The sequence below is a fragment of the Salmo salar genome, chromosome ssa05 (assembly GCF_905237065.1).
Source record: "Salmo salar chromosome ssa05, Ssal_v3.1, whole genome shotgun sequence".
In the NCBI taxonomy this organism is placed as follows: Eukaryota; Metazoa; Chordata; class Actinopteri; order Salmoniformes; family Salmonidae; genus Salmo; species Salmo salar.
Window position 1 is genome coordinate 50,633,272 of NC_059446.1, and position 277,432 is coordinate 50,910,703.

At 42.9% G+C, this 277,432-nt stretch overlaps 4 protein-coding genes across 7 annotated transcripts in view; 2 read left to right on the forward strand and 2 right to left on the reverse strand.

Annotated features, from left to right (window-relative positions):
• The first annotated feature begins 2,459 nt into the window (after nt 1-2,459).
• Nucleotides 2,460-241,602, forward strand: LOC106605061 (plectin). Its single transcript, XM_045717727.1, has 74 exons — nt 2,460-2,719; nt 3,115-3,334; nt 142,190-142,251; nt 147,105-147,194; nt 148,965-149,042; nt 149,260-149,352; nt 151,915-152,081; nt 159,546-159,661; nt 160,174-160,274; nt 160,988-161,107; nt 163,333-163,428; nt 163,655-163,782; nt 166,165-166,258; nt 166,794-166,948; nt 167,219-167,519; nt 167,770-167,847; nt 168,004-168,165; nt 168,376-168,480; nt 168,718-168,813; nt 168,959-169,084; nt 169,413-169,565; nt 169,788-169,945; nt 170,197-170,323; nt 171,112-171,295; nt 172,456-172,613; nt 175,027-175,208; nt 175,385-175,523; nt 175,906-176,262; nt 176,520-176,603; nt 176,725-176,826; nt 176,968-177,066; nt 178,708-182,052; nt 182,557-188,907; nt 190,090-190,169; nt 195,606-195,717; nt 208,350-209,051; nt 209,321-209,377; nt 209,561-209,731; nt 212,010-212,176; nt 212,373-212,532; nt 213,956-214,040; nt 214,532-214,776; nt 215,006-215,125; nt 215,361-215,468; nt 215,584-215,802; nt 216,365-216,568; nt 216,859-217,090; nt 217,457-217,683; nt 217,914-218,036; nt 218,137-218,238; nt 220,337-220,438; nt 220,637-220,801; nt 221,063-221,218; nt 221,413-221,610; nt 222,045-222,173; nt 231,975-232,145; nt 232,406-232,561; nt 232,744-232,950; nt 233,161-233,280; nt 233,439-233,608; nt 233,931-234,090; nt 234,243-234,437; nt 234,714-234,839; nt 235,494-235,637; nt 236,147-236,335; nt 236,749-236,863; nt 237,508-237,677; nt 237,955-238,117; nt 238,400-238,554; nt 238,691-238,765; nt 238,919-239,036; nt 239,437-239,591; nt 239,829-239,949; nt 240,073-241,602. The coding sequence occupies exons 1-74, from the start codon at nt 2,624-2,626 to the stop codon at nt 240,096-240,098; spliced, it is 20,523 nt and encodes a 6,840-aa protein (XP_045573683.1). The 5' UTR covers nt 2,460-2,623; the 3' UTR covers nt 240,099-241,602.
• LOC106605064 (nuclear factor 7, brain) lies at nt 226,231-229,991 on the reverse strand. The gene is made up of 6 exons (XM_014200325.2): nt 229,536-229,991; nt 228,361-228,456; nt 228,040-228,270; nt 227,913-227,935; nt 227,705-227,832; nt 226,231-227,604 (listed from the first exon to the last, which is right to left on the reverse strand). The coding sequence occupies exons 1-6, from the start codon at nt 229,929-229,931 to the stop codon at nt 227,075-227,077; spliced, it is 1,404 nt and encodes a 467-aa protein (XP_014055800.1). The 5' UTR covers nt 229,932-229,991; the 3' UTR covers nt 226,231-227,074.
• A 5,474-nt stretch (nt 241,603-247,076) lies between the features above and the next one.
• LOC106605066 (riboflavin transporter 2-like) lies at nt 247,077-254,073 on the forward strand. Of its 3 annotated transcripts, XM_045718332.1 has the most exons (5): nt 249,682-249,974; nt 250,223-250,270; nt 251,155-252,239; nt 252,560-252,683; nt 252,984-254,073. In XM_045718332.1, the coding sequence occupies exons 3-5, from the start codon at nt 251,200-251,202 to the stop codon at nt 253,194-253,196; spliced, it is 1,377 nt and encodes a 458-aa protein (XP_045574288.1). In that variant the 5' UTR covers nt 249,682-249,974; nt 250,223-250,270; nt 251,155-251,199; the 3' UTR covers nt 253,197-254,073. The 3 variants fall into 3 exon arrangements, with proteins under 3 accessions (XP_014055803.1, XP_045574288.1, XP_014055802.1); XM_014200328.2 differs by lacking the exons at nt 249,682-249,974; nt 250,223-250,270 and adding an exon at nt 247,077-247,292; XM_014200327.2 differs by lacking the exon at nt 250,223-250,270 and having other exon boundaries at nt 249,692-249,974.
• Nucleotides 254,074-264,004: 9,931 nt separating this feature from the next.
• Nucleotides 264,005-277,432, reverse strand: part of LOC106605067 (nuclear factor of activated T-cells, cytoplasmic 1) — a 62,059-nt gene continuing 48,631 nt past the window's right edge. For both annotated transcript variants that reach the window (XM_045718333.1, XM_045718334.1), the window contains exon 10: nt 264,005-265,620. In XM_045718333.1, the coding sequence (XP_045574289.1) occupies nt 265,565-265,620 (56 nt within the window). In that variant the 3' untranslated portion in view covers nt 264,005-265,564. The remainder of the gene's footprint in view (nt 265,621-277,432) is intronic.

Genomic DNA, 277,432 nt, shown 5'->3' on the forward strand with positions numbered 1-277,432 from the left:
CAAGACCATACAAGCGCTGAGGCGACCCAAAAAATGTATTCAGCCTATTGCTTGCCTTCAACATAAAATAAAACAATTTATAAAAAAAGGACATTTCCCTAATGAAAATACATCTCCCCCTACAATTATGTCAATGTATTACAATGTACATAAGTATTCACACGAAACACACTGTAGCCTGCACGTAGCCTACATAAGGTAGCCTACAATGTAGGTACGGTACTGCATGGTATACAAACACCGCTTCCAGCTGCCCTCCTGGCGGTGATTCTAAATATTTATTCAGATATTAAAATCCTCCTGCTGCAGGATTATTTTTCTCCTGTGACGAAAGGGGTCAAATTAAAATCCAACATCTGTACAGTACATTGTCCATGCTCATTTCCAGGTGTCAAAGGTACAGTAAGAAGGTGACAGTAAAGTACATATTTTCAAGGAAACCTAGACATACTGGCTGAATGGACTAGAACAGAAGAATAGAATTGTACTTTATTAGTCCATCAGAAATTGGCATTATTCTACTCTGCTCCCAACTGCCCACCAGACAACACACAACACACGTTGAATGGAGCACAGGGCATCCGCAGTGCAGTGCCCCAGGAGCTATGTAGGGGTTAAGTTCCTTTCTCAACGGCATAACGTCCGGAGATGCTACAAAGGAACTTAAACCAGCAACGTTCCAGCTACTGGTCTGTGTTTCTAACACCTGGGCTATCTACTGCCACCAGATGCACTGTGTCTCTATAAAGGACTCATTTGCACTCAGTCCAGGTTGACACTTCACAGTAGCATGTCTCTGGGATAGTGCTTCACTATCTAGGACAATCATTTGCAACTCAAATATGCAATATGCATGTCTATTAAGATAACATGGTTCTTCTCTACATCAGCTACAGTTGGTCTTTGTTTTGGCATTGACTTCACACCACCTTGCTGATTGCCACGTTTCATGAGGTGACAGGGAGACACTAGTTATCTTATCATCCTATCCATCTCGTTAGTAACTCTTTCAGGAAACACAGTTAAATAAACAGAAACAACTCTCGCTCCATTGGCTATAATGAGGCCTGACCCACATCCTCATAGCTGAGACTAATTTCACTGTACCCCGATATATTTTACTCGCTTCACTGTATCGCCTGTGTACCCACTTTTCCAGAAGTCGGGAGGACTTCGAGTTTGGTATCAGCCAGACCTACATTCCACTGCCAGAGAGCCTTTCTGTCTGTCACCATGCCAACCAAGGATTACATGGGAAGCAAGTAAATATGTTAGTAGTTCCCGAGTCAGGAGGGGTTGAAATCTGAACAAGTTGATAAAATTATGCACTGAAGGTGATTAGTAAAGATATAGGTAGTTTCAGTTTCAGAATACTAGAGCAAAGTTTCCAATTTCATGCACTGTGGGTTCAACACATGACTTCTTGGTGTGGCAGTTTGCCTTACGGCTAGCTTCAAAATGCTAATTGGAATGTACAGCCTAACGACTTTGCGTCTATGTGGCTGTTTTCTTTGTTCTGCGTTTCTCCATTTACGTATAGATTTTGGAACTGCAACTCCTCCAGGTCGCTTTAATTTTTGATTTACGGCATTTCCAAAAGTACCATATGGGAAGCAAATGCCGTAGTCTCTCATGAAAGATGTGAGATTTGGTTTTGGGAGCTGAGATTATGGCCATTATCTTATGCTAGACAATGTATTAGACATAACAAATAAAGTTGACTTTAGTCCCTTGTCCACCAAAATAAACACACCCAACACAACAGGAAATCGTAAACAAACCCTTACCATGCACAGGGAAGAACAAGGCTAATGAAATTATGTAATCGGAGGCAGAGATCGTTAATTCATGATGTTTTCCTATAAACATCATAAAATGCAAAACGTGCTCCCACGTGGCCTGGTTGTCATAGCAACATAACTTCAAGATGAGAGAATACGTCACGCTAGTTTCTTATTTACTTTACAACAAATACATGTATTGGTGACACTTTATTTGGATAGTCCATTTCTAGACGCTCTACAGACTGTCAGTAACATTTCAACTAACTAACTATCTACTAACACTAACCCTAACATTAACCCTTGCCTTATTCTAAACCTAACCCTAATCATAACCTTATCAACAGATAGTTTGCTGATAGTATGACTATCTGTAAAAATCGATGCAGAAATGCCTTATGCTTTTGTCTTCATCTTGTTACAGTATAATCAAATAATTTGATTACAAATATTAACAGATTTGGTATAGCTTACATGTTTTAACCCCCAAAAACAAAGACATTAGTGCATTGTAATTGTGTAACATTAGCAGAGTGGGTTTTTGCATCCCGAGCAGAGGTTAAGGTCCGTCACCTACCGATAGTGGCCACTTAGTCAGACTTTATCCAGGAAGCTCAATAGTTCATAGTCAGCCTCTTCTCGTTTTCCTATCAAGTGCCCAAGTAAGGAATGCAAATGGGAATTTGCACTTTGTTCCACTGTATGACTGTAATATGGAAATATTTTTCTTAACATTTATCTTGGCTGCATATTTTCATGGTGGTTAATCATCAACTGGGAGTTGGGCACACAGCGAAAGTCTCCCTCCTTTTAACACGTGAAAGTTGCCTGGCTGACCCTAAATGAGCTACAAATGCTGGGTGTTTTTTAGACACCTTGACTGGCAGCAGCTGGTTGATATCCTGGTGTGTTGGCTAAGGCTTGCCGTTTATCCAGTGGTAAGTAGATCATAGAATGTTGTAGTCATTATCCTACTGATATCTGGAAATCTTTTTAGCTAACATGGATGCATGCTCTGTCATTGGTGGGACACGTTTTTTGGATGCAACATGACATGCTAGGGGATCCCAGAGAGTCATACTGTAAACCACAATAGTTCCAGTGTATCCACTTGACCCATGTTAGGAAAGGCTTCCAACTCAACCTGTTATAGACATTGCCAGTGTGTCTACCTGTGTCTGTGTATATTTGTATAATGTGGACTGTATGCGGTGTTCAATTGTGGATCTCAAAGTATTCAAATATGAACTATGTATGCTTCTAATATGCATAGGTCTATACACGTGCAATGTCTCACTGCTGCTCTCCTCCATGTCATTCTACTGTACTGTAGGTGATGGCGTCGGGGCGTAAGGACAGACAGAAGGACAGGGACCGGGAGAGGGAGAGAGCCCTGCTAGAAAGATATGGAGAGAGGAGCTTCCCTCCCCCCTGCCCTGGGGACACACTCCCCTGGAACCTGGACAAACACCAGAGGGTCAAACGCTCTAAGTCTGCCTCGGGCTCCGGGGACGTCCTGGACCCAGCTGAGAGGGCCGTCATCCGCATCGCAGGTAGGCAGTCTGCTGTCTGCAGCCCCACGACACTCCTCCTGCCAAATCTCACACATGCTGCTTTGCTATGCTACTGTTCCCACCAGGCCTCATACTAGAAAATTGGGTCTGCACTAGCTTTGTCTGAATGGGGCTAATGACACATTCTGTGTATGAGTGTGTTTAGCATACCAGCCATTGAAGTAGTTGATTTCTGTAGAATTCTGTTGACTGTTTTCATTGGCAGTAGCCTACTATGTGTATGTGTGTGTGTGTACGAGTACTGTGTTGGGTAGGTGTCTTTGGACTAAGTTTCACCAACTGAACAGGTTGTGTGGGTCCACAGAGTGTGGGGCCATAGCCAAGTATTAGGTGTGGTTGTCCATACAGGGCTCAATCAATAGAGAGGTATCTAATTCACATTGTTTATTTAGATAGTGGGAGCACATAACGTTGATGTTGCCTTCTTATTAGCTGCTCCTCCCATATACTGTAATTCGTTGGGTGGTTGTGCAGTGAGAAAACAGAACAGTTTCAGAGACATTAAGTCATCTATTTACATATTTGTCACAACTGCATCTCTCAAATGGTAGCCGAGAATATCTTATAATGGGGACGGTTGTAGATTCTCTACAGCAGTGGTTCCCAAACTTTTTATAGTCCTGTACCCCTTCAAACATTCAACCTCCAGCTACGTACCCCCTCTAGCACCAGGGTCAGCGCACTCTCAAATGTTGTTTTTTGCCGTCATTGTAAGCCTGGCAACACACACACACTATATGATACATTTAGAACCCGGCTCCTGGAAAGTGACAAAGAGCTCTTATAGGACCAGGGCACAAAATAATAATCAAGCATTTTGCTCTTTATTTCGCCATCCTACATATAAAACCTTATTTGTTCATCAAAAATGGTGAATAACTCACCACAGGTTAAGGAGAAGGGTGTGCTTGAAAGGATGCACATAACTCTGCAATGTTGGGTTGTATTGGAGAGAGTCTCAGTCTTAAATCATTTTCCACACACAGTATGTTCCTGTATTTAGTTTTCATGCTAGTGAAGGCCGAGAATCCACACTTACATAGGTACGTGGTTGCAAAGGGCATCAGTGTCTTAACAGCGCGATTTGCCAAAGCAGGATACTCTGAGCGCAGCCCAATCCAGAAATCTGGTAGTGGCTTCTGATTAAATAAAATTTTCACAGAACCGCTTGTTGGTTCTTGTTCAGATATTGGTAAGTGGACTGGAGGCAGGGCATGAGAGCGATAACGAATCCAGTTGTTTGTGTCATCCGTTTCGGGAAAGTACCTGCGTAATTGTGCACCCAACTCACTCAGGTGCTTCGCTATATCACATTTGACATTGTTCGTAAGATTGAGTTCATTTGCACACAAAAAAATTATACAACTATGGAAAGACCTGTGTGTTGTCCTTGTTAATGCAGACAGAGAAGACCTCCAACTTCATAATCATAGCCTCAATTTTGTCCCACACATTGAATATAGTTGTGGAGAGTCCCAGTAATCCTAGATTCAGATCATTCAGGCGAGAAAAAACATCAACCAGATAGGCCAGTCATGTGAGAAACTCGTTGTCATGCAAGCGGTCAGACAAGTGAAAATAATGGTCAGTAAAGAAAACTTTAAGCTCATCTCTCAATTAAAAAAAAATGTGTCAATACTTTGCCCCTTGATAACCAGCGCACTTCTTTATGTTGTAAAAGCGTTACATGGTTGCTTCCCATATCATTGCATAGTGCAGAAAATACACGAGAGTTCAGGGGCCTTTCTTTAACAAAGTTAACCATTTTCACTATAGTGTCCAAAATGTCTTTCAAGCTGTCAGGCATTCCCTTGGTGTCACGTTCCTCGTATTCTCCCTCATCGGAAGATATGTCGAAATCACTCGATGACCAATACGCAGCAGGTTGACTGTTCCACATCATCTTTATTTTAGATGGAAACGACAAAACAAAATAAACACTCAGAGGAGAAAGGTGACAGTTTCACAGGTGAAACGAAACACAGTGCAAAATTACAATTACCCACAAAAATCAAACACAAACACACCCCACTATATGGGACTCTCAATCAAAGGCAGATAGACAACACCTGCCTTCAACTGAGAGTCCCAACCCCAATTAACCCAACAGACATACACTCACCAAACTCCACATAGAAATACCTAACCTAGAACCTACCCCAACACTCACAACCCCACTATACCATAACCAAACATAACTGCCACGTCCTGACCAAATATAATACAAAAAAACCTAAGTATATGGTCAGGACGTGACATTACCCCCCCCTAAAGGTGCATACACTGAATGCACAAAACCAACAGAAAAAAAAAAAAAAAAACACACAATTAACCTCCTAACTAAAGGGAGGGAAGGGAGGGTGGCTGCCGTCAACGACGGCACAGTGCTACACCCCCCCTCCCCAACCCACCTATATTGGAGGTGGCTCCGGTTCTGGCCTACTGTCCAACAGACCGTAGACAGACCTGTTGGGCTTAGGACAGTAGGCAGACTTCTTTGGTTCTGGTTCGTGGGCCGACTCCGTCGGTCCCAGGCTGTAAGCAGACTCCTTCGGTCCTGGGAGGTGGCACAGGACTCACCAGGCTGGGGAGACCCACTGAAGGCCTGGTCCTGGGAGGTGGCACAGGATGAACCAGGATGGGGAGACCCACTGGAGGCCTGGTCCGAGGAGGTGGCACAGGACGGACCAGGATGGGGAGACCCACTGAAGGCCTGGTCCTGGGAGGTGGCACAGGACTCACCAGGCTGGGGAGACCCACTGAAGGCCTGGTCCTGGGAGGTGGCACAGGACGGACCAGGATGGGGAGACCCACTGGAGGCCTGGTCCTGGGAGGTGGCACAGGATGAACCAGGATGGGGAGACCCACTGAAGGCCTGGTCCTGGGAGGTGGCACAGGATGAACCAGGATGGGGAGACCCACTGGAGGCCTGGTCCGAGGAGGAGGCACAGGATAAACCGGGCTGTGGGGGAGCACTGGAGTTCTGGTACGGACACTCTTTACCCACACTCCAGGCTGAATGCCCACTTTGGCCCGGCACGGGCGGAGAGCAGGCATTGGGCGAACTGGACCCTCCCAGCGCTCTGGAGACACAGTGCGCAACGCCGGCGCAGGATAACCTGGACCGAGGAGGCGCACTGGAGACCAGACGCGCTGAGCTGGCACCATCCGCCCTGGCTCGATGCCTGCACTCGCATGGCACTTGCGGGGGGCTGGTATGTAGCGCACCGGGCTTTGAACGCGCACTGGGGACACCGTGCGCTCCACAGCATAACACGGTGTCTTACCAGTACCACGCTGCTTCCGGTAAGCACGGGGAGTTGGCTTAGGTCTACCACCTGACTCCGCCAATCTCCCCGTGTGCCCCCCCCCAAAAAAATTGTGGGGCTGCCTCCCGTGTCCGTTGCGCTCCCTCTCCTCATACCAGCGCCTCTCAGCTCTCGCCGCCTCGATCTCCCACTGTGGGCGGCGATAATCCCCAGCTTGAGCCCATGGACCTTTCCCGTCCAGGATTTCCTCCCAAGTCCATGACTCCAGATAGCTTTTCTCCTGGTGCCTCTCCTTGTGCTGCTCCTTCCTCTGCTGCTTGGTCCGTTGTTGGTGGGTAATTCTGTCACGTTCCTCGTATTCTCCCTCATCGGAAGATATGTCGAAATCACTCGATGACCAATACGCAGCAGGTTGACTGTTCCACATCATCTTTATTTTAGATGGAAACGACAAAACAAAATAAACACTCAGAGGAGAAAGGTGACAGTTTCACAGGTGAAACGAAACACAGTGCAAAATTACAATTACCCACAAAAATCAAACACAAACACACCCCACTATATGGGACTCTCAATCAAAGGCAGATAGACAACACCTGCCTTCAACTGAGAGTCCCAACCCCAATTAACCCAACAGACATACACTCACCAAACTCCACATAGAAATACCTAACCTAGAACCTACCCCAACACTCACAACCCCACTATACCATAACCAAACATAACTGCCACGTCCTGACCAAATATAATACAAAAAAACCTAAGTATATGGTCAGGACGTGACACTTGGCAGCAAGAGCCTCTCGGTGGATGCTGCAGTGTACCCAAATGGCGTCAGGAGCAACTACTTGGACGCGCTTTACCGCTCCACAATGTCTCCCTGTCATGACTTTTGCGCCAACAGTACAGATACCAACACATCTTGACCACCAAAGTTCATTTGATGTCACAAAGCTGTCCAGTACTTTAAAAATATCCTCCCCTGTTGTCTTGGTTTCCAGTGGTTTGCAGAAGAGGATGTCTTCCTTAATTGACCCCCCCCATAAACATAACGGACATATACCAGGAGCTGTGCCAGGCCCGCCACATCTGTTGACTCATCCAGCTGTAACGAGTAGAATTCACTGCCTTGTATGCAAAGCAGTAATTGTTTCAAAGCAATCTCCTGCCATGTCACTGATGCGTCGTGGAACAGTGTTGTTTGATGAAGACATTGTCTGTGTAGTTTTTGGGCCTTTTCCCCCTGCATTGTCCCAGCCATATCCATGGCAGCAGGAAGAATTAAGTCCTCCACAATAGTATGGGGCTTGCCTGTCCTAGCCACTTGGTAGCTCACCATATAAGATGCTTCTAGAACCTTCTTATTAATGGTATCTGTTGCTTTATTACATGTCTTACTACTCTAAAGTCGGATTAATTCTCGCTCAAAAAACTCCTGTGGCTTATTTTTCAAATTGGTATGTTTTGTTTCTAAATATCTGCACAAGAGTGAAGGTTTCATCGAGTTGTGAGATAGTACTTTTGCACATATAACACACTGTGGCTGAGGAAAGGCACTACTCCCAATATAAGTGAACCCCAAATCAATGTAGTTGTCATCATATTTGCGCCTCTTCGATGGTCCAACGTCCCTGTCTGTTGTTCGGTGCGTTCCCGGGTAAGGGGGCAGTAGCTCTTCGGCTGCATCAGATTCACAACTGTCAGTGTCCATGCTAGCTGGGCTAACAACAAATGTAGAATTACTGATGCTAGCATTGGATGTGCTCGTGGAAGCAGAACAACTTGTGTCGTCGACAGGTGCAGGTGTAGTACTGCTGGTAGTAGCAGTACTACCAGTAGAGGTGGTATGTGTGTCTATGTACGCGGGCCATACTTTTTTTTAACCCTTTATCCATTTTCGAGCAAACGGAATGAGCAGCAGCTACTTTTGGCTACATTCGGACCGTTAGTGGATTTCCTGCGAGAGAGTAACAGTTAATGTGATTGGATGTTATTTATGTGACTAGGGTACCTGTATTTGACATCGTGTTGTTATTTCGCTGAACACTAGATGGTTTCATTTTATTGTTGGCAGTGTAACGAGGCCACTCAGGCAAGAAAAAAAACTCACCAAAATGTATAGCCCCATCGGAAAATAGAAATGGACTGTTTGAAAATCTAAAAAATATATATCTAAAAAATTAAAAAATTAAATTCTTTTGTTATTTTTATTTATTTTTTAAATGTGAATCACATTTTTATTTGGCGTACCCCCGAAGGCATTGCGTGTACGTACCCCAATTTGGGAATACCTGCCCTACAGTATACTGACACCATATTCACTCAGTCTATCTGTACTATTGATGTCCCTGATTGGGTGTATTGGGCACACGTGTAAGTAAGTAAGTTGGCCTGGCGTCAAGAGCCCAATAAGATTACATTTCACCATTGTATTGCCATGGCAACATGGAGTGTGAGTTTATGACCTCAGGTGCACGTTGGAGTGAACACATTCCCCTGAGTCCCATATCTGGTTGCAGTTAACAGTGCTAAAAACACCCCTCCTCATTACAAATAGTCTTCATTAGAAGCTTGGAGGAAATTGATGTTCCTTCCCCTCATTCTGTAGCATAATTAGAATAAGAACAACGTCATTGTCCACACACCATGTGAAAATGTGCCTTTGCTTCACTATACCATTTTTGACATCAAACACAAACAACATTAATACATCATTATCGACATCTATCTAATTTCAATGAAACTATTCAGTGTTTTGCTTTTCTCCTCTCTGGTTAAAGTAAGGTTAAATCTACCAAGTGTTTTCTGATGAAGGCTTTGAGGCCTAAACGCATCCATTGCAACTGCTGAGATTGAAAATAAGTCTAAGAAATAGCCTACTCTTTTTCATTATATACTGTATGATTTTTTTCTTTGGGGAGGGGGGGGGGGGATGTCTCCTTTCCCCTGTCTCCTATGCTCTTCCTCTGTCATAGGACCTGGTGGGGCTGTGTCAGCACGCATGGGGCAGCCTTTGTTCTATTCTCTGCTGACATGCTGCCCAACGTAGGCTATAAACCCTGACAGTAAGGGGAATCATGCATATATCTCAGCCGCTAGCTCTCCGACAGCCAGCCAGGGGCATTAAGCTAAGTCTGGGGGGGGTGCACATTTCAAATGGCAAGTGTACTGCCTCTGCTGCTGCATCTGTGTGTGCACTGCACAGGTACTTGGATGTGTATACATTACAGTGGGGCAAAAAAGTATTTAGTCAGCCACCAATTGTGCAAGTTCTCCCACTTAAAAAGATGAGAGAGGCCTGTCATTTTCATCATAGGTACACGTCAACTATGACAGACAAAATGAGAAAAAAAATCCACAAAATCACATTGTAGGATTTTTTATGAATTTATTTGCAAATGATGGTGGAAAATAAGTATTTGGTCACCTACAAACAAGCAAGATTTCTGGCTCTCACAGACCTGTAACTTCTTCTTTAAGAGGCTCCTCTGTCCTTCACTCGTTACCTGTATTAATGGCACCTGTTTGAACTTGTTATCAGTATAAAAGACACCTGTCCACAACCTCAAACAGTCACACTCCAAACTCCACTATGGCCAAGACCAAAGAGCTGTCAAAGGACACCAGAAACAAAATTGTAGACCTGCACCAGGCTGGGAAGACTGAATCTGCAATAGGTAAGCAGCTTGGTTTGAAGAAATCAACTGTGGGAGCAATTATTAGGAAATGGAAGACATACAAGACCACTGATAATCTCCCTCGATCTGGGGCTCCACGCAAGATCTCACCCCGTGGGGTCAAAATGATCACAAGAACGGTGAGCAAAAATCCCAGAACCACACGGTGGGACCTAGTGAATGACCTGCAGAGAGCTGGGACCAAAGTAACAAAGCCTACCATCAGTAACACACTACGCCGCCAGGGACTCAAATCCAGCAGTGCCAGACGTGTCCCCCTGCTTAAGCCAGTACATGTCCAGGCCCGTCTGAAGTTTGCTAGAGAGCATTTGGATGATCCAGAAGAGGATTGGGAGAATGTCATATGGTCAGATGAAACCAAAATATAACTTTTTGGTAAAAACTAAACTCGTCGTGTTTGGAGGACAAAGAATGCTGAGTTGCATCCAAAGAACACCATACCTACTGTGAAGCATGGGGGTGGAAACATCATGCTTTGGGGCTGTTTTTCTGCAAAGGGACCAGGACGACTGATCCGTGTAAAGGAAAGAATGAATGGGGCCATGTATCGTGAGATTTTGAGTGAAAACCTCCTTCCATCAGCAAGGGCATTGAAGATGAAACGTGGCTGGGTCTTTCAGCATGACAATGATCCCAAACACACCGCCCGGGCAACGAAGGAGTGGCTTCGTAAGAAGCATTTCAAGGTCCTGGAGTGGCCTAGCCAATCTCCAGATCTCAACCCCATAGAAAATCTTTGGAGGGAGTTGAAAGTCCGTGTTGCCCAGCGACAGCCCCAAAACATCACTGCTCTAGAGGAGATCTGCATGGAGGAATGGGCCAAAAATACCAGCAACAGTGTGTGAAAACCTTGTGAAAACTTACAGAAAACGTTTGACCTGTGTCATTGCCAACAAAGGGTATATAACAAAGTATTGAGAAACTTTTGTTATTGACCAAATACTTATTTTCCACCATAATTTGCAAATAAATTCATTAAAAATTCTAAAATATGATTTTCTGGATTTTTCTTTCTCATTTTGTCTGTCAAAGTTGAAGTGTACCTATGATGAAAATTACTGGCCTCTCTCATCTTTTTAAGTGGGAGAACTTGCACAATTGGTGGCTGACTAAATACTTTTTTGCCCCACTGTATGTGGGAAGCCTTTGCCGAGATGCATCCGCATTTTCTATACTTCTCCCAATGTGTGCACTTGCACATTCCACATCATGGATTTAACGACGGTAGAAAGTGTTAATGCTCACTTTGGGAAAAGTGTGGAGAATTGGGACCCACGTCGGTCATGTTTGTCAGTCGCAGGTGTATGGCACCAATTAAAGCCATGCATGTGTTGCACAGGAGGCTGCTGAAGGGAGAACGGCTCATAATAATGTCCGGAACGGAGCAATTGGAATGGCATCAAACACATGGAAAACATGTGTTTGATGTATTTGATACCATTCCACCCATTCTGCTCCAGTCATTAACACAAGCAAGTTTCCCCCAATGAGGTGCCACCAACCTCCTGTGCATTATGGGAGTAGGCTTTGCTCTGGGTGCAGTAGTGTTCGCTAGAGGCAGGTGTGTATGTGCAGGCTGGCAGGAACCGGAGAACTGTGCCTACTGCAGATAGTTCGCTCTTAAACACATGTATGCACTAACCTCTCCCTCGTGTGGCGAGTCTTAGACAGACAGGTTTTCAAATGTACTACTATGTATCTAATTACTTCATAGAGGCTGATTTGAATCCCTTATGGGAGCTCTCTGGCTCAGAGGAAGGAGCTGGAGAGTTGTTGGGCTCCTCTATCATGTGTTAAGGTTATAAATGAAATGGCATGAAGCTGCATCACACCTAGCAGTGACATGTGGAGTATGGCTATTTATCATATAACACTCTCCTTTGGCACACTTGGAACGTGTACGCGCCAGGGCAGAAGATTGTGTGGCATCCTTAATGTGTCCCCTGGGACCTGAACTCCAGAGCAGTGTCCCCACTTTTCAGTCACTCACACCAATGGTCAAGGGAGAGGAAGAGACTCAGGACAGCCACCCAGTGGTTGAGTGAAGGTTGGTTGAGTGAAGGTTCACCATTCACAGTGTACAGCCTTGGTAGGACTAGTGTATACCCCGACCAGAGAATTCACCGTGGATTACAATACAATACACGTTTTGAACGCCAACACCACTAGATATACTAGCCTTGATTTTGGAGGGCTGAAGAAAATCATTCAATGATTTCATCTTAGACAGGAGTAATGAAGAAATATGTTGACACTGTTGACGCATATTCATGACAGGTGAAAAAAATGCTACAATGTATTACAACATCTGGTGCCGTGCTAGTTGGACACTTTGACGGCCTTGTTGTGCTCGGAGCTGTAATGTGTGTGAACGGTGTCTGCTTCTGACAGGGTCCTCCTGGGGTAAGGCTTTACTTAACCGGCTAACATCCCTACTGAGTGGCCGTCTATTATTCATAACAGAGCTGCTATGATCTGAAGCTGTCAAAGTCACGGCGCCGTGCATGAATGCACGCACGCATGCGCACATACACACACACACACACACACACACAGAGCAGATTTTAATGTGGAAAAGAGCCATTTGATGAATAGGTCCGTGTGATTCTGCACTGACTGTAATATCGATGACTGGATGAGTCAAAAGTCCTCTCTGTTCCTCTCAGAGTGTGTTTCCTGTGCTGTAAACAGAGTGAAAGAGAGTCTCTTCAGTCAGTGTAATAAATAATCCACCATTCACACGCATTGGTACTGTCTCAGTCACTGAGGGACTTTGGGTTGAAGCCATGCCTGAGGCCTGCCATCAGTAGAATCACTAAAAAGAACAGGCTGTCTGTCATTACACACTGTGGTACAGCATGTGACTTATTTTGCCTCTCGCAGATCTCCAAACACCTCAGGCATTTGCTAGACAGGGGCACTGTAGTGTGTCAGTGGAACCTTTTCTCCATCCCTCCAAAAGCCTCCAGACTGCAGTAGCTGTATTCACCACCAGGTGTCAGTCTGCATGGGAAAGCTTTCGACCCGGTCCATTTGAGCCTCTGGAAAATGTGCCTCATTCATTCTCTGTCGTTTTAAATAGAATGCATTACATAGAATATTCCATTGTGGCTGATCTTATTGGCACAATGGCTCTCCTTTCATTTCATAGAGGATACGTTTCATACTTATTGAAAAGTCAGTCAGAGGGGTTCAATTTCCTTTTTATGTGTGGAAATGACTTTGGACGCAGCATAAAATGGCTCACTGACAAAGCTCCATTGCATGCTCACGCAAATGAATGACTAAAACACGTTACTAGTATGTCACCAAGATAGAATGTCAGACTGAATGACTTGTCAGTAACCAGAGGGTGGCACCAGCCTGTTTCCCTGGCATTCTCCTGTACTGTCACTGTCAACATCATTACACAGTCCTTACAGAGTCATTAGACATGTAGTACACTGCTCATAAAACTCCATATAAGCTGGAGGCTACCTAAGCAATAGGGATTCTATATGTAATTATATATGAACCTAAGCCATGTTTTGAGACTCCTGTCCTGGCTGTAACTGATTAGCATAGAGATATGTTGTCAGAGGTAGGAGTGAGAGAGGGAGCGATCGATCGATAAACTGAGAGATGGGCTTTAGGAGGCCTCTGTCAGACACTTTGTAGCTCTCTCTCTCTCTCTCTCTCTCTCTCTCTCTCTCTCTCTCTCTCTCTCTCTCTCTCTCTCTCTCTCTCTCTCTCTCTCTCTCTCTCTCTCTCTCTCCACTAAGGGACAGCTGGCAGGAAGGTCACTTTGAAACACACACAGACCAGTGACACATTTATGTAATATTCTTAGTGTCAGCCATCTTGGTCATCACATAGATGTTGGTCTGTGACACAGATTTGATTTGTTACAGATAAATCTAATTAGAAACAAGCAGAGTGCCCAGCCCAAGGCAAACGCAAGGCCAAAAAAGCTGATATTGTTTCAGTAGAACATTGGAATAATAGTCCTGATAGACAGTATCTCTCTACGACCTTCAAATCCAGATTAATTTATCACTTGCCATATTAATTTCCTTCCCCATTGCAAAGGACTATAAATCATAGCGTGCATAAATAACGACCCACACACACGCAGTTGTAACCAGTGTGAAATGGCTAGCTAGTTAGTGGGGTGCGCGCTAATAGTGTTTGAATCGGTGACGTCACTCGCTCTTAGACCTTGAAGTAGTGTAGTTGTTCCCCTTGCTCTGCAAGGGCCGTGGCTTTTGTGGAGCGATGGGTAACGATGCTTCGTGGGAGGGAGTTGTTCACGTGTGCAGAGGGTCCCTGGTTCGAGCCCAGGTAGCGGCGAGGAGAGGGATGGAAGTTATACTGTTACACAGTTGTAGTTATGGCTTTAGAATTACAGCTCAGGAGTCTGTTATCTCCCCTGAGATAGGCTTTCTGACAAAATTTGTTTTGTGTGTGTTTGTGCTTAACTGTGTGTACGTGTGTATGTGCACGCACATCTGTGTGTACATGTGTGTATGTGCGTGCATACTGTATCTTTGTGTGTGTGTGCCTTTGCCTGCAATCTGCAGCTTCCCTGTATCCGTTCTGCTTACAATAAATGCGCTCATCGCCACCATCCTCCAGCAGAGTATTCATTAATCCCTCAGACATACATTTATAAAAGCTGCTGAGATTTGTGTGGGCCCTCTGGTTAATGACACTTCACTCTCAGGATGTACAAGGCTGAGAGAAACATTAATGAACGCTGATGGATGCTTACAGCAAACTGGCTGTTTGAGCCAGCCATACATTCTTAAAAAAACGAACGGTTCATAAAGGGTTCTACGGCTGTCAACTTTCCTTGTTAGAGAACACTTTTTTGGTTCCATGTAGAACCCTTTCACCCAATCAAGATAATCAAATAAAAGGTTATACTTGGAACCAAAAGAGTTTTACCTAGAACCAAAAAGGGCTCTCCCTACAAGGAAAGTCCAAGAACCCTTTATGGTTTTAGGAAGCACCTTTTTTTCTAAGAATAGGCCTACTTGAATATCAAACCATCTCTGTGCTTCCTGCAGAAGAAAGGAGAGTACAGAGACCTATAGGTGTGAGGTTACTGAGGTGGCATGTTTCAAGCCTGAGTGCCTTCATCAATGGCATTACACACATGGGAAAGCTATGAAGGACTCCCAAGCCACCTGGGTCAAAGCAAATGGCACAGGTCAAAGTTGGGCATGTTTAATTCCGTGTTTGTGCCATCTGTGTTTACATGTTAAACATGTTCATGCAGTGTCACTCACCTCAAAGGCCGAAGTGGACATGTTGAATTTCACGCCCATGTCAGTTGTATTTGTGCAAGGTCATACATCCCCAGGTGCTGTCAGCACGCACAGTATCATACATCACACACTCAGTGTCACACACATGCACACTAGGGATGTGACAAATGTAAAAAATATATTTTGAAACGACAAGAAAAAAAATCCAAAATTACATGTGAATTCACAATGCAGATATGGTCAGGCATATGACCGCTAGGGAGCCATTCAGTCTTGGCTACCATACGGAGCTCACCTTATTACTGTCCCCAACCCACTCAGCAACGAGGGTAGTAAATTACGTTTTTTAGGTTCTCTGCCGTGTGCCTCTCCTCCATTTTCTCAGTCCCATTCCCTCAGTCTCAGTTCTCTTCAATGGCTCGTTGCAGTGATGCATGACAGGACTTCGCCTTCCCTGTGGCTCAGTTGGTAGAGCATGGTGTTTGCAACGCCAGCATGGTGTGTGCAACGCCAGGGTTGTGGGTTCGATTCACACAGGGGGCCAGTACAAAAAAAGAAAAAAACAATGCATGAAATGTATGTATTCACTACTGTAAGTTGCTCTGGATAAGAGTGTCTGCTAAATGACTAAAATGTAAATGTGTTCATAGATGTCCAACAATCTGTTGTTAACGCCGTGTATGGGGTGTTTGAGAGCTTGCGCTTTTGTACTTGCAGAGTAAGCATTATACAATTTCTCCATCCGGGCCGTCACTGTTTTTCGACTTGGCGTGCTTGTAGTCTGGTTCTAGATATGCCATTAGGGTATTGAAGGTGACAACCTCTACCGTTGACAATGGCTGCATATCAACTGCAATCATTTCTGTAATCAGCGCTGTGATTTTGTCACTCCGTCTCTTATTGCACTTATTTTGTGTGAAGAGCCTGTCTGTCTGTTGTCAGGGGGCCTGCGCAGCTGCCAGCAACGGTTTGGGTCTCACGGTGCCTCCCTTTCAAGCATTGCACCTGTACTGCCACTGTAGCTCAATTCCACTTCGCAAAGTTTTGCATTTCACAACCTTTTCATTGAACTTCTCAAAGTATTGCCATACAGGACTTCGCTGCTGTCACTTCCCTGTCTCACTCTCTGCCATTTTCCCAAGTGTTAACGTGGCAAATCATTTTCAAGATGCATATCTCCTCCTACTAGCGTTAGGCAATATACAGATTCTCATACCGTCATAACGTTTCTGTACCATACCGGGGCATATGGTATAACTGAAAGTGCACACAAGGGGCGCTATTTAAAAAAATATATATCCAGGAGGGGATTGAACTATAAGAAATCTAAGATGTTAACAAGAAGCTTGATCTTGACATTTAGCCACGTAGCTAGCAAGTTAGCAAACCAAATGCATAGCTGGAGCCCTGAGCTGGATACAGTGCATTTGGAAAGTATTCAGACCCCTTGAATTGTCCAAATTTTGTTACGGTACATCTTTATTCTAAAATGGTTTCAATTATTTTCTTTCCTCATCAATCTACACACAATACCCCATAACAACAAAGCAAAAACAGTTTATTTGAACATTTTTGCAAATGTATTTAAAAAAATGATATCACATTTTCATAAGTATTCAGACCCTTTACTCAGTACTCTGTTGAAGCACCGTTGGCAGCGATTACAGCCTCGAGTCTTTTGGGGTATGACGCTACAAGCTTGGCACACCTGTATTTGGAGAGTTTATCCCATTCTTCTCTGCAGATCCTCTCAAGCTCTGTCAGGTTGGATGGAGTGCGTCGCTGCACAGCTATTTTCAGGTCTCTCCAGAGATGTTCGATAGGGTTCAAGTCCAGCTGGGCCACTCAAGGACATTCAGAGACTTGTCCCGAAGCCACTCTTGCGTTGTCTTGGCTGTGTGCTTAGTCGTTGTCCTGTTGGAAGGTGAACCTTCGCCCCGTCTGAGGTCCTGAGCGCTCTGGAGCAGGTTTTCATCAAGGATCTCTCTGTACTTTGCTCCATTCATCTTTCCCTCAATCCTGACAAGTCTCCCAGTCCCTGCCGCTGAAAAACATCCCCACCGCATGATGCTGCCACCATGCGTAGGGATGGTGCCAGGTTTCCTCCAAACATGACGCTTGGCATTCACGCCAATAAGTCCAATCTTGGTTTCATCAGACCAGAGAATCTTGTTTTTCATGGTCTGAGAGTCTGTAGGTGGCTTTTGGCAAACTCCAAATGGGCTGTCATGTGCCTTTTACTGGGGAGTGGCTTCTGTCTGGCCAGAAGCCACTAAAAAGGTCTGATTGGTGGAGTTCTGCATAGATGGTTGTCCTTCTGGAAGGTTCTCCCATCTCCACAGAGGAACTGTCAGAATGACCATCGGGTTCTTGGTCACCTCCCTGACCAAGGCCCTTCTCCCTCGATTGCTCAGTTTGGCTGGACGGCCAGCTCTAGGAAGAGTCTTGGTGGTTCCAAACTGTATACTGTAATTTATTTGACACATCTTAGATTTCTTACACCTCAATCACACCGAAGTACATTCATTTCCAATGGAACGCTGCATTTGCCCTGCAACATTGCGTTGCAGAGGCAGTTGCATCTCGTTCTGTGTGGTGCATACTTTGGATTTGTTGAAGGTATGCATCAGATTGTATCCGTAGACTTGACAGAAAGTAGCAAAATGTGAATGTTGAACTTTTGTTGCACACATATCCAGTAAAACTATGGTGGGATTACATAATAAAGTGACTGCAGAATTTCTTAGAATATTTTATTCATTCATTTGCCAAGTAGCATACATATGATTTATTATAAATATGTCACGTGTGTATGTGTAGGAACGGACCAAGGCGCAGCGTGCGTATCGTTCCACATCTTTATTATATTGTGAAACTTAGCCAAACAAACAATAAACTATAAACAAAACATAAACCGTGACGACAGAGGTGCAACATGCACTAACTCAAAATAATCTCCCACAAACACAGGTGGGAAAACAACTACTTAAATATGATCCCCAATTAGAGACAACGTGACCTCTAATTGGGAATCATACAAAAAAAACAATATAGAAAAAAGAACCTAGAACACAACATAGAACAAATAAACTAGATAAACCCCCCAGTCATGCCCTGACCTACTCTACCATAGAAAATAAGAGCACTCTATGTTCAGGACGTGACAAAATAGTCGAGAGAATGATTTATTTCAGCTTTTATTTCTTTCATCACATTCCCAGTGGGTCAGACGTTTACATACACTCAATTAGTATTTGGTAGCATTGCCTTTAAATTGTTTAACCTGGGTCAAACATTTTGGGTAGCCATCCACAAGCTTCCCACAATAAGTTGCGTGAATTTTGGACCATTCCTCTTAACAGAGCTGGTGTAATTGAGCCAGGTTTGTAGGCCTCCTTGCTCGCACACGCTTTTTCAGTTCTGCCCACAAATTTTCAATAGGATTGAGGTCAGGACTTTGTGATGGCCAATCCAATACCTTGACTTTGTTGTCCTTAAGCCATTTTGCCACAACTTTGGAAGTATGCTTGGGGTCATTGCCCATTTGAAAGACCCATTTGCGACCAAGCTTTAACTTCCTGACTGATGTCTTGAGATGTTGCTTCAATATATCCACATAATTTTCTGTCCTCATGATGCCATCTATTTTGTGAAGTGCACCAGTCTCTCCTGCAGCAAAGCATCCCCACAACATGATGCTGCCTCCCCCGTGCTTCACGGTTGGGATGGTGTTCTTCGACTTGCAAGCGTCACCCCTTTTTTCCTCTAAACATAACGATGGTCATTATGGCCAAACAGTTCTATTTTTGTTTCATCAGACCAGAGGACATTGTCCCCATGTGCAGTTGCAAACCGTAGTCTGGCTTTTTTATGGTGGTTTTGGAGCAGTGGCTTCTTCCTTGCTGAGCGGCCTTTCAGGTTATGTCGATATAGGACTCGTTTTACTGTGGATATAGATTCTTTTGTACCTGTTTCCTCCAGCAAGGTCCTTTGCTGTTGTTCTGGGATTGATTTGCACTTTTCGCACCAAAGTACATTCACCTCTAGGAGACAGAACGTGTCTCCTTCCTGAGCGGCATGACGGCTGCGTGGTCCCATGGTGTTTATACTTGCGTACTATTGTTTGTACAGATGAACGTGGTACCTTCAGGTGTTTGGAAATTGCTCCCAAGGATGAACCAGACTTGTGGAGGTCTACAATTTTTTTTCCTGAGGTTTTGGCTGATTTATTTTGATTTTCCCATGATGTCAAGCAAAGAGGCACAGAGTTTGAAGGTAGGTCTTGAAATACATCCACAGGTACACCTCCAATTGACTCAAATTATGTCAATTAGCCTATCAGAAGCTTCTAAAGCCATGACATCATTTTCTGGAATTTTCCAAGCTGTTTAAAGGCACAGTCAACTTAGTGTATGTAAACTTCTGACCCACTGGAATTGTGATACAGTGAATTATAAGTGAAATAATCTTTCTGTAAACATTTGTTGGAAAAATGACTTGTGTCATGCACAAATTAGATGTCCTAACTGACTTGCCAAAACTATAGTTTGTTAACAAGAAATGTTAATGACTCCAAACTACGTGTATGTAAACTTCTGACTTCAACTGTACCTTATGTCACCAGGGCAGGTGCCAACAACGCCACACACTTCTCATCGGCAGCAGGTGAAATCCCATGGCAGTATGCCGTGGAGTGAAATGGCTATTTTTAAGAGCTCCCTAACAGAAAGGTTATTTTAAGAGCCACCCACCGTTGTCCATAAAATAGCATATTTTCCTCTGCTTGTTTTATGTCTCATTGCCCTTCTTCATTTGGAAGTTATAGTAAGGGAAATTTGGGAGTAAAGTCCACACCTTAATCCCTTCCCTCTCCCATTAACATCAGTATTATACACACCTGGCATTAGTTATACAACATACAGTTAGTATGATAACAATTGGTAACCTACAAATAGTAGAGTTTTCCACCATCTTCACTGGTCAGACAAAATGCAAGTTGGAAAAAAACAAATTAGGAAGAGAATGGATTTTTACTTTCATCTTGTCTTTTATCTGCAAAGGTATGGGAGGAAATTAAGATTAAATCTAAATGAGATACTAATAAACAAATGAAACTGACTATGAAAAAAATTGAATTTAATAAGTATTCAAGTACAGGAAAGAACATGACACGTATGTGTGTTATAAAAATGTTACAAAAAACAAAACAAATCTTGAAAGAGGTGTGTGTGTGTGTGTGTATGTGCACACATCAGCTGTAATCTATAAGAGAACAACAACTGCAGATGTGTACAGGGACTACTAATAAAGCCTAGAGCTAGTAGGGGGACTTCAGACATTGCCATAAAGAGAGAGAGGGCAGGGCACTGGAGATCTGAGGTGGAGAGAAGAGTGGAGGAGAGCTGTGTCTGTAGCCACAATACAGGTAAACACAAATTTCAACTTTAGTCTTGTAAAAGAACAACAAGAGCATCTGAATTCTCCCGCGTGTGAGTTTCAATCCAGTCAATTTTCATGCAATCTATGGACAACTAACAATGAATGCTATCCTAAGTAATGAGTAACTACTTACTTTATGAATTCCATGACTTTATACTATAAAAGCCTACTAACAAGGACATAGTAAGTTGGAAAATCTCAATTGAGGACAGTTGCATAATCTCAGTTGCATTTCCTTGATTCCTTGCGTCCTCTCCCCTCACCTCCCACTCAAAACCCATTGGAGTAGAAGGTCAGCGTGAAGGCACCGGACATTCCCTCTCTCTGACCTTCTCCTTCAATGGGCTTTGATAAGGAGGCGAGGAGAGAGGATGTGAGGAGTCAAAGGAAATAGAGTTTACATTCTCCTATGGAGAGAGAGAGAGAGAGTAATACAGATAGTCCACCCACCCCCTCACCAGTATGCCTTCCTTCTCCACTCTGCTCCATCCCTATGGTTAGTGTCACAGGCCGGCTCATAGCCTGTGGCAAAAATGAGGGGACATGAACAACAGGTATAGGCCAATCAAAAGGTTCTTTATTGTAAACCAAAAACGATTAACTTTAAACAACCTATGATGAAAATTACAGGCCTCTCATCTTTTTAAGTGGGAGAACTTGCACAATTGGTGGCTGACTAAATACTTTTTTGCCCCACTGTATACATGTGCCTCATATTAATCTGAAATACCAATTAGCCTACATGAGTATACTTAAAAAATAACCCACTTTACTTCACTATCGCAATACTTGTGACACTACCTGTGTTGTGGAAAAAAAACGTACCATTGACCTCGGCTTCGAAAAGCAGCTGATGAATTTTAACCTTGACCGCTGCTTTTCTTTGCTGAGGCAGCCTCTTCAGTGTTGGCACCAGGCTCATGGCAAAGAGGTTCTCTTCATCCTCCTTCCTGTGAGCATCAGGTTGGGCTGCATCCTTCTCGACGGCTGGGAGGAGCCTCTGCTGAAATGAGTTGAGTGGATCTGGGGGCTGGTACTTCCGATGATGCCTGGTGTGATGTTGTTCCTCTTCATTTCTCTCCCTGTTCCTCTCCTCGTTTGTCTCCGTGGCCACATCCTGTTCAACGAGGTCCTCTGCGGTCACGTCCGTGAGGGTCATAATAATCTCACCGGCTCCCAGATATAGAGGTGCTTCCTCCATTTCAGTATCTTCCATCGCTGCACTGGTGAAAGCGGTGGTCACACTTGTGGATGATGTAGAGGATATGTAAAATTGTAAAACTGTAAAATTGCCACTTGTTGTCCTAGGCACAATAAATGGATCCAGAAAAGAAAGGGTGTGGCAGAAGCGCCAAGGCCGCTGGCCTGAAGCTGCTGGCCCAGACCTCTTCTTCTCTTTCTCTGCCCTTCTCTCTCGATCTCTCTCTCTCTGATACCTGTCCCTGAGTCCTCTCCACTTCCTTCTACATTTTTCTTCTACATAGACATGAACATGATAAGCCAAACCATCACCAAGCATAACTATAGTTATTAGATAGCTGACATGGCCATCTCACCTACTGTACGCACAGACACACACAGGGTTGGGGAGTAACGGATTGCATGTAAGGGATTACAACAACAAAAAACGGTAACTGTAATCTGTTACGTTACTAGCAAAAATATTGTAATGGGATTACAGATACCTTTGAAAAACTAGATGATTACTTTCAGGATTACTTTTCAATTCAGAAAAAAATTACTTGACACTTCTCTGTTTTCTCAGACATTCAAATCAGCATTGAAAAAACGTTAAAGTTTATTCCACCTGAGCGAGTCTGACCACAAATCAGAGAACACTATGATGACATAGAAAATGTGTTTGATGGATTGCGGGAAAAGAGCAGGAATAGGCTTTTGTAGGCTACAGTCCAAGCTATGTCTTCCAATGGTACGAGTGCTGTCGGCATCCAAAGATTATCCAACTTGAATCAACACTTGGAGGTAAGGATGACAGTAGTGGTGTAGTCTATGGTGATACGGATATCACTTACTATTGATATCTACATAGCGCATTGATGTGAATCACACTGCTACTCTCTCATTTAGCTATTTGTGCCTTATGGATTGTGGTTGTTGTGGATGACTGTTAAAAAATCTAAATGTTTATTTGAACCCAATAATGGTTGAATTCAAGAAGTTTAAGCTGCCTATCAATCATTGTTTTTGAAACCAGTGGACAGCCAGTGAAAAATGTGCTCTTGCAACAGCTGCATAGTGCGGATCCCAGCCTATGGAATAAAAGTGGGGCTTTTATTGCTCAATCTCATTCATGCTGATAAAAAAAAATGTAATCCATATGCCTAATGGACACATGCTCAAACTCGCACACTTTTGATAGACTTAAAGGGGCAATCTGTAGTTGCTACATCCTTTTTTGGACTTATAAATGATATATATATATATATATATCCATTGCTTCTTGAAGAATAGAACTTATAAATGCCTCATGAGCTTAGTTCAACTGTCACACTCCACGAGAACCCCAAATATAAGCTTGTTTTTCTCCAATGTACGTAAACATTGTAAATGTAAACAAACACTGTATAGCCTCATAACATGGTTAAAACAATAATGCTGATATCATGATTGGTCAGTCCTTGCATCCATAGCTCTGTCTATTAATCTGAGAGTGATTACATTTCTCCAGGCCCATCCCTCAGCTTTTTACCAAAGCAGAGACCAGGCGACCATTTTGTTATTGTTTCATCTGTGGATTTGTCCTTTAAACAGCTGCATATTATCAAGTTATCAAAGTTTAAACAATAGGCCTATAGCAAATGCAGCATATGACATTCATTTTTCACATTTAAATAGCACTTTTCAGTAGTGCTCAAAGCATGCCATTCCATGAGTGCAGCATTTATTTTTCAACTCAAATCAATGAGCCCAATCAGTCCTCCATGGTAACAAAATAAACAACAGAGTAGGGCTGGCTAATAAATCCTTTGTTTGGGGTTATGTTCAGGTAAAACAGTTTGCTTAATCTATATTTCCAAGTCCTATTCGTGAAGATCAAGGGGTATAACATTTAGTGGAATGACTGGAATTCTGATAGACTTTGGTTTTTAATGTAAAGATATAATTTAATTGTATTATTATATGTAGTAGAAAGCAATGGTTTAGAAGAAGCCCACATAACCAACCCATAAAGTAAAATGTAACATCCATATGTGGCCAGCTATGTAAACTTCAACATTGATTTATCCTGCAATAGATGTGATTCAATTGGTAACATACATTTTTGTCTTCTTCTAATGCCTCTTAAGGGGAAAGTAATCTAAAAGTAAATGAATGTAATCAGATTACGTTACTGAGGTTGGGTAATCCAAAAGTTACGTTACTGATTACAATTTTGGACAGGTAACTAGTGACTGTAACGGATTACATTTAGAAAGTAATCTACCCAACTGTGCATGCACGGTTATCTGACCAAATGATCAGGGGTAGTATCTACCATCATTTCTATTACTATTTATCTCACACATACACACTCTCTCACATACACACTCACACTCTTTCACATAAACACACACAGGGTTATTTGGCCAAATTATCAGGGGTAGTAACTGGCATAATTTATATTACTATCTCTCTCTCTCACCACACACACACTTCACAAGCTAGCTAGCCACATCTAGAACAAGCTCACAACTAAACTGACCTGGCAATCCTTCTATCGTGGACACGTTGTGTTTATGTGTCAAAAAGACAGGATTCTGCTAAAATACTTAAGCAGTGAAGTTCTTATAGTTGTAAGCAGTGGCATAGCACACACACCCTCCCCCTTCGGCCCCCAACCACAAATAACCAAAAAATCATACCTTTGGTATTTCGAAGTACCCCACACACACACACACACACACACACACACTTAATACCACCACCCAACGCCATCACTACTACACACTACACCCCCAACCCTACAAAAAACAGAAACTTGCACTTGACTTTTCCAATTAGACTTTGCTGATCATTTCTTTATTGAGGAAAATGTACTTACTATGACTGTGATATGTGGTTGTGTCACCTAGCGATCTTAAGAAGAATGCACTAACTATAAGTCGCTCTGGATAACAGCGTCTGCTAAATGACTACAATGTAAATGTAATACACATGCACACCCACACACACAAACCCAAACCTTCTCGAACCCTCTCATGTGAACAACGTGTGTGAGTAACTTAAGCCCCATGCAAATTGCCACATGCCTACGCACACAGCATAGCACACGTGTTGTCTGCACGTATTGTAACAGGCCCACAGTGTGGTTACTTAGGTCCTATTTGGATATATTTGGCTGTTTTCGCTGCATAACATTTAGAAGTTGTCCCTTTTCTGTCCCTTTTCAGGTTTAGAAGAAGTGACTGCTAGATGCTAACTCCTGTTCGTATAAGATGGTTAGCATAGCTAGCATACAGAAATCGGTAGTTAAAAGTCGTTTTTAACTGTAATGAAGTTGATTGGTGACAATGACATGAACATGTGTTGGGGTTGGTCCATACAAGCATTATACTCAGATTTCTACCTCAACATAGTGTGAAATACACATATAAACAATAGCCTAAATGTAGGCTAATTTTGCTGAGGGGGCAATGAGGAGACTCAGTTATTTTCCCCATGGCCCTTTCCCCCACGCTTTTCCATGGCAATTTCATTATTTTGATCGAGTTCAATTGCCCTCTTTACCGCATCTACAGTGTGATGAAGCCTACTCTAGTTTTCTATTGTTAAGGCACATGGCAACAATAGAAAACTAGAGTTAGCTTCAGCACAGTACATACAGTACAAACAGCACATACAGCACAGTACATACAGCACAGTACATACAGTACAGTAAAGTATGGATGCAAGCTTGGTCTCATATCTGTTTGTGCCGTCTTGCCAACTCCTATGACCATTGTCACGCCAATGTTTGGCTTGACAATAATAATAATAATTTAGCTAATATATATTTTGTGCTTTCATAACAATCTGAAAGTGCTTCAAAAGCAAAAAAATAAATAAAAAAGCAATACATCATTATGAGTAGAATAGCTATAGTTAGGTAAATCAATAGAGGCCAAGTCTTTGAGTGTGTGCATCCTGCAAAGATGGAAAGGGACAGTTCATGGCTTGATTAGAGGAATAACCAACAATGGCCATAGGAGTTGGAAATACAGTATAAACAGATCTGGGACCAGGCTAGATGAAAATGTGGTGAATCAACAGGTGTGTGTAGTCCTGTCATGTGCCAGTAGTGAAACAGTTTCCATTTCCTGTCGAAGTGTGGATGTTTGTCTGGAACGGCAAAAACGGCTCCTTTTCCAGTGGCGAGTGAGGCGTTTGGACTTATCCTGTTTCCTCCCAGGAAAGCCTCCTGGCTGATGTCAGGGACTGGGCTTGGTCATGAGAAACTCGCTGATAGAACGGCCAGGACGGAAATGAAACAACGAGGGGAGATTTTCCTACGGTACTGTCTCTACTCCCTGCCAGTGTGCTGCTGAGGGGATCTGACATTTAAAGACACAGAAATATAACAGACTATACTTGGAGGAGTTAACACTAGAACCCTTGGGCCTCGACGGACCCACATTCAAGCTAATGAGCAGTCATTCTGACTGCAACATTCTAACATTGTAATTAATACATTTCATATATGCTATTGCAAAAATAATAATTTGGTAGTGTTTATGAAGGCCGTGGGTAACATTTATTCAATATTTTATAACACAATAGCATTTTTATTAGTTTATGTTACTGTAGGCTATAAGTAAAAAAAATATATAATTCAAGTGTTCAATCAATTTTATTTGTGTTTGTTACAACTATGAAACAGAAAGCATATGTGTTGGAACACGGTAAAAGCTTCTTTTTATAACGACAAAATAAAATGAAAATACACCAACCACCAAAACGCACGGTCAAGACGCACGGTCAAATGATGAAAACATCGTTATAAGCGCCAAGTGGCCTTGATAAATAGTGAAACTCAGCACAAACGAAATAATGACATAATGAATATAACAGCAGTCCAATATGACAGCAGTCCAAAATAGTCAATTATTGTCAGCTTGTGTGCGTCTTCACGCAATGGCGTGAATTTGATTTAATTTAGCAGTTATCCCTTGTCTTAACAATTTTCGTAACTTTCACTTGCTTGACACACTTTGACATACCTTTATTTGTTTGTAGTGCGTAATAGTCTCCGGTTTTCTCTTTATAGATGCCTTATTGTGCACAGAGGGAGGGAGCTCCAGTCTCACTTTGTTCATGGTGCCGGCCAGACTTGTTTTCTTTGCAAGCGACTTGTTCGGCAATGACGGTGTCGAATTTGGCCATAGTGACATTTCTCCCCTTGCCAACATAAGGTTCCACAAGCCTGATCACCACATTCTCCATCACTCGCTCACCTGCTGCCCATTGTGGATATTTTCTCAGATGTTGAAAGCCGTTCAGCGTGTACAATTACACGTGCTCTCACTGTGTAGCTTACTTCAAGTGAGCCAGAGTAGACTGATAGGACTGCTTTGATTTGGTGGACTGATGTTGGTTACATACCATTTTAAGACTAGAATTAGAATGGATCAATACAATAGAATGAGCCGCCCTGTTCTTCATTCACAGTGGCTGATTACATAATTAAGCATCGTTCACTTCCCCTCGCTCGTCAACTCACCCATTCTCCCCGTCATACTTTACTTCATTTATTTAATCTGTTGTTCTATGTGTGAAATTCGTTTTGGTATAACTCCAGTTCTGTTTGTGATATTAAGATTCTAACACTGACATTGTGTTACATAGACTTACAGTATTTAGGAAAGGTCAGGGACGGAGGGGGCATGACCTTCAAAATGGCAGAGTAATAATAATAAAACAAATCATGAGCAGTCAAAATGGCTGCTTTAGCGGTTCTAGTGTTAATGCATGGAATGGATACTTTATTCTTTTGATGTGACTCTTCACTATGAAATAAACACCGTTTTATGTTAATGTCGCCTGTATGGCTGGATGGATGCTTTCAGTACAATGTCAGCAATATTAGTTTTATTGCTTTCCCACCCCTATAGATGATTCGCCAACACTTCACGAAACGTCGGCTTGTATGGGTGCTGTAATGAGGCCGCTAAATCAGGTGCGATATTAAATTGTCATGACATAAAATATCTATATATAATTGTCTGGACTGTCAAGTAGAGGAGCTGCTGAATATTCAGTGTTGCTTGCTCTCGGCGTGTTCTCCTGAGGATGTCAAGGTCATATCTGCACTGTAACTCGTTTTTAAACGTATTCATCAATTGAGAGACAAAACATTTACTTCCACTGCCTGGTGAATGACCCGGACACGCCAGCTAGGCAGCAACAGCATAGTGCATTGGCATAATCTGGGGAAAGGAGGGAAAAATATCCTTGATCATTAGATTTAGTTGCTTTTATTTGGTTTCTGTGATTAGGATCGCAAATACTGTACATTAGAGTATTATTATTTTTCTTCAAAACTGTGTTTGGGTCTTGCATCTAATAATGAGAATGTTTTTCTTTTTTTCTTTTTTAACCGTGAGTCAGATGGGAATTGGGCCAGCAGTAGAAATGCGGTAGCAGCTTGTTTGTGTGTGTCTTACTTGTGTAGAGGTTGCTACTGGGTATGACTGAGTTTTGTTTGGAAAGTATATGCTAAATATGTTTTTTTTTACCCAATAAATAACTAGGAGGTTATACATAGGGAGTGTGCGACTCTCTTTGTTTTCATAGCTTTACTGCTGTGCAATAGTTTAATGGTGTGCCTGCCTGATAAGTCCTGCTGGAGTGCCCAATGCTGCTCTCTCACACGTTCTCGCCTCTCTCTCTCTCTCTTTCTACGTGCTTCCCCTGCCATGTGTCTTTAAGAGGAGGGACCTGGTATTTATATTGAGTATTTATCTGCTACGTGAGGGGGGAGGGGGGGGCGGGTGCTGACCACTGGAATGAAGTTGAGAGCTGTGGAGAGCTCATACACAACTGTGAGAACTACAGAGAGGACAGACAGACAGACAGCAGAGGTTTCCAACAGGGAAAGAGAGAGAGGAGCCACTGACCTCAAAAGAAGAAGAAGGAAAAGGAGAAGGACAATAAAAAGAGGAGAAGAGGGTGACGGTCTCCATTGACAGCCATGGCCATGTATGAACCCGCATGCCTGCCCCCCAATGCAGAGGAGCAGGACTTCATCCAGGCATACGAGAACGTCAGGGAGAAGTACAAAGGTACATGCCAGCTAGGGCCCACACACTCACATAGAGGAGTGACTGCTGCTACTTCCAGTTATGACAGGATAGAGTCTGTGTGTGTGACTGAGGACGTGTGGGGGAGAGGGAGAGTGTGTGTGATATTAGTAGCTCTGCACAGGGGTGTTAACAGTATATGTGTTTGTATGAGCCTGTGTCTCTTCATCTGTCTTCCTGCACGTCTTCTACACCCTTGTGTGTGTGTGTGTGTGTGTGTGTGTGTGTGTGTGTGTGTGTGTGTGTGTGTGTGTGTGCGTGCGCGCAACAGGGAGTGCAGCCAGCCAGCCACAAGCTGCTCCTCCAGAGTGCTGAGGGATGTATTGATTGGATCACATGTTTGCTGTCACTCTGCCGGTCTCTCTCTGTGGCTCTCTGTGGCTCTCTGTGGCAGTTGTCAAAGTTCAATGTGTAGATTTACTCCACTGCTTTATCTTGATATGTGAACATAGCCAACTAGGTCTACCATTCTAACCTTTGACCTTAATGAAATGGAGAGGAGAGGGGCTTACATGTACAGTAAGTGCACATCTGATTGTGTTATCTTTTGCCCAGCTACAGTTTATGGGACGTGGACAGGTGTTGCTTCTCTACAATGACGTATACTGTCCATCAATTTACCGGAGCATATTATCACATTATGTGTAATCGACCACAATGAATATAAATGTTCTCTTTAATTGTCTCTTTTGAGCCACTTGGCTAATGTTCCTGGGAAAGAATGTTCTGTCATTCATAGTCTGTCACATCCATTGGTTGACGTGTCAAGATCTTCTTTTTGTTCATGATGTTCATATTGTATATAGGCTGGAATTCAATGTACAGTCTTTGTTTAAAGCGATCACCCTGCTTCCACACATCTGAAGGCATACCTGTGAGGGGAGTTTACCTGATAGTTTGTATAGGGCTGTACCCAAGACCAGTCTGTGATTTTATATCACCATGGGGAAAAAAAGCTAATGTGTAAATACATACTGCAATGTGGACTTGATTGAATTGAGCCCACAGTCAGAATATAGTGGGTTGGGGATGCACAGGTGATTATGCACTATCTCAGTCATAGACTATCATTCTTCATCCATTGACGATCAGGCCTCATCCACTATCCTCATCCACAGAAAACCCCATCCACACCCCGAAACCCCTCCATTGCTATTTCACATCTGCGTTAGTGTGCCTTTGTACCCTTAACTCCTTCTCTCCATATTCCCATCTCTCTCCATGTCATTCCTTATCCCCTTACTGTTCTGTACATCAAAGCTTTAACTCCCTCCATTTCTCTCATCCTGGTGTTCCTTCTCTCTCCTTCTCCCTACATCTTGCTCCCCTTTATGTATCCCCATTCTGCTTTCCCCTAGTACGTAGTCCTTCCAGCTGATCTTTCCTTCAGAAAACAGAGAGCTCCTCTATAAATATCGCCCCAGTTTTTTGTCTCAGAGAGAATCTGGAGAATGAGCCCCTGTGCTGAATCAATTTAGCTGTTTCTGGGTGGATCTGCACATTTGTGGGTTTCTGTTTGTGCACTATATGGGTGTGCGTGTGTGTGTGTGTGTGTGGGCACATGCATGCACGTGTGTTTTTGTTTTATTTCAAGATTAGTTCACTGTGTGTGTGTGTGTGTGTGTGTGTGTGTGTGTGTGTGTGTGTGTGTGTGTGTGTGTGTGTGTGTGTGTGTGTGTGTGTGTGTGTGTGTGTGTGTGTGTGTGTGTGTGTGTGCCAAGAACGGTGGCAGCCAGGCAGGTGTTTGTATTTAAGACGTTCCTCTGTGTTCTCTATTCAGTCTCTGTCCTACAGGCAAGGAACGTAAAACAGGCAGACTGTCCTGCTCTGCTCCCATTATCCTTATTAAGGCACATGAGTCAGGGAGGCAATGAGCTGCTCATCTGTCTCTCTCCATCTCTCCCAGTTTCTCTCTGTCTCAGCCCCCCCCCCCCTTCTCTCTCCATCCATCTCTGTCTGTCGCTCTCTCTCTCTCTCTCTCTCTCTCCATCCCTCCGTCTCTGTCTCTCTCTGTCTCAACCCCCTCTCTGTCTCTCGCCATCCCTCCCTGTATCCCCGTCTCTCTCACCTCTCTTTCTCTCACCTCTTATCTCTCTTTCTCTTTCCGTCTCTCCATCTCTCCCAGTATGTCTCATTCGCTGTCTCTCGCCTCTCACCTCTCTCTCCTTCCTGGTTGCTTGAGTTCATTATTTTAGTCTGTGAACCTGTGTTATTTTCTGTGATGTCATGGTGGTGTTTACTCAATACCATGCACAGGTGAATCTGAGGTCATGACTCATCAGACTTCTTGAAGGCAAGACCCCTTGCCGTCAACTCTTGTTCTTCTCTGCGTATCTCTGTATATAGTAGGATGTGTGTGTTTTAGTGTACCTACTGATGTCCGATAATAGAAAGTATTTAGTCTGTAAACATTGCTAGGTGGCTCGCAGTTCACATGTCTAGTTGTTCTTCCGCTAGGCGTCTTTAGCCATAGCAGCATACCGTGACAGTATTGGAGTTTCACTGGGAGATTTTATTTCATTGTCCACACTCACCACTCACCAGAGAATTCCCCGTTAGTTTTCTCGCCTCACTGTTAGAAGTAGGAACGGTTGCCATAGAAGTGCTGAATTATGGAACACTTGAATGACTGCGCTCGGGAATCTGGGGTGGAGTTGTCAGCCGATGATTCAGAAATGATTATATTCAATGAGAGAAGAAAGTTGGTGATGCATATTATGAGATATGTATATCTGTATAGAATGCTGAGTCATTGCTCTGGTAGTTTGTACTGATTGCCCTCCATTACATTAGTCAGAGTTTATATACGGTAGAAGACGTATCCCCCTGGGTGATGAAACAACTATTTGAGAATTCTCACTGTTCCTCCCATTCTGTCATACAGCAAGATGGACAACATGACACTACAGTCTTACATTCATCACAGTACGTACAGTATATAGAATGTGTCCCTCTCTTAGGAGTCACTCAGCCTGTGCTCCTTGATCCACTGTCATATCTTGAAGACGGACAGCATTAATGGATAACAATACTGTCACACGTTTCTAAGTGTGTATATAAGACGTACCCCTCTGTAGGAGTTAGTCAAACATTTCTCTTTGGTTCATTCGCAGATCGGGAGGCAACATGACGCTACTGTCTTACATTCGTCAGAGTTTGTGTATAGGACATATCCCTCTTTGGAAGTTAGTCAGCCTGTGCTCTACATATTTCATTCTCTTGTGCTGTCTCATCCCAGCATGGCGGAGGGAGGGAGGGAGGGAGGCAGGCTGGCTAGCTGGCTGACTGTCTTCCCAGCGTCCTCTAATTCACTTTGTGACGGCAGGTGATGTGGGCGGGTTGTCACTGGGCAGCCGGTGAGGAGGATTGCCCCGGTCTGGATGGACGTGCCGGGTGGACGGGCGGACTACGGTTGGCATCCACGCTCTCTCCCACCGCCAACTTCCATGGCGCCCTCTTACGCCCTGCGGGGGCTTAAAATAACCCCCAAATATAGCCCAGCCTTGTTCGGCCGGCCAATTAAATAGTTATTTTTGGCCCGGGGGCAGACTTTGATTGTACTATCTTTTTCTGGGGTATTAAACAAATATATGGACTGTGGTTAATAATTTGATTTGATCTAAATGTGCTTATGTTTTGGAACGATGGAATCATTACTCATGCCACTCAAAAAAAATTATGAATCTCTATAGCTCAATTAAGAATCTATCAGTGGATGACTTCAGTTATATTTAGGTGTCTTGTGTAAAGTCCTTTGGGAAGTGGTCAGTTACCCAGCTTTATGAATGAACAAACTATTTAAAACCAGTGGTGTCTATTCTAGCTGTGTAGTGTGCGAGTGTAGTGTGTTTGCCGCTTTAAAGCGGTGAGTGAGTGTGTATACTGAACAAATAGAAATGTAAATCAAATCAAATTTTATTTGTCACATGTGCCGAATACAAAAAGGTGTAGACCTTAGTGAAACGCTTACTAAACAAGCCCTTAACCAACAATGCAGTTAAGAAAATACCACTCCCACCCCCCCAAAAAAAACAGAATAACAAATCATTATCGAGCAACAGTAAATAACAGGGCTATATACAGGGTGTACCGGTTCAGAGTCAATGTGCGGGGGCACCAGTGTCGAGGTAATATGTACATGTAGAGTTATTAAAGTGACTATGCATAGATAATAAGAGAGTTGCAGCAGCGTAGCCATTTGATTAGCTGTTCAGGAGTCTTATGGCTTGGGGGTAGAAGCGGTTTAGAAGCCTCTTGGACCTAGACTTGGCACATTGGTACCGCTTGCCGTGCGGTAGCAGAGAGAACAGTCTATGACATAGGTGGCTGGAGTTGAGGGAGCGTGCAATGCTGACTGCTGGAATGTCCAAACAGGAGAAAAGGGGCAGTAAGACACGGTTTTAACTCTAGACACAAAAAAAGTAGGAAAAATACAGAGGGTACGGGGCAACAGAGGACGAACAGCAGAGGGGCTAATCATCTTGAAGCGGGGGGAAAGGTCTTGGTTTCCGGGGCTGTAACCGCGGCCCTATAGCGGCGTGGCATTGCCTCAGGCTTGACCTTCTTGGATACCTGTCGGTGCTGCGGAAGCGAAGTGGCCCGGGCCTTACTGAACCCCTCCTAGAGGTCCTGGTACTCTGCGGGGCTGGCGGAGAGGTGTGGGGGCAATTTTCAAGCCCCCAGGAAGATGTTCCGGGGCAGGCACAACTGACTTCAGGCAATGAGTGTGGCAAGACGGGCTGGGCCAGTTCGTACTATCACGTTTCAGGTAAGACCCAAATGCAGACTGTTGAAGTAACAATGTTTATTACAGCAACAGGCAAACGACAGGTGAAGGCAGGCAGGGGTTGATAATCCAGAGTAGTGAGGCAAAAGTACAGGACGGCAGGCAGGCTCAGGGCGGGCAGAAAAGGTCAAAACCGAGAAAACCAGGAACAATCACTAGACAGGAACAGAGGGAAAACCGCTGGTAGGCTTGACGAAACAAATCGAACTGGCAACAGACAAACAAAGAACACAGGTATAAGTACCCAGGGGATAATGGGGAAAATGGGCGACACCTGGAGGGGGGTGGAGACAAACACAAGGACAGGTGAAACAGATCAGGGCGTGACACCCTGCCCTAATCTATGGATTAGGAGGAGTGGGAGGCCATGTTGCCTAGAAGGCCTGCATCCCGGAGTCGCCTCTTCACTGTTGACGTTGAGACTGGTGTTTTGTGGGTACTATTTAATGAAGCTGCCGGTTGAGGACTTGTGAGGCATCTGTTTCTCAAACTAGACTCTCTGATGTACTTGCCCTCTTGCTCAGTTGTGCACCGGGGCCTCCCACTCTTTCTATTCTGGTTAGAGCCAGTTTGCGCTGTTCTGTGAAGAGAGTAGTACACAGCGTTGTATGAGATCTTCAGTTTCTTGGCAATTTGTCGCATGGAATAGCCTTCATTTCTCAGAACGTATAGACTGACGAGTTTCAGAAGAAAGTACTTTGTTTTTGGCAATTTTGAGCCTGTAATCGAATGCTACAGATACTCAACTATTCTAAAGAAGGCTAGTTTTATTGCTTCTTTAATCAGAACAACAGTTTTCAGCTGTGCTAACATAATTGCAAAAGTGTTTTTGAATGATCAATTTGCCTTTTAAAATGATAAACTTGGATTAGCTAACACAACGTGCCATTGGAACACAGGAGTCATTGGTTGCTGATAATGGGCCTCTGTACGCCTATGTACACTGTATTTCTGATCAATTTGATGTTATTTTACTGGGCAATTTTTTGTATTTTCTTTAAAAAACAAGGACATTTCTAAGTGACCAGTTTTGGACATACAAAACTGTAGAAACACCAGGAAATCAGCTCCAAGTGATTCTAATTCAGGAACTCTGTTCCCAAGTATTTCCATGCATAATAGAGAGAGACATGATCGTATACAAATGTAAGCAAGGTTTAAAATGAATATGTTTTAGTCAAATATTATATCTGTTTGGGCTTCTTGCGGTCAATTTGTAGTCTACAAATGATTTGTAATTATGTTCAGGCCCCCCAACACATCCTCTCAAGAAAAATCGTCCCGCAGCTGAATGCAGTTGATGATCCCTGAATTAGGGCCTACTGAATTTATTTCAATTGACTGATTTCCTGTAACTCAGTAAAATCGTTGAAATTGTTGCATGTTGCGTTTATTTTATTGTTCACTTTATATATGAGATGGCAGATCAGGTTTCCCGCAGTGGACAGGCCAGTGAGTGATGGGTGTGTGGTGGGCCTAAGGAGCTTTTTGTGGCTGATAGGGATTTTAAGGATCAGACTCAGTGATACATCAGATCTCCATGAATCACTGCTCTCTCTCTCTCTCTCTCTCTCTCTCTCTCTCTCTCTCTCTCACACACTCTCTGTCTCTCACTCATACACACTGTCCACTCCCTCATTCTTCTTTCTTTAAAAAAATGTAATCATTTTCACTCCCTCGTTCTTTCTCTCTCTGTCTCTCTGTTCTCTAAGACTCTGCATGCATCTCAGTCTCCTGTCGACAGGCTGAATTAAGGACTCCCAAAATGTTTTTTTGTGTGTTTTTATACCTTTAATTTACTAGGCACATCAGTTAAGAACAAATTCTTATTTTCAATGATGGCCTAGGAACAGTGGGCTAACTGCCTTGTTCAGGGGCAGAACAACAGATTTGTACCTTGTCAGCTCAGGGATTCGATCTTGCAACCTTTCGGTTACTTGTCCAATGCTCTAACCACTAGGCTACGCTGCCGCCCCAAAGTGTAACCACTTGAAATGGAAATCCATACATATACAGTATGTATGGATCTATTCATATACCACTTGCTTTTACCTTGCTACAGAAGTACTGAATTTGAATAATACATATATTTGAGAACCATGTAACCATGCTAATCACATGTGTTTCTGTCTGTCTTGTGTTCTGTCTCATAGGTAAGCATTGTCCCTCTCCTCATTGACTCCAACACAGGAGAGGGTCACTCTTTATGACTTGGTCAATGGGTGCATTGGAATCAGGTGTTGTAGCCTACTGTACTGTCTTAAATTGCTTTGCTGACAACATACCTGTGATTTTCCAGTAGTACCCTCAGTGCATGTGTCTACTTGTAAATCACCCCTCACCCTCTGCGGGAATTGTCCTACTGTGGCCCCTATGGCTATAGCTCTGTGAATCACACACACACACACACACACACACACACACACACACACACAGTGAACTGATGCGGAGGTCAACACAAATGCTATGTGAATGCTAAATGAAGTCATGAACAATTGAGCCTAGGTAAAAAATCTAAGTGTGTGCTGTCTACTGTGTAAAATGTGTAACATTATAAGGACATTTTCCTTAATTGAGTCGCTGCCAACAAGTTCCCTTTCAAAGAGCTTAAGTTGGCCGTTTTCCGGAGCAGACATTTAGAAGGAAAATCTCAGTAATGGAAATTTTCTGTACAGTATGTCTGTGAAATCGTTGCAGCAGAAATGCAGCGGGCTCAGAGAGTGTGAGAGTGAAAAAAATAGAGCAAGCGAGGGAGAGTATGTTAGAGTTGGAGAGAGAGAGCGGGAGAGAGAGATGGGTAAAGTATGAGTGTGAGAGTGAGTCCTTTTTTCCGTCGGACTGAACTCTGAGAGGTGTCAGAACCATGCTAAGGGAAAGACCCCGGGTTATTCCGGGTCTTTTCCCAGCCTCTATGTGTTTCTGTATTCTTGTCATTTCAGAATTCTTAGGGCCGGTGGCAGGAGCCTGGGATAGATCAGCACTCAGGTGAGAGGTCACTTCAGGGCCAGGAGGATCATGGCTAGACGGGATCCAGCTTTTGTCAAATTAACGTCAGATTTGACTTTTCGTAGCAGGTTAGGAGAACTTATGCAGCACCTTAGGATAATTAACCTATCAGGTTAGGATAATTAGGTTAAGGTTAGGAAAAGGGTTAGGGTTAGCTAAAATGCAACAAAAAAAATCAACTTTGGACTCTAATTTGACAAAAGCTTGAATACCTCCTGGCCGGTCATGGCTAGACCCTTCTAGCCATATCCGACCAGGGGGGATGATAATAGATGCTTTGCAGAGATTCCTCTGGCCTTATATGGGCTTAGGAGGGTCCGCTAGGAGGCTTTCCAATTATTTACTGTCCGTTTCCTGTCAGAGAGGCATAGCTGTGCAGAAGCTACTGTTCTGTTTGATTGGATTACTGCAAGTGCAGAATCACATCGGCTTATTCATCAAATTGCTTTTTTCTACAGTAAAATCTTCAGTGTCTCTGTGTGCGCGCACTCCCTCACGCATAATGTCTGTTGAAACTCCGTTTTTAACAATGTTGTCAAACATTACACTTGAGGGAGCAGTCTGCTGATAAAGTTGGTGAAATGCTGAGCCGTCTCATTCGCGTACGGGCATGGTTTTGTCCACCTCATCTCCTCTCTTCTCAAGCTACATGACTTAACATCTTGTTTGATGTTTCTCAGCCATCTTTGTTTGAAAGCGGCATGATTGACAGTTTAGTTGAGTGACAGGTGTCAGCGTTTGATGGAGTGACAGCTCTGCATACCGCGAAAAACCTTTCAGATCTCCTTCACCCCTGCTTTAGTTTCAATCTCACGGGTCGATTATAAGCAGGAGTCACCGCATCATTTTTGCAAGAGTTCCTTTTTATGGAGACATGACTTTCATTCAACTGTTGTTGGGAATTATGTGGAAAACAACGTTTGCACCTGGACTGGGTTTGACACAATGCCTCTCTTTCTTCCTCCATCTCTCTGTGTGCCTCTGCCTCTGCCTAGGGCTACTAGGGTTAGGCTCTGGCACTTTATTAACTGCACTATGTGTCTGGGACGGCTGCCCCAAGGCGTCAGTAAGCAATGAACACATATAGGAGTAATCGTATTGCTCCTGCAGATGCACACACAGATGCATGCAACCACATGCACTCGCACCCACGCATGCACTCACACAGGCACACACACATGCAGGCATGTAGCGACAGTTACATATCGCAGTATTATATCGACACTTTGACTCACGAGTATCGATTTGATCAAAAATGTAATAAATTGTTAGGTAGAATTAGCTAGTGCTAGTCTGCTGTGCCTGCGCAAAAACTCTGATATTGTTCATCCTATAGCTTGTTCTCCAGCTTCTTTTGAAATCATAGGCCAACATCTGTTCAGCACTTTTATTTCCATGACTGATCAAAACAAATGTTCTCATGCCCTCTCTTGTTTCTCTGCAGCAGACATATAGTGAGCAATAGGTTCTCAGATAGCACACATGCGTCTGCCCAACGTAGGCGCGATGTATACAGGATAAAGCAAGAAGATGCCATTTGGACATTTGCTCTTGGCCAAGATGTCTTGCAGATGCATTTAGAGTTCTACATCGTTTATACATTGGCCAGACATCAACATTCCTATTCTGATGTCTCGCCGACATCTTCCCAATGTGCAAACGCTCTCAAAACTACACATCCCCCCCCCCCCACGCAATTTGATACGTCGGCCAATGGTGTGCGTGTTATCAAGGGTTTGAAACATCAAATCACAATAAAAGCTCAGTATCGAATCACAATACATGTAGAATCATAAGAATCGCAATACATATCATATTGGCACTTCCCAGCTCTACATGCACATGGGCAAGCAGGCGCACATGGACACACGCACACACAGTAGGTACGCACTCATGCACGTATTTGCATGCGTACTTGTATGCACACACACACACACACACACACACACACACACACACACACACACACACACACACACACACACACACACACACACACACACACACACACACACACGAACACACACACACACACACTCACCCGGGGATTGGGACATGGAAGGAATGGGCCGTTAAAGAGGCATTTGGTGTCATCTCCAATCATTGCTCTAGAATCTTCCTTCCACCTCGTTTCCCAACCCTCCCTTCTCACATGCTCATTATAACCATAGCGAGGATGGTTTGTGTGTGTGTGTGTGTGTGTGTGTGTGTGTGTGTGTGTGTGTGTGTGTGTGTGTGTGTGTGTGTGTGTGTGTGTGTGTGTGTGTGTCTGAAAGGACTAATAGGTGTGTGTGTTTGAACATTGACATCTATGTCAAGGTGCGTGTCAACGTATCAGGATGGATTGGATTTAGTGTGAATGGCCGTAGTGTGAATTATTTTCCATGGGCCTTATTGAACCTCTTCTCTGGTGTGGAGTCTGTGTTCGTGCTGGGATGAGTTTTTAAATGGAAGTGTCTGTCTGTATGCTCTGTGAAGGAGAACGTGCTCTGTTTGATTGGCTGATGTCAATCCGTACCCTCCAGAGAGAGGGTACGGATTGAAATAGACATGAAACAGTTGAGCATTCTTCTAGCGGGTAACAGTGCACAAACAAGTCCCTAAAAGGTCATATGTTTATTAGTGATACTGTGAGCAATCAGTGAGAGATGTGGGTGCTTTCCGTGTGGAAGAGATTTAGATCTGTGTGTGTGTGTGTGTGTGTGTGTGTGTGTGTGTGTGTGTGTGTGTGTTTAGTGGTCTGCCTTGTCATTCTCTAGCACATTGCTGCTTCCAGACACGCTGCGCAATGACGAGCCGGCATGACAGATTCACCACGAGGCCCAGGGATGCCACAGCAGGTCATCCTGCACAGCTGCCGCACACACAAGAATGCGTGCACGCATGCATGCACGTGAGTGCACACACACACACACACACACACACACACACACACACACACACACACACACACACACACACACACACGTAGAAAACCCTGGGGTAATACAGACTGCCCTTGAGGTATCACTTGCTACATTCTCCTCTGGTAGCAGGCTGCTTGGTTTGCCGCACATAGGCATGCTAAAGACTTTTGAGAAGTGTTACCTGGTGGCAGAGACAAATACCTAGCAAGCCATAATTCCCCAGCCTCAACAATACCAAACAAAACACTGAGCTTACACACTGTAACTTTTACCTCAGTCTGAGTGACAGAAGTTGCCGTTACCCAAACTTCTTGTATAGATAAGGAGTACCAACTTCTCTATCAGATGTGTGAACAAGGTCTCGGATACGGTTGTGGTAACTGCTTTTGATTGCTATTGATTGCATTTTGTATTACAATTTTTTTGGGGGGGTATTCTCATTTGAAAAGGAGACCTGGGTCTCAATATGACTCCCTGCAGAAAGAAAGGTTAAATAAAATGTAACGTTGGTCTCTAACCTCTCCAGCCCAGAGGGGTGTACCTCTTCTCCTGTGGGGAAGAATGGCCACACTGGAAATCAGATTGTTTTTATTTTCTTATCAAAGCGCTAAGAGAACAGCTAATTTTGGGCTTCCTGTTGTAGCCGCACTTTGGCACAGAGCAGTGTTGTCTCACAGAAACAAGGGATTGTGGGGCTTCCAGAGAAGGAAATGGCACTCTCCCCTCTTCCCCTCCTGTAGACATTTTTAATCAGTCAGAGCAAACTGGGGTCAAGGTCGTTCAGTGTTTTTCAGCATTTCTCAACCGTAGCAAAGCAAGGTCCTATCTGAGCTCTGTTATTAGCGCTCTCAAAAGCAGCGCGAATAATCAAATATGAAAAGATATTCAGCAACTCTTGGTAGGACAATGGAAGTTAGCTTTGACATTGTCCTACCAAGAGTTGATGAATATCTTTCGGCTTCAGTCTGCTCCAATGTTCACTGTTCACCTTGGTCTGAAAGGGAGTTGGCTTCAGCATTTCACCTCTGTAGGAGCCTGTGCTCTATCCACGACAAAGACTGACCAGATGAATCCAGGTGAAAGCTTTGATCCCTTATTGATGTCACTTGTTAAATCCACTTAATTCAGTGTAGATGAAGTTGAGGAGATCGGTTAAAGAAGGACTTTTAAGCCCTGAGACAGTTGAAACTTGGATTGTGTATGTGTGCCATTCAGAGGGCGAATGGGCAAGACAAAAGATTGAAATGCTTTTGAAAAGGTTATGGTTGTAGGTGTCAACTGCAACGCTGCTGAGTTTTTCACGCTCAACAGTTTCCCGTGTGTATTAAAATGGTCCACCACGCAAAGGACATCCAGCCAAATTGACACAACTGTGGGAAGCGTTGGAGTTAACATGGGCCCAGCATCCCTGTGGAACGCTTTCGACACCTTGTAGAGTCCATGCCCCGACGAATTGAGGCTGATCTGAGGGCAAAAATGGGGGGGGGACGACTCAATATTAGGAAGGTGTTCTTAATGTTTTGTACACTCAGTTTATAGTGTAAATGTCATGTCTTCTGGCTGACATCTTCACTGTGCAGTTCTAGTGTCATGTTAGGAATCTGTAGCTCAATGACAGGGTTTGTGTACATGGATATTTCCGTGACAACTATTTGTTGTGTCACTGCCAGTGCACATGTCTTTGTGTGAGTGTGTTTCTTTTAAAGGGCTTGTTTCTGTTTTTACTGAACTGATAGTACTTGACCTGAATTGTTGCGCAATAATCCTTAATAATCTCATATGTACATACTCTATTCTATTCTACTGTGTTTTAGTCAATGCCACTCCGACATTGCCCGTCCTAATATTTATATATTTCTTAATTCCATTTTTGTACTTTTCGATGAATGTGTATTGTTGTGAATTGTTAGATACTACTGCACTGTTGGAGCTAGGATGTGTATTTGACCAATAAATGTGATTCGATTTGAATAAAGCATAATCCCAATGCATTGTAGTGTATGTGAATGGATTATTTGTGAAATTCTAGTGGTGACCGTTTCAGATGTCACATAAAGGAACGTTGTTAGCCTAGATAAACCAGTGTGAATGCTGCTCTCACTAATTGAGCACAGCATTCGGTCTGGCTTTACCAAGCTAGTAAAGCTGTGGTCATTTTAATGTATTTCACCTGGTTGCAGACGATAGATTCCCCCAGGGCCTGCTGGATGTGGTCCTTATGTGGCAGCAGTTAGAGGAGAGAGACGTATGTTTATTCTGGAGATGCTGAGGCTACTGTAACAGAATCAATACAACAGTGGCCAGTTCCAGACAGAGGCAGACATCTTGGATGAGTCTGGCCAGGCTCCCGGGGAACACGAAGGAGCCAAGCCGGCGCCTTCAATGAAAAACTCCTTGCATCATTACATATACCAGGTATATAGAGGGAGAGAGGGAGAGAGAGAGAGAGAGAGAGAGACAGGAGGGAGAGAGAGGGGCTCTTACAGTCTTCCTCTCAGTGCTACTGTATTGATCAGCTGTGAGGTTGGCTTCCACTCAGCAGTTTGTTTAGATTATTAGACATGTGTAAGGTGACAGTAAAGCCCTGTCACTGTGGGCCTCATGTTCAGCCCTGAAACGGCTGTCTGTTTCTGCTGATTCGCTGCAATGATATCTTGGCAAGCGATAAGAGATGCACTCCCCCCCCCAAGGAGACAGCCTCTTGGCAAGGGCAACATTTTGAGCCATATGTGAGCCATTACAGCTCCCATGGCAACCTGCTATCCTCCCTGTGAAACTACAACATGCTGACTCAGCAGTTTTTTTTATCGATCTAGGAAATGCGTGTAACCTATTAGAAATGCGTGTTACTGTGGGTGGCATCCATAATGAATATGCTGTTTCATATAGGTTTTATGTAAGAAATATGGTAAAACTACTCCACTTCCCACATGCCCAAGCACATATATGATTGTGATTTGATCTGTTTGTGACTCATTTTCTTAAACAAACCAAAATAGCATTTTCTTGTCGTCTTGACAGTAACTGCTGTCTTGTTCCCTGTAAAGTTTTCTATATAAAAAAAAAAGTGTTCTCTTTTCACCCTTTTCCCACTGAGAGTCCTACTCAGAGAGTTGGGGATAGTTTGGCTGTACAGTGTAAGCACAGCCCCTAGTGGAACGTAGTCCACATAACAACATCTACAAACTCTTGGATCCACTGTTCAATTATTTGAAAGAGCAGAATGTGTCAGGCTTTGGATAAAAAGTACCTCTGGAATACTATAGCCAAATAATGAACAGGGACAGCGAATGAGTACTGTGATTATTAACTTTCAAATATTGCAATGGATACTCTATTTTTGAATTGAGTTTGAATTTGAACATGGATTTTTACAGAAGGACATGCATGTTTCGATCATCTGAAACTCACAGAATTAGGTATGCCTTCAGCTGGTGGTTACAGCATGTCTACATAAAGCTGCTGAGATGACAGCGTCTCTCCAGTGTCCAGCTCCAGCCCTCTGACCTTGACTTCTGTGGCCATTCCCTTCGAGCATGGGTGTGTGCTTTAAACCCTGGGGCCTGGTCTGGTCCCTGGTCTGGGACAGAACATAGAGGAAACCTGGCTGCAGTCATCACATTCTGTGCTCCATTACCCTCCAGCCCCATTCCATGCATTCCTGCACCAGGCCAACGCACACCATCCCACCAGACGCCCAGCCTTTTGGGTCGGAAAACCAGCTCCCTGGGCAGAGTTAGGGCAGCTGCATGCTGTATGCCTGTCAACATTCTGTAGGCAAGCAGACATAGTGAAGCAGATCCACAGTGACAGTACCCACTCATTCTCTCACCACACACCACAGTTTATAGACAGAACTCCACATCAAGATTGTAATGTCAATAAAATGTCATGGTGTAAATAATGACTTAAGTAATAGCTGTTTGAAATACATATTCAGTTCTTATTAGAGACTTTTTGAATATTGAATGAAAGTTATGGAAGTTGATAAGCTCCAATTATTGCATGGATGATTTGGCCTTTCGGGAAGTGTATTCAGCAATATCCTCCTGGGGGCATAAGGTTGAAACTCAGGGTTCTCTTACAGTGTGTTAACATTATCTTCTTCTTATATTGAGAAGTGAATATCCGGTGAGGTGGAAGATAAGGCACTATGATCCTGTAGTGGACAGCCTTTAGTAGCAGGAAACAATGGGGGAGGTGTGTCGGGCAGAATGTGTGCCAAAGCACCCTGCCCTCTCAGCACACTCTTACAGGGGATTATATCTCGTGTGTGTGTGTGTGTGCATTTTATGCAGCTGATGTGTTTATCACTCTATGTGGGGTATTTAGCCTCTAGATTACTCAAGTGCATCTGCAAGAGGTCCTCAATTACCATCACCAGTGAGTGACCTGTGCTGAGGATCACTTTAATGAAGTAGACAGTGAGTGATGTTTCACAGGGATATTTGCTAAGTGTGTGAGTGTATGTGTCCTCTTTGTAGTGTGTGATCCAGAGACTGGGACCTGTTGTGTTTGGCTTGTGCCCGTCCATTGACTAATAGTTTTATCACCAGATACTGGCTCTGTGCAAGGCTTTTCTCTCAGTGCTGGGGGAAAGCTGTCCGGCCTAGCCGCTGCCCTGCGCTCTAAGCTGTCACATTGGACTGGAGATTTGTGTGGCTGTGTGACCTCAGAGAGATGGAATGTTTTGTCTGGACGTTCACAGCGGTGCTACCGGCGTAAACTGGCCAGAGTCTGCGAACACATTCATGGCCCCAACATTCAGGGGCGAAAGAATAGGGCTCTGAAATGGACAGGGCTCTGAAATGGACTGGGCTCTGAAATGGACAGGACTGTGAGGGAGTGTCCACTCCGATACTAGGTGCTACACTATCCCACACAGCCTTTCTGTGGTAGATTGAAAGAAAGAGAGCACTGGAAAAAGTTCTATCCTACATCCCACATTCAATCCACATCCACATGCTAGCACAATCTACAGTACTTTTTCTCTCTGCAAATGTAGAGTCCTGCTCTTCCCCTTAACCCTCCACAGAAAGCCAGTAATATCTTGACTCAAGCTACGTGTGAAAAGCATCACTGGGAGAGTGAAACGGGCTATTGGATTCATCATGGTTTTGAGAGGAGAAAAGAGTTAACACTTTAACCGGGACCACGAATAAACAGCTGTGCGGATTGACATGTTCCCCGTAAGTCTGCACTCTGCATATAAACTGCAGACAAGCACATAGCTCCAACACAGGCCCTACTGTTACAACAAAAGGCCTCTCTGCCTCACAACTTCATTCCACTGAGACTCATTGTCAGTAACAAATGCCCGCTACTGCTAATGATACAAAGTTCCATCTCTGTATCCTTGACCATATGTGACCAAGATTACTATTACTGGAACAACCCCCTTCAAAAACCCTTGTGGTCACAACTGTTTGTTATCTCGAATACACCCATCCATACTGTAGCTCAGACTTGTTTTTAAATAGCATTTGAAATCATTCAAATAGTTTGGACATGTGCTGGGGCCTTGCTGGAGTCCAAGATGGGCAGGGTTTGCACTTTTGGGAATATCAAGCTCAATCAATCACAGCTGAAGTATTTGAAAGATGACAAATGCTATGTAAACCAGGTCTGATGTGCCTAAATCTCAGTCAGTCAGTAAGGCTCTATCAAACATGAAGTGATGCTGGTGAAATATGTCTGGGAAATACCATTAAACCTCCCTCTGGCCAAACTTCAGACGTTTGCTGACTCATACAGTAGGCTGTAGTTACAATAGCAGAGGATGAATTCGATTTCCATTCATGCCGCCAAACTAGGAGTTCCTTAATTGATAGCCAGCAGCCCTGTTTGAATTTGCTCAGTGCTTATTCAAGCACACAACCAAATAAGATCATGACTGAACACAAGCAGTCAACACACTAATCAAGCATGCGAATAAATAGACTTATGGGCTCTATCTGGTCTTTATTCAGGAAGACAGAACATATCATTTTTCGTAGGGATTCATTAGAATGCACATTTGGATGTATTTCATCTAGGATGCAATGTTTACTGTGTGAAAACAAATACATTCAATGGGGTGTTAGGCTTATTCAAACACGCACAAATCTCTATGGGTGGAATGCTGTTTTGTCATATCCTTATCCTTAAAACTCCTGCTACTAGTATCAGTAGTTTATCTATCGTATCTATTGGATAAGGACTAGGGACTCCCGCTGACGTGTGCCCATCATCACTAGCATGACATCTGATCTAAGTTGGGTAGAGTAGAGGGAATACAGTATATCTCTGCTATTATCTTCTCAAACTCATTAACACATGCTGAAGAGATTCTCATGATGAATAATGAGGCACTTCTTTGGGTCCGGGGTGGAAAAATGCATTCAGCATTTAATCACATGCATGCAATACCACAAATTAAATTGGCCAGACGTATTCATCTCTCCACACCTTCTATCCTGTTTCACCCTGTTGCACCTGTGAGTGACATGTGAGCAGTCCAGTTCAAAGCAGTCCAGTTTTAAATTGGATCCACTTCTCTCTTAGTCAGCTCACCCATCTCAATGTTATTTGAGAGTTTTGTTGCTATTGTCACATCTAATTCATTACAGTTTTTGCCTATTACCTTCTGTTGGTTACAGGCTGGTTAGTCTGTCACACTGACAAATTGGGAGGTACAGGAAGAGAGGGAGGCACAGGTCCAAAGGGATGCTGGTGTGAGCCAATCCAAACAACAGTCACCCCATACACAGCTGTGCCATCTCTCTGTGTCTTTCTTTAGCTGTTTAGTCTCTCTGGTACTGTGGCATGCTGGGATAGCAGGGAACACATCCATAAGGAAATAGTCAGGGATCCCAGCCATGGACACACACACACACACACTGTTTTGTGTATGTATTTTTCCTTGACATTACATAATGGTTAGACTACCAGTTCCTTTGCTGCCAACAATATGTCACTCGTTTCCTCCCCCCTTCCTTTATTATATGAGAGAGAGAAAGCGATACTGATTGTGACTCAAATAATAGCAGAGGGTTGTGTACTCTGAATCAGACTGATGCTTCAGAATATATGGTCATTTCCATGTACAGTGCATTCGGAAAGTATTCAGACCCCTTGACTTTTTTCACATTTTGTCACATTACAGTCTTATTCTAAAATGGGTTAAATATATATTTTTCCTCATAAATCTACACACAATACCCCAAAATATATATATATATTTTTTTAACTGAAATATCACATTTACATAAGTATTCAGACCCTTTACTTAGTATTTTGTTGAAACAACTTTAGCAGTGATTACAGCCTGGAGTCTTTTTGGGTAGGACGCTACAAGTTTGACACACCTATATTTGGGGAGTTTCTCCAATTCTTCTCTGCAGATCCTCTCAAGCTCTGTCAGGTTGGACGGGGAGTGTCGCTGCACAGCTATTTTCAGGTCTCTCCAGAGATATTAGATCGGGTTCAAGTCCGGGCTCTGGATGGGCCACTCAAGGACATTGAGAGGCTTGTCCCGAAGCCACATCTGCGTTGTCCTGGCTGTGTGCATAGGGTTGTTGTCCTGTCGGAAGGTGAACAGTCACACCAGTTTGATGTCCTGAGCGCTCCGGGGCAGGTTATCATCAAGGATCTCTCTGTACTTTTCTTTGTTCATCTTTCCCTTGATCCTGACTAGTCTCCCATTCCTTGTCGATGAAAAACATCCCCACAGCATGATGCTGCCACCACCCTGCTTCACCGTAGGGATGGTGCCAGGTTTCCTCCAGACGTGATGCTTGACATTCAGGCCAAAGAGTTCAATCTTGGTTTCATCAGGCCAGAGAATCTTGTTTCTCATGGTCTGAGACCTTTAGGTGCCTTTTAGAAAATGTATGTGCCTTTTACTGAGGAGTGGCTTTCGTCTGGCCACTCTACCATAAAGACCTGATTGGTGGAGGGCTGCAGAGATGGTTGTTCTTCTGGAAGGTTCTTCCATCTCCACAGTGGAACTCTGGAGCTCTGTCAGAGTGACCATCGGGCTCTTGGTCACCTCCCTGACCAAGGCCCTTCTCCCCCGATTGTTCAGTTTGGCCGGGCGGCCAGCTCTAGGAAGAGTCTTGGTGGTTCCAAACTTCTTCCATTTAAGAATGAGGGAGGCCACTGTGTTCTTGGGGACATTTAATGCTGCAGATATTTTTTGGTACCCTTCCCCAGATCTGTGCCTCGACACAATCCTGTCTCGGAGCTCTACGGACAATTTCTTCAACCTCATGACTTGGTTTTTGCTCTGACATGCACTGTCAACTCTGGGAGCTCAATTTAGAGTCTCATAGCAAAGGCATACTTATGTAAATAATGTATCTTTTTTACTTAATAAATTAGCAAAAATGTCTAAAAACCTGTTTTCGCTTTGTCATTATGGGGTGTTGTATGTAGATTGAGGGAAAAATAAGAATTTAATACTTTTTAGATTAAGGCTGTAACGTAACAAAATGTGGAAAAAGTAAATGGGTCTGAATACTTTCTGAATGCACTGTAAAATGACCCATGAGTACCAACTTGTGAAGTTCTTAGGAGCACATCAAATTTGGTGTCAAATGAAAGTGAAGAGCCTTTTTTTATTCTTATAAAAGAAGGCCTATATACATTTTGTCAGCTATTTTCCATCCTAAAATTAGGAATTAGCAAAGGCTTTGATTTCTGGTCAAACAGATGGAAAAGAGGTCTTAGAAAACATATACTAGAAAAAGTCTTAAAAGGTATTATAAATACATTAAAACGTCAATAATGTTGAAGTTAAGTCCCTTGTGAACTAATATCAAAATTCATATTTAATTTTGCATAAATTATTTGCCCTCTGTTTGAGACATATTGCCTAGTATCTTGAAATTGTTAGAAAAACCCCACATACTGTATCTTTAAGATACTGTACAATATTTTCATTCGTTTTTTTCTCATGAGGAGGGAGGATAATGAAAGTTCACAGAAGTAACAAATAAAGGTAGAGCTACCAATTAGTGTTTTTACATTAAAAAAAATAATTGATTAAGTTATTAAAAGTGAGCTCCCGAGTGGCGCAGCGGTCTAAGGCACTGCATCTCAGTGCTAGAGGGGACACTACAGACACCCTGGTTTGAATCCATGCTGTATCACAACCGGCCATGATTGAGAGTCACATAGGGCGGTGCACAATTGGCACAGCGTCATCCGGTATAGGCTGTCATTGTAAATAAGAATTTGTTCTTAACTGACTTGCCTAGTTAAATTTTAAAAACCATGTCTTTCTGTAACAGAATGACTGAAAATCTTTAACAGAATGACTGCAATTGAATTGGCTAAAATAGGTAATTATAGTAGTCACAAACCACAGTTGGTTCACATGCTACTGTCCTTCCACTGGCATACTGTTATGTTCAGCTCATAATTGTGAAAACAGTCTGGACAACCGCTCGCTCTCTGTCTCTCTTTTCTCTGTCATTCTCTTCTCTCTGTCTCGCTCTCGCACTCCTCTCCTCTCCAGTTAATGTCACCTCTTCCGGCTCTTACTGAATAGTTGAGTAGAGTATAGGTCAGTACAGTACTGTAGAGTTTAGTACAGTAGAGCACACTACAGAGTACAGCGTAATTTACTGTACTGAACTCTGCTGTGCTGTACTGTACTCTATTGTGATCTACTGTGATGTCTAAACTTGTGTAACATAGACGTCTATGATTGGTTCAGATTTGGTCTGGTCCGTACCAACCAAATCTGGTCTTTTTTGGGGGTGGGGAGCGCATTAGAATAATAGTCAATGTGTAGAATAATACCCAAACAATCAGGTGTTAATCCACTTCACTTACTGTAGTTCAATAAGCAAAATGTTTTTTTTTCCCAACTCAAGGTGTCATCATATTTGACACCCCATTATTTTTGCAAACATCTTTGAATGTTACTTCAGAGTAGATATTTAAGAGAGATTTTGGAAAACTGAGGGAGATTTTCCCGTCATTCTGTTATGAAACTCTACATCTGCACTGTTCTTCAAGTATACGTGTTTTAGTAAAATGTTCAGTGGACATTTTTGAAAGTAGCCCTTGTGCATAGAGTTGTATAGTTTGTTTTCGTTTGGCATACATTTTACCTTCATATATGGATCATATGGACGCTAGCGTCCCATCTCGACAACTTCCGGTGAAATTGCAGAGTGCCAAATTCAAATTAAATTACTATAAATATTTAACTTTCATGAAATCACAAGTGCAATACATCAAAATAAAGCTTAACTTGTTGTTAATCCAACCGTCATGTCAGATTTCAAAAAGGCTTTACAGCGAAAGCAAACCATGCGATTATCTGAGGACAGCGCTCAGCAAACAAAACATTACAAACAGTTAGCAGCCAAGTAGATTAGTCACGAAAGTCAGAAATAGCAATAAAATGAATCACTTACATTTGATGATCTTTGTATGGTTGCACTCACAAGACTTCCAGTTACACAATAAATGTTCGTTTTGTTCGATAAAGTCCCTCTTTATATCCAAAAACCTACATTTTGTTGGCGCGTTTGTTCAGTAATCCAATGGCTCAAATGCGGTCACAACGGGCAGACGAAAATTCCAAATAGTATCCGTAAAGTTCGTAGAAACATGTGAAACGATGTTTATAATCAACCCTCAGGTTGTTTTTGCCTAAATAATCGCTAATATTTCAACCGGACAATAGCGTCGTCAATATAAAAGAAAAACAAGAAAGGCGAACTCTCGGTCGTGCACAGTAACCAGCTCTGAGGACATCCCAGCATCCACTCACTCAATGTGGCCATTCTCCCTCATTTTTCAGAATAAAAGCCTGAAACAATGTCTAAAGACTGTTCACAACTATTGGAAGCCATAGGGAACGGAATCTGGGTCCTATCCCTTTAAATGGTGGATAGGCTTTCATTGAAAAAAGCAATTTCAAAATAATGGCACTTCCTGGATGGATTTTCCTCAGGTTTTTGCCTACCATATCAGTTCTGTTATACTCGCAGATATTATTTTAACAGTTTGGAAACTTTAGAGTGTTTTCTATCCAAATCTACCAATTATATGCATATCCTAGCTTCTGGGCCTGAGTAGCAGGCAGTATACTTTGGGCACGCTTTTCATCCAAAATTCTGAATGCTGCCCCATATCCTAAAAAAGTTAAAGTGAGTCTCAGCATCATTATTTTACCATGGAATTGTCCATAGTCAATCATTTACATGAGGATCTCACTACTATCATTAGTTATTGTGTGGTTTTAGGGAGAGTTGTCTCCGTCCATGAGAGTGGAGCAGAGGTTGCGGTGAAATATGCTCAGATTTTGTGCCTCTCTGTCTTCAGTGTAGCCGGGGCGCTCTGTGTAATATTGAAGGAACTCAGGGGACTCTAAAGATGGGATGGGGTGGGTTATGTTGAAATTGAACATGGACCGTAACTGGAACATTTGACACAGTCCAAAGACTGGCAGTTTTTCCAGTGGCATTCCAATGTCAGATCAGCAGCTAAACAGTGATATTTGAGTATTGGTTAGTTGCCACTGTGGACAGTTACTGTAAGCATTAGAGTAGATGGTGAAAGTAAAGTCATGTTGATGTGTTCTTCATTAACCTCTATGGGCTAGGTGGGACGCTCAACAGCCAGTGTAATCCCGTGGCGCGATATTCAAATACCTCAAAAATGCAAAAACTTCAATTTTTCAAACATATGACTATTTTACACCATTTTAAAGACAAGACTCTCGTTAATCTAACCACACTGTCCGATTTCAAAAAGGCTTTACAACGAAAGCAAAACATTAGATTATGTCAGCAGAGTACCCAGCCAGAAATAATCAGACACCCATTTTCAAGCTAGCATATAATGTCACATAAACCCAAACCACAGCTAAATGCAGCACTAACCTTTGATGATCTTCATCAGATGACAACCCTAGGACATTATGTTATACAATACATGCATGTTTTGTTCAATCAAGTTCATATTTATATCAAAAAACAGCTTTTTACATTAGCATGTGACTAGCATGTGACTAGCATTCCGACTGAACACTGCCGGTGAATTTACTAAATTACTCACGATAAACGTTCACAAAAAACAACAATTATTTTAAGAATTATAGATACAGAACTCCTCTATGCACTCGATATGTCCGATTTTAAAATAGCTTTTCGGTGAAAGCACATTTTGCAATATTCTAAGTAGATAGCCCGGCATCACAGGGCTAGCTATTTAGACACCCAGCAAGTTTAGCACTCACCAAAGTCAGATTTACTATAAGAAAAATGTTATTACCTTTGCTGTTCTTCGTCAGAATGCACTCCCAGGACTTCTACTTCAATAACAAATGTTGGTTTGGTCCCAAATAATCCATTGTTATATCCAAATAGCGGCGTTTTGTTCGTGCGTTCAAGACACTATCCGAAAGGGTAAATAAGGGTGACGAGCATGGCGCATTTCGTGACAAAAAATGTCTAAATATTCCATTACCGTACTTCGAAGCATGTCAACCGCTGTTTAAAATCAATTGTTATGCCATTTTTCTCGTAAAAAAAGCGATAATATTCCGACCGGGAAAGCATGTATACGTACAAAGAGAGAGAAAATAAAAACATCTCGTGCCCTCGCGCACGAGCCTGAGTCTCAGAGTACTCTGACCAGCCACTATCCAAACACGATAATGTGTTTCAGCCTGGGGCTGCCTCGATATCATTCAGCTTTTTCCCGGGCTCTGAGAGCCTATGGGAAGTTACTTTTCCTGGGTCAATAGTTCTGCAGTGATCATGGTTTTGTAATGCAGATGTCAAGCAGTGCCTGACGATTTGAAATATGATACCACCAGGTTTAACACAGTACACCTGTGCTGCTGCAGGTGAAATTAGGTTTTATTAATGGGAGTGGTTCTGATTGTACCTATTCACCTTGTTGCGGTATAGCGTAAACTAACACTGAAAGACAAGGTTGTCGTCTCCAATGTTAAAGGCCAGATTTAGAGTGGGGTTACTGTTTGCGTATCCTCTCACTGTTTCCCCCAAGCCTGACCGGGGATTGCTCTCATACGGGTATGTGAGATGGCGTCTAGCCTGTGTGTTGATAAGGGATCTTCCTTCCTTAGTTTTATCTTCCATTTCCACATGACTTGGGATTTCTGGTCTGTCTGGTTCGGAACTGGGTGTGGCACGGGGATTTTATTCCTCCCCAGCTTCACTTTCCATCCTTCCCACCCATCTCTCTGTATGTCTATTACTCTATCATTCCCCTTTCCCCCTCTCCCCCCCTCTCTCTTTCTCTCTTTCTAGCTCTCTCTCTCTGCCGCCGTCTCTACTTTAAAACTCACCATCACTCTAACTCTACTTGTTACAGGAATGAGTCTGAATGGCAGAGTTACACTGTGATTGGTTGAGCTATAATGAAACGGATGCCAGTGCCCTGCAACCATTGGCTGAGTCATGGTGAACGAGAGGACTGTGCTGTGCAGTGATTTGCAGAGGCACAGCCCTCAGTCAAAAGCCGGCTTTAGGCGGAGGGAGGAAGGGAGGAGCTTCCTGCAGTGTATATTCCTGTACACACAGGGTGTGTGTGTGTGTGCATGTGTATTTGAGAGGGACCCAAACACAGCAGCCTCTCCCGGCAAGCAGCACTACAGAGACCGAAAGAAAGAGAGCAAAAAGAGGGAGACAGAGATTGGGCAGTTCCTAAGCCTGTAGAGGAGTAGCCAGGACTCACAGACGCTTGCAAAGTCAACTTGAGGCAGAGGTACACAGTAGGAGCTGCACCGAGAACTGGCGTCAACATCATCACTGTCATCAACATCACAGAGAACTGTCATCAACCATCAACAGGAGGCCAGAGAGTCATAATGGATGGCCACAGGTCCATTCAGCAGGAGATCACTTCTCTCAAAGGTACTTTCTGTCTGGACCGTGGGCAGACTTTACTTTGTACTGTCACTGCAGAGTTACAGTATACTTGTATCGGGAGAGTTTACAGAGGAACTCTCTGTGCGTGCATCATTGTACTTAACCAGGGACAGAGACAAAGACTGTACAGACACAGACAGACAGACGAACAGACAGAGAGAGAGAGAGAGAGAGAGAGAGAGAGAGAGAGAGAGAGAGAGAGAGAGAGACACAGCGGGAGGGCAAAGGGCAATGCCATGGTGACATTGAGACTCAGATTTTTCACTTTAAAATGTATGTCGAACAAAAACCAATGATTGCAAAGTTAAACAAACCGTACAAATCTATGCAGAATTTCCACTGAAAGTTTTACAAAACACATTTACTATAAGTACATTCCAGATGCAAAGTTTGGTAACAGAATGACGGTACAAACGGCACAAACCGTCAATCTGTTACCAAACTTTGCATCTGCATTGTTCTTAACATTTTCTTAAGAGTAGTAGTACTTGTGCATAGAGATGTATGGTTTGTTTAACTTTACAATCATTGGTTTTTGTTTGACATACATTTTAAAGTGAAACATCTGTCTCAGTTGTCTCTCAGTTGTCACTCTGTTACTGTGGAATTGCCCCAAAGCAACATTGTTTTTGTTTTTTAGGCAGTCTGGGAGGGAGGGGCGTCCGGCAATGGCATTGTTTTCAGAGCAGTGGGGGAAGTTCTAGGAGAATATCTCCAAGGTCAGACATTTATTCTGAGGCCCTGCATGTGTGTTTCAGAGAGAGAAAGAGTGTGTGTGTGTGTGTGAGAGAGAGAAAAGATGGACTGCGAGAAGACATACAGGGAAGAGTGTCTGTTTGTGTCTCTTAAGTCTGCATTGTTTGTATAGAAATGCTACTATGTCTTTGCTTCGACTGACCTGTCACCTGACAGACACCTGCAGTCCGAGAGGAGTCAGTGTGTAGTAGTGTGCTGACGGGTGTCATGGTAGCGCTAGCATCTCAACCTCACATTTCCTATGCAAACCCATCAGGCAAATCTGACTTGCACCTTTCCAGCGGTTAGTACTACTATGGCTACTCAAACCCTATGAATGAACCATTTAGAGATTTGTATTGTCTTTTCTTTAGGTCTATGCAAACATGCTGGAGTAACCAGTCAGGTTTTGTCTTCTAAAGAATGCTTCCCCATTACAGTTTCTGTTGTCATGATGTGATGACGGACACGTGATTTCATCAGCAAAACAATGCTAAGTAGGTCGAACATGTAGACCTACAACTATCTGCCACCATTTATTTGTATTATTTTGAATAGGGACAACTGTGGGACAATTAGCATGACCATAGCCTAAATTATGAGTGTTTTGATGAGGATGACGACGATGAGGATGATGTTGTCCACGATACTTACTTGCTTGTTTGCCACGTGTGTGTGTGTGTGTGTGTGTGTGTGTGTGTGTGTGTGTGTGTGTGTGTGTGTGTGTGTGTGTGTGTGTGTGTGTGTGTGTGTGTGTGTGTGTGTGTGTGTGTGTGTGTGAAAAATGAAATCATTCAGTAATAATCCTGTGGAGCACCAGACAGTGGTGTGACCTAATGATGTCATGACGGGCACTCCTTGACCCTGCTACCCGGCCAGCAGAGCTGAGATGACATTTCACCAGGGGGTGTGAGAGCAAAAGGAAGGTGTTTGTGTGTGTGTGTGTGCGCACGTGCGTGTGATCTTAATGAATTGAGTGAGGATACAGCAAATTCACCAACCTCACGCTGACACAAATGCAGGTCTACCAGACCCATGGGACGACTGTTGCGAGGGGGTAATATAATTTGACTCCTGTCTTAGGCTGGCTTAAGTACTCCTCTCAGCCACTGTGTTCATCAGAAGTCCAGGATCAGTCGCTCTGTATAATTACAGACATGTCATTCGCACTCTCATGATTCCATATGTGTTATTTCATAGTTTTGATGTCTTCACTATTGTTCTACATTGTAGAAAATAGTAAAAAATAAAGCAAAACCCTTGAATGAGTAGGTGTGTCCAAACTTTTGACTGGTACTATATATATATATATATATATATATATATATATATATATATATATATATATTTTTTTTTTTTTTTTTTTTTTATTTGTTTTTTGCTATGTCTTTGTTGCAAATGCTTTGAGGCCAAACTGGTGGCAGTTGTGAAAAAAGACAATAGTTGGAAGAGCTGCAGAGTTAATTGAAAATAGTATTCATTATATTATTATTATATTTGATTTAGATGCTTTTTTTTATTAAGTAGGCTATTTTCTCTTGAACCATATGGTCTATTCACTATAAAGTCATGGACAGTATGGACACAGATTAAAACATATATACTATATATAAATACATTACTTTTTAAGGTATTCAAGTATAATTTACAAAAATTACCATGGATTGCCATAGATTACCTGTTAATTACCAAAATGATTGAAGATTCCGGCAGGGGCATTTCTAGAATTTGCAGATATTGGGGGCATAGCCCAAAGCCAGTAGAGGTTCTTGGGGCATCATTGAGAGATTAGAACATTGAGAGTTTTGATATTTTTCAAGTGACTTACACCTTCCCACCTGCCACAACAGACATTGCCAGTACTCAATTACAGTAGCTCCTGTGGGTCTCTACTCTGGAACATACACTGTAGATGTATTGCCATAAACCTCCATACCACTCAACAACTTCAAACATAGGCTCTGACCTGTCCAATGAGACAAACTGAGTAAAGAATCCTACTGAAATTAGAATCCATAGAGCAGCTTTAAGTGATAGTCTACTGGGTGCTCACCCCTCCTCTGCCTCTCTTCATCGCTTTCTCTGTTGTCTGTTGCTGTCTCTCGTCTGCCCTCTTTTCTCATCCTGTCCTGGTTGTAAAAAGTGTAAAAGTAAACAATTGTTTTAATAGTAATTTCAAAAGATTTTTCACCTGTCTATTTCACCTGTTATAATCTGTGCAAATAAATTGAACTAATTAGTCTATAGAGCAGCTTTCACTTTCTCTGTGTCTTGTCTGTTGCTGTCTCAGGTTCTTGTTTGTTACTGTCTTCTTTGTCTATCCTCTTCAGTTATAGCCTGTTCTGTTCTTCTGGTGTCTCTCTCCATCATATCATATTCTTCTGTTGCTGTCTCTGTGTCTCGTCTGGTGTGTCTCTTTAGTTTTGTAGTCTAAAACAGTCAAGGAGATACTGGGGTAGCTTAACTTGTTTTGAGCCTGTGTCTGGGTCACTGAAATCATCCTCTTCCCTACCAGTTGCCCCTGGCTGCTGCTGTTCTTAGTGTTCCACTAGCCTGCTGTTCTCATCTGTCCTCCTCCTTGCCTCATTTGCAAGGTAGCAAGGTAGAGGTGCAACATGTCATTAGTTATATTTAAAGGGTGACTGTACTTCCTGATTTGGCCTCGCTTTAGATTTGGTTAATTAGGTAATGCTAGTGGCCATTACTGAATTCAAATTAGTTGGTTTCAGGGTGTGGTTTGATGTGGGTGTCGTGTGTGTGTGTGTGTGTGTGTGTGTGTGTGTGTGTGTGTGTGTGTGTGTGTGTGTGTGTGTGTGTGTGTGTGTGTGTGTGTGTGTGTGTGTGTGTGTGTGTGTGTATGTTCGCAGGTGGGAATAGTTAGCCAAATTCAGCCAGCTGGTGTGCGACTTGACTTTTACTTTGGATGGCCTATCTCAGGGGCTAGTTAGGGACCGTCAATAAATGATGCAATGTAAATGAGACAATATTTTCATGTTGCGCACTTTTTTAGTTTTTCTCATTAAATGCTTTCAATATTTGTGTATTACTTGTGTGCTGCCAGCTGTGGGAATGTGGGCAGGGTTGAATCAAACCCAACCTTCATTTACGTTGTGATGCAGTCATGACCACAAGTCTCTTTTTTGACAAATTATCCTATTTACACTTTGTAGTCCATTTTGACAGTATAATAAATGTTTCTGACTCATATCGATGCCACATAGGCTATTTTTTAAAATGATAAGTTGTGTTTTAGGTGCAGTTGCATTTTAAAGTTACTGTATACTGACACGACCAGGGCAACTCAACTGTAAAGAAAATTTCAAGTGTCCGCATAACTGAGCAACACAACTCCAAACATGACAGATAAGAAGCTATATAGGCTATATCAATATAAAGAGACATGAGAACCAAAACATTTTACCTGTAGAATGGAATAATACCTTTATGATTTATTTTGTCTGTTCTACCAGCTAATATGAGATTTTAAAATTACATAACATTTGAAGACACATAACTATGTACAAGTAACTGTAACAATAATGGGAAAAAATGTAGTAAATTAGGGATACAAAGTATTTTGAAAGCAGGTGCTTCCACACAGGTGTGGTTCCTAAATTCATTAAGCAATTACCATCCCATAATGCTAAGGGTCATGTATAAAGTTGACCATTATTTTGACTACCTTGGCTAGAGCTCAGTGACTTTGAAAGAGGAGTCTCAAAGTAGCATAGTTGGTGTGTGTATGTCTCAGCCACCAGATCTCAACCCAGTTGAACACTTATTGGAGATTCTGGAGCGGAGTCTGAGATAGCGTTTTCCACCACCATCAACAAAACACCAAATTCTGGTATTTCTCAATGAAGAATAGTGTCGCATCCCTCCAATAGAGTGCCAGACACTTGTAAAATCTATGCCAAGGCGCATTGAAACTGTTCTGCCGGCTCTTGGTGACCCAACGCTCTATTAAGACACTGTGGTGTTTCCTTTATTTTGTCAGTTACCAGTATTTTCAATGTTTTGTTCACCTACAATCTAACCACAAAACTGGCCATATTTTCCCCTCTCTTTCTGGCTGCCCTCCCCTTTCCCTGATATACATGGAGTACACAGTGCAATCAAATGCTTACTTGCAGGTTAACCTCTCGACAATGCAACAAGTATAGTATAAGTAAGTACCCACTGGGCACAGATGTCAGTTCAATGTCTATTCCACATTGGTTCAAGGTAACTTAACTGAAATTATATGGAAACAACGTTGATTCAACCAGTTTGGGTCTAGAGTGTCACCCCCTTTGAAGAGGGGTTGACCGCAGCAGCTTTCCAATCTTTGGGAATCTCAGACGATACGAAAGAGAGGTTGAAAAGGCTAGAAATAGGGGTTGCAACAATTTCGGCAGATAGTTTTACAAAGAGAGGGTCCAGATTGTCTAGCCCGGCTGATTTGTAGGGGTCCAGATTTTGCAGCTCATTAAGAACATCAGCTATCTGGATTTGGATGAAGGAGAAATGGTGGGGGCTTTGGCGGGTTGCTGTGGAGGGTGCCGGGCAGTTGACCGGGGTAGGGGTAGCCAGGTGGAAAGCATGGCCAGCCGTAGAGAAATGCTTGTTGAAATTCTCAATTATAGTGGATTTATCGGTGGTAACAGTGTTTCCTAGCGTCAGAGCAGTGGTCAGCTGGGAGGAGGTGCTCTTATTCTCCATGGACTTTACAGTGTCCCAGAACCTTTTTGAGTTTGTACTACAGGATGCAAATTTCTGTTTGAAAAAGCTAGCCTTAGCTTTCCTAACTGCCTGTGTATATTTGTTCCTAACTTCCCTGAAAAGTTGCATATCACGGGTGCTATCCGATGCTAATGCAGAACGCCACAGGATGTTTTTGTGCTGGTAAAGGGCAGACAGGTCAGGAGTGAACCAAGGACTATATCTATTCCTAGTTTTAAAAAAATTGAATGGGGCATGCTTATTTAAGATGGTGAGGAAGGCACTTTTAAAGAATAACCAGACATCCTCTACTGACGGGATGAGGTCAATGTCATTGACCGGGGCAGAGGGGGGGGTCTATAGCAAGAGGCAACAGTGAGAGACTTGTTTCTGGAAAGGTGAATTTTTAGAAGTAGAAGCTCGAATTGTTTGGGTACAGACTTGGAAAGTAATACAGAACTCTGCAGGCTATCTTTGCAGTAGATTGCAACACCGCCCCCTTTGGCAGTTCTATATTGGCGGAAATTGTTATAGTTAGGGATGGAGATTTCAGGGTTTTTGGTGGTTTTCCTAAGCCAGGATTCAGACATGGCTAAGACACCATAATAATGATTAAACATGAAACTATTTGTGAAAAGATGTAATGTGATGTTAACCTTCTGAATGGATTTTCATAAAAAGATTAACTAGTCAGTGGCTACACCCCCATGAACCCAGACATCACATTAGGCGTCATGGACTGCCCTTTTCTCTGAAGTGTATAAAACCCACTCCTGATGAAATTCAAATTAGACTAGAAAACATGCAGCTGATGCTTCATGTGAAATGGTTTAAACTACATCTCTACCAAAGGACAAGTCAGAGAACGCCGTGACGTCGTCCCCACGTTGGAATGGCTACAATTCTATAGACCACGGAGACCATACAGCTGTAATTTTGGCTACATGGCTGGAAATGGTTAAACTCTGAGACTATCGATCACTACAGAATAAGAGCAAATCTTACTAGTCTGCAGCTAGAAATGATCTAAGTCTAGAACGAGGATACCGACATCCGCCGAAGCATCTATTCCATGAGAACATTTTTGAATGGTACTCTGAAGTATCCATTCTAACCACCTACAACCACGAAAGACATTGTGACTTCTGGGAAAGTTAACCAGAGACTCTGTTGAACTCTACAGGACAATCAAGTGTTTTCAACGGAGAGACAATACGAGCGTAAAATATACATTGCAATTCTTCTCGAACGAACAGCCGTTCATATGCAAAGGATTTGCATTTTAATGAATATAAGTATATACTGTGTGTAGTGAATCCATTTAGTCTTTCACGCTCTTTCTCAGTCCCCACCCCTTTCCGTTGTCTACCAAGCCGTCATATCTGTTTAGCCTACTAGTAACTTTTCTATCATTGTTAGTAACCAATATCTACTGTTTGTTAAGTAATTCTGTGTGATTATTTAGTTAGTTAGTAAATATATAATTAAGCCAATTTGTATATCGCTGATTCATGATTTTAACTAGGGGTCGTGCAGATTTCCAAGACTTTGCGACGTTCAGTAATGAGAACTGATGAGGCAATTAATAATCATTAATGGAAGACTAACTGATAAGATATTAAAATATCTGAAGAGTTAGTTATATTTGTGAAATTTTAACTCTAACGCTAAACCTTTTCCCGTGGTGCCCCGACTTCCTAGTTAATTCATGTTTACATTATTAGTTTAATCATGTAATAATTAAACCTAGAGAATTTATTTAATAATATACAGTCTTCACATTTATTGGGATGAAGTTTTGATGTTGGTGTGCTGTGCCTTTTTTTCTCCACACGTAGTGTTGTGTGTTCCTTCCAAACAACTCAACTTTAGTTTCATCTGTCCACAGAATATTTTGCCAGTAGTGCTGTGGAACATCCAGGTGCATTTTTGCAAACTTCAGACGTGCAGCAATGTTTTTTTGGGACAGCAGTGGATTCTTACGTGGTGTCCTCCCATGAACACCATTCTTGTTTAGTGTTTTATGTATCGTAGACTCGTCAACAGTAACGTTAGCATGTTCCAGAGATTTCTGTAAGTCTTTAGTTAACACTCTAGGATTCTCTTAACCTCATTGAGCATTCTGCGCTGTGCTCTTGCAGTCATCTTTGCAGGATGGCCACTCCTAGGGAGAGTAGCAACAGTGCTGAACTTTCTCAATTTATAGACAATTTGTCTTACCGTGGACTGATGAACATCAAGGCTTTTAGAGATACTTTTTAACCCTTTCCAGCTTTATGTAAGTCAACAATTCTTAATCTTAGGTCTTCTGAGATCTCTTTTGTTCCAGGCATGGTTCACATCAGGCAATGCTTCTTGTGAGTAGCAAACTCAAATTTTGTGAGTCATTGATTGGACTCCAGGTTAGCTGACTCCTGACTCCAATTAGCTTTTGGAGAAGTCATTAGCCTAGGGGTTCATATACTTTTTCCAACCTACACTGTGAATGTTTAAATTCTGTATTCAATATAGACAAGAAAAATACAATCATTTGTGTGTTATTAGTTTAAGCACACTATGTTTGTCTATTGTTGGGACTTAGATGAAGACCAGATCAAATGTGATGACCAATTTATGCAGAAATACAGGTAATTCCAAAGGGTTCACATATTTTTCCTTGCCACTGTAGGTCAACTTTTGTACTATGGGGATAGTAGATTGACATAGGCTAGTGCTTTTGCTGTTCGTTACTCATCTTGTTGGCTGATGAAAGTAAAAGTGGACAGTTCAATATGCGCCTTGAAATTTGATAAGGACACGTGCCGTTGCATCCCCAATGTGTCTGTCTTCACTTGTAGCCTACTTCAGAGCTGCGATACCTGTGAAAAGGACCCGATCACGTGACAGGCATTGGCTAATAACAATTGAGATATCTGAGAGAGTCACGTGAGTGAGAGGTGCTTTGGAGCGTGGTGATTGGCAGCTTGGAGAAGGGAATTAGAATTATTATATTCAGCCCAAGGGCACAACGGCTGCAAGGCCGTTTTTTTAGGGGGCATTACGGCAACACAAGGGGCCATGGCCGTCGATGCGGCCGGGAAATTCAAGGCCTGGTGAGTGATCCACTACATTCTGAAATCTCAACCAATTAGAGCAGGCACCGCGTCACACCAGGGGCTTCTAGCAGTGCCTGCTACTGCCTTGCGCAGTATATTGTATTGTTTATTTTTTGTCTGTTTATTTTTGTCAGTAAAACATTTGTTTTAAATACTGCATAGTGCAAGTGGTGTGGTTATGGAAACTCATATCAGACAAATATATATACCTTTCAAAAGTTTGGGGTCACTTAGAAATGTCCTTGTTTTTGAAAGAAAAGCTACTTTTTTTGTCCATTAAAATAACATCAAATTGATCAGAAATACAGTGTAGACATTGTTAATGTTGTAAATTACTATTGTAGCTGGAAACGGCTGATTTATTTTATTGAATATGTACATAGGCGTACAGAGGCCCATTATCAGCAACCATCACTCCTGTGTTCCAACGGCACGTTGTGTTAGCTAATCCAAGTTTATAATTTTAAAAGGCTAATTGAACATTACAAAAACCTTTTGCAATTATGTTTGCACAGCTGAAAACTGTAGTTCTGATTAAAGAACCAATAAAACTGGCCTTTAGAATAGTTGAGTATCTAGAGCATCAGCATTTGGGGGTTCGATTACAGGCTCAAAATGGCCAGAAACAAATAACTTTCTTCTGAATCTCGTCAGTCTATTCTTGTTCTGAGAAATGAAGGCTATTCCATGCGACAAATTTCCAAGAAACTGAACATCTCGTACAACACTGTGTACTACTCCCTTCACAGAACAGCGCAAACTGGCTCTAACCATAATAGAAAGAGGAGTGGGAGGCCCCGGTGGACAATTGAGCAAGCGTCTAGTTTGAGAAACAAACGCCTCACAAGTCCTCAACTGGCAGCTTCATTAAATAGTACCCGCAAAACACCAGTCTCAACGTCAACAGTGAAGAGGCGACTCAAGGATGCTGGCCTTTTAGGCAGAGCTGCAAAGAAAAAGCCATATCTCAGACTGGCCAATAAAAAAAAAGATTAAGATAGGCAAAAGAACAGACACTGGACAGAGGAAGATTGGAAAAATTGAGGATTCTTTGACGAAAGCAAAGTTTCAAGGACACAATTATTATTTCAATTAAAAATCATTATTTAAAACCTTGTCAACATCTTTACTACATTTCCTATTCATTTTGCAACTCATTTCATGTATGTTTTCATGGAAAACAAGTGAATTTCTAAGTGACCCCAAACTTTTGAACGGTAAATATATATATATATATTTTTTTTAAAGTACCATCAAAAGGTTTGGGGCTGGACCAAAAACAACCAGGACTGAAGCCCAGACCTAGTAATCCCAGACCTAGTAATCCCAGACCTAGTAATGCTGCAGGATTTTGGTAACTTTGGTCAATTACAGATAGCTTTGCAACCCTATGTAAGGGGGAATCCCTGGGTCTTGTGTGAGTGGCATGCAGGGAGGTACTCCACATCCTGTCTTCCTGAAGTTCCTGCACCCTAATTTCCTTGGAGCCGAGGACAGTCAGACCAAGAACTGCAATACTGAACTCCTGTTTCCTTTCCAGGAAAGGAAGGAAACATAAAAAACAACTGTGTTATTTTGCTTGTACTTACCTAGTGTATACAGTCGTGGCCAAAAGTTTTGAGAATGACACAAATATACATTTTCACAAAGTAAGCTGCATCAGTTTGTATGATGGCAATTTGCATATACTCCAGAATGTTATGAAGAGTGATCAGATGAATTGTAATTTATTGCACAGTCCCTCTTTGCCATGTAAATTAACTGAATCCCCCCAAAAACATTTCCACTGCATTTCAGCCCTGCCACAAAAGGACCAGCTGACATCATGTCAGTGATTCTCTCATTAACACAGGTGTGAGTGTTGACGAAGACAAGGCTGAAGATCACTCTGTCATGCTGACTGAGTTTGAATAACAGACTGGAAGCTTCAAAAGGAGGGTGGTGCTTGGAATCATTGTTCTTCCTCTGTCAACCATGGTTACCTGCAAGGAAACACGTGCCGTCCTCATTGCTTTGCACAAAAAGGGCTTCACAGGCAAGGATATTGCTGCCAGTAAGATTGCACCTAAATCAACCATTTATCAGATCATCAAGAACTTCAAGGAGAGCGGTTCAATTGTTGTGAAGAAGGCTTCAGGGTGCCCAAGAAAGTCCAGCATGCGCCAGGACCGTCTCCTAAAGTTGATTCAGCTGCGGGATCGGGGCACCACCAGTACAGAGCTTGCTCAGGAATGGCAGCAGGCAGGTGTGAGTGCATCTGCACGCACAGTGAGGCAAAGACTTTTGGAGGATAGCCTGGTGTCAAGAAGGGCAGCAAAGAAGCTACTTCTCTCCAGGAAAAACATCAGGGACAGACTGATATTCTGCAAAAGGTACAGGGATTGGACTGCTGAGGACTGGGGTAAAGTCATTTTCTCTGATGAATCCCCTTTCCGATTGTTTGGGGCACCGGAAAAAAGCTTGTCCGGAGATGACAAGGTGAGCGCTACCATCAGTCCTGTGTCATGCCAACAGTAAAGCATCCTGAGACCATTCATGTGTGGGGTTGCTTCTCAGCCAAGGGAGTGGGCTCACTCACAATTTTGCCTAAGAACACAGCCATTTTGCCTAAGAACACAGCCATGAATAAAGAATGGTACCAACACATCCTCCGAGAGCAACTTCTCCCAACCATCCAGGAACAGTTTGGTGACGAACAATGCCTTTTCCATCATAATGGAGCAACTTGCCATAAGGAAAAAGTGATAACTAAGTGGTCCGGGGAACAAAACATCAATATTTTGGATCCATGGCCAGGAAACTCTCCAGACCTTAATCCCATTGAGAATTTGTGGTCAATCCTCAAGAGGCGGGTGGACAAACAAAAACCCACAAATTCTGACAAACTCTGACAAGCATTGATTATGCAAGAATGGGCTGCCATCAGTCAGGATGTGGCCCAGAAGTTAATTGACAGCATGCCAGGGCGGATTGCAGAGGTCTTGAAAAAGAAGGGTCAACACTGCATCAACTCTTTGCATCAACTTCATGTAATTGTCAATAAAAGCCTTTGACACTTATGAAATGCTTGTAATTATACCTCAGTATTTCATAGTAACATCTGACAAAAATATCTAAAGACACTGAAGCAGCAAACGTTGTGGAAACTAATATTTGTGTCATTCTCAAAACTTTTGGCCACGACTGTACACTATCATGTAGTTAAAGTAGGTGTGCCCATGCCTGATAAGTCTGGATGCTATTGTTTATGATTTGATATATTATCTTTGTTGTAATTAAAAAGGTTAAGCTCTTTGATTAGCAAATATGAAATTATCTTTCTTCTTAGCCATAAAGCTCTAACTGCCCTCATCTGGCTGGGTAATAATATAATAATGTGTGCTATTTAGCAGACACTTTTGTCCAAAGTACAGTGCAGTGAGGCTGTACATGTTATGGTTCCAGTGGGTATTGAACTAACAACCCTGGTGTTGCTTGTGCCACACTATTACCAACTGAGCCACACAGGCCCACAGTCAGTAAGAGTACTGACCCCTGTTAGCTCCATGTGATTGTGTGGATTGTTTGCACTGGGTTGTGCCCTCACACTGTGCTGGGCTAGTCCCTGAATGGCAAGCAGGGTGGCATAAAATACCTCAGCCTCTTTCAGAATCGAAGTGCTGAGACTTGACCTAGTTTTGCTGAGAGATGTTGGTGTGCCTAACCCCCTCTCTCTATTGTATACGCCTAAAAAACTCCTAATGCCACATGACGAGACTTTTAAAATCAATCAAACACAAATTGGTACTTTACTGAGCATAGGCCTTGAAACTCAATGTAAATTGTATTTTCCGTAGGTGTTTGTTTGGTAAAGCCTCAACAAAATGTACAGACAAGTATCAATATGCAAGGAGTTTGGGATGGTTATTTTCTCCTCAGAGATGTTATTCAACTTCAGTAGTTTAGTGTAGCCTATGTTCTTTGATGTGTCAACCTGAAGCTACTCTACCATCATCAAGACCATGTGAACAGAGTGCCATGCCAATAACAAACTGACCCTGATCAAATTACCACCAGTCTGATGATGATGATGATTACAGAGCACTGTTAGACATCAGTTTGACAGTCAAATCTACCCCACTGTATTGCTACACTGCTTTTCAGTCAGACTTCAAGAAGCTCCACGGTAGGATGTATGATGAATGTTGGTTCATTTGACGACAGCGTGAGAGAGAGGGGTCTCCTGACCTATGGGTGTTTGCTTAACCCTTTTCCTGGCCCTTTGTGTGTGTGTGTGTGTGTGTGTGTGTGTGTGTGTGTGTGTGTGTGTGTGTGTGTGTGTGTGTGTGTGTGTGTGTGTGTGTGTGTGTGTGTGTGTGTGTGTGTGTGTGTGTGTGTGTGTGTGTGTGTGTGTGTGTGTGTGTGTGTGTGTGTGTGTGTGTGTGTGTGCGTGCGTGTGTGTGTGTGACCATGTTTGACAGTGTTATTTTACAGCTGACTGATCATCCCCAGCGCCTCCCCCACACACCTCCTGACTCATTAGGAAAGACACAAAGGTGTGAGGACAGACAGCTTCTCAGCAAGGCATGTTCTGGTTGGCCTTTGGCCTGGGGTCAGGGGGCTGGGGTTCACAGGACCTTACTGGTGGTCCACACTTACTGCACTGTTTATTTGTTTCTTCCAATTGCCTGCTATATCTCCCCAATAGGTCTTCTTTCTTGATTTCCCTCCATCTTCTTAAGTTTCATCAGTGTTGATGTGTTGTAGGATTCCTCCTGCACCATTTCTCATACTCAGGAATGCAAAGTACAGATTTACTTGTCGTCATTGATCTCACTTGTTACTAAAATTGTGGAATCAGCTGTTTTGACACATTTAGTGGAAGCCTATGGGAGCAGCTAGCTTGCTAAACATGGTGGGGATTTGTCTGTGTGTGTGCTGCTGTGAATACAGTACTATGCTGTGTGTACTGTGTGTGTGTGTGTATATACATGTAAATTACTTTCAGAAAGTATTCATACCCCTTGATCAGTTACATATTTTGTTGTTACAGCCTGAATTCATAATGGATTCAAATCAATGTTCTTTCTCATACACAATACCTCATAATGACGAAGTGAAAAAATGAAAATGAAATACAGAAATATCGAATTTACATAAGTATTCACACCCCTGAGTCAATATATGTTAGAATCTCCTTTGCAGCGATTACAGCTGTGACTCTTTCTTGGTAAGTCTACCCTGAGAGCTTTCCACACCTGGATTGTACAATATGTGCACATTATTCTTTTTTTAATTATTCAAGCTCTAGACAGCCATTTTCAAGTCTTGCCATAGATTTTCAAGCCGATTTAAGTCAAAACTGTAACTAGGCCACTCAGGCACATTCAATATCGTCTTGGTAAGCAACTCCAGTGTATATTTGGCCTTGTGTTTTAGGTTATTGTCCTACTGAAACGTGAATTTGTCTTCCAGTGTCTGTTGGAAAGCAGACTGAACAAGGTTTTCCTCTAGGATTTTTCCTGTGCTTAGCTCTATTCATTATTTTTTATCCCCCAAAAAACTCCCTAGTCCTTGCCAATGACAAGCATACCCATAACATGATCCAGCCACCACCATACTTGAAAATATGAAGAGCAGTACTCAGTGATGTGTTGTGTTGGATTTGCCCCAAACCTAACATTGTATTGAGAACATAAAGTTAATTTCTTTGCCACATTTTTTGCAATTTTACTTTAGTGCTTTATTGCAAACGGGATGCATGTTTTGGAATATGTTTTGTTCTGTACAGGCTTACTTCTTTTCACTGTTTTCTCATTTGTAAAAATGTCTTAAAACATAATTCCACTTTGATGTGTGCCAAACAGCTGTGCCAAACTTGTAGCGTCATACCCAAGAAGACTCCAAGCTGTAATCACTGCTAAAGGTGTTTCAACAAAATACTAAGTAAAGAGTCTGAATACTTATGTAAATGTGATATTTCAGTTAAAAAATATATATACATTTGCCAAAATGTCCTAAACCTGTTTTTGGGGTATTGTGTGTAGATTTATGAGGAAAAATATATATTTAACCCATTTTAGAATAAGACTGTAATGTAACAAAATGTGAAAAAAGTCAAGGGGTCTGAATACTTTCCAAATGCACTGTACATGGAAATTACCCTATATTCTGAAGCATCAGTCTGATTCAGAGTACACAACCCTCTGCTATTATTTGAGTCACAATCAGTATCGCTTTCTCTCTCTCATATAATAAAGGAAGGGGGGAGGAAACGAGTGACATATTGTTGGCAGCAAAGGAACTGGTAGTCTAACCATTCTGTAATGTCAAGGAAAAATACATACACAAAACAGTGTGTGTGTGTGTGTGTGTGTGTGTGTGTGTGTGTGTGTGTGTGTGTGTGTGTGTGTGTGTCTGTGTGTGTGTCTGTGTGTGTGGGCCAGTGACACAAAATATACATTTAATCCATTTTATACTCAGGGTTGTGAATACTTCCTGAAGGCACTCTGTATGTACATGTTCAGGGATTCAGTGAATCAGATTCTGGTGAGAGTTTAGAAGGAGGAGAGACAACAAAGACAGGAAGGAAACGCTGCAAGAGTTTTTTGAAGACTCAAGAAATTGTAGTTGCTTTTATGGGAATCTGATATCAGATGAAAGGGCAGTATTCTGTACATGGGAGCTACTGTAAAGCCATGACCCCTTGTGTGTGAAGTGGCTGTTTGCTTTTTTAGTTTGAGCCTGCCTCAGTCTGGGCAGAATGAAAGGAATTCTACAAGAAGACATGGATAGTGTGGAGCTTACTCCTTGAACTAGAGATTTACAGATGCTGTATCTTAATTTGATCATCCTGGTGTTGCAAGAAATGCCCATGTGTAGTGTATTCAAGGTTTAAAAAGCCTTCTAAAATCTATAATTTCCCCCAAAATGTTTTACTTGATTTTCCCAAATGAAAAATGTATCAACCCCCCCAACAATTCTCCAGTAATGATAATCCACATAACAATTCTCATTTCCTGTGGCTGCCGGACTATTTTCCTCCTGTGTGAAACTTGCTCAAATTAAGATACGACATCTGTACATCTATAATACTGTACCTGCACTGCTGTGGTGGGTCTAGTAGAAACACAGGTTATTTTCCGGGTGATGTTTCAATTGTCAAACCAAGTCAGCTGTTAATAGTGTTGTTTGCAAGCCAATAAACTGTGTCAGGGATGGGCAACTTTGATGGGGGTGGGGGCTACAAAAAATCTCATCATGAGGTGCCGCAGTTGCTCGTGGGTCATTTTAGAAAATTAACATTTTAGAGTTAATTTTGTGCAATTCTACACATTTTGCCATGGGGCGTATAGAAAATGTAGCAGTTTTAAAGAAAGTTTGCTGCAATTCTATACATTTTGATATGGGGTGGAGAGAGAATTTTGCTATTTTATGACTCATTTCATGCAATTCTACTCATTTTGCCATGGGCTGGAGAGGCAAATTTTCTGTTTTACACCTAATTTCCTGCAACTCTACACATTTTGTTGTAGGGTGGAGAGAAATGTTTGCAGTTTTTTATATGACATCTTAGTGAAACTGACTAACAAAATCAATGGGGGTAATTCGACCAATGTTTATATAGCTGGCCACTAGACTCATTTACCAATCTGAAAGATGTTAGTCACTCAGTTAGCCCATGTCAGCTATCAGTGTCTGAGAAAAACTGCTGATGCACAACCAAATTTTGAAATTGCACCTTGTTTATTCTACTATTCTAACCTGCAACAGTAAGTTGAGACCCCGACTGAAGGCCTTCAAAAGGGAGTCATGCGGGCCGCCAGTTGCCCACCCCTGAATAATGTTATGAAATCCAGAGGATTACTCTTCCATCTGTTCAGAGTGCAAGGATTCCCCAAAATAGGACAGAATTCCTAGGGAACAATGCAGATGTAGGATATGAGGCCAGCAGATGAGATATCTGGCTAGTGCTGAGTGATTTAACTTTTATTTTTAATTTTTATTTTTTACAGTTAATTTACCTGATGTTGGTTTAATTATTTGAATTCCCATTTTGTTTACATGTTCTTGTGAGCTGAGCGCACTGTTTCTTTAGAGAGAAATCAAATCATTCATGAGAGAAATCAAGTCAAGAACTATGTGGGACGCTGGGCAAATATTCAACCGAGTTCAGCGCAGAAACATGGTAATTAACTTCAATGATCATAATGCATTGCACTTGTTCTTCCCGGCTTGATAGTTGTAGTATGCATCTACTTTGAAGAACTAATCAAATCATTTTGTGAGACAGCTCTGCAGCATACTTAGTCAGCTACTAGCTAGCCAGCTAGTCACTAGCCTAGCTAAAATGATGTCTCAAAGACAGTACAGTATGGGGCACATAGAGAGAACGTTTGGATGTCTGGCTGGCTGGCTGGCTGGCTGCTTCTACCTGAGCAGAGATGAGATGATGATTTTAAGGAATGAAAAATTATATAGTCATCAAATAAAAACAAAGTAATATATATAATTTCCTCTTTTTCTATTGATGTCTACCCAATGTGGACCTGACAGGGACAATGAAATGTTTTCAATGTTTTGGCAATTGAATGTTCACTATATTGGGCTTTGGAATTTCCAATAAAAAGTTCAAAAATTATTTTAATGTCATTATTTGATCATGCATTTCATGTACATTTTTTTGGTTGATGTTGAAAACCGTGATTATTTTGTTATCATACCTAAATCGAACCGACCTCAAAATCCCTCCGCACTAGGCTATATCTGGCATACTTGTTATCACTCAGTCTGTAGCTTGTTCCATTTTTTCTGCCATCTACTGTTGACTTGAGGACATCCATTTCCTACTATGGTTTCAAACATAGACCGACATGTTTTTTGGGGTCCAATTCCTATTTATTGATTAGCAGTTACTATTAGCCAATACAGATTTCTCGGTAAAAGGCCAATATCGGCCAATAATATAGGTGAACCGATATATCGCTCTAAATAAATGGGGATTGGGGAAGAGTTGCATTGGAGAGGCAATTGGAAGGGAAGATTTGCCTAGGACTGGGTGGTCATGGTAGTACAGTATGAGGGGCCAAGTTTATTGTTTGAGCCAGGACATCGGGATTAACATCACATTTTTCTCTGTATACATCAATGATGTCATTCTTGCTGCGGGGCATTCTAAAATCCACCTCTAGATCCACTGCAGACGACACCATTCTGTATACATCTGGCCCTTCTTTGGACACTGTGTTAACAAACCTCCAAACGAGCTTCGACGCCATACAACACTTCTTCCGTGGTCTCCAACTGCTCTTAAATGCTAGGAAAACCAAATGCATGCTCTTCAACCGATCGCAACCCGCACCCGCCCGCCCGACTAGCATCACTACTCTGGACGGTTCTGACTTAGAATATGTGGACAATTATAAATACCTAGGTGTCTGACTAAACTGTAAACTCTCCTTCCAGACTCACATCAATCATCTCCAATCCAAAATTAAATCTAGAATCGGCTTCCTATTTCGCACAAAGGCTCCTTCACTCATGCTGCCAAACATAACCTCGTAAAACTGACTATCCTGCCGATCCTTGACTTCGGCGATGTCATTTACAAAATAGCCTCCAACACTCTACTCAGCAAATTGGATGCAGTCTATCACAGTGCCATCCGTTTTGTCACCAAAGCCCCATATAATACCCACCACTGCGACCTGTATGCCCTCGTTGGCTGGTCTTTGCTACATATTCGTCGCCAATCCCACTGGTCATCTATAAGACTTTGTTAGGTAAAGCTCCGCCTTATCTCAGCTCACTGGTCACGATAGCAACACCCACCCGTAGCACGCGCTCCAGCAGGTATATTTCACTGGTCACCCCCAAAGCCAACAACTCCTTTGGCTGCCTGTCCTTCCAGTTCTCTGCTGCCTATGACTGGAACGAATTGCAAAAATCACTGAAGTTGGAAACTTATATCTCCCTCACTAACTTCAAGCATCAGCTGTCAGAGCAGCTTACGATCGCTGCATCTGTAGATAGCCCATCTGTAAATAGCCCATCCAACCAACTACCAACCTCATCCCCATATTTGTTTTTGTTTTTCTACTCTTTTGCACACCAGTATTTCTACTTGCACATCCTCATCTGCACATATATCACTCCAGTGTAAATTGCTAAATTGTAATTACTTCGCCACTATGGCCTATTTATTGCCTTACCTCCTTACTTCATTTGCACACACTGTATACAGATTTTTCTATTGTGTTATTTACTGTAACGTTTGTTTATGTGTAACTCTGTGTTGTTGTTTTTGTCGCAGTGCTTTGCTTTATCTTGGCCAGGTCACAGTTGTAAATGAGAACTTGTTCTCAACTGGCCTACCTGGTTAAATAAAGGTGAAATAATAAAAAATAAATGAACATGACCTTGATCTACTGTAATGTTCTATCCGAAGGCAACACCCTTTGCAGGGCAGTGGCCCTGATTGACATCTCATTACTCTTTTGAAGTTATTTGCCCAAGTCTTAAAAGGAGTGTTTGGCTTTCCCATGGATCACTGGTGGTATGGTGGTTGGGGATGCGTCACTGCCTGCTCTATCAGGAAGAATCAGAACGCCCTGTTCAGTTTTATCTGACCCATTCGTCTGTCTAGTCTGAGAGTCCTGAAACAACAACAGTACACTTGGGATTTATCACTGATGCTCTAGTCAGCTGGCTACTGTATACTAGCGGAGGTGGCTACCGTGTTTTGGTGTGTAGAACAATGGCTGGGTGGCTGCTGGTCCCATTGTCGTCTGGTATTGTTTATGTCTGCTTGTTTTGGTGGGGCAGGGAATGGGATCTCCCATCCGACGGTTGTCCTTCCCAGTTTATCCCAATTACTTCATCTGGGAATCCCATCAAACACTCTGGCCTTGATCCTGAGGGAGATGTTGATGGATTGTGTTTGTGTGTGTGTGTGTGTGTGTGTGTGTGTGTGCGTACTTGCAAACATGTGTGTATGTTGGTGCGATATGGAAATACTGCCTTAGATATCATAACACTGTCCCTGGATAACCACTCAAGGATAGCTTCTATTGAATGATCTCTTATATATAGGGGGATTTTTAAAGCATTTCAGTTGGTAGGAACAGAAAAGGTTGAGAACCCTTGAACTAGTTAGTAATAACAACCTTTTAGTGAATATAGCCATTGTCAGCAGTGTCCTATTATTGTTGAACAAACAATGCTGAATCATACATTCATACAGCTGTATTAGTTAAACTTCAACAAGCTTGGCAGCACATCAACATTTCCAAAATGTCACCAGATGGGATTCAGACCTGCATTCCTGTGGTTTCACATCAATTCACAATTTCCCACAACCACTCTGCCACACCGGCACTACAAGCTTCCTGAAAGCAGGACATTCCTTTGACATGGTCATCACTGGTAGGAAATGCATCACAGGACTGTTTTCGGCCTCTGTTGTCCAGCTATTCACAGTGATTGTGAGGCCCAGGGGAGCAGTACACTAGATAAACATAAGGCATTTTCCTCCACAGCTGCAGGTTAGGGCTTTCTGGGTGAAGTGGGTGAAGTGTCCCTCTGCTGGTGGTTAATATGTGGTCAGGACAGAAGCAGAAACAGGGTGCAGCTGGGTTTTATTCACTAGTGCACACCGTAGCAAAATGTTTTGCAACGGAAAAGAAAGAGATTTTTTTTGGTATTTCGTAAAAAAATGTTTTATGAGAGATTACAATAAATGGCATTGGACAACAACGACAAACATTCTCCACGCTTTTCTTTTTAAACCGCCGACCAAACAGACAGTCGCGTCCCTCACCGCCGTAACAATCACATCCCTCGCCTCCGGTAACCCCCCGCCCCATCTAGTGTTGCTAAGATTTGAAAAAAGATTGTGTCCATTGTCTTGGTGCGGAGATACAGTTTCACTCAGCTCAATGGTCACAGTGGGGCCTCTTTTGAGGTCAGTGTTTGCGTACTGCTGCAGTCGTACTTAGCTTGTGTCGTGCTTACATACAGTATGCCATTAGGCCATGATAACTGTAAATGATTAACTGCATGCACATACAATCATCAGTCTCCAGCTGCTCAACACTGCACCTTTTTGAACTACACCACCGTGAAGCTACACGTGTAGTAACGCATGGCACACATACACCACACATGCTACACATTCTTTAGTGTTACAGTGACTTATCAAGTCTAATGTTGTACACTACACCTATTTGCTTTGTACTTACTCGGTATAAATGCTGCATAAAGGTCAAGAAACAACCTCTAGCCCCACCCCTTAGACTTCCATAGACTTGTATAGATCTTTAATAATTGGGTGGGCGCAAGCAATACAGTGTAAAGTATACATTTAGTCTACTAGAGGGCAAGGTGGAGCTATTACCATATTTCTTACACCTGTCTAATTCTTTCACATCTACATGCAGTGTTTAAGGGAAGGGGATAGTAGATTGTTTCTACATAGGGCACATTATGTATTCTACTGCATGCCCAAACAGACTGTACCAGCCCCCCCCCCCCTCAGAAGAAGGGTTGGCAGAGGGCCATGCCACTAAACCACTCTGTCACTGTGCCAGAATACTCAACCCCCCCCCCACTGCTGCTTTCATCAAGTCTGTTCGTCTGTCCGTCCATCTGTATCTCTGTCTGCATGTCTAGCTATCTGTCCGTCTGGCTGTCAGTCAGGATATATACTTCACTCAACCACAGGATCTCTCAGGAGGTGCAAACTGTTTTAACGCCGCTAGCTAAGCTATGAACCGGGCAATAGAGGATGGCAGCTGGGGATGTTATCAAAGTATTGCACTTGTCTCCCTTATAATGAATCACGAGCCTGCGTCTCACGTCTCAAGTGCGCAGTGTAAGTGGTTGGCTGGTTTGCATTTGTCACTGAATCGAATGCAGAATCATTTTCGGGATTCTTGTTCTGTTCTTTTGAAGTTTTTATTCCCGCTGGCCTTTGTTGCTGATCTGAATACCTCGCCTCTCTCAAAGCACTTGAGTGCTGCATTGACACACGCATACACACACACACACACACACACACACACACACACACACACACACACACACACACACACACACACACACACACACACACACACACACACACACACACACACACACACACAAGCGGTGCTTACATGGGCCTTATGAGTGAGGGCGGCTCTAACCTGTGAAGAGGGGGAGGGGGCCTCCTATTCTGTGGAACTATGAGGCGTGACATGTTAGAAAGGGAGAGGACGATAGACAGAGACCAGGCTGCACAAACTGAGATCAAGAGACGGGGAGAAAGAAAAAGAAAAGGTTTAGCAAGAACTCAAGAGACCCACCTCCTGCAGTTCCAAAGGTCTCAGTAGCTGCTAAGGCATGTCTTCTTCCTACTCCTCGACCAAAGGTAAGACAGCGGATTGTGTTAGCGGTACAAATGTGGACGCCGAAAGTGAAGAAATCCAAAGAATGGTGGAGGAAACAAATGCAGGTGCAGAGTATGCGTGACAGACCCTCTGGACTAGCCGGGGAGTATAGACTATAGCACCATAGACACCATAGACCATAGCAGACTAGAGCCAACACACAACAAGTGTCTGTCTGTCTGTCTGTCTGTCTGTCTGTCTGTCTGTCTGTCTGTCTGTCTGTCTGTCTGTCTGTCTGTCTGTCTGTCTGTCTGTCTGTCTGTCTGTCTGTCTGTCTGTCTGTATCTATCCAGGGGCTGCATATTGTAGGCCAGGGCGATTCAGATCCTTCTGCACCATATTTACTTCAAGGTTACAAAGGCATAATGTGTGTGTGTGTGTGGGAATGAAATATGGGGAGGTGCAGAGACCACACATGCATATCTACAGAGATTAGTGCATACAAGTTGATGACATAAACAAACATAATGTGTTGAGCCTGGTTCTTAACGTTCAGCCTGGCTGACTGCCAATGGGCTGTTTACGCTACAGTTCAGCTAGTTTACTGTGTGCTCCTTCTGTCTGTGCTTGCAGGGTAGACAAGACCGCAAGCTTGAGTGCTGGTAATGGTTGTGTATACCTTAGTCAATTTTTGCTCTTGGTTTTGTTGTCCTTATACCTCTGCCTTGGTCCTGTATGTGATTGATGTTCATTTCTAGACTGCCCCAACAACTGCCCCAACAATTGGTTATTTTAATGTCATAAGAATCCCAAGTCTAACTGTTGATGTGGGTGAATCTGTTTGCTGTTTTGCAGGATCAAGCAACTGTACCCACCTGACCTCTGTTCTACCTCTACTACATACTAATCTGTCTACCTCACACACACACACACACACACACACACACACACACACACACACACACACACACACACACACACACACACACACATATATACACTGCTCAAAAAAATCAAGGGAACACTTAAACAACACAATGTAACTCCAAGTCAATCACACTTCTGTGAAATCAAACTGTCCACTTAGGAAGCAACACTGATTGACAATAAATTTCACATGCTGTTGTGCAAATGGAATAGACAACAGGTGGAAATTATAGGCAATTAGCAAGACACCCCCAATAAAGGAGTGGTTCTGCAGGTGGGGACCACAGACCACTTCTCAGTTCCTATGCTTCCTGGCTGATGTTTTGGTCACTTTTGAATGCTGGCGGTGCTTTCACTCTAGTGGTAGCATGAGACGGAGTCTACAACCCACACAAGTGGCTCAGGTAGTGCAGCTCATCCAGGATGGCACATCAATGCGAGCTGTGGCAAGAAGGTTTGCTGTGTCTGTCAGCGTAGAGTCCAGAGCATGGAGGCGCTACCAGGAGACAGGCCAGTACATCAGGAGATGTGGAGGAGGCCGTAGGAGGGCAACAACCCAGCAGCAGGACCGCTACCTCCGCCTTTGTGCAAGGAGGAGCAGGAGAAGCACTGCCAGAGCCCTGCAAAATGACCTCCAGCAGGCCACAAATGTGCATGTGTCTGCTCAAACGGACTCCATGAGGGTGGTACGAGGGCCCGACGTCCACAGGTGGGGGTTGTGCTTTACAGCCCAACACTGTGCAGGACGTTTGGCATTTGCCAGAGAACACCAAGATTGGCAAATTCGCCCTGTGCTCTTCACAGATTAAAGCAGGTTCACACTGAGCACGTGACAGACGTGACAGAGTCTGGAGACGCCGTGGAGAACGTTCTGCTGCCTGCAACATCCTCCAGCATGACCGGTTTGGCGGTGGGTCAGTCATGGTGTGGGGTGGCATTTCTTTGGGGGGCCGCACAGCCCTCCATGTGCTCGCCAGAGGTAGCCTGACTGCCATTAGATACCGAGATGAGATCCTCAGACCCCTTGTGAGACCATATGCTGGTGCGGTTGGCCCTGGGTTCCTCCTAATGCAAGACAATGCTAGACCTCATGTGGCTGGAGTGTGTCAGCAGTTCCTGCAAGAGGAAGGCATTGATGCTATGGACCGGCCCGCCCGTTCCCCAGACCTGAATCCAATTGAGCACATCTGGGACATCATGTCTCGCTCCATCCACCAACGCCACGTTGCACCACAGACTGTCCAGGAGTTGGCGGATGCTTTAGTCCAGGTCTGGGAGGAGATCCCTCAGGAGACCATCCGCCACCTCATCAGGAGCATGCCCAGGCATTGTAGGGAGGTCATACAGGCACGTCGAGGCCACACACACTACTGAGCCTCATTTTGACTTGTTTTAAGGACATTACATCAAAGTTGGATCAGCCTGTAGTGTGGTTTTCCACTTTAATTTTGAGTGTGACTCCAAATCCAGACCTCCATGGGTTGATAAATTGGATTTCCATTGATTATTTTTGTGTGATTTTGTTGTCAGCACATTCAACTATGTAAAGAAAAAACTATTTAATAAGATTATTTCTTTCATTCAGATCTAGGATGTGTTGTTTAAGTGTTCCCTTTATTTTTCTGAGCAGTGTATATACGCACACAGAATGCAGCAAGGCCTATACAGACAGATGGATGCACTACACTGTGCACACACACACATCTGCTTGTCTGTCAAAGGTTCAATAAATTAAATTCACCCCCATCATTTAAACTCTTTCGTTGATAGCCCTCTTCCTGCCCCCCTCTCAACTCATTGTATGAAAAGGTCCTGGGGGGGGAGACGACGCAATGAATTGACGAAAGACTTGAGATTCACCTCAAACTAATCCAGACCAGACCAGTGCTTTATGGGAACAGCTGGCATCAGTTATGTACTGTAGAGGTTGAGCTCATTAGGCCTCCATTTCTGGCTCCTCTTCTAAACACTAAGCAGCACGGTGACCTCTCCAGATCAGCCCGTCTGTCTGTCTGTCCAACTGAATGTGAGGCTGCAGCTAATTTATAGTCTAGTGGCCACTGCCTAGGCTCCTTCTCATTAAGAGTATTTTAATGGAGAGTGTGTTTGTGTGCGTGTCCATGTGCGTCTGCGTCTGTCTCAGTGTGAAAGGTCCCTCTGTCTCCTTCGACCTCCCATGGAATGGAATGAGGAGCGTGTCTGGCTGTGATTTTTGTGGCCAGTTGAGTTTAGGAAAAGCATATTATGCAGAGTTTCTGATTGTCGTGTGTGTGTAGTGGGTTGGTGGATGTGTGGGTGGGTGGGTGCGTGGGTGGATGTGTGTGTGGGCACGTGCATGTGTATGTGGGCATGTGAATGTATATGTGTGTGTGTGTGTGTGTGTGTGTGTGTGTGTGTGTGTGTGTGTGTGTGTGTGTGTGTGTGTCCTCAGAGAAGAACATTTCTCAATAAAGTAGTGTATATTTAAGTCATGGTGTCAACCTTGAATATAACCGATTACAATGATAGAGTTACAATGCTTTTTTCTACTTTTTGACGCGCTCCCTTGAGGCTTGACAGGTTTGAGTCTTTCTGGCCCTTGTGCAGCTGGTTTGCGTCCTTCCAGGAAATGTGACTGTCCTGGAATGTTCCAGAGTAGGAGTCGTTATGAGTTCAGATTGTTTCCATCCCAGATTGTCATTGTGCTCTTTGATTGTTGTCCATTTCCAAAGTGCACAGAACAACTCGTACGTCACACAGAACGTTTTTTCCCCCCCCACCCACAATCATCACTCACTTGCCTGGTCCCAGATCTGTCTGTGCTGTCTTGTCAACTCCTATAGGAGCTGGCAAGACGGCACAAACAGATCTGGAACAAGGCTACGTCACTGTTAAACATCTTGAATCATGGAATCTTGGGTGTTAGTTCCTCTGAGGATACCACCCTCGTAGTAGATCATTGATGAGTAAATGATGCCGGCTGTTGTACACCATTGCCTCTTTTAGACAAGGCCTATTTTAAGGCTACTCTATAGAGGTCCTCTGGTTCAGAAATGTCACCAAGGTGGTGATTTAACGTAGTGTTGGTTATGCACTGGAAATAGCAGCAGGGCTTCGTGGGTGGTAAATGCACAGGGCAGGTTGGAGTGACCTCAGTTTCAGGCCAGCTGTAGTGGATGAAATGTCATAGTAGCCTAGTTTAAGTTGAAGTTGATAAAAAATGAAAAACGTCACTATCTCACATTGAGGAACACTCCGAAATAAACACATCACATAATGACAAGCTACAAAGGCGTTACTCTTTTAGGTTTAAAGGCTAAAGTAGGCAACAATAGGCTATAAAGTGAATGCACCAATTTGTAAGTCGCTCTGGATAAGAGCGTCTGCTAAATGACTTAAATGTAAATGTAAATGCTATATGGGTACTTGCTACATTTTAAAAAGGTAGATGCCCAGGTAAATTATACAGTGTCAGTATTTGACTTGATATTTGAAGTAGACCTACTAGCCTCTGTCTCTAGTAGGAAAGTTATATTGAACTTGTATTAGTAGATCATTTCTACATTGATATACAGTTAGTATTAGATTATACTAGTATAATTATACTTCCATTTGGGATGAATGGTCAAAACCCACAAGTGCCCCAAAGTAAGCTTATTGACTTATGGCAAAAGCTTAATATGACACATTTTGAACATATGGCTCTACTCTTTTATCCCAGCAGGTGGCAATGTTGGCAAGTCAACCAGGCCTTGCCATGGTGTTAGGTCTCTCGGTGCAAACTAGGTTGATGTGTCAGGAGGATTATATACAGTGCACACTTGTACAACGACCATAAATCTATCAGTGAAACATCCTACTACTAAGCTATCCCCTCTGAAAGCTCAATACTTGTGGCTTACTCTGCTATTCAATTGTTTTTGTTTGCAAAACTCCGATGTGAAAGAAACGTTGAAACAATTCAAGTTGTAGGCTGATCCCGTTGTTCTCTTTTAACTGAAGGCAATGTTTCGACCCTGTATCACAGACGAAGTGGGAAGAAGATTTGCCCTAGAGATTTACTCCTGCTAACCACGGGAAGTTGAATAGCCTCACATGAATGGGTTCTGAGACACGCAGCTGTTTAACTTAAGACTTTGAAAGAGTCTTGGGTTGTTAAATTGATATGTTTGTCTTGGTATGCTTTACTAATTGCGAACATATGGAAGATGCGCATTGTCTATACCTATTTAAAAGGTTTTATGTTCAAATAATATATGCAATGAACTAATGTCTTGTTTCTCTGTCTTTTTCAGGTGAGTTCTTCTTCCGTTGTTTGACTCATCAGCAGGAAGGGTAGGACACCAGGGTCTTCTGCCGTCTGTCTCAGTATAGGTACAACACTCTAATAACATGAGCATAACATTATAAGGGATAGAAGGAATCCACATAAAGGTAAATGTATGAGAAAATGTTGGACAGATAATGTTATTGTAATGGATGGAAATAATGTTTGCCATGAGTGTTCTCTGGCAGGTTTATTGGTGGTGCTGTTTTGCATTTGCCGGATACGGTATCTGTATGCAAGGCTGGGATTTGTATAAGAGATGACGGGACAATGTGTACAGATGTAGAAGTGCAGCCTTTCTATTTCTTTGCCAAGTCCATCACAATGATGCATCGAGTTTCAGGGCAGTGTAGTTGTGCAGGGAGCTGCCTTGTGTCCAATAGTTAGGGGATATTTGAGTGTTTCAAGGTGAACAGCAATGGACAGTGAGGTAATAGCAATTGTCTCCAAGGTGGCGTATTTGGGAAATGATTCATTGGCATGTAGATATGAAATTCCTTACATGTGCATGTAGAACACACACATATATATATATATATATATATATATATACACACACTCGCACACACATAATGCAACAAGGCCTATACAGACAGATGGATGCACTACACTGTGCACACAGACACATCTGCTTTTCTGTCAAAGGTACAATACAGATAGCCAACTGTTGTTTCAGTCTGTTTTTGATGGATCTAAAGTTTTTCTGAACATGGCCTAAAGCACAGTAACACACACACACACACACACACACACACACACACACACACACACACACACACACACACACACACACACACACACACACACACACACACAACATGTGTTAATCATACTGAAACATCACTGTAACAGGGTTGGTTTTGATGCTGTCTTGAAAGAGAGCCCCTCTAGTGAAGGAGAAGGGCTGGGCTGTGACTTGCCCTATTCCAGACCATCTATACTCACGTCTTAAAACTCTCTGGAATGCTCCACGCCCCTTTTGACCTGTGAAGGTGCTGTAACACCTAGATGAGAAACACCTGAGTCAGAGGGCTTGCCAAAAACTGGAGACTGGGAGAGGTCACCACCATGGTGCAGTTTTGGTAGAGGAGCGTGCTGTTGTTGTTTTTTTAGGATGGGTGGTGTAGATAAAGCAACACACGTGCTCTAACTTTCGACTTTGCATCCAGTTTTGTGAAATCAGTATGTGAAGAATGTGTGTGTGGGTGGGTCTGACACAGCTTGAAAGGACTTTTCAGTTCAGCAATTTACTTTCAAGTAGCTAGAGTCAACAGAGTCTTGACTGTACATGCGTTTACATGTCTTTTGCAGACCCTCAGAAAGCAGCAGGTGGTCTACAAAAACATGTAGAATGAAAGTACAGTTAGAGATAGCATGCTGATAAAGTAACAGTTGAGGTGCATGGTTGAGCAGGCCAAGGACTCTACAACCCTCTTGCTAGCTAGGCTAGAGTACACTCTTAGAAAAAAAGGTTCCACCCTCTGTGGAAAGGGTTCTACATGGAACCCAAAAGGATTCTACCTGGAACCAAAAAGGGTTCTTCAAAGGGTTCTGCTGTGGGAACAGTTGAAGAACCCTTTTAGGTTCTCGACAGCACCTGTCATTTCAGCACCTGAGGGCATGCAAAAAACCTGGCCACACCATGCATGTGTCCTCTTTCTGTTAGACAATCGAAGGGAGGTTATTTTGAAAGTAAATCCATCTGGTTGGCATTAAATTCCTCTCTAGGGAGGCTGGTATTACTTTCCATCCACCAGTGTCATTCAAGAATGTCCGCTCATCTTTATTCTTGCGAGCCATTATCAAATCTTAAGCTCGCTATGATTCTCTCTGTGAGAGACTACCTCCACCTTCCACCACAGGATAAAATTAACCCATATATTATACGTGTCTATGTGAATGCAGAGCCGTAGGATTATCTTACTGATTTAAGTCTGTTTCTAATCACAAACGAAATCCTCCATAAGATCAAAGTATGTTTGTTGACTTTCATGTATTGTCTCTAGTGGCCATAATAGGTTACTGTACTACTACTCTCTGGGGAGCTGCAAAGCGTAAATCTCAGATTTGTCAAGGGAGAAACATGATAGGCTGCTGGCCATAGATATACTATATACTATACTGTGCAGCTTTTTTCTCTCTCTCTCTCGCTCTCTTTCCTTCTCTTGCTCTCTCTCCCTCGCACTCTTTTTCTCTCACTCTCCCTCTCTCTGTCTCTCTCTCTCTCCCCCCACAAGTCCACACTCTCTGAAGGACAAACTGTGAACACGCTGTAACTCACACCGTAACTCACACTGTTGCCCTTAGCCCCTTCTGGGTGGGGTCTGAGAGGCCCACATACTGTAGGCTTTTTTATAACCAGAGGAATCTGTCCTCGGCATTGTTTAATTTAATGACCAGCGCTGAAATGAAGGACTGAAGAGCGAGTGTACTCTGCCTGTTGTTTGGATTGGCTCTTTTTCTGTAAGGAGTGTGTTTGCTTTGCTAGGTACTCATAGTGTAAAACAGGATAGGGGCGAGACCCAGTCCAGCCTTGTTAATAAGTGAAGGCAGCGATGGTGACTGGTGACATTAGCAAATGCTAGATATTAAGAGCCCAGAAAATGTCAGGTGCTGTATTAAAAAGAATTGACGCTTGAGTTGAGGCTAGATCATTTTGGTCATGATATGTTTGGCTCTAGATATAGCCTAATGCTGGAGGACTCAGAGAATGACCTTTTTTCTAGAGCAGTGAATCCTAATGCTATTGAGTTGATGTGGGCTTAAAGGCTTAGCATCTCAACCACCACTGAACAGCGCCCCTCTGCGATCATTCTCAACCTTAACCGCCGTGTGATATTTGAATTGCTCTGCTGCGCTGTAACTTTGGGGTGCGGTGGATTTGTGGATTTGTTGTTCTGCCCCTGTGGCCCTGCTGAACACATGGAGCCGGGCCAGAGGTGTCTCAAAGACACCGTGTGAAAAAAAGAAAAGAAAGCTTACGCTATGAGATTGTGCTCTTGGATTATTGCGTAACATTTAAGCAATATCCTCCCAATCATTTCCCTTGGTGTGGCATGTTTATCTTTGTGACAGATCCTTGACCTACAACAGCTATAGTGATGTTGACTTTATAAGCGTAATAAGAGTTCTAACAGTCACCTCTAGCTATTTGGCATGTTGTCTTGGGTTTATGCTGTGTAATGACTCAGAAGTTAGGACTGCTACATTTTATACACTGAACTATACATGTAGAGCTCCTACGAGCCTAAATGTAGTAGGAAATTTGTCCTACATGTAGTAGGAAATTAATCCTAAATGTAGTAGGAAATTGGTCCTAAATTTAGTAGGAAATTAGTCCTAAATGTAGTAGGAAATTAGTCCTAAATGTAGTAGTAAATCAGTCCTAAATGTAGGACTCCTACATTTAGGACTCCAACATTTATAGACTGCTAGTGGAGGTCTCACCTGTTCTACCCATAAGAGTAAACAAGCTGAGAAGGATCTGAACCATAGAAATATAATTCTAGTAATTCTGTTTCTATGGGCTCAACTTATATAAAAGCACAGTTAGGTCATGCGAAAGGTCTCGGAAGTTTCTTCATCTCTGCAAATACACAACATTACCAAATGTATGTGGACACCTGCTCGTCAAACATCTCATTCCAAAATCATGGGCAATAATATGAGGTTGGTCCCCCTTTGCTCCTATAACAGCCTCCACTCTTCAGGGAAGGCTTTCCACTAGATGTCCAGCCACAAGAGCATTAGTGAGGTCGGGACTGATGTTGGGCAATTAGGCCTGGCTCGCAGTTGGTGTTCCAATTCATCCCAAAGGTGATCGATGGGGTTGAGGTCAGGGCTCTGTGCAGGCCTGTCAAGTTCTTTCACACCGATCTCGACAAACCATTTCTGTATGGACCTCGCTTTGTGCATGGGGACATTGTCATGCTGAAACAGGAAAGGTCCCTCCCCAAACTGCTGTAGCGTTAAGATTTCCCTTCACTTGAGCTAACTGCCTAGCCTGAACCATGAAAAACTGCCCCAGACCAGTATTCATCTTCCACCAAACTTTACAGTTGGCAGTATGCATTGGGGCAAGTAGCGTTCTCTTGGCATCCGCCAAACCCAGATTCGTCCGTAGGACTGCTAGATGGTGAAGTGTGATTCATCACTCCAGAGAACGCGTTTCCACTGCTCCAGAGTCCAATGGTGTCACGGCTGTTATAAGGAACAGACCAAGATGCAGCGTTTTCGTAGTTCCACATAATTTATTTACTGTGAAACTAAAATGCACTTAACAAAACACTGAAGGGAAAAACAACAAACCGTGATGCAGGAGGAACACACACACTCACAAAATATAATCACCCACAAGGTCAGGTGGGACAAACATCAACTTAAATATGGCCTCCAATTAGAGACAACGACAACCAGCTGCCTCTAATTGGAGGTCATGCCAAACAACGACCAACATAGAAATACAAAAACTGGAACTGAACATAGACATACAAAAACAGATAAACACCCCCTGTCACGCCCTGACCACTCTACCATAGAAAATAACAACTTACTATGGTCAGGACGTGACAAATGGTGGTAAGCTTCACACCACTCCAGCCGACACTTGGCATTGCGCATGGTGATCTTAGGCTTGTGCGGCTGCTCGGCCGTGGAAACAAATTTCATGAATGTTCCAGACAAACATTTATTGTGCTGACGTTGCTTCCAGAGGCAGTTTGGAACTCGGTAGTGAGTGTTGCAACCGAGGACAGATTCGCGCTACGCGCTTCAGCACTTGGCGGCCCCGTTCTGTGAGGTTGTGTGGCCTACCACTTCGTGACTGGGCGGTTGTTGCTCCTAGACGTTTCCACTTCACAATAACAGTACCTTCAGTTGACTGGGGCAGCTCTAGCAGGGCAGAAATTTGACAAACTGACTTGTTGGAAAGGTGGTATCCTATAACGGTGCCATGTTTAAAGTCACTGAGCTCTTCAGTAAGGCCATTCTACTGGCAATGTTTGTCTATGGAGATTGCATGGCTGTGTGCTCGATTGTATACACCTGTCAGCAACTGGTGTGGCTGAAATAGCCGACTCCATTAATTTGAAGGGGTGTCCACATACTTTTGGATATATAGTGTATATATTGCTTCACTTCAGTTGCTGGGGATTTTTCTTGGCATTGTAACTTCCTGTAGTGCCCTTGCATTCAGCCTTAACATTCAGAAATGTACACGTTTACCATTAATTTCTCCCTCCAGCACCTCTGTATAGATGGTTTGACTTCACTTCATGGTTGACTTTATACCTGTCAGTCACTGCCGTTGGGGCGTCGCCTGTCTCTCTTCACCTCCATAACAATGGTATGGGAGGATTTCAGGAACTGTGTATTTTCCCTCCGAGCATACACTTAGAATAAACAATGTAGTCATTGTTTAAGGAATGCTCCTCTTTACTTTCCTCTAAAATAAAATTTGATAAATGTAAAAGTTGTACTGAAACATTGCACTCTTAGAGCAAAAATAATGTCCTCAAGTTTCCAGTTAAGAGATAAACAACTTCCAGTCGGATTATGGCTGGTCTATGCCTCTTTTAGCCTCCCTAAGTGGGTAAAATCTATTGATTAGTTCAGTAGATGTTGAACCAAGGTTGCTATAGTATTTTAACCAGAGGGTCTATTTTATTTGCCTGCTCACCTCACTTTTCAAAATGTTTAATCTCTTAACCTAACGCCATACACATTTTATTAAATGTTTATCTCATCTCTATTAGGCTGCTATTCACAAATCTGCTCAAACCTAACAACTTACGTTGACTGCTGAGAGAGATGTACTGTAGGTTATAGTAGGCCTGCACAGCCATTCTGCAGAACAGTTATCTGCCGAGTGTCATTAAGATGGGTACTACACACATGATAGTTGGTATAAGGATTCAGAAAGAGCGCTTAGGGATAGTTCCCTTTCTGGTTCTCCAGCTAATGCCTGTAGAATGAACACATCCTGCTATGTGGCTGTCTCTGACTACTGTATCCCTGTCCCTGGAATCCCAAAGAGCTCCCTTTGTGGAGAGATCAGCTCATAGACAGTCCATTTGATGATAGCTAGAGAGGAACGACAATGTTGGAAAGTTACTGCTGACATTGATGTCCAGAGCTGTTAGAGGAAGGACCCTTTTTTTCTCAGCAACAAACAAACTAAATAAATTACAGCAAGCTGCTTTTATAGTTCTGGCAGTTCTTCCAGTTATTTTTTTCCTCTCCTTTTCCGCTCAGAGGAAAGAATGAGACTGATTCATTCTCTCCAAATGGAGGGATTTTTATGGGCAAAATGTGGATAGTAAATCACCTTATTGTGTGTGTGTGTGTGTTTCATTTGTGTGGTGCCCGCTGTGCCCTGTGTGCATACTATGTGGGTGTGTTTGTTGGTTTAAATGTTGACGAAGTTGATTGTCAGGATGCCTGCCTAAAAATATAATACAGCCAAGCCTCTTCAGGTTGCAATGCAAATTCTCCCCCAGTCACTGCCAGTAAGGAAGGGTATCCTGTGTCAGTTTTGTTTCGGCGACGGTTGCTGGGACAACAGTCGCGTTCTTTCTGTCCGTGACCTCAGCCACGGACAGTTATTTACGTAGCCTGTGTCCCATTTACAGGCGGCGTTACTATGGAAACGCGTGGATCAGCATGACCACTCCCATGTGTGGTTTTGTAGTCGCTGAATGTCGCTGAGTCATAGCACAAACATTCCCAAGGTTTTAATTGTGCTTTTGCTCTCTCAACACTGACTTAACTGCTGCCCTTTGTTTTACTGTGGGACACTTTTGAGTGTGAGACTTTTTTTCTTTGTCACCCAGATCCTTCCTCTGCTGTGCCTTCCCCATGCTGTGTAGTTTAACTTCCTTAATCATATTAACACTGTGGAATGAATGCTTCCCTCTGGTCTGGAAGCAGCCGCCGGCTCTGGGTGGCGCAAATGGGCCGAGCCCAGTGTTGGCTGGCACTCCTGGCCCGACGGACATTTTCTCACTGCTCCTCCATCTTAGTTCCATTTCAAACTCGGACAGGAAGTACAGGAGAAAATTAATAACACTTATCACTCCACAAACGGCCTGGTTAATAGTGTAAGAAGAAGTTAATGATAGGGTATTGGTTGTAGTGTGTCTTATACAAACAATGTTGATGCAACTCTTATTGAAACAGTGTCCTTGTAGTGTTATCTTAATTCCACACTGCTCTTGTGATTAAAAACAGAAATAATGCCACAGGCGTTTCTACATGTTCAAATGACACCCCAAAATGAAAAACCTCATAAGAGAGTTATCACCAGTGCTGTCTAGCAAAGCAAGCACAGACAGGTCTGACGCCTGCAGGATTATTTTGTTGTTGAAATCTGTTGTCTTTTCTGCCTCGATCTTGTCCTTCAAAGTGCGTTGTTAAATCGACTAAGAAGGCATCCAGGCAAGAGAACTAATGTGCACTGACTCATATCTGTGTGTCCCAAATGTGTTGCGAATGTTGTCTTCCAGACCATGTCCTCTCCCAAAAGATGTACAATTTGTGTAATCCATCCCCAGCCACTCAAAACAAAGAGAGTATTGGTTATTAATACAGGCTTTAACTGTTATGGAGGCTTGAGTAAGGGAGGATATCTGGATCTCTTTTTCGATTTCTCCCACATTTCACCCTCCAACTGTCTGCAGAAGAACGGAATGTTTCTTTTAACAACCTGGACAAGGCCTAGTCACTCTCCTCCATGAATTCAGGGATGAGTGAGTAGGAGAGAGTAGAAGAGAGGCGAAGATTGACTGTGGGGTGAACTTGGGTAACATTGCAATACTGTATTGCTGCTTTTACTGAGTAAGACTGAGTATAAGCGAAGCAGGCCAGAATCACGTCTTGCTTTTGTCCCTTCTCTAGTTTTCTCTCTGCCTCTCTATTGCTCCATGGCAATGTCCGCCCTTCGTCTTAATCAGCAAGGCTGAAATTTGTGAGGCCTCCAGGGACAAGGCGCCATGTGTGTGTGTGTGTGTGTGTGTGTGTGTGTGTGTGTGTGTGTGTGTGTGTGTGTGTGTGTGTGTGTGTGTGTGTGTGTGTGTGTGTGTGTGTGTGTGTGTTTGTGTGTCTCGCCTGACCGAGTGTTTCTGGGACAATGTGTGGGTGCTCTTAGATGTAGGGTGTACGGGGTAGCGAGAGAGAGGGGCGGGCAGGAGCCCGGAGAAGGACACATTGGCTCCTGGGAAGGACTCAGATTTATGGTGTAGGCCTCCTCAGATGTTGCTTTGTCTTTATGGGCACATTGGACATAAGATGAAAAGAAGCCCTTGTTCCAGCCCCCCGGCACCTCTACCCCCCCCTCTTTCTTGTCACATCTTGCATGCAGTGTGGATCTGCAAGATGGGCAATAGGTTTCACATGGGGGAGAGGAGTGGTTTGATCCTGGCCTAAGGAAGTGGTGGAAGGTTTAGTATAGTCTAATGGGTCTGGGGCGTTGGAGAGGTTGGAGTGCATGGACCCAGGAGAATCTGAGGTGACACTGAGAGGTCAAAGCGCCGTGGACATGGCTGAGAGGTCAATGGGCGACCCTCTGGGAGACCGCTTCTGGCGCAGCCCTAAGAAAGGTAGGAGACAAACCAGACTGATATGTCATTCCTAAGAAAGGTAGGAGACAAACCAGACTGATACAACATTCCTAAGAAAGGTAGGAGACAAACCAGACTGATACGTCATTCCTAAGAAAGGTAGGAGACAAACCAGACTGATACGACATTCCTAAGAAAGGTATTTCCTTTGGACAGGTGGATGGTTGAGGTGCATGCCTTAAAGTGTTGTTCAGAGCACTCCTCCCTCTCCCACATTATTTTTTCCCAGTTGCTTTTCAGTTTCCCACATTTACAAACGTTTTAGACGGATATGTTCTGCAGGTACTGCCATCAGCCAAGTGTGTGACTGAGATGATTTATTTTGGTCTAATTATAAATACGATAGAGTTTGTGGCTACTTTCTTTTACGTTCTAAGCGTGGCTGTCCTGCTTTCCATTCTGCGTAGTCTGCCATCCAGAGGGGCTATAGCGGAGAGATTGATATGAGAGATTATTGGACCCCATAGTCTGCCTATCAATGGTTAATCCTGACTGGAGAAAAAATGAAATAATCATTCTGATGTTTTGGCTGCTGCAGAGCTGTGCTGTGTGGAAATCTATGGCTCTCACAGGGGATCTGTTTCACATTCCCTCCTGACCTCCGATCAGATCCCTATGTCTGCGGGAACTTGTTTACAGCACACAAAGCCTTGGTGTACAAAATGTACCACCAAACTCTCAAACCTGATTTTCATTATGAAATGTTACACGAAAATATGGGATTTTTGGCATACATCTTACTTTTTCTCTTCAGAATTGAAACATTGATGTGAAATGAAGCTTTGCTCGATAGTCTGACAGGTTTTACAATACCAATGATGTAGTTGATAAATATGGTACCATAATGTAATATACTGTAAATCTGCACGACTCCGCTACAGACCCGTGGTTTCAGCCCTTGCCCATAGTGAGTTCCATTGGGCTCCTCTGCCAGGGACTGCAGGGGGCGCAGTTACAGTTAGGTTGGTCAGCGTGCACACCACTGTCCTCCACCAAATGTCAGCTCATTAAATTAAGACAAGTAGCAACACTGGGAGAGGGAGAGGTGCTTATATTCATTGGGTGAGGGATCATCTCTGACTTTATATCCACTTTCCACTCTGGAAAAGGAGAAGTCGTTTTTTACCTCAAGCTCTGCACCCAATTTATAGGTTTTCCATGTGTGTTTTGTGCCTCTGAGAACTCGACAACAGCCAAGCTGCTCTCCCTGACACCAACGCTGCTGCTAAAATGATTATTAATACCACTACGCTACTGTTCATTGATTATTGATTGCCATTATTAGTATCTATCTATTTATCCTGCTACTGGTCACTTACTGCTGTTAACATTTATATTACCATTAGTATATTACCGTAAGTATTTGTACCTATATTCTTGCTACCAGTCACTTTTCAGCCCTGTTTACATGTATATCCACCTATCATGCCTACACTGACACTCTTGCACACTCTCACACTAACACCTATACACATATTTACCATCACGCACACACTCAGCCACCACGTATGCTGCTGCCATATTGTTTACTATTATTAATATTATTATTATTTTCTCCTGCTACCAGTCACTTTCTCCTAAGCCCTGCCTACATGTACAGTTGAAGTCGGAAGTTTACATACACTAAGGTTGGAGTCATTAAAACTCATTTTTCAACCACTCCACAAATTTCTTGTTAACAAACTACAGTTTTGGCAAGTCGGTTAGGACATCTACTTTGTGCATGACACAAGTAATTTTTCCAGATGATTTCACTTATAATTCACTGTATTACAATTCCAGTGGGTCAGAAGTTTACATACACTAAGTTGACTGTGCCTTTAAACAGCTTGGAAAATTCCAGAAAATTATGTCATGGCTTTAGAAGCTTCTGATAGGCTAATTGACATAATTTGAGTCAATTGGAGGTGTACCTAATGCCTACCTTCAAACTCAGTGCCTCTTTGCTTGACATCATGGGAAAATCAAAAGAAATCAGCCAAGACCTCAGAAAAAAATTGTAGACCTCCACAAGTCTGGTTCATCCTTGGGAGCAATTTCCAAACGCCTGAAGGTACCACGTTCATCTGTACAAACAATAGTACGCAAGTAGAAACACCATGGAACCACACAGCCATCATACCGCTCAGGAAGGAGACGCGTTCTGTCTCTTAGAGATGAACGTACTTTGGTGCAAAAAGTGCAAATCAATCACAGAACAACAGCAAAGGACCTTGTGAAGATGCTGGAGGAAACAGGTACAAAAGTATCTATATCCACAGTAAAACAAGTCATATATCGACATAACCTGAAAGGCCGCTCAGCAAGGAAGAAGCCACTGCTCCAAAACCACCATAAAAAAGCCAGACTACAGTTTGCAACAAAGATCGTACTTTTTGGAGAAATGTCCTCTGGTCTGATGAAACAAAAATAGAACTGTTTGGCCATAATGACCATCGTTATGTTTGGAGGAAAAAGGGGGATCCTTGCAAGCCAAAGAACACCATCCCAACCGTGAAGCACGGGGGTGGCAGCATCATGTTGTGGAGATGTTTTGCTGCAGGAGGGACTGGTGCACTTCACAAAATAGATGACATCATGAGGACAGAACATTATGTGGATATATTGAAGCAACATCTCAAAACATCAGTCAGGAAGTTAAAGCTTGGTCGCAAATGGGTCTTCCAAATGGACAATGACCCCAAGCATACTTCCAAAGTTGTGGCAAAATGGCTTAAGGACAACAAAGTTAAGGTATTGGAGTGACCATCACACCGCCCTGACCTTAATCCTATAGACAATTTGTGGGCAGAACTGAAAAAGAGTGTGCGAGCAAGGAGGCCTACAAACCTGACTCAGTTACACCAGCTCTGTCAGGTGGTTTGGGCCAAAATTCACCCAACATATTGTGGAAATCTTGTGGAAGGCTACCCGAAACGTTTGACCCAAGTTAAACAATTTAAAGGCAATGCTATCAAATACTAATTGAGTGTATGTAAACTTCTGACCCACTGGGAATGTGATGAAATAAATAAAATCTGAAATAAATCACTCTCTCTGCTATTATTCTGACATTTCACGTTCTTAAAATAAAGTGGTGATCCAAACTGACCTAAGACAGGGAATTGTTACTAGAATTAAATGTCAGGAATTGTGAAAAACTGAGTTTAAATGTATTTGGCTAAGGTGTATGTAAACCTCCGACTTCAACTGTACATATCTACCTCAACTACTCCAGTATCCCTGCACATTGTACATTTGGTACTGGTACTGACCCTGGATATAGCTTACATTCTCCTTTTTATTTTAATTTTATTGTTATACTAGTTTGATATTGAATACTGCACTGTTTGGAAGGGCTTGCAAGATAAGCATTTCACTGTAGTTTTGCATGTGACAAATAACACTTGAAACTTCCTCTTGTATAACACACAATAGGCTATTCTTCAGATGTGACATCAGCATAATTTTTATATAGGTGAACTCTGCCAATGACTGTCCAAGAGAAAAGTGCTTGGCACACCAACATCTTATGTAAACGCGTAGTTTTTACCACTTATCCATTCCGACTTGCCTTACTTGATTCCAAAACTATTTCATTTATTAGGCAGCGTCTGGAGACAGTTCTAGCTTGGCTGAGTTTGCAGAACAGCTCTTGGAGTCTGACATTGATCTCTGCACAATATGTGTGTTTCTCTCTCTCTGTTCACTTCTCATGGCCTCAACATCCTCTGTGTTAACATGCCATAACTTTCTCCCCTCACAGTCGAAGTAGATGTTTAATTTAAATTATCTGAGAACAGTCAACTTGTTTATTTTACTCACAATGTGTGGAATGCCAATGGCACCTCTTTTTCTCTCCTTCTCTCTCTCTCTTTTAGCCAGCTCATGAACAAAACACTGCTCCTTTGTCTGCAACAGTCCTCTGTGGTTTCCCAGTCTTTCCTTCTGGTGTTCTTTGATGGTTTACCGACAGAGGCTGTCCTTGCGATGCCAACTCACCCACCACACCTCTCTTCTCTGTTCCTCTGGTTTAGAACTTCATGCCAAGTCACACCAGTGCCCCTGAAGCCCTCCATTGTGGATCTTACTAGATCATCCCAATTTATTCGCCCGCTTCGTGCCAGGGGTTAATCTATGCTGCTCTGGCCCTCTTGTGTTTCAAAGGTGCCACTCAAGACTGGCCAAGTTGCTAATTGGCATGGCCCATGAGTGAAGCTGCCATGAACAAGACACACTGTAGATCAAGGTTACCTCAGTGAATGAGCTTTCTGGCCCTTAAGGTCGCTTGATGCTGCTCTGGTCATAAACCATGTTATAACAAGTGATCACTCAAGAGATATAGAATTATGGGTTTAAAACCTGCTGACCTTTGTTATTTTTTTAAGCTGTTAGTCACCTGGATGACACTTTTAACCATTACCGTACAGAGAAGGGGTTAAAAGGTGCTTTCTAAAACTAAGTATCAAATCAAATGTATTTATATAGCCCTTCTTACATCAGCTGATATCTCAAAGTGCTGTACAGAAACCCAGCCTAAAACCCCAAACAGCAAGCAATGCAGGTGTAGAAGCACGGTGGCTAGGAAAAACTCCCTAGAAAGGCCTAAACCTAGGAAGAAACCTAGAGAGGAACCAGGCTATGAGGGGTGGCCAGTCCTCTTCTGACTGTGCCGGGTGGAGATTATAACAGCACATGGCCAAGATGTTCAAATGTTCATAAATGACCAGCATGGTCAAATAATAATAATCATAGTAGTTGTCGAGGGTGCAACAAGTCAGTAACACAAGAGTAAGTGTCAGTTGGCTTTTTCATAGCCGATCTTTGAGAGTATCTCTACCGCTCCAGCTGTCTCTAGAGAGTTGAAAACAGCAGGTCTGGGACAGGTAGCACATCCGGTGAACAGGTCAGGGTTCCAGCAGGTCTGGGACAGCAGGTCTGGGAAAGGTAGCACGTCCAGTGAACAGGTCAGGGTTCCATAGCTGCACGCAGAACAGTTGGAACTGGAGCAGCAGCGCGGCCAGGTGAACTGGGGACAGCAAGGAGTCATCAAGCCAGGTAGTCCTGAGGCATGGTCCTAGGGCTCAGGTCCTCTGAGAGAGAGAAAGAAAGCAAGAACGAAAGAAAGAAAGAAAGAAAGAAAGAAAGAAAGAAAGAAAGAAAGAAAGAAAGAAAGAAAGAAAGAAAGAGAGAAAGAGAGAATTAGAGTGAACATATTTAAATTCACACAGGACACCGGAAAAGACAAGAGAAATACCCCAGATGTGACAGACTGACCCTAGCCCCCGACACAAACTACTGCAGCATAAATACTGGAGGCTGAGACAGGAGGGGTCAGGAGACACTGTGGCCCCATCCGATGAAACCCCCGGACAGGGCCAAACAGGTAGGATATAACCCCACCCACTTTGCCAAAGCACAGCCCCCACACCACTGGAGGGATATCTCCAACCACCAACATACCATCCCGGGACAAGGCCGAGTATAGCCCACAAAGATCTCCGCCACGGCACAACCCAAGGGGGGGCGCCAACCCAGACAGGAAGACCACGTCAGTGACTCAACCCACTCAAGTGACGCACCCCTCCCAGGGACGGCATGGAAGAACACCAGTAAGCCAGTGACTCAGCCCCTGTAATAGGGGTAGAGGCAGAGAATCCCAGTGGAAAGAGGGGAAACCGGCCAGGCAGAGACAGCAAGGGCGGTTCGTTGCTCCAGCCTTTCCGTTCACCTTCACACCCCTGGGCCAGACTACACTTAATCATAGGACCTACTGAAGAGATGTGTCTTCAGTAAAGACTTAAAGGTTGAGACTGAGTCTGCGTCTCTCACATGGGTAGGCAGACTATTCCATAAAAATGGAGCTCTATATGAGAAAGCCTTGCCTCCAGCTGTTTGCTTAGAAATTCTAGGAACAATTAGGAGGCCCGCGTCTTGTGACCGTAGCGTACGTGTAGGTATGTACGGCAGGACCAAATCGGAAAGATAGGTAGGAGCGAGCCCATGTAATGCTTTGTAGGTTAGCAGTAAAACCTGGAATCAGCCCTTGCCTTAACAGGAAGCCAGTGTAGGGAGGCTAGCACTGGAGTAATATGATCAATTTTTTATGGTTCTAGTCAGGATTCTAGCAGCCGTATTTAGCACTAACTGAAGTTTATTTAGTGCTTTATCCGGGTAGCCGGAAAGTAGAGCATTTCAGTAGTCCAACCTAGAAGTAACAAAGGCATGGATTAATTTTTCGGTGTCATTTTTGGACAGAAAGTTTCTTCAAAAGAGAGATCAGGGTCCAAAGTAACGTCGAGGTCCTTCACAGTGTCTGTCAAGTTGCTGAGGCTCCCAAAACCCTGTTACCCCAATTGGGATGGTGTTCTTCGGCTTGCAAGCCTCCCCCTTTTTCCTCCAAACATAATGATTGTCATTATGGCCAAACAGTTCTATTTTTGTTTAATCAGAGGACATTTCTCCAAGTGCAGTTGCAAACTGTAGTCTTGCTTTTTTATGGTGGTTTTGGAGCAGTAGCTTCTTCCTTGCTGAGCAGCCTTTTAGGTTATGTCAATATAGGACTTGTTTTACTGTGGATATAGATACTTTTGTACCTGTTTCCTCCAGCATCTTCACATGGTCCTTTGCTGTTGTTCTGTGAATGATTTGCACTTTTCGCACCAAAGTATGTTCATCTCTAAGAGACAGAACGCGTCTCCTTCCTGAGCGGTATGACGGCTGCATGGTCCCATGGTCTTTCTACTTGCATACTATTGTTTCTACAGATGAACATGTTACCTTCAAGCATTTGGAAATTGCTCCCAAGGATGAACCAGACTTGTGGAGGTCTACAATTTCTTTTTCTGAGGTCTTGGCTGTTTTCTTTTGATTTTCCCACAATGTCAAGCAAAGAGGCACTGCGTTTGAAGGTAGGCATTGAAATACATCCACAGGTACACCTCCAATTGACTCAAATTATGTCAATTAGCCTATCAGAAGCTTCTAAAGCCATGACATCATTTTCTGGAATTTTCCAAGCTCTTTAAAGACACAGTCAACTTAGCGTATGTAAACTTCTGACCCACTGGAATTGTGATACAGTGAATTATTAGTGAAATAATCTGTAAACAATTGTTGTAAAAATGACTTGTGTCATGCACAAAGTAGATGTCCTAACCAACTTGCCAAAACTGTAGTTTGTTAACAAGAAATTTGTGGAGTGGTTGAAAAACAAGTTTTAATGACTCCAACCTAAGTGTATGTAAACTTCTGACTTCAACTGTACATGGAGACTTAATCAAGTCATCTTGACTAGTCGTCTTGACTTAATAAGCTAGTCGTCTTGACTACTTTCTTGTCTCTTTCTCTCTTGCATCAAAGGTTAAACATTTTTTAATACGAGACAGAATGCGATCGGATCATCATCTAATTGGCCTTCACATAACTCTTATAGAATTTCCACGTGGAGGGGGATATTAGACATTTTATCAAGGTTTACTGGAGGACAACTTATTTTTAACTAAGACAAAATCATTTATAACTGGATTTTTCTAGTATAATATAGGTTAATTAAATCCCCTTATTGTTTGGGATACCTTTAAATGTACCTTCAGAGGTCATTCAAAATTCATTAATAATAAAAAAGCGGTTTCTGGCTAAAGAGACAAGACTAACAAGGGAAATACATTATCTAATAGTACAGGTAGAGAGCAATCACAACAATACTATAGAGATACAAAATAAGTTAGAGGAAAAACAAAAAGAACTTGAGGAACTTATTCAAGAATGATCTAATGTAATCTGTTACAAAAATAAAGCGAACTGGATGGAATATGGAGAAAAATGCACCAAATTCTTCCTGAATCTCCAATACAGGAACGCTAACAAAAAGAATTTGCAGAAACTCGTTACTGAAGATGGAGTCATCTATGATTCTCCGAATTATATTGTAAAAGAGGAAGCTAAATATTTTAGGCAGATGTTCTCTTTTCCGTCTCATCCTCTCCCACTAAAGGAAGATTACGGTAAGGAATTCTTTCCAAATAATATAAAAATGGAAAATTAACAAATGTACAGAAAGATCAGTGCGAAGGCCAAATTACAGAGGAATAACTTTTTGAGGCTATTAAATCCTTACACTCTGGAAAAACCCCAGGGCTTGATGGCATACCGGTCGAGGTATATCAAGCCTTTTTTGATATACTAAAAGCTCCATTGTTAGATTGTTTTAACTACTCCTATGGAAATGGTAGTCTGTCAGGTACTCAGCAAGAAGGTCTGATTTCACTATTATAAAAACAAGGCCCAGATGGCAAATATAAAGATCCAGTCTATCTAAAAAACTGGAGGCCTCTTTCACTTCAATGTTGTGATGCAAAAATACTAGTGAAATACATAGCACTCAGAATTAAAAGGGTTTTACCAGGTATTGTTCATCCTGATCAGACAGGTTTTTTACATGGGCGATACATTGGATATAATATACGACATCTACTAGAAATAATATAACATCATGAAACATCTAAGAAGCCAGGCCTGGTATTTATAGCGGATTTTGAAAAGGAATTTGATAAATTAAGACTGGATTTTATTTATAAAGGCCTGGATTTTTTCAATTTTGGGGATTATCTTAGTAAATAATGGCTATAGCTCAAAGAGTTTTGAATTGTCAAGAGGAGTTAAACAAGGGTGTCCGCTGTCACCATAACTATTCTTGATGGCCATAGAAATGCTAACTATTAAAATCAGATCCAATAACAACATTAGAGGATTAGAAATCCAAGGCTTAAAAACAAAGGTGTCCATGTATGCTGATGACTCAAGTTTTCTATTAAGTCCGCAAGCTGGATCCCTGTAATGTCTCATTGAAGATCTAGATAACTTTTCTGTACTCTGGACTAAAACCGAATTATGATAAGTATAAAATATTACGTATTGGATCTTTAAAAAATACAACTTTTACATTACAGTTTACCGATAACATGGGCTGATGGTGAAGTAGGCATACTTGGTATTGATATCACAAAAAATATAAATAAGCTCTCCACAATGAATTTCAATAGAAAACTTGTAAAAATAGACAAGATCCTGCAATCATGGAGAGGTAAATACCTGTCTATTTATGGAAAAATTGCCCTGATTAACTCCTTAGTCATATCTCAGTTTACTCACTTACTTACGGCGCTGCCTACTCCTGATGATTCATTTTTCAAATCATATGAGCAAAAAATATTTTGCTTTATCTGGGATGCTAAACCAGACAAAATAAAGCGTGTCTGTCTGTATAATGAATATGAATTGGGTGGTTGAGTTTATTAAATATAAAAGCACTAAACCTCTCTCTAAAAGCTTCACTTATTCAAAAGTTTTACTTGAACCCAAAAGGGTTCTCAGGTAGATCACTAAGAAAAGCTCATCCATTGTTTAAAAATTGCCTTTTTGCCTTTGTGCAGATTGCCATGTCTCATTTTCGATTATTTGAAAATTATACTTTTTTCAAAGTATCTCTCTTTTTCAAACAAGCATTGCACAGCTGGCTACAATTTCAATTTCATCCACCTGAAAAGTTAGAAGAAATATTACAACAAATATTAAGGCTGGACTCAAATGTGCTGGTTGATAAAATACCTGTATTTATGCGAAAGATGTTTGAAAATTGTATTTTGTTCTTAAGTGATATTGTAAATTGGAATGGTACAGTTATGTCCTTCATGGAGTTATCAGAATTATCGATTCCATGGTACAGGGTGTATGAGATGATATATAAAACAACGCAAGATTCAAGACTTTGTGCTTTTCAGCTAAAATGATTATATAGAATTCTTGCCATCAACAAAATGTTGAATATTTGGGGCATAAAATCCTCAATGCTCTGCAGATTTTGTTGTGAGGATACAGAATCAATAGACCATTTATTATGGTATTGCCCTCAGGTAGCCTGTTTCTGGTCTCAGCTTCAGGAATGGCTGAAAATGCATAGCATTGATCTAAAATTGACCCTAGAAATAGTACTGTTAGGAGATCTGGAGAGACTGGATCAGTTAATTAATAGAAATATACACTGCTTGCACAATTATTAGGCAAGTGAGTATTCTGATCTTATCATTGTTTCTATTCACATTTTCGAACTCCAAACCATATAAACTTGAATGCTTATTGGATTTAATAATTTTCAGGTGATATGTATTTGTGTAATGAGGGAGGGTGTGGCGAAAGTGAATTACACCTTATATCAAGGTGTGCATAATTATTAGGCAGCCTCATTACCTCAGGTAAAATGGGCCAAAAAAGAAATGTAACTGACGCTGAAAAACCAAAAATTTAAAATGCCTTTCAGACGGATGCGACACTCTTTAAATAGCTCAACTATTGAGCTGTGACCACCGGACATTCAAATGTTTTGTTGCGAATAGTCAACTGGGGCGCAAAAAACGCATGGGGAAGAAAAAGCGCAAATTAACTGCAAAAGACTTGAGAAGAATTAAACATCAAACTACCAAGAACCCATTATCCTCCAGTGCCACCGTATTCCAGAACTGCAACCGACCTGGAGTGTTCAGAAGTACAAGGTGTCAAGTGCTCAGAGACATGGCCAAGGTCAAGAAGACGGAAACAAGACCACCACTGAATAAGATTCACAAGTTGAAGCGTCAAGATTGGGAAAATAAATACCTGAAGACAGATTTTTCAAAGGTTTTATGGACAGATGAAATGAAAGTGACTCTTGATGGACCAAATGGATGGGCCCGTGGCTGGATCAGTAATGGACACAGGGCACCACTTTGAGTCAGGTGCTAGCAAGGTGAAGGAGGGGTACTGGTATGGGCTGCTATCATTGAGAATGAGGTAGTTGGACCTTTTCGGGTTGAAGATGGACTGAAACTCAATTCCCAAACCTACTGCCAGTTTCTGGAAGATTCTTTCGTCAAACAGTGGTACAGGAAGAAGTCCTCAGCATTCTAGATGGCCATGATCTTTATGCAGGACAATGCTCCATCACATGCATCCAAGTACTCCACTGCTTGGCTAGCCAGCAAGGGCCTCAAAGATGCCTGAATAATGACCTGGCCCCCTTCCTCACCTGACTTAAATCCTATTGAGAACTTGTGGGCCCTTCTCAAACGTGAGATTTACAGTGATGGAAGACAATACACCTTTTTGAACAGCATTTGGGAGGCTGTGGTTGCTGCTTCAGCGAAAATTGATCGGGAATGGAATTAATTGTATTTAAAAAAATATATATCTTCTTGGGGGGACTGTGGTAGGGGTCTCGAATGGTTGAGGGACAGCTATTGAGGACTGTGGGGGGATCTTGGAGGGTTCAGGTTCACTTTTTTGGCTTTGTGGGAGATCTGTCAACGTGTCCTTGAGCAGGGCATTGACCCTGGATGCTTCCGTGTGTCGCTCTGAATGGGAGTCTATTGGATGACTGGTGTGGTGTAGTTGTTGAGCAGCTTCACTGCAAGTATATTGTATGTTTCGGATATTAAAATTTTTAAAAAGAATCCTGTTGACTCGCTCTCCTTATTTCTCTCAAGTTGAGATCAGGTCAACTCCAGCCAATTTTTACATTCTTCCTCCCAGAGACAGAGGGTAGGAGTCTCAGTCATTTATTAGCAGCTGTAATTACATCTACCAGCCACATGAATTTCAGCTCCATTTGATTCCTGGACATATTACTCTCAATGCAACAGATATACACAACTGGTCTCTAAGAAATATCCTGATGACCTTTGTTTCCCCCTGGGAGTGGCTGGAATCGCTCGGGGTCTGATATCAGAGTGGGCAGGCAGTAGGCACGTGTCTTGGATGGGCCATTGAGCCCCAGAGCACAGACCGTTACAGTGGGCATGGAGCCCAGTCAGCGTCGCTGGTGTGGGTGCTGACATGTCTATTCTGGGCAGTGTGGGTTCTCTGACACGTCCTAGCAGACTTACCAGGAACAGGATCTGGCTGGAGTGGACTTTCCTACAATCACGCCTCTCTTTTGTTTCTGATGATCTCGTTCATCTCTCGATCTATTATCAATGTCTATTTCCACTGCCTGGACCGACGTTGTCCCATTGCCAACTTCAGCAGTCCAGAGATAACAGCTTATTCAATACAGTGGAAACTCTTCCCCCTCCGTTAGACATCTATTTCTGACCATTCATTTGTCTGATAATGCAAACATACAGTATTAGCAATCATAAAGCAATTGCAACCATTATGACATGTTGAAAGACTGAATTGATGGTCAGCTGTGTTAAAGAGAGTCATGTTTTTGAGGAAGGGGTTATAAATGGGTCTGGGCATTTAGCCAGTTCATAGGTCAATATGAGACATTGGGTGGTTCAGTTAGCACTGTGTGCACAAACGGTGGATGAAATCCCACTGATGGGCAGTTCTAAGAGGAGGGTTCAGGCATGTGGATGCAAATTATCCCTAATGAGGAGTGCTGGCATGGGTAGAGGGGCACAACTAGGGGACATGGCATGGCACAGTGAAATTGGGGCTAATGCCAGTTTATAGTTTTTAACCAGGAGCACATTTTCTTAAGAAAGTAATAGTGTAATCTCTGTTCATTATAACCTGATAGATCATGATGCAGTGCAGGAATGCAGTTATTCCTTTTGAAATGGATGATTAATTGGATACATTTCGTTTTTAAAGGAAAAATGAAATAGTGACTTATAGATCTGTCGTTATCATTGAAAACAAGTCTAAGAAGCGATAGATCTGTTCTATGTGCGCTATTTCTATGCTTCCCTTGCTTAAGTTTAGTTTTTGCTTCTTTTACTTTCGGTTTTGTACGCCAGTTTCAAACAGCTGAAAATACAATATTTTTGGTAATTGAAAATATATTTTACAGTGGTTTAGATGGTACAATGATTCTCTACAGTTGTTTTGTCACATCGCATTTTAGCAACCAGGAAATGGCAAAGGCATTTTTGCATATTGCAACTTTTAATAGGCTTACAAATGCATACCTGCACCACCTTCCTTTCTGTGGTTAGGCAGACTGTAGCATGTCAATGATCATCCATTCCATTTATTTTGTAATCGCAAGGAATGTGTTTGCAGTAGTTACCTTCAGCATTCCTTGTGGTTTTACGCTATTAACTGTGGCCACCGCCACTTCTTGTGAAAGAGTTGCTAGGCTTGAGTGTCTGTAAATACACGTTATGTTAAAAGGTTACGGTGTTTTATAATTTAGCTATCCATGTTGGCAATAGAATAAGCTTTCAAATGATGTCCACCTGACCCAGATTGCAATTTATAATGGAATGTTTTTGGATTATGTAAACAACAACAGTAATTGTGTGATGGTGGGAACACAAAGCTGTGTTCCAAACAAAACAACAAGTGTGCTTTCTTCAGTTCCTCAGCGGCAAAAAAAGCCCCTTACAGTTGAAAACTATTTTCTTGGGTCATAAAAGTGCATTGAAATTACCCAGTTTGGACAGGTGTGTGGCCAATTGGAGACACCAGTTAGACCTCTCACTCAAACCCTTGTAATCATGTTTTTCTTATCTTGCCCCTACTCCAAAACTACAGTGAATATTCTTATTATGTTGAATATATCCAGAGTATTTTCAGATTTTGTTATTGATTGACAAATGCTGTGAAAAGTACAGTAAATGTCAAAATGCACAAAAAAATCTACATTGTAATGTTTGGATTCAGTCTTGTGTCAGGTGAACAGTTGTGTCCTCACTTTTGGTCGGACAATTTCCAGTCTTTTCTTTCAATTGCTACCCTACTCATGCATATGCTTTTTATAGTTCCTTTTTTAGAAACATTTCAATTTGTCCCTATATAACGCATAAAAACAAGTCTTCAGTGTTCATGAAGTAGGCTATTATTGTGGCAGTAGGCACTTTTTTTAAATGAACGCCTTGGATCTAATTGCATGCAGTTAGGTTTAACGAGTTGTCTGTATTCCTAAAATACAGACCTAAAGAGCGCAATTACATCAGGTGATTATTTAGGATGACTTGATTGGTGATGGGAGGCTGACTTGCGCCTAATGGTTGTATAGTTTGACAGAGAGCGCAATGCTAACTGTTGCAGACAGCTGTCTGTGAAGTGACAATAGAGTCAAGCTGCCCTGAACAACATATTTATGGCCCACTGCAGCCCTGAAAGAGGATATAGAGAGAAATAGTAATGGTGTCTTTTTGTAGGCACTAACTCCACCATGGGTCCTTGGACAAAGCCTATGGGGAAATGGATGGTGTTTTTGGAGGGTTTTTGGATATACGCCAAAAGTAAGGTTTGTGGTATACGTTTTGTTCTATGAGATAATCTTCATCAGCTAACGTCACTTTTGAATTTTGAAGCATTTATGTAATCGTAAAAAATCATAATTCATAAAGGTCATGTTAACTGACTGATATTATCTCATAGAACAAAACGTATTTCCTAAGCCTGTGTTAACCTCTGACCTTATTTTGGGCGTTTATCCCAAAACCCTATTCTTTCCCCATTCATTTTCCCAATAGGAATGGCTGAACGAACCAGAGGTAACTCATTTCCGGGTTTTAGGACTACAAGCTGGCGAGCTCTATTTGTCTTACTCTGAACTGGAACACTGGCAATGGAACAAAAATATAAATAATTCAGTGTATGGATCTGGATCTGACTGCAACCCACTGTGGTTGGAAATAGTAGCCTATGAGTTTCCTCATGGCTCTTTTTCGTTGTCGCCGCAGGCGTTACTCACATACAGGCACTACTCAGTGAGTTTCTGTCCCAAGTTTTTCGTGTACCTGATAAATGGGTGAACAGAATCTAATTTAGACTAATGAAATGTTCAGCCTCGATCTCCTCCCCTAAGGGCACGGTGTCCAGTTTTTCTCTCTTACACACGTGCATGCACTAGAGACTCTCTCTGACACATCGATAGATGAGAGAGACAGATGCACTGAAGAGAGAGAAGTGATCTCGGGGGAAGGTAATCTGATATCATGTTACTGGGTGCTGTGAAAGGGCAGCTATAATGCACAGGCTCTTTATATAGTCGAGTCAGGAAATACAAGTTCACTGGCTATATCAGGGCATCAACCCTTCCATATGAGCCGTTTGGACAGTGGGAATAAGTGGTTCTTACAGCCTGTTGCATCACTTTAATGGGTTCCGTTGGGAGAAGTTGGTGGGACTCTTTTATTTCCTCTCCACCTGGTGCTGACTGTAATCGACCAACAAAACACTGACGTGAATGGAATTGAATTAAATCAATTGTTTGATTAGTTTTATGAGTGGGATCTGGCTATACCTCTTTGGCTCGTAAACAAGATTGATTAGTGAAATCATTTCAGTCTATAGGGCTATTTGTGTTTTCAACCGTGACTTGTCTAACTATCAAGTTACAGTAATCTAGTTTTAGTCGGTCACATCAAAGCTTATGTCCACATTACCGTAGCTGTAGCCTATCTCTCTTTTATCTCTCACACTATCTATATATGTCATACTACATTCAAGAAGAAAGTATTTCTGCTTTCTTAGGCATGGGGTCTGGAGACATGCGGTTCTCAGTCAGATCCTCTGTGTCTAGGGCAAAAGTCATGCAGTCAGTGATACTGGATCTGAAATGTGTAAACCAGGGTAGTTGACGGTGACAAGCTTCTCGTAAGTAAATGTCTAGTGTGTCTCTGCAGTGTAGGATGGTATGCCTAAAGGGTGTCTCCCTTTACTGTCGCTAGCTAATCTTTCCTGTTCCAACCCACTACAACAGCGAGTGACAACGTATGTGGGTGGGCGTCTTCTTTTAGTAACAGCCCTGCATATGCTCAAGTACTACAGAGGTGTGTTAGTAGCTTCCATTCATTTGACTTTTCTTTCACTCGCGTATCCTAATCTAATCTCGATTGCACACATGTATTTACCCCCTCATCAGTCATTTTCGGCCTTCTGTCATTGTTTAAGTTTGTTTACTGAGAAGGTTTTTTTTTCCATTCCAACTTTTCCTCAACTGTGGAGAGAAGGTAGGAGGAGCCGTTTGGAGTAGTGTGCCTCTCTCTCGTTCTCTCCCTCTCTCACACACACACATACACACACACACACACTCTCTCTCTCTCCTTCTGTCACTGCCGCTGCATGCATCAGACCGGAGTCTGTTCACTTCCAAGCAAGTCTGACTGAAGGGGGGAACAGTATTCTATTGACTTAGTTTCTGGATTCTTCACAACATTTTCTCAGAAAAACGTTCTCTGTTTCCTCACGCGCTCAAAGGCAACAAGAAGAGAGTGAAGAAGAAGCAATAAGAGAAAATAAGAGGATTTATTCATACTTTTTGTGATTGGATTGAAAAGCACGTGCAGACGGTTTTAGCCACTGGACCCTTTCAGAGACTGAGAAGTGAGGTCATCCTGTAATACATTCTCCCTTGGCGGAGTGGCTCCAGCTTTGCTGTTAGTCATACTTTGAAGAGACAAACACACACACACACACACACACAGAGCAACAATGGTGGCCGGAATGGTGATGCCCTTGGTGGACTTGAGGGCCATCTACGAGCTCCTGTTTCGCCATGGTGTCATGGTGGCCAAGAAAGACAAGCGGCCCCAGACCAAACACCCAGAGATCCCCAGCGTGGGAAACCTGCAGGTGATCCGCGCCATGGCCTCCCTCAAGTCCAGGGGCTACTTGAGGGAGACTTTCGCCTGGAGGCACTTCTATTGGTACCTGACCAACGAGGGCATTGTTTACCTGCGCGACTACCTCCGTCTGCCTGCTGAGATCGTCCCCTCTTCCCTGCAAAGGGTTCACCATCCAACAGCAACCTTGGCCAATGCCCAAAGGGCAGCGCGTGGGGTCCAGTCAGTGGACGGCCCCACATCTTATGTCCCCAAACCTGGCAGGGAAGAGAGTCAGGAGGCGATGGCTGAGCGCCAGGTCTACCGACACAGGAGGCTGGACGCAGCCGAGGAGGAAGGCCCCTCTGACAGGACGCCAAGGTTCAGAGGTCGCCCAATGGCCTCCGAGCCGGTCAGACCAAGAGCATCATGGGAATCTGAGTCCCAGGCCCAGCCTCCCCTGTGGAAGGGGCGGGGCTTCCGCACTGAGGCTTCAATGATGGAGGAAAGCCAGGGGAAGAGGGCCTCCACGGTTACCTTCTCTCAGACCACTGAGGCTAGTAGCAGTAAAGCAGTGGTGTCCTCCCAGGAGAAGATCATCACTAAGGTTCGTGCAGAAAGGTCCCAGGTGGTTCCGGTTCAGAAACATTCTACTTCAACACATGAATCACAGGTCAGCATCAAGTCAGTCTCCTCCAAAACAGCCCTCCCATTAGCTGTTACTGCAGTAGCTAGTGCTGCAGGAGCTGGGGCTGCAGCAGTGAAGGTCTCAACTGAATCCTCTTTCAATAAAGCAGGTAAAGAGAAGCCCAAGAAAGCTACAGCTGTTGAGGAGGCCCCCAAAGTCTCTGCTGAACCTGTACTCAGTAAGCCAGCCATCCCAGCACCCCTGCCCCCTACTAAAAAAACAGAAGTGAAGGTGATTCCAGAACCCAAGAAAGCATCAGAAATGACTGTCCCCCAAGAGACCCCCAAACTCTCAACCGAACCCACCAAATCATTCAAAGTTGATATCACTGATCCCTTATCAGTGGTCAATGGCAAAGACAGTGTTGTCACTGAAAAGGTTATTGAAAAGGTTATTGAAACTAAAAAAGGGATGATTGAAGATTGCTCCAAATCAAAGAAGAAGAAAAAATCTCCCAGAGAAATAACGAAGGCTGTGATGGCTGAATCACCTGTCACAAAGGTGTCCCCAGAAAAAGGACTGAAGACCCCTGAGGAAGAAACACAGGAGCCCCCCAAACCCCCACCAGCTTTTATATCATCAATAAAGCCCAAGGGACCAGAATCCACTAAAGAAACGAAGGCTGAGGTTCGAAGAGAAACTAAGGCTGAGGTTCAAAAATCAAATGAGGCTGATCATCAGACCCCCAAACCAGCAGTGGAACAGAGCAACACTAAGTCTATAGTATCACAAGCTGCACCCCACCCCATTGCAGCCCCTCAAGTGCAGGAGAAGGCTGAGACGACCAATAAAGTGACCTCAGGCTCATCTGGAAGATTTACCCACGGGTCAGAGATGAGTGTCACTAAAGTGGAAATGGTGAAAGTGCAGAAGACCATAAAGATGGAGATGACACAGGAAGCCCTCAAACCTGTGGAGATTACCTTTACACTGCCACCGCAACCACCACAACCTGCCATAGTGCCGGAGGCTAAAGCCCCTATAGAAACAGCTGTGGTTGATTCATCAAAGGCAAAAAAAGCGAAAAAGAAAAAGCAGGTTTGTTCCCCAGACTGTGAGACCACAACCACAAAATCATTATCCCCACCTGCAGCTAAAACATTATCACCAACAGAGAAGGTGTCGATGACCAGGGCCGCCGTTAAGATTGACCTCCCAAACACCCCTGGGGCAAAAGTAATGGACTGCTCTCCAAAGATGCCTCAGGAAAGAATGTGGTCTGAGGAAACCAGCATGGCAGCAGCTGTGCAGGCTGGGGCCCCTGCTTTAGACAAAGGAGAGGCGGAGCCTGCCCAGCTCTCTGCTGGAAAAAAACGGGAGGACTCGAAATCAAAAACCTCTGCAAGGGAAGCACCCGTTGCAGCCGGAGAGACAGCGTCAGCCAGAGCCGAGGCACGGGCCAGCCTACACACTGAGCAGGGGGAGCTTCCCAGAGTTGTTGCACAACACGCTCTAACAGCAGCACAGAGCACAGAGGAGAAGAAGAAAAGTCTATCTGTTCCTCCCAAGGCCTCGGAGCAGGAGAAGGAGAAGGACAAGGAACCCCCACAGATCCCTGCTACCACTGCAGCCACCACCCCTCTGCCAGCACAGCCTCACCTGGAGTACACCTGTGACCAGCCTGTAGACGAGGCCAACATGAGGAAGAAGATAGTAGTGGTGGAGGAGGTGATTGAGGTGCAGCGCATCACTAGCCCGGAGGCAGTGGCTGGAGGAGAGGTTCCTCCTGCTGTTGTACCTGAGATAACAGGGCAAGAACTGGACTTTGATGTCCTGCACGCACTGGCCGTTGAACGGGCTCTCCTGGCCGGAGGAGCGGTGGTCGAGTCCGCCCAGAGCACCATCTCCGACGATGACTGGGACCACTCTCTGGACGTACCCGAGGAGAAGACCTTCCCCAACTTCATAGAAGGTTTGAGAGAATTTGTTGTTTCCCCCTAGTTACTTCCTGTCCTGTGTGTTTGATGTGTGATGTCACTGCAGTTGCCAAGGTTTCCTCCCTTGTATGTACTGTGGGAAGTCGTAGGTGGGCGTTGTGGTGATGGCACTGCCATGTCTTTTACCATGTGCTATTATGTTCTATTTGCTTATGGAATAAACTGTGTTTTAGGTTATTATACTTCTCTTCACAGTATATCATTTGAAGTTGAACTTATGGTATTACGTTGGTGAGCAGAAATCTGTATTATAGTCCCAAACCCTAGTTTTCTGTGTTTGATCTATTCTATTATAGAGTCGGTTGCTCATTAGGGATAGTTTCAGTGAGATGACGAATGAGTACAAACCAATTACGATGAAGCTGTGATTTAGGCATCTGTGAGAGAGAGCATGCTACTTTAGTTTCACTGGCCGGGGAGATAACTCACACTACAAAGTGACAAATGTGATAGATGTCCATGCATAACTGCATATTGTAGCATACGAAGCATGTTGAAACACGTACTTTATTCTACAGACCTCAGTGCCACTTGACTTTGGTTTTAGACTTGAGCAATGCACACTCACTGTCTCCCTGCCAGAAATGATTCAGACCTGCAGTAATTCCCGCGGTGTGGCTATGCTCTACGCCTAGCTTACTCCCCTCCTGTCTTTTCTCCGTGGAGATGACCTGCGTGATAAAGGGAAGAAGAGAATGAATGAGAGAAGGGGGGTGTGGTGCTTTTGGACACTTTCTCTCTCTCTCTCTGTGTGTGTTTGTTTTAGTCAGGAAGGCTGTGTTCTTGGCACTGTGATTATTCTTTTTTTGGAACGCTGGTCTCCAGTTCCTGGTTTCCCCTCTCGGGTCAGATAATAGTATGCCGTCGTATGTGTTATCTAACAACAGGCTTCGTTAGGTGGGCTTTCTGAACAATATGTTATCACGCCTGCTGACAGCTCCCTGCCCCACCCCCCACCCCAGATTGGCTCATGAAAAGTGCTGGAATGTGCATAAAAATGTTGGCAATGCTATCCTGTGTTGTTGGCTTTGACTGAACTGAAAGTATAAATCGTTGTTTCTCTGCCGTTTGCTGTTATTAAAGCAAGATGCGTGTTGGTTGACACTGGTTTTTGAGATGTGTTATGTGGGTGTTAATGGGTGTATATTGTAGCATATAACCCTTGCACAGAGTGGCAAGAGACAGCAGTACACATGGGCGTTGTCTGTACTGTTGTGTGAGAGAGAGAACAGACATGAAATTGGAATAGTTTGCTCATACCATAGCTGTACTATTCTGGGTGTGTTTTCTCGGTTCCACACGTGACACTGCTTCTGCAGGTCTGGTGTAAATTAGCAGCATTGCTCATATGACAGGCAGTGGTCAAGCTGTGTTAGTCATCAGGAGAATGACTCCACTTTCAGAAATTTGAGGTTAGTGTGTGTTTACAGATCACCCAGTCAACAGCATTTAGAGCGTTTGAGATCTGGGTCAAATAACACGCCTGGATGCAAAATCTTCTTCAAAATGTCCAGTGGCATATTGTTATACTGTATGCTAGGGCATTACATTCCTTTTCTTTTGGCATCAGTGCAAAATGTAAAGAAAATAAGGTTCCTTGCTCTTTATGTGAATATCATGGGATAAAAAAAAAAGCTGTATAACTGATCGGGCAGGAAAGCCCATCATGCTTCAGAGTGCCATCCTAACCACCGATAATACCAATGTTTGCTAACTCACTGCTGCCACCTACAGTGGAGGATTCATAATAGCCATGTGTATACGCGAATTACCCCAGAAATACCACTGTGAAAGCGTAGTGCCTTTCTTTGGGCTATTTTTAGTCATTTTGGAATGCATGTCATGTGACCAATCATGGAGTTTGTCAATCATACCGTAAGATACATTAGGCACGGTATCTATTTGAAGGAATATATCCGGCAGGGATTGAAAATGCCGTCAAATGGAGATGTTTAGCAGACACCACATTGGTATGTGGGTGTCTCTTCACGTCTGATGATCCTAGAGCGTATTAGTATTGATAGTATTGATGGTATGAAGTCTAATTATATAGCTGTAAGATTCAGTAATACCCTCAGATTGTTCTGCACCATGCCTACTTTTATACAAAGTTGGGTAGCACTGTCTGAGACTCTCAGAACTCAGTCAACCTTTTCTCAGACTTCTGTCAATACGGCTTAGGTAGAAATCAAAACAGGGAACTTTAGATCTGGCATTGACAGGTTCGTACCTTGTCGCTTTAAAGCTCTTTATACATCAGGCCAAGCCAACCGTGACTCTTGATCTGGGAAATCCCAGGAAAACACTTACACTGTGTCTGTGACATTTGCAATCATGTGTGATGAATGAATAGCACTGCATGTTCAAACAAAAGCTACATTGTTTATGATAAATGGGGCTGCCTGCTGGCACCATGTAAAAGTGGGGCACAACAGGCCATTACCCTAACCCCAACGCATATTTCAGACATGTCATGTTGTTTTCCTAGGCTTCTCCCTACTCGGTGCACGGCATTCACACATATTTGTGTAATATATGAAATTACCAGCAGCTGAGGATTCTCCTCTGTCCCTTTTCATACTAATGGCTCACGATTGTGGCGGGGCGTATGTGAGTGTGTGAGCCTGACCTTTCGTGAGTGAAAAAACATGGGGGTCGAGCACTGTTAGCCGTCACGCTATCAGTAGCCTGTGTTGTGACATCGCAGCTATGAGCATGTTGAGTACAGTGTAAGGGTGTAAATCTGGGCTTTGCTGTTGTGCTCAAAACAAAGTTGGGTAGCTCAGCTGCTCCTATGTCTTTCCACTGACACCACCTGGCATGTCTCCTGGGTTGGGATGGCACCTGTGTGTTTACAGGCCGCCTGATGAGGAAAACACGCGTTGCTCCATATTTCCAAAATAACGAAATTAAATGAGATATCGTACTTCGTCTGCTTGCACAGAATTGTAAATTGCATCACATGCTTGATGTCACACGGGTCTGATCCACTTGTAGGAATGTTTATCAAACAATTAAACAATGTAGATACTAGTATAATGTTTCGCTGAAGTGTATAAATGTTGTGTAACATATACAAAGTCCTCTCACAGGAGCCTGCTGGGTATTGTCTTCCAGCGTAGGCAGGCAGAGTGGCTGCCAGTTGGAGCAGAGCTGGCTCACATGGAGGAAAAAGGCGGCTGGAACAACCAGCGTTAATTATAGTTTGTAATACAATGTAATGAGTGCAGACTGGCTGGCTCACGTCAGAGTGACTGGGAGATCTACTGCCTCCATATAACAGTTAATTCACTGTAGTCTAAACTATGGAACAAACACACAAATCAATAGCATATGTTCCTATAATGAGTACTAGTCCAAGATGAGCTGATGTTAGGTATTTTGTTGTGTTACAGCCTGAATTTAAAATAAGATTGTGTGTCACTGGCCTACACATAATACCCCATCATATCAAAGTAGAATTATGTTTTTTTGAAATTTTTACAAATGAATGAAAAGCTCGAATGTCTTGAGTCAATGAGTATTCAGTCCCTTTTTGGTTATGGCAAGCCTAAATACGTTTATGAGTAAAACATGTGCTTAACAAGTCACATTGTAAGTTGTATTTTTTAAGGACTAGCTTGTCTTTGTACCCCACACATATAATTATCTCTAAGGTCAAAACACAGATTCATCCACAAAGACCAGAGAGGTTTTCTAATGTTTCGCAAAGAAGGGCACCTATTGGTAGATGGGTAAATAAAAAATGCAGACATTGAATATCCCTTTGAGCATGGTGAAGTTATAACACTTTGGATGGTGTATCAATACACCCAGTCACTACAAAGATACAGGTGTCCTTCTTAACTCAGTTGTCGGAGAGGAAGGAAACCGCTCAGGGATTTTACCATGATGACAATGGTGACTTTAAAACAGTTAGAGTTTAATGGCTGTGATAGGAGAACTGAGAATGGATCAACAACATTGTAGTTAATCCACAATACTAACCTAATTTACAGAAGGAAGCCTGTACAAAATAAAAAATATTCCAAAACATTCATACTGTTTGCAATAAGGCACTAAAGTAAAACTGCAAAAAATGTTGCAAAGAAATGAACTTTTATGCGTTATGTTTGGGCAAATCCAACACAACACCTGACTAAATACCACTCTTCATATTTTCAAGCATGGGTGGTGGCTGCATTATGTTATGGTTGTCATTATGTTATGCTTGTCATCTGCAATGGAATAGAGCTAAGCACAGGCAAAATCCTAGAGGAAAACTTGGTTCAGTCTGCTTTCCAACAGACACTGGGATACAAATTCACCTTTCAGCAGGACAATAACCTAAAACACAAGGCCAAATATACACTGGAGTTGCTTACCAAGACAACATTGAATGTTCCTCAGTGGCGTAGTTGCAGTTTTGACTTAAATCGTCTTGAAAATCTATGGCAAGAGTTGAAAATGGCTGCCTAGCAATGATCAACAACCAACTTGACAGAGCTTGAAGAATTATTTTAATAATAATGGCCAAATATTAAACAATCCAGGTGTGCAAAGCTCTTAGACTTACCCAGAAAGACTGGGTGAGTCTAACATGTATTGACTCAGGGGTGTGAATACTTATGTAAATTAGATATTTCTGTATTTCATTTTCAATATATTTTCAAAAATATATAAAAACATCTTTTCACTTTGTCATTATGGGGTATTGTGTGTAGATAGTTGAGAAATCAATTTTGAATTCAGGCTGTAACACAACAAAATGTTGAATACTGTAAGTGAAGGGGTATGAATACTTTCTGAAGGCACTGTATGTGGCTCAGGTATGACTATCCTCCCCTGGGTGTTGAGAGGAGGGAAGGGAACAGATTCTAAAAAGTAAATGTTGATTTTGTGATGTGTACACACACATGTGCACGCTCACACAGACACACACACACACGTACAAACAAACTCCCACAACACCCACCCACATACAAAATACTATAGGGTTTTTCTACTCATTTCAAAGGAAACATTTCACCTTTAACACAAACCTACCAAACTGTAACAGTATGTTTTGTCAGCAGATACCCACCTGACGTTCTCTAAGTCAAGATGGAACATTAACTAGAGCAGAGAGGGACTCCATGGTTTAGAGAGAATATGTGAGCTTTCTTCATTAGACATATAGAACATGTCTATACATGGGGCCCTTTTATGGTTTGGTCGAAAATGGATGTGGTTTTATGGTCAGTTAAATGAACAATTCTGTATGTTCCAATTTTGTGCCTTTCTTGGACACTGTTCTTGTATTTGTTACATCCAGTCTTTCTGTTGAAAAAAAACTCCTTTATAAAAAATGTCTTTACAAAAGGTTTAAAGATAGCTGTATTTCTCAGGTCTTCAATGTTCAAAGCCTTTTTAGGCACTAACTCCTCATCACTCCAGAAATGTGAGTGATGTGTGTATGGGTACCACAAGGGTGAACTATAGGGGAAAGGGGATACCTAGTCAGTTGTACCGAATGCATTCAACTGAAATGTGTCTTCCGCATTTAACCAAACCCCTTTGAATCAGAGAGGTGCGGGGGCTGCCATAATCGACATCCACAACTTTGGCGCCCGGGAACTGCCTTGCTCAGGGGCAGAACAACAGATTTTTACCTCGTCCACTCGGGGATTTGATCCAGCAACCTTTCGGGTACTGGCCCAACGCTCTAACTATCTATCTGTTCACATATAGAAATGCCAATAGGAGGTCATGTCTTTGGACTACTCTATGAGCCCCCAAGGGGTGTGTCGTAATATAGCTCTATTTCAGAAATGACTGCACCTCTTTATTGGTTAATTTGGTGGAAATATTCCACGTCATTATCACTAGGAACTGTGTTTGGACCGTAGATAATCCTATAAGAACATTAGTTCCTAGCAGACAAAATATTGAAATCTTCAATATCTGTAACTGTATTTTCAGTTTTACAGAGCTCCGAATGACTAGGCCTAGTTAACGTTGAACACATAATAATGATTTTAGAAAGGCCCGTTTCATCCTCAAACATAGGGGACCAACGAAAATGTGTCTAAGAAAGTAAAGTTGTGAATGGAACATACATTGTCAATACTGCAATTCACAATGCCACATGCACACTTAGATGCATAGCCAGCAATTAAAAAAAAGCTATATTTAGCCAATGTTATACATTGCAGGGGTCCCCAAAGCATCAGGGGGTCATTAGTTAGAGAGGCTTGGATTAGGTCATGCCAATCTATCTCTCACTAAACTGGAGTGTGTTCACTGGCATCTCGACAGTTAAGTTTGACATTCCTAACCCAGTGCCAAAGAAGACCACCAAGCCAGCCTGAGCCGGAATAGTTCCAGTTCTGGATATGAGATATTGTCATTTTTGGGCGTTTTGTTTTGTGTTTTTCTGTTTTCACTTTTCCATCAGGTTTATGTTAGAGTACATTGTAATTGACACAGTGCTTCATTGAGAACCATTTGTCCTGCTTCACCTGTTGATGTTTCACTTGTGTCTTCATGTCACATAGATGATAGGCTTTTGGCAGAAAGCTCAACTGATCGTAATGGTATTAGATGATGGCTATATTATTATTTGCTGACAGTATTAGCTGATGGACATACTTCAGGTATGTAGGCACAGTATGTGCTCAGGCAAACTGTATACATCATCAGATTCCTCTTAAATGGGTCAGGTCTCTTTCCTGGCCCGGCTGAAACCTGTGACATAATCTCACTGAATAAAGATCTCCTCATCTGAGAAGAAAAGTAGCCTGGCGTAGTGAGCTACTGCAGCAAAAAATGGCCGCCAGAGTGGTTCCATCAGCTTCTAAACTGTGATGGTGTGATCATCTGTCCCTGTCTGGTATTTATAGGCCCACCGTAAGCTTCAATACCGCCCCTTGCCTCCCCCTCTCCTCCTTCCCCCTCCACAGCCCCCCCCTACCCCCTTGCCCCCCTTCTAATTGTGAGGCCACTAGAGAGCAGGCTGACAAATCCTAGCAGCAGGCACGGGGCTGTTAAAATTAAGAAGGTGGAGAAACGGGGCAGCGGAGAGCAAACAAACAGGAGTCCTCCTCTTTCCCCTCATTCCCGCTGATTCGGTTCTCTCTGTTCCTCCTGCTTCCTCTTCCTCTCTCTTTTCCTGACAACATAGATGAAGATCATACCTGGTAGGTCAACCGACTAGGGTGACTGTTGTTGTGGTCAGTGTCTCTCTGTTGGCTGTCCGTCTGTGTGTTTTTGGCAAATGCGGTGTGTGAAATGTTGTTGTGTTGCTGAGAGGGGGGGACACACACACAACCGTAATACACACAGACACACATTCCCCACTCACACACACACACACACACACGCACACACATAAACACCACGGCCGCTTAACCGCAACCTTCAGCTACCGAAGTAGGGATTCTATTCCATATTTAAACCTGTTGGCACTATGGCAGACTTGAATTGCGAATCATGTCTGCGTTTGATGGCTCTCTGTGTCTGTCCAGGCTATTTGTGAATAATGAATAGATAAAAAAATTAAAAAAGACAAATAAAGCCTACACCTGTTTTCCTGTCTTGCACAAGCCTTGCTCAAGCCACAAGTGTCGCCAGGCCATTTGGGATTGTTGTTGTGTGTAAGCAAGTTAACCGGTAGTCTATCTGTTTCTTTCATAGAGATTTCGAAGGCAGGATTATTTGGTGACACTTTAAATTGTCTGTGCTTAGTTCCCTCTTATTCTTGAAGGAAATGATTTGCAAGATAGAGGTGATACTGTACATAGGGCATGTGTGAAAGTGTAATCGATGGGCTAGTATGGTAAACATGCCGCTGCCCTCTCTATCTCGGAGACAGAGATTGAATAATGCATGTGAATGCCACAACGTTTGCGTAAAGACCTTTACCCTCGGATGATGGGCCTTACTATGATTATCATTCTTACTTCGGGCTGGGCTTTCTTCTTTTGAAATCACTCAGTGACAGGACCATTTAGGTAACACTTCCAGACCAACCAATCCTGCTTTAATTGACCTAACAGACATGCATCACCTGCTTCTTTGTGAAATACTGTAGAACTAGATCCTTGTTTAGTTGAACTACGATGTACTGTATGTGTAGAGGTTGAAAAAGAGGGGGGATCATTCATTGGGGAACATACTAGTGATTAGGCTGCAATGAGAGAGAGAACGGGGAACAAAAAGAACATTGATACTCTAGGATGGAATGAGTCAGAGAGGGGGTTCAATTCAATGTGGTTAAGAACACAGTACTTTCAATGTAAACTTCCACCTACTGTCAATGTTTACTTAAATTATAACCATATTATCAGATTGTTTTAGTGCTACTATTTCAAGAGGGAGAAGAGGATTTTGACATCATTTTACAGTGGTACAGTAGTTTTTTTTTTTAACTGTTCCTTCATTTGAAGTCTAACTTGCCTTTGTGACTCCGTGTGTGTCTCTGTATGTTTAATGAACAGAGTCTAGTAAAGTGCCCAGTGTGACTAGATACACTTTAGTTTAGACAGCCCTTTGCAGTGAAAGCAGATACTGTAAACACGGAGTGGGCTGGTTATTAAAGAACAGACACATACATTATAGAAATATACATTTAGAATGTAGAGAGAGGAAGACAAGAGAAAGGAAGAGAAAGACTGAGTTGTAAACACAGAGGACTAGATAAGGGACAGAAGAAGTGTTGAAAGAAGAGAGGGCATAGCAGCAAGTGAGAAAGCTAGGGGTTCACTGTTTTGGCCGGGAAAGGTTGAAACTGCCCATCTTTATTTTTTAAACCACCCTCCCACCTTCTCTTCTCCTCTGGCACACCCACACGGCCCTACTCCTCTCACTCCATGCCCTCCCACCTGTCTGTCAGCGCTGCCAAAGTTGTCCTGAGTTTTATCTCTGTCCTAATGCCAGCTGTGGCGAGCCCCCCCAGGACACATGTTCCCCGCGCTGGTGGTTTTTGGGCACATAGTGACCCTGATCGCAGTCTGGCGCTTGACGAGACTGAGGAGGCAAGGTAAGAGAACTTCAGGAGAGGGGAAAGGGCTTTTCAATGTTAATCTCTTCCAAGAATACACACTAACCTTAAATTGAAGAGAGTCAAGGTCAAGGTCTCCTTTTCCCTCTAGTTTTTTCTCACCAGCCCTCTCTCTTCCTACAGTCTCTGTCTCTCTCTCATTCTTGCTTTACTCTTTTCAGCCCTCTTGTGTTGGAGGTTAACCCTCTAAATGCTGGCTACTATCCTAGTCATGTTAGCAGTCATGGTATGTGGTATGAGAGGCATGAGGGAGTGTGGATGATCTGTTTACATCACGCTAGTTGTTATTCTTTGGATCTGAATCAGTGTCCAAGGTTTGAAAGGAAGTCATTACTTATATCACAAATATATGAATTGCAAATCTATCAAGACTCTCTGAACAAATAGTAGCGTTAGTATTTACAACATTTATTGTTTATTTATTGTTTAGATCCCCACCAACCATTTCCCACATCCTTTGTGAGAAATATTGTTTCAATGTCCTATATTTTGATGTTAAAGTCATTCCACTCTCAATACTGCAAAGGCAAGAGAGAGAAAGTTTACGACCGGCATTAAGGCCTCTATCCAAGACGTGTTTGTTTTTGTCCTGTTATTGTCCCGTGTAAATATTCTGCTTTTTTCTTTTTTTCTGTATACATTTCAAACTCTTTTTCCATTTTCAAATTAAATGTACCTTCCTGCAACCCGCCTCATCCAATGTGGTACGGATCTGCAATTTTTTTTAGACCTTGTAACCGGAACATCAGGAGCTAGCCTTCAGAAGCCAGCCAGCTAATTAGCTACAAGCTATTTAGTCATTGTTAGCCACTGCTAGCAGTCTTTACCTTTAGCACAGACACCAGCCGCTTTAGCCCGGATAGCCCGGATAATATCTGTCAGTCTGCACAGCGCGATAACATCCCCGAGCATATCAGAATGCTTTTTCCCCCACTACATCACCAGATTCCTGCCGCAAGCTCTAGACCATTACACCGGATCATCGCAGCTTGCTAGCTGCTAGCGAGTGGCTATCGTGACTAATGCCCTTGTCCAGAAGCAAGCACCAGTTAGCCTCGAGCTAGGCCCATTCCCTCGGCTAGCAAACGAAGAACACCAACTACAACACCTCTCTTGCCAATTGGCCTGGACCCTTTGTCGACACGGAGCCCCGCCGATCCATCATGACTGGTCTGTTGACGTATTTCGTTGATGTGCTCTCAACCGGCCTCTGCGTCGCTGATGTCGGTGAGGACCCAGCTACTAGCCCTGGCCTGCTAGCTCTGAGTGCCGTGTCTCCCGCTCGCCTAGCGTAGTGACGACTGCCAAGCGGCTCCCTGTTTTGTCCATTGCTGCTTATTAGACCCTATGATCACTCGGCTACACAGCTGATGTCTGCTGGACTGTTCATTAACACGGTACTTCATTTTGTTTATCTGTCGGCCCCTACCTTGAACTCAGGCCCTGTGTGTAGCTAACTGACCCTCTCTGCCCATTCATCGCCATTTACCCGTTGTTGTCTTAGCCCTCCCAATCAAACACCTGTGATTGCTTTATGCCCCCCTCTAATGTCAATATGCCTTGTATACTGTTGTTTAGGGTACCTCTCATTGTTTTGTTTTACTGCGGAGCCCCTAGTCCCGCTCTACATGTCTCGGTTAGCTCCCCTGCCCCACCTCCCACATATGCAGAGAACTCACCTAGCTTAACTGGCACTTCCAGAGATGCAGCCTCTCTCATCGTCACCCAATGCCTAGGTAGGCTGGACACATGACATTTTTAACAATGCTTTTTTCTAATAAAAAGTAGTTAATTGCATCAGCGGTGGAGCCCAGTTTTATAATATTACCATATATCCCAGCTGCCTGCCGTAGTTTTGAAGTAATCACGAAAAAACAGGCCTTATTTTAGGGCATTTTTCACCCTGCCAGCTCCTATTAGTTCTATTGAGCACTGCGGCACCAACTCGCCTTCCGAACGTTGTAATCCCATTTTGTTCTACTATGTCACAATGGCAGCTTCGCAATGGAGACCTGCTCACATTGTTTATAGTTCAAATTTAAAAATAAAAAAATTCCTCACGTTACTCTGAGGTCACCCCATTGTTTACTACAGGGAAATATAGGTATGTCTGTCTATTTTGCCAAATATCTCGCAATGTGTATATTTTGATGTTTTCAATTCGGACACCATGCTAATCATGAAAATCTCCTCTTTCGATTTATGTAAGCCTGGGCAGTGTATCTCGTTGTCATCAAACGCTAGACCAGAAATAGTCAGAAGTTGCCATTTTTTTCCTGCTTCCTCATTATGCAGACATAAGCACACTTGGCACCATTGAGGTGCGGATGTTTACTTTCTACACGAGTTGTTATTTTTCAGTTTCGTCCTAAGAACAGATTGTAGTGGTAAAATAAAAAGGGATACATTTTTTTGGTGCCATTTAATCTAAATGGAATTCTAAGCTTCACTCCAGTCAAAACAGGCTCTGCGAACGTTCGATTCCATTCATTTGCTATGGGCTCATGCTAGCGTTCCAGCTTAGCCAATGTTCTAAAGACGTTTTTCAGCATTGGGTGAATTTTGACTCGTTCTATTGTCCAGCCTAGCCTAGGTTAACCTCCATTGTACTCGCACCCTACCATGCCCTTGTCTGTGCATTATGCCCTGAATCTATCCTACCACGCCCAGAAGTCTGCTCTTTTTACTCTCTGTTCCGAACGCACTAGACGACCAGATCTTATAGCCTTTAGCCGTACCCTTATCCTACTCATCCTCTGTTCCTCTTGTGATGTAGAGGTTAACCCAGGTCCTGTGTGTCCCAGGTGCTCTTATTTGTTGACTTCTGTAGCTGGAAAAGCCTTGGGTTCATGCATGTTAACATCAGAAGCCTCCTCCCTAAGTTTGCTTTATTCACTGCTTTAGCACAGTCTGCCAGCACTGATTTCCTAGCCGTGTCTGAATCCTGGCTTGGAAGGCCACAAAAAATTCTGAAATTCCATACCCAATTACAACATTTTCTGTCAAGAAAGGGGGTGGAGTTCCAATCTACTGTAGAGATAGCCTGCAGAGTTCTGTCCTACTATCCAGGTCTATGCTCAAACAGTTAGAGCTACTACTTTTAAAAATCCATCTCTCCAGAAATAAGTCTCTCACTTTTACCGCTTGTTATAGACCCCCCTCAGCTCCCAGCTGTGCCCTGGACACCATATGTGAATTGATTGGCCCCCATCTATCATCAGTTCGTACTGTTAGGTGACCTAAACTGGGATATGCTTAACACCCCGGCCTCCTACAATCTAAGCTAGATGCCCTCAATCTCACACAAATTAACAAAGAGCCTACCAGGTACAACCCCAAATCCGTAAACATGGGCACCCTCATAGATATCATCCTGACCAACTTGCCCTCTAAATACACCTCTGCTGTTTTCAACCAGGATCTCAGCTATCACTGCCTCGATGCCTCCGTCCATTATGGGTCCGCGGTCAAACAACCACCCCTCATCACTGTCAAACGCTCCTTAAAACACTTCTGCGAGCAGGCCTTTCTAATTGACCTGGCCTGGGTATGCTGGAAGGATATTGACCTCATCCCGTCAGTAGAGGATGCCTGGTTGTTCTTCAAAAGTGTCTTCCTCACCATCTTAAATAACTCACTCCCCTTTCAAAAAATTCAGAACAAAGAACAGATATAGCCCTTGGTTCACTCCAGACTTGACTGCCCTTGACCAGCACAAAAACATCCTGTGGCGCACTGCACTAGCTTCGAATAGTTCCCGCGATATGCAACTTTTCAGGGAAGTCAGGAACCAATATACACAGTCAGTTAGGAAAGCAAAGGCTAGCTTTTCAAACAGAAATGTGCATCTTGCAACACTAATTCCAAAAAGTTTTGGTACACTGTCAAGTACATGGAGAATAAGAGCACCTCCTCTCAGCTGCCCACTGCACTGAGGCTAGGAAACACTGTCACCACTGATAAATCCACGGTTATTGAGAATTTCAACAAGCATTTCTCTACGACTGGCCACACTTTCCACCTGGCTACCCCAACCCCAGCCAACAGCTCTACACCCCCCGCAGCAACTGGCCCAAGCCCCCCCGCTTCTCCTTCACCCAAATCCAGACAGCTGATATCCTGGAAGAGCTGCAGAATCTGGATCCCTACAAATCAGCTGGGCTTGACAATCTGGACCCTGTTTCCTAAAATTATCCGCCGCCGTTGTCGCAACCCCTTTTACTAGTCTGTTTAACCTCTCTTTCGTATCGTCTGAGATTTGTAAAGATTGGAAAGCGGCCGCGGTCATCCCCGTCTTCAAAGGGGGAGACACTCTAGACCCAAACTGTTAAACTATATCTATCCTGCCCTTCTTTTCTAAAGTCTTCGAAAGCCAAGTGAACAAACAGATCACCGACCATCTCAAATCCCACCGTACCTTCTCTGCTATGCAATCCGGTTTCCGAGCTGTACCTCAGCCACGCTCAAGGTCCTAAACAATATCATAACCACCATCGATAAAAAACTGTACTGTGCAGCCGTCTTCATCGACCTGGCCAAGGCTTTCGACTCTGTCAATCACTGTATTCTTATCGGCAGACTCAACAGCCTTGGTTTCTCTAATGACTGCCTCGCCTGGTTCACTAACTACCTCTCAGATAGAGTTCAGTGTATCAAATCAGAGGGCCCGTTGTCCGGACCTCTGTCAGTCTCTATGGGGGTGCCACACGGTTCAATTCTCGGGCCGACTCGTTTCTCTGTATATATCAATGATGTCGCTCTTGCTGCGGGTGACTCTTTGATCCACCTCTACTCGGACGACACCATTCTGTATACATCTGGCCCTTCTTTGGACACTGTGTTAGCAAACCTCCAAACAAGCTTCGATGCCATACAACACTCCTTCCGTGGCCTCCAACTGCTCTTAACCTCTTGGGGCTAGGTGGGACGCTAGCGTGCCACCTGTGGTGCACTCCATCAACAGCAGGTGCATTTCAAGAGCGGCAAATTTGAATCCAAATAAATGTCAAAATTCAAATTTTTCAAAAATACAACTATGTTACACCATTTGAAAGATAAACATCTCCTTAATCTAACCACGTTTTACGATTTCAAAAAGGTTTTACGGCGAAAGCATAAATTTAGAGTATGTTAGGACAGTACATTTACAAGAGTTGTGTGTAATGTTTTGTCAAGTCAAAGACAGGGTCACCAAAACCATAAAACCAGCTAAAATGATACACTAACCTTTTACAATCTCCATCAGATGACACTCCTAGGACATTATGTTAGACAATGCATGCATTTTTAGTTCTATCAAGTTCATATTTATATACAAAAACAGCGTTTTACTATGGCATTGATGTTGAGGAAATCGTTTCCCTCCAATAACCGGCAGTCAAGTCAGCGTCACAAATTAAATAATTAAAATGAGAAAACATTGGTAAAATATTATATTGTCATTTAAAGAATTATAGATTTACATCTTTTGAACGCAATCAACTTGCCAGATTTAAAAATAACCTTACTGGGAAATCACACTTTGCAATAATCTGAGCACTGTGCCCAGAAAAATACGCGTTCGCGATACAGACTAGACGTCATGTTGGGGAGATCTAAAATCGAAAATACTATGTAAATAATCCATTACCTTTGATTCTCTTCATCAGATGTCACTTCCAGGTATCACAGGTCCATAACGAATGTAGTTTTGTTCAAAAAAGCTCATCATTTATGTCCAAAAATCTCCGTCTCGTTAGCACATGATGTAAGCCAGCCGGACTTCTCGTCATGAACGAGGGGAAAAAATATATTTCCGTTCGTTCAAACATGTCAAACGTTGTATAGCATAAATCATTAGGGCCTTTTTAACCAGAACATGAATAATATTCAAGGTGGACGAATGCATAGCCTTTTATAACGTATTGGAACGAGGGTACCCAACATGAAGTAGCGCCCAGGTGTCTAATGGGACATCACCGTTCCATGGCTCTTGTTCGGTCAGATCTCCCTCCAGAAGACTCAAAACACTTTGTAAAGGCTGGTGACATCTAGTGGAAGCAATAGGAAGTGCCAAAATATTCCTAAACCCCTGTGTGTTTCAATGGGATAGGTTTAAAGTCAATACAACACATCAGGTATCCACTTCCTGTCAGAAAATGTCTCAGGGTTTTGCCTGCCAAATGAGTTCTGTTATACTCACAGACACCATTCAAACAGTTTTGGAAACTTTAGAGTGTTTTCTATCCATATATAATAAGTATATGCATATTCTAGTTACTGGGTAGGATTAGTAACCAGATTAAATCGGGTACATTTTTTTTATCCAGACGTGCAAATGCTGCCCCCTAGACCCAACAGGTTAAACGCTAGTAAAACTAAATGCATGCTCTTCAACCGATCGCTGCCCGCACCCGCCCGCCCGACTAGCATCACTACTCTGGACGGTTCTGACTTAGAATATGTGGACAACTATAAATACCTAGGTGTCTGGCTAGACTGTAAACTCTCCTTACAGACTCATATTAAGCATCTCCAATCCAAAATTAAATCTAGAATCAGCTTCCTATTTTGCAACAAAGCCTCCTTCACTCATGCAGCTAAACATACCCTCGTAAAACTGACTATCCTGCCGATCCTTGACTTCGGCGATGTCATTTACAAAATAGCCTCCAACACTCTACTCAGAAAATTGGATCCAGTCTATCACAGTGACATCTGTTTTGTCACCAAAGTCCCATATACTACCCACCATTGCGACCTGTATGCTCTCGTTGGCTGGTCTTCGCTACATATTCGCCGCCAAACCCGCTGACTCCAGGTCATCTATAAGTCTTTGCTAGGTAAAGCTCCGCCTTATCTCCGCTCACTGGTCACCATAGCAACACCCACCCTTAACACGCGCTCCAGCAGGTATATTTCACTGGTCATCCCCAAAGCCAACATCTCCTTTGACCGCCTTTCCTTCCAGTTCTCTGCTGCCAATGACTGGAACGAATTGCAAACATAACTGAAGTTGGAGACTTATATCTCCCTCACTAACTTCAAGCATCGGCTGTCAGAGCAGCTTACCGATCGCTGCAGCTGTGCACAGCCCATCTGTAAATAGCCCATCCAACCAACTACCTTCCACATCCCCATATTTGTTCTTGTTTTCTGCTCTTTTGCACACCAGTATTTCTACTTGCACATCCTCATCTGCACATCTATCACTCCAGTGTTAATTGATAAATTGTAATTACTTCGCCACTATGGCCTATTTATTGCCTTCCCTCCTTACTTCATTTGCACCACTGTAAACAGATTTTCTATTGTGTTATTGACTGTATGTTTGTTTATCCCATGTGTAACTCTGTATTGTTGTTTTTGTCGCACTGCTTTTGCTTTATCTTGGCCAGGTCGCAGTTGTAAATGAGAACTTGTTCTCAACTAATCTACCTGGTTAAATAAAATGTTTTAATGAAAAATAAACCCAACTTCCCCCCTTCCTCTCTGGTGGGAGAGAGGGGGGGGTGGGGTGGGGGCGCTGCGCTGCGCTACCTTTGATCCCCACCCGGGAGCGAGAGTCATGACACAACCAATAATAACAAATCTGAACAAATACATATATATATATATATATATACACTGTATAATAAAGAAAACATAAGAAATAAGAGAGGAAGCTATATACCGGGTCAGTGTCATTGTAAGTGGGTGTGGCTAAGTTAAACCATTAAAACTCTTTCTCTCACGTACAATGTGCATCACCTTTCATTCCCTCTCTGAACTTTAAACTTTCCATTTGTGTTAACTATAGCCCCAGGCAACCACACCTAGCAAATTCTTCCTTTGGGGGTCATGCCAAATACAGTATTTCCACTGTTGTTCATGAGGGGTCTGCCTTTTTGAAGGATTTGTCTTTCTTTCTACACCTATTATCTATAGTGTGTATCTAGTAGGTGTGTGATATTCTGAGGCTGGTTAGAATTCAGAGGGTGTTTCCCAGACGGTTGATGGAACGGTTTGAAGTGTTTTGCATAATTGGTACATACTTCATCAGTCTAATTCTCAGGCTTAACATGTTTTACAGGTGGTTCACAGTTTAATCAAGGCTTATAGCAATCCTTTCTCATGTAGATAGATATAGCGATTGTAAATACAACATAGAGATTGTGCCGGGGGGGTTGTCACCCTACTTTTACAGTAACTCAAGAGTTGCAAAATTTTTATTAGAATTGATCTTTGCTTACATTTGAACACACACAAATCATTATCTGTTGTCCAAGAGATGACACAAACACTCATAATGCTGTAGTAGGCTGATGCTATAGAAGGACTGGGGTGAGTGGCTTGGCACTGAGTTTCTGGTGTGGAGGAAAGCTCCACGGTGTTTCCTGCAAACAATCACAACTCCCACACCTTCTACTCTGGAGGCTGCGACCGACATTCCGGGAGGAAGGGAGGGAGGGATTCAATTTGATTCACTTGTGTGCTTTTTATCATTCCAGGAACCATGAGTGTGTACAAAATAACACATATCCCCCCCAACACCAACACTGTCTGTAAAGCTGTGTTGGTGTGGGACAGTATTCATAACAGAAAGTTCCAGAATTTCAAGATAAACAGTGGACATATGCAACATGTGCACATGGAGAGCAGAGAGTTATAAATGAGACATGTAGTTTGGTTCAGATTGTTGACTTTGGATGCTGTTCAGTGTCCTCTGGGAGAAGGGGAGAGGGCAGAGCAATTGGCCCTGCCAAAACACAGAGGAACAACGTACAGACCTCATGTGGACCTCATGAGTGCCAGTCATTGAGGCTGTATTTTTGAGTTGCTCTGGGACCATGGAAACACATCCGGTCCTAGGCTAAGAGTTTATTTATACCTCTCAGCCCTCACCGGGGGATTTCTCAACAGCACACCCTCATTAGTATACATACGCATCATACTGTATATCCCGAGAAGTTCTTTCTAAGTGATATTTAATCTAGGAGAAGTATCTCCCATTATCTGTGAAGCCCTAAAACCCTTGACAAAGCTATGCGACTGCCCACTAAAGAGTACTGGTTATCCCCAGTGGACAATCTCCTGATGAAAGCTGAAAGACCTTAACACACAAGACAACTGTTCACCTGCAACAAGGTGCAAGAGATCCAATATAAGATTATGCAAGTATGTTCATTGGACTCCCATCATATGTAATAAATGAATGAAGAATTCTCTGACACCTGTTGAAGGAAAAGGCACTCATGGCCATCTGTTTTGGACTTTAATTACAACTTTCTGGAAAAATGTCAAAACGTCGTTGGAGGGCATGTTCACATGTCTTATAATAATGGATGGACCAATGGTTATTTCCACCAGTTGTCATCGTGAACAGGCCCTCACTTACCTTAGCACAGCTCAATCTTAAGAAATTACTCTTTGTGGCCTGCAAATGTGTTTTCCTTAACCGGATGAATAACAATAAATCAGTGGTACTGTGAGATCTTGTGTTACCAATGGAGTAAATTAGTGCTATATTTAGGAACAAGGAAGGCGATTTCTATGCAATATGGGATCCCTTTTTACTCTCCCTTCCTCCTAATCTTGCAGATACCCTAAGAAGTGTCAATATAAAAAGTATATGCATTTATTGGTCAACTGGACCTGGTCTCTTTCTTGTATACAGTACAATAAATATATTGTTGTATAGGCCTCTATACTCTTTTAGGGGTATTTACACACTACAGCCACACATTTCAGTCAAATGATTTAAGGTATGTAAGGAAAATACAAAATAATAATGTTATTGAAATTTATGAGAAAAAATATTAAAGTAATGAAAAATTAAGAGCAGAGAACTGAAAGGGAATGTATAATTGTTATTGCTTTTATATGCTTTTGTTTTGGTGTTTGTTGGTTATGTTATTTTGGAATTAAAATATATGTACAATTTGTGTATGATGACCTGAAACAAGGAAAATGATATAATAATGAAAATATATGTACACTTGAAGAGTACTGGTTACATTTGAATGTTCATGGCCATTGAAGAGTACAGGTTTGTTGTACTCAAACAACATGAAAGCCTATACTGGATAAAGCTATGCAACATTTAATGATACAGAAATGGAAGCTTGTCTGAGTGACAAGCTTCCATTTACAACATACAGTGCCTTCAGAAAGTATTCATACCCCTTGACTCCACATTTTGTTGTGTTACAGCCTGAATTCAAAGAGGATTAATACATATTTTTTCTCTCACCCATCTACACACAATACCCCATAATGACAATACATTTACAAATGTATTGAAAATGAAATACAGACATATCTCATTTACATAAGTGTTCACACCCCTGAGTCAATATACATGTTAGACTCGTATTTGGCAGCGATTACAGCTGTGAGTAATTCTGGGTAAGTCTCTAAGAGATTTGCACACCTGGATTGTTTAATATTTGCCAATTATTATTTTCAAAAAAACGATCACACGATCATGGGTGTGGGATTAAATAGGGATTTGTATTTAAACTGACCTATTCTAACAGCCCTTCACTTCACCCCTTAGGTTATCATCATCATTACTGTGTGCCTATGATGTTCAAAGCCCCCTCTCTGTCAAGCCTGATGCAAATCAAATACAAATTAGTCTTCTCTCTTGACAATGTGATATCCGTGTCTTTCTCATCCTTACCTTGGATGATCTGGTTGAGAAGAAAGACCTGATGAATTCCGATTGTACAGTACATTCACACTCAAACACCCACTTAACAGCTGCCATTTAGACACACACGCACACACACACCTCTTCATCTGTGTGAATAATAAAGCCATAGCCTTTTTAACAAATATCGGATTACTTGCTGAATAGATGTAACAATGTTATCAGTTGTTGTCTGGTTATTCATGACACAATGGGGATGTTTAGTATTACCATTTACATTTTAAGCAGACACTCTTATTTCCACGTAGTCGGCTCGGGGATTCAAACCAGCGACCTTTTTGATCCTGGCCCAATGCTCTTAACCGCTAGCCTACCTGCCGCCCAGAAATCTCTTAGTTTTTTGTTTGTACTGCGGGAAATTAATTGGTTGTTAGGATCAAAGAATTAGGAATTTAGAATTCGATTTGGATATGTGACCGACCACCTCGATTCGGTCTTATGATGCAACATTTGAAAATGTGTTTTTTTTTAAAGTAGAGACTCAGAGCTACAAAATGGTATATAATGTACTGCAGTTGGGGAACAATGGGGAAGTAATTCTACTTTGAAAGTTGATAAACTTGTAATCCCACTTTTAAGAAAATTTCCCTTGAATGTTTTGATACTGCGACTGGAGAGCTCTTCTTTGTCTATACCTATTCAGCATAGTTCACACCCTCTTAAGCCTTAGCCCCACCCATATCTTTAAGGATTCACATGAGGGCATGTGCTAAACAGAGTGAGTAAGGTTAAACAACCAAAGATTCCAAGATTAAAAGTGATGAAAGTATAGTAGCTTACAATAAGGAAAAACTCCAGGTAAAAATACACTTTATCTAGTCCTTGGCCTATATCTTAATCTGACTTTGGTGCAGGTCATGTTGTTAGTCTCTGGTAAACACACACAATATCAAATAAAATCTAAGTTTATTTGTCACATGCACAGGATATAGGTGTAAACGGTACATTGAAATGGTTACTTGCATATTTGCATAGCAGCAATATAAAAAATAAAGTGCCCGGATAAAAATATTGAATAAATATTTTCTAATTATTAGATGATGCTTACCTGGACACACTTGTATAAATTGATGGGTCATGTGAAAGAAAATGCAATAACTACCTCCCAGCCACATCTAGCTGTGGATGGGTCACTATTGTCTAGACATGTACACATGTTCATGTAATACAATAGATGGCCTTAATCATCCCCAGACACATTAAAATGCTAATCAATTTATAACATTTTTTACACGTGTTTTTCTGGATTTTTTGGTTGTTATTCTGTCTCTCACTGTTCAAATAAACCTACCATTAAAATTATAGACTGATCATTTCTTTGTCAGTGGGCAAACGTACAATATCAGCAGGGGATCAAATACTTTTTTCCCTCACTGTATATACTGTATATATCTATTGATATGGAACAGAGTACAAGTCCATATACCTTTGGGAAAAAGAAGGACCCAAATGAGATGGGCAGGGCTGTCTTGAAAGTGAAACATTCACCCATCCATTAGAAGAAAAAATTTCTCTCCTTTGACTGTTGCACCATGGCCAGTTCACTCTGAAAGCGAGTCTGTTTGCATTCTTGCGCTCTGGATTATCGGTGAGCGGATCTTGAGAAATCATGTCGCTTTTCACCTGTTGAAGTTATGGCGACGCAGGGGAGCCCCGAAGTTCCAACTGGAGCAATGTCATCTTTTCATCTGGGAATTGATCATGAACGGGAATATCACCTGCACGAGATGAGCTATGCAAAAAGAAGCAAATATTTGTACAGCAAAATGTGTTGTGTAGGTGAGTGGCAGAAGTATAAATACTGACATGGGGAAGGGTTAAGCAAAGTAGGCGTTCCCAACACTGGTTATAGTCCTACAGTAGTAAATATGATCACATGTAATACAATTGTATTCACAGGTAATAATTGAAGTTTATAATTGAATAATTGAAGTTTAATATATGGTATAGGGCCCTGTGTTTTGCGCAATCATTTGACACAGCAAGATTTGTTCCTATATTTTAAATCTAATCCAGAATTGAGAATTACACCAAAAATGTAAACAATTGTCTAAGGATGGTGCTGGACCACCATCCTCAGGCATGTAACACGATTGAGCAAAACACAGGGCCCTACAACATGATAATTAATATAGTATTATTTTCATTTAATGGTTTCCATTTCCAAGTGAAAATGAAAATGTCCTTTCAATTAATGACCATTTAAATCTTAGGCAACTGAATGTTTTCAGAATGTATGGTATAATTCTCAAATAAATACATTATACATATTAGTAGCATGTGAGATTTGTGAATGGGGGAGAAAGCGTAAGAGACTTGATTATCTGTCTCTTTTTAGTGTTACAGTTAAACTAGTCCTGGATTCCATTTATATAATGTCGGATGTTTTGCTGATTGCCTCCAGCTGTCTCATGTCCAACTCGCTTCCATATGTGTTTACAGTAGAACACTGAAGGAGCTCTTACTCCCCAGCTCTCACGCAAATCACAAATGACTACCATCATGGACTTTGGCAAGCCTTTCCAATGGGGTGGTCTTCTTGACTCACAATCCCACATGAATATACACATGAATTAGACTCCCAGCTATTTGTTCTCTATGCATGGGAACTGCCTACAGGTAAAACTGTTAACAGTTTAGTATTAGTCTATAGTAATGAATAACTACTCCAGTATATGCTACGTTTTAAATAATAATGCACTTATTCCTCTGTAATACAGTTCACAGGTTTTTTATTGCACTCTGGGTGTGACATGGCAGCTGGATAATCTGCAGAGTGACTGTGGGAGGGGAGGGGTTTTATTGGGTATGGATAGTACTCTGTGGATGACTCACCCTGACTGGATTAAGCAATGTCCTGACAGTTAGGATCAAGTGTGTCATTCAGCTAAGTGTCAAGTGTCTTAAGTAACACTTCCAGTTGCTTGTAACTATCTATAACCCAGTTTTAGAGTATTCAGTGGGTATTTTTTAATATTTTTTATTTCACCTTTATTTAACCAGGTAGGCAAGTTGAGAACAAGTTCTCATTTACAATTGCGACCTGGCCAAGATAAAGCAAAGCAGTTTGACACATACAACAACACAGAGTTACACATGGAGTAAAACAAACATACAGTCAATAATATAGTAGAAAAATAAGTCTATATACAAAGTGAGCAAATGAGGTGAGATAAGGGAGGTAAAGGCAAAAAAGGCCATTGTGGCGAGGTAAATACAATATAGCAAGTAAAACACTGGAATGGTAGATTTGCAGTGGAAGAAAGTGCAAAGTAGAAATAGAAATAATGGGGTGCAAAGGAGCAAAATAAATAAATAAATAAATACAGTAGGGGAAGAGGTAGTTGTTTGGGCTAAATTATAGATGGGCTATGTACAGGTGCAGTAATCTATGAGCTGCTCTGACAGCTGGTGGTTAAAGCTAGTGAGGAAAATAAGTGTTTCCAGTTTTAGAGATTTTTGTAGTTCGTTCCAGTCATTGGCAGCAGAGAACTGGAAGGAGAGGCGGCCGAAGGAGGAATTGGCTTTGGGGGTGACCAGAGAGAGATACACCTGCTGGAGCGCGTGCTACAGGTGGGTGCTGCTATGGTGACCAGCGAGCTGAGATAAGGGGGAACTTTACCTAGCAGGGTCTTGTAGATGACCTGGAGCCAGTGGGTTTGGCGACGAGTATGATGCGAGGGCCAGCCAACGAGAGCATACAGGTCGCAGTGGTGGGTAGTATATGGACCTTTGGTGACAAAACGGATGGCACTGTGATAGACTGCATCCAGTTTATTGAGTAGTATGAAGTCTAGTTGTGTGTCCCCTTCCATAAATGCACTCTGAGAGGGTCTGAATAGCACCATCATTATATTTGCTTTTTCATACATTACTTTTTGTGTGATTTGAAATGTCTAATGTATGCAGGATTGGCAAGTTTTCATCACTCTGTTTTTTTATTACTTGTTCATTTTTCATGAAAACTAGATCCAGGAGTTTTTCTTCCTACTATGTAACTTGACTATAACTGACTTATATGGAGCCCAGAGTTTATCCTGGTTAGGTCATTGCAACAGCAAAAAAAGTATCGCAACATAATAACAAGACCAGCAAAAGTCACCCTGTCCTCATTGTGCTTTGTTACCATCTAGTGATCACTCTGTGAACTTTCTATTATTTTCTCCCTCCCGAGGAGAACCACTGTTTTCCTTTCTCTATGAAGTTAGTCAATCATGGAAGACACAGCCCCCAGTCTAAAAATGCAGCCATGAGTAATATAACTAAAATAGCCCAGCCACTGGCGCAAAACGCTACCGTATGTTTGGAGATGTTGCCACAGCAACCCCTCTCAGGTTCCTCTTTTTCCACATTCAAATGTACTGTCGTTCAGATAATTCTCAATTCAGCCCTCCGCTAATGTTGGTCAAATATGAAAACCAGTAATAATGATTTTTGAAGGGATAGGGAATGAAGTGAGAGTGATGTTTTGACAGGTATTCTCAATAGCAATATGTAATTTCCATTTTTACATACTTTAAATAAAGCGTCTGTTGCCCTCAGTCGAAAACTATTGTACATAATGAGTACATAGGCTGGTGTAGTATGATACCATCTCCAAAAGAGGGAGACTGGGTGTTGTATTGCAAAAGTACTGTACCTACATCTTGATTAAACAGACACACTATAATCTCTGTGTAAGTTTACTAAAGGAAAGTTCACGAGAGTGAGCGCTAATTTACAGATGTGGGGCTTTCCACCATGGCTCTGGGAGCTGTAGACTAATTAGCCATTTTCAACCTCAGCTGTCAGGGGTAATCCATTCCTTGTTGAGTCGGAGTTAAATTGGGCTTACAGCTTCATCTTTTAATCTAATTCTGACTATGACGTTTCATCCTGTGAAGATAAAGTCGGACCGTGAGTGAGTCATTCCATAGCTATGGCAGAAATCCCCTCATGTCTTGTTATACAGACAGAAAAAGTGCATTGGAGACTGGACAATATGGCTCTTGAACTTCATGAATATCTCAAAGGTACACTGTGCTGATGACCACAGCTGACCCAAACTGGGTGTACACACACACACACACACACACACACACACACACACACACACACACACACAACACACACACGTCAGGAACAAGGTGTATCCCGCTTGTTCCTCTTGGTTTTATTTTATTAACATTCCGAGCACACGCTCCCACTTGCATTGGGCTGTGGGAGCGTGACAGGAGAATGGGAGGGAGAGAGTCAGTCAGGTGGATGTCCCTCTAAGGGAGAGCTGAGGCTGCTCCCTTCTCTGGAATGAAGGGCGTTAACCCTACCCTCCAATCCTCCCCTCTTCTCACCTTTCCTCGCTCCATGATCTTATGACTATCTAAACCATGATGGCGGATTTCTGTTCTGCTTTAATCTCTGTTTTCTGAATGGAATCATGTTCCCTGTGACTCCAATACCGATTTTCTGGGTCAAAATGCTTGACCGGATGATTTTTACAGATGAACTTGACATGAGCCATATACACATGCTCATATGGAGAGCATAATGGCTTTGACGTTCCAACTTTGAATGGTCAGGCAATAGCATTGCATTTATGTGACCTTTTACAGTTGTGAAAGAGTTTAAACAGATAGGGCGTGAATAGTGTTGTGATTATCTGATGTTATCTTCTGTTTACTTCGGATGGTTCTCCATTCCTCTCCCCTTGAACTCTGGGTTAGAATGTCTGCGGGGGACACTTTTCTATCTCTGCAGAAGTAGGCCTACCTCTCCGGAGGTTTTGCAATGGAAAACGGGAACAAACCTTTCTTATTGGACAAGTTTAGGAGGTCACTCCATGTTTCAGTCCGTTTTGTGGCTCATGAACACAATCTTGGTTTATTATGGCTGTGATGCTAATCTCTGCTGAGTTGAGATAGTGGAGTGAGTTGAGTGAGTAGGATTGAGTTGTAACGCCCTGGCCATAGAGAGGGGTTTTTTGTTCTTTATTTTGGTTAGGCCAGGGTGTTACATTGGGTGGGCGTTCTATGTGCATTTTTCTATGTTGGTTTGTTTCATTGATTTTGGCCGTGTGGCTTCCAATCAGGAACAGCTGTAGAGTGTTGTTGCTGATTGGGAGTCACACACTAGTGCCTGTTTTTCCGTTGGGGTTTTGTGGGTAATTGTTTCTGTTGTGTGGTTTGCACCGACAGAACTGTTGTCTTTCGTTTTCCCTGTTTGTTTTTTGAAGTGTATCATTAAAAATCATTATGACCACTTACCACGCTGCATCTTGGTCCCCTCTTCCAGACGATCGTTACATAAGTACAATGAGAAGCAATTTGAAATGGAACCTAGTTGTTTTCTATTTGAAATGGAAAACAACTACCACTGTTGATTTTGGAGAAAAATCACAATTTCCGTCAACCCAATTTGACAGATCTTTCAGAAACAAGGACGTAGTATTTTGGGAGCTGTGCAGAGGATTCGCAGTGATATATAGACGTGTTTGGTGTTTTCATCTGGGACTTTCTACAGATATATAGGCTTGCGGTATGTTATTTTCTATTTAGTTTGGAGATGAATACACAACTGATAGTGTGGGATGCTGACTCATTCTGACATCTGACAAACATCTGACAAAGTTCGGCTTTGTAGAGTCTCTAAGTTCTTTGAATATGCATGAGCCTTGAAATTAAACATTGGGCATACAAATTAGAGGGGTTGATCCAGGGGTTTTCCCCCTCTTCCCTCCACCAGAATGATCCATTCACATCATCCACAAAGAAACGCGTGAGCTGAGTTCCCACTTCTGGCTTGGTTGAATAGCTGTATCCCTGAAAACCGGATGCATCTGGTTGTTGGCAAATCCGCTAAGGGTGTCCACATATGACGCACAGTCAGTGTGGGAACACATGAGGAGAACCCCAAGACACTCTCATACTTTAATCTGCCCCGTTCTATGTAGCAATGAGAGAACCTCAAGCATGTCATTTAGAGAGAGAAAAAAAATCTCTTCATGTTTTCAACAGTCTTTATGTTCTTAAAAGGCCAAACGTTGCATCTGGTTTAGATGAGGGCAAATGAGGGAGCAGGGTTATAAGCATGTGTAGACCTTAATGATACATCCTTTCTTTGCAGCGTCTTTGGCGAAAACAGTTTCATGGGTAAGATTTTCCACGGTATCTCTGACGTTGGCTGCTCTTTTGAGTTTGGGCCTTCCTGTGACATTCCACATTTCCCATTGTTATGCCCCCCTGGGCTTGGTATTGTTATGTGTGAAGTACCTAACACCCTGGTGTTGGTACAGTGCCTTGGGAAAATATTCAGACCCCTTGACCTTTTCCACTTTTTGCTACGTTAGCCTTATTCTAAAATGGATTAAATAAAAAATGTGTCGCAATCTACACACAATAACCCATAATGATAAAGCGAAAACAGGTTTTTAGAAATCTTTGCAATTTATTAAAGATAAAAAACAGAAATACCTTATATACATACTGTAAGTATTCAGACCCTTTGCTATGAGACTCGAAATTGAGCTCAGGCGCATCCTGTTTCCATTGATCATCCTTGAGATGTTTCTACAACTTCATTGGAGTCCACCAGTGGTAAATTCCATTGATTGGATATGATTTGGAAAGGCAAACACCTGTCTATATAAGGTCCCACAGTTGACAGTGCATGTCAGAGCAAAAACCAAGCCATGAGGTCGAAGGAATTGTCCGTAGAGCTCCAAGATAGGATTGTGGCGGGGCACAGATCTGCGGAAGGGTACCAAAACATTTCTTCAGCATTGAAGGTCCCGAAGAACACAGTGGTCTCCATCATTCTTAAACGGAAGGAATTTGGAACCACAAAGACTCTTCCTAGAGCTTGCCGCCCGGCCAAACTGAGCAATCGGGGGAGAAGGGCCTTGGTCAGGGAGGTGACCATGAACCCAATGGTCACTCTGATAGAGCTCTAGAGTTCCTCTGTGGAGATGGGCACATGACAGCCTGCTTCGAGTTTGCCAAAAGGCACCTAAATACTCTCAGACCATGAGAAACTGGTCTGGTCTGATGAAACCAGGATTGAACTCTTTGGCCTGAATGCCAAGTGTCATGTCTGGAGGTAAACTGGCACCATCCCTACCGCGAAGCATGGTGGTGGCAGCATCATGCTGTGGGGATATTTTTCAGAGGCAGGGATTGGGAGACTAGTCAGGCCGGAGGCAAAGATGAACGGAGCAAAGTACAGAGAGATCTTTGATGAAAACCTGCTCCAGAGCGCTCAGGACCTCAGACTGGGGCGAAGGTTCACCTTAAAACAGGAGAACGACCCTAAGCATACAGCCAAGACAACATAGGAGTGGCTTCAGGAGAAGTGTCTGAATGTCCTTGAGTGGCCCAGCCAAAAACTGGACTTGAACCCGATCTAACATCTCTGGACAGACCTGAAAATAGCTGTGCAGCGACACTCCCAATCCAACCTGACGGAACTTGAGAGGATCTGCAGAGATGAATTGGAGAAACTCCCCAAATACAGGTGTGCCAAACTTGTAGCGTCATACCCATGAAGACTTGAGGCTGTAATCGCTGCCAAAGGTGCTTCAACAAAGTACTGAGTAAAGGGTCTGAATACTTTTGTAAATGTGATATTTTAATCTTTATACATTGGCAACATTAGAATATTTAGGTTAGGACTTTGGCCCAGTGCACCGGCCAGCAGAGAGGAGATCGCAGACACATTCCAACAGCTCATCACATCGCCGTGCTCTGTCAGCATCCTCCTAGCTGTATAAGCCGTGGTCCACGATCAAATCCCTTTCACTTCACCTCTTTTCTAGCTTTCTTTCAACCCCGTGCACATTGACATTTGATTCCATCAACTCACTCTGTTTCATAAAACTCCCAACCTGTTTTAAGGTGTCAGTAGCAGTTAACGTGTTGTGGTCTGCTAAGCACATAGAAATCAATGACATCATCTGTTAATCCTTTCTTTCCCAGGCTACACTATCCAAACTCTCCTGTGAGAGGTGACCATATGAATCCTCAATGTTTTTATGTTTAGCCTCCAGCACTGTCGAAGTGTGATTATGTGTGTGTTGTTATTACTGTTCTCTTCCCTTGTATGTCTTGGACTGTACAGTATTATGGTATTTGCTTGCGCTCCTTAATTCCTGTTCTTGCCTAAACGTGTGGAAGTACACAAAGCTATTATTTGAGGTGTGCCTCTCCACAATTTTCACATTTTGTGAACTTAGTGTCAAATAAAACAAACACACACACACACACACACACATCTTGACACATCAACTGCTTCATGTTTAAACAAGATGCAATGAATCACCTCACATTGGAAAGAAAATTGTTATTTTTTTTTACATCCTTCCTAATGTCATGTCAGACAAGGTGTGGAAATGAGATGCATACCTTCTTAATGCTTAGAGGACCTGTTGGTCACACCCTGTGGCATTGGTTTGAGTGTCAGCACCCTACAGTTCTTATAGGGGCTCAGACCACAGTGAAGGGACCTTTAGTGAAGCCCCGAAAATACACAGGCATGGGAACCCTGAGGGGTATACTACAAAGCAGATTCAAGGAGTTCGCCAACTAACTAGCCTAAATATTGTCTTGAAGTAAAATGCATGTTTTTTAAAGATCTTGAAATGGGTATGGTCTAATTGATTCAATAATCAAAAACACATATTTAAGTTGAACTTTTTTAATGAACTAGAAAATCAGGTAATTTATTTTTGTTTACCAAAGTAAGCTGGCTAGCTCCTTGATCCTACATTGTAGTATAACCCCCTGTTCTTACCTGGGTCTGTCTTAAGTGTATTTTGGGTCTTCCCATGTTATTATGAGGGAATGCAACACCAAAACAAGTCCTCACTGATGACCGCTCACTGATATAGTGTCTTATCAGTTATCTGAATGGTCATCTCTGGGTTAGAGGCTGATAAAGGACTGATAATCATAATCACTGGTTCAACAATGCTAGCTGGTTGTAGTGGAGTTGTGCTAGAATGTCTCTGTAATGTCTTTACATGTGAGTGTTGAGTTTGAGGAAATCAGGTCTGTGAGCATGCATGAGTGTACTTTAGTTCATGCTGGTGTAGTTAAAGGGAAAACAAAACACACACACACACACACACTGCCAGGCCTTCAGCAGAGCAGAAGGAATATATACTCCTTCACTAATTGTCTAGTTCGAGAATCTACATGTCCTTAGATGAGGGTATAGATAGTACTGTATAGTCTTGTTGAGGGTTGGGTCATGGCTGATCTCTCAGTGTGTGTAGATGCCAAAGTAGCCCTTCCCTCAGCCTCCCCCTTTTCCTCATAACACTGAGTAACACCCACAGCTCTCTCAGGAATGCCGTGAGTAGGCAATGATTAATCACATTTGTGTGTGTGTGTGTGTGTGTGTGTGTGTGTGTGTGTGTGTGTGTGTGTGTGTGTGTGTGTGTGTGTGTGCGATAAAAAGTAATTAGAAGTTGAACTGTGTTCTAAAACAATATGAAATTATATCAAACCGTAAAACAATATTGTGTTATTTATTCCGGTGCCATTCTTCGTTATTGCTTATACAGCCACCGTAACAAAGTATAAGGATTCAGGGTGTGTACTGTGTACTCTTCTGTAAACGAAGGCAAGATGACAAGTAAAAGTGTATGCAGATGGTGTCTTTTATGGCACAACGTCCTGCTGGCCACCACACCTTGTCTGATCACTCACTCTCCTCTGTCCCCGCCCCCTTCCTGCTCTCACCAGCCACACCAATATGACAGGGCAGAGGAAGGGGTGTGGTCGAGCCTTACCCACCACAATGTCCTCCAAACACACAGGCAGTTATCATTCTGTACAGATCAGCACAAGGACAGGCCCAGACACTGTACCCCACAGGCATAACTTATTGCTAAAAGAGGAGAGGGAGACAAAATCTATGGGAAGAAAAGAAGAGAAGAGCTCATACGGAGGTAGAGCGAGAGAGGAATACATCATAGGCTAGATCGAAAGTGCTGACTGGAACTTAGCCACACGACTGCATGCTCCCTCTGAGGGAAAGGAGCACCGAGGAATTTTCAAGCGGAAAAAGAGCAGGAAAGAGAGAACCGTTTTAGCTACCGACAGAAACCTTGTGGTGATACAGCAGTCACATAGAGCGCGCTAGAGGGGACTTTTGATTCATTCATTCGGAGTTGAGTGGCACCATGAGCGGTCAGCAACAGCGATACAGGAACTTCTCGACAGATAGCAGTGGTGGCAGGGATGGAAGGGACAGGGTGCCCTCAGACGAAGGCTACTACCAGGGGATGCTCAAGTCTACGGACGGCAGGAAAGGTACCAGTATGACAGCATTAACCTAGGAAGCTATGTGTTTACAGTACATGAAAAGTTTGACTTTGAGGAGTTTGGTTTTATGTATGACAGTGTTCACCTAGACAGTGTGTCAAATAGGTTCATATGGAAAGTTTGCCCCTGATACTATGGTTCGTGATTGCATAAGGGAGAGAGTTACAATTCTGGGTGTTTTTTTTTCCCCTGTGAAAGGAAAAGTTTTACTACTGTAGTTACAGGTTTGGACCATTTTCATATCCCTGCACAGACAAGTCTCTTCAGAGGTTCAAGTCAGGGCCTGATTGGCTAGTCTGTGAAATAATGAGCCCCTTCATGATGCTGAGATACATACCAACTGTCAGTGTCAATTTAAATTGAAAGAGGGCTTGTGGCTTCCACTGTGAGCCTTTTGTGCACTCTAAATTACAGTTTGAGCTTTCTCTAATCATCATCTATGGGAATACATTTAGATTTAAAATGACGTTTTTTTTTTTTTCTGTAATGTTTTCTGTGTCTCTCCAGTGGTCCACATTTGTGACGAAGAGTGGACACGCCCACCAATCTAACACATCAGCCGTTCCCTCCCACCCTAGTGGTCAGCGAACCCATTCACAAAATGTGGGGATGAAATCTCAGTAGGCCTATACCTTGTTGATAACTCCTATAGAATGAATGACCCAAAAATATTCCTTACCCCAGGACACTTCAACGGTTGACTATCCAGGAGAACAAAGAAAAAGGAGCACTAGGTTTCTGCATAGATCTGAAATATTTATATACGGTACACAAACAGGCTCCCGTTTCGGCGTAAAACGCCTTCAAGACTCTAATGATGGTGTTTCATGCCGAAACGGGAGGCTGTTTGTGTCCTTTAAATTTCATTTTTTTGGTTTTCTTCCTTTTCCTGCATAGTCACCCATTGAAGTGTCCTGTGGTAAGGAGGTAGGACTTTCGCCCTTTTACCATTGTGAGTTTGTGATCACTGTGTTCATCTTTGGCATCACACAATGCAGTTGAAATAGTTTGTCTTAGCCTGAGTCATGACTGGTGCATTGTGTATGCTGATTGCAATTGACTTCACATAAACTGTGAACAGGAGTGTCCCGTATAAATCAGGATAGCCCTCGTATTGTAGCTTTATTGATGAACGACATAGAATGACAGGGGTCAACGTTCCGCTAGTCTCCAGGCACACACACACACACCCTATGGTTGCCACGGCAACGTGTTTCCATAACACAATAGCAACATGGCGGACGTACCCACCTGAGAATACAAAAGCCTGCGGGTTCAGTTTGCAGTCACAGTGAATCAGCACACACCGTTGTCCTTTGGTTCTGCAGTGCCTAGCCTGTGAGTGGTACTTAATATGCTTTTCACTACCTTGTAAGACTGATAACGTTTAACTTATGTAGCATGTTTAACAGTTCATCCAGTAACATGACCTGAGCTGTCATAGGAGTAGCTGAAGACCCGAGGCTTCCTTAAAGTTGCACTATGCAAAAGCAAAACTTAAGAATGGGAAGCATAGAAATACCGCTTCTTAGACTTGCTTTCAAGTAGAATGATAGATCTATAACTCACAATTCTATGTGACTTTGGTCGGGTCGGCCAAAAAGTAACATAAGGGAAAATTCAAAAAAGAAATTCTACTTCATATTCATCATCTCCAGCACCACCCCAACATCAACATATGTGAAAATGGCGCAATTTTATTTATGTTTTTGTAGAAAAGATAAGGAAGATAAGTGTTTCCAATGACATCATTGGTGTGCATCGTGTGATTTTATTATTTTCATTTGGCATTGTCTACACATTTTCTACTAATTGGTTGATGATGTCATTGGAAACATTTTATCTTCCACTATCTTTTTTTACTACAAAACATAGAAACGCGCCATTTTCACATAAATGTTGATTTTGGGGTGGTATTTTAACGGTGTCCGTTACAGTACGTAGCAACATATGTGCACATACAGTACCAGGCCTATAGAGATACTGAACACCACTAAGCCTCAGGCCCTGCCTGTAGTCATATCTTAGTGAATAGCACTTGCAGACACAACTCGACAATGAGGGTGTATATCTAGACACTGACTGTGCTATGATGATTTCTGGTGAGTCAGACATGTTTAGTCCAGACGCTGTGCTATCATGTCTCGCTGGGCTAGACTAATCCCATCCAATGACTTGTCTTTGTCTCAGGGAAGAACAAAACGATGGCGGCATCTGGAATATTTGTTAGATTTCAGCTCTTGTTGTTCTTGTTAAATGTATTCTAAATCCTTCTCCTTATCCCTAATACCCTGCAATCTGTTTTAATTTAGACTGAGTTTTCTCAACCTTCGTAAAGAATACCTCAATATTACATATTCATGTACTCAGAGGGTTTATCAAATATTTTAATTTTCTTTACGTTAGTTTTTTATAACCATGTCTGATGTTTGCTCTTTGTGTCTTGCAGATGAACGGGATCGAGTACAGAAAAAGACCTTCACAAAATGGGTGAACAAACACTTGATAAAGGTATGGTCACACACTACCAGAGTACATTTATATGCTCAATAACTCAATACCTAACTTACTCTCCCTATCTTGCTTACTTTAATGCACCCATTACTGGTATCAATAGTTTCGACACAAAGACAATCACATGCACACACACACACACACACACAGACTCATTTTTAACCAACATCAGTTTGATTTCAAAAGATTTGGTTCAATTTTGATTTTGAGCTTTACTGGACTTCTCACAACGACAGTATTCCTGTGTTATTATCCATAAATATCAGTCACATGTCACAGAACTAATGAAAATGGCTGAAGTGGTTACTGAAGTGGCAGAACAACCGCAGAAGTTGCAAAGTAGGATTTATGTTGAGTTGGATCACTACTGGTCCAGAAGTGATGTGTACGAATGGCAAATGGCAGATATTTCCTTCGTGAATCATACCTCATAATTGGCCAACCAACCACATGGGGGCTGAGCTGTGTGTTTTCTGACGGTTGCAATTTAGTCTCTCTGCAAAAAGGGATTTTTAGCTTCAGAAGTCATTTTGCCACTAATGACAGGAGTAGGCTAGAATCTTTGGCGTGAATCGTAACGACATCGGCCAGATACTTTATTGATGTGTTTTGGATGTGTAGTTCTGTTTATCAAATTTAAAACGGGGACGAATCTTAACAAACACCAGGGCTTGTATTCATAAAGCATCTCAGAGTAGGAGTGCTGGTCTAGGATCAGTTTTACCTTTTACATTATAATGAATGGACATGGGGTGACCTGATCCCAGATCAGCACTTCTATGGGATACTTTATGAACAAAGGCCCAGATAGTTTCTGTATCAGAGGAAGACTATGTTCTCACCTTTTTATGTTTACAATAGTTATTTTTGGAATAGGGGATATCTGTGTTGGTATGTTAGTAGATGAGATGTGACCATCTGATTTAACCATTACTGCATTACTATGAGTGGAGCTGGGGTCCATTTTGGTCTAGCCATGCTGAACATGCAGGTGCCATTGAAGTCATGATCCCATGTATTCATGACAACACAATATTATGACAGCGAGTTTTGATCCCCCATCAGACAGATATCCACAGATATCAAACCATCAAGTGGTTGTTTTTTGAATACCATCTCATCCTACTACATCAGTACAGTCAGACAGGCCAACCCTTTTGGAAGAGCTTCATTGAAAGTGACATGCATTGGTCATACACAGACATGCAACACACACACACACACACACACACACACACACACACACACACACACACACACACACACACACACACACACACACACACACACACACACACACACACACACACACACACACACACACAGAGACAGAAAGGTTACTGGAAGTCATGAGTGTTTGGTTTCTAGCTTGGTGTTTTGATGGAAGGTTTACCAGAAGACCAGTCTCTCTTTGACTGAGTGAGTTTGTAAATTGTGCTGTTGTCACCCTTCTCTTCTCTTCTCACCTACCTCACCCCTGCCCCTTCCCTTAGGGCTGAAAACCATTCAATTCACGAGGGGTCCTCTACAGAGGAGGGGGTGGGTTAACAAACCAAACAACTCACTCTGCAGTTTCTCATTAGAAATCAAAAATTACCCCCACCACGACAGCCCCTCCCACTAGTACATGTAGAAATACCCCCCGCTTGCCCCGTGTCATAATTCATTTGACAAAATCCCACCGGTAACCCAACGGTTACAGCCCAAGCCATTAAGGGACTCCTCATAATTCTCCATTCTCCCTCAAAAGAAACAAACCCATTAATTTCCCCTCGAAAAAAGGAACAAAAATAGCTACACAAAATACTATTTTCCTTTCCATGCACAGTGTATGTGCGCCGTGCGGTGCGAACACACTCTGTTCCTGATATAACACACAAGCACACAGTCTTTTCATTAAGTGTTTTATGTGAGTCACAGACATCTGGATTCGTTTTGCTCTTTTCCTCTGAAGCACCACATTCTGTTCTGGGCCCAAGGCCCGGTGGCTGCTGGCTGGGCCAACAGTAGCACATGCACTACACAGACTGACTGTTGAGTCTGGGTGGCTGACTGCCTGCCCGCCCTTAGCTCTTTGCTAGTCAAGGTCCTTAAGTGCTCCTTACAGACATTATCAGAGGACTCAATCTGTGTCTCTTGTCTTCCCACTACCATTATGACAAAATGGTAGACCTGTGTGACAAGATTTGCATCTCATTTAATGTTCGACAAACGGCGATGACGGTACATTTTACCTTTAGAAAGTTTAGATTAAGTAGGCTATGTATTGACATGAAGTAAACAAATGCTTAATTAAGAGCTTTCTTAGAGAGAACTGTCTTCTTAGAAATGGTTTTATACCGTACACAATATGTGGTATGCAATGCATTGTTACAGAACTAGCCTAGTCATTAAAATGAAATAGCAACCCAAGCAAGGTTTGAAAAACCATAATTGGAAACATCACGCAGGAGAATTTTTAATATAGCATTTTGCGGTGAAACGAAAGTGTTAATATTCTGTCCGTGTGAAAGCCTGCTCTTCTGATGTTGAACTAATGTTGAACTAATGTTATTAATGCGTTTCTAGTGGGCACGTCCCGGGTTGGACCATGAGGGGTTGTAAAAGGATATGGAATAACTTTCACTCGAGCATAAATCTTGTTGTGTGTCAACAAGGGTGGGAAGACCGAATGTAGGGTTTCACAACCATTATTTTACGGTGTTATGTAAAAGGAAATCCACTGTATCTTACATCATTCTGTAGATTTAATGCCCCGTTCACTTTTAATGAAGTGTACAGACCAGAGAGACATAAAGTATCCCTATTTTCTTATACAATGACGTGTGTGGTTTTTATAGGCGTTCGACATTATAATAATACGTGTAACCCTAGGTTAACTGAAGGACGCATCACCTAATGTGTGTTTTGTAATGGGAAAGTGGAGTCTAGTGTGTGGTTTGTGGTGGATGAGGGGTTTGCAGGTTCTGTGTTGACTGGCCTAATGGTTTTAACCTTGAGGTGCTCACAATGAGGACCGATCAAATGGATCACTTGACTCGAGTTGACTGGAGTGCACACGACACCACATGATCATGTTGACTCAATCTGAGCTTCTTCAACATGGGCTATTGTGTTTTGATGACAGACAGGGTTTAAGAAAATGCTACAGGATAGCAGAGAGAGACTGTTGTAGCTACCATAGAGGAAGCAATGAGAGAGAAGCATTTCACACTACAATTATACTGTAGAATGCCTTCGAATTTAAGTTGGATATTGACTGATTTGAGGTCATTTGGCCGCATTGTCGTATTGTAGCCCCGCGCAGTTGAACTGAAGAAAAACACTTGAATGTTATGCGATCTTGTCCCATCAGTTCCAGACATACAACTTGTATAATATTGTTGAAGTTGGAGACTCTTAGTTGGAGTTGGACAATCTTCCGCGATTAATGTATAAACAGTGATCCCTAGTGGCCATCATCAACCCTCGCTGCATTTCAAACCACCACCGATGGAGTGTGTACACCACAGGTGGACAGGAGTGGGTTACTGTGTTCACACACAGGGTTGTATAACTACTTATAACACACAGTATTATATAAGGACTTACCATTGATGCCAGTTATAAATCAAGGTAGTGGGTGTTACAACTTGCAGGGGCGAGACTTGCAACATACTTGCATACATACCATACCTGTACATACCTGTGCGAGGACAAGGCAACACACTGACACAGTAGCAAGGCATTACATGCAATCTCCCAACATTAACCATGTCATAAAGCGCTAATATCAGTAACCATTTTGACCATTCTCTTTTATTCTGTTCATCTAACCTTTTTCATTTTCTTTCACTAAAGCTCCATTTGAATAATTATTCATTATAATCTCAGACTCATATTCTCTTCCTCTTTTGGTCATTCTCCCTCTCTATTCCCTTGTTCTCTCCGTCTCATCCCTCATCCACTCGTTCTCCTCCGTCCAGCATTGGAAAGCAGAGGTAGGTACCAGCTGTCTGCAAGCCCCAGCAGGAGGGCACTGTATGTGGGACAGATTCTGATGAGCATGTAGCTGACTTTCTCCCTTTCCACCTGAACACTATCCACTCCCCACACCTATGCCATCGCTGTGAAAGTATGAGGAATTAAACTGATGGTGTCACACAGAAATAGGACTATGCCTTGTGGACTGTGGGGCCACAAATCCCTCAGTTTCAGTCATTCCCTACGTCTCTTTCTAAGCTTACACCCTCTTCAGCTCACGATCACAGTTTATCTTTCTGACTGGAATTGATTATAGCATGCATGCAGTCCCAAGACTTTCATGTGCAGGTATCTGCCTGTGTTTGTACTGTTTATATGTATGTGCGAAAGATTTAGTTGTTTTTGATTGATGTGATTTTTTTGGGTTGAATGAAGACTCCCTGTCTTCCGTCCATCCATCATCTCTCAGTAGATCTGGCAGCTGCCAATTAGCAGGTGTCTGAGTGTCGAACTCAGGCTGATTGGTTGCCCGAGGCCATGCGTTCCTGTCCTTTGTACAGATATACTGGTGGAGCGAGGGGGAGAGAGAGCTAGAGAGAGCTGCTGGTTTATAGCATGAGCCGTGTAGACTGATCTGAGAGGAGCTTGAACATTTTGTCTAGTTTTATACTGTAAAGATTGGTTGCTTTTTCCAAGGTTTACTGTGAGAGGACGATCCACATGTCTAGGTACCCTATCAAATCAGACTCATAACCAGATCCAGAATATCAAAACGTTATTACATCAATACAATGCACGGCTTCTAGGTATTTTGTCTAGGTGTTGCAAAAATGCATTGTGATGACAACCCTTGCCGTACATCTCTCCCTTCTCTTTCTGTGGAACAGTCACAACGTCAGGTCACAGACCTGTATGAAGACCTGAGAGATGGACACAACCTGATCTCCCTCCTGGAGGTCCTCTCTGGGGAGACGCTGGTGAGTACTGCTGACTTCTGATTGGTGAATGGACTGACCTTGACCACTGATCCCGACTTCTGATTGGCAAATGGACTGACCTCGCCTGACCCTAACCCTAAGAAACAAAAGTCTAACCCTTATTTATACCTACCTAATCCAAACCGGTATACCATCCCTGAAGCAAAGCAAAACATTAGTTAGACTTTCAAGTCGTAGCACAACTAACAAGACAGTCACTGGAAAGTTAACAAAGACCCATTAACAGTCTAAGACAACCCCTGCTTACCTAACTTTCATTCCAGTCCCCAGAAATGTTAACTATTTGTAGTTGTTTAGATTTTTTGAAATAAGTCAGTAAGTCAACACTGGATGCTTGCACATTATGATGATGCATTATAGGTTACTGCAGATCTCTCTGGAAACCTTGCACTCTGTCTCTGCTACAGTAGCTCATCGCTCCGCTGGCTCTGCTGGTCTTTGCTCATCTACCAGACGCCTCCATGGTCCTAACACATTAACCCCACTTTGGCTTCTCTTTTTGAACTGTGTGCTCCTGTCTGACCCTTCTCTGGTTCTCCTTCTCTGCTCCTCCCCTCTCCTCATGTCCCCCTCATGTCCCCCTACACTTTCCCCCCCTTTCCTGTATGCTGACCTTTGCCCTTTGGCCTATGCCTCCTCTCTTTGCACTGCTCTTTGCTGGGGCTAGGCAAGGGAGAGAGACGTGGTCAGGAACTTGCGGTTGGTGAGTGGGGTTTTCTATAACTCGGCCGCCATTTTCTTCTTCTACTTCATGTGGCTTGAGTCATCCATTACCCAGTGGCTCGGCTGTGCATGATGCCACTTGCTGTGCTTATGATTCCATTTTTTTTTCCCTCCTTTGGGCATCACCTATTTCTCATTGACAAGCTTGCAAAGTCTCAGAGGTGCATTAACCATTTCGCCGCTGGCTGTAAACAAATACCCTCTGTTATTAATAGGTGCCATGGCTGAATGAAGGAAGGACATAATTGACTAACTACTTAATTGACTAGTCATTGATGCTATAACAATACTTGAAGCACTGGAAATTATCGGTTTTGAAATAACTTTGTTTCTGTGTGGCTCAATTACTAATGCTTATTACATAGCACAAATACAGTATTCTTTGGAAGTGGAAGTCTTCAGTTCATTGTTCTCCATTCAGAACACATGTATGAAGTGGTGACACAATTCAAAACCAACCAAACAACCAAAGATTCCTGTACCTAATAACTAATCATGTTATTGGCTCAGCCAATGCATGACTGATGCTCCCCCCTTCACCCCAAATATATCTCCTATTTACCTCTGTGTTTGACTGTCGAATGTGAAGAACAGGTATGATGTCATTCATGTGGTTTTATAATGAGGGAAGTTGTACATGGAGATCTGTGAGACACATCAGTTATTCATCGTATTCTTTGTCGTTCATCTTTTCCTTTGGAGGAAACTCGTGTGTACTCTTGTCATTGAGTCTACAATTTATTTCCCAATTTCCCTTCTCCTGTTAGTTGGATATTGTCGTAGCTGCATCACATTTTTCTCTTCCGACGTAATGTTTCACTCGCATTTCTCCACTCCTCTTCTAAGGTAGCATGAACTCCTGTCCAGTCTGTTTCTAACCCCTCCCCCCACCCACTCTCTCTCTCTCTCTCTCCTCTCTCTCTCTCTCTCGGGCTGTCTCTCTCTCTTTCTCTATCTCTCTCGGTCTCCCCCTTCTTTGTCTCTCCCTCTCTCTGTCGTTCTCTCTCTTGCCCCCTCTCTCTCCAGCCCAGAGAGAAAGGCCGCATGAGATTCCACAAGCTGCAGAATGTACAGATGGCACTGGACTTCCTCAAACACCGACAGGTAAGAGAAACAACAATTGAAATATAATAATGGAGATAATGTAACAAATTAGTTACCCTCTGAGTTTACTTCTCTTGTACTGTATTAAGATGACTTACTGTAAGTGACATGACTGAGACAAATATCTAAATGCATTGGAACAGGGTAATAATGCATCTACTATGATGTGAACTACTATAATTGTTAAGTCTCGCTCTTCTCTGTCGTCCAATCACAGGTCAAGCTGGTGAACATCAGAAACGATGACATTGCGGATGGCAACCCCAAGCTGACCCTTGGGCTGATATGGACCATCATCCTTCACTTCCAGGTGTCCTACTCTGTCAGTGTTGTGTTCCCATATCATATAGCTCCTCATCCTCCTATCCCCTTGGCTCTGATCCAAGCCAATCATCAACAATCCCAAATTGAACTCAATCCAATCATAGTTGATCTCAATCACTCAATGTTACCACATCGCTTTCAGAAAATCAAATTGCTGTCAAATCTGTCATCAAATTATTATCAAATATATTTCAATCATAGTATTATTACAGTTTAATAATTATAGTTATTTTAGCAGAGGTGGAAAAAGTACCCAATTGTCATACTTGAAGAAAAGTTACTCAAGTAAAAGTGAAAGTCAGCCGGTAAAATACTACTTGAATATAAGTCTAAAAGTATTTGGTTTTAAATTTAAGTATCAAAAGTAAATGTAATTGCTAAATATACTTAAGTATCAAAAGTAAAAGTAAGTAATTCAAAATTCCTTAAATTAAGCAAAGCAGACTGCACCATTTTATTTCTTTTAAAATGTATGGACAGCCAGGGGCATACTCCCACACTCAGACATTATTTACAAAAGATGCATTTGTGTTTAGTGAGTCCACCATGCCAGAGGCAGTAGGGATGACCACGTGTTCTCTTGATATGTGCTTGAATTTGACAATTTTCCTGTCCTGCTAAGCATTCAAAATGTAACTAGTGCTTTTGGTTGTCAGGGAAAATGTAGGAAGTTAAAAGTACAATATTTTCTTTAGGAATGTAGTGAAGTAAAAGTTGTCAGAAATATAAATAATAAAGTAAAGTACAGATACCCCAAAAAACGACTTAAGTAGTACATTAAAGTATTTTTTACTTAAGTACTTCACACCACTGCTTTTTTTCACTTTTCACAACTTTCAACCAAAATCGAACGACATAGTGACATTTTTTGTTGATTTGACATTGAATTCACCCTAGTTGACAACTCAAACAATTGTAAATCAAAAACTAGAAGTTGAACTGACGTCTGTGCCCAGTGGGTATACTCTACACCAGTCTTACTGCACAATTTCAATAATCATTTCAAATAATTTAGCTAGGCTTGATTGAGTTTGCCTGGCATAATGGAACCAATACAATAGTCAAACCCTGCCCAACTGGCACTCCAGGAAGGCTTAAGTAAACATGAAAAGTATTTGAAAGATGTCAAATAGTATTTGAACACAGGTCTGTTTGGGACCCATGTTCCGATGAAGGCAGAGGAAATAGAAGAACATTGTGTCCTGCAAACTATTCTCCAAGGTAGAATTGAATATTGGTTCCATTAATCCAGGTAATCTCAATCAAGCCTAGCTAAAGTATTATAAATGTTTCAAATCGTATTTGAAAACAGGTCTGATACCTCCCTTACTTGCTATGCTATGCTGTAAAAGCTTTGTGAAATAACACATGGACTTTCTATGACAATACATTATTTGATTAGAGAATGGCTGGCACTGCCAGTTAAAATGGAGCTATACGCCCACGTGGCAGCCTTGGTTGAGCAGGGCACAAGAAGAGATGTTGGTTGTGAAGTAAGACTGGTGTAGAGTATACCCACTGGGCACAGACATCAGTTCAACTTCTAGTTTTGTTTTACATTTACATTGGTATACTGTACTCCATCTACTGCGTTGGATAGAGAGGCGTATCTCCCATTTCTCAGAAGGAGAAAAACAACAGGGTCGGAGCCTGGTGAGTCATCATAGGCATTCTCCTCTTCTTCAGAGGGGTGAGGTTTAGGGTGGGGCCATCGAGGGTGGATTGGATCCCGAGGAGGATACACACACACACACACACACACACACACACACACACACACACACACACACACACACACACACACACACACTTACAGTATACCCACACACACCGACTACAGAAAGAGACCAGTAGGCAGAGAATTTGGTAAATGAGCGGTCTTTTGGCAAGAACAGAGAGTACCCTCTGAGCCTCTGGTGACTGTGACTCATTTAATTTCCATTCCAGCCCAAATAAAGTCCTGCCACATTAGCCAATGGTGTGTGTTCCCGCACTGGACCAGATAGTGCTTAAGTTGTGTCTTGAGACCCAAAGCAGGAGCAGTCTCCACCAGCCATCCCTCCCACCTACCCAATGACCGAGGCATTGAGATCTAGTTGGCTGTTCCCTTTGATGTCATATATGTACTATTGATGACAGAGTTGCCTCCCCTGGCTGAAAAACAATATTTTTTCTTGTTTTCCACCATAGATCATTGAGGTAGACAAACCTGATTCATATTGAACCAGATATCATATGATTGAATCAAACCCCATCCATTACAATGCATAATCAATTTTCTCAAATAGATGATATCTTTATTGTTTCAAACTATCTCCCTCTGCCACCATGACAAGCAGAGTTGGGGTCAATTCCATATCAATTCATTCAATCCAGGAAGTAAACTGAAATTCAATTTTCTATTCCAAATCTCGTCATTGAGGAGGCGTTTTCATCCAATTTTAGTTAACTTTCCTGTATTGACCCAATTTAAATGGAATTGACCCCAACCCTGGTAGCGTGTGGCCTCCTCCCCTGTCTAACCCCGGTATCTATCCTCCCCTGTTAGATCTCGGACATCCAGGTGAATGGCCAGTCAGACGACATGTCGGCCAAGGAGAAGCTGCTGATGTGGTCCCAGCGCATGGTGGACGGCTACCAGGGCATCCGCTGTGACAACTTCACCACCAGCTGGAGGGACGGCAAGCTCTTCAGCGCCGTCATCCACAAACACCAGTAAGTGGTCCTCTGTAGGTCAGTTGGTAGAATATGCTGCTTGTAATGCCAGGATACTGGGTTAGATTCCCGGGACCACCTGTACGTAAAATGTATGCATGCGTGATTGGCTAAAGAGTCTGCTAAATGGCATATATTGTTATTATTTGGCGGTCGACACCTCAAGCCACAATACGTAGTGTAAGATTTACAGTATTTAGTCTCTGTACCCAGAACCAAATCTTTGGTAAAGTATGTCAAAAGAGACTATACTGCACCTAATGTTCAGATACTGGCGAACATCTTTGGATTGGAACATCAGAATGTTACACGTAAGCCATTTGTTGCCCCAAATGTAGCCATTTCAGGTTTATTCTTAAAGGTGAGATTAACCCCAAAAATAGTACCCCAAATGTACCCCTTAGTAGACTGTACCCACTCATGTTATTACCCACAGTAAGTGGCATTATTAGGTGTTAATATGTCTTGTCCTAGCGTCTCTGGTAGTGCTAAGCTATATGCAATGGGGTTGTCATGACACATCGCACTTACGTTTTATTTGATATGAAGCAGATAGGGCAGGAATGGGACATATTGTCAAATGTCAAATTGTAGTGTGTGCCATGCTAGTTCTGACTAGTCCTTATTATTATTTTATCACAAGGTCATACATAAGGTAATATATAGGTACAATCATTGGTAGGTATGCTTGGTAGAAGAGCTGCTTCAAATGTACAATATAAGTAGCTAGCTGCTTGACCATTAGTATCTAAATTACCAGTAATTCATAGTGGTATTTTTCTCTTTTTTTAATGTGTCCAAATCCCTCCCCATCCACCCTGGGCAATATTTATTTTATTTAAAAAAAATTTTTGTATCCTCGTATTGATGTTCCACTACAGTTGTAGTGGGAAGTTTACATACACTTAGGTTGGAGTCATTAATATTCGTTTTTCAACCACTCCACAAATTTTTTGTTAACCAACTATAGTTTTGGCAAGTCGGTTAGGACATCTACTTTGTGGGTCAGAAGTTTACATACACTAAGTTGACTGTGCCTTTAAACAGCTTGGAAAATTCCAGAAAATTATGTCATGGCTTTAGAAGCTTTTGACAGGCTAATTGACATCATTTGAGTCAATTGGAGGTGTACCTGTGGATGTATTTCAAGGCCTACCTTCAAACTCGGTGCCTCTTTGCTTGACATCATGGGAAAATCAAAAGAAATCAGCCAAATTGTAGACCACAAGTCTGGTTCATCCTTGGGAGCAATTTCCAAACGCCTGAAGGTACCACGTTCATATGTACAAACAATAGTACGCAAGTATAAACACCATGGGACCACGCAGCCATCTTACCGCTCAAGAACGAGACGCGTTCTGTCTCCTAGAGATGAACGTACTTTGGTGCGCAAAGTGCAAATCAATCCCAGAACAACAGCAAAGGACCTTGTGAAGATGCTGGAGGAGACAGGTACAAAAGTATCTATATCCACAGTAAAACAAGTCCAATATCGACATAACCTGAAAGGCCGCTCAGCAAGGAAGAAGCCACTGCTCCAAAACCAGCATAAAAAAACTGACTGGTTTGCAACTGCACATGGGGACAAAAATCGTACCTTTTGGAGAAATGTCTGATGTTAGGCCATAATGACAATCATTATGTTTGGAGGAAAAAGGGGGAGGCTTGCAAGCCGAAGAACACCATCCCAACCGTGAAGCACGGGGGTGGCAGCATCATGTTGTGGGGGTGCTTTGCTGCAGGAGGGACTGGTGCACTTCACAAAATAGATGGCATCATGAGGCAGGAAAATTATGTGGATATATTGAAGCAACATCTCAAGACATCAGTCAGAAAGTTAATGCTTGGTCGCAAATGGGTATTCCAAATGAACACTGACCCCAAGCATACTTCCGAAGTTGTGGCAAAATGGCTTAAAGCCCTGACCTCAATCCCATAGAAAATTTGTGGGCAGAACTGAAAAAGCGTGTGCGAGCAAGGAGGCCAACAAACCTGACTCAGTTACACCAGCTCTGTCAGGAGGAATGGGCCAAAATTCATCCAATTTATTGTGGGAAGCTTGTGGAAGGCTACCCGAAACATTTGACACAATTTAAACAATTTAATGGCAATGCTACCAAATATTAATTGAGTGTATGTAAACGTCTGACCGACTGGACATGTGATAAAAAAAAATAAAACCGTAAATAAATCATTCTCTCTGCTATTATTCTGACATTTCACATTCGTAAAATAAAGTGGTGATCCTAACTGACCAAAGGCAGGGAATTTTTACTAGGATTAAATGTCAGGAATTGTGAAAAACTGAGTTTAAATGTATTTGGCTAAGGTGTATGTAAACTTCCGACTACAACTGAACATCTACAAAAGTATGTGGACACCTCATCAAATTAGTGGATTCGGATATTTCAGCAACACCCATTGCTGATAGGTGTATAAAATTGAGCACACCGCCATGCAATCTCCATAGACAAACATTGGTAGTAGAATGGCCTTACTGAAGAGCTCAGTGACTTTCAACCTGGTACCGTCATAGGATGCTACCTTTCCAACAAGTCAGTTCGTCAAATTTCTGCCCTGCTAGAGCTTCCCCGGTCAATTGTAAGTGTTTTTATTGTGAAGTGGAAACGTCTAGGACCAACAATGGCTCAACTGTAAAGTGGTAGGCCACACAAGCTCACAGAACGGGATCGCGGGGTGCTAAAGCGTGTAGCATGTAAAAATCACCTGTCCTCGGTTTCAACACTTACTACCAAGTTCCAAACTGCCTCTGGAAGCAACATATGCCCAAGAACTGTTCGTCGGGACCTTCATGAAATGGGTTCTCATGGCCGAGCAGCCGCACATAAGCCTAAGATCAGCAAGGACAATGCCAAGCATCGACTGGAGAGGTGTAAAGCTTTACACCGCTGGAGTGGTGTAAAGCTCGCCGCCATTGGACTCTGGAGCAGTGGAAACGCGTTATTTGGAGTGATGAATCACGCTTCACCATCTGGCAGTCCGACGGACGAATCTGGATTTGGCGGATGCCAGGAGAACGCTACCTGCCCCAATGCATAGTGCAAACTTTAAAGTTTGGTGGAGGAGGCATAATGGTCTGGGGCTGTTTTTCATGGTTCAGGCTAGGCCCCTTAGTTCCAGTGAAGGGAAATGTTAACGCTACAGCATACAATGACATTCTAGACGATTTTGTGCTTCGAACTTTGTGGCAACATTTTGGGGAAGTCCCTTTCCTGTTTCAGCATAACAATACCCCCATGCACAAAGCGAGGTACATACAGAAATGGTTTGTCGAGATCGGTGTGGAAGAACTTGACTGGCCTGCACAGGGCCCTGACCTCAACCCCATCGAACACCTCTGGGATGAATTGGAACGCATACTGCGAGCCAGGCCTAATCGCCCAACATCAGTGCCTGACCTCACTAATGCTCTTGTGGCTGAATGGAAGCAAGTCCCCACAGCAATGTTCCAAAATCTAGTGGAAAGCCTTCCCAGAAGAGTGGGGGCTGTTATAGCAGCAAAGGGGGGACCAACTCCATATTAATGTCCATGATTTTGGAATGAGCTGTCTGACGAGCAGGTGCCCACATAATTTTGGTAATGTAGTGTATATCTAGTACAAATGTAAACTAGGTACGTAATCAATCAGACACTAGTTTCAACAAAAGAGAGAAAAGTTTTCCATGTCTTATAAAATAAGTTTGTGTGTCCACTTAGTGTTTATTTCTCAGTTCTGACTAGTCCTGAGGTAAATTACATTTTTATTCTAACTCTGTAGTTGTTAAATCTCCTCTCCTGGCCGTACTTGATTGTACAGGTTTCAGGCAGCTCTAATAAGACATTTCTTTGAACTTGTCAGTGCCCTGGGCTTGGAATACCACAGGTGGGTGTTGTCTCAGATGGATACAGGTACTGGCACTGATTTGAGCACTTACTGTATATGCTGTTATTATTATGTTATTAGACTCACTAATATACGTTCAGGTGGAGAGGGTGCTGTCTGAGGCACCTGGGTGGTGTAGAATTGGGAAAGATGGGTTTGTTTACTTATCCTTTCATAAGAATCTATTTTTTCTAGGGAGCCTTAAAGGGAGTGCTCCTAATCTCAGCTTGTTACCTGTATAAAAGACACCTGTCCACAGAAGCAATCAATCAATCAGATTCCAAACTCTCCACCATGGCCAAGACCAAAGAGCTCTCCAAGGATGTCAGGGACAAGATTGTAGACCTACACAAGGCTAGAATGGGCTACAAGACCATCGCCAAGCAGCTTGGTGAGAAGGTGACAACATTTGGTGCGATTATTCGCAAATGGAAGAAACAAAAAAGAACTGTCAATCTTCCTCGGCCTGGGGCTCCATGCAAGATCTCACCTCGTGGATTTGCAATGATCATGAGAACAGTGAGGAATCAGCCCCGAACTACACGGGAGGATCTTGTCAATGATCTCAAGGCAGCTGGGACCATAGTCACCAAGAAAACAATTGGTAACACACTACGCCGTGAAGGACTGAAATCCTGCAGCGCCCGCAAGGTCCCCCTGCTCAAGAAGGCACATATACATGCCAGTCTGAAGTTTGCCAATGAACATCTGAATGATTCAGAGGGCAACTGGGTGAAAGTGTTGTGGTCAGATGAGACCAAAATGGAGCTCTTTGGCATCAACTCAACTCGCCGTGTTTGGAGGAGGAGGAATGCTGCCTATGACCCCAAGAACACCATCCCCACCGTCAAACATGGAGGTGGAAACATTATCCTTTGGGGGTGTTTTTCTGCTAAGGGGACAGGACAACTTCACCGCATCAAAGGGACGATGGACGGGGCCATGTACCGTCAAATCTTGGGTGAGAACCCCCTTCCCTCAGCTAGGGCATTGAAAATGTGTCGTGGATGGGTATTCCAGCATGACAATGACCCAAAACACACAGCCAAGGCAACAAAGGAGTAGCTCAAGAAGAAGCACATTAAGGTCCTGGAGTGGCCTAGCCAGTCTCCAGACCTTAATCCCATAGAAAATCTGTGGAGGGAGCTGAAGGTTCGAGTTGCCAAACGTCAGCCTCGAAACCTTAATGACTTGGAGAAGATCTGCAAAGAGGAGTGGGACAAAATCCCTCCTGAGATGTGTGCAAACCTGGTGGCCAACTACAAGAAACGTCTGACCTCTGTGATTGCCAACAAGGGTTTTGCCACCAAGTACTAAGTCATGTTTTGCAGAGGGGTCAAATACTTATTTCCCTCATTAAAATGCAAATCATTTTATAACATTTTTGACATGCGTTTTTCAGGATTTTTTTGTTGTTATTCTGTCTCTCACTGTTCAAATAAACCTACCATTAAAATTATAGACTGATCATTTCTTTGTCAGTGGGCAAACGTACAAAATCAGCAGGGGATCAAATACTTTTTCCCCTCCCTGTACATATAGACATGAATATGAGAGTGGATGAGTGGAGACATGTCTGTGGTCTCCCAAAGTTTAGGCGACAGCTTAGTCCTAAAAAGTCAGAGACAGCCACATTATCTGTAAATAATAGTGTTTTCCAGCACATAACATGTAATGAAAGCTGCACCGTGCACATCCCCATGGAGTCTGGATGAATCATGAGAGCGACTAAAACAGGGACATGTGATGAGGGAAATCTGGGTAAATACCCAGCAAGGTGTGGCACTAAAGGAAGGAAGAAAGAGAGGCCCACAGGGCAGGTTCAATCAAAGCTGTGCGTGTACCTGCAAAGTTGAGCTTCACCCTGCTCTCTCTAACAGAGAGCGAGAGAGAGAGATAGAGAGAACACTTTTTAAGTTGTGAGTGTCACCTAAGGCATTCTATTTACTAGCTGATTTTCGTAAGGAGAGAGGTGTGTCACTGTAACACTCCTACTCAAACGACGAACACCGCAGAGTTACTTTTTGCACAGCCTACAGTCGGCACTATCCACCAATTTGCATCACTTTTTTTAACCACTTATTTGGAGGATTGAATGTTGTTGTCACCCTGGGAACTAAGGACCTTACGTTGGACTGGTGAAAGTTACAGTTGATATCCGGGGAGCTGTTTTGGATAGACAGGGCTGAGGTTGGGAGGTCAGGTCAGAGAGGGATGACAGAAGTTAGTCTCCTAGTGATACCGAGATGTTTCTTCTCTCACGGAGAGGGTTGAGCACTCTTTGTAACCTCAACATGAAGACTGTGAAGACGTCTCATTGAAGACGTCAATGCTCGGGTGGGATTTACCTGCACATTCTGCAGACTTGGACCCGGCTGTATCCTGAACAAACGCCAAACCATCACAAGGAAGCTTGTTAAAATGATTGGCGCAGCAAGCCTTTTGGAATTGGAAGCTCACTGTTAAGTGCAACGTTTTCACTTGCCACTGGAAGAGTACGAAACATCTAGCCAGCTAGCTCTCCGTTTTGGGGAGACTACAACTCCCAGAAGGCACCATGATGTCAAGTCTAAAGAGGAAGCTGTCCATGAAGTCCAGGAAGAGGACTGGCAGGTCGTCCAGCAGGGTCACAGGTTTGGTCAGCTCATTGGAAGACCGTGTGGTCATGCAGTGTGACGATATCCTCTCAGAAGGCTCCTCCTGCGACTCAGGCCAGGGCTCCCACAGCTCAGTGGCCCACTCCAGCTGCGACTCCCACTCAGGGGACCATGAGCTGGGCCAGGGGACAGGGTTGGGACATGACTGGAGCCCCCACAGCCTCCAGGGAGGGGAGGGGAGGCTGGTCAGCCCCAGTAGGGTTGAAGGGAAGCCCCCCAGGCCACGGAAGCAGCTCTCTCTTAGGGAGGTGCGGTGCCTGGAATCAGCCCCAAGCCCTGGGGACTACTACGCTGTCCGCTCCACCTATCGCGTCAAATCGCTGTACGGATCTGCTCTAAGCTTCTCTCTTATTTGTCTTGGGCTTTACTTTCGCAGTATATCAGAATAATGTGAACGTAATGTAAAGCAAGAATGAGTATACTGTGCCATAAAATATTACATTTTTACTTAAACAGTGACATTTTAACTTAATGGGTGCAATGAAAAATGAATTAGAGAGGGAACTTTTGTTACAGATTTTTTTTTTTATGTTTACATTGGTCAAGAATTGAATTTGAGTAACAGTATGATTTGAATGTTTCCCTATGGCTATTTTCTGTTCACTTACTATCCTCTCCGTGGTGCAGATGAGTGTAACGGGGAGCGAGTGTAGGTGCTTATATCATTTGAAATATGGCTGTCCTGGTTGTCTGCTGCAGCCCCGTGTAACATTCCATTCGTATATAGATGCCAAGCACCTCAGGGGAGGCAGGTGTTCACTGCAGATTTATGACATACAGACGTGCCATTTAAAAAAAAGTGATATGTAGGTATGTAGGTATGAATTATCAGTATCTGCCCGGCCTGTCCTAATACCCTCCTCACCTGTCTACACTGCCTTTACACCAATCATGACGGATTTCCCATGGTTCTGTCTCCTTAGGCCTAGACTCATTGACATGAGTAAGGTGTACCGCCAGACCAACGTGCAGAACCTTGAGTACGCCTTCAACGTGGCAGAGACAGACCTGGGCGTGACACGCCTGTTGGATCCAGAGGGTAAGACTGCACAGAGATCCTCCAGTACATGTACGTGTGATGAGGGCTGACCTCAACACCAGGGGTGGAATCACAAGTGCACGCTGTAGCAAAAATGTTTCGCAACGGAAAACGTTTTTCCAACGAAAACAATAGTTTCTATTCGGGAAATTCCCTCCCCATTTCGTTGTTTGCTTCTGTTTTGTTCTCCAACCACGTCCCAGCTAACTTTGTACTTTTGATATTTAATGGAAGAAGAGTCAGGGGTGAGAGACTCCAGATGGAACTTGAAGAGCTTATAACTTGAAGAGCTTATAAACCATACCCCCCCTTCTCCAAATCCACCATGGACATGATCTACATGTATAACTAATGTTTACACTCATCTTCACGTACCAACTAATGACTGGACACACTTAACTTTTTGTTTTACAAGGAGCCTCAAAGTACTTAATTCAGTATTTGGTATTTGCAGCGTCTCCATTCCTCTTTTGCTGTGAAAAAAATCTATAAACACACAATTATTTCCCCAGATGTTGACGTGCCGCACCCTGATGAGAAGTCCATCATCACCTACGTGTCATCCCTGTATGATGCCATGCCCCGGGATGTCCAGGATGGAATCCAGGCTAACGTGAGTGTATTTCTGACCACCGCTGATCTCTGATCACTTCATTATTTTTATAAGATTGTCCCTAAACCTGATATACTCACAAACTGGACATACCTTATGTCTGAGACTCAGATTGATAAATTCAAAAGGGGGCACGCTAAGCCACTGTTATTGCAATCCTACTTTCAATGAGAGTGAATTCCGAGGACCCCCCGGATTACACAGGCTTGTGACAGTCAGAACATGTCATTTGTTTTGTTTATGACACTGTCGTCCAGAGTCGCTTCAGTTTGGAACCACAGTGGAAGTCCTGTGATCCTAAATGGAGCTGCAGGAAATTAGGAACCTTCTGTGTTTACCTCAAAGAACTTTCTACCCAATAAACACCCTCTCACACAACAGCATGATCCCAGCACATAGAAGAGACCCGTTGGAAAAGCAAAATGGTGTACTGTATTGTATTGCCAAAACAGATTTTAGTGTGCCATTTGTACTCCAATGATAACTAAACATATAATGAAAGTGAGTAAAGGAGGGAACTTTTTTTTATTGCACATGTGTGTACATATGCATGTGCACACACACACTACTTTCTCTCTCTCTCTGTTGACACCTAATTGAGTGAGGGTGGTGTGTGAGCAGGCGAGTTATCATGGCTCTCCAGGAGAAGGCTCTTGCTGTCTGTTGTTAAACCCTGTTATTGTCTGCTGTTTCCTGCTGTGTCTGTGATACAGGAGCTGGAGCTGCGCTGGACAGAGTACTATGAGCTGGTCACTATCATTCGGCAGTGGATAAACCACCATGTCGTTATCTTCGGCGAGAGGAGGTTCCCAGGCAGCTATGAGGAGATAGAGGTGAGTCTCCTACTTGGACAGTTACTAGTAGCGCTGTTGTGACTGGGATTGGAATGCTACTTGTGGCTGGTCATATAAAGTTTTATTGCTAGACATAGGTGTCATGTCCTGACCATAGGGTGGTCTTATTTTCTATGGTAGAGATGGTCAGGACGTGACTAGGGGGGTTTATCTCGTTTTTTTTCTATCTTATGTTCTAGTTCCTTTTTTCTATGTTGGGGTTTGGTATGATTCCCAATTAGAGGCAGCTGGTCATCGTTGTCTCTAATTGGGGATCATATTTAAGGAGTTGTTTTTCCCACCTGTGTTTGTGGGAGATTATTTTTGAGCTAGTGCATGTAGCACCGCTTCGTCACGGTTTGTTGTTTTGTTTATGGTTTATTGTGTCTTGCATAGTTTCACATTAAAATGTAAATATGTGGAACGATACCCACGCTGCGCTTTGGTCCGTTCCTACACACACTCGTGACAATAGGAGCGTGTATACTGGAGCTTGGGTACTGAATATACTGTATGTGTTTCTGTGTCTATATATCGGGGTCTGAAGCTAAGGCATTTTTTGTATTGCTGTGAATTATGTTTATTACATTTCTCCACACACACACACCTTCATTTATTTTCTGTTACCATAAGCCTATTCAGAGGTGATCCCATGATCAAATCGTTCTGGAGATTCGTTTCTCTGAGCTCTTACTGATATGTATGCGCACATGCATCAACAGAAGTCATGCACTCCTGAGACGCGTGGTCGTGAAATAGTTAAGCCATTATGACCAAGCGGGTAGCTCTGCCATTCGATACCACATCAAACAGAGCAATTACAGTATGTGTCCAGTCTAGAGATGGCGGGCATCGTGTGACATCTGGGTGGATGGTACTGGAGCTGAGAAAAGCAGACCTGAAGGCAAACATTATTCTACCTAAACCTCAGTGGAATCTTCCGTACTGCCCCAACCCATTCCCTGGCTAGCACTGAATCGTAAAACGTTGCGTGACTGCAACTTTCTCTGTGGAGATAAAAAGGGACTGTCAGATAAAGGCTAGGTCAGCTAAGTTCTCCTATTGGATAATGTATATGACATTCACGAACCTATCAGTTGCTGTAATCTGTTTCCAAATCTTGTACAGTACATACAAAGGAATTGTACAGTTAAACAGAGGAGGACGCACTTCTGTGTCCAATTTCCTTTATCAACTCGAACACCAATTATATGGGTTTAACGTGCTCACACCTCCTTTTCATCAGATGTAATGGCATGATCAGAATGAGCAGTACAAGCAGTACAAGGCTGGGTATATTGTGCTTCAAGGTAGTCTAGTTCCAAGATCTCTTTTCCTAGAAAATGGTTCTCAAAATACAGGCAAAAGCAGTATCTCGAGAAGTCTCTATTTGTTTCTATTTGTGTTTATATGCCATGTCTTCTAATAAGGCATCTGACTTTTCTATGGATTCTTTTCAACAGCCCTTATCTTTGTTAGCGTGAGTCTTTGTTTGGGAAGGTGTCAAAATAATCTGGTTAACCACTTTAGTGATCCAGTACCATACTGGATTTAGATAATCCCATGTTTAATGGCCAATTGAAAAGGTCAAGCTCTGTGTGTATGTATGTGAATTAAGGACATGGGAACATGTTATAAAGCTACAAGGTTACAATCCTTTCTCAAGAAACTCCCACTGTGAGAATGTAAACATGTCAACTAACTCATCAAGAACTGTAGTTTTACACGTCACCGCTTTAGCAAATCAGAATCATCACCTAGACTAGAGTCAATGGAAGCAGTTTGGTTAAGTACTGCTGTTGTGGTTGGGGTCAATTCCATTTCAAATGGAATTTCAGTTTACTTTCTGAATTGAATGTCTTGAAATAGAATTGTCCTCAACCCTGTTTAGTGTTATGTAGCGTTTAAAAAGGAAGCAAGAGTAGGATGGATTGATTCACTAGCTAGTAAGGTAGGTTGCCTTGCGGTTAGAGCATTGGGCCAGGAACCAAAAGGTCGCTGGTTCAAATACCTGAGCCGACAATGTGAAAAATCTGCTGACGTGTCCTTGAGCAAGGCACTTAACACTAATTAGCTCCAGGGATGCCGTACTACTATAGCTGACCCTGTAAAACAAAACATTTCACTGCACATTCTTTTTTTTATATATACAAAAATGTCCCCTTTGTGACCGTTCGTTTGAGAACGTTAAGAAAATGTTCTCCTTCATTCTGTCTCTCTTTCAGATCCTGTGGCGTCAGTTCTTGAAGTTCAAAGAGACAGAACTGCCTGCAAAGGAGGCCGACAAGCACCGTTCCAAACTCATCTACCAGTCCTTTGAGGTTAGCCATGCACAGAGCTTCTATTCTATTATTTTTTATTCTGTTTGCATTCTAGTCTATTCGATTAATTCTATTCTATTGTATTCAATTGTACTCTACTCTATTGTATCCCCTTCCATTATACTCTAGTCATTTTTTGGACAGATTGATATAGATAGATAAAGATGGTTGTATGATTTATGGCTAGAGGTCTAACACTTATTATTTTACACCACCCCCTCTACAGAGTGCAGTGCATGCTGGTCAGGTCAAGGTCCCTCCAGGCTACCATCCCATTGATGTGGAGAAGGAATGGGGCCGTCTGCACGTGTCCATCCTAGAGAGAGAACGACTGCTCAGGATAGAGTTTGAGAGGTGAGTGAGTAAAGCTGTGTGGTGGATATCAATGTCTGGCCATATTATTCCTGATTCCACGATTCCATCAATCCTCATCTGGATCTAAACTGGACAGAAATATAAACGCAACATGTAAAGTCTTGGTGCCATGTTTCATGAGCTGAAATAAAAGATCTCAGAAATGTTCCATATGCACACAAAGTGTATTTCTCTCAAATGTTGTGCACAAATTAGTTTATATCCCTGTTAGTGGGGATGCCAAGATAACCCATCCACCTGACAGGTGTGGTATATTAAGAATCTGATTAAACACCATGATCATTACACAGGTGCACCTTGTGCTGGGGACAATAAAAGGTCACTCTAAAATGTGCAGTTTTGTCACAAATCTCAATACCACAGATGTCTAAAGTTTTGAGGGAGTGTGCAATTGGTATGCTGACTTCATGTATGTCCACCAGAGCTGTTGCCAGAGAATTTAATGTTCACTTTATCATAAGCCGCCTCCAACATAATTTTTGAGAATTTGGCAGTGTGTCCAACCGGCCTCATAACCGCAGACCACGTGTATGGCGCCGTGTGGGGGAGCGGTTTTCTGATATGAACGTTCTGAACAGAGTGCCCCATGGGGGTGGTGGGGTTATGGTATGGGCAGGCATAAGCTACGGACAACGAACACAATTGCATTTTATCGATGGCAGTTTGAATGCACAAAAATATCATGACGAGATCCTAAGGCCCATTGTAAGGTCCATTTTTTAAAGGTATCTGTGACCAACAGATGCGTATCTGTACTCTCAGTCATGTGAAATCCGTAGATTAGGGCCTAATGAATTTATTATTTCAATTGACTGATTTCCTCATATGAACTGTAACTCAGTAAAATCAATTAAACTGTTGCTTGTTGCGTTTATATTTCTGTTTAGTATATATCTACTCTCTTCATGAGACCTTGTTAGTTTCTGCCTGTTTTGTTAGAAAATAATTGGTCTTCATGTTACAAAATGGGTAGAATATGTTATTGTTCGACACAAGACAGGTCATTGATTCATTGGTCTGTGTGAGAGAATCCTGGATAACTAACTCCATTAGTCGATTAAACCCAGTTTTCCTTGGTTGCACTGCTCTGGGGCCTTGTTTCGGCTGGTTTGTCTACAGCCAGCTCCTCTTGAACAGTAATGCCATTGGCACGCCCGAGGTTTGCTATCTATGATGCCGTAGGGTCTCGGACACTGTCCTGCCTGATTTCTCTAAGCTCTTCAGGGATGACTTTAGATGGACGTTTCCACTAGTTTCTTTGATTTAAGTAGCGCCACAAAGCGTCGATTAGAATATCAGACCGTTGAAGAATGCAACTTACTTACAGAGAATGAATCATGATTCATATAAAAACCACAGAAAGTGACGGATGGATTCTTATCAAGCCAATTCTATCGGACCATTTCCTTGTAGTTACATGTGCCGTTTAAACCGCTGCAAGAACAACATCTGAAGCTAAGTAACGCACAGTAATTATATTACCCATCTCCCCTAATTCGGAGACTCCATATCCAGATGTTATGATTGAATCATGTTTTCCCTTTGCAATGAAGGGATTGCAAAGAAAGACATCCTCTGTTCACAAGGGCCAAGTCTTGTACAGAGCGATTTTATTTTTACAAAATGCTTTCTTGTAACTTAATCAGATATGATTATCTGTCAGAAGACATCAAATACCAATATTACCAATATCATAAGGCTAGATGGCTGGAGTGGTGTTGTGTTGCGAGTTGTCTTGAAATGGGCTGGTCCACTGTCATAAGACAGCCTTGTTTGCTGGGTCCATTTTCAGTATAATGGGCAGTTCTCATTTGCTAGTTTCAACTAAGTTCATCAGACTGGACAGTGCTCTATCTGGGCAGCCTTTTTCATGAACTGGGATGAGGAATGGCTGAACAAGCACAGCAGAAATCTGTCTTACACAACGCAGCAGGCATTTGTTGTCCCTGCCAAGATGGGAGAGAATTCCCATGACACGATGGGGCTGTGTTAAGAAGCGACACCTCTCTACATGGGACTTTAAAAGGGAGAGCATAGGGACAAGAGTATGGCATTTGTGACGGACCCTTATAGAGTAGAGTACCTGCTGCATTCAAAGAGGCTGTAAGTGTCTTGTTCTGGACTTTCAGTGATTGCGCTGTTGTGGGTAATTGTGTTACTATGTTATGAGGTTTTTAGCTGTGGCCAAGCAAGGAATATGTTATATTTGATACTCGATATTCTAAATCGTGACGTAATTTTTTTTCGTTTGTTTGTTTTTCTATTGATTCGTTCACTTTTAGCATGGTACAGAAGTGAAATGTTATACCAGGTCAGTGTTTTGTCCAGATGGGTGTTAATGCTCCTCTTCTCTTCCCTCAGGCTAGAGAGACTCCAGAGGATTGTCAGTAAAGTCCAGATGGAGTCAGGTGTGTGTGAGGAGCAGCTCAACCAGCTGGAGACCCTGCTGCAGACGGTGAGTCTTGGACCATTAACACTCTGACTGTACAGTGAGGAGGCCTGATGCTGGGCCTGGGACTGGGGCTGGGACTGAGGCTGGGACTGAGGCTGGGACTGAAACCGGGACTGAGGCTGGGACTGAGGCTGGGACTGGGGCTGGGACAAACTAAGGACAGCCATTGTCCTCAATTATGTAAAGCTGCTATAGGCCAGTGATTTTCTAACTGGAGTCAGATGCTCCAGTTAGAAAATCATTAGCTGTCTGGTTTTGAATGAGGTAGTAAACAATGTGTCCAGTCATCACCAGTGAAAATTCTCCCTATCAGAACGGTATTCCCTCTCCTGTCATACAACAGCGTGAGGTGGGCTGGATAAGTACAGTCTCACATATAAAATGAAGATCTTATCTCCAACAACTTTGGAAAGCCATAAAATCCTTCAAGTGGAGGAGGCATTACTTGTCTGTCAACCATAGAAACCATTTACCTTCTCTGTCTCTCGAAAGCTCATAGGTTAATGACATTAATATTGGTATGCCCTCCTCCCTCTAGGACATCCGTCTCCTGAGTGCAGGGAAGCCGGCTCAGCACACTGCCGAGATGGAGCGGGACCTGGACAAGGCAGACGGCATGATCCGCCTGCTCTTCAATGACGTGCAGCTGCTCAAAGATGGTCGCCACCTGCAGGCCGAGCAGATGTACCGCAGGTGTGTTGGCCATGTCAGTTTCTCACAAAATGGATAATAAAGTATCTATTTTCTATTTGATTCTATTATATTATATACATTGATCGATTGCAACGATTTGCTTTGTTAGGATAAAAACAATTTTCTCTAAACTATAAATGATATCCCCTCCTCCTCTAGTCATGAACGCTGATTGAAACCTAAGCTTGTTGCGTAACCATAGTCATGTAACTGAAGAAAATGTGTTACAGGACAGAACACTTACCTGTCAAATGCGTGTCGTTCCCACAGGGTATACCGCCTTCACGAGCGCCTTGTGAACCTGCGCACCGATTATAACCTGCGCCTCAAGTCGCAGGTGATCCAGTCCATCCAGCAGCCCTCCACCAGGGCGCGTCCTGAGATGGACGAGGTGACCCTGCGCTACGCCCAGGACCTGCTGACCTGGGTGGAGGAGAGTCAGAGGCGGATTGATGAGGCCGAGTGGGGCTCGGACCTGCCCACCGTGGAGTCTCAGCTGGGCAGCCACCGGGGCCTGCACCAGACCGTGGAGGACTTCCGCTCCAAGATCGAACGGGCCAAGGCTGACGAGGTACTAGACCTTAAAGGGGCAAAGGTGAAATATGTTTTAGTGGGGTGTTATAATAACTTTGTTTCATAGACTCTCCATGTCTCCGTATATTTCCATATCACTTTGAATGAGTTGACATCATGTTCTTTTGTATTCGATCCGAGGGAATGGAGACATTACCTACATTCATTACCAACCTCAAGTGCTAGATCCTCTCTATCTGACTGTGACATTACATTGATGTGGCCTGTGTGTCTCTTGTGTCCCTCAGAGCCAGCTATCCCCAGTCAGTAAGGGGACATACAGTCAATACCTGGGCAAACTGGACCTTCAGTATGCCAAGCTGCTAGTAAGATCTTTATTCAGAAGCATTCTATTGGGTTAAATGTAATATTTTTGGGTAAAGATGCTGTTATGGCCAACTACCACCAGTATTCTGATATATACACACACACAGTATGCAATCTAATTTATATCTTCCCTCTTTCACCGCTCTCTCTCCCAGAACTCCTCCAAGTCTCGTCTTCGTAACCTGGACTCGCTCTATGTGTTCGTCAGCGCGGCAACCAAGGAGCTGATGTGGCTCAACGACAAAGAGGAGGAGGAGGTCAACTACGACTGGAGCGACCGCAACACCAACATGACTGCCAAGAAAGACAACTACTCGGTAGGTCTAACCGCCCACTCAGAAAAGCATATACATAACTTGAAAAATATATCAGAAATGCTGTTAAGACAGCTTGGTTGCTCAAATGCACATTTTCTGAAGCATAGAAAAAGATTGAATAGATCATACAGTATTTCCAAACTCTGGAGTAGTGTTCATCTGAATGTAAGGCTGTTGATAGCTCATTGATAGCTCATCTTCATTCGGAAGGGTCTGATGCGTGAGCTGGAGCTGAGAGAGAAAAAGGTCAACGACATCCAGGCCACAGGAGACAAGATGCTGAAGGAGGGCCACCCCGGCAAGAAGACAGTGGAGGTGAGCACAGCAATACCCCGTAGTGGTCTCCATGTGCAATAACAGGGTAAACCTGGATGTATGCATTAGTACACAGAACCGCATACCGTAGTAGATTGTTTTGCAACTGAAAACAAGCATGTCTTATTGGACAAGTTCAGGTAGTCCCTCCATGTTTCAGTCTGTTTTACCCCGCTTGGTGTCTAATGAACACAACCCTGTTTTGCCCAACTCTTGATGTTCCCCTTTAATTTCCAGGCCTTCACAGCAGCCCTGCAGACTCAGTGGAGCTGGATCCTCCAGCTGTGTTGTTGCATCGAGGCTCACCTCAAAGAGAACACAGCGTACTACCAGGTTTGGATGCTCAGAATAATTTTCAAAATAGAGAATGGCTCATAAACCTGCATGGTTCCATGAGTAATAGTTCCAAACACAATTGTTGATGTTCTCATTGATTGTTCAAACACACATGCCCTTATCCTCTTGTGCTTCTTCGCAGTTCTTCTCGGACGTGAAAGAGGCTGAGGAGAGGATGAAGAAGATGCAGGAGATGATGAAGAAGAAGTACAGCTGTGATCGCTCCACTACGGCCACGCGACTAGAGGACCTGCTGCAGGATGCTATGGTGCGTAGCCTACTACACAGTTGGACTGCGTATGGATGCTTGTGCTCACATAAAACGTGAGGTCACCTAGCTCTGGGACCCATATTCATAAATCGTAAGAGTAGGACTGCTGATCTAGAATCAGGTCTGCTTTTTATATATAATGAATGGAAAGGGGTTCCATGATCCTAGATCAGTACTCTTACTCTGAGATACTTCATGAATATGGGCCCTCGTCATAGGCAGAACTTTAGTCGCTCAAATGCAGAGAAAGCAAACCAGGAAACTCTTTATCTTTTTGTTCCATCTTTTTCGGGGGAGATTTTGAATGATTTCCCTTCTTCACCAGGAGGAGAAGGAGCAGCTGAATGAGTTTAAGACTCACGTGGCCGGCCTGAACAAGAGAGCCAAGACCATAATCCAGCTGAAGCCCCGTAACCCCACCAAGTCCATCAAGGGTAAACTGCCCATTCAGGCCGTGTGTGACTTCAAACAGATGGAGGTAATCATATCATCTTTATCATCACATTTTGAAGGTATCTGGTGTAGGAATGACGCTCTACCTATGTAGAGGAAGTAGAGACTTACTTTTCATTTGTTTGTTTCGTTCATCACTCGTTTTTCTTCCGATTCATTCATTCTTCCTGGTTCATTCATTCATGCTGGTCTAGCCATCCACCATCCGCGGACTGTAACGTCTCATGTACTCTGTCCCTCTGTGCAGATCACCGTTCATAAGGGTGAGGAGTGTGCTCTCATCAACAACTCCCCACAGCCCAACAAGTGGAAGGTCCTTAACCGCTCAGGCATTGAGGCGGTGGTGCCTTCAGTCTGCTTCCTGGTTCCACCTGTCAACAAGGAGGCTGTGGACAGTGTGTCCAGGTGAGACTCTTACATCAATACACAGTGCTCTCCATCAATGGATCACGCAGAGCCCATTTTTCTTTTCTTTTTTTGCCACCTCCCATATCTGTTTGCGCTGTCTTCCCTGACAATGACTATAGGAGTTGGCAAGATGATACAAACAGATCTGGGACCAGGCTGGTTTTTCGTGACCTAGCCATGAAAAAACTCTGGGCCCTAGTTATATTTGTTTACAGTACAATAACACTTCCTTCTGTCTCCTTCCACAGTCTGGATTCTGGTCACCAGTCGATGCTGATCCTGTGGCAGAGAATGCATGTGGACATGAAGAGCATGCTTTCCTGGCAGTACCTGACAAGAGACATCACACAGATACGTACCTGGAACATCACCATGGTAAACACTAGTCATCTGTGTTTTTGTTTATCTTAAAACAAACATTTAGAAAGATATATAGTGAATAGAATAGTTTGAATTAGTTAACTGTTTGAAGTTTAGACTTGTACTCTTTTAAGTTAAACGTGATCCTCACAGACAGTCAATCAAGTGACCCTGTGATAGGGAGTCAAGTGGTCACCCTGTTTGTGTTACTGTAAGTGTGCTGAATTGAATGGGGAGATTTCCCATACCATTGTTGCTTTACGGTGAGGTTGAGTCTCGAGCTCTGTTATTTATAGAGCAGACCATGTAAACATGGACAAGTGTTTTATTGAGTTAGAAAACCTCATGGGTTTCCAAATGGAATTATTGGCGGGGGAAAGTTCTTATACTGTTACAACAGTAAGGAGCAGTGTCTACCAAAGTGTTTGTATTACGTGACAAACTAAAAGCCTTGATTGTATTGTAGATTTGATTTTATAAAATGTGACCGTCTAAAACAGGTTGTTATACAAGCAGGGTACATGTTCAGAATGACAGTGACAAATTGACAATTCTGATAGATTCCTCTCTCAAGGAGGTTTTTTAAAGATGAACATGCCTCAGCTTGACTATTTACTTACCTCTCTCCTTATTCTACCTCTCTCTCTCTTTTTCCCCTGCTCTCCTACCTCTTCTTCTCTCTCTGTCTTCCTCCTTCCTCCCTCCCTCTCTCCTTTTCCCCCTATTTCTTCCTCTCTCCTCCCTCTCTCTCTCTCTTCTTTCTCTGTCTCCCTCTTTCCCCCTCCCCTCTCTTCCCTCTATAGTTTAAGACCATGAAGGTGGAGGAGTACAGGCTGATTATGAGGAACCTGGAGCTTCACTATCAGGACTTCATGCGTGACAGTCAGGATTCCCAGCTGTTTGGTCCACACGACCGTATGCAGATCGAGGGCGACTACTCTAAGACCACACAGTTCTACGACAACCTTCTGCGCTCTGTGGAGAAAGGTCAGTTCCACCTACATACTCATGAACAAACACAACAAACCTCTGGAACCCTTTATTTTACAGCCTGGTATGGGGTATTAGTGGGTACTTTCTGGTTTGGTGACTACGGCTGTAAAATAAAGTTTTGATCTCAGTAAGGGTGGCATCTACTCTCCTTCTCTGAGTACCACCAGCAAACAGTCTTTTATACAGTGGATGTGTGTAGTCAGGGGTGAAGGGCGTGTTACTGTACACCAGTTCAGCAACATTGGGTAACTGTCAAATTCACCTTTCAGGACCAGTGGTTATAACCAAAGGTGAGTGTGTCACGCTAAGCTATAGCTCTCACAGGCAACAGTGAACCGCCATGCTCTTGAACTATGGATGATTGGGTCATTCAAAAATTACCGATTTGTAGTTTTCGTCACTCCACCCCCGTCAACTTACAGTGTTCACATTGACAGCAATGCTTTCGCTAGCTCTTACAGCTTTTGAGTGCATGATATTTTTGTCTTTTTTTTTGTTGTCCATTTTTCGTTTCCAATGTGGCTTTGTTATTTTTTTATTTTTTTTTGTCATGCAATATAGTGCTTTAGAAAGCACGTTCAGGTAGTGGTCAAGCTGTGTTTCGCTGTGTGTGGAGATACCACTGCACAGTGTAGTCGCCTGCATAGAGGATCATTCGGAATGAAATATGCTTTGTATGAATGCGTATCAAGCTGTGTGTGACACACTACATGTGAAAACATGCATGTCTGATCATGAACCATATGAATGCACTGCACAAAGGTGTGTGTGTGTGGGGGGGGGGGGGTATATAGCTTTCTCTATCTCTATCTGCAATTGTAATTCCATTCAAAGCAATGAGGTATTGCAAGGTAAAGAACGTACATGGAAGACATCAAGGGAAAGGTTTCACCACACTACATTCAACCCTCTATCTTACTATACCTACAGTGACCGCACACCCTTCCTGCCCTAAGCTCCTCACCATGATAATATAATAATTGTATTATTGTTGCCACTCAGCAGGCGCTTCTATACGAAATGATTTACAGTACAGTTAGTGCATACATTTTGAGTACGTGTTCCCTGCGGGTATTGAACCCACAACCTTGGAGCTACTAGTGCCACACCCTTACCATCCTAACCGATCTCCACAATGTCCACGCTGCACACAGGTGAGCAGGACGAGTCGATGTGTGTGACCTACATCACCCAGATCAAGGACCTGCGTCTACGGATAGAGGACTGCGAGGCTCGTACCGTGGCCCGCATCCGCAAGCCCGTGGACAAAGACCCCCTCAAAGACTGTGCCCAGAAGACCACCGACCAGAAGGTACTGTACCTAAACTGTAATAACTAAAGAATTCTGACTTAGGTCTAACCTGTTTATTGGACAGGTCTCCTCCGTAAAAGACCCTCAGTGGATCAACCTGTATAATTAAAGGATAATGAAGTATAACCTATATACAGGTAAAGGTAACGGTGGGGGAGGGGGAGGGGCACATCAGTGCTAGTGTCCATGGCACAACAGATACCGAAGTTAATCACCAAAAAACAATGGTGTTTTATTTGAACACTGGGAATAACATCACAAAGAGCCCTGAATGTATTTTTAACAAGGAGCTACTGTAAAACTGTTATGGAGGGGGAAGCACCAAAAATGTGATACCAAGCAGGGTTTGGTAGGTTACTTTCTAAATGTAATCCATTAGTTACATGTCCAAAATTGTAATGGATTACTTCCCCCTTAAGAGGCATTAGAAGAAGGCAAACCTTTATATTACCAATTTACCAACATCTATTACAGGATAAATCAATGTTAGCGTTTACATAGCTGGCCATAAATGGATGTTGCATTTTACTTTATGGGTTGGTTATGTAGGCTTCTTCAAACCCATTGCTTTCTACTACCAATAATAATATGATTAGGCTATATCTTTACAGAAAAAAAACTAAGTCTGTCAGATTTCCAGTCATTCCAGTTCATTTAATACGCCTTGATCTTCAAGAATACGACTTGGAAATATGGAAATCTAGATTAGCCAAATTGTTTTATCTGAGCGTAACCCAAAAACGAAGGACTTATTAGCCTACTATGGTTTTGTTGTCATGCAGGCTTATTGCTTTGAGTTTAAAAAAATAAATGCTGATCTCATGGAATGGCATTCTACGAGCACTACTGAAAAGTGCTATTTGCAAAAAATGTATACCATATTCTGTGTTTTGCTATAGGCTTGTTGTTTCCGTTTTTCTTTGGTGACACTTTGATACTTCAATAATTTGCAGCCATTTAAGTCTATCAAAGTGTGCGAGTTTGAGCATGTGTCCATTAGGCCTATGGGCATTTTTCTGAATCAGCACAAATTAGATCCAGCAATAAAAGCCCCACTTGTGGTCTTCTTAAATTAATCTTGTTTTTTGACAGTATGGAGCACAATACCACGGAGGAGTTTAGAAGGAAGGAACTCCCTAAAACTCCCTAAATGAGAGAGCACCAGTGTGATTCAGATCAATGCGCTGTGTAGTTATCAATAATAAGTGATATCTGCTGTCGTCCTTACCTCCAAGCGTTTATTCAAGTTGGATCATCTTTGGATGCCGACAGCACTCGCACCATTGGAAGACATAGCTTGGACTGTAGCCTACAATAGCCAATTCCTACTCTTTTCCTGCGATCCTAATGCATTTGGTGTGTCATCATAGTGGTCTCTGACTTGTGATCAGATTCACTCAGGCGGAACGAACTTGAACTTGCGCCTTTTTGCAAAGCTGATTTGAATGTCATTGAGAATCATTTTTTCACAAACATCCTTTTTGAATCTAGTTTTTCCAAAAGTGTCTGTAATCTGATTACAATATTTTAGCTGGTAACGTAACACAGTTTTTTGTAATTTTTTGTTGTTGTAATCTATTACATGTAATACGTTACTCCCCAACCCTGATACCAAGCTACAGACTGGCACCAGAAACAGGACAAAGCACTACACAGAAAAGGAGAGAGAGAGAATGAGGAAGAAAGAGAATGAGGGAGAAAGAGAGGGAATGAAATACAGAGAGAGGAGACAGCGAGGCTTAATTACAGCAGATTGCAGCTATGGATAGGGCTTTCTGCAGTGAGGGAGAGAAATGTGAGAAAGAAGGGGGCTTGAGAAAGGAGATATACACATACTGTACAGGAGCCAAGTACAGCAGGAAAGAGAGGAACGATGACTCAGTAGAAGGGTGGATAGGCGGGGCGGAGGTAGATCGAGAGGGAGGGAATGGAATGGCATGGTCACCGCCTTCTGCGCAGCCTCTGACGGGGGAAGAGGGAGAGAGGAGAAGGCGATTCATGAGAGTAAGACAGAGAGCGCAAGAGGGAGAGAAAGAGAAAATTGAGTCGTGTCTAAGCTCAGTGTGTCCAGTAAGTCCCTGGGCTGTGTTTCTCTATGGAGACTGAGGGAGACTGGCTGGAAGGCCCACTGGCCAGCCTGCTGATCCAGCTCCTCTGGACCCTGCTGGCTCTGGGCCTAGTGGGGATCCTTTCTCTGCTTCTCCACCAAAACCCCTGGCAGCTCCTCACCCAGAGAGTCCACACACAGGTCAGGCTCAGGAACACACTGCTTCCTTGGACCTGATCGAGGGGACTCATTCAGCATTATGATACTCGGTGGAAGTTTGTAATCAGAGGAGGTTTCCTCCCTTTGTTTTGCTATTTGTCCTTTCTTTATCTTAATCGTCATGTGCTTGTTTTTCTCCTCTTTCAGAAAGTCCAAGTAGAGCTTGAGGGTATCAAGAAGAACCTGGACCAGGTGGCCGTGAAGACCGAGGAGGTCCTGAATACCACTCCTAAGCAGTCCAGCACTGCGCCTGTCCTGCGCTCTGAACTGGAGTTCACCCTGAAGAAGATGGACCATGCCTACATCCTCTCCTCTGTCTATCTAGAGAAGTGAGTCGACTCGTCGGTTTTCTTTCTGTAGCCAGTTGCTGTTCCCGGGGTTCTTATTGCCCTGACAAAAACAAGCAAGTGAATAATGCAAAATTATATTAAAGCCACATTAAATCTCCCACGCCACTTCCCTCCCCGTCCCTCATCCACTGACTTTTCCTTCTCCTTGCCTGAAGGCTGAAGACGGTGGACGTGGTCATCCGCAACACGCAGGGGGCCGAGGGAGTGCTGAAGAAGTATGAGCAGCGACTGCGCGAGGTCCAAACTGTTCCCGATGACGTCAAGGAGGTGGAGATGTACCGCACCCAGCTCAAGGTGAACTGACTGGACAGCACTGGGCACAGCTTCAGCCTTTATTCTTGTGTTAAGTTTCCACTGGACAACCAGGCTTCTGTTCTCAGTTCTCTCAACACTTGCCTCCTGTTGTATGACACAGTTGGTCCGCTTTTTCACAAGCCAGGGAGCTGGGAGAGGCTTTTGCATGAACGCTACTCAGTAGCTCGATTGTGATGTTTATTACATTAGAAACACATGCGCTCTGGGACATTAATGAACTGTGTGGGATTCGTTATGGGTTTGTCGACTGCCAACGCTCATACATTTTTACGTTTCATATATATCATTGGATATATATCATTATTGACATCTTATTTAACATACTAACTGTTGTTCTTCCCTCCCGTCTCTTTCCCTGTAGAAAATGCGTGCTGAAGCGGAGGGTGAAAAGCCTGCATTCGATTCCCTGGAGGGCGAGCTCGGAAAGGCAGCAGCCGTGAGCGAGAAGATGTCTCGTGTGCACAGTGAGCGTGACGCTGAGCTGGACCACTACCGCCATCTCCTGTCCGGTCTCCAGGACCGCTGGCAGGCTGTGTTCTCCCAGATGGACCTGCGTCAGCGGGAGCTGGAGCAGCTAGGTCGCCAGCTGGGGTACTACAGAGAGAGCTACGACTGGCTCATCCAGTGGATCGGTGACGCCAAGCAGAGGCAGGAGAAGATCCAGGCCGTGCCCATCAGCGACAGCAAGACTCTGAAGGAGCAACTGGCCCAGGAGAAGGTAGGCTACTGTACTGATGGGGGCATATTAGGGGTCCATTACATCACTGCATTGCTCTAGGTGCTTAGCTGATCAACTGAACATTCTGAAACTTTGTGAAAATAAATAATTGACATTGTTTTTATACTTCTTATTCTGTATACTACTTGACTATGAATGTTATAAAGGTGTGTTTTGTGTAGTTCTCATCACTGAACATATACAGGCACACCTTGAAGTCACATCCAGACTAATTCTGATTATTTCCCCCAACATAGAAACTTCTGGAAGAGATCGAGCAAAACAAAGAGAAAGTTGACGAGTGTCAGAAATATGCCAAGGCGTATATCGACACTATCAAGGCAAGCATGCACAACATTAGTGTACAAACGTGGAAAGCATTATTGCATTCACATACAGCTTTATTTAAACGTCTCCATTTCATAGGGTTTAGTGTTGAAACATCCTGTTTCTTTTTATTAGGATTATGAACTCCAGTTGGTGGCCTATAAAGCACAGGTGGACCCTCTCTCACCCCTGAAGAAAACAAAAATGGATTCTGCCTCGGATAACATCATTCAAGAGGTCTGTGCCGCTTGTGTTATCTGAACGCAGACTGTCATTCTCTGACAACCATTTGCAATGTTAGGAGAAAAGTTTAGATCAATAGTTTAAGCCGACACACACTATAATCAAAGGTTTCCTGTTTTGTTTCTCCTCCATCAGTATGTGACGCTAAGAACCCGCTACAGCGAGCTGATGACTCTGACCAGTCAGTACATCAAGTTTATCACCGACACACAGCGCCGCCTGGAGGACGAGGAGGTGCGTGACAACACACTGGGATATCCTAACCCTAACCCATTGACAACCAATGAAAAACAAACGCATGACCGCTCTCTTGCTCGCACAAATGCATACACACACACATTAATGTATGGTTGACTTGACATTCCTACATTTTGAGGTAAAGTATGGTTTGGAACATTGGCATTTGCATGCTGTACTGTACAGGAACTTGTACAGGAAATCCTATCGCTTAGAATGATGGCCAAGCTGAGCTGTTCGGCAAATATGAACGCTCTACCAAAAATAATCCTAGTGCTAAGTGTCATGGTTTTCAGATGGGAACCAGGGACTATCAATATACATTAGAATATGGCTAGAGTGTCATATGAAATGTTTACGGTGCCTTAAAATATCCAGGACCAAGCAGATACTTATCTATTATATGAACATCAATGACAATTGCATACTCTTTTGATAAGCAGTATTGACCTTGTCACGAAATTCAATGAATCGATGAAACGTTTATGTTCAGTCTGAAGCAAAAGAAAGAGAGCATCCTCAAAAGATTGAGACCATTGAGAGGAAATTCCAGTGGGTTAGAAGAAATAACTCATAGGATTTGCACATTTTATATTTTGGCCTATTCATTTTCATGTCATTTATTGAGGCGTGCCATAATATTTTTTTTCAAAGGGCGTTATTTCTTTCACTATGTCTTTTTTCTCATTGGCCACTCTTTCTTACATCACAATCTAAGCTCTCCCACTATATGCTTCAGGCTGACTGCCATGTTCTTCGACTTTCCTTTTTTTCAGATTAACACAAATTTTCCGTCTCACGTTCTTTTCTAACCCTAATGTTTTGTTCGTTTCTTTGCTTCTCTTAACTGCTTGCCAGTGCTTTGTCATGATGAATGCTTATCTTGTTTGAGCGTTAAAAGAGGTAAATAATCCACTACGCTCCAGTTACTATTCTCTCATTATGTTCCTTACCTTCCATACCCTCAGGCTTCAATTCATCACCTAAACTGCCAAACATTTCCATATTTACCTTACATTCACTTCCTTCCATGTCTTGCTTATTCTGTGTTAGCATGGGCTTTAGGTGCTATTTTCTTATGACATTTTCAGACTATCCTTGCACTATCCCTGCTTTCCCCTTTGGACATATTCGGCTCAGTTCCTTGATAATAGTGATCTAAAGAATCAACGTAACAGGTTGTTTAACAGTGTGAATAGATGAACTAGTTACTGGTTGATTGTGATGTCATTTTTGAATAATAACTTTGTTTGAATCATTTCAAGCTGAAAAGATAGATGATTCAAAAATGAATTATTCACTTTCATATTTCACTTATGCAAAATGGTTGATCACAAATTAATTCCCTTATGGACACCAATATTTAAAAAGATACACTTGCATGCCACATGAGTTCCTCACTTTCTTGTGTTGTGAAGTGATGTCTTGTCTCCATACATTAATTGTTACATATCCATTTTCCATCTTACTTGTTTCTACCTTGAATTGTCTTTGTCGAAGATAACTTGCTTTAACAGCATCCTCCTGAATGAATTTACATCTAAACATATATATCTTTAAGCTAACTATTAACATTAACATTTAACCTGTCATGCTTAATTTTTATATTTTCTTTACCATTTGCTTCCACTAATACAGAAAGCTGCTGAGAAAATGAAAGCGGAAGACAGGAAAAAAATGGCAGAGATGCAGGCTGAGTTAAACAAACAGAAGCAGCTAGCTGAATCTCATGCAAAGGCCATTGCCAAGGCAGAGCAGGAAGCTCAAGAGCTGAAGCTCATGATGCAGGAGGAAGTCAGCAGGAGACAAGTTGTTTCTGTAGATGCAGAAAAGCAAAAGCACAATATCCAGCTGGAACTACATGAGCTCAAAAATCTCTCAGAGCAGCAGATCAAGTCCAAGAGCCAACAGGTAGAAGAAGCCAATCAGAGCAGAGTCAAGATTGAGGAGGAAATCCGTATCATCAGGATCCAGCTGGAGACCACTGTCAATCAGAAGTCTACAGCTGAGGATGAGCTCAAGCAACTCCGGGAAAAAGCGTCTGAAGCCGAGAGGCTGAGGAAGCTTGCACAGGAGGAGGCTGAGAAGCTCCGCAAACAGGTCAACGAGGAGACCCAGAAAAAACGCAAGGCAGAGGAAGAGCTCAAGTTAAAGTCTGAGGCTGAGAAGGAGGCTGCCAAGCAGAAGCAGAAGGCTCTGGAAGACCTTGAGAAGCTGAAGATGCAGGCGGAGGAGGCGGAGAGACGCATGAAGCAAGCTGAAGTGGAGAAGGAGAGGCAGATCAAGGTTGCCCAGGAGGTGGCACAGAAGAGTGCTGCCACCGAACTCCAGAGCAAACGCATGTCCTATGTTGAAAAGACATCAAAGCTGGAGGAATCACTCAAACTAGAGCATGTCACTGTCATCCAGCTGCAGGAGGAGGCAGCTCGTCTTAAGAAGCAACAGGAAGAGGCTGATATGGCCAGGGAGGAGGCAGAGAAGGAGTTAGAGAAATGGAGGCAGAAGGCCAATGAGGCACTCCGCTTAAGGCTCCAGGCTGAGGAAGAAGCTCACAAAAAGAGCCGTGCCCAGGAGGATGCCGAGAAACAGAAGGAGGATGCTGAGCGTGAGGCCAGGAAGAGGGCTAAAGCTGAGGAGTCCGCACTGAAACAGAAAGATATGGCAGAGCAAGAGCTGGAGAGGCAGAGAAGGCTAGCTGAGGGAACTGCTCAGCAGAAACTCTCAGCAGAACAGGAGTTAATCCGGCTAAGGGCAGACTTCGACCATGCTGAGCAACAGAGATCCCTGCTTGATGACGAGCTGTACCGCCTGAAGAATGAAGTCAGTGCAGCTGAGCAGCAAAGGAAACAGCTCGAAGATGAACTGGCCAAAGTGAGGAGTGAAATGAATGTACTCCTGCAGCTAAAGTCCAAGGCAGAAAAGGATAGCATGTCCAACACTGAGAAGAGCAAACAGCTCCTCGAATCTGAAGCTGCAAAAATGAGGGACCTTGCTGAGGAGGCAGGAAAACTTAGATCCATTGCTGAGGAAGCCAAGCGACAAAGACAAGTTGCTGAGCAAGAGGCAGCTCGTCAAAGAGCAGAAGCTGAAAGGATCCTCAAGGAGAAACTTGCTGCCATTAATGAGGCAACTCGCATGAAGACTGAAGCAGAAATTGCCCTCAAAGAAAAAGAGGCTGAGAATGAGCGACTCAGACGACAAGCTGAGGATGAAGCTTACCAGAGGAAAGCTCTGGAGGACCAAGCCAGCCAGCACAAGCAAGATATTGAAGAAAAGATCAATCAACTCAAGAAGTCATCTGAGAATGAGTTGGGAAGACAAAAGACACTTGTAGATGAAACTCTCAAGCAGAGACGAGTGGTTGAGGAGGAAATTCGCATTCTCAAGCTAAACTTTGAGAAAGCCTCATCTGGCAAGCTTGATTTGGAGCTGGAGTTGAATAAACTGAAAAACATTGCAGAGGAAACACAGCAGAGTAAACTCCAAGCTGAAAAAGAGGCTGAGAAACACAGGAAACTTGCCCTGGAGGAGGAGAAACGCAGGCGCGAAGCAGAGGAAAAGGTAAAAAAGATCACTGCTGCAGAGGAAGAAGCAGGCAGACAGTGCAAAAATGCACAGGAGGAAGTGGAGCGCCTCAAAAAGAAAGCAGATGAAGCCAAAAAGCAGAAAGAGGATGCTGACAAGGAAGCAGAAAGACAGATTCTCGTATCCAAACAAGCAGCACAAAAATGCAATGCAGCAGAACAGCAAGTTCAGAGTGTCCTTGTCCAACAGAAGGAGGACAACCTCATGCAGAAACAGCTCAAGGAAGAGTATGAAAAAGCCAAGATGCTTGCAAAACAGGCAGAGCTTGCCAAGGAAAAGGCAGAGAAGGAGGCTGCTCTTCTCCGGCAACAAGCAGAGGATGCAGAACGCCAAAAACAGGCCGCTGTGCTCCAAGCTGCCAACCAAGCCAAAGCTCAAGAGGAAGCCGTAAAATTGAGAAAGGAGGCAGAGATCGAAGCTGCCAAGCGAGCACAGGCTGAGGCTGATGCAATCAAACAGAAACAACAAGCAGATGCAGAGATGGCAAAGCACAAAAAGCTTGCAGAGCAAACAGTGAGTCAAAAGTCTCAGGTAGAGAAAGAGCTTGCAAAGGTCAGGCTTCAGCTGGATGAAACTGACAAGCAAAAATCTGTCTTAGACGAGGAGCTGCAGCGCTTAAAGGACGAAGTCGGTGATGCGGTCAAGCAGAAGGCCCAGGTAGAAGAGGAGTTATTCAAAGTCAAGATTCAGATGGAGGAGTTGGTCAAACTGAAACTCAGAATTGAGCAGGAGAACCAGCGTCTTATCAAAAAGGACAAGGATAACACTCAGAAATTCCTGGCTGAGGAAGCTGAGAACATGAAGGAGCTTGCAGAAGAAGCTGCCAGACTCAGTGTGGAAGCCCAAGAGGCTGCACACATGAGACAAATCGCTGAATCTGACCTCGCCCAACAGAGGACACTTGCAGAGAAGATGCTAAAGGAGAAGATGCTCGCCATTCAGGAAGCATGTAAACTGAAAGCAGAGGCTGAGATGCTCCAAAGACAGAAGGACCTGGCTCAAGAGCAGGCCCAGAAGCTGCTTGAGGATAAACAACTGATGCAGCAGCGTCTCGAGGAAGAGACTGAGGGCTTCCAGAAATCCTTGGAAGCTGAGCGCAGGAGACAGCTGGAGATCACAGCCGAAGCTGAAAATCTCAAAGTCAAGGTGTCCCAACTTAGTGATGCTCAGTCCAAAGCAGAGAATGAGGCCAAGAAATTCAAGAAGCAAGCAGATGAGATCAGTGCCCGTCTTCATCAGACAGAGCTAGCGGCTAAAGAGAAAGTGTCTGTTGTGGAGAAACAGAAACTGAGCAGCAACAATGAGGCTGATGAGCTACGCAAAGCCATTGCTGATCTAGAAAAGGAGAAGGCCAAACTGAAAAAGGAGGCTGAAGACCTACAGAATAACTCTAAAGAGGTATTGTGTTAGAGATGGCATAGTAGTGCAGCCTATGTCATTGTTAACCATCTCTCTGAAAACAAACCATCTTAAATTATTTCATTACATTTCTTTATCTATTCCTTCTTAAAATTAACCACTTACACAGTTATATTATATTGAGTTATATTTGTTTTACAGTACACTAAGCTTAAAAAGATCATATCCCTTCCAGATATTTTTATTTTGTCCAGTTGTACAAAAGTATAGATTCATTATTGGTGGTGTTCCCCATAATGTTCTTCCCTTACTGAGAAGAGTATATATACTATTATGTAACATAGGAATAATTACATCTATTATATATTTTTTTTAACTATTTGGGTCTGATTCTTATAAGTGGAGGGCATTGTACTAAAATGTTGTAATTTCTTTACTATAATGCACAATATGTCGATTGATGGAGTTTTTCGTAATATTTTAAATACAAATGAAACTCAAATTGTTCTAATTATGTTCTTGCTTTCCATTTTTCTCAATTAGATGGTCAATGCTCAGCAGAAACAAATCCAACACGAGAAGACAGTACTCCAGCAGACATTCGTCACAGAAAAGGCGGAGCTGTTGAAGAAGGAGAAACAAATTGAAGATGAGAAGAAGAAGCTTGAGAACCAGTTTGAGGAGGAGGTCAAGAAGGCCAAGGCCCTCAAAGAAGAACAGGAACGCCAGAGGAAACAAATGGAGCAGGAGAAAAATAAACTTCAGGCTACCATGGATGCTGCCCTCAACAAACAAAAAGAGGCTGAGAAAGAAATGCTCAACAAGCAAAAAGAGATGCAGGAGCTTGAAAGGAAAAGACTTGAACAGGAAAAGCTGCTTGGCGAGGAGAACAAGAAACTTCGTGAGAAACTGCAGCAGCTCGAGGTTGCCCATAAAGAGCCAGTCTCCCACACCAGAGAAATCGATATCCAGACTGACGATGTGCCTGAGGACGAACTGATCCATATGACCATGGTGGAGACAACAAAGCAGGTTACCAATGGCCAAAGTGTTGGGGAGGAGGTTGACAGTAAGAAGGATACATTTTCTTTTGATGGCATCCGCGAGAAAGTACCTGCAAGCAGACTTTATGAAGTTGGCCTTTTGACGAAAAAGGAGTTTGATAAGCTGAAGAAAGGCAAAGCCACTGTGCAAGACCTCAGCCAAACTGACAAGTTAAGAACAATTCTGCAGGGCAAGAACTGTATAGGGGGTGTCTTGACACAGTCTAATCAGAAAATGGCAATATATGAAGCTATGAAAGAAAAGAAAATTACTCCTGGCTGGGCTTTGATCCTCCTGGAGGCACAGGCAGCATCTGGCTATGTAGTAGACCCAGTTAAAAACAAGAAACTCTCTGTCAGTGAGGCTGTGAAGGAAGGCCTGATCGGACCTGAACTGCACAACAAAATGCTGTCTGCTGAGAGAGCTGTCACTGGTTACAAAGACCCTTACACCGGTAACAAGATCTCACTCTTTGAAGCTATGAAGAAGGGCTTGATTGACAGAGACCATGCCATTAGGCAGCTTGAGGCTCAGATAGCTACTGGCGGACTCATTGACCCCATAAACAGCCACCGTGTGCCCATCGAGACAGCATACAAACAGGGGCAGTTTGACACTGAGATGAACAAGATACTTGAGGACCCTTCGGATGACACCAAGGGATTCTTTGATCCTAACACCCAGGAGAACTTAACATACTTTCAGCTAATGCAGAGATGCAGCACAGATCCGGAGACAGGACTGCTGCTCCTGCCCATCACTGACAAGGCTGCTCTGAGCACGTCAACTTACACAGAGCAGGAGACCAAGGATGTGTTCAGCAAGACGACTGTCTCTGTGCCATTTGGAAAATTCAAAGGGAAGACTGTAACTATCTGGGAAATCATCACCTCTGAGTACTTTACCGAGGACCAGAGAAAGGACCTTATTCGTCAGTACAAGACAGGAAAGATCACAGTGGAAAAAATCATCAAGATTGTTATCACTATGGCAGAGGAAAAGGAAAAAAAGAATGAAATCGCTTTTGAGGGTCTGAGGGGAACAGTCCTTGCTACTGAACTACTGGAGTCAAAGATAATCGACAAAGACCTCTACAACAAGCTGCACACAGGCAATAAAACAATCAAAGAGGTGTCTGAAATGGAGCCTGTTCAAAAATCCTTGAAGGGTACAAACTGCATTGCAGGTGTAGTTATTGACTCAACTAAGGAGACTATGTCGTTCTATCAAGCCATGAAGAAGGATATGATGAGGGTAGGGCCTGCTTTAACTCTCCTGGAAGCACAAGCAGGAACAGGATTTGTTGTTGATCCTATAAAGAATCAGAAGTTCACTGTTGATGAAGCTGTGAAAGCAACTGTCATTGGTCCTGAGCTACATGAAAAACTACTGTCAGCAGAAAGAGGTGTTACAGGCTACAAAGATCCTTACACGGGAAAGACTGTGTCTTTGTTCGAAGCAATGAAGAAAGAACTCATTCCAAAAGATCAGGGCATCAGACTCCTAGACGCGCAGCTTGCAACAGGAGGCATCATTGATCCAGTGAAAAGCCACCGCATCCCACATGATGTTGCCTGTAAACGAGGCTTCTTTGATGACGAAATGAACCAGATTCTGAAAAATCCAACTGATGATGTTAAAGGCTACTTTGACCCCAACACACAGGAAAATGTCACATACTCACAGCTATACAAGAGATGTGTCACTGACAAGAAATCTGGCCTTCAGCTTCTACCTCTGTCTGAGCAAGCAATCAATGCGAAGGAAGAACATGCATACACAGAGGTCCAAACCAAAGAGGCCATGAGACAAGCAACAATGGAGCTGCAGTCTGGTCCACTCAAAGGGAAGAAACTCACTATCTGGGAAATTATCCACTCTGAATATATTACAGAGGAACAGAGAATTGACCTGATGAGGCAGTATAGGTCTGGAACGATTACAATAGAAAAGATCACCACGATTGTGATCACCATTGTAAATGAGAAAGAGGCTAAGAAACAAGAACAAGACAGCTTCAAAGGGCTTAGAGCACCTGTCTCTGCCAAGTCACTGTTTGATTCCAAAATCATTGACAAAGCTACGTTTGACATGCTCCAACAAGGCAAAAAGACACCTACACAGGTCAGCGAAAATGTCAATGTAAGCAAGTACCTGCAGGGCTCTGACAGTATTGCTGGTGTCTACCTTGAACCAACAAAGGAGAAGATCAGCATCTATCAAGCTATGAAGAAAAATCTTCTGAGACACAACACAGGCCTGTCACTTCTAGAGGCCCAAGCTGCCACAGGGTTCATTATAGATCCAGTGAAGAACCAGTACCTGTCAGTGGATGATGCCGTTAAAGCAGGCGTTGTCGGCCCTGAGTTACATGAGAAACTGCTTGCTGCTGAAAAAGCAGTCACTGGTTACAAAGATCCCTTCACGGGCAAAACAATCTCTCTCTTCCAAGCAATGGAAAAAGATCTAATCATTAAGGAGCATGTCATGCCACTCATGGAGGCCCAACTGAGTTCCGGAGGAATCATTGATCCTGTGAATAGCCACCGCGTTCCTATTGACGTTGCCTATCAGAAGAGCCTTTTCAGCAAAGAAATGACACACACCTTCTCGGAACCATCTGACAATAACAAAGCTTTCTCAGACCCCAATTCAGATGAAAAAGTAACATACAAACAGCTGAAAGAGAAGTGCACTAGAGATCCTGATTCAGGCATGAACCTTCTACCACTTTCCAAGCCACAGGCCCCAACTGTGGTGGAGAAGACATACCTCTACACGGAGGAACAGACGCAGAATGACCTGACCACAACCAAAATTGACCTCCCCAGTTCACTTGAATCCCTTGCTGGAGGCTCAAAAAGTCTCTGGGACATCATGAACTCAAATCTACTTCCTGAGCAAGAGAGGAAGAAGCTGATGGAGGAGTATCGCTCAGGCAGTATCACTAAAGAGCGCATGATCATCATCATTATTGAGATTATGGAGCAGAGAGAGATCATCAGAGGTGAAACTGTTAAGTCCTGCAACACAATCAGACGTAGGGTCACTATCGAGGAGCTCTACAATTCCCGTATCATTGACCTGGAGACATTCAACCTGCTGAAGCAAGACAAAAGAAACATCCGTGACATTATGGAGATGCAGAGTGTGAAGCAGTATCTGTTTGGCACGGGCTGCGTTGCTGGTGTCATGTCTGACTCCACTTCCAGGATGAGCATTTATTCAGCGATGAAGAGAGGGTTCTTGAAGCCTGAAATTGCCCTTAGTCTCCTGGAAGCACAAGCAGCAACAGGATTCATAATTGATCCTGTGAGAAACGAGACACTCACTGTTGATGAGGCTGTCCGCAAGGGTGTGGTCGGCCCAGAGATCCACGACAGACTTCTGTCTGCTGAGAGAGCGGTCACAGGCTACAAGGATCCTTATAGTGGCAAAATCATATCTCTCTTCCAAGCAATGAAAAAGGACCTTGTTATGGAGGAATATGCTCTGAAAATGTTGGAGGCTCAGACTGCCACAGGAGGCATTATGGATCCTGAATTCTACTTCCACCTCCCAGCAGACATTGCCACACAGAGAGGATACATCAACAAGGAAACAAATACAAGGCTTGCTGATGACGTAAAGGGATTTGTTGACCCTGTCACTGAGGAGAAACTTTCTTATGCCCAATTACTCAAGAGATGCAAGATTGACCCTACCAATGGGATGCGCTTGCTGTCACTGGGAGACAAGAGACTGATGTTCAAAGGTCTTAGAAAACAGATCACCATAGAGGAGATGTTACGCTCTCAGATCATCGACCAACAGACGGTCAATGAGCTGAATGAAGGTCTGATTTCAGTGGAAGAGGTTAGCCGTCGACTCCAAAAATACCTTGAGGGCACAAGCTGTATCGCTGGTGTTTATGTAGAGGGAACTAATGACCGTCTATCAGTCTACCAAGCCATGAAAAAGAACATGATCAGGCCAGGAACTGCCTTTGAACTGCTTGAGGCTCAGGCTGCCACAGGCTATGTAATTGACCCAATCAAAAATCTCAAACTTACTGTCAATGAATCTGTCAAGATGGGAATAGTGGGGCCAGAATTCAAAGACAAGCTTCTCTCTGCTGAGCGTGCCGTGACAGGTTACAGAGACCCCTATTCCGGCAAGACAATCTCTCTGTTCCAGGCCATGAAGAAGGGGCTCATCTTAAAAGACCATGGAATACGTCTCCTTGAGGCTCAGATTGCCACTGGCGGAATCATTGACCCAGAGGAGAGTCATCGCTTGCCAGTGGAGGTGGCCTACAACCGTGGCCTCTTCGACGAGGAAATGAATGAGATTCTCACAGATCCATCAGATGACACCAAGGGTTTCTTCGATCCCAACACTGAGGAGAACCTGACCTACCTCGGGCTAATGGAGAGATGCATCACTGACCCAGCTACTGGCCTTGTCCTCCTGCTCCTGAAGGAGAAGAAGCGTGAGAAAAAGACCTCCTCCAAATCCTCTGTCCGCAAACGCCGAGTAGTCATCGTGGACCCAGATTCAGGCAAAGAGATGACTGTCTATGAGGCATTTAGAAAGCAGCTCATTGACCATCAGACCTACCTAGAGCTTTCTGAGCAGGAGTGTGAGTGGGAAGAGATCACGCAGACATCCTCTGATGGCGTTATCAAGTCAATGATCATCGACAGACGGTCAGGAAGACAGTATGACATTGATGACGCCCTCGCACGAGGCCTCATTGACCAGACTTCACTTAGTACATACCGCTCCGGAAACCTGTCAATCACTGAGTTTGCTGACATGCTGTCTGGAAACATGGGTGGCTTCCGCTCCCGGTCATCCTCTTTTGGTTCCACCTCTGGTTCCACCTCATCATCATACAATCCCATGAGCCCCATACCCTCCATTAGACCCCCTGCAATCATGTGGAATGACCCCACGGAGGAGACTGGCCCTGTAGCCGGAATCCTGGATACAGACACTTTGGAGAAGGTGTCAGTCACAGAGGCCATGCACAGGAACCTTGTGGACAATATCACAGGCCAAAGATTACTTGAGGCACAAGCCTGCACAGGGGGCATAATCGACCCAACTACTGGGGAACGATTCGCTGTTACTGAGGCAACCGAGAAAGGGCTTGTGGACAAGGTGATGGTGGACCGTATCAACCTGGCTCACAAAGCTTTCAATGGATTTGAGGACCCAAGAACCAAAGTGAAGATGTCTGCCTCCCAAGCTCTAAAGAAAGGCTGGCTGTATTATGAAGCTGGGCAACGTTTTCTGGAAGTCCAGTACCTTACGGGGGGGCTGATTGAACCGGATGTTGAGGGCAGAGTCTCACTGGATGAATCCATCAGAAAGGGCACAATTGATGCTCGCACTGCTCAGAAGCTGAGAGATGTGAGTGCTTACTCCAAATACCTGACATGTCCCAAAACCAAACTAAAAATCTCCTACAAAGATGCCATGGACAGAAGCATGGTTGAGGAAGGATCTGGCCTGCGACTGCTGGAGGCCTCCTCACAGTCAAGCAAAGGGCTGTACAGCCCATACAATGCCAGCAATTCCGGGTCTGCCGCTGGCTCCAGGTCTGGGTCCAGGACTGGATCCAGAACAGGATCCAGAAGAGGCAGCTTTGATGCCACAGGTTCCGGTTTCACCATGAACTTCTCATCCTCCTCCTACACCAGCTCCAGCAGTTATGGTGGCCGCAGATATGATGCAGGACCTCATAATGGGCTCAACATGGATGAGCTAGCCCAAGCCCTTACGGCTCTAGCAATGATCAGGCCATGCAGCTTAGAAGGACAACGAGCCTTCCCAATGATGATACCAATGCATATCGCGGTTGCATAATTTAGAGGAAAAATCAATTGACATTTGAAAAACAAATAATTAATTTATTCTGCTCCTCATGTGGTCACATTAGGAAATGGCTGGAAGTAATTAAATGCAGTTCCTCATAAAGATGTTCAAAACAATGCCTTATCTCTCCAGCCTTAATTTCTTAGAATTATTAGATAAATTAACTGTTTTGTTCCGTTTTATTGCAATTTTTATTGATTAGGAAGTCAATTTATATTTTAAGAGCAAAGTTTCGGATTTAGTTTTTACTTCATAAAAAGTGACCACAACTGATTTTATAGTTCGGGTTAACACAACTTGTATACTTAAGCTTTCCTTAACGAACATATGTACTTCGAACAGATATATTTTTACAGTTTTCTTTTTCTTTTTAAACTTAAGAATATTTTTTATCCACTTTCTTTTATCTGTTTGACAATATTCTATGAAATATGCCAACATAGATATTATAGTGATGCTTTTAGATGTCTTCATATTTCTGAATGTCTGTATAGAGTTTGACCCAGAGTTTAAAAAAAAAGTGAAATATGTTATCTAGCAAAGTAAAACAAATAGTCGCAGAGCAGAATAAAGAAACACTACATAAACAGTGGAGGAAGACTGCAACATTCAAAGTTTAATGAACTGCTTCCCTGCCTACATCCCAGACAACATTGCCCTTTCTGTTCAGTGGACAGGCCCATGCACCAAGTCATCACCTTATTCTTTAATCACCCACTTCAAAGTTCTGAACTATTACACCCATCATTATGGACTACTATACCCACCATTTACCTCTTATCAAGTGTTCCTGGTAGACTGTCCTAAGAAGATTTCAGGCTTCACCATGCTTCCTCTGACATTAGAGGCAAAGATCTGCATCCTGGATGTTGCTTTGGTTCTTGTAAGTTGAAATCAGTTTTCTGATTTGTAATTTGGTAATATAGTTTTGTAATGTACTTTCCTTTTATCCCTTTCATCACAGCCTTCTCTACTCTCCTCTGATTCTGTTTTTTTCTCCTCCCCCTTTATCGCTAGTATTTCAATTCTAGTTTGAAAGAAAGCGCTATCAAACGTTTTTATTAGTTGGATGATTATGATCATGCCTTTTTCACCTCAGTATTTTAAGATGATTGATTCCCTTTTTTTGACAGATGTCTCATTCCATCAGAATTCGATGGGGATTTGCAGGTACTCAGATTGGCTTGGCTGATGAGTCTCTTAACGGGGACGATATCCCAGTTCAACAGCTTCAGCATCCAGAAATTCAGGTAAGTTCATCATCTACCAAATAAAGCATTAAATAATCAAATACATTTGCTATTTATTTGTTTGCATTACAATTATTTATTTTTTTGTTTATTTTTTTTTGTTACTGTTATTGGTTTTGTTGTCTCAAAATTATTATTTTTGTTTTGTTTTTAGATCTGCCATTGAGTACCTTGCTTCCATTGCACCTCCCTCATTTTTGAAGACAGTTGAGGCTTGTGACCCCTGAAGTCTCCCTGGGATACCATACTAGGAACAAACTCCATGAACTTTTGTCCAACATTCTTACTTGAATATTGATCATAATCCCCCTATTTTGGATTACACCACTTACATGTACACATCACTATGTTTATGGGCTTTCACATGGTCAGCACCATGAAGATGAAATGCAATGTAATCTTAATTTCTGTAAGCAACATCATTGTAACATCAGTCAAAACCAAAGTAAATAGTTGCTGAGATGACATTGCAATATATGATCTGATTTTACAATACATTGAATGAATGTACATATTTTCTAGGATCAAGACATTTTCCTACATTTTACATATTTCCTTTGCAAAAATGATTTTGAAGCTTTGTCATATGTTGCTTTTAAACCAGTATAGTAGTTCTTGTTTTCCATACCAAGAATGTTTTTTTTCTGTTCTGCTTCTAGGAAGTGTTTTACTTCTGTAAATCTTCATTTTCATTTGTCATCATATTTTTCTTATATAATACATTTTTGCTTTGCATGTTTTACTAACTTGGTAATAAATATTTTTGGAAAAAATAAATTGTAAGAAGAAGAGAATAGAACATGTATCTGCTCCGCAAAACGTGTTTCGTTAAATGCGGATTTAAGTGGTAACAAGATATTTAATCAAAACTAACTGGTTGGTTTTGCTCATTAACAGATTTTTGTGTTGAGTGGCATGGTGAATGGAATCTGGTGTATGTTTTGATGATAACACTTTAATGTAAATAAATGTGCTATTAAAAAAGGTAATCTTGTCAACTACATTTCAATATCCAGGTAAATCACACATTCTGACAATGGAATTATCTACACAGTGACCGTACAGCATACAGAACATATCACTAATATTAAGCATAACACATAAGATTACATTGTGTGTACCTGTAGGCGCATTATATATTTTCACACTAAAGGCTATGAATCAATTTATTGGTAGAAGCATCTGATATACTGTATGTTTTTCATGCAAAATTGCTCAATTGATGCAAATGACTTCAGTTTAAGCCATTGTATTTAGTGGTAGGCCTTGTACTTTAGTTTAGTCATTTTATTGTGGTATGCATATACTTAAGCTTAAAACCATTGTTTTGTACAGTGGTGGAAAAAGTACACAATTGTCATACTGGAGTAAAAGTAAAAATACCTTAATAGAAAATGACTCAAGTAAAAGTGAAAGTCACCCAGTAAAATACTACTTGAGTGAAAGTCTAAAAGTATTTGGTTTTAAATATACTGTACTTAAGGAATCTGAGCCCTAGGAAGACCTGAGCCCTAGGAGGACCTGAGCCCTAGGACCATGCCTCAGGACTACCTGGTGCCTGCTGCCTGCTGCTGCTCCAGTTTCAACTGTTCTGCCTGCGGCTATGGAACCCTGACCTGTTCACTGTGATTACTATTATTTGACCATGCTGGTCATTTATGAACATTTGAACATCTTGGCCATGTTCTGTTATAATCTCCACATGGCACAACCAGAAGAGGACTGGCCACCCCTCATAGCCTGGTTCCTCTCTAGGTTTCTTCCTAGGTTTTGGCCTTTCTAGGGAGTTTTTCCTAGCCACCGTGCTTCTACTCCTGCATTGTTTGGGGTTTTAGGCTGGGTTTCTGTACAGCACTTTGATACATCAGCTGATGTGAGAAGGGCTATATAAATACATTTGATTTGAATCAAAAGTAAAGGTAATTGCTAAAGTATACTTAAGTATCAAAGTAAAAGTATAAATAATTTCAAATTCCTTATATGATAGCCAGGGGCACACTCCAACACTCAGACATTATTTACAAATTAAGCATTTGTGTTTAGTGAGTCTGCCAGATCAGTGGCAGTAGAGATGACCAGGGATGTTCTCTTGATAAGTGTGAATTGGACCATTTTCCTGTCCTGCTAGACATTCAAAATATAACTAGTACTTTTGGGTGTCAGAGAAAATGCATGGAGTAAAAAGTACATTGTTTTCTGTAGGAATGTAGTGAAGTAAAAGTAGTCAAAAATATAAATAGTAAAGTACAGATACCCCAAAAAATGGCTTAAGTAGTACTTTAAAGTATTTTTACATAATTACTTTACACCGCTGGTACTGTATACCATGTTAGTATCATTATAGGTGAATTAAGTAGTATTTCATGCCCTCTACTTGCTGTCTGCAAGCACTACTGTCTGCATTATTTCATTTCACCATTATGAGGGCACTACTAGTTTGACTTACAAGTCATTTCAACTCATGTCCTCTTGGAATCATACGAGCAAACAATGAACCCTCCTTCACGATTCAGCTACCAACTTCATTTAATGGATACATTTTCTGTCAGCGACTTGGAGAATGTTATTAGAGACTTAGATATACAGTGTCTGTGTGTTATGAATGGGCGGGTGTGGAAGTAGTGCTCTATCGGCCTATCTATATTTCTGTGTGTGTCTTTCTATGCCAATGTTAGCCTTTGATATTGATGGAAGATCCAGCCAATATGAGAGATGGGCCGTCTACCTGCCAGAATACCTCTAATGACTGCCTTGACTACCCTTCACTGACCCTGTCCCTCCCACACCTCCCAGAGAGGGGTGTCGAGGAGGTAAGTCATCAGAGAATGGGGTGAATCTATGGAGAAAATGTATGGAGTAAAAAGTATATTGTTTTCTGTAGGAATGTAGTGAAGTAAAAGTTGACCAAAATATAAATAATAAAGTATAGATACCCCAAAAAACGACTTAAGTAGTACTTCAAAGTATTTTTTACTTAAGTAATTTACACAACTGGCCCTGTATGCCATGATAGTATCATTATAGGTGAATTAAGTAGTGTCTTTAATGCCCTATACTTGCTGTCTGCAAGCACCACTGTCTGCATTATTTCATTTCACCATTATAAGGGCACTATTAGTTTGACTTACAAGTAATTTCAACTCATGTCCTCTTGGAATCAGAGGTCTTGGAATACAAGCAAACAATAAACCCTCATCCCCTCATTCACGATTCAGCTACCAACTTCATATATACATTTTCTGTCGGCAACTTGGAGAACGTTATTATTAGAGACTTAGATATACAGTGTATGTGTGTCTGTGTGTTATGAATGGGCAGGTTTGGAAGTAGTGCTCTATCGGCCTATCTATATGTCTGTGTGTGTCTTTCTATGCCAATGTTAGTCTTCGATATTGATGGAAGATCCAGCCAATATGAGAGATGAGCCATCTACCTGCCAGAATACCTCTAATGACTGCCTTGACTACACTTCACTGACCCTGTCCCTCCCACACCTCCCAGAGAGGAGTGACGAGGAGGTAAGTCATCAGAGAATGGGGTTGAGGCAATGCTTTGGGAAGACATTGCTGTAACAGACCTACCAGTAGGGGGCAGTAAAATGAAATACCTACATTTGAACTTTGGTAGTACTATACTAAAGTATCGATGAGGACAAACTCAGTGTCCTGATCACTACCAATTCAGCTGCACTACTTCACGGTATTATACTGTATATTGAGTGAAAGCAAACACAAATGAATAATCTCTGATGCATTGTTATTTTTGTTGTCTGTTTCAGGAAGAAAGGGGGAGTGTGTATGGATTGGCAACACTCACATCCAAGGAACAGAGCTCTGGGTATGGGTAAATGCAAAAACAAAGTAGCCATGGTTCAATTCAACACATAACCCATCACAACTTCAACATTTCAACAATTCACATAATTGGTGAATTTTCCTTTGTGTATGCATTTCAAGATCGTAACATTTGTAATTAAATACAATTTCAATGTGTTAGACATGTTGCACTGGGCTCCATGCCCAAACTGAACAAATGGCTGGTGATGATGACAGTTGGTCGATTGTCACAGTTTAGTGGACCAGTGTGCCTGGATCTAAAGTCATTGACCTGAATGGTCAAACAGAACAAAGACAATAACAATAAGGAACTGTAAAGCACACAGTGTAAAAGGTCCAGTTACAAACATTGGGTAATTGGTATGGTTATTGGTTATCGCAGTAAACAATGATTTTAATGAAAGAAAAAAAAAATGTCAATAGTGAAATGAAAGGTGTCTCCTCGTGCTCTCCCACACAGGTGCGGCGACTACAACCGCTTGACGGGAGTGCACTTGAAGATATGTAGAAACTGATTTTTATCAGAAACGCGCAATGTCGTTTACAGACATTTGTTTACATCCCTGTTAGTGAGCATTTCTCATTTGCCATGATAATCCATCCACCTGACAGGTGTGGCATATCAAATAGCATGATCATTACACAGGTGCACCTTGCACTGGGTACAATAAAAGGCCACTCTAATGAAGCCCTTTTGTGGGGAAAATCTCATTCTGATTGGCTGGGCCTGGCTTGCCAGTGGGTGGGCCTGGCTCTCAAGAGAGTGGGCCTATGCCCACCCATGGCTGTGCCCCTGCCCAGTCATGTGAAATCCATAAATTAGAGCCTAATGAATTTATTTCAATTGACTGATTTCCTTCTATGAGCTGTAACTGTATAATCTTTGAAATTGTTGCATGTTGCATTTATTGTTGTTCAGTATACAAAAATTGCTGATCTTTTTAAACGCCTCACCCGATAGGCATGGAAATACCCTCAAATTGAAACTGACCATCTGCACTTTAACCTCATAGTCTTTGTTTAATTTCAAATCAAAACTTTTGAAGTATAGAGCCCAAAATAGAAAAAATGCTTCACTGTCCCAATAATTATGTATAATGACACTTTAAATTACAGTATTTATCCAGGTTATTATTCATGATAAATAGTAATTTGCTGAAAATAAAAAAAAGAGGAAAATTCTATTATAAACTGGGTGGTTCGAGCCCTGAATGCTGATTGGCTGACAGCCGTGGTATATCACGAGTATGACAAAACATGTATTTTTACTGCTCTAATTATGTTGGTAACCAATTTATAACAGCAATAAGGCACCTCGGGGGTTTGTGGTGTATGGCCAATATACCACGGCTAAGGACTGTGTATAGGGCTCCGCGATGCGTCGTGCCTAAAAACAGCACTTAGCCGTGTTATATTGGCCATATACCCCCTCGTGCCTTATTGCTTAAATACAAAGTCCCCTTTCACTGTAGCTGGAAAAGCAGTTTGCAATACTCTAGGTATTTGAAGTTACTGTAGGTATCTGATTAGGCAGGTATTGATATGTATATGAGATTAATAGTGACATAGACACAAGCTTTGTGGGCTTGTATGCTTCCAGGAGGGAGTCAGAGGAGTGGAGCCAATGGCAGGGGGAGTTCAGAGGTCAAATCCGAGCCCTACGACACTGGCTGAAGAGCATGGAGATGAGGCTACCTCCTCTGGACCATATGGTCAGTTGGGTTGTTGAGTTGTTAGGTTCCTTACCTTTCTCTCTTTCACTTATGTAACTCACAGCTTGAATGTCATTTGTTTTATATATATTTCTAAGAGATGTTATGTCAACATTGCTAACATCAGTCTTTCCCCGCTGTAAAATTATTCTCAGAGGTTTAGTGCACATTACGCACTTAGCAGTAGAATGAATAGGGCCTTGGCATATTTAGTCAAGCAAAATCCTTTTAGTGGATTCTGCTGCAAGAGGCTATCAACCTATTGCCATCATCATCAATGGATATCCACGGAACCATTAAAGATGAACATCGTCCTCCATCCTCTGTTGCTGTGCATCCAATAACAGAGAGTAAAAGACACTGAAGGAGAGGGGGCTGGATAGTAAGTCAAGGAGAAGAATGAGTGAACAATGTTGATATATTATCCATTCACAGGATGCTAGAGGACTGGACAATACCCATTCCCCATGATGCAACTTGTTGGTCTAACACTAATTGTGTGGGCTGGGAGAAATCCAAAGAAGATTTCAAACAAAAACAGTGATTTGAGGCTGGCCCCTATTGTGTAATCTACTGTCCCCATGGCGCTGGGCTGAGCATCACTATCGAATAATATGCCCTAAGTCCCAGAGAAAAAAATGCTTTCTCACCCAGGGGGCTGGCATGATACCACTAAACAGAGAGCGAGAGAAAAACTGTGCAAACAACAGAGCAAGAGTCAGAAGGGAGATACACATTACACATACAGGCGTATGACTTCAGACAGAAGGAAAAAGAGCAAGGGAATCAGTGAGAGAGAAGAATCTAGAGCCAGACGGACTCAAGCGGAGATCGAGGTGGTGGTCTTAGCTCCTCCATATCCTGCAGCGAGTTTCCTTTGGGGAGAGGGGCAGGCAGGCAAGCTCTTTTGTGCTCTGCTGGGACAGGGAGGCTGGAGAGACGCTCATCAGTGGAGGCCCACTGCACACATGAGCGAACACCCTGAAAGGACATTAGACTCAGATGGGAGGATGAGGACAGAGAGAAAAAAAAGAAAAGAAAAACAGGATCTTACAGACAGAATACTTTGTTGTGTATAGCCCAGCCATTCGTCTTTTTTATCTGTTAGTAACGCATAATGAGATTTAAGTGTTGCACAATAATTAGTGTGTCTTGAAGGGTGATATTTTATATCACAAACATTAACAGGGTTTTTTAAGACTGTGGATAATGAACAAGGGCCTCAACTCCGATAATTAGCCTAATCCACAGATTTAAAGCGGACTAGCATGAAACATTGATATGACCAGACTGAAGAGCACACCACGACTCTTTACAACACAAACACTGATTGAATCAATCGCCATACTGTGTTTTTCAGCATCATCTTGTTACTCTCTGCATTATTTAGCCCTTTTGTCGTCTTTGTGTTTATTTTTTTGTGGTTGTGAGTACTGTGTTACCACAGAGTGAAGGAGGACCTTATTGTGATTGATAGGTTTTGGTTGATTTAGTGTTACTAAAAGCTCCATTGTCCTAATTGTTTGTTTGATTGATTAATTGATTATAACGCTAAACGGCGTAACAACCGAACCTTTGTGTAGTCTTAACATTCTGTATACTCCCCTTGTCCTCAGGGTAAAAAATGACCCGCCTTCACTAAACCCCTAAAATAAAGCAGCTTAATTGAATTTTAAACCCTGAATCTAGTCTTCCCTGTGGCTCAGTTGGTAGAGCATGGTGTGTGCAACACCAGGGTTGTGGGTTCGATTCCCACGGGGGGCCAGTACAAAAAAAAAAACGAAATGTATGCATTCACTACTGTAAGTCGCTTTGGATAAGAGCGTCTGCTAAATGACTAAAATGTAAATGTATTTTGCATGAAGAAGCAACCTGTTATTCATGACAAACTTTGTGAATATCTGGGTTTTCCCTCTTCACAATGCAAAAAGACTGCATTTAATCAGTGGACACCACTCGTTTTTATTATTATTATTGCTAAAGGTACTGCATAGGTGTAAACATCAATTTTTTAGCAAGAGATAGCACTTGTATAGCCTAAGAAAGTAGCAGAAATGTGCAGAAAGTAGTTTTAAATGCATTTCATTGAGATAAGGCTACCTCATCTGGACCATTTTTTGGCAACATTGTGATATATTCTTAGATACTGTCAACTACAAAATACTAGTATTTTCCCATTTGTTTAACCATTGTATTAAACAACAACAATAAATAAGAATAAAATAAGATAATAGATACAAAACAAAAACGTGAAGAACATAAATCAATCAACTCTAATTAGAACATGTAGTACAGTATGCAACTATGTGTGCATGGATTTTGCAGATGTATTTCTCATATGTGCAGCACATAGTATTTGTTTTACAGTCCTTCTTTTGGGGGCAGAATTGGCATCTCCTCCTCTTGCCTGCCCCAGCTGCAGCCTCAGGTGTATCAGGACAAGATTCAGCCCCCTGAACAGCTTTCACAAGCGCTGCAGAGGCTGCTGTACAGGGGAGGCGCTCCCTTCTTTGAAAGTGTGGGGTTACAAGTGCCTTTCCCAGCTGCTCCAGGAACACCCTCCTCTTGGTCCACTTATCAGGCATCCAGGTAGGGTTGATCTTGTTCCATATCACGAAGACATTGTATGAGGACACATCAATGATGTTATGGAAGATGACCAGGGGCCAGCGGGCAGTCATCCTTCTGCAGCTGTAAGTTCCAATCACCTTATCCAGGTTGTCCACGTCTCCTTTGTTGTGGTTGTAGTCCAGGATGATGGCTGGCTTCCTGTCCTCACGATCACTGATCTCAGCCGTTTTGTGCAGTGTGCTCAGGAGGACCACATTCTTGTTCCTCTTTGGGAGGTAAGAAACTAGAGTGGTGGTGGGGGTGAAGGCAAACTTTGATAAGAGGAGTGCAGGGGGAGCTCAGGCTTGTTCTTTCAAACTGTGCCAACCATGGGGATATTTCTCTTCAGGAGCTGCTGGCTGAGTTCAATCAGTAGCACACATAATCTCAATTTCTCATTGTGTGTGTGTGTGTGTGTGTGTGTGTGTGTGTGTGTGTGTGTGTGTGTGTGTGTGTGTGTGTGTGTGTGTGTGTGTGTGTGTGTGTGTGTGTGTGTGTGTGTGTGTGTGTGTGTGTGTGTGTCTTTGTGGTTTTTGTGGTGTGTAAATCATTTTATAACTGCCGGATCAAAAATGACCCTAAGACCATCTTTGTACCCTGGTGGTGTACAGCTTTCATGGAAATATGATCAAAGCAATGTTTCACTTTTTCTAATGTTGTGGTCACTCTAGGAAAAGTCATCAAATTTCAAGTTCAAAAAATATAATTCAGTGGGTTTTCTCTGCTGTTAAACATAGTGGCAGGCCATTTTTAAGACAACACAAGGGTTAATTATTTAATCTTATAATCAGGGCTCAAACTGGATAGATACACATGACCTTCTGGTGAACGTATCCAATAGTTTTTCTCTAATATTGAATTGCAAAATATTTTTGCGTTATGATGCCATCATCACGCTTTGTTGTAGTGTGTGACTCAAAAATGTGTGTATGACACATGTATGACTCAACTCAACTTTTTATGAGCTATAAGGTAGACCGCTATGTTCAGTGGTGAACTGAGAGTGTGGGGGCTCCTGTGCCTCTCCCAGTGAGCATGGGTTAAATGCAGGTAGTCTTTTATCAGTACTGTGCCTTTATCACAGTGCACCCCTCCATAAGCCTTTGTCATGTTAATGCTGCTAGTCTGCTCCACTGCTGCTTTCAGTATGGTCTGTGGGGACTCGTTAGTTAGCTAGGCTAACTGCGTGAATGAGACACAACACAACTTCCTCCAACTTGCCAACAATACACAGGAGAGAGACACACCTGCTCCTTAACACAGGTCATGCTCTGACAGTGGGACATGTTCTTTAGAACATACTGTAGCAAAATGTTTTGCAATGGAAAACAAACATTTGACTTTTGAACGACAATATCAGATAGTACTTCACTGTTTCACTCCGCTTCGGGACATTTTATTCCGTTCCGTGACTTACCTTGTTTCTCCATACAACCTAACAGCTTCCATAAACCAAGTTAAGGTGATTCATAAACAGCTGTGAAGAAGAAATTTGATATTTAAAAAAAAAAGTAGGCCTAGAGGTTTACGTTGTGAAAATTACTTGAAAAGTTTGCATTGTGTAAGAAGTGCTGTATTGCGTCACTCAAAAGTCAGAAAAGCAATCTCTCCATTCAGAGAAACAAATTAAGGCCAAAAGTTCCTCTCTTCTTTGTCGTGTCCCCCCGCTAATGAGGAACTGCTGGATAAAGGGTGTTTGTGTCCCTCTGTCTCTAAAGGTCTCTAATTTCCCTGGGTTCGCTGCAAAGTCTGCGTCTCAAATAAGCCCTGCACACATAACCTGCAAACAGACCAGGAAGACGGATGAGAGAGCGCAGTCTATTCTCCTCTCCTCTGTCTTGATGGCAGTGGGCAAACAGTAGTCCCTCTCTGATGAAGGCAGATAATGACTTGGGAAGATTTGTTTGTGTTGATTGCTGTGAGTCACTAAGTGGTAAAGATAGGGAGGGGAGGGATTGTGTGTGTGCATGTGTGTATGTATGTGAGTGTGCGTGCGTGCGTGCGTGTGTGTGTTCATAATGTTTTGAATTGTGATTGAATTGTGATTATCCACTTCTTTATGGTCCTGGGATTTTTGTGATTCTTTAGCATTTGTGATCAACCTTTTCATAGGAATACTAAGGTTATTGACAATGTAGCCTCTTCTTTTATGTTCTGACTCTTTACAATCTAATCTTCCGGCAGGTAGCCTAGTAGTTAGAGTGTTGGGCCAGTAACCGAAAGGTTGCTAGATAAAATCCCCGAGCTGACAAGGTAAAAATATGCCGTTCTGCCCTTGAACAAGGCAGTTAACCCACTGTTCCTAGGCCGTCATTGCAAATAAGAATTTGTTCTTAACTGACTTGCCTAGTTAAATAAAGGTAAAAAAATCTATTTAAAAAACATGAAATTCCTGTGAACAGACCAATCACATATGGAGGTTCGGTTGCTGATTTTGTTGTTGAATCCCTCCACCCTCCATCCTGTGACTAAGATTTCCAGTATCCAGGCACCCCAGGGAAGCCCCTAACTCCTTTTCACCCAAACCCACACATTTCTGGGAAGCAATCCCTTTAGTGATAAATAACTGTGTGTTTGTGCGTGTGCATGCGTGCATGTGAGTATGTGTGTGTGTAATGGTGTTGAATGGTGCTTTAGTTTTGACCCATAAAAGGGACCCCTTTTTCATTTCCTCGTGAAGAGGGCTCCCCATGTGAGGGGTGGGCATGGCTGCAGAAGTGCTAATTACCACATAGGCTAGTAGAGCCATAGAGGAGCCACTGAGGTCTTATTTAATTGGAAGGCAGAGAAGAGAGGGAAGAGAAGGAAGATTGTGGAGGAGAAGGGGGGACATGCCATGCAGCCAGCAGGATTCATCTACTTTAGTGCTGTCAGGTCTTCTGGCACATGGGGTCTGTGATCAAATTTGGCCCCATTTGCAACCAATTTGGAATCGTGTACTTTTAGACCCGAATATCCCATCTCCCCATATCAGAACCTACACTTCCCAGTCTTACTTCCCAGTCTTAGACGGGAGGTTAATGGTAGAGAAACTGGGAAATGATCAACTGCCTGGCTGCCCAGCCTGTTAATAGTGTACGTGTGGTTGAGGCCATGGTTCAAAATGGAAAGGGACAGCGGGTTTGGTGAAACGATTCAATTATTTCTAAGAGGATTTGGAGCTAGCTGAAAACCAGGATCAGGTGTTGTGGGTTTAGAACAGTGGAACTGGCATACCGGGGTATCATCCATGCCAGACCCACTCGGGGCCGGCTCACTTGCTCTTTGTTAAACAGCTGAAGACACTGCTGCTCTCTTATGGGACCAACCGAACCCTTATCTGGAGTATTGCTACTATTTTGAAAGCTTGATATTTTCTGCCTACAGTATCAATCTCTCTGTCAGTTGCAGATGTCCGTGCATTTCTGTCATTGCCTGCAGGTTCAGATCTTTGGGACAGAGAAGCTAAAGTATGGGAAGTCCTAATATGTGAGACTAGTATAATTTAGGACAGACAGGGATGGAGTAGTCACAGGGTTAAATAACTTGACCCCATGGGAGTGACGCTATTGAATTCACTGTTCCTTCGCAGCCAGGGCATTTTCAGTCTCCTTTGTGATTCATGTTATCACCTCTTTCCCAGTTACTCATTTTTTTTTAATCAATCATCTAAATCTTTTAAGGGGGGTTAGAAGGATTACTCCTTGTCCCTCATTGTTTTCAAAGTGGCAAGTAACACTGTCATAAACAAACATTCACTCCTGGGAAAATAAGCCTAAGCAAGGTTGAATCTTGCATGAAGACATGTAATATCAGTATGACAATATCTTGGCATTAGTGTAAAACATGTTACGTTTACACTACAGAAAGATGGTGTATGGCTAATCAGCTAATCTTGGCACAGTGAAACGGGAGGGACGTGATTTTGTGTCCCCTTCTGTCTTTGCACAGAAATAGTCAATATTTCGCTCCCTATTCCATCTGCCATGCATTTTCTCCTCTGACTAATCATTCTAGACATTGACTCCATTGAAAGACTGTGTAGATTATGGAAGAGGGAGACTGAGAGTGTGTGTGAGAGTGAGAGAGAGCAAGAATATTGGAGGAGGGAGAGAGAAAATAAGGAGAGAGAGAGAGAGGCAGACAGACAGACAGACAGACAGAGATAGATGTTAAATTAGGTTGTTCAGGGCTTCAGGGAATAAACACCTCTTTGAAGGGGGTGACCTAAAATGCACCTGTCCTCCAGGGCTTCCAGTGCACCTGCTGCCCTGCACCTGTCCACTTACTCACAGCTAGTAATAATCCCAGCTCTGACCCCGGGGGAGATCACTACACACATCATCTCCAGGTGATCACATGAGTGTGTGATTAGCTGGTTTCATTCAACTGGGGTGTTGGTTTCCCTAATCTTAGTCTCCATGTAATAGATAGGATAGGAAATAAAGCAATTAGGTTACATAGTGTTAATGTAAAAAGACAAATCACATGTAGACGCTATTGTATATTTGAGATGTAGTTAGATGCAAATGTAGTTTGATAAATGATATCCACAGGGTTCCATCATAGCTTTCCCAAGAGTCAGAGGTCTACTTTGCCCACGTCCAATTTTCTCAGTTTCGTCTTCATTTACGTTTTTGGATTTTCATTGGAGTTGTAAGGGTCTGGAAGTGATTTGAAAAAAGTAATCAGAGTTGTTTTACAGTAATTAGTTGTCTTTGTTTCTGCTGTGGAGGCTGCTGCACTGACTTTGAATGGAGATGGGGGTTGGGTGTGGGTGGGTGAAGGTCCCTCCTTTTGTGGCCTTGCGTTGCTCGCCCCTGCCGGCGCTGTGTGAGCTAGAGACAGAGAGAAGGGGCTGGAGGCAGCTGGAGGCATGTGAATGTTTTGAGGGCGGCCCGGGGCTCTTTAGAAAGCTTTTTTCTCACTCTCTCTTTTTTTTTTACCAGAAGCAGCATGGAGTTTCAGAGCCAAAATAAAACCTTCTAGGGGAGGGGCTATTGAAGGGGGGAAATTGAGGGAGGGAAAGCGAAAGGAGGAAGGTAAAGGGAAGCCCTTTGCTGTCTAACTGTCTGGTACAGGAGCACAAGCGGTGTAGATTGTGCCACTGGTCTGCGGTCATATGGAGCTACCAGTGTGACCTCAATGTGAGAACTATTCCTGGCTGGGAACTGAGGGAATCTAGTTGAGCCGTTGGGACTACATTGTCTTGATCCGGGTGTACCATCATCCTATTGGTGGTGTGAACAAGGAAGGAATTCCTCTATCGGAGCTCCAACAACAAAGGAGAAAAGGAGAGGAGCGGAGCTGGTGGGAGGGGAGAAGGGTGGTGCTGTGAGAGGGGAGAGGAGGACATTGTTTGCCTGTGGCTGTGGGCAACGGAAAGCATGGGTTATCAGGCCTTGTGTGTTTTTGTTTAGAAAGTGTGTTTTGATAGGCGGATGTCTGAGTGAGTTGTGAGCGTATGTGTGTGAGAGAATATGCATGTGTGTGAGGAGACTTCTTGGGAGGGGAGGGAGGCCATTTAAAGGATGCTCTAACAAGGCAGGATTTTTTTTCTCTCCTTTTTGAATGGTGACTGAGGACTAGCTGAATTCCTTTGCTCTAGCCGTTGTGCTCGTCTCTGCTCCAGGGTAAGTGTGCGTCCCCTAAATCTCAAACCGCCAAAACTGCCACCAGGCCTGGATTGGCTTATAGGAAAAGTTCAGTAGGAGTTTACTCTTCTGTGATTGCAGCTTGGAAGCGCATGTGATGATGCAAAGTGGCTATGGCCATTGGTTCACTGGTCCACATTGGCTCAAAGGGACAGTTCTGAGTCTGAACAGTGAATGTGAAGCTAGAAGTATGTTTTTATTTTTACTCCCCACGTAGGAAATATGTATTTTTGATTGTTTCATACAGTTGTAAGTATGATGTCTTCATGATAATGATAATGTGCAGTAATAATGTGCAAGATAGAATATTCTAATTTACAGATTTGATTCAGGAAGAAGGTAGTGAGTTTGATATGTGAAATTGGGAAAATTGTATGCACCATTGCTACATTTTGGCAGGATCAGAATGATAAAAATAGCATTGTGGTGTTAGAACCAACATGTGCTGTTTTAAATGCAATTCACCAAAATATCAAACAATTTCACCATTGGATGCAACCATCACGTAATGTCTTACCATAGCCAATTTGCATCTTGGGTTTCATTTAGTCGAGATGTAATATTATTTCCTAGATGCAACGTGAGGTGTTTAAATCAACAAAACAGTTTGATACAATCGTTTGTGGCACACTTTGTTCTGTTTTAGTCATGAACGGATTACCTTTTTTAATATCTGTCATCAGAAATCTCACTGGTGAATGCACAGCTGTCAGCTTTAATTAGAAGACCACTATCTTGATTACCACATAGAGACCCTCCATGAATTGTGACTGGCCTATCTTTGTGGGGCTCTAAGATTGTAATTCTATGGTTAATGGAATCAATGGTCTGGTTTGCCCATCATTGGATGCATTTCTTTGGTTTGGATACACGCTGAAACAATTGTGGCAGAACACCAGACTCTCTTTTGTGTGCGAGAGTATGTTGGTGTAGGTGTGGGATGGGAATGTGCTTCTCACAGACACTCACCGAAACAGAAACTCACACACATTCAAACTGTCTAGTGTCTTTATCAGCGATACATAGATTTCAATTTGTAATGAGTTAATAGTATCAGACATTTTACTGCTCTTTCAGGTCTCATTGCATGTTCCATATATTGCAGAGTAGCCCTTTATTGTGACTAAATTTGATTCATCAGGAAATGGTCTGCAGGGATGGATCATACGTCAGTCTTGAGAGCACACAAAGGGCAGAGTCTAAATCAAGGGTCATTTCTAGGGGAGGTGAAGTGCAATGGACCGGGTCATCTGAGATACGGGTTAAGTGAAATGGTTGCCTGGCTTCAGCTTTAGCGCAGAACTAGCTACTGTGCACATTCATATCATATAGCAACATAGTCTTATTAAAATATGTCAAAAGAGTATAATTGAACAATTGGTTAGCCTGTTGTAAAATTATTGCTTGGGTTGTTTGAATACTTAGTTAAATCGCAGTATGGCCTTGCAGATTATGACGGACCTGGAAGATGGGCTCTTAGAACGACCCAATTACCTCATACAGTAAAGTTGAAAGACATAACTGATCGTTTGGTCGTTATAATAGTTAAACAAATAGCTACCTGGACTATCTGCATTGACCCTTTTTGCACTACATTTTGACTCTTCACATACACTGCTGCTACTGTTTATTATCTATCCTGTTGCTTAGTCACTTTACCCCTACCAATATGTACATGTCTACCTCAATTACCTCGTACCCCTGCAAATCGACTCGGTACTAGTACTTTGTGTATATAGCAAGGTTATCGTTACTCATTATGCATTTATTCCTTGTGTTATTATTTTCTATTTTTCTCTCTGCGTTGTTGGGAAGGGCCGTAAGTAAGCATTTCACTGTTAGTCTACACCTGTTGTTTACTAAGCATGTGACAAATACAGTTAGATTTGATCTTATTAGATTGATGCGGTAATTAGCATCCTCAGTGTTTGTTTTCAGATGGCATTTCACTGTTAATGTAGTAAACGTGTCAGTAGGATGACACACAGCATCATCACGCTACGTACAGTATATCTCATAGGAATAGTTTACAATAGCACACTCATGTAGCCTGGAATCCAACCTGATATGCTCTGTTTCCATTGTCTTCTATTTTGAAGTGAAACAGTGGGGAAACAGGACATATCAGTTTGAATTCCAGGCTACACGTTTTTTATTTAACTAGGCACGTCAGTTAAGAAAACAATGGCGGCCAAACCCTTACCCGGACGACGCTGGGCCAATTGTGCACCGCCCTATCACTCCCAATCACAACCGGTTGTGATACAGCTTGGAATCGAACCACTGCACTGAGATGCAGTGCCTTAGACCGCTGCGCCACATGGGAGCACATCAGGTGCAATAGCCAGTCAGACATGGCACACCCTTTGCCTTGGTTTGTTAACCTACTGAACATGGACACAGCCGCCTGGCCGCAGATACTCTCTGGTTCTCCTCTGGGGAATATGAGGCTGTGATTAAGGCTAACAGGGTAATCATTGATCTTGAGCTGGGGCTTTGTCTGTGAGCCACTCTCCTCTCTGATTCCCCCTGGGTTCCATGCTATGGCCTACATCATCTACGTTGCAGACATGTGCATAATACGACTGTAATTACTAAAATGCACATGGAGAGGTCTAATCAAAATGTTCATTTCAGCTACAGCCTTATTATATAATAGAAGACAGATACATCCTGGTATTTAATGTGGATCATGGCTGTGAAACAAAATGAACTGAATAGAATTATGAATAGAATAGAATTACAGTATGACATGAAATTGCTGACAGAGACACAATGAGGTTGTATTCTACTACAAGCCGAACAAGCTGTTTTATCTCCAGGAAAGAGAACAGCCGAATCTAGTCATTCAGCTAATTGTTTCGAGCTCCTAACCTGTCAATACTGAACATTCATTGTAACCAAAAAACAAAGAGCGGATACAGCCAGCAAGACGGCACTGTAAAATGTGGCGTCTTCTGGTCCAGCGAGCCAGAAAACAGAAAACCCTCTTGGCAGGTTTTTTGGAGCGAACTTCCCCAATTTATCTGACCTGACCAGCCGAGACCAGTTGCGACCAGCCGTGACCTGGAATGACCTGTTGTCGATCCACAGGCACTAATCCACTCTGACCTCAGAGGAAGCAGTAACAGCAGAGTATAGCAGAGCCCCTCCCTGGCAGCCCCCGATGGGCCCACCTCAGCCCCTGTAGGCCAGGATAATTACACTCATCTTTGAACCCTCTGTCATTACAATGACCATACTGTGGAGAAGTAACAGACAGTCTGAAACCGTCCCTATTCATGGATAAAACTCATGGCAGTTATGTTGGAATTAGTCAATGAACTCTTGGAAAAGGATGCATTGTAAGCCATGAAAATATGTTTAATATTTGAAAATGGTGGCTTACAGTCCAAATTGTTGCGATGATGTGATTTGTTAGTGATCAGCCACAGCAGCAATCATGCTCCTATTATCATGTTTACAATGCTTCCTGAGCCCAGTGTCTCTGCAGTTATGTCAGGTCATCACAAGCAGATCAGAAAGCGGAACGGTGTCCTGTGTCATCATAGACATCTTTTATCTGTGATTCCCCGACTATGCATCACTGCCCTCAACCGTCACGCCCCCCCCAGCCACCCCTACTTCCTCCACCCCCTCCTCAGCACATAATAAAGAGGCGCCGCGTTTTTATGCATGTCATATTTGATTATGGGCTAAATAGTTTCCCCAGGGCCGGGCCGGGCTCGGAGAGGGCTAGAGCTGGCAGGGGAGAACTGGTCCTGCCTGCCAGAGCTCAACAGTGGGTTTCCTAACAGTGGGTATCCTTCAACATTCTGCTTTCAGTGGACAGGCCTGTCACACACATTTCAATAGCCAGAACGTTTTAGCTGGTGCCTGTTGCAGGCCATCGAAGACCAAGAGAGCCCAGATCAGTGCATGTGGTCCAAGGATGACAAAGAACCAGCCTTGTCTGCACAGTAAGCCAGCCAGGAGTCCCTGCCTCTGCTGTGCTTCAGTTGATTTTACTGTACTACTCCCTCTCTCTCAACAAATGGGCTGTGGTGGCGCGTGGTTAGAGATGGAGTGAATAGGTAGTTAACCTCTCATGGATATGTTTCTGCAGTTGTAGTGGTTTTCACCATATTTTAGTTAGTGATTACTTTCACAAGTCATGCACATTGCAAATAATATGATATTTAGCATTATCCAAAGTTGGTCCAATAACATCAGCGATCAACAAAACATTTCATATAAATCAAACTGTTTTGGGGGGGTCAAAGAGGAGTGATTTTACAGTTGGATGCTCACCCCAAGCCCCCTTGTCTCACTCTAGGCATCTGAAGGATCTCCTGCATGCATGGCAGAGGGGGCCACTCTCGCCTATTACCTCACTATCCCCTGGGCTGAAGGATTATGGGTAATCTGATCAGCCGGCCCAGCTGCCTGGGCCAGAAGTCCAAGCAGGTGAGGTCCGACGAGGACTTCCTGAAGGAGTGCTACCAGCGGCGCCGCGAATGGCAAGCTCCACCCCTGACACACCATGGGGAGGCCAGGCGGGAGGAAGTGGTCAGAGAGAGGGAGGAGGAGGAGGAGAGGGTGACAGATAGGACAAAGGAGGATGAGGTGGAGGATGAGGTGTCTCACAGCAACACCCCTCCCTCGGACAAACCCCTCAGGACCAGCCCCTCCCCCGCCCCCACGGTCACCACCATCAGTACTCTGGACAATGCCTGGCACGGCACCCCCTCCCCTATCAAGACATCCAGGAACAGCACCCTGACCAGGAAGGCCGTGGTCCAAGAGATCCCCTATGGGAGATCCCCTCTAGCCCAGCCTGGCTCAGTCCCAGGCTCAGCGGAGAGGAGGGCCAGCTTCCAGAGGAGAGACTCCAGAGAAGGAAGCCTCCAGAGGAGAGACTCTAGAGAGGGCAGCCCCTGGTCCTGGAAGACCTTGGCCTCCCATGAGGTCACGGAGGTGACGGAAGTGACAGAGACAGTTGTGACAGAAATTGTGGAGGTGACGGAGTACCCTTCTGGAGAGAAGGGCGGAGACCCCATAGTCACCAGGACTGTTAGGGTTCTGACTGGAGCAGCTGAGGAACTCGCTGAGGTCAATATAACTTCAACAGCAAACAGCCTCTCTAAAGTGTCTATTATTATTCAGTACAGTAGACTAGGATTTTACTCCTTTCCCCCCCCCCCTTTCCATTCCATTCTTTCATTGAACGTCTGAAATTCAACTTATCATCTTTACCGCTCTGCAATTTCCTTAACATCTCTTCAGCAGCATGTGCTACAGAATGTGTTATGTTTTTGACCGGTGCACTTTTTCAGAAAAGTAGTTTGTGCAGTGTGTTGACTTTTATATTTCTGTCCCAGCTGCATAGCGATGGACATTCTAGTTCAGACCAAGATTCCAGCTTGGACCGTTGGAGGGTAAGATATCCAGTGCATTGCTCTGTTTTTTATGTGATTTACTATTTAGCATTATCTCAATCGCCTCTGCACAGTATGAAGGTAACACTGATATTACAGCATGGTTCCATGGTGTCCATGGTTTCATATTGTATAGTTACTATAAACAGTGTTAATGCTGTGTCGTGCTCTCTTTTCCTCCAGGGAATGAGATCTGCCTTGAGTCTGAGAGACGATTTTGCAGATTCTGAAACGTTCCATCAATCCCTGGAAGCACTGTTGACCTGGGTCTGTGAGATAGAGGAGCTGACAGCCAATCAGAAGCCTCCATCTTCAGAGGTCAAAGTGGTGAAAGCACAGCTACAAGAGCAGAAGGTACAGTACCAGTCAAAAGTTTGGACACACCTACTTTTCTTTATTTTTACTATTTTCTACATTGTATAATAATAGTGAAGACATCAACACTATGAAATAACACATATGGAATCATGTACAGTAGTAACCAAAAAAGTGTTAAACAAATCAAAACATATTTTGTATTTGAGATTCTTCCAAGTAGCCACCGTTTGCCTTGATGACAGCTTTGCACACTCTTGGCATTCTCGCAACCAGGTAGACCTAGAATGCATTTCAATTAACACGTGTGCCTTGTTAAAAGTTAATTTGTGGAATTTCTTTCCTTAATGCGTTTGAGCCAATCAGTTGTGTTGTGACAAGGTAGGGGTGGTATACAGAAGATAGCCCTTTTTGGTAAAAGACCAAGTCCATATTATGGCAGGAACAGCTCAAATAAGCAAAGATAAATGACAGTCCATCATTACTTTAAGACATGAAGGTCCGTCAATCTGGAAAATTTCAAGAACTTTGAAAGTTTCTTCAAGTGAAGTCGCAAAAACCATCAAGCGCTATGATGACAATGGCTCTCATGAGGACTGCCACAGGAAAGGAAGACCCAGAGTTACCTTTGCTGCAGAGGATAAGTTCATTAGAGTTAACTGCACCTCAGATTGCAGCCCAAATTAATACTTCACAGAGTTCAAATAACAGACACATGTCAACATCAACTGTTCAGAGTAGACTGCGTGAATCAGGCCTTCATGGTCAAATTGGTGAAAAGAAACCACTACTAAAGGACACCAATAATAAGAAGAGATTTGCTTGGGCCAAGAAACATGAGCAATGGACATTAGACCGGTGGAAATCTGTCCTTTGGTCTGATGAGTCCAAATTAGAGATTTTTGGTTCTAACCGCTGTGTCTTTGTGAGATGCAGAGTAGGTGAATGGATGATCTCCGCATGTGTAGTTCCCACCGTGAAGCATGGAGGAGGAGGTGTGATGGTGTGGGGGTGCTTTGCTGGTGACACTGTCTGTGATTTACTTAGAATTCAAGGCACACTGTACCAGCATGGCTACCACAGCATTCTGCAGCGATACGCCATCCCATCGGGTTTGCGCTTAGTGGGACTATCATTTGTTTTTCAAAAGGACAATGACCCAACACACCTCCAGGCTGTGTAAGGGCTATTTGACCAAGGAGAGTGACAGAGTGCTGCATCAGATCACCCGACCTCAACCCAATTGAGATGGTTTGGGATGAGCTGGACCGCAGAGTGAAGGAAAAGCAGCCAACGAGTGCTCAGCATATGTGGGAACTCCTTCAAGACTGTTGGAAAAGCATTCCTCATGAAGCTGGTTGAGAGAATGCCAAGAGTGTGCCAAGCTGTCATCAAGGCAAAGGGTGGCTACATTGAAGAATCTAAAATATATTTTGTTTGTTTAACACATTTTTGCTTACTACATGGTTCCATACGTGTTATTTCATAGTTTTTATTCTACAATGTAGAAAATAGTAAAAATAAAGAAAAACCCTTGAATGAGTAAATGTGTACCAACTTTTGACTGGTACAGCAATTTACAACACGGTACACAAAATATCTAAACTTACACAAAGCACCCACGGCTAAGTAACTATAATGCTTGATCACTTGCATGAGGATACTTTAAATATGGAAAATGGCGCTGAGATCATGGAAATAGTAAAATGCTCCCTTTAATATATGAAATCCCTTGAATTCAGGGCTGAATAGGGAAGGTTCACTCTTACAATTCCTGGGGCGAATTTCCTTTCTAGCAATTTACCTTTCAGTGTGAACCAGCTCCCATTGTGAGTACAGTGGGTGAGGTGAAACCTGCCTGGCTCCTCACAATGCAAGCCTAACACTTGAGATGGGGCTTTCACTGCACTCACACAAAGGAAGGAGAGACTAGAATAAGGCACATGTACCCAAATGTAAATTCTCAGGACTAGCAAGTAGCAATGACTCTCTGCAGCTAAGACCGGAGTCGTCTGAGCTGTAGTTGTCCTAACTCCTAATACATCTATTTGAGGTATTCTCTGGCTTTACACTTCACTTCTCAATAGTTATTGCCTATTTTCAAGCATTTGTAAGATTACACTGGATGTTCCAAAGTAGCTCATCCCCAATTTATCACAGGTTTTGACTTTTTATTATTGTGAAAATGATGAGTTTCACCATCAGAAAGACAATGAGTAAGACTTGGTGTTTTCCCTGGTCAGGTACTGTGATCAGGTAAAACCCCTGGTCATAACAACAATAAGGCAATGGCTGAGTATCCATTATCATCTCACAGCTCCTGCAGCGTCTCCTGGAGGACCGGAGGCATAGTATGGAGACCATGATGCTGGAGGGCCCTCATATGGCCGAGGCCTTTCCAGGGAAGGAGGGGGAGCAGGCCAGGGTCCAGCTCTCCACGCTCAGACACAAATGGGAGGCCTTACTGGTAGATGCAGTGAACAGGTCAGCTCATTGAACTGTGGTGCTGTCCCTTCATGTTATGCTATGCTATGCTATGCTATGTCGTGTCGTGTCGTGTTTTGCTTTGCTTTGCAATGCTATGCTATGCTATGCTATGCTATGCTATGCTATGCTATCATGCTGTTGGCAGCGTGGGCTGAGCTGTAATGTAATGGGTGTTGTGTATTGGGGTTGACAGGCGGGGCAGTCTGGAGCTCATCCTGCCCAGGGCCAAGCTCTTCCAGGAGAGGGTGGACAGCCTGCAGCAATGGCTCATCTCTGTGGAGCAGGACTTGGCCGAGCTACGCAATGCTGAGAGGGAAATGCTACACCTCCCCGAGGGTACGGAGAAAGCCAAGGTAAGATATCATCTATGTATACGTTTCTTCTGTATGCAAGCCTACTGTGCCTTGCAAAAGTATTCACCCCCTTGGCGTTTTTCCTATTTTGTTGCACTACAACCTGTAATTTAAATACAATTTTATTTTGATTTAATTTAATGGACATACACAACATAGTCCAAATTGGTGAAGTGAAATGAAAAAAATTACTTGTTTCAAAAAATTCAAAAAGGCAAAAGTGGTGCGTGCATATGTATTCACTCCCTTTGCTATGAAGCCCCTAAATAAGATCTGGTGCAACCAATTACCTTCAGAAGTCACATAATTAATTAAATAAAGTCCACCTGTGTCCAGTCTGAGTGTCACATGATCTGTCACATGATCTCAGTATATATACACCTGCTCTGAAAGGCCCCAGAGTCTGCAACACCACTAAGCAAGGGGCACCACCAAGCAAGCGGCACCATGAAGACCAATGAGCTCTCCAAACAGGTCAGGACAAAGTTGTGGAGAAGTACAGATCAGGGTTGGGTTATAAACTCATGAACCAGGCAAGGAGGGCATTAATCAGAGAGACTAAAATTGAGCTTTTCGTCATCAAGGAAAACGCTATGTCTGGCACAAACTCAATACCTCCCATCACCCCGAGAACACCATCCCCACAGTGAAGCATGGTGGTGGCAGCATCATGCTGTGGGGATGTTTTTCATCGGCAGGGACTGGGAAACTGGTCAGAATTGAAAGAATGATGGATGGCGCTAAATACAGGGAAACTCTTGAGGCAAACCTGTTTCAGCCTTCCAGAGATTTGAGACTGGGATGGAGGTTTACCTTCCAGCAGGACAATGACCCTAAGCATACTGCTAAAGCAACACTCGAGTGGTTTAAGGGGAAACATTTAAATGTCTTGGAATGGCCTAGTCAAAGCACAGACCTCAATCCAATTGAAAATCTGTGGTATGACTTAAAGATTTCTGTACACCAGCAGGAACCCATCCAACTTGAAGGAGCTGGAGCAGTTTTGCCTTGAAGAATGGGAAAACATCCTAGTGGCTAGATGTACCAAGCTTATAGAGACATATCCCAAAAGACTTGCAGCTGTAATTGCTGCAAAAGGTGGCTCTACAAAGTATTGAGTTTGGGGGGAGGGGAATAGTTATGCACGCTTAAGTTTTCAGTTTTTTTCTCTTATTTCTTGTTTGTTTCACAATAAAAAAAAATATTTTGCATCTTCAAAGTGGTAGGCATATTGTGTAAATCAAATGACACAAACCCCCCAAAAATCTATTTAATTCAAGGTTGTACGGCAACAAAATAGGAAAAATGCCAAGGGGGGTGAATACTTTCGCAAGGCACTGTATACCATGTGCCATATACTGCATGTTTATGTACCAGTGGAGGCTGGTGGGCAGAGAAATCATACTTTTGTAATACCCCTCAGGCTGTGGTGGAAGAGATCAAGGCAAAAAACGCTGACTTGCTGAAAATTCAACAGAGCGGTCATGATCTCAAGGAGAAGATTTCAGGTAACTTAAATGAATGTTGCAAAATCAATGTGTTTGTAAATGTTTACCCTTACCAATACACAAAATCCATCAACAGATGACTTACATAGAGAAACAACATGAGTAGCGACATGTCACAGGAGGCTGTTGAGGGATAGAACGACACATAATAATGGCCGGAGCGGGGCAAATGGAATGGCATCAAACACATGGAAACCATGTGGTTGATGTATTTGATACCATTCCACCCATTCTGCTCCAGTCATTACCACGAGCCCGTTCTCCCCAATTAAGTTGCCACAACCTCCTGTGCTATATACTAATAGTAATAACATGCTAAAAGTAACAACATGCTAAAAGTAACAGCATGCTAAGAGTACTAACATGCTAAGAGTACCAACATGCTAAGAGTAGCAACATGCTAACAGCACCAAAATGATAAGATTATCCACATGTTAAGGAGTAGCAACATGCTAATCCTACACGTCTTTGTGTTGGTGTGGTCCCCACAGAGGAGGAAGCCCAGCAAGTGCAGGAGCGTGTGGACAGCCTGAGGATACGCTGCTCGGTGTTGAGCCTGACCAGTGGTGACGTGCTGCAGAGACTGGAGCAGGCGCTGGAGGCGTCCAGCCGCTGCACCTCCAGCCAGGAAGACCTCCACTTGTGGCTTGGCCGCATCGAGAGGGAACTGCTGGGGCCTGCTGGGGGGCAGACTGGGGGTGGAGACACGGTGCTCTGTGCTGCAGAGAGACAGAGGGTAAGAGGCGGGGCTTAGCAATGTTGCCTGTGTGCATAACTGATATGAGGATGATGGACTGCTTACTCACGAGTCATGACTACTCACTGGGTCCCGTGCATTTAGGCAATATTGATCGTCTTCTGATAAGGATGAAGTAGTAGGAACTCTGCACACACTTCAACTAGATAGCAATGTGGACTTTTATTAACCTTTTATTAACCTGTCTGTATGTGTATGTTATTGTCAGTTGGAGCAGGCTGTGGTGAAGGAGATGGCCTGGTTCAGAGACACTGCCCTGGGCCTGGAGCAACTCAAAGCTATTACTCTGGAGCCTGAGCTTATCTCTGCCCAACTCTATGAACAGAAGGTGAAGAGACCCATTGGAACTACATTTTAAAAGCTACTTTGTCCCTTAGGGCGACCCTATACAAGCCCGTTCATCCACCTCTACATATGCTTTGTTTTGTTCTGCAACCACCTATGTAGATTTGCATAGAGGTCCGATGATGTGTGATGTTTGAACGTATGTCTTGGTTTGCAAAGGCTTGTGTGTTTGCACAGCATTTCACGTGACATACTTTTGTTGTGTTGTGTACATGAAGATCCTTGCAGTGGAGATTCTGCAACACAAGTTCAACATTGAGAAGATGGTGAAGATCGCTGAAATCTTGCAGACATACGGTGATGAAGGGGAAATAGGGGATCTGCAGGTACATACTGTACCATCTTACCCATGATAACATCTGACTATAAAACGTTCAAACAAATGAGACAAGCTAATAGCATACGGGTCACGTTAAAGCTGTTGTCATCCGATCTCCCCAGATCCCATTGGATGCCTTACAGGAACAATGCAACACCACGTCAGCCACCAACTCCCATGTGGTCCTGCAGCTGGAGCATGCCCAGTCCCTCTTGGTTCAGTTCACTGAGGGCCTTGCTGAGGTTTCACCATGGCTACAGGAAACCCAAGCGCTCATTGGCCAGCTCTCCCTGAGCACCATTAGCTACAAGGCATTTCGAGAACAACAGGACATCTTACAGGTAGCAGAGACCTGCCTTTGAGTGGAGTGCCAATTCTTTTTTTTTTTTCCCGTTCAACAATGATGCCCTTTTAGACTTCATAGCTCCCCCTCCGTTTTCTGCTCAAATGTGCTGTTCTACTGTTCTTCCCTTGTAGATTATTCAGCTCCGTTCATTAGAGTACTTTAATCTACTTGAAAGGTTAACATTGAACATTCCCACAGGTATATAAAGACATCTCTATTCTCCTAGGTAGTTAATGGAAAGTGAGACAAGGTGAACCGTGTTACCTTTCCTCTTCAACAGTTCTCAGGGATAGAAATGAGACTCCTCGTTTTTCAAACATAGCCATTTACATGCACTCTACAATTCCTTTACCATGCCCAAAAAATCATCTGGGTCATATACATTAGGTACAAAACGGAAGAAAACGTGGAGGAACTACCTGAACTTGTCCAATTAGAAACTGTCCTTTTTGTTTTCAGTTGCAAAACTTTTTACTACTGTGTGCCCTAATGAATACAACCCAGATCTATGTGTCTAAGGATCTATTTCTATGACCCCCTAACCATTTCTCACCTAGGGCCTAAGGGAGTCCATAGCAGAGCATAGACCTCTGATAGCACGGCTGGGCTCGCTGGGGAAACGTCTGTCAGAGCTTAGCCCTGCCCAGGGGGAGGAGTTATGTCATAGCGCCAAAGAGGCTGAGGAGCAGCACAGGGCCATCAGGGACAGGGTCAGAGAGGTTGCCAATCTACTGGAGGAGTCCCTGCCCAGATACACACAGGTGACAGTATGCACACACTGCTGCATGAACGCAGGCAAGCATGCATGAAGACACACATGCAACACAAACACACACACACGAAGCGCACGCACGCACACACGCACCCACTCACACATAAAGACACACACATGAAGACACACACATGGTACATGTATACTTACTGTAAATACAGTACATATAGCGGTCTCGCCAGACTCTGCATACTGTGAGAATAGATTATACACATAGAAACATGTAAACATTTGACCATCACATACACCCAGTAACACAATGGTGTCTTGTCTCTGTAGTTGAATGAGAGGATGACGCTGATTAGAGAGAGTCTGGATCGTCTGCTTGGTCACATGCAGTCCACAGCCTCTCTGCAGGGTCAGACCCCACGCATCCAGGAGCAGCTACAGGACAACAAGCACACCCTGGCTGAGCTCTCCAAGCTGGAGCTGGGCCTAGGGAGTATCCGGACCCAGGCTGACGAGCTCCTGGCCAACACACAGGCAGCTGGGGACGCCTCCATCGGTACAGGTACACTCCTCACAAAGTGCCGAAGTGTTGGTTCTTTGCATTAAATTGTTGGGAGTATAAAGGGCTGTGTAACTTTCTTTTATGTGAGTTGTTTGAATCAATTTGGAGCTTTTCTGTTTAGCAGCACACATCTAGAGAGGGAGAATCTTGAATTTATCTTGAAACACCTTTGACAGAGATGCTGCTTAGGTTACCTACAATGGGTTACATTTATTTGGAGTGTCTAGAGAAAGTAATTTGAGAGAAAATACAGTGATGTCCCTGTGACTTGCAATGATTGTGACATGTAGTTGACATGTGTATGCGTGTCAGCTAAATGACTAAAATACAATGTATTATAATGACTCTATTCTGTGTTCTCCCTAGCGATCCAGGAGCGGGTGTCTGGCCTGACCCAGCTGTGGGAGGAGGCTCAGAGGCAGGCTCAGGAGAGAGATGGCTGGCTGCTCAACCTGCTGGACCTGGCCCTCAAGTTCTGGAGCGATGTTAGTGACGTGACGGCCGGCTTGAACGATGCCCAACAGGCTGTCCTGGACCTGAACGCCAGTAGGACAGACTCAGAGACCATCCGCCAGAGCCTGGAGACCATGCAGGTAACTGTGGACGGTGGAGCTGTTGGTTTGATCTTAGCTGCTTAAGATGAATGAGATAGTTCAGTACAATTTCCAGTGAATGTGTTTTTTCCCCCATCCTCTGTCAGGTACTAAGACGATCCAAGACGATCTATTTCAACTAATGTACTTTACGCTGTCCACTTCAATTTATCTCCCTTCTTACCGATTCCATTGTGGGCTCTCTCACCCCTGACTATATCGCCTTACAGACACTCAGGGAGGACATCGACAGTCTACAGGGGGACCTGGACACGCTTGGCATTCTGGGAATGGACCTGATGTCAGCATGTGGGGATACAGACAAACCCGATGTCACCAAGAGCTTAGATGAGGTGAGGAGTGAGAGGAGGTAACATTTATGTTAATATTCATTTTCTGTAAGACAATCATTTTTCTATGTGTTTCTAAATAACTACATCACTGACTCCATAGCTCTACTGCACATGGAACAACCTGAGTAAACTTTGGAGTGAGTGTCACAAAAAGCTGGAGCAATCTTTACAGATGGCTCTACATTACCAGGACACCATGCAGGTACGTGTGTACAGTATGTGTGCGTGCATGCGTGTGTAGTGCATGCGTGCATTCGTTGCGTGTGTTTGTGCGTGTCTGTGTGTGGGAGCCGGTCACTAACATATCCGTATTGTCACTTAGCTTTGCTTGGCTGCCGCTTCTCCTCTTAACTCCCCCAGTGCAGTGGCAATCAGCCAACAATAAACTCCACTAGTCTTTTATGTCCATTGCAATGGCAGAAACCAGACTCTAGCTCCCTGTAGTGTTGGTGATGAGTGACTGACAGACTGTGCACTTCCCTGCCAATGGGAAACAAATGGTGTTAACTGTGAGAGGCGCAGTCTATACCCGAGGTCTGGGAAGCCAGCCTCAGTGTCGCCACTTGTACAAGTCAGCAGGATCGCATGTTTCATTGTTCAATATGGAAGTTATTTCACCACTTCAAAATACATACAGTTGAAGTCGGAAGTTTACATACACTTAGGTTGGAGTCATTAACTCGTTTTTCAATCACTCCACAAATTTCTTGTCAACAAAGTATAGTTTTGGCAAGTCGGTTAGGACATCTACTTTGTGCATGACACAAGTCATTTTTACAACAATTGTTTACAGACAGATTATTTCACTTATAATTCACTGTGTCACAATTCCAGTGGGTCAGAAGTTTACATACACTAAGTTGACTGTGCCTTTAAACAGCTTGGAAAATTCCAGAAAATGATGTCTTGGCTTTAGAAGCTTCTGATAGGCTAATTGACATCATTTTAATCAATTGGAGGTGTACCTGTGGATGTATTTCAAGGCCTACCTTTCAACTCAGTACGCATTTGCTTGACATCATGGGAAAATTAAAATAAATCAGCCAAGACCTCAGAAAAAAATGTGTAGATTTCCAAACGACTGAAGGTACCACGTTCATATGTACAAACAATAGTACGCAAGTATAAACACCATGGGACCACACAGCCGTCATACCGCTCAGGAAGGAGATGCGTTCTGTCTCATAGAGATTAACGTACTTTGGTGCGAGAAGTGCAAATCAATCCCAAAACAACAGCAAAGGACATGGTGAAGATGCTGGAGGAAACAGGTACAAAATATCTATATCCACAGTAAAACAAGTCCTATATCGACATAACTTGAAAAGCAGCCCAGCAAGAAAGAAACCACTGCTCCAAAACCGCCATAAAGAAGCCCAACTACGGTTTGCAACTGCACATGGGGACAAAGATCATACTTTTTGGAGAAATGTCCTCTGGTCTGGTGAAACAAAAATAGAACTGTTTGACCATAATGACAATCGTTATGTTTGGAGGAAAAGGGGGAGGCTTGCAAGCCGAAGAACACCATCCCAACCATGAAGCACGGGGGTGAAAGCATCATGTTGTGGGGGTGCTTTGCTGCAGGAGGAACTGGTGCACTTCACAAAATAGATGGCATCATGAGGTAGGAAAATTATGTGGATATATTAAAGCAACATCGCAAGACATCAGTCAGGAAGTTAAAGCTTGGTAGCAAATGGGTCTTCCAAATGGACAATGACCCCAAGCATATTTCCATAGTTGTGGCAAAATGGCTTAAGGACAACAAAGTCAAGGTATTGGAGTGGCCATCACAAAGCCCTGACCTCATTCCTATAGAAAATGTGTGGGCAGGACTGAAAAAGCATGTGCGAGCAAGGAAGCCTACCAACCTGACTCAGTTACACCAGCTCTGTCTGGAGGAATGGGCCACAATTGACCCAACTTATTGTGGGAAGCTTGTGGAAGGCTACCTGAAACATTTGATCCAAGTTAAGCAATTTAAAGGCAACACTACCAAATACGAATTGAGTGTATGTAAACTTCTGACCCACTGGGAATGTGATGAAAGAAATAAAAGCTGAAATAAATCATTCTCTCTACTATTATTCTGACATTTCACATTCTTAAAATAAAGTGGTAATCCTAACAGTGCATTTTACTAGGATTAACAAAGTTTAAATGTATTTGCCTAAGATGTATGTAAACTTCCAACTTCAATTGTAGCAACTATTAATAGTCTCTTGTGACACAAACTGTGTGCATATGAATAAATTATGTTTTTAAGCATATAAAAATAGTTTCTTGTTTTTTCACAGGGGCTTTTCGAGTGGCTCAAGTCAGCAGAGCTGAGATCCACAGAGGAGTTCTTGGTAGGAACTGACCTGGAGTCAGTCAAAGAGCAGCTGTGTGATCTCAAGGTGAGTCTACTATACACAAACAGAACACACTGAAGAGCTCCCACTCTTTCCCAAACTCAAACCAATAATTTATCATGGGAGCAATAAGCAAGACATTCCATAATTGTCACTTTAAACCTTTGAGTCTTTTTCTGATTCTGAATCTTTCTACATTGCCAGCTCTGTAAAATATCTGAAACATTTGCTGTTTCTCCTCAGGAGTTTAAACGGGAGCTATACCAGAAGAAGATCGAGATGGAGAGCCTGAACCACCGCTTTGTGTGCAGGCTGTCTCCAGGCTCTGAGCGTCCCGGATCTGTCTCTCCCCTGTGTGACTTCAGACAGCGCTGGGACAGCCTGGAGGCAGAGACTGTCAGCAGACAGGTTAGACTCCACTCAATCACTCATCAACATGTGCAATTCAATTGGCTGGGACTGGTTTCCCAGACACAGATTAATCCTAGTACTGGATTAAGAAGCACTTTCCATGGAGAAATTCCATTGAGGATGTTTTTTAGTCTAGGATAAGACTTAGCCTGTGTTCAGGAAACCGACACCTGTTCAGTATTTTTTTTAATTGCTAGGGTTATGGTATTGAAGAGGTCGGACAATGCGTTAATGTGTTTTCACTGCTTGTGGTTGCAGCATCAGCTGGAGTGTTCCCTGCTGGGCCTGGGTCAGTTCCAGAACACTCTGGATGAGCTGCACACCTGGCTCTCCCACACAGCCGACCTCCTCCAGGGCAGTCGGCCAATCAGCATCGACCTGCAGGCATGCGAGATAGAGCTGGCCAAACACAAGGTTTGTGACTTAAATGGATCAACACAATGTATTGGGATCAATGCCATTTTAAAGCTTCTGACACCTATGGGTGTGTGTGTTTGAGGAAGGATGATACTATTGGATAATTTCTCTGAGCATAAGATGTTTGTATGCAAATATGATGTGTATTACAGTATTGTCATCAAGTGGTGCTATGTTCTTCTCCACTCTAGGTGCTGCGTAATGATGTCATGTCCCACGTACGTACGGTGGAGTCTTTGAACCAGGCGGGGCGGGGCCTGTTGGAGGTGGGGACTGGGGACAGCCCTCACGGTCTGCACCCGCGGCTGGAGCAGCTGAATGAACGCTGGGAGTTTGTCCGCTGTGAGACAGAGCGCAGACAGCTAGAGCTGGAGAACAACCTCAGTCAGGTGAGGAGATTGGGAATAGACCAAGTGGCAAGTTAAAGGTTATTTTTCATGATCCCTCCATCTCTTTTTCTCATTCACTATCACATATGCAAAGAGATGCCAAATTTATTAGAACTCTTAGGCCAAACTACTTATTAGAACTCTTAGGCCAAACTACTTATTAGGACTCTTAGGCCAAACTACTTATTAGAACTCTTAGGCCAAACTACTTATTAGGACTCTTAGGCCAAACTACTTATTAGGACTCTTAGGCCAAACTACTTATTAGGTTTCTCCCAACATTCCGATATCACTAGTACTGAATGATTATTTGCTTTGTGGTGCCCTCTAGGGGTGAATCTGAAATATTGCAGTCATAACAGATTATTAATTGATAATTAAATGATTCTGAATATGGTTTTCAGAGATGTATTTATGATTTTTTTCTACCCTAGGTCCAAGATGTTACCATGGAGATCCAGGATCTTCTTCAGTGGTTGGAGAACACAGACCTGAGGCTGTCCTCCAGTAAGACAGTGTGGGGGATGCCTGACTTTGCCAGCGAGAGGCTCAACGCACACCTGGTAAGGCCAACCCAACACCGCACACCAACTCTACCCCACCTCAATAACTGACCTAGCCAGTGGCGATTTTAGCATGTAAATCTTGGTGGGGAAAACCCCTCCCCCCCATATTTTTTTTATGCATGCCAGCAAAGCCACACAACTACAAAACACAACTCTAAACAACACATTAATTGCACTATAACAGTGACAAACGGTGCCCACAAACTGTTAGGGACTACATAAAGCTGTCCCAACAGCAGAGTCTCAACAGCAGTCCCAACACCTTACCACTGCTATCAGCGGAGCCTTGTCTGGCAGCGAAACAGTTCATATAGCATAATTTACTGCCTTTTAAAAAAACATAGCTGATATGGCTGACTTGCTTAAACAAATATGGTTTCAACTGACAATTGAGATGTACGAACTATGGCATGAAGGGATGATGAGCAGATAAGAGGCAATCTGTAATTTTGATTAAGGCATTAATGAGCGAGCTAGGGCGGACATAGTCATTCGGAAAGTATTCAGACCCCTTCCATTTTCCCACATTTTGTTACGTTAAAGCCTTATTCTAAAATGTATTAAATAAAACATTTTCCTCATCAACAAATACACAATACCACATAATGACAAAGTGAAAACATATATTTATTTTTTTGCACATTTATAAAAAAAGATAAAGAAAATACCTTAAGTATTCAGACCCTTTGCTATGAGACTTGAAATTAAGCTCAGGTGCATCCTGTTTCCATTGATCATCCTTGAGATGTTTCTACAACTTGGAGTCCACCGCTGGCAAATTCAATTGATTGTACATGATTTGGAAAGGCATACACCTTTCTATATATGGTCCCACAGTTGACAGTGCACGTCAGAGTAAAAACCAAGCTACGAGGTCAAAGGAATTGTCCATAGAGCTCCAAGACAGGATTGTGTCGAGGCACAGATCTGGGGAAGGGTACCAAAACATTTCTGTAGCATTTAAGGTCCCCAAGGACACAGTAACCTTTTGGAAGTTTGGAACCACCAAGACTCTTCCTAGAGCTGGCCGCCCGGCCAAAATGAGCAATCAGGAGAGAAGGGCCTTGGTCAGGGAGGTGACCAAGAACCTGATGGTCACACTGACAGAACACCAGAGTTCCTCTGTGGAGATGGGAGAACCTTCCAGAAGGACAACCATCTCTGCAGCACTCCACCAATCAGGTCTTTATGGTAGAGTGGCCAGACGGAAGCCACTCCTCAGTAAAAGGCACATGACAGCCTGCTTGGAGTTTGCCAAGCTTGCCATGATGAAACCAAGATTGAACCATTTGGCCTGAATTCCAAGTGTCACATCTGGAGGAAAGCTGGTACCATCCCTACGGTGGCACCATCATGCTGTTTGGATGTTTTTTAACGACAGGGACTGGGAGACTAGTCAGGATCGAGGGAAAGATGAATGGGAAAAGAGAGCTCAGGACCTCAGACTGGGGCGAAGGTTCACCACCCAACAGGACAACGAACATAATCACACAGCCAAGACAACACAGGAGTGGCAAGTCTCTGAATGTCCTTGAGTATCCCAGCCAGAGCCCGGACTTTAACCTGATCCATCATCTCTGGAGAGACCTGAAAATAGCTGTGCATTGACGCTCAACCATCCAAACTGACAGAGTTTGAGAGGATCTGCAGAGATGAATGGGAGAAACTCCCCAAATACAGGTGTGCCAAGCTTGTAGCGTTATAGCCAAGAAGACTCAAGGCTGTAATCGCTGCCAAAGGTGCTTAAACAAAGTACTGAGTAAAGGGTCTGAATACTTATGTAAATAATATATTTCTAATTTTTATTTTATTTTTTATAAATGACCAAAAATGTAAAAAAATATCTGTTTTTTCGTTGTCATATGAGGTATTGTGTGAAGATTGTTAAGAAAACACAAACAATTGAATACATTTTACAATAAGGCTGTAACATAACAAAATGTGGAAAAAGTCAAGGGGTCTGAATGCTTTCCGAATTCACTGTACCTATTTGTTCAGCACTTTTGAAATGTACAGCGACAGAATTCAGAACATGGGTCGTTCTTACAGTATTCTCCATGTACACCAAGTCATAACCGTAGGATATATAAAGGGGGCGTATAAGCAGACAATGACAGCTCTTACAATATTCAATGATTACATTTCCCTAAAACAGGCTATAGGCTACATGTGCACCACCAAGTCAGAACAGTAGGCTAAATTATGAGGGGAAAATGGACCACATTGTAAGGGTGAGGCACATGGGCTACTAACAGCTTACTACACAACATACAGTATACTTAGTATTACTTTCTTAGCTACAGTATACATATCTCCCTGGCATATTACATCATTCATGCAGCAGCATACAATACATTTTGGACTCACCTTGTTGTGCTGTGCTTACTTGAACAGGAAGGTGTTGCGGCGGTCCTTCGGGCAAATTTTGTCATCAAAGTCTGGCACTCTCTGGATTTATGGTGCTTTCAAGACAACTGTGAACTCTGAAAAAAACAAGGTTGAAACATTTTTATTTATTTACCTTTATTTAACTAGGCAAGTCAGTTAGAACAAATTCTTATTTTCAATGACGGCCTAGGAACAGTGGGTTAACTGCCTGTACAGGGGCAGAAGGACAGATTTGTACCTTGTCAGCTCGGGGATTTGAACTTGCAACCTTTCGGTTACTAGTCCAACGCTCTAACCACTAGTCAGTGATCTTCCGGTTGAAGCTCTAGAAAGAGGACCGAGTTCCGACTTGCAATTCTGAGTTGGATGACCGAGTCAGAGCTAGTATTTTTCAGAGTTCCCCGTTGTCTTGAACTCACTGAAGTCTGAGATTTCCCAGTTCCGAGTTTCCAGTTGTTTTGAGCTCAGCAGAAGTTATGCTGGATTGACAGAATGGCCAATGTTAAATGTTTATCCTTTTAAACTTGGAAAAGAGACCCTTAAACCCAAACTTGGACCACACACCCACTCCACTGAATAGCAGGCAAGTGATTGCTTTGCACAGTTAGCCACTGATTCCTTCCAAACCACTCATTGTTGAATTTGCGATTTCCAACTTGTTGTGTAACGTTTATATCCAATGGCCGATGAGCACCGATACATTTTATCTATAATTTCTCTTCATTATTTCTCTTCATATGACAAGGATTGAAAAGGATTTGCCAGTAGGTTGTCGACATGATTCATGATGATGACTGCTAGCTTGCTACTTTTGAAAGTATGATGTTGACATGATCAATCCAATCAAAGCTACTGTAGATATGTGATTTGATGTAATTTTATCTGTAGCCAATGACCTTGAGCCGTCTTGGATGGGCACTTCTAATGTAACTCTATGGCAGCACCCAAGGGGCATGAATTTTCTAGCTCTACCTGTATATTTTGCGGTGACGTAGTGTCCCCATGAGTGAAAGAACATTGAGCCAATTACAGCGCAACTAGAGAACATTACCAGCCCCACGCTCCGTATATTCTGCTGGCTGCCCCACCACCACAGAAAGCACTGAGCTAGGCTGAAACACCTGCATGTTGGAGCTGCCTTACTCAAGAATGCAAAAAAGAGACCATGTTTGTATGCAGCTTTATTGACTCAATGTATGACATATTTTTAATTTACATTGTTTGCAAACTGATATGACACATACTGTATTAATGCCAAAATAACATGCAAACAGGCAACAACAAAATAAACTAAACTGCCCTGAATGACAGGTCGCCACTGGACCTATCTAGTAGCTGCCCACAGAAACGGTCCAGTGCCCTGATCAAAAATGAAATCTAAGTTCAGAGATTCATAGTACTATAGGGTGAGACCCCTTTACCCATCCACCTGTATCTCATTGAAACCTACTGTGTATTGTAATTGTAGGTTTTTACAAGGTTTTGTCTCAGCTCAGAGGAACCTACTCTGACTGTATGCACATTTTACGGTGTGGCATTGAGCAATAGTGATGTCTATATAGCTGGATATCCCCATCTAGTGGTTGATATCTTTAATGACAGTACATTCAAACTTTTATTTGAATGTGTAAATGCAAGTTTTCATTGAATGACTAGGAAGGTGCAATTGAAACTTACATATATAATTTATTTTGATTAATGACATTACATTTTTTTATATACTGTAGCAACTGCTTAAAGCACTTGTTCATTACTTCTGAGATGGCAGAGTGTCTTATTATCAGGATCGGTGGGTCCCCCACGGGACGGTTGAGCTAACATAGGCTGATGCGATTAGCATGAGGTTGTAAGTAACAAGAACATTTCCCAGGACATAGACATATCTGATCTTGGCAGAAAGCTTACATTATTGTTAATCTGACAGCACTGTCCAATTTACAGTAGCCATTACAGTGAAAGAATACCATGCTATTGTTTGAGGAGAGTGCACAGTTATGAACTTGAAAACTTATTAATAAACAAATTAGGCACATTTGGGCAGTCTTGATACAGTTTGAACAGAAATGCAATGGTTCATTGGATCAGTCTAAAACTTTGCACATACACTGCTGCCATCTAGTGGCCAGAATCTAAATTGCGCCTGGGCTGGAATAATACATTATGGACTTTCTCTTGCATTTCAAAGATGATGGTACAAAAAATACAAAGAAAATGTTGTTTTTTCTTTGTTTTTTCTTTTACCAGATCTAATGTGTTACATTCTTCTACATTCATTTCACATTTCCACAGACTTCAAAGTGTTTCATTTCAAATGGTATCAAGAATATGCATATCCTTGCTTCAATGTGTTAGATTTGGGTATGTCATTTTAGGCGAAAATTGAAAAGGGTCCGATCCTTAAGAGGAGTTTTAGTCAAACAATTTTCACAACCTTCCAGCTAATGTCAGTACATAAAGTCATTACATAATTGCATATGTTTGTACATTTTGTCCTCACTTGACCCTGGCAATTAGCTAGTTTTCGCCTTTCCCGCTACAAAAAGGCGCAGTGGGCAAATCTTACTTCCACTACTAAAGTATGGGAACACCTTTTCAGTGAATTTGTCTTTGAAGGTGTACAGAGTAGTGTTCTTGGTGAGGTCGCAGAATGTCACCTCCCCTTTGTCACAGTTCAGTAGTACTCGGATCACTCGTGGGCTCTCATCTACCTTGATCTGGACGTGCGATTTTATACCTGCTTTGTATTTCCCACTGATGTGTTTGATGATCCACAATCCACTCTGAGGCTCCATTTTGACTTGCGTCTTGCGTGGCATGGACTCTTTGGCTACTCCTAATATCCAGTTATCATTATCTCCAACCTCCACATCCCAGTAATGGATGCCTTTACTGTACCCTTCAGAACCCAACACTCCTACATTATGAAACCTTTCGGGATTATCTGGGAGACTCTGCCTCTCGTCACAGTATGTCATAGTGGTGAGGTCATCAGAGAGTGTGAACTTAGTGGACATTGTGTTCGGATCCATGGTCACAGGAGCTATAGGGATGTATGCAGAGATGTTGTATATTAATATTGAACTATATTGGTGGGAGACATACAGTAGAGAAACCCATTTTGGCGGGAAAAATGCACTCACTGTAGTCAACAAACTCAAACATCTTCTCCCAGACTTTGAACTTGAGAGATCCCACATGTTTGGCCATGTCAATCAATGCTCCTGATACTACCTGAGTATCTTCAGTATCTGGGAATGTGCAATCGGCTCTATGGTAAAAAAATGGATGGCGTCAGTGGAATGGGAAAAATTATTAATATTTAGACACTTAAAAAAAAAAGTGATTTACCTGTTAAGTATGGCCTTGTAGTTCTATAAAAAAGAACGAGGACAAACGTCACTTTTAATATCAGGCGACTGTGAGAGAAACAGTTCCACAGCAATGGGATTTTTAACATTTTGACAGACCCCCTTACCTGCAGGAATGTGATATTGTCAACTTCCATTTCCTTATCGATAACTACAATCGTCTCTGAAAGGGTTGTGATCTCTCTGGTCAATGCCTCAGCTTTTTCTTGCATCACTTCAGATTTCTGCTGTTCTTCCTCTCTCAGGGTAGCTATCCTAGCAGTCTCTTCCTCATCTAGGAACTGGTGGAGATTCTTAAACTCTCTGCTGATCTGCTCCTCTGCACATTGGGCCTGGCCCTACAAAAGAACATATTCAACTCAACTTTCAACATTGCTCAAACGCTCACTCAAATGTTGATGTTAATTAAAATGCATTATAACAGCTACCTTTATGTGCTCCACCCAGCTTTGATGACACATCTTGGCTGTGTTCTTGTTTTCTCGTTTGCTCTTCAAAGTGGAAACCACAGCCTGGATTTCACTCTAGATTGGAAGTGATAATTGTCAAACATCTGATTTAGTTACCCACACTGTAAAAAAAACATGTTGATTCAGCTTCAAAAACCAAGGCAACCAGATGCAATAGCATTTTTTTGTTTGCGCAACATTTGGGCGTATTAGCTCAACCAACATTCACAAATTTGTTTGAATTTTAGGTTGAGTGAAAATACAATTCAACATGCCCAAATGTAACTAGAAATCGTATTGCATCTGGTTGGTTGCTTTGGGTTTTTGTGTTGAATAACCTGAAGCCCTCTAATCTCTTTTTTTGTGCTAAATAAGAGTGGGATAAAAAGTTGGAAAGATGATGTCAGGGATTGAACCCTGCAGGGTGCAGTATATGTGCATAGAGCCGGGATGTTACCCCTTTGCCAGTAACTGAAAGGTCGCTGGTTCGAATAACCGAGCCGACGAGGTGAGAAAAATCTGTCGATGTGGCCTTGAGCGAGGGACTTTTAATCCCTAATTTGCTCCAGGAGCGCCGTACTACTATGGCAGATCCCGTAAAACACATTTCACTGCACCTATCCGGTGTATAATTTAAACTGAACAAAAATATAAAAGCAACATGCAACAATTTCAACGATTTTACTGAGTTACAGTTCATATAAGGAAATCAGTCAATTGAAATAAATTCATTAGGCCCTAATGTATTCATTAAGCCCCACCCACTTGGGAGCCAGGCCCAGCTAATCAGAAGTTTTTCCCCACAAAAGGGTTTTATTACAGACAGATATACTCCTCACAAGACAAGACCAACGGAAATTGTGCTCTCAAAGACAGTAGATAGTGGTTTTCATCCTCTCTGGTGCTGTGCTCTCCTCATCAATGTCAAAAATGAAGGCGCGTTTGTGCAGTGTCTTTCGTCATTGCCTTCCACAAGCAAACATGAACTTGCAATTTTACGCAACAAGCTTTTTCAAATTCAGCTACATTTTTTTTTTGAAGTCCACTCAACTCAGACAATTAAGCTGATTAAGCAATTGGTTTTGTCACTGAGGGAGATACATTGCCAGTTAAATGAAAGCAAAGTAAACAAAAAGTTTACAAAATGGTCTCACCTTCAAATCAGGCACAGCCTCCTCAATGGGATAACAGTCATGACCTTTATGTTTTTTTGATGTGTAGCAGACAACGCAGATGGGCTGTTTATCGTCGAAACAGAAGATTTGAAGTTTCTCCCCATGCTGCTGGCAGTTGTTATCAGATCTGATGTTTTCACCCCCCTTCTGTAAGGAATCACAGAGACTCTTTAAGGCGAGGCTTAAACTCTGCTCGTCAGATGAACACTCTTTTTTGCATACGGGACACAGCGGATTCTCCATATCCTTCCAGTATTTCTGCAGACACTCCTCACAGAAGCTGTGGCTGCATTTGAGGACCACAGGGTTCCTGAAGATGTCACAGCAAATGGGACAAGAGAGGTGCTCCTCCCAGAGAGACAAACTGGCAGCCATTCTTTTTCACACACAGGGATCGTCTGTGCTATTCTTTCCCCGTTGGTTGAAATGGACCTCACCCACAAGTTACCAAGAAACGAAACAGAAACTAAACTCACTCTGCCTCCGTGCAGAAACTCAGGCTTGGACGTATGTACAGTATAGTACCTACCGATAGGCAAAATATTGTACAAACTACTATGTTTTTTTGTCCATTGTGTGTTTCAGTTTGCGGAATATTTAGTTAAAAGCCTGGAATAAATAAATGGGATACCTATAATTAAATTGTACATATATTTAGCTTCTATGTGGTAAATGTGTGTATATAGATTGTGCATAGGCTTGTCTCCCACATAAATCTTCTCTTTGTGCCTTACTGGGTTCAAATGCCTTCTGTTTCTTTTTTTCTGTATTTATTTATCTGTATATGGTATGTATGTACGTATGTGTGTGTGTATATATACAGTGTGTATGTATGCATTTATGTATGTATATTTTTGAAATGTTTGAATAACCTTATTTACTATTATGTATTGATTTTTACCTTACATTTTTCACTCTTTATGCGATGCGTAATGCAGAGAACACCAGAAGAAGAAATTGAATTACCACAGTGAATTATTGTAATGTTTGTTTATGTGCCAATTAATCCCATAAGGGATGAGTTGCCAAATGGCGATTTGACACGAAAATAAAATGTTACTCATTAATTCATACTAGAGTGACATAAAACAACAAAAACTACCATTTTGTGAGGACTTTTACCTATGTGAGCACACCTCTTTACCACTGGATGTCAGTAAGTATCCAGACATTGCAAAAAGCAATGGTTATTAATGGTGAAGACATGGAAATTCTGAAGGTATTGCTTAAAACGGCGTAAAAATAAAGACATGGTCACCTCATGACACTGTTGTAATACAGTATGTAACATTTTACCTTTAAAATCTGGTGGAAAAAGTCACAGTGAATCCCATTCAGGGTAAACCTGTCCCAAGGTATGCTTTAATCTTTTTAGCAAGCAGTTCCAAGAGCTTCTACTAAATGTTATTGTCTGCCATCTCTCTTTCTTTAAGATGGAGTGGCAGGCAGGCAATGCGATGGACCCAGGCTTAGTGATTCATTATTTATCTCACACTGTCCAATGTTCTCCCTCCCAGGCAGCTAGGAGCCTTATTGGTGCTGAGGATGGCTGTCAATACCCCTAGGTTCTAATGAGCTTAGGCAGTTTGACATAGTGCTCTCTCTTACTATTATCCCTGGGACTAGTCTCAGTGACGGATGCCTTCTGGGGAGCATCAAGACCACTCCACCAGTCTCACACCACTCTCAGGGTGTTACGGAGCGGACAGTACAGAGTGTTAGTGTGTTGTGCACTTCCCTAAGGGTCCTGGGAACAGGAGAGGGTGCTAGAGCCCAGTGCCTGTCCCAAAATAATCTTCCTCTTGAGCTGACAGCACAGTGTGTTGTGCCTAGTGCTGTAATCAAGTTGCTAAAGTGGACTTGAGTACTACAACACTGGCACTCCCCAGAGGGTCCTGAGAGAGGACCGGGTGCTAGTGCTCAGTGCCAGTCCCAAAATGTCCTAATCATCTTTGTTCAATGTCACAATGCCACTGTGCTGTAGAGCTCCTTCCTGCTGCACAGACTCTGGAGAGACAGAAGGTATTGATGCCGATGGCTCTGAGAGCATATTCAACATTGTTATCAATAGATTACAACGGTGTCCTTGCAGCCTCATATCAACCGATTTGCAAAAAGATGACAATTAGTCAATAGGCTATTTCTCTCCTGTTCTACGCAGTTACGGTGGACAGTAACTAGTTAGTAGATGGACATTTGACTGCACACATAAAGAATAATATTTTGTCCATTAAAAAATATATATATCAGTTTGAAAGGAAAGTGGGAGACGTACTGTATATAAGTGGACATAGTGGATGCTGAGCAGGGTTCAATCCCCCATTGCAAGGGGATGTCGTCCGGAGCCCGCTACGTAAACCACTAGGTCTACGTCAAACTCTTTTAAACGCCCCCTCTTCCCTCTCTGTACCGCCCCAGGAGCTGTGTAACGAGATGGACTCCAAGCTCCATGCCTACACAGACGTGAGGAACGCCATCCACAGGATGTTGGAGAGCAGCAATGTGACCCGGGGCTCCAGCACTGAACACAGCCTCTGTATCCTGGAGCAGAAGTGGGCTACCGTCTACGGGAAAGTACAGGATCGCAAGGTGAGAGTGAGACTTAGGCTGCTCCCAGATCTATGTGCTTTAGCCAACTCCTCTGACCATTGTCAACATTACATACAGGGTTGTGTTGATTAGGGCATGCAACGAAAAGGAGCATTTCTTACTGGATAAGTTCAGGTAGTCCCTCCCTTTTTCAGTCAGTTTTCTTCCAACCCAGATCTGGGACCAGGCTAAGTGACACCGACGAGGGGCCTAAGAACATGATGACCCGAGTAAAAGTGTGATATCTGTTCTGTTCGTAGGCTAAGCTAACCGAAGGGTTGAGCCTGGCGAAGGAGTTCCACAGTAATGTTCAGGAGCTGCTGACCAGGATGGCCAAGTATGAGGAGGCCATAGGAGTCCTGCCTGCCCCCAGCTTCGTCCTGGACACAGTCTGTGGCCAGCTTCAAGACCACCGGGTGGGTTTGTGTGTGTGTGTGAGTGCCTGCATGTGAGTTTGTGTTTGTGTGTATTAGCATGCATGTGCACATGCATTTGTGTGTCTATGTGTGTGAGAGTATGTGTTTGTGCATATGTGTGTGCATGTGCGAGTGATGCCTGTGTGTGTATATGATAAATCATAGTGTATTTCCCGCCTCAGACTCTGGTGAGTGAGGTGAACTGCTACAGTGAGAAGAAGACAGTGGTGGAGACTGCAGGCTCCAGGCTGACCGAGCTGAGCAGGAAGGAGGACTGTGACGTGGTTCACAACCTGATCATGACCGTACAGGACCGCTACAGGAAACTTCACCAGCGCACCACAGAGAGGGGCCGAACACTAGAGGACGTCAAGAAGAATGCAAAACAGGTATAGATACAGAACCATCTCTGAAATATAGTTTTTTTGGTCATTATGAACTATTCTGTATTTTCCACCCCACATTATAATTTTTTCCCCGACATCCTCGGTCTATTAACTCATCGTAACCCTCCAAACAGTCTTAATGCCTCAGTTTCAATAGTCCAATTTAGAAGGGCACTCATGATAACAAGCACGCGTTATCCTCTAATATTTCAGTTCAGTGAATCTTGGCGCCTCGTAGTGGACTGGATGACTGAGGTGGAGCAGACGCTGGACACACATAAAGAGATCGCTGTGGACCACGAGGAAATTAAACTGCAGCTCACCGAACAGAAGGTAGGCCTAAAGAAATTATATAAATAATTGTAGCTCTTCTGAATATTTTTCAAGCTTGGAATGTATCATTTAAATCTATTGTTTTTGTCAATGGGATAGTTCAGCAAAATTACATATTTCCCTTTAATTCCTGTATTTTTCTGTATGTGTGCTCCTAGGACTTCCAGAAGCTTCTGCGTTCGAAGCGACCTATGTACGAGGCCACTCTAAAGAGTGGGCGGGGCCTCCATGAGAGGTCTCAGAGCGCCCAGGACAGACAGCACCTGGAGAACCTGCTCTCTGAGCTCCGGGACTCATGGGATACCATCAGTGGCAAATCCATGGAAAGGTGAGGGACACAATGCACTGCTGAAGGAAATGGCATTTCCACACAGCTAAAATTATTTTAAATACTGGTCCCAATTTGCTCCCTACCTCTTACCCTAGGCCTTTGATATCTGTAGACCTGAAGGGATAGGATAGGTTCAATCCAAATAGTTGTGGACTATCCACAATTTTGCTTCCACCTAACAGATCTGCAAACATTGAAGGGATCTACAAACATCAAAGCCAAGGGTAGGGATAGGGAGTGGATTGTGACCGGAAATCAATTTGGGCAACACGGTTGGCCAACTTTGACAGAGTATATGATCAAATAACATTTTCCTCAGGCAACACAAACTGGAGGAGGCACTGCTGTTTTCAGGCAGATTCACAGATGCTCTTCAAGCCTTGAATGACTGGTTATACAGAGCAGAGCCACAGCTGGCTGAAGACGTACATGTCGGTGGGGAAAAAGACATGGTCAACAATCTGATCGACAAGCACAAGGTCATTTTTTAGATATTCTGTGTATGTGATTCGATAAGATATTGAGGCTTTCCTATGGACACCATAACAATACCTTTCTTGAGGTATGACAGCAATACAGGGTATGAAATTCCTCTCAAGCTGACATTCTCTTGGACGCTCTTGTTTCTCAGGTGTTCCAGAAGGAGTTGGGGAAGCGAGCCGGGTGCATTAGGACCCTGAAGCGCTCGGTGAGGGACCTGACCAGGAGCAGCACTGCTGATGCCCATTGGTTGCAGGAGCAGATGGACGAATTGGAGGGACGCTGGGAGGATGTGTGTAAACTGTCCGTATCCAAGCAGGCCAGGCTGGAGGCAGCCCTTCAACAGGTAACTCACCATACTGTCTTATTCACATTTTACGATCATATTTGACTTATCTTCAGTGTTAAGTAATGTACTTGTACAGTATGGACGGGGTATATCAAAGATCACATCTCGGATGAGCCCCCAGAAATTGTCCAAGTCATTTTCCCCCCTCTTGGACAATAAAGTATATCCTTCCTAAACACTTTACTTAAAGCCTGCAGGTATAATGATTTATGACTTGTCTTTCTATTAAGGACGGTTTATCTTATTGTCCTTTCATATGTGTGTCTCTGTCAGGCTGAGAAGTTTGACAGGTTGGTCCACTCCTTCCTGGAGCATCTGGCGGAGGCAGAGAGGGTGCTGAAGTACGGGGTCATCCCTGAGGAGGAGGAAGCTCTGCTGGCCTTTCGCAAACAACATGAGGTAGGTAGACATTTCGACCTAATATCACTGTAGCCTCCATTATTAAGGTGCATAAATAGCATAATAACAATTCATAGCAGGGCTTGTAGAGGTTGCAAGATACAAGTTATAAAAGCCTGATGCTTTATCTAGCTTTTGATAATAATAATAATAATTATATTAATAATAATAGTTCATGGTATTTATAAAGCGCTTTTCAAGAACCCAAAGTTGCTTTAAAATTGTAGAAATGAAAAACAAGAAACTGAAATCAAAACAAAACAATGCCAAACTAAGCAAAAGGACATAAACGTGAAACAAAGAGTAGGGTCTGGGCTCAAGGAAGGGAAAAGGTGTGATGTGTCAGTGCATGACTGAGTGAGCAGGTGTTGTGTGTGTCTGTGAGTAAGTGGACGATAGTGGGTGCTTGAGAAGAGTGTGTGAGGATAGTGGGGTTAAGGGTAGACCATGATGAAGAGGTAGGGCTAGACTGAAAGATGGACTCAGATGGCTGGAGGGAGGTAGTTTCAGTTTTGTGGTTGCCTTTTCAGTTTTACTGACTTTCAAGATGCCAAGCTTCAGATAATTTTGTATTTACTCATAGTTTTATAGTTTGATGGCATTACCCAGTAGACAGGCGGTGTAATGAGCTCTGTGTTTGTGCCGTGTGTCCAGGAGTCAATCAATTCCCTGAGCTTCCAGGAGATGGAGCTAGAGAGCATCCGGTGTCTGAGTGAGGAAATCCTGTCCTCCTGTCACCCAGACTCCATCATCACACTCAAGTCCTGGATCAGCGTCACCAAGACCCGCTACGAAGAGGTGAGTCCACTCTTACCTACTTAGGACTTTACGTAGGACAAAAATATAATGACTATGACTTAAGCGTTGTATCGGTGTAGCCTTATTTCTTTGAGGTATTTAAATTTGCCTTTGCGGAGCCACCAGAAAACACTGAGATCCGGTTTTCAGGGATACAGTATTTTACAGCCAAACTTCTGCTTCCCCTAAAAACTGAAGTGGGATCTCTGCTCAGGTGTCTTTCTGCACCTGCTACGCTAGGTTATATTTACATTGACCATCCCCCACAAAAAAAAACGGTGAATGTTTTATCCATTTTGAAGATGAATTGTGTTTTTGTTGCTGCCTGTGAAGTGCTAGCCGGTGCAAAGGGAATGAGTGAGTCGGCCAGCCAGACAGCCTGTCAGTCAATCTGCAGTCAGTCGGTCTGCAGTTAGTCCTTTTCTGTTAGGTGGTCTTGCTGATTGCTGAATACAGAATCCAGGTATAACTTTTTGCTGGTGTTCCCTCTCTCTCTCTCTCTGATTCAGGTGCAGACTTGGGCCCAGCAGCAGGGCCAGAGGATCCAGGCCAGCCTGTCTGCTCTGGAGGCTGAGCGGGAGAAGCTGCAGCGCGTACTGGACTGGATCTCATCCGCCGAGGAGGCCCTCAACCTCAGAGACCAGGAGCCACCGGCTGAGAGCATAGAACACAACCAGGAACTCATCGTCCAACACATGGTATAGTACATAAACACAGAGTTTCACAGACCCAAACCATAGATTCTCTACGAGCTACAAACCATACAGTGCACAGGACTAACAAACACAGCTAAACAGTTGCAATTCACACAGTATACAATTACCAAATACATTTACATTTGACATTTTAGTCATTTAGCAGACACTCTTATCCAGAGACGACTTACAGTTAGTTAGTGCATTCATTTTAAGATAGCTTTATGGGACAACCACATATCACATAGTAAGGACATTTTCCCTCAATAAAGTAGCTATCAGCAAAGTCAGAGCTATTAAGGGGGAAAAAGTCAAGTGCGGGTATTAGTTCACAAAATACTATTGATTTTTTTCTTTACAGACTCAACTTCTTTTTAGTTAAGACTCAAATAATAACTCACCATTCCTCTCTCCAGGTATTCATGGAGGAGCTGAACCGAAAACGACCAGATGTAGAACATGCCACAAAATCCTGCAAACAGAAGCTGATCCCCAAACAGCAGGCTTCGCCGTGCCGCAAGGCACTGACAAGTAAGTGAAGGGTTAGGGTTTGCAACCTGTTGGCTTAGGGACTTTGTATATTATTGAATAACTGTTTTACTTACAGCACTAATCTGAGCCATATTAAAATGTTGACGTGCACATTTTTTGAAGGATTATGTCAAACATGGACAGATTTTACATTAAAGGCCCAATGTAGTCAAACATGTAATTAATTGTCTTGTGTTTTATACTGTATATATTTCCACAATATGAAGTTGGAATAATAGTGTGAAATTGTGAAAATGATGATAATGCCTTTTTAGTGAAAAGACCACCTGAAAGTTCTGCCTATTTTGATGGGATTGAGTTTTGGCCTGCCTATCGGCATCACCGGGCGGTAAATTACTTAAAAGACTAAAGAGAGTTCCAAACCTCTCTGCCAGTAACTGCTCCTTTTCAGTCCCCCCTCCACCCAATCATACCACTCCCAGACAGTCCTTGCTAAATTCTTGCTTGAGAAATTCCTCTTTGCTGTTTTTGTATATTTTTGACCACAGTAAGGTACTTCATTGTTCCCCAGAAATGATTTGATATTGAGATAAAGCATTTTTTTAAATTGTTTTTATGTACAATGCTCCTTGAAGTTAGATACTAAGCTAATTGAGGTATCCATCTTCCTGTGTTTGCTCCAGAGAGGAGGAGCACTCTGAAACTCCAGCCTACAGTAGTCCCTCTCCCCCTGGAGAACCTGGACCCTCAGACCCCTCAGCTGAGTCAGCTGGTCAGCCACTGGCAGAAACTCTGGCTCCTGGCTCTGGCCAGACAGGGCTGCCTAGAGCAGCACGAGCAGAGACTCCAAGAGGTGACTGGCACAACATACTGCCAGCTATGTGTTAACTCTTTGCTTCACAGCGGTATGCTGCGTTCCCATACATGCTTTATGAACGTAGTTGTAAACGTTTGTGAGCAGCTATTGGTGCATTAAAGTGCATTAGTTAATAAGTAAAAATGCATTATGAAGAGTGTATTCAGAAGTGTTACCGAGTTTCCCTTTCAATAGCTTCAAATCTGGATCTAAATTACTTTATGTACAGTGTTAATGTTATTTGACACTAATATTATTGATTTTCAACAAACAGATGGAGGAATTTGCGAATTTTGACTTCAACGTCTGGCGCAAGCGCTACATGCAGTGGATCAGCCACCTCAAGTCTCGGATCCTAGATGTGTTCCGAAACATCGATAGGGACCAGGATGGACGAATCAGCAAGAAGGAGTTAATCGACAATGTCCTGGCATCCAGTAAGCCCTGCCCTCATACCCACTCCTAGCCTCTCAGCGTCTGTCACTCAAACCCTATATCCATTTAATCAATATCATCGCCCATTCATTATTGATTTGATTTGTGTATAAAACTGCCACTTGGTACTAATGTCCTGGAGAGAACGATGGCCTTAATTAATCAGCAGAAACCTTCGATCAGTCTGTTATTAAAATGTTATTTAAATGTCATCTCCCATCACTGATTCAAAGTCTAAAACTTAAACAAATCCACATGAACAAATCCACATATTACCTTTTTAGAATTCCCCACCAACTCCCTGGAGATGAATGCAGTGGCTAATATCTTTGACATGAATGGGGACGGCTTCATTGACTACTATGAGTTTGTGAGTGCCCTCCATCCCAGCCGGGATCCCTACAGGAGGACGCTAGATGCCGATCAGATCAATGAGGAGGTAAAATGTCTCCCAGAGTTGTTTTCATGCCCATGATCTTCAAAGGTGTAACAGCATACAGTTCCACGTATTACACCTAAACACAGCTGTGTTTGATGAACGTTATCTGACTGACTGACTCCCGTATCTCCCTCAGGTGAGTCGACAGGTGTCTCAGTGCAACTGTCCCAAGAGGTTCCAGGTGGAGCAGATCAGTGCCAACCGCTACAGGGTGAGGGACCTTAAACCTTTGACCTTTTGATTGTATGTCGATCATTGTAACAAGGAACATGTGTTGAACTGAACCCAGTGAATACTTTGGTTATAGGGTTGTTAATGCCAGACTATTGAAACCAGTTATGTTTTTCGTTGGTCTCTGCTGTAGTTTGGGGATTCCCAACAGTTGCGGATGGTGCGCATCCTGCGCAGTACCCTGATGGTACGAGTGGGAGGAGGTTGGACAGCACTTGATGAATTCCTGGTCAAGAATGACCCTTGTAGAGGTTAGTGGAGACTTAAAGTAGGACTGCATTGATTGTTAAATAATTCTCAAATATAAGGTTTTAACTTTTAGCTTATTTTCGTCTTATCTTGGATGTTGTCATTTCGTCCAAACCGTTTTGAAGTTTGTTAGCTGGTCATTTAGCAACGTCCAGAATCTCCTGGCTAGCATTTTTTTTAATAGCAATGCTAGTGGAACAGCTTGTATCAGTTTTTAGCAGTGCATTCAAAAGCATGGGGACAGCGCCCCTGGGGACCTGAGAAGCACTGTAGAGCTCTTTCCGTATGCTTTTAATACAGTCCATTTACACTTGCGTTGCATCCACTACATCCTCCAAAAAATGCTTGCTTTAATGAAGCCAGATTCACAATGACCATTGATGTCTGTTATTTATTTCACAGTGAAAGGTCGGACGAACCTAAAGATAAAGGAGAAGTATTTATTCGACAACTCCCAGAGAGGAGGCTCGTCTAAAACCCTGACGGTCAGCAGGTCCAACTCCAGCCTGAGTCTCTACAGCAGCGCCTCGGCTCCAAGCAGCCCCCTAACACGCAAAGTAAGATCACGTCCATCATAGTGTACTACCAAACCCCAAAACACTATTATCACTACCTGTGTATAAGCCTACAAACCAACAAGGTAAGCTTACCACTGTAACTTTATACTAGCACCAAACCAACACACTCTCCTTTGTAGAAGTATGATAGTCCTCAAAGCAATAAGGTAAGATCACCTATTCATGTCATTGAGGTGACTAGTATCATGGTTTGATCACCTCTATTCCATGTTCCAGGCCTTACTGCGGAGGAGTCTCTCAGGCGACCGCTGCATCCGGCCCAGGAGCTCCATAGCTGCTCTGGGGTCAGATCTACAGTTCTCCACTGCGGGGGATGAGGATTCTCTTTCACAATCAGGTGTGTACAGTAAATCAACCCTCTATGAACGGAATTTGACTTGCAATTATAGTACTGTTCAGATGAGTTCAACATGATAGCCCCTCCATTGACATAATGGCTTTTGTTTTTTTGTATTTTAAGAGGAAGCTGAAAGACTTCCCACATGATGAGGAAGGTATGTCCACTACGCGCATCATGTGAATGCTACAGTGATGAGCTCCACTACAGCCTTGGGGTCCAGAGAGAGAGAGAGAGAGAGAGAGAGAGAGACCAACAAGACAAGGCCTCAGTCACAAGCCCATAGACTGCCACTAAGGGGAACTCCACAACCTTCAGAAGTGATACAAAAGGGCCTGATACTCTATTAGAGACTGTGTTTGTAGGCTCTGTGGAGAGCCTCTGATTGGTCAGCTAGGGATCTGGACATGACCTCTGACCTAAACCTGGTCATATCCCGCTACACTCCTCGCTGAGTCATTGTATTGATATAGTCATCATTCCGATCATCTATATCAATATTCAACTTCAACACTGGTTTCCCAAATATGACAGAGTCCGAGTATAGAGATACTGGAACAGTCTGCATGGATACGAATTGCATGACGGCTATCAGTATAGCTTACAATCTAGCTTCAATATTTGTTTTACCCTGCGCCCTTAGAAATGATGTCAGGGCAAGCTGCGATCAAGCAACGGTGTGGCCTGAAGCTAAATCACAAAACTCTACAAGAACAAACACGTGTATTAGCAGCAACTGGATTTTCATTTTCGAAGCTATATAAAGTCAGGATTTCATCATCAACTGTCATAATTAGTTCCTTTATGTTACTGTGTGTACTGCATTTCTCCTTTGAAATGAGTGGGTCTGTAAAATGCGCTCAAATGCAAATACGTGAGTAGGCCCTGTATTTAGTAACAAGACACAGAACGTCCAAAAGATGACGCCAAAAACCTACACAGCCAATGGTTTCATCGTCTTTCACCGTTGTAATTATTTTCCCATGACATAATAGAAACACTAGCTTGGTCCCAGATCTGCTTGTACTGCTTCGCCAACAACGTCCAGAGTAGTTGGCAAGCCAGCACAAACAGATCTGGGACCAGGCTAAGGAAACACTGCTGGCGGGGCCACATTGCTATTTCATGTTTCAACTTCAACCTGAACTGAAGCTACACTGTCAGTTAAAGGTTTCTTTTTAACGTCCTGTTAAAGTATTGTTTTAAATGCTACATTGTAAGATCAAAACTTGTATGAAGATGGGCATGGGTTATTATTTTGTTGAGATTATTTTCTCAGGTTTGGTTTTGCCTTTTGATGTTTAAGGGTTCAATGTTTAAGTGGAACATTACTGTGATATTGTAGATGTATGTACTTTTTATGTTACTGCTGTATAGTTACTGGAGGTTTTATATGACAGGACATTTGAAAGGCAAGTTATGTTCTTCACACATTAACTTCTCCCCATGAAATGCACTTTTTATTTACTGAACTACAGTCAGTGCATCGGTTTGGTTCTGTATGTGTGTGTGGTGACACATTTTCTGATTTAATTCACTTAGCTTCAGTGTTTAGGACTAGAGAAATAGACTTACGTTTATTTTATTACCGATGAACAACTGTTTCACGGGGTGTGACCCTCCCGAAATACAAAAGTGTAGTTCTCAATGAGATCTTGACTTTCTTTCTTCCATTCTGTCTTAATTCGGACTATTTTATGCACAATCAACATATTAATTTACAGTTGAAGTCGGAAGTTTACATACATTTAGGTTGGAGTCATTAAAACTCGTTTTTCAACCACTCCACAAATTTCTTGTTAACAAACTATAGTTTTGGCAAGTCGGTTAGGACATCTACTTTGTGCATGACACAAGTAATTTTTCCAACAATTGTTTACAGACAGATTATTTCACTTATAATTGTACTGTATAACAATTCAAGAAATGTACATATACCAAGTTGACTGTGTATTTAAGGAAGCACAGTTCCCGCTCAGCCCAGTCAAAACTGTTCGCTGCTCTGGCACCCCAATGGTGGAACAAGCTCCCTCACGACGCCAGGACAGCGGAGTCAATCATCCCCTTCCGGAGACACCTGAAACCCCACCTCTTTAAGGAATACCTAGGATAGGATAAAGTAATCCTTCTAACCCCCCCCTTAAAAGATTTAGATGCACTATTGTAAAGTGGTTGTTCCACTGGATATCATAAGGTGAATGCACCATTTTGTAAGTCGCTCTGGATAAGAGCATTGCTAAATGACTTAAATGTAAATGTAAATATTTAAACAGGTTAAAAAATTCCAGAAAATGATGTCATGGCTTTAGAAGATTCTGATTGGCTAATTGACATAATTTGAGTCAATTGGAGGTGTACCTGTGGATGTATTTCAAGGCCTACCTTTCAACTCAGTGCGTATTTGCTTGTCATCATGGGAAAATCCAAAGAAATCAGCCAAGACCTCAGGAAAACAACTGTAGACCTCCACAAGTCTGGTTCATCCTTGGGAGCAATTTCCAAACGCCTGAAGGTACCACGCTCATCTGTACAAACAATAGTACGCAAGTTTAAACACCATGGGACCACACAGCCGTCATACCGCTCAGGAAGGAGACACGTTCTGTCTCCTAGAGATGAACGTACTTTGGTGCGAAAAGTGCAAATCAATCCCAGAACAACAGCAAAGGACCTTGTGAAGATGCTTGAGATAACAGGTACAACGGTATCTATATCCACAGTAAAATGAGTCCTATATCGACATAACCTGAAAGGCCGCTTAGCAAGAAAGAAACCACTGCTCCAAAACCGCCATAAGAAAGCCCGACTACGGTTTGCAACTGCACTTGGGGACAAACCGTGTAGCACAGGGGTGGCAACATCATGTTGTGGGGGTGCTTTGCTGCAGGAGGGACTGGTGCACTTCACAAAATAGATGGCATCATGAGAAGGAAAAGTATGTGGATATATTGAAGCAACATCTCAAGACATCAGTCAGGAAGTTAAAGCTTGGTCGCAAATGGGTCTTCCAAATGGACAATGACCCCAAGCATACTTCCAAAGTTGTGGCAAAATGGCTTAAGGACAACAAAGTCAAGGTATTGTAGTGTCCATCACAAATCCCTGACCTCAATCCCATAGGAAATTTGTGGGCAGAACTGAAAAAGTGTGTGCGAGCAAGGAGGCCTACAAACCTGACTCAGTTACACCAGCTCTGTCAGGAGGAATGGGCCAAAATTCACCCAACTTATTGTGGAAGGCTTCCCGAAACTATTGACCCAAGTTAAACAATTTAAAAGCAATGCTACCAAATACTAATTGTGTGTATGTAAACTTCTGACCCACTGGGAATGTGATGAAAGAAATAAAATCTGAAATAAATCATTCTCTCTACTATTACTCTGACATTCTTAAAATAAAGTGGTGATCCTAACTGACCTAAAGGGAATTTTTACTCGGATTAAATGTCAGGAGTTGTGAAAAACTGAGTTTAAATGTATTTCGCTAAGGCGTATGTAAACTTCCGACTTCCAACTGTATGTCTCTTCCTTCCTTTTGAGCCTAGGCATATAAGCAAAAGGTCCCACCTATAGCAAACGTTCCTCACGTGTCTCTCAAACAATTACACCTCCGCATACAACAACTATCAGACAAAGGATTGATTTCACTCACCATGACTGTGTAGGTGCTACAATTCCTATCAATATTATAGACCCAAAGAAAACTGTTTATCAGGTGACATACTTGTGAAAGTCTACACCCTCAACTCTACCTCAGACAGATGAGGCTTGAGGCTGACGATGTCCTAAAATTGACACCGTACATTATTTTGTCTGTAGGTGACATCTGGACTTGTTCCCTGCTCAGTCTTGTATAGTGCTTGCCTTCTCTATCGTTTACTGTATGCTTACCACTGTAAGCAAGTGTGTGTATGTTACCACTGTTAGCAAGTGTGTGTGTGTGTGGGTATGTGTTAAGTGTGGGTTTTCGATTTTATTGAGACTGGTCGAAGAAGGGTTAAATCTTATATGACAAAAGCAGTGGAGTGTGTATTTTACATGTGTGTACACAATACGGTTTGGGCTTATGCAGTTCTGATTAAGAAAAACAAACAACGATTCATTCCACTGTTATTTTACGCTTCAATGTTAGAATGTTGGGCAATACAGATCTCAATGTACTGTAAAACACAATAGCCAGATTATTCTACTGTACATGTCAATTTCTATATCCAGCACTTGTTCTGGTATCTAATTTAGGAACACTGTAGAATAATGTCACTAATAATGTTTTAAATCTATTGTAAAATAAACCATTTGTAATGAAATGAAGAACATTTTTCATATTTTATTACACACTTTATAGCTTTGATTTCCTATAATTTATTTCTGACCTTCAGACATCATCACCGCTCCATTTAAACACATGGGATTCTCATAGTTAATTGTTACAGAGAAGTGACACGTAGGCTAATAATGAATGTATAGTATACTCTATGTTAGTACTCTGTGAAATAATTTAGAGATAGGAAATCATCCTGATAGCATCAGTTAGCATGAACAGGGTGCTGAAGGAGGATGGTACATAAAATCAGGGAAGAAGCTATTCCTAGTCTCAAATGATCATGTATTTTGTTCCTGTACCTAATAAGAGTATAGAAAGAACAAGATCTAACGTAATTCCCAGGTGGTCATCTTACTCTGTAATCTTTGTTTCTGCTTTCTCCACACTAAGACCCTTCATAAATGTCCAATTTCCTATTAATACATGTCACCCAAAACACACAAATGTGTATTGTTTAAAATGGAGCCACAAGACCCAGCAGAAAGAGAGAAGGGGAAGAAAACGGTCAATTGTGTTTCCACACACACAGCCAGCACCAACTCAGGTCATGAGAGTGACCTGCTTGACCGGCCTGGCCTGAAGTGAAACCACCATAGTGTCCTGTGACTGGACTTGTGTCCAGTTCACGAGTTCCCACCAGACCTGGGTTCAAATAGTGTTTGCTTTCTCTCAAATACTTTGATCTAGGGCTCTATTCAATCTGTAAAGCTGAAGCGTTCCAGATCCATGATAGAAATGTAAAGGTCACCGTGAATGCAGACTCCGCTGAAGCGGAAACATTGCCTTTTTAAATTTCAATCGCGCTGTAAAGCTGAACTTCTGCGGTGCGGAGTGAATAGAGCCCCGCGTTGTGTTCGATTGAGCCTGCTTGGAGTGTTGAAAGGGTGGTGGTGGCAGTTTTAGGACTATAGTTCCTTGTTGATTCCATTCCGCCAGGCAAGCTCAATCAAGCGCAGCTAAAGCATTTGAAAGAAGACATAATGCTGACTCAACACAGGTCTGCTTTGCACACACATCAAAATGCAACATCAAAATTCTGTTCGATGTGTGTTGAAGCCTGGCATTGTCTAACAAAACAACATCAGGACAGTTATGATACACTATCCATGCCTCAAAATAGACCAATGTTCTGTTCTCCCTAGTCGTTAACCCTTCACCTCTGGACAGAGGGTGTCTCAGTCAGGATAACACATGATGTGAATGCCCTGCAGAAGGACCAGAGGGAGTTGCAAAACAAAATCAGATGAGAGTTGGTCATTTACTGTACTGCTGTAGCCATACAGGATGGTCTCTGTAATGTTGGGAAACATGTTTGCCACATTAGGCTGTATACCTATTTAGTTACGCTACTCAGTACCTCAGCATCCTAGGCAATTGACTTGGCTGACTATACTTTTGAGTGAACGTGCCCAATGAGAGCAATTGAGAAAAAATTCCTCCAGGCAGACCATGGGCTCCTTCAACTGCACAGTCGAGGGTGAGTTATTTTGTCCTGCTTGGCAGACTCAACACTCTTACTGTGCTGATAATGAAGGAAAGAATAGTCAGAACAATGCCATGCAGCTTGGATCCCTTCCCAAAGACAGGAAAGAGCTAACTTAATGAGAGACCAATGAACTGTGTTACTGAGGATGGTTCACAATTCACAGCCAAACACTGCCTGACATCCACCTTAATCCCATGGCTATAGGTCGCATGAATCTGACCAACCATCCTGGATTACAAAAAGTCAATCTGAGAAAATGTTTTCGTAACTCTAGAACTTTATCAGACAAAAAGTAGAAGCCCTGCATGATAGGATAGGTTAAGCAAGGGTGGTGGGTGGGCAGAGGCAGAGATGGGTGGGCACGTGGGAGGGGATGTGGGAGGGATGGGGAGGGCTCAGGGAACAATCGGAGAGTTGTTTGTTTATTCGTAAAAATAATGAGTTTGTGGAATTCGGAGCAGCTTACATTTTGTAAAAATGCACACTAAAAACTTCAAAAATAATAAACAATATGTTTTCGGGAACTCCAGAACTTTATCAGCAGAAAACAGTTAAAAGTATACGCCCTGTATTAAAATCTTGTGAAACATAAATGTGACAAAGAATGCTGACAACAAATGTGCAGAGGTAAAGGATGTGTGTAGGATTATTATTTATGTTTTCTACAATGTTGATTTTGGGCTCTGTAACTCCCAGCACCAAAATTGTGATAAGCTTGGTAGTGTGGGTGTTAAAGATTGAGAGAAATGTTTTCTCTTTGGTAGCAGGTTCAGATGATAGATGCTCAGTAAACTGTGTCTACTGTACTGTAAGCATGCTCAAGTTTGAATGAATAAGCATCAAACCAGGGTGAAAATAATTTGAGGAAATTTTCAGAAAAATAAATATCTGGCCTTAATTGAGTAGAGGAGGGGGGTTGAGATAGAAGGTGGAGGGGTGCTCGTTCTCTGCACCCAAATCAACTCCCATCTAATCAAGCTCCAGGCCAATCAGGTCCATTCATTTGACATCATGGAATTTATGCTGAACAAAAGCTACCATGCAGCCCCCCCCACTCTGAAGTCAAAAATCACAAGCTGCTGTCCGAAGCTGTCGTATGGTTGGCTAAGCTGGGCTACACACCCACCCTTCCAACCAGCAGGGAGGGCATAACCCTACTACCCCACCCTACCTCACTTCCACAGCCGCCCAGCTCCTCTCCCCCTCTCCAGCCTCTGTAGCCCAGGACATCGGCTCCCTGACTGGACCCCTGTGAACCAAAGTGCAGCGAAGCCCCCCCCCCCGAGTCACGTGATAGTCTGGTACAGTAGTTATACACACACAGCACCATCCCACTGTTATTTAACAGACAGACATCATCAGCAACCTGCACAAGGTCGCTCCAGAGCGTAGCGTATCAGCCCGGCAGCCTCACACACACACATATACTCTGTCAGAGGACCATCACATTGCGCTGTGGGACTCAAACACCGGCAGCCAACATCCATCAACTGCATCCTACTCTGTCCGACTGAGAGGAAGCTTACAGAGTCAGGTAGGCGCTTCCTGTCAGGTGTTTCGGTCAGGATTGGAAATGTGTCATTAGTAGATGAAGAACTCCTATATCATGTTTTGAGAAGAGTTGAGTTAGGTGTTGAATACCGTCATGTTACATGGCCATCTGAGGTTGAGGATCACTGGTAATGATATATAATGGGGTGGTATTTTTCCTGTTTGCTTCATGAGTTATAAAATCATCACTTTTATTTGACTGTCTTTTTATAGATTTTATTTGACACATGACAATTACTTTTCAGGTGTGCATAACTATCATTTATCAAGTTCACACGGTAATTGGGATGGACTAACAGAAGCATATTTGACTGTATTTGGAAAAGAAATGACATAACATTTTGGATTGAGAGATGCAACAAGTTGATCGGGTCTCTTCAAAGATAATTGAGGGACTTTGTATTTTTCTTACTTTACCGTACTGTACATCTTACCTAAGACGACATACCTCATAGGATTTAAATGTAAATTCCCGTTAAGTTCTATACCCCCTTTTCAAGCAATTAGTGGTACAGTACAGCATATCCAATATGCAGTTTGGTGTTTAGTTTTTCTTCTTCTAGCAAGTAATCTGTGTGAAATTAACTTAATTGCAATTATTTCCATGTCTTATTTTACAGTCAACAACAATACTGAAACTTTGCCAAGGGTTGCACAAGGAAGAAAAATATGAATGGTCTTTTTGTCACAATGATTATTCATGTAAAGTAGAAATGATGGCTGGAGATTGGTTATAGCTGTACAATACCAAACTAATTGAAATGCGTGAAATACCGTATGGATGATGTTAGAGCTTTTCCTTGAAAAACATGGGGTGGTTGAAATGCAATTGCCGTTGCATTGCATGTTAATGTCAAATGCAGATGAATGTACTTTCTCATCAGTCTTCATATCACTTTGTCTTTCTCTTGTATAACTGTCTGGGATACCTTTCATAAGAGGTGAAGGAAAAAAACGAAATCAGATGCTTTTAGCACCATCTACTGGTCTACTGGCAATGTACCGTATATTCAAATGCGTTTAAGTAGTACCATAGGCCTAATTAAGATTTTTGTTGATTTCTACTGAAGATTTATTGTGAACGGTTAAACAAAAATGGCATAGTTCAAATACTTGTTTCATAAAACAGAGTTTGCCACACTGACGTGTGATTTTATAAATGTATTTATTTTGCCAAAAGTGCACTTCACAGCCAATCCTTCACTGTGAAGAAACATATGTTCACTCTAGGCTGCATCCATCTGGTTTTTGGCAAAAACAAAGCAAGTTGTAAGAGCTTGAGGAATCACCTGCTGTTCCTCTTAGGGGAAAATAGAAAAACAATTAGGTAATAATCCTTTATTATTGTAGAGTTTTTGTTATTGCATGGTTTCAATTGTATGCTAACGTGGGTAACTTTCTCTCATTAGACTGGTTCATATGTTCCAGCTACATAACGCAGCGTTGGACCCAATTACACAGCCCAACATTCATCTGAATCAGGAGACAATCGTTAGACCAGAGCAAACTAAAGCAAATGTTAGCTGACTGAATCCCTATGTGAGAAAAGGTTTGAGGCGTGATGTACTCCAAAACAAAGGATTGTCGACAACATTCCAGGTAAACGCTGCAGATGCCAACTCAATTGGAAATTACCTTTAAATGTCAAGCGCGCTGTAATCCGGTTATGGATTGAACCCCGGCCAAAATCGTGTAATGTCAAATGAACAATTAGAAAAGTTCAGCAGCACAATATGATTGTGACAACATCTATAGGCACAATACTAGAGGGTAGAACATATAGATAAACACATGTATCAATCTCTATGGGGTAAACACATTTAATGACTCTCCAAGGATTCAAGGCTGTTGGAGAGACGTGCTGAGAATATGGGACTGTGGGACAGGAAGAAGATTGAGCAAACAAGTCAACCCTGCTTTTCATGGGTTTTGGGTGTGTTGTCTTACAGTGAAGTCATAGACATTACAGATACACAAAGTGGTCAAAGTAGAATATACTGCATTTCCTTTGAGTTGGTTACTCAGGGGCACAGTAACAACTTGTTTCATCATCAGCCTTTTAGGTCAGTGCAAAAGGAAACCGGTACTGTTATAAATACACAGCTTCTTATGACTGGTGTGTAGTAGAGTACTTGGCAGCTGCCTCTATCTCTCTCTCTCTCTCTCTCTCTCTGTCTCTCTCTCTGTCTCTCGCTCTCCCTCTTTCTCTCACGCTACAGCCAACGTTTTCTGTTTAGGGGGGGCAGAGCCAAGGTCATATTTTCTAGGGGTGGAGGAGAGGGGGAGGGTACGGTAGTTGACCACTCCCCCTGCTGCTACTGCAACTTGCTCTTGTGCTCTAGGGGCAGCAGGGAGGCAGAGCTGCAGAGCACATGGCAAAATTATTTTTCTAACTAGGCTCCTTTAAATCCGGGGGATTACAGTGTCATAGACAAGAGGAGCCTGTGTACTTCCTGTTCTGTCAGTTGAATGGGATACACGGAAGTCGTGAGTGGGTGGGTGTGTGTGTGTGTGTGTGTGTATGTAAGAGCGATAAAGAGGGGGGTTGGAATATGAACTGAATGTACACATTTGCCGGCTGATGTAGTAATGCTCTGATCACAGTGGAGTGAGAAGTTACCCAAAAGAGAAGGAGATATAATAGGCAGTCCCACTCCGTCACAAGGTAAGATTATCATTCGTCTGAGTCTAAGGGGAATTAGAAAATAATTCCACAAGCCTCTGTAAATCCATCTGCTCCACACTGAAGCTGAGGCAGTTTGTTAATTAGGCAACATGGGATGGAGAAATAGTCTAACCAATAGTAATATTGGTTAGACTATTTCCTCATCACTCACATCCCATGTTGGCCTTATTAATAAATTGTCTCAGCTACAGTGCGGAGCAGATGGAATTATTATGTCTTCCGTGTAGGATGGATTCAAGCTGACGAAGAACCAGGAAGAGAGGAACTGAGTTACTGTGAGGGTGACTTATCAACAATTCAGTTACAGACGTTGAATTACAGGCAACTATGAATCAGCAGAAGTCACAATAACGCCCTCTTACCACATTGTACTTGCACAGAAAAGGATGACGTGTAGGTTCAGCCTGTGTGTATGGGGGCTGTTCTGAGACTAGTGAGTTTGTGTGTGAAAGGTCAGGTACTCTGTGCCAGACTCAACATTTGGGGGGACGGGGACGGGGACGGGGGGGGACGGGGGGGGACGGGGGAGGCTGCAGTCTGAGTCTTATGGTCACATTCTGTGTAGCAGACAGGCTGGCTTTTGTAACCAATGACAATATGGGTGAGAGGATACCAACACTTACACATAGGCTAACCTTGAGGAGAACCAAGGGAACTATGAAAATGTGTTCATATAATGTTGTCATTGTGCTGATGTTGCAGAGCTGAGAATGGGTATTTTGATTTAGTTCTGTGTTCTGTGTTCTGGTACAAGGAATAGTTTGTTGGTATGCCTTTCAACACCCCAACAAATATCAGTTCATGTTGTTCACTAGTTTGCTCCAAATGGGGGAAGGGTGGTTGGGTTGGAGGGTAATAAAGGAAATATATATTTTTTTAAAGATGTATTTATATATATGTATGTATATATATATATATATGTATGTATATATATATATATATATATATATATATATTTGCAAAAAAATATATGTGGGATTGGAAGTGATGCAGACAATTGTATTGATTGAAGCTACAATCTATCTGCAATATTAAAGCTGATTTATACCCCCCCCCCCAAAAAAAATATACAAATAAAATATCAGTACATGATCAGTATTATGGCAATGTATGTTGTTGCATTTTAATCATGAAATTATGCATTGTTTGTGTGTTTCAGGTCCTTTATGCAAGTTGTTTACTGGCTGTGCCCCTGCCCTTCACCATGACTCTCCTAACCCACGTGCTGGCATGCCTCTTTGGCATGGGCTCCTGGGTGGCCATTAACGGGATATGGGTGGAGCTGCCCCTCATTGTGCCCGAAATCCCAGAGGGTTGGTACCTGCCCTCTTACCTCACTGTGCTCATCCAGATGGCCAACGTGGGGCCCCTTTTCGTCACCCTCATGCACCGCTTCCGCCCGGGGAAGCTGGACGAGCGGCCCGTCATCTACTCCATAGTGGGCCTGGGTGTGGTCGCTACCTTCCTCCTGGCCTTCTTCTGGAAGCACACGGTGCCCCTAGCGGGCGCTATGCATAGTGTCCCCCTCCTAGTGCTCTGTTTCCTACTCTCTGTGGTGGACTGCACCTCCTCGGTCACCTTCCTGCCCTTCATGATGCGCCTCGGGCCCCAGTACCTCACTACGTACTTTGTAGGGGAGGGCGTTAGTGGCTTGGTGCCTGCCGTAGTGGCTCTGGTGCAGGGGGTGGGGGTGGTTCACTGTCGGAATGCTACAGTGGCTCGCTTAGCCAATGGGACCTTAGGGATTAACTCCACGGTAGGGGCCAGTGGAGAGCTCCAGGCTCAATACCAGCCCGCTAACTTCTCGGCCCAGGTCTTCTTCCTCTTCCTCAGTGCCATGATGGTGGTGTGTCTGGCCGCCTTCGTCTTGCTCAACCACCACCCGGCCGTGGCCAGGGAGAGGAAGCGTGAGCACTACTTCAACAGAGGCCAGGCAGAGGAGAAGAGTGACCAAGCCCTGTCCCTGTCTCACAGACCTCAAGAGGAGAAGCCCATGATCAGTTCTCCGGATGGCCACCGGAGAGCCCGGCGGAGCTCCTTCGGGACGGGCTTCTACAGTGGGCCGGAGGTGACGTTCATCTTTGTGGTTCTGGCCTGGGTCAATGCCCTGACCAATGCAGTGCTGCCCTCAGTGCAGTCTTACTCCTGTCTGCCCTACGGGAACCAGGCCTACCATCTGGCGGCCACCATGGCAGCCGTGGCCAACCCCGTGGCCTGCTTCATCGCCATGTTCCTGCCCTTAAGGTAAACCCAACTCTGGATTAGCATAACTGACTGATGAATAATTTACTGAACACAGACTCTCAGATCTATGCAGTCACCAGTGAAGGCTGTTGAAGTTATGGGGAGGAGTCATTGTAATGGCTGGGATAGAATGACTGGCAGTCACTGAATCAAGTTGAATTCTATAACAAAAATACAGAATAAACAGCATTAAATAACATTGTACTGTCTCATCCTAAAACATACAGTATTTCAATGGATCATTTAAATGATCCAAAGACCTTGCATTTTCCAACCCACTTCCTCAACTCACCTTTTTGCTCTACCTTGTCCTTTTTCAGGTCGTTGGTGCTGATTGGGCTTCTGACAATAGTTGGGACAGGGTTTGCTACTTACATCATGGCCATGGCTGCACTGAGCCCCTGTCCTCTACTGGTCCACAGCGCCTCAGGAACCGCACTCATAGTAAGGCTCTTTCTGTTATTACGTCAAGAAATAGAGAAAATACACGTGTTACGTTGCAAGGTTGCTGATAACATCTGAACACAACATTACTTCAATTTGATTTCATTGGGCCATTGAAAACGACATGTTTCTGAGTGAAAATGGGATGTTTGAGGTCAAACAAAGGCTTCCTAAACAACAGTAAACAATCAAACTCATGTCCATGCTATTCAGTATGCAGTTAATGATCCTCTAATATACTGTGAATATTGACACAATGCTAGTATTTTGTTTGTAATGTCTATCTACTCTCTGTTGTAGGTCATAGCCTGGGTGTTGTTTGTCCTGACCCTCTCCTATGTGAAGGTGATCATTGGGGTGATCCTTCGGGATGAGGGCCACAGCGCCCTCGTGTGGTGTGGAGCAGTAGTACAGCTTGGCTCCATGCTGGGCGCCCTGTCCATGTTTCCCTTGGTCAGTGTCTATGGACTCTTCAAATCAGGGGACCCTTGTAACACCATGTGCACAAAGTAGGGATCAAGATGTGGCTTACTGTTGAAACTCACTGTAGAAAACAAAAGTTGTTGGCACTGGAAATGTATATTTCATCATGTGAGTTTGCCTCTTTAAACTGATTTTGACGTATCTAGTCTGTTGCCAAAGCAATGAAATATCTCCCTATGGTTGCGGAAGGATCTCTTTGAAGCACATCCTCAGATTAGGAACTAAATGTCACCAAACACACACACACACACACACAGACAGACACACACACACACACACACACACATGTTTTCCGTTGAATAAAGTTGAAAAATATAGGGTCTTAATTTGATCACCTTGTTGCAAGATAGCTTTTTCTGCAATGCAGGAGCTTTAAAACGTGTAGTGTATTTGAGGTTTAAAAAAGGCTTCTGAAGTTTGCAATTTCCACTTTGACTTTTCAGACTTCATTTTCCCTTGCGAAAAATCTTTCATTCCCTACAAAAATTCCCATGAATTATAATCCACCTAATAATTCACATTTCCTGTTGCTGCAGGATTATTTTCCTGCTGTTGCAAAATGTAAAGTGTGGGAGGCCAACTGTTATTGTTACAAAGATGATGATATTTTATTGCTAAGCTTTTTAGAATTCTTCTTTAAAAGAAGATGAATGCCTTGTTTTACATGAAGGGTAATTAAGTATAGTGTTATAAAAGTGATGATTGGAATATGTTACTGGGACAAAACAGTGCCTTCATTTTGGAGTTTCTAGCACTGCAAATGTCAACCAAAAGGTCATTTCTGTTTATTCTTTACCAGTCTATGTTTTATGTCTTTTTTACATGCTTTGTATACGACCTTACTGCAGTTATAATGTAATGGACTGTAATTATGTGTGGCTCAAGTCAATTAAAATCTATACATGTATATGTTTTGTATTTCTCTACTAATTGCTGACCTCATTATCAACTTTCTGTAGTTTATTTATCACTAGCATGGGTATAAAGCATCAGCGTAATCGTAATCATACTTAGATCCTTCGCTTCCAGAATTTGACCAGTAGATGTCAGGCTAGGATAGTGGTAACACAAGCTGAGCGTGAGCTCTGAACAGAGCAGGGGTCCACATCCTGGCATACAGCTCAGACCTATGGATATCACATATGCCTTCAATCTGACAGGAAGATCTTATGGAAAAGTATTTAGCTATGAATATAACTTTTTTTAAAGTTTTTTTGTTGTTGCTTAACACTGCTTTCTTAAGCAAGCGTGTATAGTTCATTTTGTGTAGGCATGTTTCTGTTCATGTATTTACATTTGATAGATTATCGGTGTAGACTTACAGTATGGTTTAGGATTGAAAAAATGGATTGATATACATAACACATTTACTCACATTAATGTTACAATGAATATAGCCCTTTTATAATAAGGCCATATTCAAGATAATTTTATAAATATCACTGTATCACATTGATAGTGGTGAAGGATAATTGTTTCTATATTTTTAGGAGACCATACTTCTTTTCTTTTTTACATGACTCATTTTCTATTTGCCCTTCCTTCTGCTTTTTGAATGCATCTTGAAATTGCTCAAACTACTGTAGGAGTTGTGCATGTCTCTTGGGTATTGCCCCATGCCACTAGAGTCATGTCTCGATCATTTCCCGAATCTCACCCACTCACAGTAACTTAGAGTGAGAGCAGTGGATGGGTGCAGGTGTGTGCTCCTTTTCTCTACAGGCCCTAAAGATAGAGAGCACTGAGGAACAAAGTCATAGCCTGATTCAGGCCCCAGTGGATTCATCATCTCCTGTTATCTCATACCATACATATGCTCTTATGTCTCTTTGTGGCTTAAATGGTTTAAGTGTGCAGGGGCCCATCAATTACAGAGGTTAGAGAACTTTAGGTGCTGAGTAATATACGCTTGCTTTGATTTGTCCTCTATTTGTCGAGAGAACCCTGGCCAATTAGGATGCTTCTTCCGTGAACGCTATTGCTTCTGTGAATGTGCAAACTGAAATGACCCAAATCTCACACTGTCCGTTTCCCTCTCTTGGCTCTCTTTGATTATGCGTACAGCATACGTTGTGATCCTAATTTGAATTGAAAACATATGAGGGGAAATCCTAGCTCCCGCTGCTCTTTAACGGGCCGATGTGGAATTGGAGAATGCTGAGAATGATTGAATTTTGTGTTAAGGCCAGGAACGATCAGGTCTCGCCTGGCGTTATGCAATCGACCATTCTCCCCTCACAACGCGACGTCTGGTAAAAGCCAGAGAGGGAGGGCTGGAAAGCCCGACGTCTGGACAAGACCTAAAAGGGATTTCTCTAAATGATTCAAGACAATATTAAAGGAATGCTGAGCGATCAGAGGAGCCAAATGAGATTTGATTCACAGGCGACTGCTTTTAATATTGCTAAATGAATTTTTTTACACTGTGATGCTTGACACACTATATTTCCTGACGGACGGAAACATATGGTTCCTATAGGAATCCTGCAATGCACTATTATTTATATAATTATGTCATGTCTTTTCGTTCTACTCTTTCCACCTGCTTGGCTGCATTTGAAAGTCTTATTACGCAAAGGCTGGCTTACTCCCAGGCCTTAAAATTACCACTTTGTCCAAACTCATCAAAAACACTTTTATTGCAACTTCATACTATCATTTTGGGCCCTTTGGGGAAGGCTAGAGACTTTTGTTTTCCGTTTAGCCCATTACACAGTTGTCTTGTCTACTCTTTTTGTGCGACAATGTACAAAGTAATCAAAAGTTAAAAGCAACACAAGGTAGGCACCTAGCAAAAAAAAGCAAAGCTTTTCTGATAAAACATTTATATGGGCTATATTATATATCAGGCATGCAATCATTGGAGATGACAGGGTTGCCTTGCGATTAAGTCCAGTATGGGTTTACAAAGTAGATGGCTACTTCTAATATCATCCTTCTCCCACCCCTTATCAACCAATTGTAGCTGGCTGACCTACATCAGGAGTGTACTATATGTATTTTTTGCAATACTTCATAAAATAAATTACATTTGTGAGATGAATTAAGTGAATGAGTTAGGTACTCTATGAGTGACAAGCTTTACTGCTCTACCATTCGTGAACCATGAGGTCACACACACGCACCATTCACACGCACGCACAAACAGACCCACACACACACATACACACAGTCCCATCACAGAGAGTGCAGGGGCTTCTGTTAACATAATACTCAGCTGTTATGAGTTTTCTGTGCTACAATGCACACAGTAGGGACTATGAAACAGAATGTCCGAGCTGCGGTCAGAGAAGGAAATACCTCTGTGTTTACTGGCTCTCTAAAACGTGGAGGCACTTCCTTGTGAGTCCTCTGCGAGTCGTCTGCTGAAGGCCTAGAAGCAGGGCATTCAAAACCGATTTGAAATGGATCACAAAAGTTCTCATGTGAGGGGAATTACTGGACCCCAAATGGTATCAGGTGAGGAAAACCCTGTTGGACCACAGAATGTGAGGAAAAATAAACAGTTGTTGATGACAAAGGTTAGTTGTGACGGAAGACACTATTTTCTTAACTTACTTAATTGTTTTGCTCTATGTGATATATTTTCATGAAGGTAAGACTAGGGGCTCTATTCAATCCGTATCGCGGAAGTTCAGCGTTACAGCGTGATTGACATTTAAAGGCAATGTTCCCGCGTTAGCCGAGACTGCATTCATTGTAAACACTGCATACGTTGGCTCAATCAGAAATTACCTTTACATTTCTATTGCTTCAGCGATACAGATTGAATAGAGCCCTAGACGTTCACTAAGCTTTTTATTTCCACGTCTAACACACATCTTTAGCTAGTCTGGCTATGCTGATTCTCTACACACTGAATAAGGCTGCGGCCGAAACGTGTCCGTTCAGAGAAATTTGGATTCATTGAAGATTCTTTTCTGGTGTCCTGTCCATCTCATTTACTGTATTCGGACAGTGAACCAGACTTAAACCTCCTGTTGAGAAGTCCTATAGTCTCCTCTCTGTCAGGAAGCCAATCCACCAGGGGTGTGCCAGCAGGTCACCCCGAGGTCACGCCGGGCATCCATTAGAGTGCTTATTTAGTGGATTGCTCCTTTAAGAGGAGGGATCGGCATGTTAAGGCAAAGAAACATTCCCCCTCGTCCCGCCCCCACCCTGCTAACAATCAATACAGAGGGATCATTAAAATGAATAGCTGGACATTCCCCTTTTCTCCGGATCCTCATTGTGAAATCAGTGTCAGGGGATATGAAGATTGAGCCGAGAGAAGGCGTCTAAAAGCCTCCAGTGATTGTCATGAAGTCATCTTAAGCCGAGAGCCCGTGGCTGAGCGAGAGAGAGAGAGTACTAAGCACCCACCTGAACTCTGACTAGCCCTGCTTTTAGCCCATTAAGAGCAGCCCACGTGTCTGCTGCTACTGTAACATCAACACAGCTACATAGCGTATACAGAACTGTATGGTAGACAAGCTTGAGTGCAAATAGTAGGGTCGATGACCGGACTGTATGTGTGTGTTTCAGAGGTTTTTCGCATGAGTTTAGAGCACTAAAAAGGAATCAGAAGGGGATATCGGAATTAACCTGTTATGGCTAGGGGGCAGTATTTTCACGGCTGGATAAAAAACATACCCGATTTAATCTGGTTACCACTCCTACCCAGTAACTAGAATATGCATATACTTATTACATATGGATAGAAAACACCCTAAAGTTTCTAAAACTGTTTGAATGGTGTCTGTGAGTATAACAGAACTCATTTGGCAGGCAAAAACCTGACAAGGTTTCAGGCAGGAAGTGGCCTGTCTGACAAGGTGTCGTTCTTCTTGTCTCTGTTTATTGAAGAGTGAGGATCTTAGCTGTCCCGTGACACTTCCTACGACTGCCATAGGGTCTCAGAAGGCGGTAAAAAGCTGAATCGTGGCTTTGCAGGCTCTGGCTGAAAAAAAGTAGCGCGTTTGGGTAGTGGCTGGTTACAGTACTGTGAGACTCAGGCTTGTGCCTGACGCACGAACAAAACGGCGCTATTCGGATATAACGATGGATTATTTTGGACCAAACCAACATTTGTTATTGAAGTAGCAGTCCTGGGAGTGCATTCTGACGAAGACAACAAAAGGTAATCAAACTTTTATATTAATAAACCTGATATTGGTGAGTGCTAAACTTGCCGGGTGTCTAAATAGCTAGCCCGTGATGCCTGGGCTATGTACTTAGAATATTGCAAAATGTGCTTTCACCAAAAAGCTATTTTAAAATCGGACATATCGAGTGCATAGAGGAGTTCTGTATCTATAATTCTTAAAATAATTGTTATGCTTTTTGTGAACGTTTATCGTGAGTAATTTAGTAAATTCTGAGGGAATTCGCCGGAAGTTTGCAGGGGGTATGCTAGTTCTGAACGTCACATGCTAATGTAAAAAGCTGGTTTTTGATATAAATATGAACTTGATTGAACAAAACATGCATGTATTGTATAACATAATGTCCTAGGGTTGTCATCTGATGAAGATCATCAAAGGTTAGTGCTGCATTTAGCTGTGGTTTGGGTTTATGTGACATTATATGCTAGCTTGAAAAATGGGTGTCTGATTATTTCTGGCTGGGTACTCTGCTGACATAATCTAATGTTTTGCTTTCGTTGTAAAGCCTTTTTGAAATCGGACAGTGTGGTTAGATAAATGGTGTAAAATAGTTATATGTTTGAGAAATTGAAGTAATATTATTTTTTAGGATATTTGAATATCGTGCCACGGGATTAGACTGGCTGTTGCGTAGGTGGGACGATTTGGTGCCACCTACCCTAGAGAGGTTAAATGCGTTGGATCGATTGACACACTGAAACCTTATGATGATATCAATCAATGGACTCTTTTTGAATGATTTTCGATTCAAGTCTCCTCAAGCACAACAGTATGTCCTCATCAGAATTGTTTGAATCCTTGCATGACATGTCACGCATCGCAAAAGAGAGAAAGAGTGAATCAAGTTGAATGATTGCAGATGAAGAAAAGATACGCACACAGTTTTTCCAGTCCATCTGGCTCTGTCTTTTCGAGTGTCTCTTTAAAGTCACTTTTAAAAGGGGATTCGTCTTTGTGACCGCAGTGATGTGACCGTGTCAGTGGGTCATCTGTTGCGCCTGTCACGTGTCCAGAGGGCCCATGTGGAGAGAGAGTGCACCTGTGGATTCCCCAGACACACACATGCACGCACACACACACACACACACACACACACACACACACACACACACACACACACACACACACACACACACACACACACACACACACACACACACACACACAGAGACCCTATCAACCCTCAGCCCCTCCTTCTCCGCTCCCTATAAGGGGCAATATAATCATTCATTCTCTTCACGGGCAGTAGATGCTGATCAGAGACCAGCATTAATATCGTCACTATCCCGCTAAATCTGCATAACGACATACCCTTATGCCTCTGTGATCCCGGACAAAAATATCCATGCAGTTTTCTCCTTTACCCAAAATAGAAAAACATCATAAACATCTCTATTGCTTAGAATGACAGAATATCAAAGTCCAACCGTATGCATGGTCAAGCAATCATCTCTTAAAGCATCTCTTAAAGTCGCCCCCATGGCTCTCTCAACATGCCCTTCATAACAGAGGTAAGTTATATCCCGGATTTACGATCTGCAGATGGCTGGACTGGAGGAGAGGAGAAGAGAGGGCAAGAGCTGAACCACTGTGCCTAGCTATGCATTCACTTTATAAAAGCAGAAATCAAGGGCTCAGTGGGAATACAATGAGAGACGAAGCGGAGCCATAAAGAACCTGTAAATCTACCCTCTGAAACGACTTAGCCGTGCCCCGTGCCAGGTGAAGGGTGCATGAGCGCCCCAGGGACCAAATGGCACGAGCTAGAATCATTACGATTTTCACTGGGATCTTTTTTCACTTACAAAGGAAGCACATAGAATCAAGCCACATAGGTACACATGTTAAATCTGTCGATGTATCTCACGCTGTCTTAGGCCACTTCATCAATAAATGATAAATGCCCCTATAACATGAACATGATAGGACCATTGCTATTTGTTTGTCAGTTAGATTTTTCTTCTAAATCAACTATATGGGTCCTCTAATAAAATGATACCGGTTTCAATGATTACTCAACTGTGTCAAAGGGAAGCTGGCTCCGTCAGAGGAAGATCTAGGTGAGAGCGGGCGCCAGGAAAAAGAGGCGTGACCGCATCTGTAAATAGAGGGGCTATTTTGGGACTGCCGTGGGTGTACAGGGGAGCACCGCCCAGGCCTGCCCGCCTGATTTCTGTCACTATGACGATGGGCCATTCGGAACTTTGCTGCTAGATGGAAAAAGTCTGGAGGACTGGCAGGTGGTACACAGGAGCATGGTACAGCTCCCTTGGTGAGAAACACTATGCCACTCCCATAACCGCCCACTCCGCACATGCAAAACTGTACTGTAGGCTATACACGTCCTTGCAAAGACATGCACCTGAAGGAAATGCATGTTAAATCGAGTATAGCAGCTAGTCATGCTAGTCAGGTCAATCTGAATTACAGTTTTTTCCAACTGCTTACACACAAAATCTTTTCATGTCACACGATTTTTGAAACCTCTCACTCAAAGTGCAAAACTACACACCAAATATCCAAAACCATAAGCTATTTCTCAGCCTTTGACTCAGTTGTCAATTGCCTAAAACACTTTTTTCAAAACACTACACACAATTTTCTACCTAAAACACAAAAATCTAACAGGAAGTGACTTGCTTTCCTTTTCCAAACACAACCAATCAAAATGTTACACTTATTCACCAGGTCACACACACACTCCTCACATGTGCAAACACTAATTGCTTAACTGATCACTAACCAATCACTGCTTTACTGTAGTATAGGCTTATAAATAGGTCAAAGGTCAGATTACCTGTTTTGAACAATGGATGCCAACAATGGACAGAGAGCAAGAGGAGTAGGAGGGAGACGCAGGGGACAACAACGAGGACAAATTCAAAGACGAAGAGTTGGAAGAGGAGGAGGAAGAGGAAGAAGAGGATGAGGGCAAAGAAGAGAAGGAAGGAGAGCCATCTCTGATGAGATTAGGGCAACACTTGTTGATCATGTGATCAACCACGGTGTGACCATGAGAGAGGCTGGACTGAGAGTCCAGCCCAACTTGAGTCGATTTACAGTGGCGTCCATAATTCGAACCTTCAGAAATGAGAACAGGTATGCAACTATCTAATGACTATTTTAGCATTACAGTAATGTACTGTCAAATACGTATGACTGCATAGTACTGCATAAATATTTGTAACTCTAAGCCAGCCATTTACTGCACTGCATTGAATGAATGAGGTTGGTTATCATGCTGTACTACATTGTTTTGTACATTGTTTATGCTGAACACATAGTGTTTGAATTCTGTACAGAGTGGAAAGGCAAAGACATCATGGAGGACGAGGACGCTTGTTTACAGATGTACAAGAGACTGCAATTATAAATATGGTTTTGGCCAACAATGCAATTAGGATTCAAGAGATAAGAGAGCATATCTTGAATAATGACACCATATTTAACAACATCAATGCTGTAAGCCTGTCGACCATACAACGCATCCTCCAACGGCACCGAGTGACGATGAAACAACTTTACAAGGTGCCATTTGAGAGAAACTCTGACAGAGTCAAGAATATGCGACATGACTTTGTAGAGGTATGTATGCAACACTACTTCCAGTACTTCAGACATACCATATTTACTCATCTGTATATACTTTTGTCTGTTACAGAGAGTTTTGGAGCTGGATGCCCATGTAATTCGGCATTAATTTATTTATGTGGATGAGGTTGGCTTCAACCTCACCAAAACCAGGCACCGTGGAATTAATGTAATAGGACAGAGGGCAATTACCAATGTCCCTGGACAGCGTGGGGGTAATATAACTATGTGTGCTGCCGTCACTCAAAACGGGGTCCTCCATCACAATGCCACACTGGGTCCGTACAACACCGGCCATATGCTCACTTTTCTGGATGCAATTTACACAATGCTTGTCCCTGATCCAGATCAGGAGCCTGCTAGATTTGTGGTTTTATGGGACAATGTTAGTTTTCACCGGGCTGTTCTGGTCCAAAACTGGTTTGCCACCCATCCACAATTTGTAGTTTTGTACCTACCCCCATATTCACCTTTTCTAAATCCCATAGAGGAATTCTTCTCAGCCTGGCGCTGGAAAGTGTGTGATTGCCAACCCTATGCCCGCATGCCGCTTCTCCAGGCAATGGAGGACGCATGTGGGGACATAGAGGTTGCCTCTGTCCAAGTTGGATACGCCATGCTAGGAGATACTTCCCTCGATGTTTGGCAAGAGAAAATGTATCTTGTGATGTGGACGAAGTATTGTGGCCAGACCCAGCCCGGAGAAGAGATGAAGCGTAGCTTAGCACTGGTGACTGCCCCCCCCCCACCAATTCCTGGACTGCCCCCCCCGGGACCCCACACACACAATTTTGTTCTTTACTGTATTCTAAAGAATATACTTTTAGTTTACATATGTTTATGGTTTTGTTGTATGCTACTGTATACAACAGTAATGTTTGGCCTAATAAATATTTTCTGTTTCTACATTGCATTGGTGTTTACAGTGTACTTGTTACCCCTCTCAGCAGATTACTTTCACTGTAGAACACTGTACTGAAATGTAGATATAAGCCTATGAAAGACCAAAGAGCTTTAGATTTAGAATGACAGTGTTTACATGGTATATCCAAAAATGTACTATTATGAAAGCAGTGTTTGCCATTTGATGCGAATGCTTCATTTTGACACGTGTTTATGGCATTTTGAATGCAGTGTTACATTTTGAAGGAGATGTGAGGAATTTTGCATTTTGTGTGTGCAGTTTAGGGAATTGTGTGTAGAGTTTTGAGAAAAAAAGGAGACAATTTTGAAAACGTGTGTAAGCAGTTGGAAAAAACTGTAATGTAAAGGCTTGGATGTATGCCTTGAATTGTAGAAGTATAATTATGACCAAACAATGCCTGCTATTTGCTGTTCATTTATGTAAATACCTTGTTGCATTTCCACCCCCCCCCCAAAAAAAAATAACTGCCAATCAAAAATGTCCATATATTTGAATTCTATTTCAACATTTTGTTAATAAATAGGCCATATATGTAGACTACTGTATTGTGCCTTGTAAGAGACCTTGGGGAAAAAAAGAGACCTTAGAGGAAATGAATTCATCAGAGTTTGCATAAAGCCATGGGAAGATAATTGAATTTGGCCCATACACGTCAAGGTCCTGCTGTGTCCATTTCAAGCTTTATTAGACATACGGGGACAGGTTAGAACCATCCAAGGTTTACCATGGTCAAATACTATAACACAAGAAAACCAAAAGCTGTTGAGTTATAGAGAAAGTCTTAAACTAAAGCATAGCCATATGGAGCATGGATGGATAAGGCAGAGAACGAGTTCAGTGTGCTTAGAGAGACGCATTTCGTAAGTAATTGATTCTGTATCGCTGTATGGAAAATACTGTTTCAGTGTTGAGGGTAAATTAGATATCTAAAAATGTTATGTCATTCCAGACAGTCGGAGGGATAAAACACCATATATGATTTCTGGTGATGATTTGTGCCAAAAGGAAAGGGTTTTTATAGCACACGCATAGATTCATGGACAATGCCATCTGGTAAAGACAGCAATACGAAACAGCTAGAGTATCACTGCATGTGTGTGCGTGTGTGTGTGTGTGTGTGTAAAATGCTCAACGTTAAAATCAAATTAAAATCCTAATAACAGCAATGCACATGTCAGTATTGTCATTATCATGTCATTTATTCATTCATTTTTTTTTTTATAGAACACATTGAGTGTACATAAAACACCATTTCAATTTCCATAAATATTTCATATTAAAGAGGAAATATGTTTCACCTTTGTGCCTGGATAGAAAATGATTAAGAGTTCCAATCATGTTGTAGCAGAGAGACAATAGAGAATAAGGCACAATACATCAATCTGTTACATAGAGCCATGCTATCATATAGTCCACATGTATTCATGAAGCTATTTAACGGTATAGTAAAGCTAAATCATATATATCATTAGTATTCTCCGCATGCTGAAGAAAGACATTGTACTTGACGACATAGAAAACGATTGCAGATCTGTCATCCTTTATAAGAAGAGACTCCGTAGCTCAGTAAGGGCTGTCTGTCCTATCATACTAAGTATATGAATCTAGATCCTATAACATTTGGTCACGACGGAGGAGAAACCTTGTGCCGTTACTATGGTAAAGTGCATTACATACTGTCTGAAGCCTACTGAGCCACTGTCTCTAACAGTAAAGAAGAAGCTTGAACAATAATCAGGTCAAATCCTTTCATATGCGGAAATCAATTATTGCCAAGCTGACGGCTCAACCCTTCTCTAGCTGTATTATACAGGACAGGGGAATAAGGTATGTGAATAAGATACGTGTAGTAGGCTCTTTCCTGATGGTCTAAGCATTTCTGAATATTTTCAAAAAAGAAGGGAAGAGGGAGAGGGAGGCCAGAGCGGAAGGATAGAAGAGGCACTAGGTGTCAAGACAGATGCTAGCAACGAGGTGGAGCACATTGGATCATTAGAAAAAGGAAGACACTGGAAGAAAAAAAACGAGGAGCTAAACCGCAAAACTGCATAATAGATTTAAGGCATACGCAAAGTACATTTCAAATACATGTTTATACAAAGAATATCATACACAACATTCAGTATAAATGGACAAGGACATAATTAAAAAAAACTGATACACAATTCTAACCTATACACATCTCTATTTATTTTCCAGACATTTTTTAGTTTCCCTGTAAACGAATGATTGAAGTGATCGAAATGATATTGCATTCTAGTCAGTGAGTGATGTTGTAAGGCACCGCCTGGGTTGCTGTGGTTTGCCAGGACGCTCTGACCAACATATGACACACCCATTGGCTTGTCCGTATATTAGAGTCCAACACACATAAAGAAGAGGTCATCAGTAAAGAAACGAGTATTCAGTCTTACTGAGCTGTTTGGTCCATGGAAGAGCAAGAGTCGTCATTTAAGGCAAGTGTAGTAATTGTCACAGTCCCTCCCATTATATCTAAGGCCATCTCACGTTATACTATAACATTCGTTCATATGGAGCTTTGCAGTTTCCTGTCAATGACCACCAGTCGGCCAATCGTTCTGCAGTGTAACGAGGGGCAAGCGAATCAGGCATCTGGGAAATGTAGCAATGAGGAAGTGGTAATGTGAAAGCTCTCTGTTAAGGGGTTCCTCATGTGGATATAGGAGCTTTGGTTTGTGGTCCCTTTGCCTCTGTCCCTTTTTGTATCTGCAGAGAGTTTATGTACTGAGATGCACTGAGATGCTGGACAGGTCGTTTCGGATGATCTCATTGACTGTGGAGACAAAAGGAGAGATATTGTTACTCGAAAACCCATCCAAAATATACTTCTCATTATAACATCATTGTCACAACATTCATCTTCGTCATCTTCACCATCATCATCACCATCATCATCACCATTTTCTGCGGCTGCACCTGTACCGCATGAGATTTGGTGGTTAAAAGTTTGTCACTGTGATTTCTGCGGATTCAAGTAAGAATAATATCTCCACTTTCTCAATAGCAGCACAATTGCAAAGTGAAAAATATGTAACTCATTCTAAATCTCTTTTGACACAGCAATAAAATTGCTTTTCTTTAAGAATTTTCAGTGAATCACCACTGTGGGATTTAGACACAATTACACACTCACACACACCCTTATTCTCTTTCTTGCCTTTCCTGTTCTAGATCCTGTGCCCGCGTGTTTCCCACAGTCAGGCAGACGGAGAGAAGTCCCCTCTCTTTATCTGCTGTGTGCTTTGGCACATTGGGGGGGAAGTGACTGACCCGGGCCCTAGGACTGGGAGCAAACAAGAGGCTCCTCAAGGCACTCTAATGTAAAGCAGAGGAACAGAGAGAGAAAGAGAGAGAGATAGAAAGACAGAGAGAGAGACAGAGAAAGAGAGAAGGGCCACTCAGTCTGGAACTCAGTGAGGTCACGATCCACATCACTGGAGGCGGGAAAGGAAGTCTGCACCCTCCTCATATCCACTCTGCACCCACAGACCAGGGCAGACTGGGCAGACTACTTTATCAGCTCCTGGTCCACTGGACAAACAGGCATACAATGGAGACAACCTACCCACACAGATATCGCAACCCCCCCCCCCCCCCAAACACACAGACACAGACATCACCACCCTACACACAGGGAGAGAGGAGGGGGGGACCAAATGAGGGCACCCTTTCATTTATTGTGGCAGTAGAAGTGTTTACATGATTAAATACTGTATTTTCCTGGTGTTTCTATGAATATGAATGTTTATGGATATGAGTTCTGATAAATGAGTTCAGTGTTTGAATTATGATCGACTGAAACAGCTTGGTAGAGGTAAAAAAAATGAAATAATTCTGAATATGAATGCACGGACGTATACACGCACGCACACGTGCGCACACACGCACACACACGCACACACACACACACACACACACACACACACACACACACACACACACACACACACACACACACACACACACACACACACACACACACACACACACACACACACACACACACACACACACACACAGAGTTGGGGCTCACCTCCCTCACCTCCCTTTCAACTCCCACTGGAAAAAGTCAACCTGAGCCGCTCGCTGGCTGTTTTTACCAGTAATTCCGCTCAAGGCTAAACAGGCTTTTACACGTTGCGGTTATTTTTAGTTACGCCTCCTCGGGACAAAAAAAAAAGGCACACAAGCGTGTTACAATTAAATGATCAAACTTTAATGCCAGTCTTCAATTCCATGGTTGTGAGAGAAACAAGAAAATAGCTTGGGGCAGAGAAGAATTGTCGAGGGAGGGAAAATCCAACACCTCAGCAGCGTATGCCACAAATGTACCTTTTCTCTGAGAGAAAAGCAGTAGCTTCCTCTCTTCTTGTCAGTCAGGATAAAAACACTGACATCTCAACACCCACGTAGTAACCACAGTGTTTTTTTTCTACGCTTTATCAACTAATATTTTCCACTTTCGAGGCACAGCGAAAAAAATAAAAACTGTACAGGTAGTTCAACTGAACTGCCCCTGACAGCCTCCTATCTGAGCCCTGTTGACCTTCAGAAAGCCACCGTAACAGGATGTGGCCAACTGTTACACCACACAACTATCACAAACAGTTATAACTAGCTAATGCCATCAGTTATCTGTATCTCAAGGGGAAAATAATAATTCTTCGGTAGGCCTCAAAATAATTGACTGACCAGGGACAAATTCGTTTGTATTCGTGTTTGGTGTTTTTCCTGTGCTTAGAGATCCCCATAAGATGTCATGTGAAACTTTATTGCATTATTCTAGGTCCACTCTATTATGAAGTCTGTCTCTAATTATATACACGTGTTACTAGGTATGGGCTGTCCTAAGTTGTAGGCTAGTATCAAGGCTAAGGCGTCAAGCCCTGGATCTTGTTCATGGTAATAGCTTTGGAAATGGTGATGGAAATGGTTTCAAATAATAATCTATGTTCCTCATTGGACAAGTAAAAGTAGTCCTTCCCTATTTCAGGCAGTTTTCTTCCATGTGGTACCTAATGGACATGATCCAGTTGTATTACTGTACCCTAGGCCACCCTGTCTAGTCCTTGAGGAGAAACACATTCTTCTGAGGCGAGGAAAGAAGGGAAACGGGGTCAGAGGTCAGCCTAGGTCCTCTCATTGCATTCTTCTTCCATGACGCAACACTAACCCAGATGACAGTGCTTTACTCACTTCACTCCCCACATCCACCTTACTTGCTCTCATATGAAGGAGGCAAGCATGAAAACACAGTAAAATGATGAGAAGTCCTATTTGAGGGCGAACATTGTGTTTGAAATGGAATTTTGCTATAAATCAAGGCAGTTCAAGGTGTTACACAACCTTGTGAGTTAGTGCAAGACTGCAATGTCTCCTCACAGACTGAGTAAGACCCTATCAAATATGCCCAACTGACAAAATAGAAACATGATGATACTTCATGCGTATGATAATGTGAATCTCTGGTAGATAGGCAGTCAGTATCAAATGTAGTTACATTATTTATAAAGTCATATTCATTTAGGTTCTGAAAATATTATTGCAACCACGACAGATGTTAATGTGTGACTCTCCTTTGGATCAAACTCTGATTGATGATGACACTACTATTGTCATTCCAACCTGCTTGACAAGCTTCTCAACAGCATCGGAAACTTATTTCCTTTTCGGTTCCGGTTTGTCATGTATGGAAAGCTATAAGTGTGAGAAGTCCTTTGTTGAATAAACAAAAACAGTGGAAAATTCAACTGAACATATTCCACTCATGCAAAACAACACAATCCTCGCCCCCCCCAAAAAAGCGGCATCCTTTATTACCTTAAGTACCTCTAATCGCGTCCAAACCACAGCCATAGCTGTCAGCCTGTTTAGCAGCTCATTTTGGAAGTTGTGAGAGTGACAGAGGGCTGAATCTCAATTGTGATCTTTTGATTTCTCAACTCCTCGCCTCTTTCAGAGGGGAGAAAATGTTGATTTTCTCCTACAATCAGTATGGTTACATGCACACAATAACCTGATTATTGTGGCTAGTCAGATTAATATAATAGTTTGTTTAAAACATTGACACATTTTGCAAGAATAACGATTTCCCTAATAATCCTATTTACATGGACACATCTGAATTTAGGGGCACAGTGTAGAAAATCGGCAAATCAAAATAAACCTTTATACCACAGAGAAGCCTTTCTGATTCTGAGTTTCCCGACACATAAAGTTCTGTGAAAACTAAACTTCTAAGATTCATACTTTCAGTTTTTCCAAACTCACTCCACTCGCGCAAAAGAGGGAGGCTTGCGCTACTGCTGCTGGCACATGCAGATCAAATACACAGTTTGGAACCCTGATTAAGCTGTTTCTGTGTCCTAATAATTTGAAAGATTACTCAGAAAACCAGGTGTTTTAATCGGCGTGTGCTTAATTCGATTTTGACCGTACGCCGATGAAGGTAAGCAAAGTGTTTGCATGACTATTGCCATAATCAGCCTACTGCCATAATCCATTTTATATTCAAATGATTTACTGTGCATGCAAACGTACTTAATGTTTGGAGAAGGAGAGAAGGTAGTATGGAAATATAGTGTGTCAATGAAGCAGCCATCGCTCCTACCCACCTCTATAATTATCCTGCTGCAGTACTTTCTATGTGTTTGTGCGGTGGGGAGTACACGTCTAACCATGTTTCTACGGATGGACAGGCAAAAGATGGATGTATCTATGGGATTGGCTTGGGTTGGGCTTTCTAATCTCTCTGCTACAGTACATCAGGGAAGAAGCAGCTTTCCCTCCGGGGTGTGGCCCTACTGAACAAGTGTATAGAGCGCTCTCCAAGGTACTCTCTCTGTCGGCATAAACAGTCATTAAAAAGACTTCCCTCATCTCAAGGAGGAGCTACCAGGCACCTCTGAAAGGGCCCAAAGTGCACAGCAGAGGGACTGCAATGCCATATAATTAAATTTCAAGCTTTGACTAAACCATGTTTGTCAGTTGTACATGAAATTAGAACACAGCACCAAGTGAACCGAGAGGTTTAGATTACAGGCTGCTGTTAGGTTAAGCTACCGTAATGTGCCTGAAATGGCCACCAAGGCAGTAGGCACCCAAAAGGTTAACGAGCTTGTCAATGTTCAATTCTGATAAAGACTGATCCGAGACCAACAGCGAAGTCCATCGGAGCAGCAGTGGAGCAATTTGGCCCTATTTTGATTTAGTTATCCAGGCAGAAGCATTATGACTTCATTTGGGCGAGGAGAACGCGCCACCCGAGCTCCCCCAGCCAAACCTGACCTGCGCGGGGATTGAGTTAGCCGAGGTTAGCAGATAGCGTTGGCGTCGGGGTTCGATAACATCCAGGCTATCCTCTGAGAACAGAGGATAGCCATGCGGTTAGAGGAGACGGAGAGGAGAGCCTCCCGGGCCGCAAAAACACTCGGTGGTCCCTGCAAGCGTAACCCGATTCCCCCTTTACCCAATCAACGACTGGCAATGACCTGGCACTAGCGCTGACTTCACTTCACCTTCTTCCTGCTCAACTTTCTAAACATACCCTTTGAACTCTGAGTTGTAAGCGTTGTAAGAGAGGCATCCTGCTTGGGAGTTTCTATTCTCTCCGGTCTCCGGCTGCCCATGAAGGAAGGCATAGCTAACTTTCACAGGGTGGATAAACTACATTAACTCCAGTGGTGTTAGGGTTAGAAACCTCGGTGCTGTACATAGGCGTACTCTTCCTCTGCTTACACTTCTCCCGGGCCCTCGAGTGCCCCATCATGCCTTGTCAGAAAGCCAAGCACAAGCTTCCACCTATTGTGTTCTGGCTCCCTACTGCATATGAAGAAGCTGATCTGAATCATAATGGTCATTCACATCGACATGGACACACACCGGCATGCAGGCACACAAGCGCACCAACACATACAGACAGCATCCGTGAGTGCACGCACGCACACAGACACAAACAGGCACACACAAAGGAGCACGCATGCAGACACACATGCAAACCATGGCATGAAAATCCAGATGATTTAGGAACAATAGCGTAATGCAACAAAATGCATTACCCTTCTCTATTTCAAAATACTGTAATAGGCAGAAGAGGGGAGTACAGCCATTTGGACATCCACAAAACAAATGCTCAACCTCGTTTGAACTCAACGTGTATGTGAAATTGATTTGGTGAGGAAGCTGAACTGGAGTTTGAAGCTGCTAAAGAGAGACAATTGAATTTCCTGCTACATATTACTTTTGTTTCCCTACAATATCAAATCTGCTCTCGGTTTCAGCAGAAACGCTTAATGGACAATTTGCAGCCTCCCACGCAGGTTCGCAACAGCTAGAGGGAGAGGCTGGATGCACGTCACTCACTCCTCTTCTCCTAAGAATCTGTCAGAACCAGTGTTGTGAAAGGGTCAGAGCATGCAGACAGGTACACACATACCAATGCACGCATGCACGCACGCACGCACAAACAGACAGACAGACAGACAGACAGACAGACAGACAGACAGACAGACAGACAGACAGACACATGCACTCGCAGCACACGCACACGCATATACAAACTCATCCCTATAGATAAACACAGTTGGACACAGAGAAATTACACTAAGCTAATTCTTCACCGTGATTGAACACTTCATAAATTCATCTCAGACTAGCAGGTAGACAACAGAGACTGATACCCTGGGAAGCCCTGTGGGTGTAATGATGTGATTATATGTGCAGATGGGGATATATCATCCCCACAACTCTGCTAATGTGTGAAGCCTGCCTTTCCCCATGTGGAAGCACTCAGCCTCACGACTGACCGGAGGAGACGAAAGAAAAAGTTAAAGTGTGTTGGAGAGAGAGAGAGAGAGAGTGAGAGAGCGGAGAGCGCGGGGGGGGGGGGTGTTGAAGCTGGAGTCGACTGTGAGGGTCTCTGCTCGAGTTTTACAACCCTTCCGGCAGCAGCTGGGCGCTGCGCAGACGTTGCTGTGTGCCCTGGGCCTCGGCCAATGCGCTTCCTCCACTGCCAAGGTGCACACTAATGGTAAGGGGGGGGAGAGGAGTAATGGTTAACAGAGGCTGAGCCACGCTGGCGGAGAGAGGGAGTCCTTGGATCTCCAGGAATACTTTCCTCTGATGGCTGCTACTGCTTGCAGGACCTCCGAGTATTGCTCCACGGTGGAGAGCAAGGAGTGGGGAGACAGCGAGATAAAGTGAAGTGCTGCTCTCATCTCATCTCCACCTGTGTCTTCCTACGTGAGTCTCCGATGTGCTCCTCATCTCAGACAGCTTGCTTTATTGGTCTCCGAAGTCAGATGAACCCCGCTCGTTGCCAGGCTAAACGGGTGGACCCCTAGAGAGCTAGCGAGCATCTGCTCTGTGCTCAGGCCAGACGGAAAACACCAGGCAGTAGCCAGAGGGCTGCAACCGCCGCCTCGCAGACCGAAACAGGCTGAAAAAACAATAGCCAGCCACCCCAAAATTACACAGCCAATCTAAAAACAACAGCTTTTTTTTTTAACTGAAAACCGACCGACACTGATTTGCTTGTTTTGGCAAGGCACTTTCTCTTTGATCTTCCATGGTGTGTTGCTACTGCTGCCTCTCCTCCCTATCTTACTTCTCTGTGAGATGCCGCCGCCGCCGCCCGTTCCTCTCCTCCTCTCACTTCCTCTAAGGCCCTGGGGGCGGTGGGTGTGTTCGCTGGGGCCCGTCTCCGGGGACGAGGCCGGTGAGGTGTTTACATGGTTAGGGCTGCTCTCCTGTGAGCTCATCATTGATGGACTGAAATGAGTCACTTGATCGTCTTCGCTGTGTCCTCCCCCAGTTCCTCGACTACTAACAGTACAAAGTAAAGCAGCGGTACCAAGATTTCAATGATATATTTGATAGACAAATTAAACAGGGGGCTTTAATCTCCTTCTGCATGCTATGGTAATGCGATATGTGTTTCTTTACATGTAAAGCTGCAATAAAGCGCAAGCCCAACCAAGCCCAACCAATCACAACGTCTACAAATATCTGAGTGAGAGAGTGAGTGAAACACACGTCTGCATGGTGGAGATATGAAAGGAGTCGGATTTAAAAAGTTCAGCATGCCTCATTGACTTAAAGTTTCATGCTAAAATAACGATGGCCATCAGATACGCCCGGTCTGATTGATGCCGAATTGGAAAGGCATGAGGCAACGGTGGCTAATGCACATGGATTGAGATCTCCCCTTTTTGAATATGGCGGAAAAAGCATTGACATATTGAAGCTATCATACTTTGCGAGATTACAGCCACCTGAGTGAGAATTTGGCCGTACACCTGCATATAATGGGATTTATGACATCAGCATTTGTATTCTGCCTCTTTAAATCACCTGTTCCCTGTCAGTTGTAAAGTGGGATTTTGGAATCCACGTTTTATATAGAAAACCACATTCCCTGCTTCCAAAAAGGCATACCTCAGTGCAAGTTTTATTAGACCCTATCTATCATAGACATGAGGCTTTGAGAGGTACCTTATCGTTTGAGTGTATGTGAGTGTGTGTGTGTGTGTGTGTGTGTGTGTGTGTGTGTGTGTGTGTGTGTGTGTGTGTGTGTGTGTGTGCGTGCGTGTGTGTGCATGTGTGTGTGCGTGTGCGTGCGTGTGTGTGTGTGTGTGTGTGTGTGTGTGTGTGTGTGTGTGTGCGTGTGTGTGCAGAGAGCCTGGCGCTTGGCCTTCGACTGGACCGTTGCTCTTTCCATCCCGGTGAAGAGGTATGAGCTCTTGTTCTTCACAATCTCTTTCATGCATTTACAAAAGGGAGCCTTTGAACTTTACAATATACTCCTGGAGCGACCCATCCCAATGCCAGCAGGGATACTGTCTCAATCTGCCTCGCAATGTTGGATATACAGCGAAGACCTTGCCATGAGGAACTTCCGGGAGTCACAGCACAGCGCAGCTAAAACTCAGACGGATGGACACTGAATCCACAAAAGGCTCAAGCAGTGCAGAGAAACTCCTCCTGTCTCCTGTCTCCAACACTCCTGCTGAGATCTCGCAGCTGACCTACAAGGTCAGACTTATATTTACTGTAAGTCTCAGATCTGATTCACTCCCAGTCCACTGACCTGGAATCTGCTCTGAGTCTACACTGTTTTAAATCTTCTCCCACCTACTATGATTGGTAGACTGAGAGGCAAAAGGGTCAAGTTAGGGTGACTCATGGACTTACTTACCTGGGCTAGGGTTAAAGGGAAGGGGGTGGGTTGGCTTGGCAAGTCCTCTCCTCACGTCAACCTCTTTTTTGATTTACCTAGTGTGCAGACAGACAACCTTCCTACATCTGGAGGTTCTGATCCATCCAGCCATCCTAGATACTATAACACTATAACATCTATAGGGATCCCAGGATATCTGTTCCAACTTCTTCCTACACACATCACAGCAACCATGCGCACACATGCTAACTAACAGACACAGACAGACACACACATGAACGCAAGCGCACACACACACACATACAAACAAAAACCTATCTGAGCCGTCATTGGTTAATCATAGCTGGCGGTTTCACCTGATTATGGCCTATACGACTTCATCACCTGTAGATTTAATGCTTGCCATCCCTCGGGGAGTTCGCCACATGAACGTCTTAGCAGAGAGGGAGTCCCGCTCTTTCTCCTAAATACATTAAATCTTACTGATTCAATTAAAACATACGTGACATCGCCGCTCACCTGGAGCGTTAACAACTGACCTTATCTGACTCGAGGAACGTGTGAGCGGATTTGACATGAGGGATTCATAATACCTAACAGAGAGAATCACAATTTACCCCATCTGAAGAGATATAAACTAACCTTTTAAAGAGTGCAGCTTTGCAATCTCATATCACCTCCGAGTTTTAACCTGGACTCCCCTGACTAGCTAAGGTCTTACCTCTTAGTGAGGTATGGCAGTAGACAGGGTCGGCTTAGCTTCCACCTTCTATCCATGTTAATGTCGAGATGAGAACTTAAAATTGTAGTATGAGAGAAAGAGGTCAGTCTGGGCAGTCAAGGGACTAATTGAGGTTTATATCCTCCACGGTTCATAAGCCAGCAATGGGACACTGAACGCTCACCGCTTCTGAACGATCCTTAAAAGCAAACCCATTCAACCTCAGCGTGGTAATTCTCTGCTCTACAGGTGCTCAGTGGGAAAATGAGAGAAATACACTCCTCCACTCTGAGCCGTGTTTTTCTTTCTTAGACTTCTATCGATTCAGTTAATAACAGCTTCAGCCCAGTCAGAAGCAAGTATGTTCGGTCTGCGTGTGAAGTACAGGGGCATTTGGGAGAAACTGCCAGGGAATCTAACCAGAGATTGCATGCTTCTTGCTTCACCCTCACATTTTCCCCTCTCACTCTCAGTATGTCTGTCAGCCTTCTTGTGAGTCTGCCCTGTGCGTGTCTGACTGAATATCCCTGGATCTAAGCAGGTGTTGAGCGTGCCTGCAGCACATATACATGCCCGTCTGAAGTTTGCCAATGAACATCTGAATGATTCAGAGGACAACTGGGTGAAAGTGTTGTGGTCAGATGAGACCAAAATGGAGCTCTTTGGCATCAACTCAACTCGCCGTGTTTGGAGGAGGAGGAATGCTGCCTATGACCCCAAGAACACCATCCCCACCATCAAACATGGAGGTGGAAAAATTATGCTTTGGGGGTGTTTTTCTGCTAAGGGGACAGGACAACTTCACCGCATCAAAGGGACGTTTGACGGGGCCATGTACCGTCAAATCTTGGGTGAGAACCTCCTTCCCTCAGCCAGGGCATTGAAAATGGGTCGTGGATGGGTATTCCAGCATGACAATGACCCAAAATACACGGCCAAGGCAACAAAGGAGTGGCTCAATAAGAAGCACATTACGGTCCTGGAGTGGCCTAGCCAGTATCCAGATCTTAATCCCATAGAAAATCTGTGGAGGGAGCTGAAGGTTTGAGTTGCCAAACATCAGCCTCGAAACCTTTATGACTTGGAGAAGATCTGCAAAGAGGAGTGGGACAAAATCCCTCCTGAGATGTGTGCAAACCTGGTGGCCAACTACAAGAAACGTCCGACCTCTGTGATTGCCAAGAAGGGTTTTGCCACCAAGTACCAAGTCATGTTTTGCAGAGGGGTCAAATACTTATTTCCCTCATTGAAATGCAAATTAATGTCTAACATTTTTGATATGTGTTTTTGGGGATTTTTTTGTTGTTATTCTGTCTCTCACTGTTCAAATAAACCTACCATTCAAATTATAGACTGATAATTTCTTTGTCAGTGGGCAAACGTACAAAATCAGCAGGGGATCAAATACTTTTTTCCCTCACTATATTGTTGATTTCATGTTGGATTCACACTTAGTTCACAACCAAATGTAAATAAAAACTAGATGTTGAACTGAGGTCTGTGCCCAGTGGGTTACAGTCAAGCATGCACACACTACATTTCTCTCTCTCTCTCTCTCTCTCTCTCTCTCTCTCTCTCTCTCTCTCTCTCTCTCTCTCTCTCTCTCTCTCTGTCTCTTTCTTTATCTACGATTCCCATTCCACAAGAAGAATATATACTCTAAAGTAGAAAATATCTCCCGTGATCCTGACGCTAAAACTTGACATGATTACAGAAAGAAATACAGAAGTAATCGATAAATAACTGTACGATTATAAATGTGTATAAGAGAAAACTCCTTTTCACTCTGTTGAATCATCTCTGGAGAGGATGACTGGTGTAATGGCCTGCACCATTGAAACAGGGGGTGATGTGCAGTTAGTTTATAGGCCAGTGACAGAAGCTACTGGGGGACTACTCGTTCTTCCCCACTCTCTCTCTCCTCTCTGTCCCCATCTCCCGCTCGCTCCCTCTACTCTCTCCCTCTTCTCTCTCTCTCTCCCCATCTCTCTCTTTAACCCCCCTACTCCCTCCCCTCAGCAGAACACAATGGAGACAGGGTGATTTTCCAAGAGCAGCAAACCCCACGTCATTCCCCATCCTGCCTGGCTGGAACAGCCCTCTTCTGTTGACATCCGTCACTACAGGATACTATATCACTGAGCGAATACATTTCAGATGGGGCCTATTATTAACGAGTCTGAAATGAGAGATCTGTTTCTGTTTACCGATGCCACAGGTATTTACATTCCCCAACAAACTAACAACAACAACAAAAACACCGGTATGAAGAGTGTGAGAGTGAGGACTTACAGTGTGGCAGTGGCAGACCCGCTTTGTAAAGGGGGACTTAACACACAGGAATGTGTGTTTGTCTGCCTGTGTGTGTATCTACGCGTGGGCGTAGATTGTGTTGTGTGTGTGCCAGCATACAATCACAGCAGTGAGAAAAGATTTAGCGTGAAACCATTCAGAAGCCAATATGTCAGTGGTCTGGAGAAGAGGAAGCTACAATCATATCTAGAATAATGTCTTTGCCAGGCTACAGATAACCTCAACGGCTCACAGGCCAAAAGGGAGTCAAATGGGAGTCAATCAAAGAACAATATAGATCATCCTGTCAGTGTTGTAAACCGCATGCACATCAATCATCTTTAGATGCTGTGGAGAGAATGCATGGGGCTATGGGGCGCAGAGGTACCACCACCA

What these genes read in the sequence shown, in the direction of transcription:
- LOC106605061 (XM_045717727.1), top strand. Translation starts at nt 2,624, where the DNA reads ATGAGCTACAAATGCTGGGTGTTTTTTAGACACCTTGACTGGCAGCAG. An exon ending in AGGGTACGGAGAAAGCCAAG is followed by an intron (nt 212,533 to 213,955) that starts GTAAGATATCAT and finishes AATACCCCTCAG; the next exon opens with GCTGTGGTGGAAGAGATCAA. An exon ending in AACTCATCGTCCAACACATG is followed by an intron (nt 236,336 to 236,748) that starts GTATAGTACATA and finishes TCCTCTCTCCAG; the next exon opens with GTATTCATGGAGGAGCTGAA.
- LOC106605064 (XM_014200325.2), bottom strand. Translation starts at nt 229,931, where the DNA reads ATGGCTGCCAGTTTGTCTCTCTGGGAGGAGCACCTCTCTTGTCCCATT. An exon ending in TACAAGGCCATACTTAACAG is followed by an intron (nt 227,833 to 227,912) that starts GTAAATCACTTT and finishes TTTTTACCATAG; the next exon opens with AGCCGATTGCACATTCCCAG. An exon ending in GTTTGAGTTTGTTGACTACA is followed by an intron (nt 227,605 to 227,704) that starts GTGAGTGCATTT and finishes ACATCCCTATAG; the next exon opens with CTCCTGTGACCATGGATCCG.
- LOC106605066 (XM_014200328.2), top strand. Translation starts at nt 251,200, where the DNA reads ATGACTCTCCTAACCCACGTGCTGGCATGCCTCTTTGGCATGGGCTCC. An exon ending in GCCATGTTCCTGCCCTTAAG is followed by an intron (nt 252,240 to 252,559) that starts GTAAACCCAACT and finishes GTCCTTTTTCAG; the next exon opens with GTCGTTGGTGCTGATTGGGC. An exon ending in CCTCAGGAACCGCACTCATA is followed by an intron (nt 252,684 to 252,983) that starts GTAAGGCTCTTT and finishes TCTCTGTTGTAG; the next exon opens with GTCATAGCCTGGGTGTTGTT.